The sequence below is a fragment of the Harpia harpyja genome, chromosome Z (assembly GCF_026419915.1).
Source record: "Harpia harpyja isolate bHarHar1 chromosome Z, bHarHar1 primary haplotype, whole genome shotgun sequence".
Classification (NCBI taxonomy): Eukaryota; Metazoa; Chordata; class Aves; order Accipitriformes; family Accipitridae; genus Harpia; species Harpia harpyja.
In genome coordinates this window covers 17,803,279-18,091,636 of record NC_068969.1, presented here as the reverse complement: position 1 = coordinate 18,091,636, position 288,358 = coordinate 17,803,279, and the positions used below count along the sequence as shown (strand labels likewise).

Here is a 288,358-nt window from a genome sequence, read left to right as displayed (position 1 = left end):
ATGTCACACAGAAAGCCTGTAGCAGAGCCAAGAAGACCCTCCAGAGGTCCACAATTTCACCCCAACTTCTCAGCCTTCTCTCCTGGTTCCCGTAACCTCCAGAGCTGCTGGAGCTCCCTTTGCTGCCAAATTGTTTCGCACAAACAATTTGACCTGCGAAGGGCTGGAAGCATCCTCTGTTATGTACGGAGGTGCCCAGAGTTTGCCATATTGGCCGTATTAAGGCACAGGGTGAGACTTTTGCCAGGCTGGTGCGAGCGCCGCGTATTTGCTTTTGAAGCTGCTTGCAGAAATGAGGCAGCAGCAGCAGCCTTAGGCTGTGCATGCCCTGACAGTGCTGGGGATAACTGAGCCACACGTGCATCCCAGTCCTTTTTGGAGATCCCATTTCACCTCTGCTGCCCATGGAGGAGGCTGCCTGTATTCCTGCCCCAGTCCTGCCCCTCCAAGAGGGGAACTCATTACACTTCATAACCTCTCTCAACCGCATCAACAGGCCCAATTTTTGTCCTCTTAGTGCTGTGTTAAGCTAATAGCCAGCCCTGATCGCTCTCGCTGATAAAAGCATTTGCTCTTGGTGTTTCCCATGCATAATGCAACGTTTATGCTCAGGTCCATGCCCTTTCAAAGGGTGCCTGTGCGGCTTCCATTTAAGAGCCCAATCAGAAGATATGCCGTTTTGCTTTGAAAGGTATCAGGCAAACTTTGATCTCATTTCCCTGGCTGCCCTGCCCAGCAACATTGGCCGCATTAAGAAAAACGAACTTACCTGGTCCAAACGAGAAGGCTAACGATCTCGCATCCTGGGGCTTTCAAGTCAAGCTGAGCCATTATGTACATTCCCCCCTGAAATCAAACATGGTCCAAGATTGCAGAAGGACCATCACCCAGCAGTGCCTGCCAGCTAAACTTGTCCCTCATATGGTGCTGTTTGCCCGTACGGACTTCCCTGACCTGCGAGTTGCCAACATGACTTCAGTATGGCAATAGGACTCACTTATTACTCACCACAATATAAAGTGAGGAAGATGTGGGGTCTGCAAAGGCTGGGTTAACACCTGGGGCCACAGCCCTGTTAAACAGCAGCCCAGGGTTGCCCGAGGAATTAAACCACTGCAGTACGTTTTTCTCAACATCTTCCCATGGGGGTAGCTGAACATAACCCCCAGCCCCTATAGTGCCAGGTGAAAGATGCAGAAAGATGAAGCCAAAGCAGATTAAGCGGGTGGATGAAGATGTCCGGGGAGCCTGCAGCATGGCTCACGTCACAGCTGACATCCCCCAGGATGCCACCCTGGGCTTCGCAGGATGGTGTCCTGGGATGGAAAACATGTGGGCCCCGTGCTGTGCAATAAACCACACTGGAAAACAAGCCCCATGTGCAGGAGTTTATTGAGCGAGGCAGGCTGCAGGTATCTGCAGGAGCTAGTAATAGTGTCTTTCTCTAACAAGCTCATTAGCTTCTGGAGCAGTGAAATCATCTCTGGCATATTGCTTTTGATTGCTGTGGCTGTATCTAGTGTTTCTATCAAGGCATTTCTAATAGCTAATATTCATTGTGGTATTTCAATATGGGATTTACTCCCACTCTCTGCAAAACAGCACTGGTTCAGCCCCAGGAAATAAAAACAACAGCAGCTATCAGCACTGTTAAGTAGGAGACAATTGTTCTTGTCTGATTGTGCCAGTCCTTTACATAATTTCATCAGTTCTTCGTAAAAAGGAGCCTTCCTCGTTCCCTGGGACAGAGGCTGCATGTGCTGGGGACAGCCTCTCCATCCCAGGGGAGCAGCCGTTCACCCTGGGCTCAGCGCAGTGCCCCAGCATCGCATGATGGGAAACCACCTTGACTGCACTGCTGTTGGTGGAAACAGGCTTTTAGCTTGACACTACTGTGGATATATCCCTGCAAGCAACAGCCAGTGCTTTTGACTCCCTTGAGCCAAGGAAATCAGCCTCACAGCGGGGAACCAAACAGCGATCTCATGAAAGAATGAGGCTTCAACCCATGACACCAAAAACTACCTCACAACTGAAAGGTCAGACAAGAGGATGCCCACTCTGCAAAACCACTCCTGGGCCTTTAGCACCTTTTCTCAATCCTCTTCTGGTCTATTTATCTGTTATTGTATTCACATACCCAACTACAGATTTCATGCCAAATACCAGCAAGACCTGACATTTTCCTGGGAAGTGAAGATGTCTAAAGCAATTCAGCTCCTCTTCTGCAGTTTCTGCTTTGTACCCTTGAAAATCACTCTGTCTAATGACAGTTTTCTTAAACACATAAAACCCAATAAAACTATTTCTAGCAGTAACTTCTGCTTAGCACCAATGTCCTACCACCATCAACAGGTGACAGCAGCAGCAATCCAATGCAGTCTTCATTAGAAACAGATAAAGAAGATAATGACACACACGCAAAAGTTTGTTTGTTTAAAAGAAGGGTAATTTCTGCAAACAGTATTCTTTTTTCCTAGAATTCCACCTGATTCTGTTGCCTCCTCAACAGCAATAAAGATTAAAGAAAGGACATCAGTCTCTGTTACTAGCACTTGCAGTCACTGAAATCTAGAGGACAGAGCAAGCCAGGAAAAATATTGAAGAGAAATGCATTCCCTGGGTAGACTACATTTTCTGCTGCCTGTGTTCTCCCTCAAAGACCAGGAATTTTGGCACCCAAAGGCAGTGCCTCAAGGCTGGTTCTGTCAGCAAAAGCAACAGCGTGAGGCTGTTTACCAGCAGTGACGCTCCTAAGGGCTGGGCCAGGCTTTAGGAGCAACCTGACCAAAAAGTGACCTGATGATGTCCTGAGAAGATGTGTCCCACAGCTTGTCTTGGCTGTGAAACAGACTTGAGCTCCATCTGCAGAGAAAAATGCTTGACTGGGAGGGAATCGAAGGCAAAACTCCAGTTCACCCAGTTCGGGGGTACTAGTGCAGACCACGGGCCATGCACGCTGCTCGGTGGAAGACACCAGCGTTGCTCACAAGTTACAACAAGACCACGTACATTGCAACGCGACGGTATTGCCATTTCCTTCACCTGCAGCATGTTTCAGTGGCATTAACAGAAACTATGGATGCTCCCCAGCCCCAAAACAGATCCTGTGGATGGAACCAACGGTTATTGGTGGAGCTTGCCACCGTCCCAGCCTCTCACCCCGTTTTCCAGTAACGAGCTCCATTCCTCCAGGGTTTTATTTTCATTAAGAATTCTTCATAACTTGTATTTATTTGCTCAGTGTCAGTTAGCTGTCTGCCTTTCCGCCTGAACTATCTTTAGCTTCCAAAATATTTTGCATTTCAGGGAAGTATTTGAGCAACTTTTCTGAGAAGAAATAACACAGAGCATTGGAGCGCAGGCATCACGGTCACGTGCAGAGACACCCTCAGCGGCTCGGGGATCGCGCCTTCACCTTGGAAACTGTCCTGTTTGCTTTTTTTCTCATCTGTATTGGGGGATCCACGACCTGTCCTGAAACGGCTGCGTGAGGTTGGTACCCGACGCGAGATTAGTGGGACTCATGGAGAGAGGAGGATGGGCACAGCAGCGTCGCAGCGGGATGCATGGTGCTGCACGAGCGCGCAGCACGATGCACAGCACATGGCACAAGTACGCAGCCCAGCACAGCCCGGCATGGCCCAGCTCAGCACCTGCTGCACTGGGGGACTGGGAGCAGTTTTTAATTAAAGAAGGATTTCCATCTAATTCCCAGGGAAGGAATGTGAATAAAATTGAACTCTCAGAAAACCTGCAGGATTAGTTTTCTTTTTGTTGTCACTGAGAGAGCTGTTTGCCTGTAATACCTGCCGTACGGTTTGGATCCTGGCTTTCCATCCCAAGCATTCCTGTAAGAATCAGTGCCTGCACCATTAGCATGTAATCATTAGCATGTTAATCTTCCTTTTGCATATGCAAATGAGAGCTATTTGCCTTCCAGATTTTAATTTTAGCACATAAAAATAACAGGAAAGGAAAATAATAGGAAAACACTATGGGATGTTGTGGAAAGTGTTCTGCACACAGAGACACAGGCGTGCCAGCTAGCATTAATGGTAGAAAGTCCCCTTTGAGATAAGTGAGCTGGAGAGGTTTGACGGTGTCGGTCTAGGATTGGGATGCTCCGCAATCACCCTTCCTTCCCATGAAGGCTGTCACACTGCAGAGCAGCTTTGGTGAATGCAAACTGAGGTCCATTCATAGGAAAGCTGACCATAAGCATCCCCCAGGATGGGGGTTAACCAGCGACCGGTCCTTCAGAGACCTCTACCGCTTCTAGGGACATTGGGTCTAGGGGACTGGACAAAATTTAGTCCTAATTCAACCATCACACCACACAGAGGTAGGTCTGGCTCCCTGTGGGACTGCACTGATGCCCAGCTCCTAAGGCTCCGTCCAGGGTGCATCTCCCTGCAATGCCAGCATAGCTGGCAGGATCATTATCTTTGCAGTAAGCTGTTAATCAAAGCCCCTGCTTGCTGTGCAGAGATATGTAGTGGGCGGCAAAGCGGGCTGGTGGAGCTTGTCATCGTTAATGAGATTATGCTCCCCTAATCTCACAGCAAATCAGATTTTCATGCTGTGCGCCTTTATCACAGGCCGAGAGCGAGAAGGAAGGCGAGAAGCAGCACAGACCCAGCCTCCCCAGTTCAGTTCGACAAGCAAGGGCTCTGCAGCAGAGGGGATCCATTTCATGACTTTTAAGCATTTATTTGTAGACGACTTCTGAAACCAGAGAGGAGGGGGCTAGCAGATTTGCCCGGGACCCCCAGGACGGGGAGTGAGTGTCACTGTGCAGGAGAGGGAAGGGAAACCTAACGGCGGGCGCGTACCTCTGGCAGGGGAGGAGGACGCGGCTCTTGGCACGCCTGTCCGGCGTGAACAGCTGTGCTCTTTTCCACAGGGTTATGCAACTGTTTTGTTCCCAAATAATATAACCAGTGTTATGTTTAAATTCATACCAAATCTTGTTTATCTTGCTTCAGTTTCACAGAGAAATCATGTGTGAAATTTTAGCGGGGTCTGACGATCGCTGGCCGCAGCCGCGGACCTCGCTGCCTCCCGCGCGTCCTTTGAGGCGGCTTCGGGGCTCTCCCAGCCCTCCGGCCCCATGCCGGGGAGCGGGTTCGCTCCTTTTTGGGGACACGGCCTCTCGGGTGATCACAGCTTGCGCTGTCTCGATAAAGGCTGCGATCCCACGGCAGCTTCCCCGTGACAAAACCCCGTCGCCTGAGCTACGCCGACACGGAGCAAGGAGATAAGATGAGGTCTGGGGGGAAGGAGCCCCCCAACAAGACCTAGCAGGAAGACCCAGTGCCCAAGCAACAGAGCATCGCTCAACCTAGAGGAGACCTTTAGTCTCCTGGTAAGCCCCAAAGCAACAAATATATCTACCACTGGCTGATCTGACAAAGCAGCTACATTTCTTTTGATACACTCATTAGAAATATGGTAAAACGCCAAGGTCCAACTTTGGGTGAAGAAAAGAGGGTTCATATAACCTCTCTGCTCTTGCTGCAGCCAAAACCATGGTCCTGTTAAATGCAAGTACAAATCCAGTGTCTGTGGCATCGCTGGAGGGTGCGAGCAGCATCCCTGCATGTGCCGGGCGGTAACTGCATGGGCAAGTCACATGTTTTTGCAACTGTCTTTTAAGATTCTGAGCCCAACTGTTCAGCTACATATTTAGGACAAAGTTGCAATAACCAGAGAGGCTTTTGAACTTGGGAACAATAGGAGCTATTTTCAATGGGTGAATAATGTTGAAAATCTGTCCCTTAACGTCAGCTCGCAGAATCATCATTTTTCCCAGTAAATAATATAAAAGTTTAATTTTTTCTCAATGGATTTCAATGCAACATTTACTTTGAGACCGTTTATTCGTCATCCAAGAATAGCAGGGAGACAGGCTGAAGAAGAACAAGATGATCTTTATCATTTCAAATAGAGCAATTCCAATATTTCTTTTAACCATCTCACTGTAGCTCCTCGTGTTTACATGCATCCCATAAAAACAATTTTAGGAAATCACTTATTTTCGTGTTTTACAGCACATTCCTTTGACGAAGAGAAATAAATCTGAAACTCATATAGATATTGCTACTGTTGGTGTAAAAAAAAAAAAAATAGTTTTCTATGCAAAAATGCAGCATGTCCAAAGTAATGCACTTCAGGAGGGTGTATTGATGTTTAAAGGAAAAGAAACATTATTCACTTGGATTCTTTTTCATGGTAATAATTTCTGAGTGTTCATTGATGGCTTAAATATTGTAGGAGATACATATTTTGAATTGCATAATGTTTTGACACTACTAAAAAAACTTTCTGAATAGACGTGGTTTAGAAATCCAACTTGGAATGAAAACTAATTTTGAAATATTGGAATCTCTCTGATTTCAAAGTAGGTCTCTTCATTACTCAGTGGAAGTATCTCTTCTTAATTAAAAGAATACATAGAAACATTTTTCATAGCCTGGCAGCAGTGTGCTGGGCAAATAATTAATCTTGTATTGTCTTTTTGGCAGCATAACGCTTTCCTGCAACACTACTTGTGCAGTAGTTTATCCCCGTATGAACTAGAAGCAGGCTATGCTAAAATAAGGTTCTGATTCAGATATATTACAAGAACTGAGATTTTATAGCCATGAAAGCAGCTGCGCACAACAATTAAAAAATAGCAGTTTATCTAATCCTGTGTTTCATGAACGTGGGTCTTTTATTATTACAATTCAGAGATACCCTCCTTTTCATGTCAGACTTTGTGTTTGCAGTATTTGCTTTTTTGCTTCTTGCTGTACACATTTAAACATCTGTTTTCCATTACTGACCCTCTGAAACATGACTTGCCACTGTAGCACAGGCAAAAGCATTGAGGATGGCCATGAAACCCCTGCTTTTGTTTAAAGCAGAGTTGCCAGATAAGATTATTTAAGCTGATAAAAAACCAAAACAATCTCAGGGTCACTGATGTTGGTGTTCTGGCCCACTTCTCTTTATTAGATAGTTTTGGCCAAGGGGCTTCAACTGATCTTGTCGCTGTTGCTTGTAACCTCCTGCCCAGTGATGATTTCATCTTCCTCTCGACACCATTCTTCTGTGATTAGAAATGATCCTCTGACAACATGTCTGAAACAGAGAGGTGGTCAGGGTTTACAGATGCAATTAAATGAGCGGTCAGCACACAATGTGCTACAACATCTCTTTCTATGCCGGGATGCTCTGACACCAACTTGGTAGGTACAACAGGAGTGTCTATGCCACGGGTTGCCACCGTGCATCACCTTCACCTTACTGGTGAAAAGAGGTTGTTGCCAATATAAGAACTAGTAAGAGGAGGTGGCAGCAAGGAAACCAGCAATGTCCTTCGGTGATCTGCTGCATCTGTTGAAGAGGCTGGAAATCCTGTTAAGTTAAAGCAAAAGGCGAGGATGGTGATGTCGGCTCTGCTGCAATGTTCACCCCTTTAGGCGATATGCAAAGCGGAGCTGGAGCAAACTGCGTTTTCCCCACAGTGATGATAGCAGCTGCTTCCCAAAGCTCAGCTTCTGGATGACTGCTGTCCTTGAAAAATCACCTGCTCTCCTGGACTGGGGCTCATGGCACGTCTGACTTATCCATACACAAAGCAATTTCCTGCCAGATTTCCACTGACATAAGAGAAGGTTATAAATGATGCCCAGATAGCTGCTCCTCTGCACTAATTAACAGTGTAACTCTACATAGCCTTATTTCATGCCGGTGGTTTCCCATGCTTTATAGTCCAAATGCTCCCACCGCCTGTTCCAGCATTCGCTTCCCCTCCGATGGGATGCGGGCAGAGCCCAGCAAGTAGTTTCCACCTCCCCTTTCAAGGCACTGACACGCTGGCAAGCAGAGTTAAGGTCCCTCGAGTTTAAACTTGAACAAAACTGAGTGAATGTGGCTGACTTTTACCACGAGTTCAAGAACATGGAAATTTTTAATGCATGTTTAGATATGTCCTAGGATAATCTATGACCTCTTGAGTCCTTTTTGATCCAAAGAAAACTTCAGAACATAATCCTGGCAGATATCTTGGAATCGTGACGCTGAGTGATTCTACAGATATCCCAAGTGATGCTCAGAGAGGAATGAAAATATCTTCAAATTACCTCCCATCTACCAAGGGATGAAAGTGAACAGTAAATGCGGAGTGCTTACTGCATGGGAAGCTGTCAGAGCAATCAGTTTGTACGTCTATATTGTGTGTCCTAGTCCCAAAGAAATTCCTTGCGTATTTCTGTAATATGTAAATAATGCCCACTCCTTGGAAAACAAAATGTTTCACAGTCTTTCATAGGCTTTTCACAGCATTTTGGGGGTAAGAAGTTCAGCTCTTTCTCAGAGTTGCATGGTTTATCTGAATTTGCCCATTTTACCAGCATTCAGATTGCACACCCAGGGCATTCCGAGGCACAGCTGACTGGCACATCGCAGCCAGCTGCCCTTCCACGACTTCGTTCCCATGGCCAGAGCCACGGGGCCACGCACTGTCCGTATTGTGCCCTTCACCCAGAGCAAAGCAAGCTGCCTCACAGATGAGATGGGACTTGTCTTGGAGACAGCCATGGCTGAGAAGGTTTTGCTCAAAGACACCAGGACAACAAATTATACTTTAAATGTTGAGTTGCTCACTGTGCATGCAGACCACAATGAACTTCTCGTTACTGTCTCATTGTAAAAGTCAAGAATTATTTTCCCTCCCAAGCTATGACCTGTCTAAACTCCCTGAGGAATTCCTCCTGCAATATTTACCATGGAGAAGAGCGGACTTGGTAAAGAGCCTCTAAATAAGACATTTTTAACATGGACAATCTTTGCTCCCCCTCACCACGAACAGAGTTTCTTTCACCCTTAAATGGGTCAGCATTATGTTGTGGCTGCATCTAACCCTACTGACAGCCAAGGTAAGATCATTCAGGCTTCCTCTAATGCCGACTACCCACTTAGCAAGTGACATTTTAAACACATCCTCTTCAAAAGCTCTGCAGACACCAGCCAAACAGATCACAGCTGAAAACTCCCCGCCTCACAGAGTTTAGACAGAAATGCACATCTATGTGTAGGCACGGCTCAGCACCTATCTCATTGATCATGGTTTCTGGAGTGTTCAAAGGGTTAAGATGAACTATCCTAGATACCTGCTAGCTAATGGTTTGGGTCGGATGAAACTTTGTTTAGCTGTTCCCTTCTGCATTACTAAGGAAAGTTCATAGGTATTTTGATACAAAGAAGATGTGGAGAGGACAAGGATTTAAAAAAAGACATAATTAGGACATATAAATGCAGTAACATCTGCCAGAAGATGTTGTCTTAGGAAAAGGCAATGTTTGTGTGTTCGTTTGCTTCAAAATCACTTTGTTTAGCTGCCAAGAGGACATCGTACAAGGAACTACCTTTCCAAGCATCATGTATGTGCCATCAGCCCTCACTCTTTCCTACTCCAGGTGAGCTTTTTTGCATATGATTTCCAAACAGAACAACTGATTGGACCTCTCTGTCTAACTCTTTCTCTTTCCCATACTAAAAACCACGTGGTCTTGATTCTGGGGAGGACAGCAGCATGTGTGAAAGTCCATGCTTGTTCATCGAAGTACTTAAGCTCGTGCTTAAAGCTAAGAAAACACTTAAGTGCTTTGATAAAAAGGGAAGATCCACCAAATTGGCACCAAAGAGATGCTACAGTTAATTGATTTCCTTTGAGAACAGCCTGTATTTTCCCCAAAGGGCTAATACTGTTGTTCTTCTATTCCACTCAAAAGCTGTTCCAAAGCTGCAGCAAGTTTGATAGGGTTGGCATTTCTTAGAAGCTATTTATTCACCCATGACCAAAGTATTAAGACTCGCTCTCTGCAGTAAATATGCACAAGTGGACACACACTGGGAAATTCTTTGTCTTGTCCCGTGTTCTGCTGCTGAAGGAAGACACATGGTTTCAATGATGTCTTTGTTATCTGATCAAGCATCCAGTCCAATTTGCAATTTTAATGAAAATCAGACACCTGCACTGCAACTGATCTCCACTTCCAGGATTAACAACAACAAGGAAAAGAAGCATTCCCCCTTATCAGAACAACTGAAGCCACCAGTATCTTGTTACCAAAGACCAGGCTGAGATTTCAGATGTTACCTGGAAGAAAGGAACCCTTTATCCCTCTTTGGAGAGTGATCTCCTCAAATGGAGAACCGAACCAAAATGACTAGCTAGTGGTAACATTAGCTCCAATGGGCAGCTCTGGCCACACCACATCTCTGCAAGCTTCAGAGACAGGCTGTGCTGTCTGACTCCGAGGCAGCACAAGTATTGCACTGACCACACAGCCAGCTCTCTTGTACACATGGTTTACCAAGAATACTACCAGGACATGCATTTTTTTGGTGTTGATTCAAGTTTTTTCTTCTTTTAAATCCGTACAGGGTCATTTTTAATCTGGTCTGTCTCGGACACAGCCTGGAGATGTCACACTCTGTAGCACTGAGGAAACCCCCCAAAAGAAATCAGGAGTGGATTTGGAAATGGGACAAGTATCCTGGTTGCAATGCCACCCGGCAGAGGTTCCCCAGCACATCCCCATGCCACAGCTGAGGCTGTGTGATGCCTGGGTGGGAGCGTGGCCAGGCACCACACATGGGGCATTCAAACATCAGGGGCAAAAGACCAGCTCAACACATGCCTGGCACCTGTTTCCACAGCCACAGCTCCAATTAAAGTGGGAGAAAGATACAGTGTGTGCAAAAAATGGGAAATCATTTAATAGAATGTATCAGAGAGACTTGCTCCACTCCGAGGTGCGAAGAAACCCACTTCCTCAGTGTTTTAGCTAATGTTTACTGAAGTACTTTCCAAAATGTTTCCTGATTTCTCCTCTTGCCTGAAACCCATTTCTTTCCATCAGCTGGGTTGGTGTTTTTCATGTAGGGGAAGAAGGATAAGAGAAGGAAAGGAGGAAACAAAAATACTAGTAAGCATCTTCAATGAGTTGATAAACTTCAAATACTACCCCAAATCAAGAACTTCTAATAAAATTGGCGATTTTTCACACAGCCTTTGCCTGTTGAAGGAAATTTGTTTCAACGGAAACCCCCCTCAGCTGTGGAGATGCTCAGGTAGCTCTGACCACATCAGGGAAGTTTCAGGTGCCAGAGCTCTTGGGATCTTCCTTGTCCTGAGAAGAAAATCTTATCTATTGCATAGTTTGCCTTCTTGTTGTAGCATGAGCTCCCTCTTTTGCCCTTTGGAAGGTAAATCAGGCAGCTCCAAAGAAAGGGCTTGTCAAATAGTTTCAAGCCATGCCTCTCTTCCTGTCCTACGGCAAGGCAAACAATTTGGAGACCCCAGGTCAGCGAAGCATCGCATGTGTCACTGAATTGAGCTCTTTATGTGCATGGGCTTATGTTCCAGAGAGAGGCAATGATGCTTTTTATAGCAAGACTACTTTCTATTCAACTCTGAGTTGGGCTCTGCTTTCCTAATAAGGGTTTTTCACCCCATTTTGCAAAGGGAATTGTATTATTTTGAAACTACATTTAGCCACCGCAGCCTCCCAAAATGTTCTTGAAGACACTGTGCCCTTGAACTTACCACCCATGAAATAACAGAGGGAGCTTTCTCCCCAGGCTGTTTCTCTTTCTGTGTGGTTTAGGGACAGCCTCTTCACCGTATGGCCCGGGGATTACGTCCTGTTGTAACACCCCCAAGCCCAGTGCGCTGGTGCTGCTGCTGAGGATGTGCACACTCATTTCTAATGTGATTCAGGGCTCACGTAAGCTGATGGAAAAAATCTCCTGTTGATTCCAGAGGAGCTGGATGCTCTCGTAACATCCCTCCAAGGCATTTGGACGTACCCTTGCAAGTGCTGCAGCAGTTGTAAGGTGAAGCGGTTCCTTAAGAGCCTGTTTGATAATGTCCGCCTGTTCATCCAAATTACATCCACAGTGCTTATCTCTCCCATCATTTATGTCCCTGCCTCCTATAAACACCAAGTCTGAAAAAGTTGTAAACTAACCACAACAAACATTTAAATGCCACGTTCAGGTCCATGTTAAGTCTCAGATCTCTTCTCCAAGTCCCACTGTCCCTGTGCATTTTGGTCAAGGAGCATTTGGGGAAGGATAGTTATGAATGTGAGACATTACCAGGCAACTAAGAGATGGTGTTTGCGAAAGCACCTGCAGGTGGGGTTATGTGACTCCATGCTGAAAACTGGATATTTGTGTTGTGTGCTAAAGCTCAGTGCTGTCATTACCCCAACGGACATGTCTGTGCTCCACAACAGTCCTAAGTGGGGTCCTGGAAGCAGTGCAGCTGCGTTAGCTATTTATCCAGCAAGGAGCTGTTCTGGTGCAGTTACACTTCCTAATCCTGCAGCTTGATTTTTGAGAGCTTCCAGGAGGATTCGTGCCCATGATGTGGTGCAGAGGTACCTATTTCAGTCACCTGTGCCTAACTGATTTCAATGCCCTAGGTTCACACTGTAATGAAGGAGTTTTAGGAAAATTATATGCAAAAACATTTATCAGCTAGCGTGGAGATGATGTCGCAGGGCTGAACACAGCTCCTGTGAATGTCCCTCTGCTCTGGGAAGGGCCAAAGCAGAAGCGAGCCCATCCAAGTGCTGTGAACACGTCCTGGGCACCATCCCTGCTCACTTGTCACTGGATGTGCTCGGCATGTCCCTGCGGGCACAGCAGGGCCATCTGGGCATCTCCTCTCCACCAGAGTCCCTAGGGACCATCGTGGTCCAAAAACCAATCAGCAACAACAGCTCTGCCTTCGTCCAAGGTTTTTAGTAGTTGCGGTATAACAGTCGGGGAGAGGAATTTAAAGCTTTGTTTTTATCTTCCTCTCTCTTCACTTCTTTTTTCTTTTCTTTTGTTTTTTAAGCAGGCAAACATCTGGAGAGCACTTTAAGATAACCATAGCAATGACATGAGGACAATTGGCAGGCAGGCGCTGTGCTCCTCAGCTGCGTGCTGTGATTCACTGGTCCAGCGCTCGGGGCTGCGTCCAAGCGTCCCAACAAGGAGGGACCTCTTCGCATCAAGACCTTGCCCCGGGGTCACAGATAGAGCACATGAGAACTTTTATTGGAGCAGAACGGGGGGAATGTAGATATCAGGGGATTTTCAATGGAAATCACAGGTGTTTCTTCCCTGCCTCCTCCCTGTGAGAGGCCCCTCTGTGTTCTGTTACAATTTGTTTTTCTGGCAACCAGCGTGCTCTATTTTTCTTGCCTGTGCTTTTATGAGTTATGTTTGGTTTCTGCTAAAACAACAGAAAACAGCACAGGGCTGGGGTTTTTTGAGTGAGTTGTTGGGGTTTTTTTCTTTTCCTTTTAGGAACTATGCAAAGGGTCATTTGGAAGCCCTGATTCCAGTAAAACTTTTCAGAAGGATTGATGGAGGTTTCAGATCAGCTGAAGGTCACAGGTCAAATGGTTTAGCCCCCCAGGCGGGCGAGAAGATGAGATTAGCAGCCATGCAGCCACAGCGAAGCCGTGAAAGAGATCGCAGGGCTCCACGGGACACGCACGGCGGCAGGAGAAAGACGAACTTTTAGCAGTGGGCTTGCAAACCACTGTTTAAAAATGTCTCACTGAAGAGCCACTCTTCCACCCCATTTCTGCAGAGAAAGTGAACTGCAGCTGGCCAGAAGTGAGGACATGGAAAGAAGCAGACACATGTTCGCACAAGAGCAGGAGAATAAATATCTTGGGTTTTAAGACGAAGAGATTTTTTCATTGTGGTGGAGGACTAAGTTTTTTAAAAATATCTGATATTGTGTTTAAAAGCAGAATCAATTGTTATTCAGTGCAGGCCTGAGACAAAGATTAAGCAGGGAGTAAGAGCAGGTGTTTAATAAATCTTTAGAGGAGTTGCTTTAAAAGGTATCTATGTTTTGCTCTAGACAAGAAGTATCAGTATTGGTAAAATACGTTATCCACGCACCTCCATCTAACCAGTGAAAGATTTTGGCTGTGTTTCAGAGAAAAAAATCGGTGGCATATGGTCTGCCTAAAGTGTAAGCATGACTTCTTCTTTCAGCTGGTCTTGGCACAGTGGAGGTCGTGAAATAATTTTTCAGAAACCTCAGCTGGACCAAGGCAGAGCCTCCTCCCGTTTTCATTGTTCTCCCTACCGAGAACCTTATTCATAACCACTACTGTTATCATCATGCCATGCATCTTCCCAGGACTAAAGATTTGCTGTTCTGAATACAGAAGCATCTTGCCTTTTCCCACTGAAGACGGGGATGGTGATTAAAAAAACCCAACAGGTATTATTCCCTGAGAAATGCATGTAAGACCTCTGCATCTTCTAACATTTCAGATTGTTCCCCACATCCTTTGCTGTCAGGAGGAGAGGACTCCAGGCTCTTCAGTGGGGCTCAGGACCCAGCTCATGTTGCAGGCATTCGATATTCACAGGAGCAATTCCTACCAGCCATGTGTCACCAGCCTGTGAGCCCTGCGAAGACGGGATGTAACGAGCACCCCTAACTTTCATGAGTAATCCTACCTGCGAGACAGCTTTCAGGGGGAGGAGGACAGTGGAAAGTCTGGAAACAGAATATGGAAAGGAAAAATTCAAGGCCTCCATGTTATGTGAGATCATTAAGGCGAACTGCATACCTCTAAGCAAAACCAACAGTGCTTATCTGCATGAACAAGCATCCTTTCTCTGCCTTTACAAAGAGTTTGCAAAGGATTAACAGACTGGTTACTTCAAATCATGCAGAATGGACAAACCCTATTCCTGTGGTTCCCGAGACAGAAGAAAATATGTTATCCACCTGCCCAACCAAGAAATGTGTTTGCATGATGACCACAGCATTTACATAGCTGTGAGGTATTGCATAGGGTTGGTTCCTCAAGGGAAGAAAAAGAGTCTAGGCTGCTTTTTTTTGTCTACACAAAAAGTGATTTATTTAAAGCCAAAAGGTGTGAAGGATTATCTTTTGAACCTGCCAAACTAGCTGCAGACACCCTGAAGAGCAGATTTTATTATTATTATTTTGCATTATATTATTTTTTTAAAAATGAAAGAAGCTTTGGAAGCAGAGAGATGAAAACTGCCTTTCCCTTGACATATTTCTTCCTCAGATTAAGTGTGTGTAATTCTATGCTATATACACAGCACTGTAGATAACAGAGGTGTTAGCTGTAGGACATTGCAACATCTGGGATGTAATTTATATCTCTCCCCATGTCTTCACTCTCAAACATATGTGGTTCATCATATTCTTTGCCATGGCTGGACTTTGGCAGGCCTCCAGCATTTCAGAGGTCACTGGGTTCTTGAGTGGCTGATTTGTCAATAGCTACATTTGCCGTGTTTACCCAGGTATTGTTCAGCTTTGTACCACTAAGGCAAGCTGGTACGCGCTGGTTCTGTTCCATGTATTGTTTATTCTCTGGTGTTTTGACCTTAGAGTTCATCTATGAAATGTGTCCAACCAGCACTTCTAGAAGCTATTGTGAGGCTGTAGAGATGAGGACAGGGATAGGACAGGACAGGACAGGACAGGATAGGATAGGAGCTGGTGTTGGGGAATACGGGTTAGAATCTGACATTTCTATTAAACTTGATGTTTGCAAATTTAATACACAGCAGAGGCATCACTCCTCTGTCTCTAAAACTTATAGCATGAGTGTCAATCACAGCTTTGGCATACCTGTTTTGAATCCTACTGAACATAATATTGGGATACCTCAGGAAGGTACTTCTTTTTTCCTTGTTTTACATTTAAAGATCATGAATTTTATCCCAAGGGGAAAACCTGCCCTTTTCTCATGCCAGCCAAGTACAAGTCCGAGGAAAACTAAAGCAGCACAACACAGCAGGTAACAGTTGAAGCCCAACCCCGACTCTGAAAGACCATCTTAGGATGCCAGTGATGCTCCACCAACCCCAACCTGCAACTATGAAAATGTCTACTCCACAAAGACCTCCAAGGACTGAGTCCAGTTGCTTGCCGACAGATGTTTTACAAGCCCAATTTTCAGAGGACGGCTATTCAAAGCTTTCTGAAAACCAAGACCTTTAGAAGTTTCATTAGCTGGACACCCAATAGCTAAGGCATCCCAAATCCCTAGCTATTTCTGAACATCTTGGCACACAGTGCTGAGCATAGGAAATGGGTGAGATTAACGACTTCGGCTCACACAACGAGCAGGATATGAAGGGCTACATGTGCTATGTGCATAATATGTCCCTTTTGCCAGTGTCAATCAAATTTTAAAGCACAAAAAAGACATTGTAGCCACTTGGAGAGCAAACATTTCACTTCCCAGATCAAAACTTAAGGGAAATATCCTCTTTCTTCCTGTCCTCCTGCTGTCATATGAGCTGGAGAATACAATTATCTAATATGAAAAATAAAATTAAATAAGCCAGCAAGTTTACAAGCTAAAAATTCAGAGGGAGCTGCTTCCTCTCATTGAACTTCTTATGTTTTTGTTGCCTGAGAGAAGATTGAGGTTTTCCAAAGGTGTATTCGATGATCTCGCACAAACACGCTCTGCTGCACTAGACATTTCTTATCAGGCTCGGACTGCGAAAGCTGTGATAGGAAATGTGCCATTCATTCACAGGGCTGCTGGTGGGGATCTGAGGCATATCTTGAGCATGTTATCACACGCTTTGTATTGTCTACTCCATCCTGAGAAAGAAACACTCTAATCAGCCCGACATTTTCTCCTTCTGGAAATCACCAGCTCCTTTCTCTGCCTTTTGCCTTGCATTGATTAAACACCTTCCTGTTGAAACAGTAACTAGACAACCACAATAGCGGCAAAAAAGACTTTGAAACTCAGTATCAGCTTCCCAGATTCCTGTTCTCTTTCACGTGAGAACAGAGTTATTCTGAATGCGTGGGCAGGGAATAGGTGGGGAAGTATTAGAGGAAGAAATTTTCCTGCTTGGTTTAATAACTATCACCTCCTGGTCCTATCCTGTACCTATGTACAAGTGGCTTGGATTTGATTCCTTTGGGTTTAGATAGTGCTCCCATCCGTGACCACCAGGAAAGGATCCCCTCTGCAGAAGATCCACTGCTGCTGAACTCAAGGAGGCTTCTTCCATGAGCAAAGTCATACATACTTGAAATATCAAGGCCAAAAAATTGAAATCTGATACCACCCATTTCTAGGAAATTTACAGTTCACTAATTGAAAACAAGATACGTATCTGAAATTTTTTTCCAGCAGAACCTTTTCCCATTTTTCTATGGGAAAGGGGTTTCCCTCACACCAGCCACACTATCCATTTAGATCTGCTCATTCTGATAAATTCCAACTTTCCAAATACTTTTAACTGTATTTCCCAAGCGTAGGATACTTTTGCTGTGTCCTTTTACATTAGCTAAAGTGTAAAAGGATATTCTCTAATAGGAAGGAGAACTCAATCATTAAAAATGTACGCACAGAAGCCACTAAGGCGGTATACATGTGAGAGTAACATTTATCTAATCATACCTATATCAGCTTAGTGTGACATTGCCTCCCAGAAAGGGGAAAAAATTACACTAACATTAACATTGCAATAAGATAAAGGTTTTTTTTAAATGTAATCGTATCCATTCAATTATCTTCTAGCCCTTAGGCTTCTAGGCTACCCACTTCTATAACTGTCCTTTCCTTAAAGGCAGTTTTTAACTTTTCACCTCACTAAAATCTAGTGGAGGAAAACCAAAACTGCACATCTTTTTATCTAAACTGGTAAGCATCTAGATCTCAGATTTCTTCTGTGAATATCCAAGAAGAAGGAATGCTGTTCTTAACATCCTGTCTATACGGGAAATTAAACGTTTTGTGGATACCAAAATATTCCCTGTATTACAATGCTTATCAGCAGAAAGAAAAGAAATAATACAGTCCAGAAGTTAATTTCAGAAAAATTCTAACTGCACAGGGAGAATCCTTAAACTTCTCTTGCTTATGCCCGTATTAATAACCGAGTTGAGCATTTTCTCTCCTTCCTGGGCAAATACCGCATTAAGCTTAAGGATGCTGCATTAGTCCTCTCAGCTGCAACTCTCTGGCAAAGGGCCCTTAGTTTAGTGGGTTGCATGGACCTTACAAGCTTGCAAGGGAGTGATATGCAGAAAAAAGGCTGGGTACAGACAACCTCCCATGAAAATGAAAAGGCAGTTCCAGCAGTCTTTCCCAGACATCATTCAACTCAATAAGGGCATTCAAGTGTCCTGGTAAGGAGCAATCCCAAAACAAGGTCCTCACAGGCTTCATCTCAGCTGTGGTTTGGATCTCTTCTTTGTTCAGTGCTCAGTTTCTTGAACCCTTATTCTTGCCAGTTTAAGATTTTCACCATGGCTATAATAACACCCACCCTGGTATTCTTTAAATGACAATTTGGGATGAGCATATTTAGCTTGGGCATCACCATATATGAAATATATTAAAATAAAGAGTGAAAATGGCTGATTACTCCACTCAGTGCTTCACACACTGTTGAAAAATAGCAAATAACAAAGTGAAATGTCTTGGTTAAAAACTTATTAGCAGGTATTTTAAATGCTTACAAAATTCACCTTATACAATCCCTTGGCTGAAACTACTCTTCAAATCCACTCAGATTTGCTGAAAATAGTTCACTAAGCTTTGCCTAGAAGGATGCTCACCTGGATGCTGAGCAGGAAGACAGAGCTGATTGATACACGCATACACACATGCAGACATCCAGAGAAGATTTAAGAGCCATCTTCTGCTGCAGCTGTTTTCATAATTTAGACCCAATGTTCTTACTCATTGCACATCATAGTCATATCAGTCAGACTTAAAGGCATGAGGAGGACCTAAAGATTGGTTCCAACCTAAGCCCTCCTCATCCATCTTAGTCATTTTACAGGCTTATAGCAGGAGTTTGTCCTTAGAAGCCTACATACAAGCCTTTCCTCGGTCAAACCAGAGCTTTAATTTATTGCAGTTCAGCCACTTTGGACAAGATGACAATGTGATGACAGCAAGCCTGTACCATCAGTCTTTCTGAAAGCACCATGAAGATAACTTCTTTGATGTTTCACAAAATTCAAAGCTTCTGAAAAGCACATTGGAGTAGCATTAAAAAAGGGGATGAAAGTTTAGTCCAGTAAGAATGACACAACCCACCGAACTCATGGGACCTCGTTATCTGCTTAGTTCCTACCATAATCTGCCTGTCTTCAGGCTTCCAGTAGTAGCATGTTGCACAGCATATTTTCCCTATAGTGTCAGCAAACCTGCTCTCAAAAAACCAAACATGTAATGGCATACTCTTACCTTTACTGCTACTAACAGTTTTTCTAAAATTCCCATCAAAGCCTGTGGGATATTCAAGACAGTTCTCTTCATAGCAAAAATAAAGGGTAAAAATTAAGCATGTCCTGTGACCATTCCTAAGCAGATTTTGCATCAGTTCTTGCATTCTTAATCAAAATAAACAGCTGCTTTATAGTGAATCATTTACCAAATTATCTAGTGTTTCTGAATTTTTTACCCCACACGGGTGATGAATTCCCTCTCAGGGCAGAGGCTGTAGGTGGGGGGGTAACTGCTATGCAGAAGTCTAAGCTTGCTAGTAAGAAATCTCACAGTAAACTGATCCCTTTGATCCAATGCTCAAAATCAATACCTAATATTATTGATATGCTTAGATATAGTTTTGAGAGGGACAAAACAAACAATACCACAGATGGAGAACCACATGGAAGAAGAGAGCCTTAGGGATAAGAGTGCAACTATCTTTGGTTCCATCCATTTCCATTTAAAATTGCTGGGTTTTTCTGGGAAATCCTGACCCTTGAGACATCAATATAAAAATTAATTCCTTCCTTCATTTCTATACACAGCTCTCTCCTCTTGATCTTTCTTCATAAACCATGACAACTTCTTTTACAGTAGCTTCCAAATGCAACCTTTAGTGGGGGTTTGGGGTTATTTATCCTATTTGTCCACATTAGAAACAGTTTTAATATGTCCACAGACCTTTGCAAATACATTGCGTATAATCCAGATTTAATCGCCAGTGATTAGGGATGAGTCATTGCTAGAGAGTTTGCTTCGGTGTAGCTACCCAATTTTCTCTGTCGAAGAATATACGAGGTAGCTGTAGCTGAGTACATACATTGTAAATCTAGCCCTGACTCAGACAGGAGAAGACAATGTACGAGGCTGGGTCCCATTTCTTTTTTAGACCACATATAACAAAAGGTTGCATTATTGCTGCATATTCCAATTACTTCTGCAGTTGTTCTACGTACTATTGGCCCATAAGTCAATATGTCCAAGATACGCACAGGATATATTGATTCACTGCAGCATCTCCTCTTCCTTCTGTAAAAGGAGGTATTGTTCAAATGCTAAAGTTACATGGCTGGATTTCCAAAAGCACTTACTATTTCGATAACTTTGTGCCTACTGATACACCAATGAATGCTGAAACACCAACCTGCAGGTCTAGCAAACTGAACGGGAGGTGATTTCTCAGGAAAGACCTTGCTTTTAATGTAGCAGAATTCACAGATGCTGTGAAATGCAGGAGAGGTCCAGTGCTTGGACTCTGAAGGCAGCTCCTCCATCCCCATCCCAGATCCAGCTTACCTCCCTTTTTCATTGACTGCAGAGGGAGTGGAGGGGACTGAATCCCTAATTTAACATACTAGCATTAGCTGACCATGTCTTTGGAAGGAATGGGGCATGTCATGGTCTTGCAAGACAAGTATACCATGCTGCCAAGAAAAATCTTCATCAAGGACAGTATCACATACTGCTGTTTTTACAGCTGTCAATTTTTTTCTTCCTAAAATGGAAGCAAACCTTTGCAGACAAGCTCAACCCTGGTGTAAGTACACTGAAGCCAAGTTCAGTATCAATAAATCAGTGCCCTCATCGGGAAAGCAATTGCATGGTTGTTTTTATCTGCTATTATCTGTAAGTTTAATTGGAGTACAAAAAGTAAGTAAATTTTTAATGAAAGCTGCATTCCCCATCCCAGCCTGTTGTATGACCTTCAGATATTGAAAACAAATGAATAATTGAAAACAAAGCTTCAATCATGCAACTTTTAGGTGTTTTGAAGCTCGCCTAAGAGACCTCAAAAGACTCCTTGCTCCTACCAGAAAGCAAATACTTCAATCAATTCTGATTTTAACCATTTCTCCTTTAAAAATAATTAAATTCTATTTCTGTACTTCTCTAATATGGAAAAAAAAATCTATATAAAAGCTAAATTCTGCTGGTTTTCATGTGGCTTAAGTCAAATAAATTACTGCAGATTTACACTGCACTAAGAATCTACTATCTTTATGTTGGGGGACTTCAGCTTCAATACTCATAAAATCAGTCCAAATTTCATATAGAAACACTGGATTTTCTTGCAGAAAGAGGAGAAATTTATTTTTTCCATAAATAAATTAAACAGACAGGGTCAGAGGTTCAGAACCAGCCCCTGGACCGTTTTAGCTGATACTGCCTGCATGTCTCCCAGAGCAGCTCTGGCTGCCCCAAGAAGAAAGCTGCAGCAGGAGCTGTGGGGTCACCCAGGGAGGAACCCGCAGGTGTGGTGACAGTCAGGAGACACGACCCCCATTCCTGATCACGGTACGTGAAAACCAAACTAACACCCAGCTCAGAGCAGCATGTCAGTGAAAAAGGCAGGCAGAGTTTGGGTAAAATCCAGCAGAAAATATCAGGCTTGCCTCCAGTGACCACTTTGAGTGACAAGGGGACGGGGCAGAGCATCAGCCCAGTGCCAAGACCCGTCCTCCATCACATCGCTCCCGGCAAAGTGATGCCTTGCCTTACTGCAACACGGGCTGTGCGGCCACATATCTGCCTAAACCCTTTTTGTCCAGGGATATGGGGTGGAGGAGCAACAACTCTGCCCACGAGCATCCTTGCAGGAAAAGGAACATGCAAGCATGAAGTTTACCTTCTATATGCATCCCAAAAAAACCCCAACCTATATAGCAACCCTCCTTTGCTTTCTGCTTCGGCTCTGTGTCGTGTCCCAGCGTGGAGGGTGGCAGGCGCTGACCCAGCCCCGCACCCCGCTGCTCCCCAGCTGCTGCCCGAGAGGTTGTGGCACATTTTCCAGTGACGGGGCTGAGCCGGTGCGAAATGCTGCACATTGCAGCCAGGCTTGGGGCACTCAGCAGTGTTTTAGAAGAAGCCCCTGTGATTTCCTTAGTTGGAAGAAAAAACATTCTCTGAATTCCCTGCTTGGGCTTTTGCTTTGTCTTAAAGGAAAATAACAAAGGGCAGGGAGGGAGAGGTCTCCTGTCCATGCTGCTGCGCGGGAGAAAAGTTACTCCTGGCACTGCAAATAATTACCTGCGCGTGAAGCAAAGAGTTACAGGGAGATGCTACCTTCAGCAAAACCTGAACCTGCCTGTGGTGACAGACAACCAGGCGGGAGAACAGGCCGTTGACAGCAGCACGTACATGTGCTTTATTACAAGTGCAGTTGCTTGTTGCAGATAAACCCTAATTGCCAGCTGACATCCGTACGCTCGACTCGGTGCTGCAGGTCTTCCCGCAGCATCACCCTCTCTGGGTATCATGGTCATTCAGCTCAGAAAGCCTTATTGTTTCAGGAGTTTTCTTGATTTTAAAAGCCTCCTAGAAAGACTATAACTTATTGCATCCTGCAGGTCAAACCTTTCCCACTGCTGCACAACTGGAAGCTGCCCTGGCTAAAGTGCAAGTGCAAAGGCATTTCTGGAAAAGGTGACTTTTTTTTTGCTTTCTGTCTTTTAACTGTGAGGCTTTAGAAGGAAACAGTGCACACAATAATGTGAAATGTTTAATTTATATATATTCCATTTTATGTTTTCTATCAGGTAGAAACTCAGTGTCAGGGAGAAAATCATTCCTCAGGGCAAAACAATTGGTAACTATTCATTTCCCAATGTGGCAGAAGACACTTCTAATATTTGTAGCAGATTGGTGCACTTTTACTAGAGATAGTCTCACGTAATTGTTTGCTCCCACTTTATGCCAGCAAGTGCAAATTCACTATTGAATTAATCACTGTCCTTGGCAAAGCAGTATGGATTTTTATTGGGAAAAGTATGAAACCTATAGGGTATTTTTCTTTAAGTTTAGTAGATTTTTAAACTGAATATTAAATGAAGTAAACAACTGGTATCCCAGTTATTAGAATGAAATATATTCTCCTTTTTACCTGCCTGGAGCTCTCTGTGAAAGAAAATGATCTTTGTATAATTAGCTAACTCAAGCAGCATTTATCCAAAAGAGAAAATGCCACATGTGGGATGTGAGTGATCAACAGCTTTTGAAATTAATAGGGACTGAGCACTATATCCTTAAAACATCTTTGCAAACCTCAGACTGAAACCATATTCATATGCCTCGACCCCAGTCTGAGTGAGGCATCCAGCCCAGATTTCTCCCCTTAACCTGGTTTTCATTTTGAATGTGCAGTTTACCTTCAAGAAATTAATCTTTTAAATATGAATTGGTTTTCTCAGATGCCTGGCTATCATAAAAGGCTCCAGACACTGCCAGGAATGAGATTTCAATGAATATTGGTATTTGTCATGATTTGCCTGCCTCTTTGCCATTTTATTTTATGTTTCAAACTTGAATAATCTAGGCCATGCATATTAAGCACCTGTGGCTCGTACATTCACAGGCACACTGGGAGGAAAAAGGACAAGCTTTATTTTAGAAGTGCCCAGTTACACACCCAGCCCATAGCTATGGGAGTAGTCGTTTCCATCTGTTCAGTGGGAAATGACTCTCTCCTTTGTCAGATTTTGAGGAAACTTGGAATTCCTGATTTTGAGCGCAGCCGGCCAAAACGCATCCTCCCAGTTTCGAGATTACAGCCTGGTTTGGATAAAGCATTGCAAAACCACGCGTTGCAACTAAAGCTCGGGCGATGGGTAGCCGGCAGCACTGCTCTGCGCCGAGCAGGAATTGCAGCCTGGTCCATGCAGCAGCTCCCAGGGTAACCCTGCTCAGCATCCCTGCACTTGGGGGATGCTATACACGTCCCTGCTCACAATGGGAGCCCAAGTGGCACCCAGCGCCTCGGTCTGCCATGATGCCACGGCCTCTGGGTCAGGAAGGCTCCGAGCTACAGCTGGCTGAAGGCTGGTGAGGCAGAAATTGGGGACTCCTCCTTGCTCACCCCATCCCCACGGTCCTCCTGTGCACCCAAGGTGGACCCCAGCCAGCTGGGGCACCAACCTGCACAACGCATCGCTCTCACCAGCTGCACCCGCTACGTTCAGAAAAACCCAGAAAAGGTCAAGTCAAAGCAAACTAAGTCTTTTGCCTTCAGTAAGAGTTTCTCAGGCCTTGTTGACAAAGATAACATTTGGTTTTTTGGAAAGCACTTGTGTAAAACCCTACCAAATGCTCCTCCTCCCAGCCCTCATGTGAGTTAGGGTGGTCTTGTTTGTACACATTTGGTCTGCTACGCATTCGATGTGATTCTTCTTGATTGAATAAAGCATTAATAAGATAATCAAAACAAATGCCACTCTTTGGCTGTCCCTTAAGCATGTCTGGAGCTACGTAAATTGTTCGATATGACTGCTGGAAAACGGGAATGGTGTAAAACTGTAAACATAATGCCATATGGCAGTTTCACGATCAAGCAGCATCAAATTAAAAGCAGGAATTATTATTGAAATTGAAATGAAGTACAGATAGCAAATGTGAGTACTTACAACTTCTGGGTCACGCTTGAGCAAGGAAATGATGCTCAGAGCTATAATTGGTTCTCCTTCAAAGGAGCCTTTAGTAGGAGCTCAAAATATTTTTAGAAGGAAAGAGTCCTATAGCTCATCCCCAAAGACCAGAAGAAGGCAGTGAGTTGAGGGGGTGCACGTCGGGGCCTGGCTTTCCCTACCTAAGCCCTTTTTCTGGTGCTGCCTCAGTTTCTTAAATGTATGTAATAGGCTAACACTCCCAGCAGCTTTGAGGCTGGATCAAAGCAAGACACTGGAAGACACTGGCAGACCCTGCACGCTGCTGCAGAAAGTAAAGCATGATCCACCTTTGAGGATTTAAAGGAGCCTGTAGCATGTTGAACCTAACCCTGGCCATATACCATCTTCTCACCAGATGCTCTGTGCCAGGGTGAGGATGAAAGCAGATGCCACAGCAGTCACTATATTGCATTTTTCCCGTTGACTATTTCAGCGAAGGGCGTTGTTCCCATCACAAGCCCTGCCTTGCATTTGTATTGGCGCATTGATTGCGTTAGAGATTTTCCAGGAAATCTTCTTTCCAGCAGATTAGCAGGTCCCTCTCCCTACCCTCCCACCCCACGGTGCCGGGCAGCAAGACTCTCTGTAGCCCACAAATCCTGGACCAGCTAGGAGGAGTTTTGGGGTGGGAGGGCTGTAGGGCGAGGGCTGGCATTGTTGGTAATTTAATCCTCTTTTCCCATTGCACCAGAGCCCACAATACGCTGAGGGTTGCAGCATCCCTAGAAGCTCACTCTCATTTTGTTAAAATTTGAGAATTTTTTCTTGTCAAATCAAAATATCTACTGGTTTCTTTGGGCAGTGCCTTAGAAAACCAGGTCTCCTTTGAAAAGCAAGCAAAGCAGACAAAGCCAACAGCTAGAGATGTGGGGCTCAGTGGACATGGGGATGTTTTGCAAGTTTTGAGGGTTTGGTGTTTTTCCCCAGTATTTCAGATTGGACTAAATGAATCAGGGCAAAATAAGGATCAAAATTCTGCCAAGAAAACGACCTTTTTCATACAGCTCTTTTAAAGGGACAGTTCTGCCCACAGGAGCAGAACCAGGCTCTTGTCTTAGACCTCATTGATACAAAGATAGGGAGAAATACGTATTGGCATTTTAAGTTAATATGGAGCTTTTGGATTATATCCTCTCACTTCTAAAAACAGTAGAAGGGCATTCTTTGAGCTAGCTTGATTGGCTTTGCTGGTTTGCTTTAACCTCATTAATTTCTGTGGCAAAATTCCCAATCTTGTGTAACCAAGCTGCTCATCGGGAGAGTACTTAGACCTACTGCCAGCCTTAAGGTGTGGGAACGCTCCCACTGAACCGGCAAAAACTTCCTCCAGGCAGCGAAGCTGCTCACAAGACCAAGCGCTTGGCTGAAATGGTGCCTGAATGACTGGAGCTTGTGGGGGAAAGCAAGCTGCGCTCAGCTGCCGATTTCCCCAGGCCACGGTGTTTGCTCGGGTGCTTTTACCACTGTGAACTGGGGGAGCAAGAGAGCAAATGAGATTGCAATACTAATTATGGTTAGGAAAAAAGTGGGATTCACTGCTGCTCTCACCAGACTATTTGTTTAATTATGAAAATATTCTTATTAATAAATGAGATACAAGAAGCGAGAGCTCCTGCCCCCCTGAGCGCCTTATGTGTCTTTATATCACTGGTCCTTATACCACACAGGCCCTTTCTCAAAAGCATCACGAGCTCCCCTGAAACCCTCCCACCCTCTTTGGTCTCCTCGCCTACAGCAACCCCAGCAGACTTGATCCTTTAAGGATTACAAACCTTCTCATTTTCTGCTTGTTTATGTCCTTTGCTCTGCTGCCAAAACTCATATTGGGGTTTTTTAATGCTATTATTTTGTAAAGAAACATGAAGTTAACTCTGAGCGCCATGTCCCTTCACTTGAGCCGTGTTTTGACAGGAATGCCACAGACCCCTCGCATGTCAAGAAAACGCTTGTCTGACTTTTAAAGTCCTATTTCAATAAGCCTTTCAATTGTTCCATCAAACTGGGGGGAGGAAAAGAAAGGTAAAGCAAACAAGGTACACTTTCGCCCCGTCTTTAAAAGAGAAATCCACCCCACGCACCCAGCGTTGATTCAGGCAAAACGCCAACTTGGGAGTTCGGTGAATTATCACCTTTTCAGCAGAGCGGAAAAAACCCCTTTCCCTCTTGTATGAGTCGCCATAGTCCCACGAGGGCTGGATCTGGCCAAATAGGTCTGGGGTGAGAGAGCCCCAGGGGAGGGAGCCCCACGCAGCGTCCCCGAGTGGGGACAAAGCCACCAAGGGACCACAGCTTCTCCTAGCTCCCCTTCTGCATCCAAATGCGGCTTGGGACTGGGAAGGAGTGGGGCGGGGGGAGGGAGTGACAGTGTTTTTTAACTAATAAATGAATAAATAAGGAATAAAACAAACATTGCCAAGGGCCACAAGTCAAAAAAAACCCAAAGCTAGCTGGAGCGTTATGAAACCCAGGCAGAATATAGGAGTGCTTCCTTCACTGTTTGCATTATAACCAGCACCCAAAAAAGTTCACACCTGTGCTGGGAACCCTGCCTAAAAAAAGCCCAGCCAAGTATTTGAAACAAACACATTTTCAGATTTTTCTAACCCCAAGGCATTTTCGCAGGGATTGCCAAGGCTCCGAGTCAAAGCACGGAGAGGAGAACAAACAAAACAACCCTCAGCCAAGCCCGGCTCGCCTGCCTCGTGCAAAGCCACCCCAGTGGGATGACCGCAGCTGGGATGGGGAGTCAGGTCAGGCCAGGGACGGGTTTCCTAACGAAAAGGCTCCTCCAGCATCCCGCTCCCACCTCCCACTGTGGGCGTCATAGGGAGGAGCGTTATCGGCTCAGCATCTCCAGGAGGAAGGGAAAAGCACCCTGATTTCAGCTGTCTCTGAAGCTAAGTAGGACTAGATAACGACATTGCACAACATTGCCATAAAATGTAAAAACGGGCTCGAAATGACGAGCTGCGAGTTAAGCAAGCGTGCTGCATTCAGGGAGGTAATCTTCTCGCTTTTCAGTGAGGTTTGACAGTAGCTTAGTAACTCCATGTCACCAAAATATTGATAGGGTTTCCAACCTGGCAGAGCCCGCATACTGCATGGAGACCAACTGTATCAACAAACAAAGCAACCCCTCGGTGCTGCTCTCTGTTTAGTTAAGCACATCTTCCTAAAAGAAATAGAAAGGTAATTCCTCGGCTATTTATACAGCAATTTACAGCACGAGTCACCGCAAACAGCCCGCTTGCCCTTGCCGTGTCCTGCAGATGCTTGGGCTGTGTTTTTGCAGTCCACCTTGCTCAGCGTGCACGGGTGGCTGCTGCCAAGCGGTAGCCAGACACCCGAGCAGACACAGACAATTAGCAGCGTCCCTCATCAGACGGCTGGACTTTCTGTGTGGTCCTGCTCTTTAAACCACGAAGACTCGAGCCCAGACCCATGTGGCGCGTAGGAAACGCTCGTAGGTGGTTAGTCGAGAAGACAAACCTCCCCGCCGGCCATCCCGCAAGGAGCTGGACCGCACTGAAAGCCGCTCTGTGCGTTTTCTGCCTCACTTGGGAAAGGCACGGGGAAGGGGAGCTGGCCCTCCCTGCCACCACTCACCCTGCCAGACGTGGGGTCAGTAAAACCAAGTCGACTCGGTCCCGTAGCAAATGCTCCCCATGGAGGACCACGGAGGTCCCTGTGCCAGGCAAGCCGGCAGCTCCAGCAGATAAAGCCGATGTTCAAAGCCATCCCTGTGATGCGTCGATGGATGGCAGAGCCATCAGGCCTGGATGTGGGCTCCCGCATGCCTGGCAGGGAGGCTTTAGGTTCAGATCTGTCCTGCTGGGGTGTCACCAAGAGACTTGTGGTCTTCTGTGGAGGCTGCTGGCCTCATCATATCACCGCTGCTGACAGGCGCTCTTGGTGGGGATAAATCAGACCGTCACGTTGGCCCCATTCCCCCAATGGGCGATGCTAAGGTGAGAAAAGACTATTGTCGTTACCGATTTTGGGCTTCTTTTTAACACAGGACACCAGGCTCCCTGGATAAAATTAATGCTTAAGTTACAACCTTTGGATTTAAGGACGAAGAACTGGGAAAGACCTCTGAATCCAGTCTCTTACCATCACAAAGGAACTCATAAAATCTCTTTCAAAAGGCAAAAAAGCTCCTTTTAGAAAACCAGAGGGTTTTAGCCATCATTATTCATCCCAGGCTTGTAGGAGAAGAAGGTTTCCAAAGGCAGGGCTCAGCCCACCAGCATCCCCCTTCCCTTGCAGACCCCGGACGCCCCTGCTGAGGGCAGGGAAAGACGGATGCAGTCAGGGTCGTAGGGATCCCTATTGCTGGGAAAACTCTTTCAGGAAATTTAGGAGTTTCACTGCAATGTTTTAGGAGTAATCACAGTTAAGGAGAAGAGTAAATATTTCAAAAGCTCCAAAAGAAGGTGGGACAGGCAGATCCTGGGCTTGGGGTAAGCCAACAAACAGCTCTTGCTCCTGGGTATGGCTTGTGTCAGCCAAAGAGCTGTCTCAAGAGCTGAGGGTGAATAGTGGAGAAGTAAACATCCTCATCTCCTGGTATGTCAGGGAAGAGGCAGTAATACACCACTACAGCTCCAGTTTCTGGTTATTCTGGGTGAGGATTCAAAGCCCTTGCTTGAATTAGCCAAATCTGTTAGCATCCAGACCCCATCTTCTCCTTTGAGCATCCAAAATATGAATTCCTGAAAGGAAAACCACTCAGAGACAACATGTAGATTAAAGGCACTTTACAAATGCTCCCTTGCAGGGCAGACTTGCTCCCACACTCACCCTGCAGTTTTCCAAGGGAGAAGATGATGGCAGATTGTCGCTGAGCTTCATCCCACCAGCCTGGCCTGGCCCAGCTGGCTTTGTGAGTGGTCGACACAGTGCTCTCCACCACTGTCGGCATTTAAAGCAACGTGAGCTGTGGGCCAAACGGTGCCAACATAGGTCTGACTCTGCATCTGTACCAATGACACCATCCCCAGGGCAGCTCCCTGCACCCAGCATCTGCTCTTTTTCTCTCTCTGCAAAGTGAAATGTGATTGCATGTTTGTGACTGCTGCACCCTCGCCGGAGTCTCAACAGCTCTGCTAGTGTCTGGGCTCCTGAGGCAATAAACAGAGAGGGGAGAAAAAGCCAAAACACCAGGGGAAACAAGAGAGGAGACAGGGAGCTGCCAAAAAAGACTCCCTCCTGCTTGTTCAGACAAAGCTTCTCTCGCAGCCAAAAGTGGCAGAAAAATGCTGCCCTATAAAAGCAGGCAGGGAGCAAGTAAAGGAAGAGATGCCCCTCGCTGCCAGCTGGACCCTGGGGTTTGCATGCCAGGGGAGCGGGGCTGGCTCTGCTAAACCAGGCTCCCGGGGAGTGGGTGCACCAGGCACCAGGTCCTTCTGTGGGTGCATAGCTGGGGGGGTGATTTGCACCCTGTTGTGAATGATGGAAGGGAGGAGGAGTGAGAGATACCCAACCTTCTGTCTTCTTAAAATGCCCCTCCTGACATTGAAAAAGAGAGGGAGCTTTAATAAACAGTCCTTTTTTAAAAGCTTCTGTCTCCATCTTTTCTAGATTAAACTGTGCCGTCTGTCTCCAATCTAAATGTTAAGTCGAATCGGCTACAACGTCTCTGCAGAAGCCCCAAGTGGAGCCTGGGATACTGTCTGGGTTTGCAAATACTCAGTTTGAAAATCCCACAAGGTTCGAAGCTCTTAAAGCAGAGCCCACCAGAGTTGCTGATAGACATCCCTCTACTTCCTGCAGGCTTTTGGCTCGCTGCTGAGTTGGGTCACAGCAGCCCATTTGTCGATAGTCCAGTATTTTGGAGAAGACAGGGTGGCCGAGCAGAGGAGGCGTGCAGCTGCAAGTCAGGAGACCCAGACGGAGCTACCAGCTCCATGAGTCTGGATGTGTCGTGTCCTTTCTCCATTTATTGCTGACAGCATGATAAAGCCTTTTGCAACATCAATCATCTTAAAATAATAAAACCCATAAAACAGACCAAACATCTTGCTTCCAAACACATCAGGATTAGTGACTTCAGCTCTGTATTGGCTGTAAGTGTGACTTTATTATGATAAAGTAGGCTCTATCAGTCTAATACTCTTAGCAAAGGCTACTTTAATGGGCTGGAGTTTATTTTCCTGGACTACCACACACAGTCACCACTGAAGAAAACAGAGAGGACTTGATGAGACTCAAGAGCACACAGATAATTCTTTGCAACTTTAAAACTGATTTAATGTTTGCGCATATGTAACGCTCCTGGATGTTTTTAATTCTGAGAGGTTGCTCAGGATGTCCAGAGGAAAGTTTTATGTGGATAATTAAAACACAGAGACAACCCACCCCAACCAGCACGGTGATGCTGCTTTGCAAAGACTGAACTTGGTGGTTTACTTGGTCTTGGTGGCTATTACCCTTTTTGTACTTAGCACCCTGGCATCCAAGCCCATAACGAAATCAACTTCAACTCCAAGAGCCCAGTTTTCCTGACAGCTGTTATTAACCAATGACCTGAATATTTCCCATTGCATTTTATTTCTTTTTCTTCTGCCTTATTTTTTTTTCCCTGCATGGGAATGTAAAGCTCAGTTTCTGCAAATACTCATGACGACAACATCCTGGCTTCAATGCTTGCATGCTGCTGCCAGTAAAATCTGATGGACTGAGTATCAGTGAAAAGTGGATACAAAGGGTGTGATCACAACTCGGGCAAATTCATATAAAAATCTCAATGAATATTCATGACATTTTTGTGGCATTCAGCCATCGCCAGCATTTTGGACTTCTCCCATCAGTATTGTAGCCAGTTGTGGGGAAGGGGAAAAGCTTCACTCTTCACACAGGAATTATCAACCCTTCACTGCCAGATTAGGGCCAACACAAATTTACTCCTTTGCAACACCTAGCACAGCCTGTACACATCCTAAACACAACCCTCAATCCAAGATGCGCCCTCCAGTCATCCCTGCAGTCTCAAAACACGGGGCAAACACCAACCTCTCCAAATAATTTCAGAACCACTGACTGCTCTGCTAAAGACCAAATGGCAAGTGGGCCGCTGCCTTTCTCACAGAGATTTTACCTTTGCAAAACCAGCTCAGGTTTGGAGAGCACCTGGTGCAGGGCAGAGAGCCTCAGTTCAGCCAGGTCCTCTGGCTGCTGCTAGAAGGCATGCCACTAATAATATTTTCTCTCACCAGCAAAAGTTTTAACAAAATCTTTGGATATTTCTACTTTATTAATAGAAGCCTTGCTGACTATGAAAGAGAAAAACCTGTTGTGGGTGAAGAACAGACACGTTTCCCTCTGTCAGCTTCAGTCACCTGAAATACCGTCTCCAAAGAAACATCTCCATCAAGACAGATAGTATTTGCTTTCTGCAGTGAACTTCACAATAAAATACATCTAAGCACACTGTAAAAATGAAATAGTAGGACTGTTACATCACAGCTACCACACTGCCAGGCCGTTTGGTTTGTTGGATCCACAAGGCTTTAGCAGGAAAGGCTCTTAAAATTAAGTCAACTTGTGATATTGCAAGATGGCAGGTCATGTCCCTGAAATGTGTCATTTCCTCATGAAAATTTGGCTTACAGGAGGTTAATAAACCAGCCACTGCTGCAAGGAAATGATGGTGTCTCTGGACCACCTCAATGTTCTCCTGTGTGGATGTGAGGACACTGGTTTGGGTTAGTCCCAAAGACGGTGCTCGGTTATAATTATCACAGCTCTGGCTTGGAGCTTGCTGGGGCTCACACAGACCCACAAAAGCTTTGTCATATTATTTCACAGAAACAAAAAGGCGGGCAGCAACCTACCGGGCAGATTCCCCTTTGTTCAAGGACGAAGCAAAGAGAGGAGAGGCTCCGGCAGACTCCAAAACCCTCACCGGTCAGGAGGGTCGGTGACCCTTCCATGGTACAAGGTGTCAGTGGTGCTCCTCTGCACCAGACATTTACATAGTCCCAACCTGGCATGAGGGCAGCGGTGCCCAGCGAAGGATGTCGGTAGGAGCAGAGGCCTGAGATCAAACACCTGAATGCAACTGGGAAGCACTGACACTTTTTTGGGTCATAATCTGAGCTTTTTTTCCTGTCATCCATTGCTGACATTTTTATTAATCCCTCCCACTTCACTGAGTGCTCTAGCTGACCTTAAATTCAGTCCAAAACTCACCGGAGCCTTTTTCCAGTTTCCTTTGTGGGACGTGATAAACTTGTGCTAGTAAAACCGAACACAAATGGCTTCAGTCTGACCTGATGCATCTCTTCTGGGATCAGTCTGGCTTGGCCAAAGAAAAGACAAATATTCACTTCACACACAAAACAAGACAAAGCTGCAAAAAGTTGTTCGACAGCTTTTTGTCATACAGAGGCACTTTCAGAGTTGTCAGGACATGAAAGAAAGCACTATTAAATAATATTTGACTTGTGTATTATGTCACATGAAGTAAACATCATCTGTTGCCCTGATGGCTTGCTCCGGGTTGGAAAACAACCTCTACTGCCAAGGCACCCAGGCAACTTTCTAAAACAGGCTCTTGCCCAAGCACTCGGAGCAGTTTTTCTGGCTCTGTGCTGCAGCCGAGCCCCTGGCAGAGCCAACCTCCTGCCTGTGGACAGACGGACGGAGGCAGAGGACTCCTGAGCAGCCTCAAATCCCATCGGGCTCAGCCGGATGAGCAGAACTGCACCCTGATTCCCAGCCCCAGGAAGCAATGCAGACCTCCATGAGCAGCCTTTGAGGCTGCAGCCCGGTTTGCAGCTATGGGACAAGCCCAACCAGTCACTCAGATGGAGACCACAGAGCTACAGCCGTGGGAAATGTGGTGCTGAGTATGGAGAGCCACACGGAAAGGTAGAGGAGGTGTGCGGAGATTTTGGCTGCGGCAAGGATCAGGTTAATTCAATGTTATTAGTAGAGAAATGAAATCAGCAAAGGAGCCACTCCAAAAATTCACCCTGGAAACACAATTGCCTTAAGGGAGAAAAAAGGTGCAGAGGGAAGAGTCAAAACCAGAAGGTGACATTTGGCTTGGGAGAGAAATACAACCTGATGCATCAAGGAGAAATTAATCCCAACCTGGAAAAAAATTCCTTAGGATGAAGAGCTGCTGTAAAGAGCAGTCTGGGGTGTGCATGCACCAGAAAAGGTTTTCGTCTCCCGCTCAGAACATCCCCGTCCAGGAGACACCAGGAGATGCAGAGTGGCAGACACCGTCGCCCTCGGGCCAGCTCTTTCCTCTTACGGCACGAAGAGAAAATGTGAGAATCAGGATGCAGCGATGGTCTGTACGGCTCCACGGACAAGCCCTTGAGCAAAGACAGTGTGGTGAGCGGCACCGTCACCCAAGGAACACCCAAAACATTGCAAATAACGACAGCACCTTCAATTCAGGACATAAAGAGCACCCAGAAAAATCAGTTTTCTTGGAAAAATTCCAGCAAAGTGCTGTCGAAGTGACTCCACACCGGGGAGGTTTTGCACACATAGACTCACTCCTGCGTGGAGAGGTCACAGTCTCAGGACATGCATGGTTGCCCCCGGAGATCCCTGCACCCCAGGAAACTCCCATTGCTCAGGGAAGCTGTCAAAGAGTCTGAGCCGAGCCCAAGACAATGGGGTTGGCTTGGGAATTGCTATGATTTTTATAGCACTAAATTTGATAGATTACCAAGATTTATTGTTTGTTTTTTTAAGGAAAACGTTTTATGGAACCCAAAAATATTTTGCTAAGGAAAATAAAAAAGCCACTTACAGAAGGCTTTGTGAGCCACCCCATAGACAAATGTTACTAAGCACAGTGTTTAAACTGGGATTAGAGACACGAACATTAAATAGCAAGAAGCAACACAATCTCTAGCGTGGGAAGTCCCCAGGCCATCGATTGCCATGAATCAAAATGATGCTGAGGGTGGTATCAGGGCACTCGTGCCTTGTCCTTAGACTTTTTCTCTCGGCATCTGCTCCATGGTCCCAAACACGAGGCAGGGCTAAACTTTGGTCTGGCCCAGTGGAATGGTCCTAACCTACGTGCAAACACCCACCACATACAGGACTCCATTTTGTGGTTGGATTGCAAACATCTTCTGGAGATACTGGGGCTTTTCCTTTGGATTAAGTACAAAGGCCTGGTGGTGGTTTACAAACAAATGCCTTAAAGATAAACGCATGAAGTTTTTGTAGGAAAAGATGTTCTTGCAGGAAGTGAAGGAAAAGCAAATGTGAGCTAATCAGGGCAAAGACAGAACAAATGAGTTCATAGCCAAAAAAACCCTAAATTCATTGCCATAAAAGATAAAAATTGAATGAGTAATGAGAGCACAGCTTTCTCACAGCGGGAGGAAAACTGGATAAAAATGCAGAGGTCTTTTCACCAAACAAATCTCTTCCACAGGAGGAAAAAAGGGAAAATATAAGAAATATAATTATCCATCAACTGCTTAGCCAATTTTCTCTTGGTGTCCTGTATAATAAATGCAATTTAACACTTTGGGAATACAAAGGGAGAATTGTGTACAGGACCTGACAAACACGTGACGGACATTAGTAATGGAAATTCAAGTCTTCCCAGCCAGGCAGACATGCCCAGGGAAGGGGCCATGCTGTTGCTAACGGGGAAAGGGGAGAGAAGGAAAACAGAAAGATGAGCAAAGGAAGTAATCAGTGGAGCTGGGGGAACAAACCCCCAAAAATCTCTTAAATTAGGTCTGGCCACTCTCCTTGGTGCCTTTGTGCTGGTCCAGGGGGGCCTGGGAAAGCTGAGCATCTCTCCTAGATATGCTTAAATAGGGCAGGTCGGATCAAACCGCACTCCAGAGGGGCTGTCCCAGCTGGGATCAGCCTCTGCCGATGCCCAGCCTGCCCTTGCAGCAGACCCCGCACACGGACGACTTCACATCGGCGCTCTTGGATGGTTTTATCGGAAATTACATTTTTAAGAGAGAAGAGGAGAAGCGAGCGGCTGCTAACCACAGCGGAGATGGAGCAAACGGGATGCTGGCCAAGCCAAGGCTGGGGCTGTGCGTCATTGTAATCTCCGCTAATGCTTCCCCAGATAACAACAGCGTGGCTTGGTTGCAGCCAGGCTGCCCCAGTGGCCCCCAGCCCCATTGGCCAGTAGGAGACTGTATACAGTCCAAAAGCAAGGAGAAAACCACACGCCTGAAGATATCCTTCCCCATTCATTCGTTTGCACTGCCTCCTCTGCACACTAAATGATTTCCCCAGGTTTATTTTATGTAGTGCTTTTCAATGGTTACAGTCGTCAGATGCTTTCCATGACAAGACACTAGTTTTTCAGTTGCTTTGCCAAAATTCAACTACTGGGGCTTAAATTTTCCAAGTGACCATCTGCTTCGGTCTAGATTTTGGGGGCAAAACATCACTTGAAATATGTCTCGTGTTTCGTAGAATGAGCTCATGGAAAACAGGGTTGTTTTGTCTACATTTACGAAAAAAAAAAAAAGAATCCTCACTGTTTCACAGAGCAACACTAACATTTCCATACAACAGAGTGAAACATTAAAGTTTGCCGGAGGAGAGAGGAGTTTGCAAGTTCAGAGCCATAAGAAGGAAAGCATCGCTGCTGGGGATGCTGAGCGGCAGCCAGGAATTTTTCCCCATCACTCCAAACAGAGATCTGCCATCAGACAGACCCGTTCCCGGGATAAACGCAGCACCCCACCAGGGACCCAGACCATGTCCTCCTTGGACCAGTCACTAGACCCTTGCTGGATGGAGCAATTGCACATGTCCACATGTGCCTCTGCAAGGCTCTCCTGTTGATGCTTGGCCTGAGCACGGGCTTTTTTGCAGGGCAAATGCAACATGGTCACGTCTGGAGGGTGCTGGGGAGGTATTTTCAGGCAGGCTAGTTCAAAATGCAGCTGTGATTACATCATTCATTAATTTGTGGTAGAGAAAGTATCCCATAAGTCAAGACCAAGAGAGATTTCTAGTGCTTTGACACTAGAGATTAAACAGAAATAAACACATGAGTATCAGTAAAAACAACTGCAAAATAAAAGGGTGAGTGGTTAAGAACAGATAAAAATCAGTTATGTTAGCCTATAATAAGGATTTAACTGGAGGGAGGAGAAGGGGATATAGAGACCATGACAAATTGACAAGTTCTTCACTGTTTATGAATAAAGGATGTACTTAAAAGAATAAAGAGCATTTTTAGATAGGGGAGGTGTGGGCAGGAGTATAGTTGTGTATAGTCCATTAAGCTGAGCGTGCTGCATTTTAGACTTGCCTATCTTGAAAAATGGCTCCGAGGTATCTCGTACCAGCATGTGTTGTTAAATTTAAAGGATTAGTTAATACCTTATTGTCCAAAGCACTCTTTAAGAGACAATGATGTTTCCACTAGACTCAGTAGCTGCCTCCAAGGCACACATGTATCAGTAATGAAATCCTACAGCTTTCTAAATGTTTTGGAAAAAAGTACACAAAAAAGGCCCATAAACAAGGACAGTAGCAGTAGATACATTCTTCTGAATCTTTATAGCCTGTTTGTGAACTGTTACATATGGGGTCTGCCATGCACTCCACAAGGGATCAAATCCCACATTAAGCAATGCCAAAACCTTCATTTGTTCCGCAGGACCCCAGCACTCAAAGTGTTTTGAAGGGATTGACAAACCTCCATCCCTTTAGCAGGGTCCCTGGGACCATAACAGCACTGCCCTGGTGACTGTGGCCAGCAGGATCTGCTAATTCCAACCCCCACCCCACTCTGCCCTTCGCTCTCTTTTTTTACCTTTTTAAGATCAGAATTTTCAGACGTACTTGATAATGAAGCAACTGTTGTCTGTACCAGTGTTGGGGGGGTACCGCGCACTTGGAAATAACATCTCCATAAACTGTTAAACCGAGGATGCCACACCACTGTTTTAGTTATGGAGCCAAGAAAATCAAGAGTTTTTAAGTCAATGAGTAACTAAATAAAATAACTTAAAAATACCTATTAATCTTAAACCAAAAGGAATGTTTCAGGAAAACACTCACCTCTCCTCCCTACCCTTTGAAAAACTTCAAATAAAGTCTTCAACACATAACATGATTTTTCTTGCTTCAAAATAAAATAGTCTGCTTCACTTTTTAGTTACTCAGACTTCTTTTTAAAAAACTTTTCTGTTTTTGAAATTTCCTTTTAATGCTGGCCTAAAACACACTCAAATCCAAAGGATGACAAAATGAAGCACAAGGATTTTTAAAACGCTTTAGTAGAAAAATTAAAGATCCAACAAATTCAGTCTCAGTTCACAAGAGCTCCAGACCTTCCAAAACCTTATTTTAAAAATAAATGTGTCCTTCCCTTCAGTGATTCACCTGCCCCTTTGCAGCATGTTATATGTAACTTGATGATAACAAGACTCGGAGAAGATGCTCAGGCACATGAGTGTGGGCACTGTTCAGGTCTGTCTTGCATCTGCAGGACAACATCTTCTTGCTGATGGACACTGGTGGCATGGGAGCACCCACTGCAGTGCCATGAGTGACTGCCAGCCTTGACATCCTGCAACAACTTGCCCGAACCAAGAGAGAACTTACCTATAAGAAGCAGCACATGCCTAAAAAACCCTCCAGGATTATGCAAAAAACATAAATGCGCATAGGCCTGAGGAGTTTCACTGAACAAATTGCGCATATTCGCATGAATGAACTTCTGCAAATTTTTCCATGAGTGTTAAAGAAATGCCAAGAAGTATCTGTGCGATAGGAAAGGGCTCTGTTGCTTGCCGTACCGCGGACTCCACATCCTGAAGAGCTCAGAAAGGATCAGACTGCAGGGAGGACAGGGACGATTCCCCGGGCTGTTTTTAAAGGGTATTTTAAAAATATGGCCTGCACGTGGAAAAAATTGGGAACAGCTTTCATAAAAAAGGTTTTGTTCTATCTGTTCGAGTGAAGATATTTATGGTGTCTGCTGTGTCATTCCAGATTTGTCATGGGCCATTAAATATCCACCTGGATATTGCATCATTTAACTACTGGAATGCGTAAGCATTTCTGCTGCTCGTGAAGGAGCAACTATTAGCTGTATAGAGCATAAGTGCTCCGCTATACTTTAACAAATAAATCAGAAAGTGGAGCAGATAATACAACTGTGTTCAGTTGTGGTAGACTGACAGTTATGTGTATTTATTTTTTTTAACTGATCATGACAAGAATGTGAGTAGGGGCTGTATATATTATTTCTGGCCTTCCCTTGAGTTTGTTAATCTTCTCCGGGTGTCAGCAGCATTTTGGCAATCCATCTGAGGGGGTCCCTTCTCAAATGAGACCCTGCACAAACATGGTCAGAAGGCAGCCCCTGCAGCCTCATGCACAGGCAGATGCCTGGTGTGGACCAAAAAAAACCCCATCTCACTTCAAAAACGTGCTCCAAGCTTTGTGCATCTGAAGGTGGAAAGCCATTGCTTGGTCAAGGTGGCTCCAACCTGTCAAGATCTGGAACAGGATTCTGAAACAGGGTCTCAAATTCTGCTTTTGTGTATGAAACGTCCACACAATAATGCAAACTTTTTTGACAACCGCAATGCCTCAGAGATGTGCCCGGCCTTAGGTAATGCTTTTCAGACTCTCCCCTCATGCTGGCTGGTCCAGCTGCTTCGTGCTTGTGTTCGAGAACCATCCACCTCTTCTAAGTGTGGCTGGTGACGCACACTGTCCTCCAAGGGGGACTTTGGGGGACACGCAACATTACTACAAACACCCACGCAGTATTTAAAGTGGAAGATAAGTCTCGTGGTTACACAAGGCACCAAAATGGATATTTACTCAAAAGAAAGCATCTGATGACATATTTCATGACTACAGCCCTCTTTGGTGGTCCTGGCTTATCCAAGATTAAAAAAAGGTTTTAATGCCTCATAGTGAACTGATGAAAACAAGGTGCTACAGTAGCTGTCCTGCAGTTGGATATTGGCACATGATGGACAAATCCAATGGGCAGGGACAGCGCTGGAAAGGGCTGACTCTGCCAAATGTAGGGGGTTTAAAGTACATATATTTCTTTCCAGTCCTCAGTGGGGATGGTGGAAAGGAACCTAAGCCCTCTCCAAACTCAAAATGTAGTTGTAGAGTGTTATTAGGAAAATGAAGTGGTTTCAGTGGGAGGGATTTAGCCAGGCGCGGGGGGAGCTGGAGTGCAGATTTTGGGGCTGGCTCTCCTGAGGCAGCCTGTGAGCCCTGCTCGAGGGCCAGCAGCCCCACGGCCTTTGGCCACGGCGCACGTCATCTCACAGAGTCCCCGGGGGATGTGGATATTGGGAGCATGTCAAAAAGGTCAGAAAATCTGGCAGGTCTCTGCCCGGATGACATCAATTTTGGAAGAACTTCGCAGGAATCAAAATCCTGCTGGGGAGAAAGCAAATGTCTGCAGATCTGCAACTGCAGGGGAAGGAGAAACTCTTTCTGCAGGAGGGTTTTCTGGTTGCTCTGCAAGTCACCCAGCATGCCCAGGCCCCATCAGATACCCATTTAATGCCTCCTCCTTGTCACCAGAGCGGCAGCAGCAGCCACAGAACTGCAGGTTGGTCCCAAGTAGGATGTTCTTCCCTCCCAGAGCTGCAGGAGGTTTTCTTTTGTAATTCCAAGGGACCGGACCCTAAATCTGCTGTGTTTACTCCAATAAGCTGCTCACGACAGAGGCCCCCACCCTCCTCCTCTGATACCAGCAGCATGGAGCAGCGAGCAGGCGGAGGAAGGAAACTGAGCAAGATCGAGTTCCCTTGCAGAACAATTTTATCAGCAATTTCAAAGCCGCTCTACCCTTCCCAAGCCCAGAAGAGGCAGGTGCTCACAGTTTACTGTAAACTCAGTTACTCGCTCTCACAAGAGAAGTGTGAAACAACTCTTACTGTACTGGGATATATGGACAGAAAATCTCCCTCCAGGACAAACATATTTCAAAGAAACCCATCCTCAAGAAACACTCTAGGTTTAGGAGAAAGCAGGTCCTACAAAGTAAGCTCTGTGGCACTCGTCTTTGGAGGGGAGGGGGGAATTGTTTTCCTTGGCATTTCCCATCCTTTTTTGCCTCAGCTGCAGACAGGAGGAAAGCAAAACACACACGTGGTCCCCAGGACAGAGGTGGGGAGAGGAGAGGGAGAGTTTGCAGGCTGGGGTTGGTGCCTCAGTCCTCTGGAGAGCCTCTCCAATGCCACCCAGCACGAAACCAGCAGGTCACTGCAATCAGCCAGAGCAAGGAGCACCGAGGTGCTCTTTTAAAAATAGATACTGCAACACACAGAAAAGGAAAGCCTTGGTAAAATGCGCAAGTAGTCTGTTGATGCAAGGCAAAGAACAAGCAACCACCACCACCAAATAGAAAAGTGATGTATCCAAAAGTCCCATCATAATAAAACTATTGCCTCACTACTGCTTTGCCCACTTAGACTCTATTACCTGACTTTCTCCAACAACCACTAAAGCCCACAGGGTGTTTAAAATTGGTTATTCCTTTAATTGAAATACAGCAAGACTCCACATGGCCAGTCATTACAGAGAAAGCAGGAACACTGGCAGCGGGACCCATCGTAGAGCAATCTGTCCTGATAGCTAAATGTCAGCAGACAGCAACAGGTAAAAGTCGGGCTGATATTTGCTTTGCTTCTTTCCCAGACCAAGATCTGACTAGTAACAGCTGCCTACTTTATGGCTGTCTCTTTTTATTACTTTATTCCCCTCCATGCCCCCCAAAAAAGGCAGAAAAAAAAAAGAATGGCTAAAATTTATGGCTAGAAGAAACCGATTACTGTTGGCAAGTGAACTGAAGGGATCAATTGTTCCATACGGCAAAAGCCAAAGAACTCAGGGCTCTATTCACAAGAAAAGACTGATGTGCTAAAGGGCATGGAAATGCCACTTTTATTGTGTGGCGGAGAATTTTCACATTTGAATCCAAATTCCATAAGAAAGCGTGGTATGCAAGAGACCCAGCTACAAGGGCTGGCCAGACAGCATGTGTGATCAGAGAGCATGTGTGCGGGGCAAGCATAATACCCTGAGCACAAAGGTTCTGTGTTCATGTCCTCCCGGCACAATGTCGGGCTTTCACACAGGCAGGGAATTATGTGCAAAATGCCTGGAAGTCAGCACCAAACGTGCTCTGAAACGAGCAAAGCCGGAGCAATGTTCTCCCCTTCCCCACCCAAGCATGGGCCGTTAGGTCCATTGCTGCTGGTGGTGCGAGAAAACTTGGTCAAAAGCATGAGAATCCCTGTTTTAAGGGTGGGAGAATAAAACCCTCATGTTTCTGTGCTTCAGGAGAAGAAGCGGCAATTCCCAAGCTGAGCAGGCTGGGGCTACGTGCCCATAGATGGGAGCGGGGATGCGGGGCAGGGTGAGCGCCAGCATCGGTTACGGCATGTCGGGAGAAGTCATCGGAGGTAGGACGCGAAGAAATACGAGACCCTTGGCTCAAGGACAGACATGCAAACTGTTTATGTATTTGTACAGTGGGGCTTGTTGATAGAGCAGTTAAGCATGATGGATCCGAAGAAGCCAATTTAAGCTGTATTTTTGGACGTGCATCAAAGGCAGCTCCCGACGGGGAATCGGAGGGTTCGGGGCACGGCGCTGCCCCGCCGGCACGCCGCGGCCATCTCGACCCCACGTGCCGCGCTCGCGGGGGTACTGTCCCTAAAAGCTCTTGCTGCTGGGTGCCCCACGGAAAGTGGGAACAGATGACTCCTGCTCAACGCTGGGGACAGCTATTAACTACCAGATGATTTGGTGCTTTCTGATAGACAGCTGTGCAACAGCAGAGCGCCAGATAGGAATTTTGCTTTGCAGTTTTTCAAGCTGAAAATGGGAGTTGGGCCCAAATTTAATAAAACCGCCAATGGCAGCTAGGTATCTCGCTCCCCAAAAGGCCTTGGAAATCGCAGCCCTTGCTCAATTAAGTGAAAAAAAAGAAAGTTTTCAGAACTGCCAAGTACAAATTCTTCTAAGGCAAGTGCCAATGTCGAGATTTCCCAGGTTTTGTTTTGGGATGCTCTGTCTGCGGGCATCTGAAACTCAGGACACACAAATGTTTATGCATTTAGAAGGAGGCTTGTGGCTAAATTTGGGCAAAGGTTTGTGAACTGGAGGAGGGGGAAGAGGCAGTGGGAATGACTTCAGCCTGTGCTAGCGCAGACCCAAAGATCAGCGTTAGAAGCACAGCTCCCATCTGGGGCTGGCGCAGTGGAAGCGGGCGGTATCGATGGCTCCCTGGACGGCTGACAGCACAGATGTACTGCAGCTTAGCCTGTGACTAATTTTAACAAGCTGCTTGCACGGTTACAAAAGGCAGATCTGTTGGCATTTTTACTTTCAACCACCTGGTCTTGACAAACATTTTCTGCAAATAGCACATATGTCACGAGGTTGGACTCGGGAGATGTGCAAGGCAGGCAGGAGTTTAAATCCCGAGGATGGAGGCAAGGGCTGGAAGTGGTCGTGGCCAGGATATCCCACCAAACAGCACACGTCAGCGTAACCGACAGCGGTCAACGGGCTGAAAGAAGACAACGTTCATAGGAAAAGGTGAAACTTTTATGGGACAAATGATGCAGTTGGACAGGTCTATTGCTCATGATGGACACAGTGCCTTCTCCAGGCGTGGACTGGAGCAGGAAAATCCACAGTGTATTGACATAAGCCTTGCACCGATTCTTGTCCTTGCTGGGTCCATCCCTATTAAATGCAAGAATGAAAGACACAGCTCGAGGGGGAAGAAGCCCAGAAGATGACACAGGTTAGACCCTTTAAAAGCGAACATGTTGAACAGCTTTCATAAAAGGTTTTTATTTAAAATAGCTCCCTCTGTGCTCAAGCCAGCAGGGGAGGACACAGCTACAGAGATGTGGTGCTTCCAGCGGTAATCCTGGATCGGTTCGAACTCTCAAGCTGGATGCCATTGGGCACTGCTGGGCTCCCTTGGGCAAGGCTGCTCTTTTTCCAGGAGATCCAGAGCACAAGCCTCTCTGAGGGACCTACACATGCAGCAATGACCGCCACAGTTCTCCTTTTCTCATCCCACAGCAACATCTGCCGCCAAAATTCAGGGAGGAAGGACTGGTGTGAATTAGTGTTAGAAATGAGCCAAATTCAAGCATCATGACTAAGCACAAAGATAACAAAGGAGCTACTAATGCAGTCTCCATCCCTTGACATCTTAACTGGCAGGCCATTTTGGAATAAGAGTTATTGGGCTCATTGCCAAGGTGACTGGGTAAATCCAATGATTCATGAAATGTAAACTTCCAGTTGTTGATCTTGTGATACTCTCTGCCCTTAAACCTAATCCAGCTATTCACAGGAGTTTCTTTTGGTTTCCTGGAGCCTGGCACAATGAGGGACGTGAAGTGCAGAAGAATACAAGAGTACAATGTCAAACCGGTGGGGCCACAGCTTGACTCGACTAATTCATTGGTCTCCTTTTGCAGATGGGGATGGTGAGGGACTGCTGAAAAGCTGGTCTTCGATCAGACAAGGGAAGAGAAGAGGACAGCAAGTGGTGCAGAAACTATCACAGTGAAATCATGTTTTCTGCCTTTTAGAACGATGAAGCTGGTTCTTCTCTCTGCATCTAGAATTAATTTACTTCAGGTCTGGTGGGGAGGAGTGGAGAAATGGGACAGCCCTGGAAATCTGCAGACCCATTCTCCTGTTAAAACATGTCCTGGCTCGCAAAGCTGAACTGTTGTTCCAGCTCGGTTTTGGGCTACGCTAGAGCCATTTTCAACCTTCAGAACAAAAGAAAAAGTAAAACAAGCAAACAACAATCCAAGAGCTTATGTGTCAGATCAGCTGAAATGCTGGGTCTCTCCTCCCCAGAAAGTGTTTCATATTTTTACTGCAGTGTTACCAAAATGGGTCTCCACTGACCCATTATATAAAGCTCATAGTCAAAACCAGACCATTACAAACTTTCTGCACACAGCCTCACCCCTGAAAAGGGTCAATCGGGAGTTTCAATAGTTGGTAAAACACACATTTTCAGTTGCCTACACAACACACAGACTCTTCACAGCTTGCTTTAAATTAGTCGTGGGACAGCAGAGAGGAATGAGAAGGATTTGAAAAGATGGAGATTTAGGAACAAATGATAATTTATGTCTTCCAGAAAATGCAAGTCAAACCTTGCCTGTTCTGGCCCTTCAGCACTCCTGATGGGAACAGGATATGTGTTTAGCATATCTCGAAGGTATTCTCATATGAACATGACAACCGGGTGCCTACTGTGAGGACAGCTATAACAAATCACCCACATTCTTTTCAAGCCAACGCTGCAATTGTTCTTCTCGTCGGATCATCTGGCTTCAGTGTGGGCTCCCTTCAATTTCTAACATGGAAAGTATTTCCAATAGTTGACAGATGTCTTTCCTCGCTTTACACTCCTTTCTTACCCTCTTCAGTGTTAGCCTTACAGGAAATACCGAGTTAATTGGAAAGATTAGGGAAGGTCTCCTACAGCTATCGGAGGAGAAAGTGGGAGCAGACAGAATGCGGTAAAGGGAAAATAATTCCTTTAACATTTTATTTTAGTATTAAACTTTAAATATTAACAGCCAGAGAAAGGGCGGGCTCTAAAATTATGTTGAATGTTTGTTATCACTCAGCACAAAGTGATCTCCCTCATAATAGTTTTAAACTAGTAGTTTAATTCTTTGCCCACATATAGAAGACATTTTCCAAGAAGCAAGCATTTGTAAACAGTTACTAGAAATATGATTTGATCATGCTGTGCAATACTACAGTGTATCGTCCAGCTCACTGGTTTATCCCACACACAGACCTCAGGTTTTTTGCCTATTAACTTCTCTCCTGTGGAAGATGCAATATTCATTCTCAGCAGCAAAAAACACCAAAAGAAACACACAGAGGAATTTCTGGAGCTTGTAGATAATGAAAATTTCTATAGAAATTGTCTCTCATGAGCTCATTGGACTTGGAAGGAGGCAGGATTTGATGCCAAGATTTCTAAAGGACAAGAAGTCCTCCCAAATGATCCGGGAGTGGGATTCAGGTTTTTACCTCCACCTCCTCTCCCTCATTTCACAGACAAAACGAATATCCTCACACCAGTACCACTTTGGTCTGAAGTTTGATCTGCTCTGATTTACAGGCTATATTCAAGTGTGAGCGGTTCCAAAGAATTTTCTTCCTGAAAGGACACAAAACACACCCTGTCCTAATTATTTTCCTAAATATACTGGGGCCATCCAAGCTGTTTGGACAGCAGGAGCCTACAGTCGTAACACAGATATCTAAGTACCACTGAACTAAATATATTACTCCTTTGGTAGTGCTGCTCTTGCAGTAAGACAAGCACCGTCCTCCTCAAAAAGAGACTTGTAATCAAAGGGAGAGGGTGGAAAATGGACACCTCTATCCTGCAGAGACCAGCTGCAAAATCCCTGCATGAGGAAAGCGTACCAAAGGAAAAAGCTCTGCATGAGCGATGCTGAACACACAGCACTTAGCTCCTTAGGTCCAGTGAGAGGCGACGCAGAGATCAGACACGGCTGGAGCATGGATGTACGAACAGATAATAAATTAAAAACAAGAGTTTTGTGTTTAGACCTAGATGAGGAAGCACAGACAATTAGCAAAGACATGGTAATTCAAGGTACAAGTCAGTGACAGTAACTGCAGAGCTCTACAGTATCCTGGCAGGAAATTTCTTCATTAAGATGCAGGTCTCTGAGCTGTTACCACCATTACGACTGGTGGGGATAATTTGGGATAATTTTCAAGATCGGTATTATTTGTGTCATGCCAGTCAGCATTTATCCTGCAGGTCAAAACTCAGCACTCATTTAAAAGACATTTCAAAGCATTACCTGCTCAGGCATCTGGAAGTGCTTAGGCATGTGAACCTGTTTGCTATTTACGCTGCTTAACTGTTCCCATGTTAGAGTGTGGTGGAAAGCTGGGTGATAGCAAAGAAAACAGTGAAGTGCAACACCCAGTGCCTTTCCCAAGGCCATGAGATGTTAAAAGTCCACTGGCAGCTTTGTTTGCTCTTTGGTTTCTCCTTATCTCATGCCTTGAGAGTCCTAGGGAGGAAGTAACAGGGCAAGGGAAGGAAAATGAAAAGTAGCCATGACTTCAGATGAGGAGCTGCTCCGATGACTTCAAGGTGAAGGCTGCCAAAGTCTGATGGAGAACAGGAGCATCCAGAAGAGAATCTGCAAGGAACAAGACCTTAACGATGGATGCCTCAGCTGAGGACACTGAACAGATGGGATCCAGTGAGGAAGGATCTTCTGCCAGGAGCCATAAAGCCTGAAGAAAGCCCATGAGAATTGTGATGAAGAGCTGCAAGAATGCTTCATGAGCACTACTGAACTGCCAAAAAGAAGTCATAGGCCTGCAAGTCATAGCAAAACTACCCGTGGCACATTCTGACTTAAAGTTCAATGCAGTTTTGTGTTAATAGATCATATCTCCACATGCCACATGTGGTGGCTGGCAGAAGGAAGGAGATAAATTACAGCAGAAGGCAGGCTGTGATGTGTAAAAGCTCCCAAACAGCCACACTCCAGAGGCAGGACGCTCGCCTTATGCAAACAAAGCAATAGCAATCGAAGTTCAGTGCTGATAGAGGCAAAGCTGTACATGCTGGAAGGTGCTCACATCACTGCACGGGGCAGAAAGGGATCGATAGCATTAAAGCAGAAGGCACGGGGAAGACCTCAGCTGAATACATAGGCATGGTGAACATCAGGCTTCAGCAAAGCTCCATCACAGAGAGTGATACGGAGATAAGCAGAGATGTGCCGCTCTGCTACAGGACACACCATCCTTGGAGGACACAGGACAAGGAGGAGTCAGAGAAGCTGAGCAAACACTGAGACAAGAAAAAAGTTCTCCTCTGAAGAGGCAGTACAAGTTACCTTAAAAGGAAACAAAAAAGGAGACAAAGGAATCCACTTTCTCTTATTTGAAGAAACCTGATGAGGAATTTCTCTTTTCCTTCTCCCATGACTCCAGAACTACCAGAGCAAGACCAGTCCAGAGGATGGCAAAAGGCACAGTTTCATGCAACCTTATCGCTGAGATGTGGAGGCCACCACCATAAGATGTCACTGAAACTGAAGCCCCCACTAGCTTCAGGAGACAACTGCAAATGAGATGTGTATGAATGTCCTGAATTATCACTCAGGCCCTGGGCTAGGCACACTTGCTACATCTTGGAATTATTATATAGAGCAGTTTTAGAGATGCTGCGCACAGATCTGCAAGCTTCAAAGTTTTAGTGCCTTCCTCTAAAGTAGCTCCCCTTTGGGGAAAGGGTAATGTGCTAGAGAAAAAGTGACAACTTTTCTTCCTGGTCCACAGTTACCCCAGCAGCAGGATGAGTCCCCCATTGCAGAGGCAAGGACAGGCAGCACTGCCAGCACAGCAGGCAGCAGATGTGGCAGCACTCACCGCTACGGTTTAAGGCTGCCTCAGTGACACACGTGCGGCCGTGTGGCAACGTGAGGACAGACACCTGCCAGCTCCCAAAGCCAACAAATTCCTTAGCCAGCAGCAGGAAAGCAAACAAATACAACAATGACTTGCCCCAACAGCAACTTGGGGCAGGAGTCGCGGCTTGTCTGAAGTATCAATAAATTGTTCTTTGGAAGAGCATGAGGTTTATCTGCTCTGAGAACACCCACACAAATATTCGGGGGCACGTATTTCTCCTTGGCTTTGGAGTTATGTTAAGACTTCACCCTGTCACCATCCCTAGGGCACGCAGCCCATGGAGGTGCTTCCCTGCCAGTCTGCACCGCTCTGCATGCCACAGCATCCCCATGGGATCTTCCAGCCAAGGTCCCCATCATCTCACATCCAGACCATTTTCCAGCCTGTGAACAGATGCAAGGTGCAACCCAGGAAATCTTGCAACAGCCTGACATCTACATCATGACACCAGGCTAAAAAAACCCTTCCATTTTCACCCTTTAATGCACATTAACATAATTCAAATTTCTAACGTGAAGGTGTCCGTCTTCCTGTTTTGCTCCCCTTGAGCACTCTATGGGATAGATGGTCACCATTTTTCTTCGCTGGGTCTGTTCTTTTGCTCTTGTTCTGCCAAGGCTTATACGCAAATCTCAGTTTTCCTTTGAATCCCTTCTTGTAATTACCATTGTTATCTAGTTCTTTTTCAAGAGAAAGGAATGCTCCTTGGTCTTTAAATCAGCTCAGATTTGTGACCTGACTTTAAATACGTTCAGCTGAAAGCCATTAGCAATTATTCAATTGCCTTTGCTGTAAAATGGCTTAAATTACTCAACTTTAGTCCGTTATTTGAAGAAAAAATATCAATTAAACCTTCAGGTTTAGAGAACTTACATTTATACATTAGAGGCATTTAACAGTATTTTGATTCTAAATTTTTTCCACAGGCTTCAAGCAGAGGCCTTATTCAGAGCACAACTTTCCTGCACAGGAGCCCCATCCCCATCCAAGACGATGCTGGATCTGCAGCATGCTTGGACCCAGCGTCGTCTCAGGGGGTACAAAGCTTGCCATGGACCTGAGATGATGCTGGGTCCAACAGCACGCTTGGGACCGTGGCTGAGCTGCCAGATGCAGAGCATAACCCCCGGTCCATGCCACGTGCCCTATCATGGATCTGTGTACCCCCACCATACAAAACTCCTTCAGCTCAGTCGTGCAGCGAGAGCCTTATCTAACTCCACTAAATGCTTTGCCCCGATGCTCTTGGCGGCGCAGTTTGCTCTGATGAAAAGAAGGAAAGAATAAAAAAGAAGATGGAAAAAAAAAGAAAGCAGGAGGAAAAAAAGGAAGGAAAAACAAAAGAAGGACAAGAGAAAGAAGGAGGAAAGAGTCAAATGAATGGTTCATTGGCGGTGCTGACAAAAGCACCGTTTCTGCATACGCCCTTCTTCCCTGCTGCCTTTTGGCAGTGAACAGGGCTCAATTTTCTCCCCTTCTGCTCTGAATTTGACTCTTCTTCAGGGCCTGGGAGGTTGAAACACTCAGGTCCCAGCCATTAAAATCATTGGTCGTACACAGCACACCCATCTGGCACTGGTCGCAAGAAAGGGTGGCTGTAATTTTAATGCAATCAATTTGATTTCAGGAATTCAGTTTTTAATATCCTTAAGAAACCCCGAGCTGCATTTCATCTCTATAATCCATAGGAACAGATATCGAAATTTGCCAAAAGAGGGAGCATTCCCTAAATGCTCGGAGACAGACCATCCCTCCTGGTGGAGGGTGCACCGTTCCTGCCACCTCCATCCAGCCCAAAGCCTGTGAGCTTTTGCAACAGGGGGAGCTGACAAAAGCCGACAGCCAGACACCATCATGACTAGATGTTCCAGCTTGTTGATATTGCAGGGCACCAGGTCATAGCCCCACTCACGAGCAAACAAACGAAGCATGGTCTGCCTCTTCTAGTTGGGTATGAGAGGACATGGACAGACCTGGGGACCACAGCATGTGTATGGCACCTTGATGGAGACATCCAGGCACAAATTCACCCTTTAGGGGCAGCCAGGAGGTAACATGGGGTAGGTACAGGGCAGGGGACAACTCCCTACAGGAGGTTTTGGGCCACGAGCACCTTCTTTCGAAGAGTTGCTCTGAAACCATGCTGCTTAGATAGTAACTTTCCCCTGGATCTGTCCTCGATGCAGTCTGAAGGCAGAAATAGTCAGTACCCTGATACAGGGCTGGTGTTAAATCTCTTTTGAAATGGAAGAGGGAAAGATTACTGATGCCATGAATGATGCCACTGCAGAAAAACACTTGGCTCACAAGTGTCTAATTCAAACACCGGGCCAAATTCAGATGTGGCTTCTAAATGGCACAGACTGAAAAACATTAAATGTTCAGAAAGAGGGAACAAAAGTTTGCAACGTGTAAACCTCCCCCCATGCCCTCCTGCCAACTCCATCTCAGATATTTTCTTAACAGCATTTTCTGGGGCTGACAGTCACTGCTGCAGAGGAGGCCAGCATGAATCCCTGCACCGCAGTGGTGGTTTGGCAGCTTTATGATGTTTTACATCACTTTTGCAAAGAACACCATAGCTATAAAATTTGTAGTTTTCCTAAACCCCCAGAATCCATTTAATCAAAACAGTCCGGCGGCCGCACCAGGGCATTATGCAAGTGCATGGCTGCTTCTCCTTCAGCTGCCGGAGGAGGAATTTGCTGACAAGTCAAGATTAAACTTTCAGTTCCTTCTGCTCTCCCTAGTCATTATGTGCTGTTAAGAAGAAATTTCAAGTTAATTAATTCAATCTCAGTAGAGGAAAATACATGCAGGATTTCTTTAACATGGTGCAGCTATGGAAGGGAAAGGCTGAGTGTGTTTACTGCTGAGCAGATGAGAACTCATGTTCTTTGAAACTGCATTCTCATCCTCCACTGCATAGGGTGTTATCATGGGGTAGCGTTGTTGGAAATCATTTCACTTGAAATTAATTTTGCAGCACCTAAATGGATTTGCACCACCAAACCACTTGATTTCTGAGCTACTTTTGGTCACGCATTTTGTTTTCTTCCTAGGAACTGCCTGTATTCACAGCCCATAACTTGGCACGAGCACCAGGAGCTGCACCTCGCCTCCTTCCAAGCCAGAAACCGGTAGGCAGGCAATACAGCCCTATAAAACACAATTAACCTTTTCATTAAACAACAGCTCCCCGAGTGAAAACCAAGCCATATTGAAAGGAATGAGACTGCTTTATGTTAATGGCATGTCTCAAACCTTAAAATAAAATATTTGTGCTTACATAAATAGTTGGAAAGGTAAAAGTGTCATAACACTGGGTGTTTGTTATTGGAGCCGGAGCTTGCCTCCTGCCTGCAACAAAATGTCATAACAAAGCCTGCGTTGGGCTCGTTGCGTTTACTCCTTGCTGCAGTGTTTAAAAGTCAAAGACAATCCTGAGCTATAAACAGATTGCATGATAGCTCACGCAAAGGCTCCTGTCAAAGCTGGGCTTATTTTAGCATGCCACAGACCCAGTGTCGTCTCAGGGGGTACAAAGGCCCCTGAGATGACGCTGGGTCCAAATGTGCCATGGACCTGAGATGATGCTGGGTCCAACCATGCTGTGGACCCAGCGGCTCTGCAAAGCTTTGCACCACCTGAGATGATGCTGGGTCTGCAGCACACTTGGTACCATGGCCCAGCTTGGGACCTGGACCACCATCGTCTCGGGTCCATGGCGTGCCTGGACCCAATGTCGTCTCAGGTGGTGCAAAGCTTGCGGAGCCCAGAGAGTGGGAAAGAAATGCACCACCACATGTCCACAGCATGGTTGGACCCAGGATTGTCTCAGATCGATAGCACGCTTGGACCCAGCGTCATTTCAGGCGCGCAAAGCTTGTGGAGCACCACGTGAGACGACGCCGGGTCCATGGCATGCTTGGGACCGTGGTTAGGCTGCCAGCTGCACAGCACCCTGCTGCTCCCCAAAGCCTGCCCCGAAACACCATCCTCAACAGAAAGTTAACTGCAGACCAGCATGCCCTAAAATCTGCTTTTTGCAGAAAGAGTCTTCAGCTTCGGCGCAAGCTAAGCCAGGCTTTCCAAGCCACCCGAGCCCAGGGGCGGCTGGAGGGAGACTTTGATCACGCTTGGCCAACAGCAGCAGCTTCCCAGCTGCTCGCAGCACCAGAGGAGCCAGGGCTGGGAGCTGGGAGCGCTCATTGCAGCTCCTCCCCGCCAGCGGGGCCCACCTGCTACAGCAGGATGGTTTGGCAGCATTTCAGCCTTGGAGTCTATCGATCCCAAGGCTGGGAGAGGTTTCAGCCGTGGAGGGACTAATATAACTCAGGTGCGGTGCAGAGAGGGGCAGGGGGATCTGCGGGGTCTTTGGGGACGGTCAGTGTGTCCCCACACCTCTAAGGAAGAGGAATTGGGCAGCGATGGGGCACGAGGTGGACTGCACAGGGCTCCCACGATCGGCTTTGAAGTAGCTCTGCCCCAATGGTTGCTCCAAGGCAAGGACCATCCCCAGCAGTTCACTGCCACCCATCTGCCTCCACCGACAGCGTGCAACCCCGGGGCTTGTAGGTGCCTGTGCCACGTGCTCGGTGTCTGTCCCCTTGGTTTCTATGCCTTGACCCACCCTGGTCATTCAAAGCCTGGATAAGAAGCAAGGAGAGATTTGGTGCTGTATAATCGAGGCAGGAAAACCCAGCATGTATTCTGACATGGTGTGACTGGGCAGAGGGAAGGTAAATTAAAAGACATCTATATCTGAGAAGTGGATTGACATCCTCTTTCTTTAAAAACGCCTTAGGTTACCTGCAACTTATGACTGGCTTTGCCAGCACAGATAGGTACTGGTTGCTGTCTTGTGTAAGCTGCATGCAAGTGGTCTTGGAGAGCAACTGGCATTTTCCATGAACCCCAAAGCAGGGACAGCCTGCACGGCTGTACCTTACCACGCAGCAGAACCTGTCCTTAGGACTGCACCTGACCAATACGCTTCTGCAGCTGCGAGCAGCCGAGAATTGACATTTTGCATAAAGCAGCATGATTCCCCCTGAACAGCTGTAGAAATACTTAGCCTAAGTTAAATAAGCATTACCATAGCAGCTAGGTCCTTATTTACAAATGGAGACCTGGAGGCTGCAGCCAGACCTGCTTGCCCCAGATCCCACATACCCCCAGAGCCAGGGCAGAAGGCTTGCGGGTTTTGCAGGGGGACAGGAGCAGAGGATGGATTGGAGGATCAGAGTTGCAGGCTGCAGTGCCCTCTCTGTAGCTCTCTGGGGTCATTCAAGAGGTGGGTGATGATTAAAAGGTCTCCAAATGTTAGGGGATCTTTCCCTGAAGGGCTGAGCCTGTGGCAGAAGCAGGCTGTGATGCTGTGAGCAGGGCTGATGTCTTTACACGAGCAGCCACATGGAGAGGAAGGTCTTCCCTGAGCTGAGGCGTCTCTCCATCACCCACCAGAGACCTTCTCTCCTGGGCAAGGAGGTCACCCTTGTACCTTCACCCAGGACTGTCCCCTCTCCAGTTCCCTCTGACTCGGGGACCCCACTCTGCCCCAGCAGACCCAGACCTACTCAACCTCGCAGGTACTTTCCCACGTCCTTTCCCCACTGGTGCCCTTGGTATATATTTTCAGAAGCAGGTGTCTATCCAGAGGCTCTTAAATCCACACAAAAGCCCCTTAAATCGCCCTATTTCCAGAACCCCTGCCCACTCAGCAATCTGTTCAAGTCCCTGGAGAGGCATCAATTGTGGGTAGCGAGGATCTGCGGTGGAGTGAGAGCCTGCGGCTGCAATCCCTACCCTCAGGAAAGCCCCTGTTTGTTTATTTGCCCAGTGTGGTCTGCAGCTGCCCCATGTAGTCCCGTTTTCTGCCCCCCCCCCCGCTTGTGTGGGGCTGGGGGGCAGCTGCAGGCTCATCTCTGAACGGGGTGAAGATGGGCAGGAGCGGACCTACGACAGCAAGCAGAGCATGGTTGCGAGACATCGGGGGAACAAGCTGAGGTTTCTGTTGCCCTCTCCCACCCCGCAGGAATTCAGGGTCACGTCGCTCCCACCGGGAGAGGACTCCACAGCTGTCCTCCCGCGGGGCTTCCCTGGTCCCAAAAACCTGCCTCGCTGCAGCAGCGCTTCAAAGGGCTTCACTCCTTACCGCCTGCCTGGCGAAGAGCAGAGGCTCTGGGAGCCAGCGATCCCAGGCTCCAGGTCTTTATTAAATGTCCCCGAGGGATGGACGGAAACCCAGATGCACGGGAACACCGATGGGTGAAGGACTTTCCCGTTTACCAAGCTCGGCTCCCACCTCCTCATCGCATCACCTGGTGCCTTGAGGTTTAGTCGGTGCAAGGCTTCTGGCACAGCACCCGGGGGGCTCGGGGGGGAGCCCCGGGGCAAATGCAGGCACAGGTGGGCAGCACAGGTGGGGCTGGGGGATGCCAGCAGCAGCCGGCTCCGGCAGGCAAGGAGCCATTGCCACTATCGCGCTGGAATCAAGCCCTCTCCTGCGAAGCGCCTCGGCTCCAGCAAGCTGGCACCCTCCTATGGAAAATTGCGCTTGGAAGCTCTCCAGCCATCGCTGCTCCAGAGGGTAACCGATAACCCTGCTGCCAGCCAGATACCCCGGGATCGTCCTTCTTCCTCCCCACGGGGGAAGGATATTTCAGACCCCATCCTCTCCTGGTCCAGCCTTTCAGTGCCTTCCATTTCTCAAAAGAAATTCCTGCGCAGCCAGAAGATTTTACCACTTTGTTCTCAGAATATCATAATATTTTCTTTTTTAATTAAATCGCATTCCCCATCTGCCTTGCATACATGTTTTGGGTAGTCTACTTTTGCCAAACATAAGGTCAACATCCACGCTACTAGCTTTCTATAAAAGCGCACTAATGCTAGAACACTGTTTTATCTAAAACCGATGTCTGTTCACAATTTTGACCGCACCCAGGCTAGGGCTATATGACTTCACTGCCCCGGATTCCCATCAAGAACCTTTTAACATAAGTATGCTCATTTACCAGCATACACTGTCCTGCTTTCTTCATTAGCAAACTCAAACCTCACCAGAATGATTTATAATATTTCCATAGCAATGATGAACTTGCAGAGTGGGGTTGCTGTATTTGATCTGAGCTGCAAGCAAATGAGCAGGGATCTCCCAGACCTTATTTTAAAGCTCCAGAATTGACTGAAATCAAGGGAATTCAAGAGCAAAAAGTTAAAGCAAGGGCATTAATAAGGGAGGCTGAAGGGGAGACAGCCAGGAAAAGCAAATCCCAACCTGCAGCATACAGACCAAAAAAAGAAAGGCTATACAGTTGGCCTGAAAGACAACCCACATAATATAGATATAGCAGGGCTCCTGTGATAGCTGCACTAAACTGAAAAAACTCACAGTACTTCTACAGGCTTCTTGTCCAGAGTTTCCAACCTTTTCCAAGGGAGGTTGTAACCTCCAACTCTTATTTTACAAAACTGAAACACAAAGATTAATAATTCATACCAGCTCCCATCTAGATCCTGCAGTATAGGAAGGACAGAAATGAGCACGCACTGGCCAGTACATTACACAAGTCCAGAAGCTCTATTTAATTCACAGGGGAAGGATTTTGGATAAGAGCTCACCCATTCACATGCTGTTGGGAAGCACGGTGCTTTCCCTCCCCATCCTGAAGCTGAAGAAAAGACGGCGCTCAGCTATAAATCTGGACTAAGATCTGCAAGGCCAAATCAAGATAAGCACAAAGCAGAATGCCTGCAAGTATAAACTCATCTTCTTCAAAGCCTTTCAGGCCCCAGCTGCAAATTGGTTTATTCCGAGAACAAATTGTTGCTCAACTACTTGGAAGCAGTCTTCACAAAACTTCAGGCTAAGCATCTTTGATTGAAAAGAACATAATATCAGTGATAAATAATATCACATGAGAACACAGGAGGAGGCCTCAACCTCCTCCAAAAGTGAGATAATTAACTGCAAGGCATGTTCTATCACTTGCTGCTCCATAGCAGCCAATAAGTTGCCCAAGAGTCTTCCCTGTGGTATCGTACAGAGTGTCCTTCTTCCTCTGTGCAACTCATAACAACCTTCCTCCACCAAGATAAAATCACACTAAAGAAGGACAAATAGTCTCTCTCTGTTAACAGAGGGTTGGCTGGCCCAGGAACTTGGGGTGACCTTCAAGGATGCCCAGAAAAAAAAAAATATCCTGTCAATATTAACTCCTGTCCTTGCCAAGGACAGCACAGTCACATCTCAAGTACCTAACTCCATTTGGGAAAGAAGATGTTACACAAGGACAACTCGAGTCATCTGTGAATTCATCCTCCTTGTGCAGTTGGTGGCACTTTGGCTTCAGCATCAGAAACGCCGAGGCCCTCCCGAGCACATGCGACCCCCCACCTGCACAGGCATGACTCCTCTTGGGCAAGAGGAGAGGTGGAGGCCACGTCTTCTCCTATTGTCCCGCTCGGTGTTGCCCGCTGGCATCATTTGAACATGGGTGTTTGGAGAGTCACGGGGCTGTGCCGTCAGATGGCACGATACTCTCGCAGGTTATCGTCTTGTTTTTCCTTTTATTTTTTCCTGCAGACTTAGAGAATTGCAAAAAAAGAATATTTTCCCTCCAACATTCTCAGGTTTTTTAGGGTGAACAAAGAAGTGTCAAACCTGTTGCTAAAAAACCAGCCATCTCTTTCCTTCTCTTCCATTCCACATGGGGAAGGGTGCATGAGAAGGAGGGACAGACAGAACGAGGGAAGACCATGGGGGAAAAAGAAGGGCCAGGAGAAAGACAATGTGAGAAGGCAAAGAAAATAAATAGAAACACATGAGGCAAAACATCCCTCACTTCATCACTAGCCAGCTCAGCAGGGTCACAGATGACATGAGGAACAAGCCCAGCAACCTCAACAAAATACCTTCCAGGTTGCGTTAAGGCAAGAGACTTCCCCCGGAGCCCATCACGAACTTGGGTTTACCGCCACATTGGGTTGGTCAGAGGTGGTGGTGCTGCTTGAGGGGTTGCTCAGCCATACATCTCCCCTGCAGAGCAGAGCATAGAGCAGATGCCTGGGCTAGCACGGAGCCAGCGAGCTCAGGGACCCCAGGCGCTCGCAGCAGGTCCATGCACCGAGGCTACGTTCACGCAGCTTGACATCCGAGTCAACGCAGCTGGGCTTCGTCCCCTGACTCCTGGGCAGCGGAGGACCGCGCTGCGGGGACTCGCCTTTCAGCAGATGTGCAAGGTAAAGCGATTTGCAGGCGGGACCGCAGCTGAATGAGCAGCCCCGAAAGGCAAGGCCTTTCTTTGCATTTTGCTGCTTGAGTTTTTTTTAATTGAAGAAAATGCACGTGAGGCCATCTCTTTAGGGATGGGGCTCTGGGAGCTCTCTGGAGCAGCAGAGCATCATCTCCCTGAAAATACTGTGTTGCTTATCAGGGAAATGAGAGACAAAACAGGGCTGCATGGTCCACAGCCCCTCTCCCCTCAGTGTCTGCACGAGGCTGGGGGGGGGCCACATCTGGGGAAGAGCATCCACCTGCACTGGATTATTCTTTTGCATGTTGACCTCGTTTTGGCTCTCCTGCTCAGCGTTTGAAGTTCCTCTGCAGAATCAAATTTAGCAAGGTCCGTACCTGGGCTGAAAAATACGTCTCAGGGGCACTTCCTTGGCCGTCCTGGCTTTCATTAACCAAGCTTTTCCACTGTCCTTTTTTCACACCCATTAAACAGCACCAAAGGGAGCTGGCAATACATTTTCCTTTGCCCTTCTCTTTTGTGCTTCTCCTTGATGAATGGCTAAAGCAGATGCACAGTTGTCTTTGAAGGCTCTGTCGGATGAGCATGTTGAATCAATGATGGATTGGACCAAATGAATCACAGTGTGGGAGAAAGCGCAAGGCAATGATTTCTAAGTGGCCTTCACATCTTTACACTTCAGAACTTGCTTTAAAAGCCTGTTTTCTTCTTTTTATCTGGTTCCAGTTTCTGCAGTGCCTTTGCATATGTTGAGGGAGGTAGGGGGGAAGGAGGGGAACCTTTACATATAAACAGAAGATTCCACTTCTCCATCAGACAATAATGAAGCATTGTCATTTAGGGAGTTCAAATAGCTGGGAAACCACTTCAAGGCCATGCAAAACAACTGGGTAGCATCAGAAAGAACAGCAGTTGGCAAACCGAGCAGCGGAGTTTAAAACTCCAGTATAGCAAACTAGCAAAAAAACCACAGCTGGTTCGGTGTCCTACCTCCCCTCGCTGGGACACAAGAGCTGCTTCAGAAAGCAGCTTTAATGAAACAACATTTTTAGGAGACGGTGAATTGCCAGAGATTACAGGATATATAACTGCTGCCACTCGTTCCCAACTGAAACCTTGCGCGCTCAGCCAGGTCCCACGTGTCCCTATGCGCAGCGAGCGGGAGGTCTCCAATACCCATTCAGAGCATCAGTTGTTTCCAACTTGGCTGCTCTTGGGCCCTCCCTGTGACTGACGACATGACTGCGCTCATCAGATGGATGTTTTTCTCCCCACAGATACACCAGGGTGGATATAGGAAATCAAAGCCACTGATTTTTGCGGTGCTGCTGGAAAAGCAGTGCTGCGTTCCTGGGCACAGGAGAGAGGCAGAGTTTGTGGAAAAAGAAAATTGCCTTTCGGGGCTGACAGTGCACAAGAGGGAGAAGAACATGCGCACACACACACACACGCTTTCAGGCTCAGACGTCTGAAAAAATCCCAGCAAAGCCCATACCCCAGGCTAGGTATTGGTTTTTATGGTTAAGCAACATGCCACACACATTCACTTCCAGGTCTCTACCACTCTATGCTGCAAAGGTGTTTTGTGCCCAGATAACACTACCACGAGGAGGATGCTGGTGGCTGATCTCTGCCTGGACGGAGGTCTTCCCACACGCAAGCCTCTGCGGGATCTGCTTTATGTTACAGCTCGGGACGATGCCGCCTGTGGAAATACAAGTGGAAGCTTGTTCAGAGCACAGAATTTGCAAAGCCTGTTCACTTAACCAGAGCTAAACATGAGCCAAGGACAGCTTGGTTTGACTTCCTTTATTCTGAACACCCCACATGAAGCACTGCGGCTCCCGCAGTAGCATGGAGAGGCTGTGGCAGCAGCATCGATGCTAGACATGTGCTGGGATAAGCCCATCCGAGAGAGCTGTGGTTGGCACAGACAGGAGAAGGACAAACTGGAAGCTGCTCCCAAGGCCCTTCTCGGAGATGCAGTCTCAGCAGAAAGCAGAGAAAAAGCTCCCCGATGCATACGAAGAGTTTATTCCTCCAGCACCCTCTTCCCAGCGCCGCTAATCCTCACTTGGTTGCATTTGCATAGGAACTGCGCGTCCACCTACAGCACCAGCATCGCCGTGCACCCCGCTGCCTGCATCCTCGCTAGCGGTACCAGTGAGGGACAAAACCCTCTGCTCCACAGATAATGAACTTGGATGCATAAACTCCTCTGGAAGTCACAGGCTTGCCCCAAGCACTGCCCTGACCCCTGCTCCCCAGCAAACAGCAACTGCCGGCACTGCTGGCATGGACAGATCCAGCTGCAGCTTCCTAATACATATTCAAAATCTCCGTGGCCTGGCAAACAGGGCTCTGGAAAGCACTTACTGCTCTCTACACAGGCAGCAACATTTATGAAGTGCTATGAGGTTTGGAAGTATTATTTTATCTGCTGACAATGGAAGTAGGGATGAGCTGAAATACAATTTGCTCGAGACTTTTCCAACGTAACACCAAGTTTACAACAAAAACAGTGGAAAGGGTTTTATGAGCCTGTCTGTGGCCAGAGGACGGTACTGCAGACTCCACCACAAAGGGAAATGTGTGAAATAGAGGTGCTTAGGACAAAGGGAAGTCTGTTAAAGTAAGAAAAGCCTGAATAAACAGTTTTTTCCCCAATACCACTTTCAACTTCATCCAGCCAGAGCTTAAAGATAAAAGAACAAGGAGCTGCTGATTTTCAAGCGGTGGAAAGGCAGCTGGTGGCTTCAGGGACACATTTATTAAGCATCGCACTTGCACGACTGATCTGATGGGGACTCAGGCCCCGCAAGGCCAAGGCAGTCAAGTGCTTACAGGGGTTAAATCTTCTTTGTTTTGCAGACCCCTCAAACATTTCAAGAGAAATTAAAGCTCTCCAGCTGGAAACCCCCAAGAGCGCGCTTCCCTCGGTAGCCCTACAGACACAGAGACCAGTGTCAGGACAAGCCGGGGATGCTGTGAGCTGCACGCTCCAGGTGAAGCCCTGTAAAACACAATATCCCCATCCCAAGGCAGCATTTACAGCTGCCCCTGTCATGTTTGTCACCGGTTCTTGGTGCTTTCAGATGCACATACTGTAACCTAGCGGGATGCAGCCTCTGCTCAGCAACACCCATGCATCTGCTGAGCTACAGGGCACCGCGCGCTTTGAAGTTTTGCTTCTCCAACAAGAGTGCTGGTTGGTATGAGGAGCTCACATACTTATTAGGAGGTGAAGGTGATTAATTGCCTCTCACCCTGTTCCCCTCCGAGGGGGAGCTCCTCAGTGTTGTCTCGCTGACAGTGATTTTTCAGGACCATATGGCACTTCCACATCCCATTAGTAACGCGCCTGCTGCACCCCGTCCACTCCGCGCTGAGTTTCATCTTTCACTGGGTTACAGAACATGAAATACCAAAGCTCCGGCTGAAACCTTCAAGGTCAGAAAGTTTAGGGAAATATATTTTGTGAAAAACTAAACTTCTTTTCTGCCATCAACGGTGCCGGTGTCACACGGCACCAGCACTGCTGCGGAGGGCCACTGACTTCACCCAGAGAAGGGTCCCATCTCCAAAAAGACCTTATGTGGGTGCGACGCTGAGACGCCCTAACAGAGACCCAGCTCTCCCTGGCCAAAGGGGCTGGGTTTTCTCTGTCATTACAGTGTACTTTCATAAAAGCAACTGAAACCCTACTTTTGGCTCTCTTCCCTCTGCCCCCACATTATAGGGCTTCCTCTGGGGCACACGGGGATATTTTTGCTCTTTCTGGGACTGGCAGCAATTGCAGGGAACGTGCCCCGATGCCCACAGTCGCAGGGAGTAGGGAACCTGCAGGCTTCATGACCAGACATGGTATGGTAAGGCAGTGCCGAGGTGCACGATGCTGCAAAGCTACAACTGCAGTAACTGGTAGATCTAGATTAAAATGGCCTCAAGTTGTTCAGGTGGTTGCTTTTTGGTTGGTTGGTTTTTTACTCCACGCACTTCTTCATTTCGTGTCTCTGAGCCCCTCGAACAGTGCAGCACTGTGCTCACACCTGCTTGGAGCGGGTGCCTTTATCCGACCATGGATGTTATAGAGGGCAGCTATGAGAGCAAATTCAGAGCAAAAGCAATTCCTGCTCCCTGCTGCTCCTCACCAGTGCCCGAGCACACCGTGGGGACTTCTCCCACTTCATTTGCAGCAGAGCAAAGCACCCTTTGCAGCCAGGCACCTGCAGAGCAATAACATGGGTGCTCTGGTCCCGGCGGCCGGTGCGTGACAAAAGCCAAATCCCCTGGGAGAGCAGGCTGTGCTCCAGCAAGTACCGCGGCCCCGTGCGAGAAAACACACTCACGCTCCATCGCTAATCCGCACTGCACAGCCCCCCTTGGCAGGCAGCATGGAAAATGCCAGTGCTCACAGATATGGTCTCCAAGGAGGACAGTTTCCATAACCTAAAGCAAAGCAGGAGGGGCTGCCCCAGAGGCCAGGGCGGCCGGGGGCCAGCACCCACCTCCTGATCCGCTGGCAGCTCCCTGCAGCTGAGGGCCGTGACACGTGGGTCCAAACCTGGCAGGCACTTGCCCTGCAAGCATTTTGCTCGCTTATCCTATCTCTGATTGCTGTTTTTACAGGAGAAAGAGTCCAGCCAACTAAAAAATAAATAAATACAAAAGCCAAGCAGAGAGCAGCTTCCAACTGACATTATTTTACTCGGTCATTCAGTTCCCATCACAGAAGGGAGTTGGTTTTTTCCAGGGAAGAAGCAGTTGTTCGCCTCAGCCCCATGCTCAGCCCCCCCTGCCCAGGAGCTGGCCACGGCCAGAAAGAGCCGCCGGCAGTGGCTGCCACCAGCTCTGGGACCCAAAGCACCTCAGAGCATCTCTGCAACCCCAGCACTGCTGACACTGCCCCAAGGACCCGAGCTGGAATCTGCACTGGGATTTCTGCCCCGTGGTCACTGGGAGAGCCTGGGGCTTGCTGCTCTGGTGGACAAGGACACGGAGTCCTTCTGCCAGGCACCTGGCAATGGGCAGAGGCCCCTCTGCCATGATGCTCCCAGTCTCTCCATGGGGAAGGCTGGGAAAACCCTCCCTCCAAGACCTTCAGGACCATGTAAGGGGAAAAGGAGAGAAAGAGGGCAAGGGGAAACCAGATCCCCGCTGAACTGCGGAAGATCCCCGCTGCCGAACCCCAGTGCCCACAGGACACATACCTTCCCCAGCCCTGCAAAAACATGCCAGCAAACCTTGCTGCTGTCTATCTAATGTATTCCATATGGAGCGTGCACCTCCGAAACATTACTTAAAATGGGAATAAATCCTTCACGAGACCTCCGCATGACAGATACCACTTGATTGAATTGCCAAGCGAGGAACTTTTATTTTAAGGAAAAATCTACAATTAACCTATTGTCACTCCGCAGCAGGGGGAAGCAATAAACTGTATATGTCTGCTTTCCAGCCAAGTCCAAAAGGTTTATCCACAAGCCCTTCTTAGCAAATCTCCTCTGCGAGTTCTTTTGATACGTTATGGATTTGTTAAACATTTATAACATGAAAGCAAGAATATTATATACACTGCCCTGGCATAAATCACAGGTCTGATCCTCTGTATAAACTGGCAATGGAAAGGGGACCTGGAAAGAGTAACAAGGTTCTAGGCTGCAAGGTGAATAATTGGAGAGGTTTCCCTCATCCCTCCATCCAGCACTAAATGCACACCAAGGTATTACGAGAAGCTGGTTCTCCCCCAGCCCCTCCAGTTTTTCAAGTTTTACACCTGGGGAAAGAAGAATGAGCAATCGCCGTTAGACATTGGCGAGGTGAGCGTACAGGACATTTAAGAAGTGGAAAAACATCTGTTTAGTCCAGATAGAAACCAGATGGGGGGGGGGGAGGTGGAGGATGGAGAAACAGTCAAGAGGAAAAACAGAAACACGGTCAGGAAGAAGGCTGCAGGAGAAAAGAGACGCTTCCAGCAGGCAAAAGTATCACCCCACCGAGACCTGCACGTCCTTCTTAGGGTGGTGGGCAAATGGCAGGGCACGGCTCTTGCTCACAGGTTGAGGGGCTGGGGGCCACTCAAAGCGTCTGATTTGGGAAATTCAGATGCTGTCTGGCCACCCGGGACACCATGTGGCTACCGACACTGGGAACAGCTAAGCAAAAGTCTTGCTGGTGGGAAGGATGGTGGACATGGGCTCATTTCCAGCCATCAAAGAGCCACAGACCTCCCTGGGGGTCTCCAGCTAGCCAGCTCTGCCCTCCAAAATGCCCCAGTGGTGCCTGGACCAAAGACATTTTCTACAAGGGACACACAAGATACTTTCTACTGCAAGCGTAGGATTTTTAAAAAGATCATTTGGCACTATTCCCCAATCCTCTTTATCCTCACGTTCACAACAGCAACCAAGTGCTTCTCTTCTCCCATAGCACAGCTTACTCTAACGCTTTCAGAGACACCAGTGGGGAGCTTTTATGGGTGTAGTAGGGGCAGTAAATGAAAGTGATGCCTGGCAGACAGGGTGCAGCAAGCAAAATCTACAAGGGTATGGCACAAAGCCGTGGCAAGGGCACGCAGACATTTGGGGAGATGGTTGTAGTGCCTTCAGGCAAAGAACAGCAAGTAACTTCAGCAAGAGGGCTGGAAATCCCCCGGAGCTGAACTGCCAGGATGCTGGGTAGAAACATCATTGCAACACTGGGGACACGTTATCTGTGGATGTGTTTGCAATGCAGACAGCCAGGTTGAAAAGATCACTAAAACAGCACAATGAGATGCACTGCAAAAGTCACCCCCAATTTAATAAGCTCTGTTTCCTCCTGGGTTTGTGTCTGACTTTGTTCTCAGATTCCACTTTGGCTGGCAGAGTAGATGCAAAAAAAAGGAGCAATACTTTTATTTAAGCTGTAAAAGACGTCTCCAACAGTATCAAATACTAGAACTGATGAGCAGTTTCCTCACTATACAGTATTTTCCCACAGAAAAAAAAAATGCCAAAACAAACTTTTTTTGCAGGAAATGTTTAGTTTTGAGGCCATTTTCATCCATTTTTTAAATGCAGGTGAAGTCTCCCATTTCAGGCGAGTGCCAAAATTGAAGGTTCTTTTTTATGTTGCTGTTCAAAATGCATCCGTTCCCAAAGTTTCAAGTAGAAAAATGATCAAAATAACCTCCCTCCTTAGCCCCAGACAAAATCCAAGTGTTTGAACTTGGTCACTATGCAATCTAAGAATTATATTGTTCAAAGGTCTCTAAAATATTCCTTCCCAGTTTGGGAAAACTATTTCCCACTCCATTTTAAAGAGATGCATTACAAACGGCCTCTAGCTACCTCTTAGCTTGATGAAATGCTTTGCATGAAAGGAGACCTCAAATATCCAGACATCATTTGCAAAGAGGGGAGAGTAAATGAGCCCTCTTCTGACCAGGTCCTGCAGAGAATAAGGTAGGAGTACAGGACTGGATCAGGGAGAAGGAAGGATCGGTGACTGAAGCTGCCAAAAAAAAAGGGGGAAGGAAGGAAGAAAAACATAGAGGTACCCCAGAAGATGAGCAGACCGTGTTCATGCAAAGCCTAATTCCAGCCTGCTGCAGCTGACCGCTGGTGCCCCTGTAGGCAGGGCATCCTGAGAGGACGCATTTAGACTATGCTTTTGGACCACGAGCTGGACAAATGAAATCTGAGTTCTCCAATTTTGCAATCTCTAACAGGAGCTCAGCCTACCTAACCAAAGCACGTCCCTGGTCTCGTGGAGTCCTTAGTTACAGATGCAATGCAGCTGTGCATTTATGCCTTCTTTACCAGAGGCAGAGGACTGATGGTCTCTTCTCTGCCCAGCTGGCTATTTGCGCAAAACCTATGGAAACCTGGCTGTCCTGGAGCCCAGTACACATACAAAGCTGTTCTCCTGCCAGCTTCCTCTCCGGCCAGCTCCCAATTTGTCTGCAAACCACAAGTTTAATTGGAGTTGGCAAGTGTTTTGACTTCAAAAAGGTCTGTAACACCTGGAAGACAACGCTTAGGTTTAAGGGGGGAGGAAACGGGATGATATCCAAATGCTATTGTCACGCTCTCAGCTGCCTGCGCTGAGCTGCCTGTGCAAGAAGGAATGAGTAGCTGCAGGGTCTGGTGCGTGCAGGCAATATGCAGGCATGCACGCAGCTCTGCCTTCCTCCAGCTTCATACTGCAGCAGGCTTTTGAGGTCATTTTAAAGCTAGTTAAAAACCCCTTTTTGCAAAAAAAAAAAAATAGACACACCCTATAATGTTTGTAGACAATTAATTCCAAGGACTAGGAAGAGATGGTGTGTGCCATTCCTAGCCAAAACCAGAGAGCACAAAGTAGTCAAATGATCTAGCAGCTGAGGGCAGTGGATGGGAAAGACTGTTCTGCTGAAGGATGCTGTGGCGGGGACTCCCCCAATGGGCTCCTCCAGCGTCCCTGCAAGCTAAAGAGTCAGTTTGGATCAAATCCACAATGGTGCAAATCTGCACGCTCCATTATCGCGCAAGACACGAGTTCCAGCTGTCCGGACACCAGTTTTATGGTCCTCCCCATTACAGTTTGCAATGCTTTAAGAGTAGAGGCATGCAAAAGAGCCCATCAGCTGTCGTTGCTGGAGCTGTGCCCTGGCAAGGTGTGCCGAGGGTCTGCCCTCCTGGTTTTTGGAAACATTCTCTGGAAGACTTCAGCAGCCACTGCTTGTTTGACCTGTTGCAGGAAGAGAAGTAAGAGAGCCAGCTCCCATCGGAGCTGCCCCAGGGGTGCTGGTGTACCTGTGAGTGTAGAGTCAGACATCCCGTTTACTACCTTTTATGCAAAAAACGTTTATGGCCGAGTCTCGCTGAGTCTTTAAAGACCAGCTTAGGAGGAGAGTTTTATTGCCAATGGCTTCACCTTAGCAGAGGGTGGAGCAGATTTCTCCTCATTGTAGGTTCCTGCAATTCTGATCAGTGATGCCCTGCTAGTTACTGTGGCTTTTCTCACCAGTGAGGTACAGCTGAAAACCCATTCCTCTCCCACAGCTTTGGGGGTGACAAATATTAACCCTTAGAAGAGACCTAAAACAGGATACAACTGCTACGATGCAGAAAAATTCTGCAGTGACACCATGCTTTATCACATTAGGTAGACCTGAGAAGAACATAACCCCTGTTTGTCAGCTTGCCCCACCAAGTTTCACCTTTTATTTTCAGATATTGCATTGTTGAAAGCCCCACTCATTTTTTCAGAAGGTCAGTTTATCTAGATATTCATTAAATAAAGATAAAGAGCACACAAAGTTTCAAAGTCTGATACCAAAGAGGTGAATTGGCCATTTCTGCAAGTCTTTCATTCAAACCATTTATCAAGCCTTTAATAACAGGCACTAACATATGAGAAATGTTAACAGAGAATGAACGTTTAAAAAAAGTAAATGGTTTGCAAGGTGTTCCAACTACAGCCCGAGAGATCAGTGTGATTTGCGTAACAGATTTCCTTCCCTGTCAGGGAACCAGGAACTTTTGCATCCTTGCTGCAAAAGGATACAGGGGGCTTCTGACATGTTCCTGGTACAAAAGCAATGCACGCAACTTGAAATCAAGTAGCTGTTTTATTTTTACCCCATGCCTACACACACTGCATCCCATCTTTTTTTTTTAATGTTGTATACATATACCCTTTTTGTTGTTCAGTATTATATTGAGTGACTTTCTTAAACCTGGGCAAATTCTTCTGAGCCAGTGTCCTGGTTTCAGCTGGGATAGAGTTAACTGTCTTCCTAGTAGCTGGTACAGTGCTATGTTTTGAGTTCAGAGCGAAGAATGTTGATAACACTGATGTTTTCAGTTGTTGCTCAGTAGTGTTTAGACTAATGTCAAGGATTTTTCAGCTTCTCATGCTCAGCCAGTGAGAAAGCTGGAGGGGCACAAGAAGTTGGCACAGGACACAGCCAGGGCACCTGACCCAAACTGGCCAACGGGGTATTCCATACCATGTGACGTCCCATCCAGTATAGGAACGGGGAAGTGGGGGGCAGGGATTCGCCGCTCGGGGACTGGCTGGGTGTCGGTCGGCGGGTGGTGAGCAATTGCACTGCGCATCATTTGTACATTCCAATCCTTTCATTATTGCTGTTGTCATTTTATGAGTGTTATCATTATCATTATTAGTTTCTTCTTTTCTGTTCTATTAAACCGTTCTTATCTCAACCCATGGGTTTTGCTTCTTTTCCCGATTTTCTCCCCCATCCCACTGGGTGGGGGGGAGTGAGTGAGCGGCTGCGTGGTGTTTAGTTGCTGGCTGGGGTTAAACCACGACAGCCAGATTTTGGAAAAATCCCATCTGGAAAATTTGAGTGATAATTAAGATTGTGACACCGGCATGATTGCCATGTGAAGGGATAGACAGTTTTGTTCATAAAAAAAAAAAAAAATCTCAAGAACTTATGCAAGCAAGAGCAAGTATAACAAAAGCATGCACTGAGCTGTCTCCTATTAACAGCGCAGATCAAATGAGCCAATGCAACTGCTTCTGCTTTGCCTAAATAAATGCCTGGATCAGTCATCAAAGTAGGATTGTTTTCCACAATACACTTCCTTGAGCAACCCAGATAGCCTTTGTGTTGGCCCCAGTAATGATGTAATGGGAAAAACTTACAGGCATTCTGTCAAAGCCATGCAGATTGCTCAAAATACTATTTCCCAAGGCTCCAGCTTCGCAGGTGTGGACTCAGCAGCCATCAAGACTTGCTATGATTAATGACTTTTTCCAATGTGTTGCCTTACATTAATACGGTGAGCTAACTTTTATTAAATTATGGATGATCTATTAGAGGATTCTAATCACCTGCAGGCTGCCATATGTAAGGAAGCTGTCGAAACCTATGCAATCTGGGTATCTGGGAGACAAGCCAGTCTAAGCTTTGCATTACCTATATGCATTGCGGTACCTATAGACCTCCTGTTTATATTGCATTCTGCCTGTTTGCCTTCTGCCCAGCTGCCAAAGGAAGACATTTAGGAAAACTACTGCTCCAGTCTCAAAGCCATCAGCCAAAGAGCCAAGGGAAATCACCAGTCCCTATGGAAACCATCTGAAAATGCCCTGGGCATTGGAACCAGCAACCCCTCGTGAACACATCCAAGACTGGGCTCTGTGCAGAAGCAGAGAAGGTACCTGAAGTCCCAAGGAAACACCTCACACAGAGGCACCAGTTCAAACAATGCAGTAGCTCAGATGGAGTCACCCAGTCATTACTAGTCACAGCTAGAGGTGAACAAAACAAAACAAGACAGCACTTGATAAAATGGCATTTAACAAGAGAAGCAATTCTCATTCACTTACCCCTCATGTTGTACCTTGGGACAACCACGGATATTCCAAGCGTCATGAGGCTCCACCATGCACTCAAAAACACCCAGCACACCCCAAAGGCATTCCCTTCTGCCTGAAACAAGGACAAGTCCTAGGGCCAGGAACAAGGAGTTATTTGAAGCACAGCTCTGGCATTTCTAGCAAAACAGCCAAGCAGCTCATCATGTGAAAAAAATAGCATCCATTTCCTACTATTTCACCCTTGAGCATCCCTTCAAGGATAAAAGCTTGGTGCCTGGGAGGTGAGATTGGCAGTTGATAACTCACAGCTGATTTTTTCTCCCCACAGGTGTAGCCCATTTAGAAAGGGCCAGCCAGGGAGCCACAGCATACAGACACCTGTAAACCCCATAAATGCTGGGGAGAGCACACTTCTGCTGTAGATGGCCCTGGTTCAAAGGGAAGGGTTGTACAGCCAAGGTTTTGTGTATCATCAGATGGAGCAGAAGGGATGTTTCTGGGGGAAGGAAGGAGCTCGGCTCCCCTTCCTCTTCTCAGCAAGCCTGTGTTTGCCCATGTCAGCGAGTAGTGAGCCTGTGCACGGGGGATGTGGCTATTTACTGCATTGCTGCCAGCTGGATTCAGCGACTGCAAAAACCTCTTCAGGAGAGTGGGGTAAGCAGAGGCAAGAGTGGTATTTTTTCCTTCCACCTTCTCATTTGGGGTCTCTGTTGGACGTTGCCTGTTCTCTAAGATGGCCTCAACTAGAACCCACTCTTAGTGCCCTGTGAGTAGATGATTTTGCCCTAGCTAGATGAGGAGGCAGAGATGGCTGGTTGATATGGCCTTATCTTCAAGGTGTCTGGTTATGGATCCTCCAAAACAGAAAAGATGATGCTATTGCCCAGGGTAACCAGAACAAAGAGGCTCCAGACAAGTGGGATGGAAGGGGAGTAATGTAGCCCTCTTGGAGAACAATATGGAAGCTAAAGAACATAAAGAAATCCTGGTTGAATTTAGCTCCTCTCTGGAGCAGCAGAGTTGTAAGGTGAAAAGCTCTATGTAGTTTCCTCTAATATAAGAGACAAATTACATCATACTGGGGTGGTCTCTTTCTTTTTTAAAGCTGGGTGGCAGGGGGCATGAAGAATGTTGTGCCTCTTCAAACAGTGCTGCCTCTAGATCACAAGTTGGTAACGGATTCAATCTCATTACTTCTGCGTGAGCTCTTACATTACAGCATGCCTTACTGCCAAGTTGATGGAAACTTCATCTCAAAGGCAAAAGGAATACAATCCTCCTGGGATATAACAGAAACAGTCATTACGCATCCCTGCAACTTCCCGTGGTCACTCACATCTTGTGGGAGATGGAGAGGGCGTGTGAGAAACGGGTGTCAGTGGAGACACACAGAGCTTATACAAATCCAAAACATCCACCGCTGCATCTGTGGACAAAGTTGTCCAACTACTGCAATGCTGGCATGATGATGGTAGACACTCATTCATATGCCATGGCAAGCTCTGAGAGAAGTTTGAGACAGTTCCCATCTACTTGTTTCCCCCCCTGTTTCTAATTAGTTATGGCATTGGCATAAAACAGGATCTGTGTCTATTAAGTCTTCATCTGCTCCTCCTTATTCCCACATGAAGTCATAATCCTTCATGTCATCCCAACTGTGCACTATGGAAGTGATTTAGGATGTTTCAAACCAGAGGATAATGACCTCAGGTATTGAATAAATAGAATAACTGTGGAGGAAAACAACCCTTGTGTCACACACTGCTGGTAAGAAGCACATGCGTTAGCAGAAGGAGATGGGGAGAGAAGTGGAGGAGAGGCTGATGTATCCACAGAAGAATTTGAAGAACAATCATGAGATTTTACACATGGCAGATGTCTAAGATATTTTGAGAGATTCTTCTCAGAGCCTCTAAGCCACAGCAGGGCTCTGCCACATATTTTGTTCTTCATCTAATGATGCTGTGCCATTTGTATTGCACTATTGATGCACTCCTGGGTGGTACCAGCAGGACAAGAAATGTGGTTAATAGTTGGCTTCAAGGGCCAAACAGAAATATCAGCCTGCAGTTCAGTCCCTAGCCAAGAATGAGGCTCTCAAGAGCAAGGAAACAGATTTCTTTTCTAAACAAGGGATCAAAGTATGATGAAGCAGCAGACAAATCCTAATATCTTCCAGCCAGATGAAGCAACAAGAGGCAGTTTGGTAGTAATAGCCCGTGGTAATCACAGAGGCAGTAAGTGAGTACCAATAAAAGTTGTCACAAGGTACCTTGCCCCATTTCCAGTATGGATAAAGATCAAGCACAACAGTTGGAAAAAACTAGCTCTGACCTGCAAGGCAGCGCTTGCTTGCCAGATCCTTCCGAAGTCTGGCTGTTGTGGTCATTCTGCAATCATCTTCCTTTAATTGTTATATGGGATCTGGACCTTTGAGAACAGCCGTGCCTTGTGCAACTTTCAGCTAAAGTTGCCTTGAAAGTATTGCCAGGCAGAGACCACCCTTGCTGATGGCACCCTTCATCTGTAGCATAAAGTCTTGACAGTGAGCTATTAAATAAATACTCAGTTTGACTGCTTTTTGAGAGGGCACCCTGCACTTACTCCATTTGGGGGTTTCCTTATCGACCTTCTGAGCCCACAGAGAGGTGTGGGTTGCTTTGAGGGGGGTGTGAATAACCTTTTTTTGCTGTGAAAGTCACTGGAAGTCAACAGCTGTCAGTAAGGAAATACAAGCCTTACTCAGGAAAGGTTTGGAGCCTGTTACTTTTATTAAGCAAGCTGGTGGCTTGTTTTCCCACTTACATTGAGGCAAGGCTTTGCAGTAAAACAAACCATTTACTATTTTTCAGATGCGCCTGAAGTCTCTTGCCATTTCTAGAGGAGGCTTGTCCAGAGTGAAGAAATAGTCTCAATTTAAAGCATCCCTACCTGAAAGAGAAGTTAAACTCCTCCTCCTCCAATATTTCTAAATCTTTTTCTATTATTCTCTGAGCAGGGGCAGGTGGCTCCTATTTTAGCTGTAGCTGGATTCCAGCTTCTTTGCTCCGCTTGCATGATTTCATCTAACACATTCCTCTGGGGCTGCAAGAACTTCACACTTCCACCTCAGCCTAGAGGTGAAAGCAACGAAAAGAAGTTACACCATATAATTATAGTTATTATGCCAGTTAATAGAGCTCTTCGTAGCATAAACACTATTAGTGCTAGTCACTGTCAGGAATAGCTGTGTCTCCAGCTCTGCTCTCGCTGTCGGAGACTCGGCACAGATCTGAGTCCAAGCCCAGATCTGAAGAGCAAGCCCTGATACATGCCAGCTTGCACATGGGGCCAAATCTCTCCCTGGGCTTGGGGAAACTTCTAGAGTTTGGATCTCGAACATGATTAAGGAGAGTAATGTCATACTGAAATGGGTGATCCAAGCAGACAGACAGTGTTCAGGCTTCAGGTCTACCAGCTTTCTTCCTGCTCTTGCAGTTAGTGCATGGTCTTGTCTACAAAAACATGCTTTTAAGCAATTGAGTGTAAGCTCCAGGTTCGAGTACCATGGGTTTACATTCAAACCCTCACTCTTATCATGCATTTTGCCCATCCAAATGGCAGGCAATATTCTAGTGCTAACAGTCTGCTTTCTCTCCCCCTTCTGTCTCGACAGTAAATTGTCATGCTTTTCTGATAGTCTACTTTTAAAAAGATGAGATAAATACACATGCATTTATGCAAAAGTTTTAAAACAAGTCCTTCAGGAAGGAAAAAAAAAGGATCAGAGATGGCAACATAGTGACAGAACATGGATTTAGTTAATAGGATCTAGCTATTTGCACCATCTTTCTCTAGCTGCCTGTGCCAGTCCCAGGCCGGGAAAGCAATTTAACTCATTGCCTGTGAAAAATGAAATGACAGCAGCTACTTGAGTGAACTTTCACATTAACGAAGCATGATCTGGTCTTGATCAAAGACTTTATGTTCCTGGAGGACCAGAGTTCAAGCACTGGTCTCTAATTTTAAGAGAAGAAAAGGCTTACGTGTCATTGCAAGGCAAACTCTTTGGAGGTTGAGCCCTAGCTAAACTTTTGTGTCAGCACTGTTAGTGACCCTATACTGAAGCTTGACTTGATCATCTCTTCCTTTAATTCTCACTGTCATATGCTGCCTCCTGCTAAGCTGAATTGACTTCACCCATCATAGCAGTGAGAAGTGATGTTATCGTTAGTCATTGCTGCTAGGCACTTTTGGATCACGTCATACATCTCACAGGTTGTTCCAACAAAACGAGCTCTGAGGAGCAGGGTTGAGATCCAAGAGAGACAGAGACCAGCTTTGGGTGGCAAGATGCCGTAAAATTGTCCTTGCAGATCTGGTGTAACCAGATCAACTAATAAACCTCTGGAATGCTGATGCTTTGGTTGATCTGGTCATACTAGAGAAACCATCTCTCGCAACCTGGATGCCCGGAGCCAAACCATACGGCTTGCCATGAGCAGCTAATACTAAAGACCACTGTTAGCTATGTATAAACGTGACTTGCTGTGCTGAATAAACACCGCAATCTTGTACGCTGTCCCCACAACACACCTTCTGTGACCTTTTTAAGCACTTCTCACCATAGTAATATTGATTGACACGTCAACGCACCAGGGTGACAATGTAAGGGATTGTAGCCACGGGTATTGGATATTTTGCAAATCTCAGCACCATCGGTGTTGGGTAGAAAGCCATCACGAGCATTATTAGAAGAAGATAAACATTGTTACAGATAGATTTGTGGCCCTGAAGATAGAAGCACTAAGCTGGAGTGAAGGAAAAATGTCAAACGCGAGGATGGTCAACATGAGCTAAGGTCCATCCTTTTCTATTTCACTGCCTCCGACCTTCAGTCTGCCGCAGAAGAAGTCAAACACATCCCTCGCAAAGCCTGACAGCACTGCTATTGTCCTGCATCCAGCGTGTCACATCTGCTGGGGTACTCTGCAGCCTCCCCAGGGCTCCTGTTCAACGCTGGGTCTTGCTCTGAAAGCCAAGGCATTCATGAAAAGTGACCGTAGATCCTAGATGGTTAGAAGTTATTTAGAAGGTCTAGCTTGCAAATCAAGTTACAGAGATAGGCTTTTGCAGAAACCAGGAGACAGAAAATAAGTTCACGTTAAAGACGAAGGGTGCCCTGCGTTCAGGGCTCGTCTGAGTTCCTGGCTGCACCCCGGGTGCGCAGGGTCGCCTAAGGTGAGTCATCTGGGGCTCCGGTTCCCCAGCTGTAAAATAGGGATAATACTTCTGTTCTCACCTCAGTTTGTCTTCTCTGTTTAGATTTCAAGCTCCTCAGGGCTGTGTCTTGCTACATGTATGTACAGTTCCTAGCTTAATAGAGTCATGATCCAAACTGAAGCCTCCAGGCACTCCTGTATATTATATCATTACTAATTTCACAAGAGGCTGCAATCAAATTCCTTTATCGGGCAAAAAGAAAGAATCCTAGAAAAGAATAAAGCAAGCTATTAAAAACTGAGGAACATTTTTGCTGAAGTGGAAATAATGGTACTTTGTCCCAAAATGCATAAAATGTGTATTGCAATTAAATTCTCTATTGGCAAATTGCTCTACAATTAAAAAACACAGAAGCTTGAGTGAGGCAATTAGAATAATAGTAGAGTGTTAATTATAGCTTGATGGATTCTGCATGCTGTCAGCAATTACCTTCCAAGTGTGCACTTCTGAACCGACTCCAAATCCACAAAAAGACACCGGCAGAATTAGAAATATCTTCCTCGTTGGCATGCCTTTGCCATTTTAAAATTTGTTTTCATAAATACTTTTGTAAGCTATTTAATTAGATTTAATGAGGTTCGAGAAAGAAACATCCTCCATGCTGTACACAGCCTCCTCTCTAGCAAAGGCATGGACTCAGGTAGGAGGGAGAGCACGACTGTGAGAATAATCTCATTTCCTACCAACTGCCCTCGCTCAATTATTATTAGTGCATGGTGATCCTGTGCAAATGTGAGGCGATTTGGACCAGTATCCAGGAGAGCGGCTTTTAGATATCTTTTTTAAAAAGGTTGTCCAAGGGTTTTGGATCTTTCTCTCCATGGGAAACCCCATGGCCGGCCACTCCCCCTTGTCACAGGGAGGGGCTTTGGGGATGGGCACTGCAACAGCGGTCGCATGGTGTGATGCAAAAGTCCGGCATTGAATGTGTGAGATGAAATCAGCAGGGTTTGAGGTCAGGGTTGCAAGAAAAATTAAAAATTATTAAAATTAATTGTTAAAATTAATTAAAAAGCTTGGGTGTCAAATTTGAAAACACTGTGAAAGAACCAAAAGGTTTTTTATTTTCATGATTGCCTTCCCAAATGGGCAAGAGAAATCCGTTCCATAAAAGTGCCTTAAACTTTGGGTTTCCCGCATTGAAGAACTAAAGGCATATTTTTTAATTGGCTATATATTTGTATAAGACTGCACTGTTTTCTGTAATGCATCTACCCTTTCTGCCCTGGGTTCCCTCCCCAGGGACAGGAGCTCTTGCTTTTAGCTGGCGAACAGCTTTCAAATAAATTAGGGGACTAAACGTAAGCCATTCTCCTGTTTTCTCCAGCTCTTGAAAGCTGAAATAAGACCCCAAGCCACAACAATGTGAATTTTTTTAATTCCTCCCTCCTCCCGGCGTAACAAAAGCCTAAACCCCAAGTTTTACCTAGTGAAAACCCCTGCCTATAAATAATGCCTATTGATTCTTCCCAGAAAGATGCAGTGCCCGCGCTGAAAAGCGCGCTTGTCGTCGGGGTCCCAGGGCGAGGATGTGCGCGGCTGGGGGAGAGCAGCGGTCCCGGCCACGCTGCCGAGGGTGCCGACACTGGTGAGCATCACCCGGCCTCGGCATGCCGGGCGTTTGGTGAGACTTGGTGGGACGGGATGCCTGGAAGTCCTGTTCACCCCAGTGCTGAGCTGGGAGAAGCCTTTGCAGAGACTGAGTTTTCCATTTATCGTTAATCTCTGCAATCTGATATGTTCAAAGCTGTCCCAAAGGCCAAATAGTTGTTGTGCAGGTGGACTGTCAAGAGTAAACAGAGAAGAAGAGGGAAATGCTACGCCAGTAATAGCTAACACTGCTTCTTGTGGTGTATGGTCGAGCTTTCAGGTGGGGATTCTGAAATCGTAAACTCTTCCTCCTGGAGCAAGGTGTTGCCCCATCAATAAACCCCGCTTCTACATTTCATATCATGTCATCTTCCAAAGCTCATATCTTCCTCCCTCAGGATTTCCAGACAGAGCTTCCTCCCCTAAATGCTGTGCGGACCACATCCAAACTTGCCCAAAGCCAGTTGGATGCTCTCCACTAAGCTCAGGAGCAGCCTCTAAATTCAGTCTTTGGAGTGTTTTGATTCTCTAAGATTAATTTTGCCCGTAATGATCTTGCTGCAGCTATCTAACGAGCCATGCTTCGCCCTGCTGTGGGCTCCCTTATGCCTGGTGTGTGCTGGGCTTTCAAAAATGGGGTAAATTTGGGAAGCGGAACCCGCTGCTTAGCTTTGGTCTGAAACACACGTGGATAATTAATCCACTCCTGCGCCTGGCTCGTGGCGGGACACGCGTGGCCCTGCAGCCGCTTCGTGGGGTCACACCGGGTTGTGGGGGAGCCCCCAGGCCCTGGTCTTGCAGCAGATTGTCCGCATCTACGGCAGAGAGATTTTCAAATCGCTTTCCCCTCCCCGCCATCCCCGGCGGAGCGGGTTGGGGGCCGGCGGGCGCGGCCCCTTTAAGAGAGGCAGCGCGGGGGGGGGGGGGGTGGCCGCCGCGTTCACACCTGGAGTGGGAAAGAGGGGCGGGCCCCGGCGCCTCTGATTGACGGGCCGCCGGCATCAATGGGGTGCCGCGGCGCCGCGCCGGAGGGGGGGGGGGGGAACGACGACGTGCTGGCCAATGGCGGCTCGCGCGGGCCCGCCGGAGGGCGCCCGCCAGCCAATGGGCGGGCGAGCGGGGGGCGGCGCGGCTACATGTTGCGGTGTCGCCAACGTGGGTCCGCGGCGAGCGGCGCTCGGGCCGGGCGGGGAGAGCGGCGGGGCCGGGCCGGTGGCAGCGGCAGGAGCGGGAACGGCGCGGCGGTCGCAGCGGCTCTCAGCCCCGCGGGAGCGCACCGAGGACGGGGAGCTCCAGCGGCCGCCGGGCCGGAGCCGTGCGGCGTGACGGAGGAAGCGCTTCCCGCGGCGAGGACGCGGACCCGACCCGCCCGGCGGTGCCCGCCCGCCCGCTGGCGGGTGGATGCCGGTGCCGTGATCCCCCCGCGGGGCCGCGCCGCCGCCGCCGGCGGCCGAGGCGATGCTGCGGGCGGCGGAGCGGCGCTGAGCGCTCGCGGGGCCCCGCGGCTTTACCGCTGCGCTCCGCGCCGGGGCCGCTCCTGCCGCCTCCTCCCGCCTCGGACCTTCTCCGGTGCCGGATACAAAATGGCGGTGCCGTCACGGGCGGGCGGCGGGGCGGCGGCGCTGCTGCTGCTGGGGCTGCTGGGCTCGGCCGCCGCCGCCGGCTGCGCCTGCGGCGGGGAGCTGCTGAACTGCGGCGGGCTGGAGCTGCCCGCCCTGCCCCGGGACCTGCCCTGCTGGCCGCGGCATGTGTGAGTACCGGGCGGAGGGTCCCACCGCGCTGGGGAGGGGGGCCGGCAGCGGGCGGGACCCGGGGTAGGGGTGCAAGGGGTTGGGGGTTTGGGCAGCCCCGCTCCGCCGGGAGCTGGGCGCAGCGGAGCGGGGAGGGCTTGTAAAACAAACAAAATCTCTACCCCCCCCCCCCCCCCAAAAAAAAATCCCTCAGGTTTATATTTTTTAAAGCCTTGTAGGCGCTGAGCTGCGCGGTGTGAAACTTCTCCGGTGATCCAGTGTCTCCTCTGGCTCCCACCCGAGGCGGGGAGGGGGGCGGTGAGGCGGGGGCGATGCGGGTCCCTGTGGAGCGGAGCGGGGGGCTGCCGGGCGGGCTCTCCCTCTCCTCCGTACCGGTGTCTCGGAGGAAGAAGAGCCGGGAGCGGGTTTGGTCTCCCTAACGATGGGAATCTGCTGGAGATAACGGCCAGCTTGGGCTCCCGAATCCTTATTAGGAGATCCATCCCGAACCCGGGCCTGGTGCTGCAAACCGGCATCGCGCCCTGCACCCGGCTGCCGAAACGTGGACCCCAGCGCTGGGGCCGCGCTCTCCCTTTGGACGTTTGGAGCTGCCGACTGTTCAGGTGTGAAGGCCGGTGAGGTAGGGAGTGTGAGTCGGAACGAGAGTCGCGGGCTCTTGCGGTGCTATTGGGGTGTTTCAAGAAAAAAACCAGGTGTTGCTTTCCAATAAAAGCTGCGTGGCTGGCTGTGATTCCCCCAGTACTTGTTCGTCTAGCAAAGTTATTAACCTGCAGCGTATCGTATGCCCTGGATGGTAGCTGAGCTTATAGCCCAGCACGTCGTGATTAGAACAGTGCTGCTGCTTTTTTTTTTTTTTTTTTTTGTTTCCCCCTAGAAGGGTGTTTTAAAGTGTTCAGGTACATGCCCAAGTGCAGGACAGCGTGATTGCCGTTTCCCATAAAGTGCAGTGAGTCTGCTCTGGTGGTGCAACCGCTGCTCTGACCTGGTAAGATCTGAAATACAACATCAGACACGTGAAGCACGGGAGATTCGGGGAAGAGGGAAGCGTGCTCGGCTTTGACAGCTCAATTCATTTGATGGTGACAGTGCAGGAGGACTGATGGTATGTGTGTGTGTGTGTTCATAAACTTGTAAAAATCAGTGTCGTTGACTGTTAGCTAACCTTGGGGAAATAAGGACCTAGAATGGGAGAGGTCTGAGAGCTGCTGTTGCTGGGCCTTTCTGCTGTTTGAACAGATTTATAGATTATTGAATCTATAAAACCCCTGGTTGTAATAGATACTCCTCAGCTCTGCCAGGAGAGAGAACGGTCACTGAAGTGTTGCTGGAGATCGTCCAGCTCCTTATTAAGAAGAATTATTAGAGGTTTGTCAGGTTCTCCTGGTATTATTCACTTTTGGCTGCAGAAATGCCTTGTTTTACATGAAATTATCAGGTGTCGTACCGAGAGGAACGTGTGGCCTCTGCATTAAAACCTTGACTTATCCCATTCACCTGTCGCTGTGTGCTCTGAAGGATCCTTCCTTCAGCCTTGGGCACCTTTCAGAGCAAGTTTTTAGTCTTCTCAGCATAATTCCAGCATCCCCATGCACCTCTTAAAATAGGACAGTGTATCTTTGTTCATGCAGAGAAATGCATTAATAGCCCAGTCTGAAGAAATTTATTGTTGTGTTTTTTTCAGGAGTGCTAATACCCAGGAGTGTCTTTTTCATATGGAACAGATTTTTGAGTGTCTTGAGTTCAGTTTTAATTTTATTGGTGAAGTAATAGCACATATAAATCTATTGCTATGGTCCTGTGGGCTGTTGATCTTTTAACCACTTAGACAACATATGGTTTGTAACTTTGTAAATTCTAAACTAACTAAAAAATTAGCTAAAGTGGAAATTTGTGATGGCTTTCATATCTGACAATGCAAAATTAAGGTTTTTTCTTTCTCCATAGCTAATAGAAAAAGCAGACACTTAAGCTATTGCAAGTACTTTTGTTTTTGAAGTAATATTGTTTCTACTCACTAAAAATCACTTAAATAGCTTATTTCAGTTTAGGGACACAAAGCTGAAGCATGTTTTTCATGCTTGTTAGGATCATAAATGCTAATTTCTGGTGCAGAGAGTTGCTAACTCTTTTTTTTAGTAGTTGTTTAATGTCCTCTATAGAGGCACCATGTGTTGGGGAAAAGTTACCTCTAAGCAACTATCTCTGTTGCTTTTTGTTTGTTTTGTTTTGTTTTTTTTTAACATGCCCTTTTAAAGTAACAGAAGGCAAATGGTTTGCAGTGACCCCAGGCTGCTGTAGCTGTGCAGCCTGGGGGTGCAGGTCCCTGGGCCGTAAATTGGGGTGAGATTGGCAATGTTGGAGCCGTGCATCCCTGGTCTCCATCGCTTCTGGGCAGGCTGTGTCTCCCGCCGAAGGTGTCTGCTTCCCTGGGGTGATAAGCTTGGGCATGTTCGATCGCTAATGGGAGACAAGATAAATCCTGTTTTCAGTGACTCGTGGTGGCTGTGCTTTAACTTCATTAAAGCGCTATTGAAAAATCCCTCCTTAGCAGTTTATCTTTTATTCCTAATGAGTGCCACAATGCTGAAGCAGTGCTTGGAGTCAGTTTTCAGTGTGTTGGAGATAAAGCTTTTGTTTGTAGGGTTGGAAATGTGGCTCAGCACGCTGGGGAGGGTTCTGGAACAGACTTAATTGTGCCGCGTATTTTGTCAACAGGACTATCAGTATTGAGGAAAAGCATTGGGATATTTTGAAACTATTGTTATTTCTCTATTGGCAGTAGAGCTCGGAGTTGTAATTTTTCTCCCTAGCTTTCAGGAGGCATAATGGATGTGCAGAAGGGCTGGTGGACTGCAGTTGCTCACAGTTAATGCAGCGTGTCACAGATGTGTGGGGTTTTTTTGCCTTAAAAACAAGGGGCAGCTCAGTATTGCATGCCAGTTATAGAAGCGTGCAGGACTTGCTGGCTGAGCAGCCCTGTGTAGGGCACGTTGCAACACTCTGACATGACCCATACTGTCCTCGCAGGAGCTGCAGCACCCAACTGCTGCGAGCTCTGTGGTTGTGAAAAGTCCCTGGTGCATGGGGGATGCCGCGAGAATCAAACTCTGCTGGGCAGTTGCTGTGCAGGACTCCTTTGCAGTGTTCTCACTTTGAAGCTGCTGGAGATGCTTCATGTCTTTTGGTGCTTAAGTCTGAAGCTTCTCTTTACATTAGAGTGTAATATGTGGCATAAACTTTAGGGCCAAGCATAAGTACAAAATGCTTCGTGCCCAGAAAAGCCAGGTGCAGGGCTCCAGCAGTGTTGGTGACATGGCACATACACTGCATCCTCTGTTTCTGTCTCTCCGTGCATCTTAATTTTTAAGGAGTGGTAGAAGAGAGATTTCTTCTAGGCATCATGTATGGGGGGGGGCGCTTTTTCTTCCTTTTTAGTGATAAAGCAATTGTATTTGGGGTACAGATTTTAATGGTGAGAAGGCTTTGGGGCTGTGGAAGTGCAGTTGGATAGCTAATTCATTGCTGGTATGGTCTGGAGGAAAGAAAGGTTTTATTTTAAACAGATGTGTTGTGTGGTTTTTTGACTCAAATGACTAGGGAAAGTTTTCATGGGATACTGGGTGTCTGTGCAGGGACCCTTCTGCCTCTGGGTCAGCGTGTGCCTGGCATGTCTGGGAACAAGGCAGAGTCCTCAAGTGCCCAGGAGAGCTGGGCTAAGAGCTGCTCACGGTTTCCCAGGGAGGTTCTGGGGTTTGGCTATATGGGTAAGTTGCCCTGAGGCACCAGCTGCATGGATGTTGGCTGTTTACACGGTGTTGCTGCTCTCTGGAGAGAGCTGGGCAAAGCATCTGGATACTTCCGGAAATCCTGTGGGTGCCTGGTTTTAGGGCCTGGAAGTGCATTTGAACTTGGAGTCAGGAGCAGACTCTTGCTGTGCTCAAGTGTATGGACACAAAGATTTTGTTGAAGGCAACAAAACTGAATGGTTGTGCTCAAAATTACCTATTAGCTTAAATTTCTTGCTAAACTGGGGTTTTAATGTGTCAGGTCTTGTTGCTCTGCTCTCATGTGTTAGGGTAGCTTCTTTGCTTACTTGGTAGAGCAGAGTGGGGCTCTGCAAAAAACTTGCTGTGCCACTGCCTTTGTGCATGGTGCTCTCTGGAGATGGATATTAGTTGCTCTCGGGCTCTGGAGTAACTCATACTCCTCTACAGATGCTGGAAGAGAAAGGAGGAGGTGACGGACTCTCCTGCTGATGCTGCCGGGAGTGGGGAGTGCTTCTGGCAATTCCTCCCCTGCATGTCCTACTTCCAGCCCTGCTGAAATAATGGAACAAAGATTAAGTAATCGTCACCCCAGGCTCGCGGTGCCTGGCCCTGTGCAGCTGCAGAGCCCTCACTGTGTGCCGGCAGCCCGGGGGGCCGCTGGGCTCGGAAGGATGGCTTGGGAGAGGGGGACGTGGATTGGTGCAGGTGGCCGGTCTCTCTCGCTCCTCCTGGGGAAAGGGAGTGGAAACCCAAAGAAATTCTGCAGAGCCAGTGGCTCCTTCCTGGGTGGTGGTCCAAGGAAGGTTTCCTGCTCAAGTGGGACGGTGGTGGGAGCTGGTGGTGCTTGTAAAACAAATCCTGCTCAGCTTACAATGACACACTTGGGTTTGGTGCTTCCTGGAGCATCGTCCTCAGCAGTGGCCTTGCTCAGGGAAGGTTTCCAGCCCCGGGGCTGCGGGATGGCTCTGCACCCTACAGGCTTGCATTTGCTGCTCTGGAGCTTGGTCCTGGTGGGGTAACAGCAAAGCCTTTCCTTGCAAAGCAGTGCCTGTCTGAGCCTGCTGCTTATGCACAAATAAATACACGTGCTTGCAAATAAATCCACCCTTCCTGTGTGAACATGTGTCGGTGGATTCGCTGACCACCCTCAGCATGCTGCGATATTTATTGGTGCTCACTGGAGAACAGCAGTTAACAGCAAGCCCTTTGCAACTGCTGTCTGGTCTTCTCATCTTAATCCCTGACTGAGCCACAGCTGGGGCAGAAATTACCTCAATCAGACTAGGATTAGAAGTACATCTGAGATTCATAGTGAAGCCTGAATGGGATAAAATACCCCCACCAAGAAGCCTTTCTGGCTCTTGCAGAAGCCCCTGGCTTCAAGTGAAAGGCTCTAGGACCCCCTCAGCCGCCTCTGCATATTCCTCTCTCCTTTTGAGAAACTTCATGGCATTTAATCACTTCGAGGCTTTTCCTCTCTACAGTGACTGCAATTTGAAACGCAGGGGTCCCATACAAAAGGAGCAAGTGCTCAATGGGCTGTGTTAATATTCAGTGCCATTTACAATGGGTGCAGTTTGAAAAGGGGAGAATGGATGGTCTGGGAGCTGGGGGGGGAGGAGCCGCAGAGGGAAAATTTCCCAGGGCAGGGGAACGAGCATCTCAGTAGGCAGCCGAAAAGACGAACACACCATCAATTGTTCTCAAGGAAAATCAAGCATTATTGTGTTAGATACAGCTTAATATTTTTTTTCTTTGCTTGTGCAAACTGCTCTACAGTTCTGTGGATGTAAGGTTTGGGGGCGGCTGAGCCTTGCGGGAGTTTCTACTCGAAGTTTAAGGGATGAAGGAGCAAATGTGAGGTTGACTGCCTTCTCCCTTTGCTTGCTGGCATCAAGAGGCTAGACGTGGTAAACCGATATGTTTGGGAGCCCAGACACTTCAACAAAGCACTTCAGGTACTTAAATGCTTCCCTGAGCATTGGGTGAGATTTAACATCCCTGCTTAAAGTTAAGCCAGTGCTGGAGTCTTGTCTCTGATGGGGATTTAGGCAGATGCAGAAGCACTTTGCTGAGATGGGGCTTTAGTTGGTGTGAACTCCACCTGGTGCAGGGAAGACCTAGAACACTGGAAGGATGCTCCCCAGTGTGCAGCTTTAGCAGAGTGTGCTGGAAGGGTTCAAGGTGGCTTCATGTTGGGGCACTCCCCCAGGTGCTGCAGAAGCACCTTCCTGACTCTGTGCATACACCTGGGTCCTGAATATATGGGCAGCTCCCGCTGGCTCTGCAGGGCAGCTGGGAATTGCTGAGTGCCAGGAGGCCCTGGCTGTGCCCAAGCAGTGCCTGCCTTTGGTTTCTGGTTGCTTTGATCTCTTGAAGAGGGGTTAAAGTTGTGTCTTGAAGTTTGAGTGGCTGCAAAATGGGATGATGGCTTTCATTTCTTAGTAGCTCTGATGAGAACTTGTGTATTGTCCCTGGCTTGTATGTCAGCCGCACCCAGAAACTCTCAATTAGGGCTGCAGGGCTTTTAACTGATCTTGTTGTCTGCCCCGCGAGACACCTTGGATTGAGTTAGCTCAGCTCATCAGCTTTTTAACATAATCATTTTGTGCTGCTAACCTAATGGCCCAGTGTGACTCCCTTGTTTTGCAATGTGGAGCTGGGGTCATGTGGATGAATGAAGTAGAGATAATTTAGGCTAATGCTGTTGGGAAGAGCCATCTGCAGAAGATCCAGGCTCCAGGTTCATCAGCTCTGCAGGACCAGGGCTGGGCAGGAATTAGCACCTCGTTCAGGGCGAGGGGAGTGATTTAACATAGAGCACTGCTTTGGTGAGTAACGGGAAAAAACATAGCTCCTTGGTCTGGGTTGTGGTTTCATGCAAGCCTGGGACACTGGGCGCCCACCGGCAGCTCTCCTCTGAAGTCCCTTGCTGGTTTTTAGTGGCATGTGAAGGAAGGAGCAGAGCGTGAGGCTGCAGGAAGAAACAAAGGGTGAATAAACCTTCTTTCATATTTCCTGGTACGTCCAGCTATTAAATGATGTGCTACAAAGTATTTTTTTTCCTGCCGTGCATAGGGACCCAAGTCAAGGACCAGGATGCCGTTGTGCTAGCGCACAACATGAAATACATATTATTATTGTAGCTGAGTCATCCATTAATAGTTAACCAAGTCCTGCACTGCAGCCCAAAAGTCCTTCAACCCTAGTCTCTTCCAGTTTCGGAGCAGGACCACAACATATGTAATATGTTATGCTCCCTTATTATATTTTCAGCATGCTGTCTCTCAAGCCACAACCGTATAATTTTGGAGAAGTCTAGAAGCAGGCCCTGCTATTTTGGGGGCACCTCTCAAGACCTGATGACATGTCACATCCAATTCCAGGAGCATGGTTTACTTCTGCATGGTTGCGTTTTCAGTTTGAGTAAGAATTGAAAGATGGGTCTCAAACGGTAGCCATCTGCCTATTTTTTATTAATGTTAACCATGCTGGATCTGCAGGCAAGGTAGTTGGTTGTCTGCGCTTGTCACAGCAGTTTTGTAGTTCGCTGCAGTGGCTTTGCATGGATTTCAGCAGGAGAAGTATTAGAGGCCCTTTACAATTGAACAGCTTTACACAGAGCTACAGGTTTATAAAACATACTCCAGTGTCATGCACAAGTTGCATTTAAAAATGCATTAGCTGTTTAAAGCTTTGCTCTGGAGCTAAAGTTTTGTGTGCAAGAGAATTTGTCTTTTTGGGGTGTGTGTGGGGGTTAGGTAGTCTTGATATTGCTGCTCATAATGAGGCAGTAACTCTTGTTTGTGAATTTTTCTTTGGTGTCTTTTTTGGACACCCTGGGGCAGTCACATTAATTTTGGAAATCTGCAGAGGTGCAGTCTTCAACGCATTTCTTGTAAACCCTGCTCACCTATACAGGGTGTGTATCGCAAACGTTTCCGTTTTGTTCAGGGCACCTGTTTTTAGATTAATCCTTTCAGATTAGAAAACACAACCCTCGAGTTCAGTAGGAATTTGGCTGTGAAATCTTGAAATAAGATGCTTTTTTCCTAGACCATCTCCTCCAGCTGGCAGTTTTTTGCTGTCTGCAGGAAGGCAGGACAAGCCCTCAGGTGCAAGAAGGAAATGAGAGATGCAAAATGCAAAGTTGGGGCTGTGCTGCTTCCCCACACACAGGGACATGGATCCATCCTCACCATCGATGTGTCTCTCCCTGGTTGCCCAAAGCCTGTGCTTTTGTGATGGGCACCTCACAGGATGCGACTCCGTTGTCTTTTGGTGCTGTGAATATTCCTCTGTCCTGGAGAGTTTTCCATCAACACCAGCTACTAATGAGCCTCCCTCCAAATACTGCCCTGCAAGCTCAAAACACATTTTGCCTGGCCGGCGTAGACTGGGCTGTTTTATAACCACACTTAAAGTCTGTTTTAGCCTGCCATGCGCCAGTATAAACACAGGTTTTCTATGTTATCTATCATCTAAAAAGTGCTTGCAGCATGCGTGGCAGTGCTTGGCTGGTGCTGTTTGATCACCAGTACAGATGGGTACTGGGATTGAAGGTATTGAACTGGATGTGCTGAGGGCTTGGTGGAAGGTATTCAGATGGAGGTGGCAGGTTTGCTGGGTGTTGTCTTCTGCTTGCATTTAAGGATGCGATGCTGGAGGTGTCCCGGGTGCATAGGAGTCCCATTGGTGGGGCTCGATGTGGGTGATGTCCCCATAGGAGTGGAGTGGTGGGAGACCTCGTGGATGGGGGAGCTGCTGGTCTGTGGATTGTATCATGGATAATAAAACGGCTATCGTAGGAAACAGCCTGGCTGGAGGCCCTGTGAAAAATCACCCCCTAAATGTGTTCCAGTTGTCCAAACACTGGTGCCTCTCCTTCCTCCGCTGTGTGCGTGGGGGGAGGCTGGAGCTAGCTCTCCACCACCACTGCCTGGGGAGCAGCCCCAAACAGCCTTTGCTTGCTTTTTGCTGTGCCTTGGTCAGCTGTGGTCCACCCAGGTTTGAGAACTGTGAAAAAGCACCAGAAGCCTCCCTTTAGCACAGACCTAAAAAAAAAAATCCTCTAGCAGTCTGGACAGTGTGGGCTGTTCCGCAGCAGCCCGGTCCATGAACAGGCAAGCCAAATTTGGCTCTTCCCCAGCACAAGGTGGTTGCTTTGAGTTGGAGCTGGAAGGTGCATGGAGCCACAGGATTTCCTCCTTTCTCACTGGGCTTTGCAGCCCCAAGGGGACATGGGGACTGGGAGTACGGCAGGGATGCATGCGTAGCCCATGTCAGCAGTGACCTCTCTGTCATTTGCAAGGGGTGAGGAGGTATCATTTGATGATCTGGGTGGCACCTGAATGTTCCCCACCCTCTTCCCCTTCTCTCATGCCCATTTACTTCATCACTCCTGCACCTCTCTGGCGATGACAGGTATGGGTAGTGCAGAAATGCCGAGTGCTGCTGACACAGGGCGGTTGGCTGGTGCTTGTCTCTTTGCTGCTTGTGGTCTGGCCTTGCTGGTGAGCCAGGAGAGCATCCTGTGCTCTGTTTGTCTGTGTAACTCACCATAAACCTTTGTCGTCTTCTGAACCAGGAGGCAGACTCGCATCTGCACTCGTATTTCATTTGTTTTGGCAAAATAGGGAGACTTGTCTTGTTTTAGGAGATTTAAACAAACCATATGATGTTTTATTTTGAAAGGTGTCATAATACTTTCCACTTTTCCTTTGCTAAGCATATTTTTGTGCTGTTCCTATCTACACTAGTCTATAAACAGCTCTGTTCCTCCTTTTTCCTCCTTAAACAAGTCGTCTAAGTCAGAATTCTTGGCTCTCAAACACCTTTGGATTATTTCTGGAGTAGGGCACACATTCTGCATTAAATCAGTAAATAAGATAGTGCGTATTTTTAGACCTCTCTGATTTGGAAGCATTTGTGAGAGTTGTGCTGGCTTTATTGTTTCACATGGTTGTAAACCTCTTGTATATCCTCCTTCCCACTTTCCTTTGTTATGGAGATGGTGACCACCCAAAAGCTGTTGAGATTGATGAAGTTAAGGGGTTTGGATGAATTTGTTTGTAAGAGTGGATGAATGAACTTTTCCTGTTGCAGTAGGTTAGAAAATAGTTTGATGAAGATGATAAAATGGTGCATAGGCAGACTCCACCTCTGCTGCATGAGTGGGCAAGGAGAAGTTTTCTGGTTTGGGAGGAGGTCTGCAGAGCTGAGGCTTCACCCCCAGTTTCTGAGCACTTTCATCTTGAGTGGTGTCACTTGGTTTGTTGCCGGTTGAACACGGAGCTGGCAGCCTGCCTTTCTGGTCTGCAGGGATGGATGCATGCGGGACTCGCTTCAGCTCCTGCAGTTTTAGTAAATGCATCTGTTTATCTCTGTGGGGCTGAGTCCAGCTCCCCAGTGAAGCTGCTTGGCTTTTGACTTCTTGGTGAGCTGAACCCCTTCCAGGAGCTCTGGTTTCATTCTTACTGACCTTACCAGCAGAGATGTGTATGGTCTTTGAGTTAATCTCCTTGGACAGAAAGTTGTACAGATCTGACAGGATGCATTTGGCTTATACTGTCTACTTAAAACAGCAGTTGGCTTTGCTTCTCCCTCATTTAATAATCTCTTTGAGGTAGGTACTGCTTTTTACCTAGGTTTCCTGAGAAAGGAGGCTGTGCGATGGTGTGTGTCTCTTCGCTCCCCCAGAGCTTTTGATGTTGTTGGCCAACTTCAATTTGAGGAGTGAACTCAAATTTGAAATGCTTAGCTCTCTCATAGGCAGCAGGCTGGGGAGAGTGACTGTATCCCCACCAGGGGAAAGGAAGCAGTGTGAGATTATCCCATATGAGACATCAGAGAATCTCCGTGGGGGAGAGCGGTGCCATTAAACCATCCCTGCAGGGAAAGCAGGTAACGGTGACCCAGCTGTGGGACATGGCTCTGCCCAGTGCTGTGCTTGCCTCTGTTAGGAGGTTGGTGAAGGAGGGGTTCAGAGTCTTGCTGGGATTGTGCTGGCAATAGCTAATATCCATAGGTAGGAGTGGAAGGTTTGGTGCTGGGTTACCCCATCCATTGTCGTGTGAGCAGGGGACGCTGTGGCGGCAGCACCCGAATCCTGGCCTCTTTGGGGACCAGCATGGTTGTTCCTTGTGTATAAAGTGATGCCACCCATGCGGTGGGGGAGTGTCTTGTCCAAGGCAGCAAACCCTTGTGACTGCCATGGCCGCAGCTGGGAATCGTTTTTGGTGACTGGCTGCTCCTCTCTTGGAACAGCATTTCCAGGAAGAAGATGCCTTTGTGGCCTGATGGATGTTGAGCAATCGGCTGCGGGTGGGAAGCAGTGGCCCTGGGTGTCTGCATCTCCCTGCTCGCTGGCAGCACTGTGGTGGGGCAGGGATGGCTGCCTGGGGCTCCTGCCTGCTCCAGCCGCTCATGGGGTCTGGGCTTTATAGTAAGCATGGGGAGAAGGCAGAGCTGGGCAGCATCCTTGGGAGATGCCAAATCACAGCCCAAGCTGTTTACTACAGCATTTCTCTCTCATGGTTCCTAGCACTTGTGTCTCAAGTGCTACCACTTTGTGGTCTGTCTAACAAGAGCCTGAAGAGCTGTCCTTCCAGCTGGCAGGGACACTGGGACTGTGCCGCATCCCTCTGTGTGTCTCCCAGGCTTGCTCCAGCTCCCAGGCTTTCCTTTTATTCAGACTGCACAAGCTTTTTTCCAACACCTTGCCTGCATGCCCCCCTGCCCACCCTGTCCTCAGGTGACAGTCCCTTTCGGCAGCCCCGGTGCTGCTGATGAGCCGGTGGTGTACGCAGGCTGCCGGCTGGGCTCCGGTTACTGCTGTTTACTTTGTTTGCTTCACTCTCCAGCTGCGAATACTTGAGCCAGCTTGAAGGCGAGGTTTTCAAGCACCCTGTGTGCAAGTTGTAATGCCAGCATGGGGCTTGCTGGGGAACAGGCTGTGTGTGATTAAGCCATTTAGGCTTGTCATAAATTTTTTTTAAAGTCAAAACAACACAAATCCACCTTTTTTGGTTAGGAGGAGGAGGTGGCAGCTGAACACTTTTGGGGCTGCATGCTAATTAATGTTGCTTTGTTTGTGAGAGGCATGGCTAAAAGAAGAGGAATTCAGCGCAGACTTACGGGCCTGCACATTTGGAAACAAAATGGGGAAGTTTCCCTGTCCAACAATTTCCAATTGCTTCCTCTATGGTTTCCTGAGTAATTCTGACCGCCGGTTATAAAACAGTCTGCCTCGCTGTTGCAGGATGCATCATCCCTCAAATCTCCCTTTGGCCCACCGTCTCCCCAGGCTGCTCGGTCCCTCCCTTCGGGCTCCCTGTGCTGTTTGCAGCTGGCAGCAGGAAAATTTCCGACCCCTGGGAAGTTAGTTTCCTGACGCTGCTGTGTGATAGACAATAACAGCAACAGCCCTTGTGGGACTGGGGTGGGATTGGGAGTGGATTGAAGATGAGCCTTGAACTGTTTTGGGGAGGTTATGGTCTGTCACGGCTGAAATGCCTCTTGATGGTTTTCCTGCTTTTTAGGTTTGAAATGCAGAATCCCTCTTGGCTTGTTTGGATGGCTTCGGAGTCACCCAACCGTGCCTGCCCCGGGGGTTCAGAGCCGGTCCTCCTCCTGGCACTGCTGTGGTGTGGGAGAGAGGGTTTCAGGATGCCTGTTTGGGTCTGGGTCCTCAGAGAGAGGAGGCAGAGGACCAGCCGGGAAGGAGCCCTCCAGCACCGCTCCCTCCATCAGGCCTTCGGTTGCTAGCTCCTTCGCCATTCTCTGTGGCCACCTCCACTAAGGGCTTTCGAGCTAAGGTGAACCAACCATATCCCCTCCGTGTGTAGTATTTCACAGTGTTTTTGGGGCAATATGTGGCTGTTTGACCCGTGCCCAGCCTACTGCAGTGGTTGCTTTCCACCTTTGATCTGCATTTGGCCCGGTGCTGTGATGCTGGTGTCCCGCACCCTGGCAATCGGGAGTCAAAAGCATCCCTCCAGCCCTCGTCTCATGGTGTCTGGGTGTCTGTTGGGACTTGGTGGGTAGCAGGGCAGAAATAAATGACAAGCTGATGCAGCATTGTCACAGGAGGAGCTGGGCCTTATTTTGGCAGCCCCCAGCAGACTGCTGCCTTGAGCAAGACTCCTTGGCCTGAAAATGGTCCTGTAATTGAAGCAGTGAAGATCTGTCTCACCTAATGTAAGCCTATAAATATGAGGCTTTATGGATAAGCTGGAGGTCTAGTTTTCTCTGTTCCGTGGAATGCAATGGATGTTTCCAGAGGACAACTCAAGTATTGTCCCAGGGGCGTGCAAGCAGAAGACCAAGTACATGCTTGCCCTTTGGTGCTTGTGGATGGGGAGGCATTGGGAAGTGGGTGGATCCTGTCTGGGGAGAAGAGACTCTCTGCCCAGAGCCTTTTCACAGCGTGATCATCTCTGTAAAGGCCAAGAAAACTTGATCTGAAAGTCTGTTTTATTTATTCATTCCTAACTCCAGCCCTGCTTTGAGGGGAGGCCATCAGCCTTGCTAGGCACGCAGGCAGTCCTGGCACGGCCATGTTCCCGTGCTGGAAGAGTGTGTTCGGGGAGATATTTGAAATGCAGCAGAAACCCCACACTTCCTTCAGAGTTTTGACTCTTGCATTTTTCATCTTGGGCAGACTTTAAAGTTTTCTGCAGCATTCAAGGGAACGTTTTGGTTTCCCTTTGCCCACATGTCAGCATTCCTGAACAAAGCAGCCTCAAGATTTGTGGAGCAGATTCTTGAAATTCTGCAAATGTTTTGAGCCAGAAGATGTTTCCAGAAACTGCCTGACCTAACAAAAAGAGTTGGTAGGACTTGGGTACGGCTTGGGGAAAATGAATAAGGCAATTCCGATCAAAACCACCATCCCTGGTCTTGGGAGCTGTTGCGCTCTGCCACCTTGTTGTTGTTAAACCACAGCTGTGCTTACTTGAACAAACCAGATAAAGAAGATATGCATTTTAAAACTGAGGCTTGGTGCCCTGCTCTTGCAATGACTTCCCCAGTGATCCTAGCAATGTCATTTAAGGCTAGATCTGAAAAGGGGTTTAGATACCTAAAGATGGACTGAGGTGAAAGGGAAGCAAGGGTGTTGGCAGCTCGGGTACCTGCAGGCACTGCAAACCCGCTTAAGCCTGCTGGGGATGTTCTCCTGAGAACGTCCAGAGGTGATTCAGTCTTGTGGTCACCAGCACCCCATAGTTTACACTCTGCAGCACCCACGTGTTGCTGTCCTGGTCTGTCGTGGATGCTCCATGTGCGTTCACGATGAGTCTTTGTGGAAGAGCTCAGTGGGAGCTGCTGTTTTTGCCCAGAAATAGGGAAGTGGAAGTGCTGCCTTTTCCCTGGGGCTGGGTGGCCAGCAATGGCATTTTGAATGGGGAACATGACAGCAAGCTTTGCTTGCTGCCTTCCTGTTCTGATTTAATTGTGCTTTTGCTGGTTGCTGGGGTTTACGCATTAGGTGTCTCTTCCCATGAGCATTTTATTACAGGCGTGAGCATGAGTGACAGGGAAGGGGATGCGGAGTGTCACACCACCCGAGGCAGCCGTGAGGAGGTGTTGGGAGGCAGGAAGGCTCCTGTGTCTGGGAACATTGACCCATGTATCTCATTACCTGGTTTCTGAAGGAGAAAGCAGCAACCCCAGTGCAGACGCATTGCTATTTTGACCCAAATATGGGTTTTGTTTTGGGTTGGTTTTTTTTTTTTGGTTTTGCTAGCACATTTCTGGTGTGCTGGGAGATTGTGGTATTAACATTTTCTCTTCAGAGAAGAGGTTTGACTTGGAGTGAAATTGCTGATTGATTCCCTTTTTTGCCCTCCACCTCCCCCCTCTTCCCGCTGAAGTCAAGAACCACTTCAAAGGCTCAGATGTGTTGGTGCCAGATGCCATGCAGTTATTGTTAGAAGAATCTGAAATATAATTGAAAACAAACCTTTGTTCAGCCAGGCATATCTGGCTGTAGTCTTTCACTCACGACAGAGATGGGTGCTCAGCCTCTTCAGCTAGATTTGGTGTCTACACACTTGTCGTGGCAGATGAAATGTCTGTGAATTCTCTTACATCTGGTAAGTGTTTTCAAAATCCGGAAAGTGCATATTTTAAGGAGGGTTTTTTCCTACCTAGGAACCCACACTGACGCTCAAAAGTTACCAGCATATTTGTGGAATTCCTTGCAGTAATAAAACACATCAGATTGGTCTTGGCAGGCTGATTTCAATAGAGATGCTCCAAGTCCAGGTTCCTCTGCTTGGCAAGCACAGAGTTGTCCTGCTTTCTTTTAAGACTTGTCTTTTCTGTGGGATATAGGATATTGTTTGACGTAACATCGAAAACATTTGTAAAAGCATGGATAAGACAGATGTCAGCATTCATTGTAGTTTCATTTGGTGTGAAAGCAGAGGCTGGTGTAGAAGGTTTGTAATCCAGCTCTGTTAGTTCTCTTAGTTAAGTCCATGAGGCTGGAGGCTTCTGAAGGAGCCCGGCAGACTTCAGGTGCTTTGCACGTAGCAGCCCTCACTTGCCTGATGCTGAGTATGAGCTGTTTGCAAATGGAATCTCATGGGGTGTGAAAACATGGTACGTGGTTGCAAGATGCACAGTGTGTTTTAGGTTCCTGTTTCTTGTAGTTATTTTCTATGTATAATTTAGAAGAGTGCACCAGGTCTGTCTTGGATCAGAATCTGAACTGCTCCTGTGCACATTAACCCAGGGTATTGCCCCGGGACTCGGATCTGTTATGCACATGCTTTGTGTGACAGCGTGGACATCACTTTGTCCCTCCTTGCTGCAGGTACCTGGACCCTCCTCAATGCTGAGGCAATGGTCCGAGAGATGCTGAAACCATTAGTACAGCTGAGAGCAGGGAAGAGCAGCAGGGAGCTGTGGCTCCCTTGTGGAGGTTACTCCTGTAGCCTAACTTGGAGAAATGGGTCCCTCTGAAATTTAATAGGGCCTTTAGCTGCGTGAGGGTTGCTGAATTTGGTGTTTCTTTTCATTTTAATTTGCCTCCCCTACCAAAAGCACTAGCCTCATTGCATATGGCTGCCTGTCTGTTGTTTATTATCTCTGTTACACTGTGGTTAGTGCTCACACATGATATTTCTTTGGTTTCAGTACAGACTGAGCGGGTTGTCCGCCACTGGATCCAAAAAATGTAAACTATTTATAAATGAAAAATACTCTCCAGTTTTAAAGTGCCGTGTTGTCCCCTCTCCCTCCAGCATGTGCACATTTGGCTGATCTTGTGTAATCCCACTGATGTAAATCCAGATCTCTAACAATTTATGGGACTGGGGGCCGCCTGGAGAAATTTTGATGTGACCTTGTGCTCATGAGGGGAGAACATGAAGCAATAGTAATAAAAAGTAATGGAAAAATGTTATTTGGCTGTGTTGCATTCAGCACAGATATGGACCCAAGCGCAGATAAACCTTCCTTTAGAGTTCAAGGATTCTTGATTTTGGTTTTCCAGTTGGGCTCATCTCCATCATAAGCAACTCTTGAGATTTTGGGACAGAAACTTATTAATGTGGCTTAAAATGACCTGTAACAACCAGAGTGCTTTTTTTAGTACTCCTTACAATTAAACTCTGTTTGTTCTGTCTTTTGAGCATGTACTTAGTTTTATATTGAAGTAACAGCCTATGTTTAGTCTCCCAGGGAAGAAAAATAAGACAGGATTTAATAATATATTAAGGGAGACTGGGGTAAGTTTTCTGTGCCTGTTTAGAAAGCAGGGGAGGAGGTGATGCTGGGTGGGCCAGGAGGGGACAGGCTGGACCAGAGGCTGAAATGGTCAAGCCCAGGGGGCAGGAGAAGAGGAGGCTGTGAAGTAAATACAGGGTGTTTAATTGAGGAGCTTGTTAGCCAACAGCTGATGGCTTGTTTTTGTAGAGAGCAACAGGGGACTTAAGGTGAGTTGTTTCCTGGTTGGGATGAGTGTTGCACACATGGCCTAGGAGTGATGGAGCATCGATGGAGCTGGTAGGAGCGAGGGGTGTGGGAAGCAGAACTGTTCAGAAAGTGCTCCCGAAAGAGAGAGAATTATTTTGATCTATGGTGATATGGTTTTCCATGCAGCTGTGGTGACAGTAAATGAGGCAGGGCTGTCCTGCTTTCTGCTTAAATCTGGAAGATTAGAGGGCAGCTGAAAAAACAGGTGGGATTTTTTTGGGAGACTGTTCACAGCACCGCAGCTTGCCATCATTCAGATGAAAATGGTGGAAACTTTCTCATTGCCAGTGCATTTAGGCAGCCTTTGCCATGTAGCTATGATTAGTCAGTCTGTAAATGGTGCAAAAATTTAGTAGTGTAACTGGTGCATAAAGGAGTAAGGCATAATGAGAGTAAATTCAGTATAGTTCCCAAGTTTTGTCTGGACACTATTTGCATTGAGGGTGATAATCCCTCGTTCTGTAAAACCCAATTGATAGGAATGTAGGGTTTGGGTTTTTTTTTTTTAATTTTGAGCATTTAGGAGCACCTAAACACATTTGCACTTCTGTCCCCCACAAGACAGCACTTGCTGGAAAAGGCTGTTACAGCGTAGCTGGGACTGTGGAACGAAGCCTTTAATGTACTGATTGCATATTAATGAACAGCCAAGCAGGCGGGACGTTGCCAAAAAGCAGTGAGTGAGAAAGCCAACAATATCAGCACGAACTTTGCACTCTGGAAAGTGTGAAGTGATGTTAGTGAAAGGAGTTTATTGCACAAGTGGAACACTGTGGTCCTCTTTGATGCCCAAATTTCTGTGCTAGTACGCCGAGGAAGAATAATTGGCTGGTGGAGCTCGATGGGTTCCTGTTAACCCGTTCTGCACCCCTTGAAACGCTCCCCACTCTCAAGTGTGTTTTGGCGGTATGGGTGCTTGCTCCCGAGCGTTTGGCGTGCTGTGGCTGGTATATGAAGCTGGAATACCTCTGAGTGCCTTGAGTTACTGTCCACATCTGGTTTGTATCACCTTCGGTGGGTTTTATTGCAAGCTATAGTGCTCTGTCTGCACCCTTCTTGCCCAGTTCTGTCCCACAGCATCGGGCAAGCAAAATCCCAGCTTTTCCTGCAGCAGGAAAAAGCTGCAAAATGGGGCGGTATATGAGTTAATGAATATAATGGCTACTGATAGTGGTATACTTTTCCTGGTATTTGGCAGAAATTGGATATCTTGGCTCTTGCCTCTTCATTAGCCAGGTTTCTTCATCCCGAGCTCATTACCAAGTCCCTGGGATGTGTTTTTTAAGAGCTCCTGTCTGCTTGGAAGGGGAGGCTGGTCCCTGCCAGCCTCCTGCAGAGCCCGAGACCTGCCGTGGGCGAGTGCCAGTGGTGGCATGTCCCCACGGGGCGCTCGGGAACGGACCGGCGGTCGTGTGCGGTGGTTTGTCAATCGCCTCGATTATGTCTTTCCGCTCTGCAGCTCCCTCCAGGAATGTGCAGTATTTGGTGTGGGGGCTTGCGTCCGCTGTGCAGCTGGGGACTTTTCCATCAGGAACATTGGGAGTATTTAAGATGATCTTGCAAATATTTTTAATTTTTGTTTTTTTTTTTTAAATTGGCCCTGGGCCAATTTTTGCTTGTCTCTGATGCATAAAGTGGGTTTGAAAAAATGTTGTTGTTTCTCCCTCTCCCCCCATTTAAACATTTCAGGAATGTGAAGTCTTGTCAGCCTTGGCTTTGCTGGGGGAAAAAAAAAAAAAATCCCTTGAGGAGCTTGGGGATGTGTTTTTTATGTGATCTCAAAACCCTGAGGGAAGGTATGGGGGGGAGGGAAAGAGCAGGTCTTTAACAAAAGCTTCCTTTATCCCAAATTTTAACGAGGCATTGCCATTAAATAGCAACAACCACACAAAAATTCAACCAACTTGACTTGGTTTTCTGATGTTCGGCCCCTTGGTTTATCTAATGCTCTCGCTTTGCTGGTTTTCCGCTATGGCCCTTCCAGTGTTTTCCAAGACAGATAAACTCCAAATTTGTAGCATAAACCTGTTCGGAAGTGTAGACAGATTGAGAAGACTTTTCATCAAGATTTTTCTGCTGCAGTTACTTATAATCGCCAGTAATCTGTGTGGAAACGGGCACGTGAAGTCTGGTTTCCTGAGGATTTCTGTCTCCAGGGCTGACTAACGTTTTAATTGACTTCTGCAGCGTGTTCCTGTTATCTCTGCATTGTGTTTCAGTATTGTCCTCCTTCCCCACCTTGGCCGTCCATGGTGTATTTTGGGAGTGTGTCGGGCTGCCTCCTTACTGTAGCAATGGGCCCAGGGGATGCCAAGCCGGGGGCAAAGGCTGCCTGTTGGCCCCCGGCCACTCTCCCTCCCCTGCCTGCCCCCGGTTCTGCAGCCCGGCAGGAGCTCACTTACCCTTCCCAGACCTCTGGTCTCATCCCAGTGTTAGACTATTTGGGATGAGGACACATGTCTGCAGCCTTGTCTTCCTTGGGAGCAAGGCTACAAACAAGATTTCCCCGTTCCTCATTTTTTGCAGGATAAACAGAGATTCGGTGGCTTTAGTGCGTTTATCCCTGAGCAGTGGGAGGGATGCTTGGGGTTTCACGGAGCCCCTCTCCTATTTTCTGGACTGTTTTTCGTGGAAGGCTGCAGGGGACACCTGCCCCCCAGCTTTCCTCTTGCCTCTCCCAGTGCAACGGGGCTGGTATGCCCTGTCACCACCACCACCTGCCCCCATGGACACTTTTGGGGGGGCTGTTGGAGGCGGTGGGAAGTGTGCCGAGCTCTCTGAGCTGGCAGTTACACCTCAACCCCACGCTTGCTGCCCGGGTGGACTTTGGAGCCGAGCTCATGGGTGGGGGGGTGGGGAAACCCTGAAGAAGAAGGAGGAAATATTTGTTTAATTCCTGACGTAGTGTAAGGTTCAGAGTGAGCAGATTGTGAAACGGGTGCAGAGCGGGGAATCGCTTTGCCTGTGGTTTGCAGATAAAGTGCAGAACAGGCAGCCGATGTGGGGCTCAGGCTGCAGTGGTTGGGGGGGGGAGGCAGTGAGGTTTATTTGTTTGTGCAGTTTGTTTTTAATTTAAATAACCTTTATAATCCCCCTCCCTCTGAATAGTGATTCCTTATTTATAAAGGCCTCCCCTTATTATTTGGCCTGAAATAACAGGCTGTGCTCCAGCTTTTACGATCGGGATTAATTTTTTTAATGGACACAGGCAGGGGGTGGGCAGGCAGGGGGGAGCAGGCAGTGCGAGCCCCCCCCGTGTTTGCGTTTCCTCTGCTGTTGGGGGGTTTCGGCTTCTCTCCGTGCATACCCTGGCCCTGGGGCCAGCTGCCTGCTGCCCTTGTGGCTTTGCTGCTACAAATGAGGCAGCAATGTGTTCCCAGCTGGAGCGGGGCTGGGTAATTGCTCTGGGCAGGTTTATGGTGGGGAGGTGTGAAGTGCCCGCTGTCTGTCTGCCCCCCATGGAAGTGGGCCTGCAGATGGGCTGGGAAGCAAGTGGCCGGGAGGGTAGCGTGGGAGAAGGGATGTTTCCTTGCCGTGAGGAAAAAGGGAGCTGGTTTGGGTGAAAGCAGGGGCATTAGCCAGCCCTGGAAGGATGCAAGTCGTGAGGTGTGGGGCTCTGGTGCCCTTGCCCGCACTGGGAGCACTCAGTGGGTGCTTGGAGAAGCACACTGGGATGCCAAAGTGCACCTCTGAAGTTTCAGACTCTGCACTTTACTTACTAAGGAGTGGGAAAAAAAAAAAAAAAAAGGTGACAAAGGAGCCATTTGCAGACTTCTCATAAATATCACAGGGGTTTCACAGCAAAGTGCAGAGACCACTGAAGCTGGTTGGGCATACCAGAAACTTTATGAAATAGTTGGATTTGATCAACACTTAATCGCTCACAGGCTGCTTGGCTCAGTCTCGCTCGCCCTCTCCCCTGTCCCGGAGGAGGCAGGGGGGTGCGGGAGCTGGACTCGTGCCCCTGCTGCCGACGGCGTGTGTCTGTCAGGTGGGTTGATGGCACATGAGGACGTCTGTAAATGCCCAAGGTAAAATTTAGCAGGCATTGAGCGTGCTCTTGCCATAACAAGAGAGCAGCTGGGCTGCAACAGGTTGCTGGTGCCCCTTTAGGTGCAGGACAGTAAATGAAATGCCTTCTGCTCTCCTCCATGGAGGTGCGCAAAGCTTTTGTGGGCAGCCTTGCAGAGCTTTTTCCAAGTGGCTTGTTCGTGTGCTGTTTAACAGGCAAGGGTGCCTTGTGGTAAGGTTTTATTTGATGCTGTCCCATCCGTAGCTGTTGCACATATCAGCTGCAGGCAGCCACCACCTTACCTGCTGCTCTGTTGGCCAAATTTAACTGTCAGAGCCCCATGGGGTGAGTGTAGGACAGCTGCAGGTGAATGGCAGAACAGTGGATTCACTGAGGACGATGCCCTTAATTTTAATTGCCTGTAAGAGTATTTTAGGTGTATGCTTTACTAAAACCTCTTGCTAATGGCTTCCCTGCTCCTGGCTGTCCAGGCTTATGGTGTTTCCTAGAGACCTTTTCTCCTTGGGTTTAGAGGAGCTCTGTCTCTGCAGGCGCACACATGCACATGTTTTTCTTCACCCAAGTCCTTCCCAGCCCAGAGTTTCACTGCTCTTGCATTACCTTGTGGGCCAGCATCCAATTTTGAGCACGGGAGAGATTCTTTGTGCTGAAAACCAGTTTGCTTTTTCCCTAGCAGAACTAAGCAGAAAACTTCACATATGGGTTGGAGTTTCCGATTAATTTCATAAAGTTATTAGTAAACAGGAATGGAACATTTTCAGCAGCAGCAACATTTTTAAAAAGTTTGCTTACAAGCAGTTTATTGATTTAGCAAATAGTTGGATAACACAAGCCTGGAGGTGTATGATAGTTAATGTGTAACCATTAAATAGACTTATTTGGGCACTTTTTATGTGTTGGCATAGCAATTAAAGCTTATAAACCTGTGGAGAGTGTTTTTATGTGGAGTAAAATGAGAACCTTTATCCCAGAGAAGGTGTTCATGGAAAAGGTACAGTTTATGTAACTGTATTCACGTGACTTGACGTAAGCGTGGGGCTGCAGAAAAAAAAAAAAGCTACTAGAGCTAATTCCCGAGGCCAATTGCAGTATCACTGTGTATTGGCTTTCCTCCCAGTGGCCAATTTGGTATATTGAAATCAGTGTCATTCCATGGGGGGCATTTTATTGTGGGCCTCCTGAACAGAGGGTTATGTCCTTGCTCTAGACAAATTATTTTTTGGCTCTTGCCCCTGTATGTGGTGGTGGTGGGGGGGGTGTGTGTCTTGGAGCAACTTTGGTGGTGGTATCAAATTTGCTGAAAAAAAACAAAAACAAAAACAAAAAAAACCCCAAACCATAAAATGGTTTCCTGCTGGCTAACCTGATCAAGCAGTAAACATGTCCCATAGTTCTTGAGAAGGTCTGTCCTGGTTAAAGCAATTGCATAGGAACCCAAGCTTTGTGGGAATGTGGAAAAGCCTTGGGTTTTTTTCCTTACCTTTTTCTTTCCCGTACAGCGTATTTCTGTTTGGGGGATTCAGTAGATGGAGTATATATATATATAAGCTGTAGCTCCTCATTTTTGACTAAAAAAAAAATGAAGGCTGAAAACCTGACTTGTTTCAGGTCTTTGCAGCAATACCTTCTCCACACTGGAGCATGTGGATGGTGGGGGAGAAAGGATGGAGGGCAGCCTGGCTCAGTTTGTGTAACTGTGAGTGCAGAGCTCCACGCAAATATTGACACCAGATTTCGTGGCAGATGTGCCATTCCTGAGATGCCTTGCGAGTAAAAGATTCTTCTCTGGTGCTCGTTGTTGTATGAAGCAGCCCCTCCTGGGGTGGTGGAGGTGGTGAGTAAAGGGGGAGAAGCTCAGTGAGTGTTAGTGGCGGAGCTGAGAAACATGATGCTAAAGGGGGTTTCACCCAGAAATACTATGGTATTGCATTATGAGGTATCTAACAAATGGATGGATAGTCTGACAGATGGCAGAGAGGGATGGGACACCTTGGTATGTCTGCACTGCCGATCTGGCACAGGTCCGATTGCAGAGGATGCATGCATCTGCTCTGCTCTTTGCACCACAGGATAGCCGTTACTTTTTCCACATCTTTAAAAAACAAAATAAAAACCAACTGCCATCCACAGAAAGGGAAAATTGTAAAATTCTGTTTTCCATCAGCAGTTGGCTGCCTGGGCTTTGCACTGTGGCAAGGGTGTTTTGCTGAGCATGTGTGAGAGAACCTGCTTTCTCTGCTGCAGTTCTAGAGAATACACTGGAGGATTGTTAACATCAGCCAGATACCTCTGTAGTATGGCTTTGTAGCGTAGTCTGGACAAAAGGTTAAATCAGGCAGTCGTTTCTGCAGTGTTATTTCCTATACAACACTCTGGAGAAGGTTCAGTATCACTTAGTTAACTTTTGCAGAGCCATTTCCTGTAGGTTTTGTTAGAGAAAAGCTAGATTATGTGTTTCCAGTTGCAGTAGAGTTATTTTCCCCTATAAAATGCACTACAATTTCTTTTTACACAATTTTCATTGGTTTGCAAAAGGCTTTTGGGGGGGGGAGCCTGTGTATTTGGAAGATTTGGAAAGTTTTTTATTTCATACCTTGCTTGCTGTGACAAATTGAGGAAAATGTGTTTTTTAATGTGGCGTTGCTGTAGTCGAGCCAGGCTTGGAATAGAGAGTCTACATTAGTGCGTGCTACCACGCTGCCATGTGTCGGTGGCCTGTCTAGCCCAGCGTCCTGCTTCTGACAATGCCTGGTTTTAGGAAGGACTGAAGAAAACTGTGCAGCTAACAGCCAAGTTGTGACCTGCCCGGAGGAGAAAAAGTATTTCCTCTTCGTGGCTTCACAGATGTGGTAGTGAGTTGCATGAGTGTTTCTTCTGTGGTTTTTCAACCACATGATGTGCTGTTACCCTCCAGTCTGAGGAGACTTGTCCTCTTTCATCTCTCCCGTGACCCTGTTTGTGGGGTGCCTTGGGTTCTCCATCATGGTTCGTCTCAGGACTTCTTCATCTTTTGCACACGAAGTGCTGCACTTCTTTTCCATTGCCATCTGTGCTTAGAGCAGCAATGCTTTCTACGAGCCCTAAGGATTCTCTGATTACTATGAAATGGTGACATTTCTTCTCCTTATTCTCTTCATAGTGATTAATTTATCTACTCTCAAAAGGGCATGGTTTGAGTTCTCCAAATGGTGAGTACACCTGTGGCCCTCCCCAGGCAATAACAAAGCTTGGGAGCACCTTCTGCATTCATGTTTTTCAAATAATTGCTTTTTGGAGTGTGAGGTGTTGGTGCGAAGCCAAGGTGCCTTTTGCCCCATGAGAGGTGCAATGTGAGTAGTGAATGGTGAGCTCCTTGGCATGGCAACGTGGGATTGCAAGGACCACTCGGAAGAGCAAAAGGGTATTTCTGTTCTTGGCCTAAGTGTAGTGTTAGCTTTTTTTATTTTCATTGCAGCCAGGTGGCCACCCACATGGAGTTTTGTTATGGGACTTCTTTATTTATTTATTTATTTATTTTTCAGAGGCCATCAGGCAGTTTTAAGATGGCATCTACTTTGGGTTATGCCCGAGTGACATGAGCTCAAAGCAAGAGGGAAGGATCTGTCTGCCTTTTACGTCTCCCTACAGAATTTGTTGTTCGATGCAGCCTTCGTTCAGATGAAAGGGTTCCCTGTGCTTGAAGCTGGGCCTGGAGCCTCCACTGGCATATATGCACCTTCTGGTGGGCAGAAACTAAGATAGTTACAAGAAGAAAAACCTGATCTCAAATGCCAAGTGGAGCAGTATGATTCCAATAATAATAGTTAAAAGAAGATGAAATAAGCTTATCCAAATACCTTCTGAATCCAGAAGTTTTGCAAAAGATTGGGTCCTTAATTGCTTCCTGTAGCAAAAGAATAGGGAAATGTTCCCCTTCCCATCCCTCTACAACAAGGAAAGGATAAAAATCTATAGAAGAGAAAGTTTGTTCTTTGATTCAACCTTAATAACATATACCTTCCCTTTGAATTAGCGGTGATGCTTTTAGTTGAGAAATTGCAGAAATCCAAGGGAGTTCATTGAATAATAAATCAAGGCATCCATCCAGCGAAGTACATCATAGCTCTTTGAAGTAGGTGGAAAAAATACCTTCCTGATCCAAAGGCAAAACGTGTACTCAGTGCTGGTGCCTCACTGATGCTAATGCAGGGTTTGAGCTTAGCTCAAGTGCCCCAACAAGGAGTGTGGAGAGCAGGACTGAGCGTGGGCCCATTAACTGGCCCATTAACTGGCTTCACATTTGTTCTGCCTAGAGTCCCGTTTGCCCAGGACTCCTGAAAGGCTAAGAGACCCAAAGAACAAAAAGTTGCAGTCCCTGGAAATAGGGGCTGTCTTATAACCCTGGGAAGTCCTGAGATACTGGACTTGGGAACAGCAAGCTCATTTGAAGAACTTTCTAAAATTTTATTGGCCATAACTTTTCCTCTTTTTGAGTCTTTCTGCAGTTTGAGTTGTGCTAATAAAGAAGTCTGGCTTTGTAAGTGGAAGGAGTTGAAAAATAGCACCAATAAAAACTGTAAAGCTCTCAAACATTTTTAAAATAGTGCTTCTGTAAAAGATGTGGCATTATATGCTGGGGTGGAGAGTAATAAAGATTTTTTACTAGGGCTCTTCACAACTTGGTCATAAGCTGTACAGCTGTCCCAAACTCTCCTGATAAAGCCTTTCTACCTGTATACATCACTATAGATGTATTGCCTCATGCATATATAGATGTATACATGTTTATGCATTTGTAGCTGCATATGTGTCTGTAAATTCACATAGTGAAACAGTCGTGTACATGTGCAAGTTATTTAAGCAAGAATATATGCTTATTTGTGATGTTCTGCTGTATATAAGGAATGCGAAGACTGGTATGTAATGGAAAGCAGCAATAGGTTTAACCATCTCCTTGACTTCTTCATTGCATTCTTTGGGCAGAGACTTGAGCACCAGCTTCATCTGCTTTGAAATCCCTGCCGGTATCCTGCTGCTGTCCCAGCGGTAAACACCAATACAGCAGTTATGCTGAAAAAAGTATGTATGCTTGTCCCGATAGATGGCCCTGCTCTTAACTTCGAGGCAGGAATATAGTTTTCTATAGCACATTGTAAAATAGAGCATCTTCTGGAGGAATGTCATATTCTAGGTCATACTTATTGTAATTACGGTGATCGCTTACATGTAGAATCAATGTAAGGAAAGTGTCTACCATGTCAAACAGTATCTGACCCGCTGGCTTTCTCCTGCTGGCGAGAGGTACACTGTGGACCACCATTTGGAAACTCCTGCATCACACCATTGCCTCTGTGATTTGCTGCTTCAGCCTCTTGCTAGCCAAAGGTGATAATACAGCTGTCTGCCATCAAGTGCTATAGTTTGTGATAAGGTGAGGGCAGAGGAAGCCATCTCTGCTGTTCTCTGCACATGGCCTGAAAAAGAGGTTTATTGAGGAAAATAGCTTTGCTTAGGACCTAAAATATGGAGTAAATTAACTTGAAAGTCTCTTCTGGCTTTTCATTGTCAACTGAAAGGTAGTTTCACGGTAGATTTATTTGCCTTGTTTTGCAGCAAATGCATTATATATAGCTTGGCTTTTATTTCTCTTGATCTAGGTGGAAATGGCTTCTTTTAAATGCAGCCTTTCCATCTTGAAGGTCAATTAAAACAGGTTGGAGGTCAGATAAAATAAAAGGGACAGAACATTTGCTTCTTGGTGTATCTATTTCTGTAATGTTATCAGTGCATGTGGTTTTATTTCTAGCATTTTGTTCCAGGGCTTCCTCTAAGACTGAACAAATTGAATCAGTTGGATGCAGTACAGCTTCCAATTTGGGGTTAGAAATCCATTAAATTGCTTGGTGCTTTATTGGCAATACAAAAGTGCTTGGAATGAAAGTGCATTATGATTGGACATTGATTACTCGAAAGGATAGAGGGTGAATGCCTGTGTAAACCACACACCTCCAGCCAGGATGGCCAGCTTAGGGTTTTTTTTTAGCTTAAAATGTGCATGTTTTGCCCTTAAAATGCAGTTCTTTATTGCAAAGACGAACTATTTTTAAACTGAAAATGGAGAGCTGTCTGCCACATGTTTTTCACACCTCTTGGGGATTAGAGCTGGCCCTGTATCATGCAGTGCTGCCAACCATTGACCGCCCCACAGGTAACTAGTCCTGTAGCTGATGCTTTGAGGTTATATACACCATTCCTTTCCATGGACAAGATCTTTGGATTTGGTCAACCTCTCAGTTTCATCCCATGGCATTGGAAAGTGCAGGGAATGTCCTTGCTTGGATGGATTTTAAACTGAGTAAGTTTATGGTGAGCATAGCAAGGAATCCAGTGTTGTAATTCCACTCGGACTGCTGCTAGGATCAGATGGGGATTTATTTCCACTGTAGAAAACTGCAGAGCTGTCTGGGTGTTTTGTGAGACTGGAGTTATTGCCACCAAGTGGGAAGAGGGGAGCGGAGCTGGGAGGGACGACCATGACCGCTGCCTCTGTCCTGGCAGGTACAGCTGAGTTGGCTGCTTTGGCCCTGGTCGGTTAGTTTGAACTTTGCAGCACTTCTAATGAGACAGAGCTTCAAGTCAACATATCTGCTGAGATTTTTCTTAGATGACGGCACAGCAGATGTGTGGGGTGGCTGATGAGGAGCAGCCACTGATGAAGTAGCGGTGTAGCGTGGCCAACTTGGGCTGGTGGAGAATGGGAGAACAGTGGTTCTTTCTGGGAAATGCCTCTTTGCTTTTACACCGTTCTGCTGTACGGAGGCGGGAGGTGATGCAGCCCCTTTCTGTGGTGTTAAAAAGCAGTGTCAAGTGCAGGAGAGGCAGGAGCGAGCTGGTTGAGCCCCCATGCCCCAGCTGCAGGAGAAATCTGCACACTGTTTTTCTAAGACTTTTTTTTTGTTTTCCCCAACTCTTTGCCTGACTAGTTTTAACCAGCGCACAAATATTCCTTTGTGCCGCTTCCAAGCGAGCGTGTTTTTTTGGGGGGGAGATCAGTCCTTCCTGATTAACTATTAATAAGAATCAACCTTAGGGAGAGAATGAAGCGCCGAGCAAACACCGCGGGAGCGGGTTGCCTGCCCTCTCCCCACCATTAATGATTGACCGGGCTCTGCTCCGGCACGGCTGGGCGGTGCTGTGCCCCGCGCTGCCACTGGACCAGGCACAGCCGAGCCCTGCTTGCCACCAACTTCGCAAAGGGGCGATGCCAGGTGTGTGCCAAAACTTCAGCATCAGGGTTCGGCGTTCTCCCTTCCTATGTGTGTGCAAACACGGCGCTGCTGGTTAGTGGCACCGTGAGAGCTGTGCCTGGTGATTTATTTACTGAATTAGTATTTCTGGTAAACTGTGGTGTTGGAGCGGTTGAAAAATGTTTTCTTGGCTAGTTAAGTACTCTGAGCTTACCAGAAACGCTTGTGGACATGATTGAAACCACTTGCATCCCCAAAGAGAGCAGAGCACATTACAATCTGTGTTTTAGGAGAAAATGTATCTTAAAATACGGGTTATTGGATATTATTGAATGATTGTTGACCTTGGATGTTTTCTTGCATTGTAGAAACTTCTGAGCAGTGTTTGGGGAGTTTCTAAATTATCTCTCTTTTCCATCTGCACTCGACCTGTAACCCACAGCTGGATTTTGCAAAGTCATGTGGTGGGAGGGTTAGGCTGCCAACAGTTGAACATACTGCTGTGGGTCTTTCCAAGCATCTGAAAAAGACAAAGGTTTAACATGGTTTATCTGCTGTGAGTACTTGTGAAAAATTGCACAACTTGAAGATAAAAGTATTTGCTTTGCAGAAGTAGCAATTTTTGAAACCGTAAATAGCACTTAATGCTGTTTTATCAATGTAGCTCTTGTTATCGGTTAATGGAGGCTTAGTAGTTGTTCTAAGGTAGACAAGTATAGTAAATTATATAGTTGTTAATCCTCAATAAATTGGTTTAGTATGTTGAATACACAGTGGGGAACCTTAATTGAAAATGTTAGTAAAGAAGTCATGGCCTTTATTGATTTACTGAAGAAACACAGTGGCAATGGAAGCGGGAGCAATTTGTTTCATGAGTATTTTGTTTATGAGCTAAGCCTCCAGCCCTCGCTTCAGCAGTGTAAGACACAGTGTGCTTTGCCTTGTGGAGGCAAAATCGCTGAGAAAGAAGTTTGCCATCAAATTAGAAAAAGGTGAGTTTGCTCTTACGTGGTGGAGCAAACAACTTGCAGGGTTTTCGTTTTAGGATATGTCTTTCTCATGACAGTAGGTAGCACTTTAATTAAAACAATAAACTCAGAACAAACCCTATGGGTGTCTGGGCAGATGAAGGGTGGAGTTTTATTTGCAGGTTTAAAAAAAACCTTCCACATCCTGCTTTTCCTTCCAACTACTTACCTGTCACAGGTGGCAAACCAGGATTGCTTTATGTTAAATTAAATCCAGTTATTTTTATTTAGATGGCCGTGCCCCCTTTGAAATGTGTTTTTTTGCTTTGAGGCAATCCTTGCAGCTGATGGCTCAGTGCGTTTTGGAGAGGATCAGTCTCCTTCAGGCAGTGCAGCTTAATAGAAGCAGCAAATAAAGTGAAAAATTGCTGCAATTAAATACCGCCTGCTCTAACCCTTGCAGTATCCCCTGTTCCCTGCGTACAATACTGCCTTTGACTGGGCTGTCTTATTAGCAGCAGAGGAACATGCAATCCTAATGGGAGGGTTTGTAGCCTCAGTAACTGCGGGCTATGTGGCTGCTGCTAGTATTTTTTTCTTCAGAAGCAGAGAAAGCGTTGTTGAATACCTTGTCATTCATACATGCTTTGTCCTGCCATCTTCTGTTGCTTCAGGTCCCTGCTGGCTGCTGGGAAAGTCTACAGGCCCCCAGGAAAGGGAAAGGCTGTATCAGCCACGAGGACTGCTGGGGCTGGTGGGGCACACTGCAGAAACAAGGGCTCACAGTCCTCCCTCTGCTGTTGAGGCCATTGGATGGCTTTAAAATTAGTTCACATCTTGAAATCTCACTTTATGTTTTTTGGAGCATGGAGCAGTTGAAATGCTGAGAAAACTCTTGTTGAGTGGACCAGGATCAAGCCCTGGTGAAATGAGTATCATGTCTCTCCTGATGCTACAGAGGCATAGCAAGAGGTCCCTAAGCACCTGAGTTTCCCAAGTGCTTTGCATGTATATATGCAAGTACTTGCATATGTGTGTGATTGTGTAGATTAAGCTAAAGCTAATCTTTCTTTCTTTAAAAAAAAAAAAAAAAAATTAAAACATTTGGGGTGTTTGGAGGAGATGGTCTTCCAAGCAAAATAAAAAAAAAAAAAGCAGAAAAGAACTCCATTTTAGTTTTGCTAAGGTTATTAAAATAGGAGGAAATGAGATCCTAGGTTTTGTCAAAACACACTTGTGTAAACCGAACAGCGCCTAAAATAACCTGACACTACCCTTTTTGAAGAGACAAATAACCCTGTGAGAGTTCCTTGTTGAAGGAGATGTAGAAGCCCCAGCAGCAGCATAGTGTTACCCAACACTCCTGCACGGGACTTCTCTGCCCTTCCTCAGCCACCGAGAGCGTGGTTGCTCTCCTGTGCTGCACGTTGGAGCCAGGGAGCTGACAACGATAGAGATATTTACGTTTGCAGCCTGGTGCGAGCAGACCAGCTCTGGTGGTTTTCTTACCAGGCTTGTACGCGCAGGCGTCCTTATGTGCCAGATGTGTGGTCTCTGCATGCTTGTGAGCAGAAACAGTTGTGAGCAGAGTGACAGACCAGGAGGAAGGGCCAGGGCTGAAAATCTGTCCCTGAAAGTTACTTGAAGATAAGAAGATAATTCTCTAATTCCTTGAACCATATCAACCACATGCTAAATTAAATTGTAGTCCGGCACAATGCTTCTCAGTGATGTGGTTTTAATTAGTATTCTTTGCATTAATGACTGCATGCATCTGCTGGAATCAGTGTGGTATTGATTCTTTGGTGATCATGCTACAGGAATTTCCTTTAGACAGTATTGTTGGTCATGACTGAGAGTGATTCATGGTGCAGTTTTCTTGGTGTCTGGATGACCTCTCAAAGTTTGTCTTCGCTGTCAAATTAGCTCATATTATGGTTTGAGGGTTGCCCTTAAGTTGACTCCCTCCTGCACATAAAGCCCCTTATATGAGCAGGCTATTAACCCAAGCTAATATGATGCTGCTGCTGCTAATTTGAGCTAGGGCATAAGTAAAGCCTGAGTGAGCACATTCGTTTAGCTGCTAACAGGACCTCTCAGTGATGGGGCACAGCTTCATCCACATGGGTGCTGCTTGTCCTTCCCGTGTCCTGAAGAGTCCCCTTCTTCTCTTCAAAGCTCTTACAGCACCAAGCTGGGACATTCACCTCTCTGGTGCCCTGTGTTTTGTTGCTCTTACCTCATTTTTGGACGTAACTCATGCTGATGCTTGGTGTGGGACATTTCTGTGCCCCAGCAGTGTCCCTTCTCTTGTAAGTTGGGTGCTTTGCACGGGCAGGCAGAGCTCCCCGGAGTACGCCGTAAAAAGAAATCACGAGGGCCTCGGCTTATCACAGCCGTGGGTGCCCCAGAAACGTGAGCATCCCGGAGGTTGCACAGCCCAGGCCAAGTATTGCTCACCATTGTGGGAGCTCACGCTTGAGGCTGGCTGAACCACAAGATGTAGCGTGGGTGCAGAGCCCTTCAGTGCATCCTTCAGCAAAGATCTGTTTCTGTTCTTTGTCCTTCCTGACCATAGGCCTGTTACGCTGAGTTTGGGAGCAGTGGAATAGAGGTGAGGGTGATGAGGGAGCCGAGGGTTATAAGAATCTGTGGTTTTCTGTCAGTTTAGCAGACGGATTCAAAGGAAACCCAGGAATGGCTGTGGTGGGTTGGGTGAATGATTTCCCCAAGTCCAGGCTTCAGCTTCTGGCGGTGCTTCAGCCACTGCAAAGGAATCTGCAAGAAGTCCTCCAGAAGGTAATTAAGGACTGCATGCCTAGTATGTGAAAGCTCCTTCTGACTCTCATCACTGTGGTGGTTCATGCAACTCCATTTAGTGGCCATTTGTTTTAGGGGGAACTGAAAAAATCCCGTTTAAGGGAAGGTGTTGCTGTGCAGTGCAGCTATGGGTAGCTGGCACTAGCTGCAGTGGCTGTTTGGCTGCTCTTGCCTCATGGGAGTAGATTTTTGGACTTGTGCACAAGAAGGAAAAATGGACTAAAGCTGCTTTTTTCTGTCCTTACAGTCCATACAGCCACCTGAATCCTTGCAGTCTCTTTGATCGCTTTTGTGCTTCACTGTTAAGCCTCACAAGTCACTGCATATGAGGACTCTGCCATGTCTCTGGGAGCTCACAAGCTTGTTTTAAAAGAGAAATTTGAGTGTGCTTTCTTCCCTGCGCAGCTGTATACTTTTAGCATGGGCAATGTGTTCCCTTTCTTGTTCCCCTGGCCCCCATCCCCAAGCTAATTCAGCTGCAGCCATGCTTTTCATACCCAATCAAGTGTGTATGGGGCCTCCATTCCAGTGCTGTAAAGCCATCTACAAACATGTGGGAAGAGGATGGTGCCTATTCAGTAAGCTGTGGACTAGGCAGCTATCTTTCGACAGATTAGCCAGAGGAATTTCTATTGCAGGGCTCAATTGTTCTGGGCCCTTGGCTCCCTTTTGTGCAGGAGCGATGAAAAGTTGTGTTATGACAATGGTTGACAAAGTGTTTAATGAAAGCCACAGTCGGCAGTGGCAGAACTTCGAGCCATCCTCCTTTTCTCCAACGCCTGTCATCAAAAGGTGCAGAAACGCTTTTGACATAATCTTCTGCACTGACAGATAAATGGTTTTGATGTAAGGGTCGGAAGCCTTCACCTCACTGAACAGAATTTAGCCATCATCATGGTGAGCAGAAACTAGGAGGCACGTATGTCTCGAGTCCTTTGTCTGGCAAGCCAGCCAGGCACCTCTGTTTTCAAAAGAGAGGTGGATTTTCTCTGCACCGGTCAAGTTCCCAAAGCAGAGTCAAAACTTCTACATGAACTCCCGCTCTACCTCCACACCTTGCCCAAGGAGGCAGGATTGGCATCTCAGGATTCAAAGAGATGACTGATCCCTCCTTGCTGGCAGGCAGGACTCTTTATGTGACAGCATTATTACTTTCAGGAGGTGGTTTCAGGGCAGGCTTGTGTACCTGGTTATTTAACAAGGCTTTCCTTTCAGTCTCTGCAATGTTCAGTGATCCACAGTGCCATTTTCACAATGCTAACTAAAGGCAAACACTGCTTTCTTATTTAAAGAGTGGAATGGTTGAACAGACAGAACAGGGACCTTCCCATACTGATTTAACAGGCTCTCAGTTCCAGATCATGGACTTCTTAGTAACAGGAGGGGAAAACCCCTACATTGTCAGATTAGCCAATACAAGGAAGACTTGAAGTATGTAATGGATAAATAATGTGCAGAGCACTTCTCATGCCAGTAAGTCAAAATAAACTTTAAAAAACCCCCACAAACTTCAGATCAGCTTCTATTCAACAGGGAAAAAACAATCTGAACATTAGGGGCCACTCAAGTTGGTGGCTCTGCTCTGTCTTCTCTGCCATCTGTAGAAGCTTCCAACCTTTGTAGGATGCTTCCCTGAACTCACAGCCCCAGAGAAGCAGGCAGGACACTGGGCAGTCTGCTTTCTGTGTGGGTATGCCCACACTTGGGCTCGGCTAACCCCATGTGTGCAGGTGCCAGAAATGGGCTGACTGCACCCCAAAGACATGCTCTCTTGGGACTGGCATAGAACACTGTAGATGATGCTTTACATACTGCCACTTAGAAGAGATGCCCAGCACATGAGATAACTCAGATGGTTTAGGGGAGTGCTGATTTGGGAAAGGACAGGGTTTTGGCTTTGGGTTTTGAGCGCGCTTTTTTTGTGAAGAAGACGTTTTAGAATACTGATGGCAGAAATATTTGCTCAGTGAGCCATTGCACTACTGCATGGCATCAGACCAAGGGGCCCCTCAAGAAGGAACATGTTCTGTGCTATGGGAGAGCAGAAACGTGACAGTTTTCAGCGATGGGATAGCTGTGCCCCTAAGGTTGGCATCTCCAACCAGCCTGTGTTGCTGGTCTGCTCAGCTTGGAGAGGCTGAGCTGACGGGGAAGTTACAGCCCCTGCAGCGCTTTGTGCACTGCTGTACGTTTGGGACCCATGCTTAGTGGTGGGGGAGCAGTCATATGCACCCATGACCTCAAGTTTTGAGTTCCCTTTATTTGCATTACGGGAGCCCAACCAAAATTGAGGCCTCATTTCATCAGCGTCGGGCAAACCAAGACAATACCTACCTCAATTTTATTTACAGTCTAAATAGACAAGACAGACAAAGGGTGGCTGTGGAAACAAAAGCTCTGCAGAGGTGATGTGACATGACCCGGTCACTCAGCAGGAGATGAAGAGAGCCAGGAATAGACAGAGGTTTCCTGACTCCCAGTCCCAATGATCTATCTGTTGGAGCACGTTAATTCTTTCCCCCGTTTGAATGCTGTGACTAGCATGCCAAATACTGTCTAGCGAGGGGATCTGAGTTCTGGGAAACATATCTTTTGATTGCTAATGCTTCAGGCTAGAAATTCATGGGCATTTTAATGTAAGTTAAAATACAGCTAGTTTCAGAAATTGAGTGAACTCTATTTTGGTTTATCTATTAATTTCAAATTTCCTGTTTATTTTGCACTGACTCTGTATTTCTAGCTTTCATTCCCCCCCCCCCCCCCCCCCCCCCCCCCCGATTTTTGAACAGTGTATTGTATGTCTGGTGAGGATAGTTGGCAGTTGGAGTGGGTAGCATGGGGAGAACCGAAGACTTGGGCATACAAGAAAGTGGAGTTCGCTTGTATTTCTGCAGCAACCATTGGAAAGTCTTTCTGTTGCTGGAGTAGGCAAAATACAGCTGTGCTATCTGAAGAGCCAGCTACTTGTGCAACGACTTTGATGTTCAAACTTCTTGAATGGCAGCAACGATAATCAGAAAGTCGCTTTGGATTATGTTAAGCTGTGGCCATGAAATCCTTTAATTTACAAAGACCTTTGTTTTTTTCACTTGTGAACTTCTGAGGTTCATGTCAGCATCACTCAGTGATTGAGCACTGGCTAAGACAGGGATCTGGGCCTTGTGACAAGTGTAGAGATGTTAATGGTCGTGCTGATGATTCTCGTGCTTGATTCATAAAATAGCTGCTTAGCCTATATGCAGAGGAATGTTTTGAGGATAAATAGATTACCTGAAGAAATGCAAAGATTTTTAGCAATAGAAGGCATGGAAATACATGAAGACAGTTGGGTTCATGCATGATCATGACCGTGATTGCATTTTCCCCTTACGGTTTGTCACTAGTATTTCTGTGTCAGCTTTATCTTTATTGTGTTGAGCTTATAGGATATCACCTGTTGTATTTTCTCTTTTTGCCTCTACATCAGGCAGGGACAAGCTCCAACCTGATCTTGCTGTGTGGTTTGGGGGGGGGGGGGGGGGAAATAAAGTAAGTAATGTAATCTGTGGGCAAATTGCACTTTAATTCGTAATTGTGCTATGAATATGGACTTGGCTTTCAAACACACTCTGAGTTTAAACTGCAGTTTGACTTTTATTTAGATAAATGCCTTTGAGTTCATAGTGAAATGGATATCTGCTGTAGGCTGGTATTGATTTAAAGGTCTCTTGAGTGTTTTAAAAGACAGTAGGGGCTTACAGGACAGCATATTTTAAAACTAGATGCTTGGTTAGGTTTTACACTCCTGTGTAGCTTCAGGTCTAGATGCTGTTAAGAGCCAGCCTGTGTTGTTGATTTGTAGAGCCTTCTTTCACAGCAGGTATTGGCAAAAAACTGAACATTTCAGGCAAGATGCAAGGAGCCGTCTTCAGAGCTGGCTACTCTGAAATGATGGGGAACAGCATGTGCATGAGAACTATCAAATGGTTCCCGTGTGCAGGGGAATGCTTTGAGGACTTCCCATAAATGCATTATAGGAGGGCAGGTGATCGATAACTGCTTTTTAGCTTGAAAGAGGTGTGTTTTGCTTCCTGCTAACCATGCAAACTTGGTAAGCTTTGTAGTCTTTCAAGTCTTGGTATTTGTAAGATTGCTGTGGACCTAGATTTCTCTTTGCATTACCACAAAGTGCAGCATGTTGACACGAGCGATTCAAACAGGAGGTCTCCATCTATGCTCTTCTGCCAGCTGCCCTTTTTTTGTGTCCCTCGGCTCTTGGGTCACGTAGCATGGATAAAAGTTCAGTAGGTGCCTCAGTGACTTAGGTCCTGTTTACCTGTTTGGGCTCCAGACCTGCCCGGGTTCTGTGGGCGCAGCTTTAAAACAAAGAAAATACACAAAACAGGAAGGATTGGCAAGTTTTCTAGTCAGACTGGCTTAGTGGTTTGAATAAGCAGCTGAATGTTTGAGGGCTTATCTAAAATCAGGCCATGAATCTTTTGGGTTATGTTCAGAGGTGCGGTAAGAGGGTGTAATCTCCCTTGCAGAGGAGACGAGGGTTGAATTTTACCCAGGATAATATCCCAGAGCAGGGTGTGGAGCAGAGTAAAATTAAAGTAGGTCCCCCTCACAATTTCCTTGCAGCTTATTATTGTGGTTGCTTTTCTGCTACCACCCATCAATTTGCCTCCTCCCTCTTTAGATTACACACTCAGGGGAACATGCCAACACTGCATACATCATGTTAATTAGGCCATTTGTTAATTTCTGCATCATTAGTCACTTGGTCTTAATTGATCTGTGCTCTCCTGCTAAGTCTCTAGCTGCAGGTTTGACCTGTCATGTGTGGTGTGCTGATAGCGTGCATCTTGGAGGGGAGGTTTTGCTGTTGCGCCATATGATGCTACAGCAGAGCATGGCAAAGCTCTTGCTTGTGGTTTTCAGAGTTGGTACTTTATTTGCATTATTTTGGCTGTTTGCTGTCCTTAGCAGTCCTTGCAGTGCATTCCTTCCAGGAGCAGCACATTGAGCTCTAGCCCTATTTCCAAACAGGGATGTCTGCAAGGCAGGTCTGCTCTCCCACCAGGCTGTTTTCAGATAATAAAGCACAACCTATTTGCCATCCGTCAATGAAGTGCTATAATATGATCTAGATTTGGACTGTTGGGTAGTTGGAAAGCATTGGTTGGGGTTGTTGAGGACCGAAGTGTGTGCTACTACATGACTGGCCCATTTAGTGATATACTAATAATATCATCCTGTTAGAAAACATAGAATATGTTTTATGTTTACACATAGTAAGTGTACATACCTGTGTGTGTATATTTTGTATGTAACACAGTGGTATATAAAAATACTGTGTGAATATAGCTATAAAATATTTAGCAGAAGGTTTGTTGATTGTTTCAGTTCAGACTTTAATTTGTCAGCAAATATCCTATTCATCTGTGATTTAGTTTTGTGGTTGTGAATAACCAAAAGAAGAATAATAAATGTAATTGTCTAAAATAAAGACAAATTAAAACCACACTAATGCAAAAGAGGGAAAAGCTTAGAGAGAGCTAGATAGCATTTTGATCACAGAACTAAACTCATTCACTCATGTATTCAGCAGAAAAGTGCTGCTCTACCGTGTTTAAGTGCTCTTTTTTAAAAAAAAGAAACCAAAACAAAACAAAAAACCACAGCGCCCTCCCAGTGCAATCGGGAATAATTAAGACGACTGTGTTTTGCTGAGCACAGTAACTGCAGTATGCTGATCCCACTGTCTTTTATTTTGACAGAAACCTGAGCTACAACAAGTTGACGGAGATTGATCCTTCTGCCTTTGCAGGGCTGTCGAACCTGCAGGAAGTGTAAGTATTCTTTCAAAGGTTTTAATTGTATTTTGCCAGGGCGGCTTGTGGGCCAGGAGGAAATTGTATATAGTTTCCTAAGACAGTACCTTCCTTTAGATAATTTGAATGAGCAGATCCGACTTGGTGTGGAGGGTTGGGGTTTTTTTTCTCCATATTGTATCTGTGCTGTTTTTTAAACTAATCAATTAGCAGAACACAACATCCCAATTAAAACAGCATAGCTGTTATTGGAAATCATTGGAGTTTGCCTCCCCCAGTCTTGTGCAATGCTCTGAGGGAACAGTTCAGCTGACACACCTGAACATACACACAAAGCTCCATGCTGAAAGCATAACCCTGAAGCAAGGCAGAACAGCCTGGATTGTGATACCTGATGCCAACCTAACCCAAATCTCCCAGGAAACAAAGGTGTAGTGTAGTGGATAACAAAGCACTTAACTGTGTCTCCTCCTCTCTCAGACATTTGTGCTCCTTTTGGAACTAGAACAAATTCTGTCTGAAGTCTGCTAGGAGAGGCTGAAACAGCAGAGCTGTCTTCTGCTTTAGTGGGGAAGAGAAGGAGCTGGCGAAGGTCTGAGTGGCTGTGCCAGACCCCCCTTGCTGGTAAAAGAAACCTTGTGTGGGGAATCACAGGATTTCCTAGCTCCTGATCTGTGTAAATGCTCAGCAGTTAGACTCGCAGAGGAGCTGTGCTTGTTAGCTCTTCACAGTGATTCCTGGGGCTCTGATTTTGGGTTTTGAAAAACGAAAGTGACTAAAATTGCAAGCGGTGGGTTGAGGTAATGAGCTCGTGTTTGAATGTTGAATCGCTGGCATACTTGAGGTTTGGGCTGTGTTTGAAGAGCTACTGATGCCTCATGGGAAACTGAAAAAACATTTCCTTTCAGAAACAATACTGTGCTCTGTGTATATCATGCATTTTCTCTTGTCCTCTGTTTTCATTAAATGTTGGCTCTGGGGCTTGTGGAGGGGCCAGATCCCGTGATTCTTAAATAGGCAAAAGGGTTTACTACAGTGGGAGTTCTGCCTGGCTGATGCCTGCAGGACTGGACAATGGGAATTAATGTGGCATCTTTCCCCTGGCCTGATTGCCCCTGGCTCTCCTGCTTACACTAATAGTAGGGTCTTGCTAGGGATCATGATCAAGTGAGGAATATGCATCAGGAGTGACTGCAGTGCTCTGAAATCAGTTCATTATGATCATCCTAGAGAGCAGTCAGGGAGGTGAAAGTGATGCAGGTCAGCAAAACGCTGCCTGTAGGTTCTGTTTTCTCAACTTCTCTTTAAACTGTGGAAAGCCTTAAATTGCTCTGTGCTTAAAGAAGAGAATTGCAGCCTTGATCCCATGAGACTTTAGAATTATCCTAACATGATTGTGGCTTAGCAATAGCTTTTATTTGTGGAAGTGCCTGAAGGCATGTGACTTCAGGGAGCATGGGGCTGGGAAATGTGTATGGCTTCTTATTCCTTAGGTAGGGAGTTCCTTTGTGCAAAGTGCTGCATGCATCAAGAGCAGGACAAGCTCTGCACTGAACAGTCAGCTGCTAAAAAAAGATGTCAGGGTTCGGGGGAGGTAAGTAATGCAGCCTGCAAAGTAATGGTGCAGATGAGAGCTGCTTGCTATGTCAGAAAGGCAGGGTAAGGGAAAAGGGAGAGAGCAGAGGCGTGAGTAGGAGTGAGAGGGAGCAGTCAGAAATGGGAGACTGGAATGGAGGCAGAGGTCTGGAGCAGAGCCTGGAAGGCAGGCTCTGGAAAGTGTGAAGAAGCTCTATTAAAAGCCCTATCTACCAATATTGGTTGCTTTTGAATAACAGCTAAACCACAGACCACTGAAATAAACTGCATTTCACAAAGAGAACCACATCTGTACTGCCAGAGCATCTCCTTTCTGAGTTGTTTTTTTTTTAAGCACTTTACAAACATTCATGAAATAAGCATCATGCTGTGGCATGTCTTGAGAGCAAGTCAGTGTTTTGCTCTGCGCACTGTGCTGGGCAAACCAAGTCACCCTCGGGGAAAGAGATTGCCCCAAATAATAGATGCATTGATAAGACCTGAAACCTCCCATGATGCTTCAAACACGGTGCCTGTGGTTCCTGAGCATTACAGATGAGGCTCAAAGCTCTGTGTGTGTCTCCATGTGAATAATTAGCGTGATATATTTTCAAAACCCTTTGTTTTGCCTTGATTTTAAGAAAATGTCTGCAAACCAAAAGATTTAAACTTCGTAGCTTATCTTGGATGCTCTGTTTTGCTTTACTGAGATTGTAATAAAGTAATATCTGTATTTACCCTATACTTTTCCCTTTCCCTGGGTTTAGGCAGTTGTTTGTGGGTTGGTTTTTTTTTTGTTTTCTGTTTTAGAAGCTTTTTTTCCTTAAAAGTTTAAGTCTGTGGGATGAAATCTAGTGGCTCAAAGTGATACGAAACCCTGTGATCCCACATGCTCTGAAACAAATAGCTTTGTGCTGATGGAGGCTCAGGTGGCAGGGGCTGGAGCGGAACATTACTTTCTTTCAGGACACCTATGTGTTCTCTCATCCCATTTGGTGGCTCCCTCTTATCACAACCCCCTGGGGTCTGTCCATTCTTGTACCTGGGTTGAAAGGGTGGGATGGAGGGTGCTGCTGTGGGGTGGGCCTCGTGGTCCTTTCTGGGGTTTCCTCAGGTCATAGGGATCATGAGATTCATGAAAGTGATGGTTGCATGGCTCTCAGGTTTTCCAAGCTCATTTGTAACAAAGAAGTAGTAACTGTGCTAAAATTCCTGCCCAAACAACTCACCTTTTATTTTCTAAAGTGCCTTTCACTGAAAGCTCTGGAGAGCTGTGCTATTTTTGAGCAGGCTCCATTTCAGCTTGACACCAGCCTGGCAACTGGACCGTAAATATTTTATACGGGTGGCCCCCCTCCTCCTCTGCCTTAGCATCCAGAGGCAGCAGGTTTGTGTTGTCAAAGGGGAAGGCTGGGGAGGAGAACGGAGACTGAAAGTTTAAATTTGTTGAGCCTGGCTGTTCTGGTTTGGGGTTTTTTTGCTATTTTTGCTATTTTTCTTGTTCCTTTACATGGGGGAAGGAGAAGATGAGATGGAAATCCCAGGCAAATACCGAGCTTGGCTGTCTCTGCATTGGCAACTGGTGCCTGTGAGCCAAGAGAGAGGATGAGGTGGGAGGACTACTTCTGACCTGACAGGAGGCTGATATATGAAAATCACACTTATGTCAGAGGAGGGTTTGACCAGTCGTTAGATGCTTGTCAGTGTTGGAGCTGCTTAACCAAAGCTGACCTAGGATAGCAGAGGGTGGGCCTAATTATCCTCCTTCTCCTGTGCCTTTCCAGAAGATGCTCAGTTGGATGTTAATGAAAACGTGGCACAAATATAAGCATTTTAATGGTCTTTCCGGCTTGCTTTGTACCTTTGAAAGCTCTAGACCTTGCTGTAATATGAGCAACAATGAGCTTTTAGTTGCAAAGTGGTGCTCCTTGCTGAATTGCAATGCATCTGGCTTTTTTTCCCCTTACATTTTAAAGTACAGGTATAATGTCAGACGCAGAGACAAGGCTGAGGAAAGCATTTATCCCAGCAGTGCCTGGAACTCCTCATGAAATCAAATATCTTGCCTGCTCTCGGAGGAGTCAGAAGGAAGTTCAGGGATGGGTGTACCGCTGCCCTCTCCCACCTGCCAAAAATGGTTTTAAAGGAAAGAAAAAAAAAAAAAAAACCCAAACAAAAAACCCCCCATACCACAATTTAGGATTGCCCCAACTCATGCCCACAGCTTAGCACACCTCAGCTGTGCCACGCTCCCCTGCCCGCTACAGGATGCTCTGCTTCTCGCACCCAAATTGTGATCTTTTCGAGATCCCCTTGCAGACCCCCTGCAGAAGGGGAACAGTTTAAAAGCGGACAGCAGCAAGAGACCCGGCGAGGTTCTGCCTCAAGCGATGGCGGCCGGGGGTCCTGGGGAGCCGCCATGTGCTGCCTTGCTCAGCCTGGCAGGGGCTCGGCTTTAATTGCTTCAGCATGTGGCTGCGGCGGGGTGGGGGAGCGGGCAAGATGGGTAAGAAATTAGGTAATTTTCAAGCAGCCAGACAAGTGACTGTTACAGTAATTAATTGACTAATTCACCATACAAACAAGGGCCCTTTAAACCAAGGAAGAGCCAGTCACATGGCAAGGATCTGTTTTCACTCAGAAAAACACTTCAAACATTAGGCCATTGAAGGGGACATTGTTGTACCAGCGCTTCCAGGAGCAGGGCCCTGTCTGTAATTGCCATTAGCCCCGGGGGGCTGCGTGGTGTTCCCCAGCCGGCTGGCCGGAGCAGGTCACCTGCTTTCGGTGGCATTGCTCTGCCCAGTGCCAGTTTTTTGTGTGTCTGTTGCTGGGTTCGGGGATTTCCAGAGCTTGGCCTGGTGTGGAGCGGAGGCCTGAGGCTGCCGTTCCCTACCGCCATGGCACGCTGCTGGGTCCCCACACCCTGGCCTGACATGGAGGGGCGAGTGGGGGCTGCCGCTTGGGGGGAGAGTTAAATTCACTGTCCTGAGGCGGCGGGAGCCAGCTGCCTCATGGCTGTGGGTGCAAACAGTTTCCGATCTCAGGCTTGGCTCCATGACTGTGGAAACTCAGGCGAATGGAGGGCTGTGGCACAGTGCCTTCCTCAGAGGCACTTGACTTCACTTAAGGAAGCGGGTGGAAGGGGAAAAAAAGCCTTGCTTTTGTAAAGAAGATACTGTGGGACCAGTTATGGTGGCTCTCCTTTTAAAGGGTTGGGTTCGGAGGTTAAGGTGGGACTGTCGGAGAGACCCAGGCGAACCCCCTGAGATGGAGGCCTCTGCCAAAATGTCGATGTTCCTGGAGAGTCAGGGGCTTTGGATAAGGAAGTGCTGTGGCTGTCCCCTGCTCCCGCTTGGTCGTAGGCTGCTTGCTTCAACAATTAATTTCTCTTTCTTGCAGGCGACTGAACAACAACGAGCTGACCGCCATTCCTTTCCTGGGACCTGCTGCTTCCAGCGTCCGCTCCCTCCACCTGTAAGTGACTGCTGCCTCTTTTGGCTTTTGACTTTGGGCTGTTTGTGGGGTGGGTTTAGCTGCTACCAACTGAGAGTTTCGTGGGTGTCACACCCACTTCTGCTGACTTTTCAGATTTAGTTATCAGGCTTGTTGGCACCTTAATTAAGAAACATCTTCTGGAGTCGTGCGATTTGTACGAGGTTGGGCTCAATTAATGTTGTGCTTATGCTCAGGAGTAACTTATGTCAGTAAACTCCACAGGTTAGTTGTGTGCTGAGTAAAAATTTTCTTTTTTTCCTCATCTGCCTTTGGGTTTCAACCATTATGTCATGCTTGTGCTATTAAAAGAGTATATAATTTTACCTTTTCTTTATTGTTCTCTTTTTTCCCTGGCCTTGTTCTGATCATTTCTTCTTTTTTCTTAAAGCTAGAGACTATCCACATCTTAATCTTTCAGAGAACTCATTCCAGACCCATTTTTATGGTCTTTCAACTTTTTTTTTTTTTCCTTTTTTCTTTTCTTTTGAGAGCATGATTGGTGATTGTAAGGCTAGATCTGGAGAAGCTTTGAAGTTCCTAACTTTGGTAGTTTAGGTGTGTGCAGAAGTGTTAAGACACCTGAGAGCCCTTGTGTATCTGCCACTGATGATCTCGGGTTGAGGATGCTACTGAAGGGAATGAATACAACATAAAATTAAACTTCTTGGTACCTTAGGAGTGTGGATTTCTAAAATTATTTTTGCTTGTAATGCACACCAAGAAGGAATTTTGCTGAGGTGTGCATGATACCTCCCAAGTTCCTGGGAAGGGGAAGTAGTTATAGCTGATATGGACTCCAGCAAAGTGCTTGAGCAGTTCAAGCGATGGCTTCCAGTGTGCATGACCTTGCAGCATACACCCACAAGCAGGTGTCCATATTTGCCATGGATTTGCTTCTTGTAGTGGAAAATGCCCATGTACATACCACCAGGTGATTGGCCTCTCATGCTCAAAAGGCTCTGACTTACTCTGAGACAACCTTGATCTGTTGACTAAAAGTACATTCCTATTATTTAAATCAAGGACAGAATTGAGTACGATGAACTGGCACTGTTCCTGCTCTTCCATTAGGCAGTGTTAAAATATGCAAAGCAGAAGAACTCCCTCACTGTCTTAATTCAGTTTAAGGATCTTAGCTTCAAATTGGTGTCCATATCTTACTTGTGGCATGAAGTGAGTTTAGCTTTTGTTTGAGATATGGTGCCTTTGATCTGGTTCTTGGGTATACCGTGTTCCTGGAGAGCTGATGAAGGGTCTAAGTGCTCCTCTGCTATCATCAGCGCTGGATCTAGCAAGTGTCTCTGTTAAATGTATAAGTAACCACTTCGCCTCCTGGGTGGAGGGGTGGCTTGTGTCTCAGCAGTTATCAGACCTGTCAAATGTGTCACATGCAGTTGGTGTGAAACCATCTTGTTTGATTTCTGCCTCCTGCCACAGCCTCTCCCTGCTTGTGTGACCACATGTGAAGTCTGGATGCGTGATCTGGGGGCTGCTGGTTGCAGAGCAGGGCGGTAACTCCCTCCGAGCAGGGTCCCTTGTTTAAGGCACGATCCCCTGACATGAGAGGCCATCTGCCTGCCACTTGGAACTGAGCTTACCAGGCTGCCATATAACCCCGTATGTTGTGCATTGGGATTCAAAAAGCTCCAGAAATCTGATTTATGGGTGGAAAGCTTGCATACAATTTACCATCCAGGATATAGTTTTAGGCCCCCCAAATTGGCTTTTCTTTCTCACAAAGTCTATAAATGATCCAAGTTTCACAAGCCCCTGTTGTTATTTTTGCTATTAATTTAGCCGTTGGCAAAGGACCAAATTGTTAGGGCTTTGGGTTTTTTATTCCTGAAATGAAATAAGCAGTTTGGAAAGGAGGAATAATGACTAGTGGAAGGCAGTAGATTTACTGCTCCTGAAATTTCAGAGTGGTGCAGAAGGAAGGGGAAGGTACAAAGCCAAATGATAAAAGGGCGGTATTCTAAACAGACCTGCTTAGTATCACTTTCCAGAAATCTGTATTGCTTTCCTCAGCTGCTACACATAAATAACTCTGATAGTGGGATTTGTAATGCTGCTGTCATACCTCTGCAAGAAGGATCTCCTTGTTTAGCTTGTTTCAGAGAATGCCACTTTTTTTTCCCCTTGCATTTCCTTTTAATATTTATCAGAGGTAAAAATAATCTGAAAGATGTTTTAAAGTACCTGCTTTAATCAGTGTTGCTGACTAACTCACATTGGAATGATTTGCTGAGGAAGTGAAGCTTTCTCCATCCTCGGGAGTCTTTTAATCAATTGGATGGCTTCCTAAAAGATGGTCCTTTAGTTCAACTGTAGGTTAATGGGCTTCATACACAAATTGTTGGGTAAAGTTCTTTGGCCTTGTGTGATGTCAGGAATCAGATTATATGGTCATACTGGTTTCTTCTGGCCTTCAAATCTGTGAAGTAATAATTGGGGAGGCTGCCAAACCAAACCCAGGGTGAAGACTCATAATGAAGATTGTGTACTGAGAAACTGGTTTATGTTTAAGTATATAGTGTTACAGTGTATTCTTACTGCTAAAGAAAAATAAATACATTTCATTTTTTTTTTCAGTGTTTAGAAATGTGTGAAGTGTGTTTACCTCACAAACCTCTGAAGTAGGTTTTGTATATTGCATGTGGTTAAGTATTTCCAAAGGGCTGTGACTGTATTATAAAAGCAAAGGTTGTGTATTTGTCACTCAGAACAGCCCTTCTGAATGAGTTACTTCTTTTTCCATAAAGGTTTTTTTTAATAAGCTTGATGGCTTTGCATTCCCTGTTTTAGGGTTTCCCATACCTGTATCCATCACCCAAAACTTGCTTGACCCCATGTGTGTGTGGACCATGGGCCAGTTATGTATATATGTAAGCATGTGGGAATCTGTGGGAGAGAGAATTCTCAAGGCTTTCTGCAAATCTTTGGATGTTTCAGATTGCAGATGGATGCAGGCATAACATATGTATCAAACATGCAATGCCCTAATATACTGCCATGAAGTTTAGTTCAGTTTAATTATTCCTTGAAGAGTCAGTTTGTTTGCCTTGCACGTTGAAAATACTGCCAAAGTCGTTCATCTCAACAAGAGCAAACATAAGGGACTTGATAAGGCTTTTAATAGAACAGAAGGGAAAAATAATCTATGTACGGGTTACCAAATAAAGACAGACATTAAATGCAAACATCTGTTAGTGCAAACAAAAGCCAGGAAATTCAGCTGGGAGGGGGAGAGACTGAATCTGGATTCATTCCGAAATTACATCGGAGTAGCTGAGAGGAGAATCTTGCCTGAAATTCCCACAGCATTTGTAATTTAGCTACAGTTCCTAGACTTGGACATTTGGGAGTTGATGGCAGGATGTTTTCACTGACATGCTCTTGGCTGAGGATTTCCCTTCTCAGTGTTCTGCTGCAACTCAAGTGTGTTAACTCTGTAGGCTCTCGAGAAGACTCTGTTACCTGATCTGGTGGGGAATGGGAGGATGGAAGAAACCATTTATTTGCAGCAGAACTGAGGCTGTTTATATCCAACTTCCTCACTAATTTGTGTGGAGAGTCTCTTAGCCTTGCTAGCATGCCAGGTAAGAGGAGGACCTGAGCTGCAATCAGCTCTGCATTGGTCTGTTACTACAGGTTTCCCACAAACCCCTGTGCAGGCAGAAGCTCAGCCCTTACTCTGGGGCCTGTCTGCCACTGCGTCATCTACCTGCGTGTGGGTAAATGCATCCTGGAGGGCTTTTGGGATGTCCCCACAGGATGACGGAGGTGGATCTTTGTCCTCTGCCCTGGCTCCAAGCTGGCCAGCCTGATTCAGTCAGCATCCACCAATGCAGGCACACCAACACAGGCTGTTATGCAGCTGTAGAGCTCAGTGGAGAGCCTGCTAACCAGACCTCTGAAGCAAGCATTGTAAACAGACCATACTCTGTGCCATGTCCTTAGCTGGCTAGGAATTAAGGAAGTTAACAGATTAAACACTTAAAAATAACTTTCATTTCTTTCACTGTAGATCTTTTAAGCCCCCAACCATTTAAGAACAAAGGGGATAGTGACCCACGGCAGTCAGCTGTATGTTAGCAACGGTCAAAGCTGTTTGAGATGCTTTGGCCCCATGATCTTGCTCTGAATAAGCACAGGCAACAAGCAAGTCAGAATAGGGATTTTTGGAGCAAAAGAGTGTGAAATAGGATTAGCTGATTCACAGAGGATGCAGTGACATTCTGCAGTGTATTTATTGGGGAAAGCGAAATCAATAGGACTGCTCTGCTGCCAAACTGAGCATAAAAGTCTCTTGAAGAAAATCAGTCTTCTTTACAGGCTCATTAATGTAAAGATCAATTCACATTAAACTGTAATTAAACAGAGAGGGCTAATAGGAGAAGGGTAAGTGATCTACTGTGCCACAGGCAAAATATATCATGCAAAATTTGAAAACTAAATACATGGAGAATTGGAAACTGGGAGTGGCAGGGAACATGCTAGGTCTGCTTGAAAGAACTAGTAAGCTCAGATGGTGATTGGGGCAGCACAGTCCTCATGAAAAGGAGGGTACTCTGTGGAGTTCCATCTAGATGTCGGGGGTAAGACAGGTCAAAGACTGTAATTTCTGCATCGGGACTAATGTTTCCATTTGAATTGTGTGGTTTCTTGGAGAGCTTTTCCTCCAGGTGTTGGGGATTTCATTATAATTCTGGTTAAACTGGTCACATTGTTAGTAATGTGACCCTTGTTTCTTGTCTGACTTTGGCTTTAATTTTCATTGTATCTCATTAGACCCTTGTACTGGATTAGAGTTGACTGGTCTTGGAGATCCCTAACGTGGCAGAATTGGGATCACACTATTGATAGTTCTCCTGGAGCTGTTGCCTCATGCTTTCTCAGTGAAGGCTTGGGAAAGCAACTGTTATTTTAGTGCTGTTTGCACTGCTTCACTAGTGTTGTCAAATGGGGTTTGCAGAGCCTTTCTAAAGACCCATGTGGTCCATTAGATTCTTTGAGCTGCCATTTTGCTTTCACCCAAGACAAACATGTCTTGCTGTGTTAGCTGAAACAATGCTAGTAGTCACTGTACTCTGCTGATCCAAGTGTGATCTAGCAAATACACCTTTGTTTCCTCAAGCTTTTCCCAGGAGCTGAGGTGGCGATGTTGAGATGTGTGACTCCAGGTCATCCTTGCTTTTCAAGTTAAGATGGTGAAGACTTGACTGAGTATCAGGAGAACTGCAGCTTCAGTTCCTGCCTGTGGCAGCCTCTCTGGGTGACCCGTTAGAGGAAAGAGCTCAAAACTACTGCATCTGTGCTGTTCGTAGAGCACAGCTCAAGCCATGAGGTGTGAGCTCACTTCATGTTCCTGACTAGGCCAGAGTATAAACCTCTGTGTAGGCGGTGTTGATAGTTGGGAAGTTTGGGCTTAAATGAAGAGTTGAGGTTTGAGCTAACATGATAGTATAGATGTAGCCTTGGAGGCCATTTGTGGCCTAGGATCCTGCTGTGCTAATTGCTGTACAAACAAAACAACTGCCTTGACCCCCGAGAGACTTAGTCTGCAAGTCATCTTTGCTGGAGTTAAAAAAGGATGATCTAACAATTAAAAATAAGGAGAATACTCTGTTAATTCCATCTGGGTCATAGCAAGCAGTTTTGTACTCGTAAGCACAAAATCCAGATGACTCAGATGCAGCCATGTGCGGGGTCCGGTTGAAGTCAGCAGGCTCTGCTTGTGTGCAGGATGTGTCTCGGGCAGCTCAGAAAACCGTGTTGCCCGCCATGCTGCATAATTACTTGCACAAAGAAAACTCTCTCTGGTAAGTAAGGCAAAGTGGTATATGCAGGTGTAGATCCATCAGTGGGAGCAGATTCACCCCCAGCCCCTGCTTGTGTCAGTTCTTACGTAGTGTAATGTCTACAGGGACCAATTCTCCAGTGTTTACTCAAGCAATTCCCCTCAGAGGCTGGAGAGAGTGTTGCTTTCTGAGGATTTGGTCCACGCTACAGACTATACTACCCAGCTTCTATTTTTGAATGTGAATATATTGATGTGGAAAGGTGAATAGAAAGAATGCTGGCAGTCGGGCTATTCAGTATGCAAGCAATGTACAGGCATAAGATACTCTGAAACCCGCCTTTCCTGTTTGTTTTGCTCAGAGTTCATAGTAAGGCTCTGGTGCGTAAAGTCTGCTAGTTTTTGAGGCCAAAGACTGCAAGAGCCTTTCCCAGTGGAGGAAATTCTCATTAATCATATGCTCCCAAGTACCCGAAGAGACGCTGTTTTGACTTCTCTTTTGGGCTGTTGGAACTATTCTAATCATTTGCATGTCCTCTTTGAGCTTTCAGATATAATGTGAGCGCATGGAAATGGCAAAGGATCTGAGGCTATTCCAGGGAAATGAGTAATCATTTCTACTAGAAAAGCAACAGCAGTAAAGCACATAGTCCTCAGACTCAACAAAAGAGCATCAGAAAGCAATGTGGACACATATAGAGCAGTGTAAAAATTGGCCAGAGGAAAAAGATAGTGAAAGTTGGTGGCAGCTCATGGAATACCAGTTACCCCTTGAGGCTACTTTATTATATATTTACTAGTGAGGATAACCGTTTTGTGCAGCTGTAGCAGCTTCTTCTGTGAGTAGAGAATTGCTTTGAGTTGGGCTAGGTCTGCTCTGACATCTGTGTGCTGCTTAGCAGGCCATGCTAGGTTAGTATTTGTCCTGGAGGAAGGAGAGGACACAAGTGGTGTGGGATGGAGCACGAGGTTAGGAGTTGGAATACTGGAATAATTTTTTGTGTGTGTCCCACATACTCATTACACCCCAAGACCAAGTAAATTCCTGTTTGGGTAGGCCTGCTTCCTCCAAGCTGAAGAGCAGGTATTGCCCCCGGGCAGATGTAACTCATAAATGTAAAGCATCTTCTGGTGGATTGTCCGAGGGCAGGTGCGTGTCATCTACAACACACAAGCTGGTTTCCAAGTTCTGTCCCTTTGCAGATCAAGTCTAGATTAGTTGTTAGGGTCATTTGTGACCATGGTCTTTTGTTAAGGTCAATATGAAAAATAGCCTCATATTTGAGCCTCAGAATAGCCCAAACTTGCTACTATTAATATCTGTGGTAGATTGACTGTCTCATTTAGCGGCATTTGGCAAATAAAGCACATGTCTACAAAACCAATTCCTTTGTTAGTCTTCACAGGCTGAGCAGATTTCAAACATAAATAACTTGCTGAGTTGAAAGTGTTTTAGCAGATTGGAGTTCCCTGCCTAAAAACTGCTAGTAATGGCAATTTAGTTTGTTCAGGGGTAAGTAAAAGCAGAGTTGCAGTTAAATTATTTCTGGGTAGAATTCTCTACCCATTTTTCTCTCTGAAAGCTTGGCTAATTCAGTTTTGTAACAAAACAGGAAACTATCAGTATGTGTTATTGTTTCTGTGCTTTCCTCCCTACTGGGATTGCCCAGTTAGTCCTCATTATTAGTTGTCAGTTTATCCTGGTTGTTAGAGCAGTAGTGCTTGTTCAGAGCATCAGATAGATGCCTAGCAAGGAGTAAGAACAGGGGTGGGAGTAGAATTGTGATTTTTATTTTTTTTTTTTTAAAAGTATGGTGCCGTAAAGCACTTTTAAAACCTCTCCATTTTGTTTACCTTCAAGCGTCCTGGAAGACTTAAGAACAGGCAGTGTCTTTTAGTTCCTCTGTGTATAACAAGGCTAAAACTGTTTCAGCAGAGGTGTTAAAAAAATGAATCCTGCCCATGTGGTTCAAAGCCCGGTGAGTAAAACATCAGTTTTGCCATTTACCTTCTGCTCCATATGATGCTTAGCACTTCCATCATTGCTTCCACTGGCACCATTAGGAATAGTGTGTAATTCAGGGTAAAGAAACACTAGTGTAAACAGTGTTCACTAAAATGTGATCATGCTATGTCTAGGTTGGAAAAGATTAGCAAAAAAACCCTCTAGAAGGCTCATTTCTAACTGAATAAAAGCTGGCTATGTGCTGGATTTTCTGTTATTTTTAACCCATGTTAAATTCCCTGATTAATTGCAAAGATGAACAATAGAGATCACAAAAAAAGTTATGATCTTACTCTTGCAAAAACAGCCCTGCTGTGGGGGTATGTGGGGTGGAAGATCTGATTGCTGGTTAAGGTAGACAAGAAAGTGATCAGTCATACCTTTAGATGAAGTGATCACTTAAGAGGCCACCCTCCCTTCCAAGTGTGTGCATAACTCTTGCTTGTTAACAGGAATTCCATGTGAATATTGATTGGGAATAAGTGGTTGGGTGAGTACATGTTCTGCGTGTCAAACCATTTAATGTTCAATTGCACGTCAGGGAAAATAGCAAAGGCAGCTGGAAATTGAAACAGGAGTGCAGGGGCGTGAGAGTGAGAAGACAACTGTTTTAGTGGTCAGATTTGAGCAGAGAAAAATAAGTTGGGGAGAGGGGAAGAACTAAGAGTTGATGGCAAAAGAGAATCTATAAACGGCTCATTGTTTTTAGACTTAAAATATCTTCTGTCCAATCCATATATTGCAGATCACATGCTGCATGGAAGCAGTTGCTGAACGGAAGGGTGTTTAGCATAAGTGGGCTTAGTGTAATTTTTCAGGTGCCCTGGAAAAGGAACACCTTTTGGTGGTCTTATTGAAGACTCCCCCCCCCCCCCATCATGTTCTTGAGGCAGCTGACCTCTTTTTCAGAATAAGAGGAACTGAAGAAGTAAATGGTCGTATTAAAAAAAAAATAAATAAAAACAAAACACAAATACTTGAAGAACTTATTGGCTAAGTAGTGGTAAATGCTTACCACTGATTTTACAAGATCTGCTCTAGGGAAGCTTGAACAGATAGCGTTTTACACCAGCCTGGTTTAGCACAATAGCAGTTCTACTTCAGAGCTCAAATTTTCTGTTCCCTGGATCTTTTGACACCTTGTTCTGCAGTTTCCTGAAACCATCCTTCATACTTGACATGCTTTATTAATAACAGCGTGCCTAGACTTGTTAAGAAGAGCTAACTTGACCATTCTTTGCTAACTTGACCATTGCTTTTCCACATAGGAGCTGTTCTTTCTTGCAGGCTTGAACAATCTCAGCAGAGCAGAGCTCACAGTGAAGTCTGCCCAGAGGCTATCCCTGTTCTGGCGACCTTGCTGACAACACAGATAAGCCCTTTCAACAGAGCACAAGTGTGTGTCATGTTGGAACAGACTAACCAGCCAGCCTATCTACATCTCTAAAGTGTTAACAGGAGTTTGACTGGCCAGTCAAAAATGTGTTTCTCCAACTGCTGCCTTCTTCAAGGGGCAAGTCTTTTAGCAACTTCTGCCGCAAGTCCCATGAGACTTTGAGAGTTTGATCGCCTGGAGAGCAGACGTATTCAAGTGTGTTGTCCTTTATTTATCTGCCTTACCATCAGAGTCACAGAGCTCTTGTGTAGTTAAATCCACCTGTCTTCATTGTGCTCCTGTCAAAGGTGGGAAGAGCCCCTGTGTCACATCAAGGCTTTCAGGGACAAACAGTGCATGCTATCAAGAAGTCTGCTTGCAATTACAGTTTGGATTAATGTCGCAGCATCACAGGCAGAGTAATTACATTCGGTTTGCACTTAAATTGCTTCTCCGCTTGTGTATTTTCCCCTCCTCACTCCTGTGGAGAGACAAAAGCAAAACAAAGCCACCCACAAACCACATGCACTCACTAGGCTGTGGTGGATCTTCTTTACTTTGATCATTTATTACACAAAGAGAAACTAAGATCAGCATCAGGATTTAAGGATAAAAGTGCCTATGTGCCCTGTGATCCTGGACCCTGTTGGCTTTTAAATGAAAACACTGCCCTTGTTGATGAGAAGCACAAAACTTGCTGCAATGAAAACGAAAAGAGGCTGCTGTCTCTGCTTGGGAGTGGGACAAGGTGATTGCCCCAGCCTCTGCTCTGGGCTAGTTAAATTGACATCTACGCTGGATCTGATTCTTAGTGTTTGTTCTTCCTCGTCACAAACCTGACTCATCTTTCAGGCCAGTGATAAGGATGGGGGGGGCTAGGCAGCAGCCCTGACAGAGTGGCTCCTTCTGCTGGGTGCTGTGCAAGTGTGGGGCTGTGGAGAGCAGGAACTCATCAGAGCAGCAAACTGGTAGGGGTGAAGCTAGGCTCTTTCTTGGCTTCAAGAACTGGCTTATGCATTTAATTTGTGATAGAAAATTGAGTTTGGCTGGCATGTATAAGCAGCAGAAGAAGGCCCTCGAGGAAAAAGTGCAAGAGGAAAAGCCAGTGGCAGAGCAAGAGAGTAGCAGACCAAAGACATGAGATGTAGAACATAGAAACACTGACCTGACTGTCATCTGCCAGCAACTGAATGATCCCTTTCAAATACCAATGGAGCCCTTCCTTCAAAGATGCTCTGCTGAGTCCCTTGACCCCATTTAGATAGCTGGTGCAGAGCTATGTGGTTTCCTGCATTCTTGTATGAGAACTGCCATTTGCCTTACATGACACTCTTCCTTCTATTCCCATAGGAAAATTCTCCTCCTTAGCAGAGTTCAGCACTCACCAGGGCCTCTACTCTCCTTTGCAGCCTTTCTCAGTGCTTGCTCCAGACTGAGGTCAGGGAATGTGAGAAGATGGAGAGTGACAAGAACAGTGGTTTGGACTGAGAACTGGAGGAGAAGGGGGTGAAAGACTAGCGCAACTATGAGTGTTCACAAACTGGCTCTTTCAAAACCAGCATTGATTATGCTCAGTGACTTGGAGCTCCTCTCCCTCCCTAGTGCCAGAGAACTGGCCAAGCTGCATTACAAGTTGGGCAGTCCTTGCTGAAGATCCCTGGCCCCAGCCCTAGCAGGTGCATCATCCCATTGAGAGATGCACACAGTGACTCTGAAGATGATCACCGAGATGTTTTGAGGTAGAGCTGCACACAGGGAGATGAACTTGTGTTCTAGTATTGAGTTCATAAAAGTTCAGGAAAGCTCCTTACAGAGAAGTTGTGACAGACAATGGAAGATGCTTTGCACAGCCTTTTTAATGGATCTGTGCCCTTTGTGAATACATCATTTAAAAAGCCTCTGCAGAGTACAATCTCCATGAAACATCCAGTGTAACCAGAAGAGAGCAGAAACTCTGGTTCTCTTGGAACCACCCTGTTGCTGATGGGGGGACTGTGCCCATAACAGAGACTGTCTTGTCTTCAGGAATCTTAATTTGCTTTGATGTCATAACAGGTTGTGTAATCTGCTGAAGAGATAAGACAGCCTCTGTTTCAAAGATGACTAACTTCTAATGCTGCCTGTCCCACGCATTTTGCTCTGTTAGTGGAATTGAATGCTGAAGGCTCAGGAAGTTGCATATTGCAAAAAAATAGCCGAAATCATATGGTGGCAAGTCAAAAAAGTCCAGTGAGAGTAAATGCAGATCAAAGTGAGGGAGAGAGCTTTTAAAAATTACATCACTTACCTCAGTGGATCTAACACACAGCATAAGGTCATCTAACAAGTCAGAAAGTTTACATAAACACTGCTAGTGCAGAAATATCCTAAGAGAATGTGTATCTCGCTGGATGTGGTGGTTTTGGTTACATGAGAAGAAAGGCTTTCCTTCATGCAGTTCATACTGAACTCAACAAAAGCCCTTAATGAGTGTTTGTCAAATCCAGGCCCTTGCTTATGTCCAGCTGCTATTAAAGTCAGCTTCTAAGGAGCATGCTTGATCTCTGCCTAACTCTCATCCATGTGGCTGCCTTATGAAAGAGCTATGAGAGCATGCCTGGCAGGAGGATAACATCTGCCCATGATCAGGTACCTGGGGCCCAAGGATGCTCTGAGGCCACAGTTGGACTGCACCAGGGTCAATGGTTGCAGTCCATCAATGTGAGAGGCAGGTGAGTTTGGTCCTGTGGGTGGCCACGGAGTAGCCCGTAATAGATAGTGAAAACATAGCCCTTGTGTCACACTGGTCTCACATGAAGAGTTTTGTTGACTGCAGTGAAACTGTTTGTGTGAGTCATAGTTTGCTTTGGGAATAAGGAGTACATAACACAGCCCTTTGCAGTGTCACTGACTTGACTTGCAGGTGGCTGCTGCTCCCAGGTCCAAAGGGATGATTTAGCAAATCTCATCTCCCAGACTGCTTTCTGACTCTAAACATCCATGACCTGGAACAAAGATGCAGTCACTTCACCATGAAAGGCTGCATTTTTTTCTGCACCCTCCTCCTCCTCCTCCTCCAGAAAAAAAAAAAACCAAACCAAACAAACCCTGTTGTTTTTTGAACCCCCTGTCTGTCCCAGCCTGCATATAGCTGGAGGTAGTTTGCTTCATGCTTGTCCATCCTCAACCACCAACACAGGGTGAGAACATAACCTGATGAACAAAAGCCCCCTGAAAGATATCTGTTTTGAAGCTGATGTACAGCAGATAGAGAAATGTCTTTAGCCTTTCTGCCATAGTTTGATATAGTTGGAATAGCTCCATCAGCCTGTTCTTGCTTTATGCTTACGTATGATGGTTTTCAGTGAAAAACAGTCATGGAAAACCATCATGGATTTTATTTGCTGCGTCTTAGAAAGACCTTTTTCTGAAGGATTGCTAGGGAGAGGGAAGATCCTGACATACAGCCTCATACAGAGGCTGTAAACCTCTTACAGAGCATGTAAACCTTTAAGGGGAAGTTAGGATACCCATAAAAATTAGGCCAGGGGTTTTTTTGGTGGTATGTTGGGTGGGTTGCGCTTTTTTTTTTTGTGGCTGACCCTAAAACGCAGTGGCTGCTTGGCCTGTCACTGCTCTGCTCTTGTGTGTGCAGCCGGCACCTGAACAAACAGAGCTGTATCTGCGGCAGCCTGGGAATCTGCCAGGATTCCTCAGGGAAAGAGTGATTCAGAGCATCTGAGAAAAGTGGGGGCTGCTTCCATGCATCCTTGCTTCCTGCCTGGACAATAACCCATGTGGCCTTACTCTGAAAGGACAGTGGGGCTGTTGCCATAAGCAAATACAGTGCATGTTGCGTTGGATAAAAATGTACATTCTTGTAATGGTACAAAATCTTGAGCTTCATGGATTATGCTGGCAGTGCTGACATGACAGTGCAAAGTGTCAGACAGCTAGTGGGGCTTTCCTGGGGCAGTTGGGAAGCATGAGGGCTTATGCACTTTGTGCAGTTCGGTTTTTCAGGGAAGATCTCACGTGAAGAACTTGAGGATGGTGTGCCACAGATCTCCAGAGTGTCACCTGCATGTTTACTTCATCTTCTGCTGCAGAGATAGCTTCGCTACACCTAGGTAGCTCTTTCACAAGTTACGGTACAGAGGAGGAATTTTTCTGGAATAAAAGTCTTTGGAAGCAAAAAAAAATTTTACAAGTAAAATGTTAAAATCACGTAAGAAGTTCTGCATTGATAAACCGGATGATCTTTTGAGTCAAAGCTGATGTCCAGGTCCCAATGACATTCTCATCTTTCCTTCTCTCCGTGCATTAATAAGAATCACTTGGGACAAATCTTCAGGTATTGATTGTAATAAGGTGACCAGAACAAACAGAAACATTTCTGTTGCTGCTGTTGTAAACACAAACACATCTTCCAGATTATCAGTTCCCCTTTATCCTTGTCAGGAAAACTGCTCAGATTGCGTTCTAGTCTGAAACTATGATTATTTTTTTTTATTATTTTTTTAATTATTTTTTTGTGTGTGTAGGGAGTGATGGGCTAAAATCAAATGGCAGATCATCTAAGGTGAGAGTTTAGGAACTCATGTCTCGAATTTTCCTTAGTGTTTCTAGGAGGATCAATCTTGGATCTCCGTTTTCTCTGAGTTGAGAAGGTGGAGGAGGGCAGGTAATTCCAGGCATTGGTTAGTCACAGTGTATGTGATCCGTCTCCTGTTACGGTGCCTTTGATCTCGCTCTCTTTGCATGGCCTGTCTCTGACACCAAACCTTGCCCGTCCTTCAGTAGCAAACCCCATAACTCTTTCTGGCTCCAGCATTTAGTTTCTTCAATACTTACCTAGTATGGAAATATTAACCAAACCCTGAACTTTTTAATCTGTTTCTAGTCTTGTGATCTCCCTCGTATGCTAATTTTGAAAATGTGCTGGCATATTAATAGAACCCTACCCGAGATGTGGAGCCTCTGTTTTGAAGCTTGATTTTATTTTTGATGCCTGTAACAGGTGTTGGTTTAATAGATTTGCTGTATTACAGCTTGCTTTTTTTTTTTTTGTGAGCCCAGCCAGCTCTGTAAGCTGACACTACATGAAGGCCAAGCATGTGACTTCTCCCTGCCTTAGCCTCAGTTCACACCAAACATTTGTGCTGCAGACTCCCAGCAGCCAAGGCAGCCTTAATTCAAGCTTTGTCTAAACCAGGAGGTTTTGTGCTGATTGTATTTAAATCAGTCCAACCAAAGCCCCTCATACATTCCCATCTGAGGGTCTGCTTGCTTTGATTTTCCGCTGTCAGCTTTCTAATGGGCAGCTGCTGAGGGGAAGCGAATGTGGCTCAAACAACAAAGCAGCGTCTTTGCGCTGCTCTCTGCATTGATTTCACACAAGTAGTTTGAAGCCATGGTCTAAATTAAACTGATTAGGGTTCTCCAAAGGACAGGCTTGCTGCAAAGAAGGTGGTGAATTCTTCTCCTATTAGGTCTAGTGGAAAATATTTCACAGCCTGTTTATCAAATAAATATTCATAAAGACACTTCGAATGAGGAAACCCACCGGGATTGAAGTGTAACTTTACCACTAAAATACAAGCTGAGATTCCTGGAAATGCTGCAAGCTTTTGACTTTGCGCCACCTGTTGTTTTCCTGCCACCCCCTTCGGCTCCCTCCCAACTTAGAGCAAACCCAAACACACTTTGGCTCCGCTGGAACATTTCACTTGATTTTTGTCTTGCAGCAGCCCAGAGGAGCACAGAGCGTGCGTTCGCTTCCTGACGCGGTCCTCGCGGGCTTGGTTCAGCAACGAGCTGGCTGAGGTTAATCCAAATCTCCTGGAATCCTGAGGTGTCTATTCAAGAGCGGTGCAAAGTGCAAGGGCTAAGAGACTGCACTACCTCGGGGTGTTGAACCAGGGTGCAGGCGGATTAAGCAGTGGTGGCTGGAGGGTAGCTTCCCTCAGCTCTCCTCTCTCTGTTTGCAGCTGTAGCTGGTGCTGACCTCAGGGTGAAGCGGTTCATGAACAAGTGCCATATGCCTGCAGCTCAGAGTGTGAAAGTAATCCATTGCTGACTTTGAGTTACCTTAGTTTGGCACTAAGATGTTACAGTTCAAGATCTTTGTTAGCTGCAATGGAGTGTCTCTGGGAATGAGGTTGGGTATGAACTGGGAAGTTCAACTGTTTTAGCCAGATGCTCCCATATTCATGAGCAAACCCAAATGGACTTGGATGGGTTCCTTAGTTGCTATGATTTCTTTTTCACTTGAGCTGCTTTCACACCAAATTCTTAGTCCTCAGCGAAGGCGGTCCTGCATCATCCTAGTCTGGTATTACGTTCCCATACAGAATGGTAAACCAGAGCTAGAGAGGGGTTAAGAAACTTGCCCAAGGCAGATGAGTCAGTGCCAGAGCTGGGAATAGAAACGAAGAGACTTGGCTCCTGCTCCTGGCTCCAATTGCTCAATCTCACATTGAAGCCCTGTCACCCTATACTCTTGAGGTAACACTGGCTGAAGTGAGACAGGGAAAGCTGTTTCCAGGCTGTGATACCTAAGGAGTGGGGAGAGGAAAAGACACCTGGAGGCAAATTGGTTGTGGAAGCACCGATAATTTGTGCTTTAAAGCCTGGTTTCAGCATTTGGTACTAAAATCTGATCCGTCACCTTTGAAGCCAATGAAGTGTAAACTAAGGAGCTAGTTGGGAAAAATCCAGCCCTTTTCCAGTCACTGCTAAAGGGGAGTGGTGAAGTCATAACGTCACTGGTCTTTTTTCTGTAAAACACCCTTGCGATGAGATTGGGAACAAAGGCAGACGAGCTGAAAGGATCCAAGTAATAACAGCAAGGGTTAAATCACACTTCAGCTCTTGCTGAAAGAATGAAAAACAAAATGTAATCAAGCTAGTAAAAAGTTTGGATGATGTTGCGTTCATATCGCATGCTGTGTATAGGAAAAGTCAGCCTGGCTGGTTTTGTTTGAAGTGCAGTGCTTTGAGAGGGTGCAGTGCTTTGCAGCAAACTGTCTGACATTCCCCAGCTGGGACTGGCCAGGGATGGTGTTTGGAGCCGAGAGTTACATTTGGAGTCAGCCCATGTTTGAAGGAGACACAGAGAGGGAGAGAAAGGAGTCTGTTTTTCTCCTGTGTGAAATAATGCATCCATCTAATCTGCCAGCTGTAGCACATGAAAAGCAAGAGGCAAATGGACAGAAGTCACCTGGAATCTGCAAACATGGCTCAAACAAAACAGTTCTTTCCTGTCCTTTTCTTCCCTTCTTAAGGTCTGTCTTCTGGGATGGGCTGGGAGATCTGGCAGGCAGGCAGATTGGATATACGTTGAGCAGCTAAAGCACAGGAATATTAATACTCCAAAAAAATAACATTGGCTTCTGAAGAGCACTTCGTGTCCAAACTCACTCTGTGCTCTCAGTCCCTTGGAGACTTAGCTGCCCTGCACAGGGACTATCAGGTAATTTATAGATCCTCTACATTCATTTGCATAAGCCTTCATTTCCTGTTAATTTACGGCCAGATTAATCTCGACCATCGCACCCTAGATGAGATCAGAGCTGAATTCACAGCCCCTGCTTCAGGAGAGCTCCAGAGAACATGCTTGGTGTTTGCTTTCACTTACGCCTGTGTTGATGTACTTTCCTGAGTCAGGGTCATACACACATTTAATGGACTCTCTTCTTTTGAGAAGGAAAAAAGATTTAAATTTTAGAACTTGCTGATTCTACTAATGGAGTTCATTGCAAAAGAAACTAGTTCTTAGGGAAAAGAAATCCCCCTCGCCCATGTGTTCAGCTTATGGAGGTCACAAAATTCTGAGTGTAGTGAATTTTCCTGTATTTTAGTCTCACTATAGTATAAATTCACTGGACCTCTGTTCTACTGTGTGCATGGATGTGAAAATTCAGTCTTTCTTCCTAGTTGTAAATGAATATTGGCTATTTGAATAGTAGCCATATTATTGCCTTTTATACAGTTTGTGGCTGTAGAGACCTGTGTGCCTGTATCCCATGGAATAACCAGTTCGGGGACATAAGTTATGACTTTCCTTTGATTTTACTTGACAGCTTTTTGCATCGTATTAGCAGCACACTGATATAGTGGTGTAAAATTTGTCCTTAATGTTTTGTGAGCCTGCACTGAATTAATTAAGTAGCATTTAAACTCTTTAAGTCAAAGCAGCATTTCTGCAAATGTTTCCCCAGTATAAGCGAGGGTTGTGTGCTGGCTGTTTAAAGGGTGAGTCTCCAGAAAGCAAATTGTTCTGGGGATGCAGTTTTTACCCTCTTCCTGTTACAGATACCAGCAAATGTTGTGGTGAAACAATCTGGTTTTAATAACAGGGAGGGTAAAGGAGCAGACCACAGTGCAGGGACCAGGTCCCTTGCCTTGTGCTATTGGTATTTTCTTTTGGGGGGAGAGGTTTTCTTTGAAAGGGGCTTGTCTGAACCCCTGGGAGAGCCTGAAATGGGGATGAGGCTGGAGAAGACAGGCTCCTAGACACCCATCAGCTTCAGTGCCTGGAAGGCTGTGGTTGGCTCATCCGTCAGTTTTTTGTTTCAAAGAGCTGATGCTTTGTCGGGAGAGCTGGGACGTCCTGGTTTGCATTCAAGAGTGCTCTTACTGCCTGTTGTCTCCTCTTCTGGTTACTCAGTAGGTAGCCGGCTGGATTAAGGCACAGTACTTGTCTGAACCCTCTCTACTATCTCTTATTATTCAGCAAGTTCTCAAGTGTCTGGTGAGCGTCTCTGTTTGGAGTGCATCACTTGTAGCCTTGCCAGTAATATCAGTGACTGGTCTAAATTCACATCAGGCATGTGCTCAACTTCTTGTGACTAATGCACAATGTATTTTTTTAATTGATTACTGTTCTCTCTACTGATTCAGGACAGAAAACAGTCAGAGGAAAGGACTCAGGGGATTTTTAGTTAGACCTTGTTGAGTACAGATGAGGTCTAGAGGTATTTAACTGTTTGGTGGCTGTGGAAACCCTGAGGAGAGCTTGTAGTACCTTCTCTGAAGAAAAACATTAGATTAAATCCTTTAGGCTGGTACTGGTAAAGCAGCAAATGCAGGTGATGTTACAGGGTCTGATCCTGTAGTTGGTGCTCAGGCAGAGCACTGGCAGTGCAGAGTTGTCCTAATTGCACACTGGGACAGAGGTAGCAAAAGATGAGGAAACATTTGCAAGAACATCTGCAAGCCCTCTGACAGTATTTCTGTACATTACAAATCATTGTAACATAGTCCAAAGCTGGGAGTTTTCAGAAGAATCTTTGGGAATTAAAGAAACAATGTTTTGTAACTTTTGCTGAGATCATATTTACTTGTCTGTTTCCTGCTCTGAAAATCCCATCCTCTGTGTAAAGCATCGGCAGGTTGCTTAAACCATTCATCAGTGTTCCTTGCCTGCGGGATTAAAATCCAGCCCTGCAGTCCTTGCATGTAACAAATCCATTCTAGAAGTGCAGGCTTCTAGGAGACCGAGCCCAAATTACTGGAAGAAAAACTGATGAATGGAGTCAATAGTTCTGTAGAAGGGAAACATCTTGTACCATACCAGAAAAAGTGCCTGGAAGCTTGCAAATATCTGTGAGCTAGTCTCTCTAGCCATAGGAACAGCACGGGGATTAGAGAAGGTCTGTCTGGTGTGGGTTTCTCCTCAGACAGTTGTTGAAGAAGCACCGTAGGTCCGAGTGTATGAACTCAGGGCCCAGCCTGTGGGTCTGCTGCCGCCTCAGATAGTCTTTCTGTTTTTCTAACAGAACTAAATTGTCTCCATTTCTCTTCCTTACTGTTTCAGGCATCACAACAGGATCCGCAGCATTGAAGCAAGTCAACTGAAGCCCTACGTTACCCTGGAAACGTTGGACCTGAGTTTCAATGACATCACGGAAATCCGAAACGGCTGCTTTCCACAGGGACTTCACATAAAGGAGCTGTGAGTTTTTCTTGTTGGGAACAGCTTTTGTTGAGTTACCACAGCAGAGAAAAGGGCCTCAAACCTCCTTTAAAAAAAGGAGAGGGAATGAACATACAAAGTACAGGGTTATTTGCCAGGATTTTAAAGGCAAAGGAGAATTAGAAGGTAGCACGTTGTCCCTACTGTCAAGTTACTTTTTGAGCTCTGTCTTTTTGGTTTCTGACGTATCTGTAAAGAATGCAGATTATTATTAATCATGTTGCATGGGAATGTTGTACCAGAGAAAAGGTATCCTGCATCGTTTGGGTGTGGGTGTCTTTACAGCTGGAGAACTAGAAGCCAGAAGAACTGTCTGCAGCAGACCTGTGTCTCTTCCCCAGTGGGAAGTGTATGTGCTGTTTCCCAGATCAGCCCATGTGCATCTGGAAGAGGGGAGGGGGAAATGACTATTTCATCATTCAAGTGGCTACTGAATGTTAAGAACAGAAGTCTCTTATTGGTGGTTTGAAGAAAATCAGGGGTTAAGCAGAGTAACACCCTCCCAATAGAGGTGTTTGCCTATTCCAGGAAACATAAAATAATCTGTATTTTAGGTACTTTTGAAGAGGTGCAGACAGATAATCTGCTTGCGTTAAAGGTTGCACCTAAGTTTCTGCCCCTGGTTGTAAGAGGATATGAGAGAGTGGTGTTGTGACTGATGTTTGCCTGTTGTCCTGTAAAAACAGTCTCTGTGGCTAAGACTAGGGTCCAAGTAAGAAAGAGCCTTGGGACAGATGCTGAGGGAAAAACGGGGAATGAATAGAGTCATGCTGCACTGGAGTATTCTCCAGTTTCTGGCTTCCACTCCAAATTGCCTTGCTGAAGTAGGAGGGTATCAAGGAGCTCCTGGGAAGTGTGCAGCACTTCTCCACATTCGTCACATGGCTCTGGGAAAGGCACTGTGCTCTTTGTGCAACCAGAAATCCAACTGATTTGAAGCCACCACTGTAATTTCACCAGCCTGTCTGGAGACCAACTAAATGCTGATAAAAGGAGATTTCTGACAGAACTGTTCATTTTTCTGCTGTGATTTATTGCAGCTACCTGGGGAGCAACAGAATCAGCACCCTGGAGCCTGGTGCTTTTGATAGTCTGTCACGGTCCCTGCTAACACTTCGTCTGAGTAAAAACAGAATCACTCAGCTTCCTGTCAAGGCGTTCAGGCTACCCCGGCTAATACAACTGTGAGTAGAAATGTACACTTTAATTAAGCTCAGCCACACTTTATGGAGACAAAATGTCCCTGAGGATATGCACACCAAATGTCACCCTTCCTCACCTGCTATCTATAAAACTTAGAATACACTGTGCAGTAGACCTCTGCTAGCACCTAGTAAAACACATTGGGAGAGGGTCCTTCTTGTCTTGTAACTATTGGCTTTTCAGGCCATTCTTTTGATCAGGTGGGAAGGGAGGGATGCTGCAGCAGACATCAGCATCTTGTGCACTTGACAGCATAAGACAAATCCATTCCCTTGAAAGCTGCTGGCGTCTGTGACACAAGAGAGATTTGGAAGATGTTTCTATTGTGAGTGACAGGGCTCAGCTACCACGTTAGTTTTTCAAGACCACACAGGTATCTTTATGTGGCAATAAAAAAGCAATGACGGAAGGTTGTTAAACTGCGCGGTGATATTTGGGCAGAGAAAATAGCACTCTAGATGAGTTAACACACACGTTGTCCTGCCTGCGGTCTGTATGGCAGAGGAGCTGCATGGGGACGCATAGACGTCTGCAGCTATAAATATACTTTATGTTTAAAATAGTAGCACTGATGGTTTAGCTTTTCCCTTCTGCTGCTGTTGGAGAAATGGGCCCAGCCTGAGGCCTGTTGCAGTCTTTCCATCAAATTTGATAGGCAAAAGGTCAACCTCTGTCTGTTAACAAAGTCCACAAAAGCTGTTGGAACTCATGTCTCTAAATGGTAACCACTTGAGAGACAAATCCTTAAGCCATGATGTGTCTAAAGAATGGGTGTGCATTTGTGCTTGCATACATGTAGGATTTATAGCCAATTTGGGATTGAACGGTGTGACACAACAGCATGTGCATCTTGAAAGTCTGTTGCCTCTCAGTTGGAAGTTACTGTCTATTGACTGAGAGCTTGTAATCTGCTGTGTTTGTTTGCATCATGTGCAAAAGTAATAAAAATGAGGGTCAACTCAATCTGTTTAGGAACGCAGTTTTCACAGAAAGTTGGAGTAATTGGTACTCTTAAAGACAGTCTCACAGCTGGTTGTTTAACCCTAGAAATAAACATGAATGAATTGCAAGTTATACAGACTTGATGTGTTGTGGAGTTTGCATACAGTTCTTCTGGCAGAGCGTAGTTCACTAATAGCCTAGGAAGTGCAGTAAGGCAAGAGTCTCTAGGCCTGCAAACTTTTTAATTGCTTGCTTGACTTTAATCACACTCAATTTGAGTGCAAGTTTAACATTGTTTTTTTAGGCAGTTAAAAAGTAAGCTTAAAATTTCTGTGGCTTCCTCATGTTTTCCAAAACAAGTTCTGATGTTGTAACCTGCACCATTTTCTTCAACACAAATGCTGAATAGGGAACTACCCTTAGGTTAGTCTTTTATGTGCAGAAAGGTATCCATTTTAAAAGCTCTATCTTCAGCTTTAGTGCATTGCGTCGATGAAGTCTTCCACTGACTTTATGGAACTGGGTTGTCACCTGGTATGTCTGGGACTAGCAGTCCATAAGACTGTTTGATATGGGTCGGTAAAGCATGCTGTGATGATGAACCTTCACGTTGCTATTCAGAAAACAGGTATTCCCGAAATTTAGTCCCTCCCCACCCAGGGGAAAAAAAAGAGAAAAAGAAATTTAATGAACCAAGTTGGAGATCTTTGTATACACAAAATACTAAGACTGCCTTGTTATTGGAAACAACTTATTTCACTCTTTATTGGTGTCTTATAATAGGAAAAAATGTGAAGTTTGTCAGGGAAACTGAGAGCTTTCCTTTCAAACTTAGCTATAAAATTCCTCTTGGGTTCACAGTTCTTATGGCACCCGCTTGTTTCAGAGAACGTTTTTACTGGGCTATTAAAAGTCCTGTAAAAACAATGGGTTGTAAGGGAAATAATGCTGATGTTTAACTGTGTTGGTTCAAATGGTGTCTCTGCTTGAGAGAAGATGAAGTGTGAAAATCAATGAAAAGGATAAATGGCTTAAAAGAAATGCAGAGAGAGGAGGGATGAAGAGGAATTGCTGCACTGTCTCTGTTATTTCCCCTATGGTGAAAGTCTGTCCCTGGGTGAGTTTATTTAAGCGATCACACCCAGCTGACTTCCCTGGCTAGCTTTGGGATTGAGTTTCCAGTGGGCTTCTGCTGTCTCCTGGGAACCGTTGACAGAGAAGTTGTTGGCATTGCTGTCCCCATTGTACGCTGCACAGATGATTTCGTGAGAAAGGACTGGGATTTAATAAACTTGTACGGCCTTGGTGATTTTAGGGAGCTGAACCGGAATCGCATCCGCCTGATTGAAGGCCTGACGTTCCAGGGACTGGACAGCTTGGAAGTCCTGAAACTCCAACGCAACAACATAAGCAAATTGACTGATGGGGCTTTCTGGGGTCTAGCCAAGATGCAAGTTCTGTAAGTTGGAGAGATGGACTCTTTTTCCTTAAACAGCCTAGACTTTACCTGCTGTCATGTCCTTCTCTGCATTTTAGCAAGGACTCCCATCAGAGACGTGTGGGCACCTGTGCCAGTCCTCGTGCTTCCTTGTATGCCCTGCATGCACAGAGCTCTGCCATGCTACAGCAGCTTCTGTGTAGTTGACCCACAGTTTACTAAAGCTCATGGCTTTACCAGGAGTTCAATAAAAAAAAGTCCTGTTTTTCAAGCTGTGGCAGTATTCCTTTGAAAGTTTGACAATTTTGAACATTCAGTAAGATCTCAATTGGTCTTTAAATAAAAGTTCATCTGGCTTCTGCAAATTTGTTTTGACTGATGATACATGGACAGTCTGTGTTGCAGACCTGATTATTCTGCCTCTTAGGATACCTAGAAATCAAGCTGGCCTATCTCAGGGATGTGTTCTTTCCATACGAGAGAACAAATTGCATAGTCATTGCAGAGAAATGCTTGAAATTTCCAACACAATTGGCTTTCAAATGTGTTTGCAAGGTCATAAGTGATCAAGGCAGCGTGTTTCTGGACGCTGCTGTCACACAGCTAAGACTCTGCAAATACAAACTTGAATGGGATGCTTTAAGCCCAGTTTACTTGCAGTGGAGCGTACCTCTGCAGTCACAGCTCATTCTGGGCATTTCCTTTGTGTCGTCCTTGAATTTCTATCCTTCACTTGCACAGGAAATGCCCACACATGCATGTGTCCACATGGGTATGTAGAAAGGTGTGTAGGAATGGCTAAAATCCCAATTCTTGTTGGAAATTCTTCAGCATTTGACCATTTGCTTATCTGTCAATTCCTTCTGATTTTTCTCCACAGCCACCTGGAGTATAACAGCCTGACAGAAGTAAACAGTGGCTCTCTCTATGGCCTTTCATCTCTGCACCAGCTTCACCTCAGTAACAATTCCATATCACGCATCAACCCTGATGGCTGGAGCTTCTGTCAGAAGCTGCATGAGCTGTAAGTTGGTTTCTGTTGTGGTTGGTTGGGCGGGGTTTGATGCTAAGGTAACATTGGCAGGAAAGGGGAGTAAGGATTTTTCCCAATCACATGGCTTAGAGCTCCCATTGTACCAACCTGTAGAAATGCAGGAACTGCAGCCTCCTAAGTGATGCCCTTATTCATGATGTTATGACCTTCAGAGCACCTGATTTAAAAATACGTTTGCACCAGAAACAAAGACTAGAACCCACTAAAAGTATACAGTGCCAAAAGACCTGGAGAGTTTGTGATCTGTGGCTTGCCAATGCTTTTTAGCTAGCTAGTTACAAGACATGCACAGTTTGCTATATAATGACTGTACAGCCTGAAGGAAGCTTTGCTTTATCCTCTGTATTACAAAGAACAATCACGTTTTTAACCAGCAGAGATTTGGCCCTTTAAAGGCAGTTCTCCTTGTTTCTCCTGTTTACACTTTACCCTTCCTGTAGGGCTCAGTTGTTGAAAAGTAAATACATTGACTTTGCTCTCCTGAGATTTCCAGCTGTGAATACAGTCTTTTTGATAAACGCAAGAAAGCCTTGCTGCTGAGGACAGCCCCAGAAGAGCGTCTTTTGGGTCTGTGGCACTGCTTAATGCCTTTTTGAAGAGGCACACGTGGATGCTTGCAATATTTACAGAAGTAGCTGTCATCCCCTTGGTGGGACTGTGGAAAGATTCATTTTTTTCTTTGGAGAACTTGACATGTGGTTAGTGGAACTGTAATTTATTCTGCTTGTGCTTGGAAATCTCTTGTTATTGTTAGGCATTCTCCTATCCACCAAAAAGCAGTACGGTAAAACAGCTTCCTGCTTTCAGAGGCCTCACTCTGAACTCCGACTAAAGGTAGGTATCTGCCTACCCAGCTGTGAATCCCTAATCTTTTGGGATGTGGATTCAGAGATAGGTAGACATGACACATGTCATTCCTTTAAGTTTAGAAGCTGTATAATTAATGTGTTAGCCCAGTGACCAGCTGTGATCTTTTGCTGAACCCAAATTATTCATTCAGATGTGGATTACTTTTGGGAGGCACAAGGACATATTTTATTTTTGGTTTTACTTAAATACATATGTGATTGTTTAATTACCTAATTTTTCAAATTGCTGTGAAACTGTCTGTGCCTGAAGGGCTCCTTTGCTTGGTACGGTGCTGTAGACAGCTACTGTTCTTTCGTGTGCAGATTCTCAAGTGATGTTTTACTAGGTTAAGGAAGTGTCAATGGAGAAATCTTCAAGGCAACGGATCAGAATTGGCACCGTGCTCTCCCTGTGGCCTGCTTAAATCTGAGGCATCAAAAAAGGGGAGTCTGCTTTCCTAGGGGCACTCACGCTTGGATCCCTGGAATAGCCAAATTCAGATCACTGCACTGTGTTAGTAGCACAGCTCTGGGAGCTTTCTGCTCTCGGGAACCCAATATCTGGTACCTGTGTTGGAGCTTTATTTCAGCCTGGGTTCAGATGGATTGGGTGAGCCCCATCTGCATCTTGCAGAGCTAACATCAGAACTCTTTTAGGGAGAACTATGCTTGTCTCTTCTACCTGACACTGTCTTTGCAAACCTTCAAGGTTTAGGTGGGAGGTTGCACATCATACTGAGTCCTTTATTTGTCGGGTATGGATTGGGATCTCTTGCCAACAAGTAGTGCTAACCGTGAGCTGTCCTGCCTTAGAGGCCATCCTCTGCAGTAACTGCAGATACCCAGCGCAGGACTCGCTTGCCCTGGTGCAGAATGGGGTAGATTTGGAAAATGCCTGGTGGTGTGAGGTGATAGGAGCCACTGGGGCATGCTCAGCCTGACAAACAGGATTGTGCTAGAGTCTGAGGCCAGAGACGACATTAGCTGAGATCTGAAAGGCGATTATGTGGGTGTTAGCACACATCTCTGCAAAATATTACAAGCTCTTGCAGGTGTTGCCTTTAGGGTAAGGCTGCTGCAGGGAGCCATCAGATACTCCTAACTGAAACTCTCACAGCCAAAGAGGTGTAGGAGTGGTCTGCTCTGAAATTGAAGGGTGAGGAAAGGAAGTGCTAGATACATCTAGGCTGCCTCTGTGCACTTCTTTGAATGTGTATGTTTCATTCCTTACTAAAAGACCCTTGCTCACCTCCCCTATTGCTAAATCTACTGGGTTTCAGTTATCAGAAAGCACTGTCTGTGGTTGTACAGGGAATTAATTTCAAAGTCCTTGACCGAAGAAAGAGAGGTGGCTAGACTCTTGCTTATCTGTGCTAAGGAAGGAGGTGGTCATCTGAAGGATGAGTTGTCTCTCCTTTAGTTGTTGGGAGAAAACATGACCTGAAGGCTCTGGTCTGATGTAAAAGCTAACAAGGAAAGAGAGCTCTTGCCTTGTTATGGGCATGAGAAAGGGCTGATTGTATTCACCAGTCAGGTGCTAGGGCATCAACATCATGGAAGAATCCACAGTGGGAGCATAGGATTTCATCAGAGGTAAATGATGACTTGGCTGCTGGGTCTTTCCTTTCACTTCTTACCTGTAGTTTTGTCAATGGGAATGAAATGTGTTAGATGTACGTGGTCCAGAACTGTCTGGCAGCAGGAGCCCCAGCTGCACAACAGGTTTCTGGTTAACCCCTTTATGTATCACTTTTGGCATGCTGCTCTCCCACTGCCTCGCCTGGCCAAAAGGGCTGTGTAGATAAACATTTCCACTTGTTTGTTCCAGTGATTTCTCACTGGTGGAGAAATGACAAGGTAGGGGAAGCAGCAGAGACCTGCTGATTTCCCTCAATCCAGAAAATCTAAAGTGCCGAGGAGGGAAACATATCGTTTTTGCAAATTGGCCTGTCCCGTTGGCAGGAAGCAGAGCCCTTACATGTTGAAGGAAGTCACTGCCAGGTGCATTAGTTCCTGAAACCTTCCATCTGGTTGCAGCCATTGAGAGAGTCCTCTAAATACTGCTGCTGTCCATCCATCTTGAGGTGGCGTCAGAACGAACAGAGGGTAACATGCCTTCACCAGCTGTGGCATGAACTCTTCTGTGTAGAATCAAAAGGAACAATTTTTTTTCTCAGCCAGGTTTACGATTACTTTTGAACACTTTTTTTTTTTTTTTTTTTTAAGCCAAATTCTTTAATCGCAGGTGAGGACATAATTTTGACCGGATGCCAGTTCTTCATAACTAACACTACAACTTCTTTAGGAATGAAAGTATGTTGTCCCATACCTTCTTCAAACTCATTAATCTTTGCTGAATTTTTTCCAAAGCTTGCCCTCTGCCTACTCACACAGCTAAAAGATAGGCAGCTCGTTTGCCAAGTTAATGACACTCTCAGTGCTTCAGAGTATGTGTCTGTTTTGACTTAGGTTTTGGCTTTGCAGTGACTTTCATGCAAGCCCTAGACACATTTTTAAGCAGACTCATTAACAGGCAGTACTAGAAGAGGAATTTGGAGGTTTGGAACCCAGTGAGATTTTTTTTTTTTTTTTTATTTTCTTGTTGTCTGTACAATGAGGGATTTCGGTGCTTGTTCAAGCTGCATGACTCCACTTTTTGAAAAGTTTAGCAGCCCAAACCCTGACATCTTTTGAAGTGACTTGTGCTCCCAGGTCACTAAGGTATTTGCGAAAATCCTATGCAACTGCCCTTTGTAAAGATAAGCTTGAGAAAATGTGAGCAGTGGTATGCAGATGAATGCCACTTTTTATACCCCACATGTCAGCATGCAGGCAACTTAGCGCTGAGGCTACTGCAGGTTACACTCACCTGCCAGTAGCCCTGCAGGGCTGACCCAGCTGCAGTGACATCCAGAGATCAGGAGGAATATACTTGCAGCAGGGAGCTGTGGGTGAATGCTTCAGGCTGAAGGTCACTGACCAGTGACTCTGCCTGCTGCTCCCCCAGGAGGTCCCTCATTTGATGAGCCAAGTTGGCCTTTACTGCTTGCATAGAAGGTGGTTGCATAGTGTGTGAGGTGTCTGCAATGGTTTGTAGCTTCCCATGGCCTGCCTTCAGTGTCAAATCTCAGAAGTCTCATCTGCACCCTGGCTGGGAGAGGAAAACAGCTTCCAAACTGCAACTTCTTCCTACCAGCTTCCAAACTGCAACAGGAGTAGCGCTTAAAAAAAAAAAAAAAAAGTCTCCAAAACCAGAGATAATACAGGCAAGGGGAAGAGATGGATGGAAAACTAGGAGAAAAACCAATCCTCCAATATTAGTCACTTTTAAGTAGAGAAGATTTCAAGCAGATTGTACACTCTGACAAAGGGGAGCGGGAGGGAAGGCGGCTGGTTTACAACAGATACCTCCTTCCTGTGCATGAAAGGAAGCATTCAGTTGCCTTATGGTGAAATGCTTTTGGCTCTGGAGTGGGGTGGAGCAGGCTGTGGAGACACCCACACCCAGACGCCTGGGGCTTGCTGTGCACAAGTGCAGAACGATAAGACACCTCCTGAATACAGAAGTCTGTACCCTGCCAAGAGCGCATGTGAACTTCAAAATCCGTCTTGTTTGACGTCACTCTCCACCTTGCAGGGCATGGGGAAGGAGGGAACTGCTTTTTCCTGTAAGCCTTGGCAGGAGTCCAAATGGGAGTGAGGATTGAACACAACCAGGGGACTGAGGAGGGGTGGTGTTCCCAGACCCTAGCCTAGCTGTTCAGGAGAAAGACTACCTCGTCCCCGCCATAACTGACAGCATGTGTATTAGGTTATTGCTCTCGTTCACTTCTGGAGGAGCCTCTGTTGCCTGTACAGAAGACTTCCCTATGTTTGGGTACCAAATGCCTCCTGCTCCCTTATGGTCATCTGGGCTGCTCCATGGGTATCTTGTGGGAATATTTGCAGACTGCAGTCTTATTTCCTAGTCAAGCTGTTATGTATCCACCCAGTACACATTGCCTTTTGTAAGGTGGTAGTGGGAGGCAGGCGCTGATTGGCACAGACAAGTTTGGAAAATACTGGTTGGACTGACAAGGGCTGTTGTTTTGGTTTTTTTCCTCAGAATACTCTCTTACAACAACCTAACCAGGCTGGATGAGGGAAGCTTGGCAGACCTTGGGGGACTGCACGTACTACGACTGAGCCACAATTCCATCAATCATATTGCAGAAGGTGCTTTCAAGGGACTCAAAAACCTACGTGTCCTGTAAGTTGCTCCCAGCTTTTGTCAGCTAACACCCATCTTCCCTCCACAGTTTGTGTTCTGCCAAACTGTTCTGCTTTGCAGTTGCTTTGGGTGCCTGTGTCCTCAGTGTCAAACTGCCCTACACGCTGCTCTGTTGTCTTCAGCAGCTGTTGTGTTTACCCCATTATTCAACTTCAGTGAACTTGTACTTTTTAATTAAGAGCAGTTAGGAGAATTGCAGTTGGACTTCTCGGTGTTATAGGGTGCTTTCAGAGTAGAGGGCTCCAGAGTAAAATTATGGGAACATAGGACAGGATCCTGAATCTAGCCCAGCTGAGCAAAAATCCCTGAGGTTTCAGTCCTTCAGCTAACAGCAGAATTTCTCTTGCTATCATATTGACTTTGATTAAAATTCTTAGGAAAGGACAGTTTCTGTTGGGTCATTCTGCACTCAGGAGGAGTAGGGAATGATTCCTTCCACTGACAACACTGGAAGTTTGAATATCTGCTTAAATGTGCTATCAAGCATTTTTGCATGCTGTTACTTTTTTTTTTAATTGAATAATAAATATAAAATTGTGGGCTGACATGGTATTAAGAAGAAAAAAACCAAACCACAAAACAAAGAAATTCAGAGGTTGGGTTTGGGATCTGATTATACCAGAAGCTTTAACAGCACACTAAGCTTCAACCAGACTTGGGTCCAACCATGGGAGCAAGAAGCTGCTGCAGGTACCATGAGAGTAACCAGAAGTCTTTAATGGAGAATTGGGCTCACTTGGGTCATGAAATGTTCTGTTGCTCTGATTTTCATGGTAACCCCTGAACAACAACAAAGTAGCCATGCTATGAAGAGGAAAGTTTCATGCGCCCTAATACTGAATTGCACATGAACCATCCAGTGGTGGCTATGGCCATTTACCAGAGATTTCTATTTTAAAGTCACTGACACAACATAATACCTGGAAATGTGGCACTGGAAATGAGCTTGCTAGTCTGGATACCAACTTCTAAGATTTTAGGGCTAGTAGAGACCGTTAGATAATCTGACCTCCTCTGGAATGCCAGCTGTAGAATTGTACTATTATACACTGTTAAACCCAAAAGCTGTGTTAGATTGAAGTACATCTGGGCTTGCCTTAGAAACATCAGAAGATGGGGAATCTAATTCTAGTAATTGTCCATTCCTGCAGCTGTGTTGCCCCTTTCTCCCTTATTTGTACCTGCTGAGCTGCTGGCTGCTCTCCTCCTGTCTCCAGAGGCTGTGGGCTCAGCACCTTCAGCTGGCACACCACAAAGTTCTCACAATCTGTGTTATAGCACCATCCATGCTCCCAGGCTGGTTGAGTTCAGCAGGCTGATTTAATTCTTCCTTCAGATGAAAAAAATGCACTTTGATACTTTTATTCCTCTTCAGAAGCCTATTGTGGCCTGAGTAATTAAAAGGAAATGGGAACAGAGAGATCTGCCCTCTTCACAGTACTTTTTGCATCTTACTCTCTCCTTTATTGAAGTTCACAGTGAAGGAAGTGACTGGAAAGTGAGTTTGGGTTTTGTTTGCTTTTTTTCCCTTTTTTAAACTTAAGCCAAAGCCTTTCAGCCACTGGGCATTCAGAAGGGGACCTCTCTGAGGCAGCTGTCAAGAGCGGAACTAAAGGTTTCCAAAGAAAAATGGAGGGGAAGGGGAGCTGGTAGTTCTCTTTGCTCTGCAGTGAATGTGGAGCCTCTTTTATGTCTAGGGCAGAGGGGGGAGGCAGAGAGGGAGTGTGTGAGCGAGCTCTAATTTAATAAAGAGAAAGGCCTATTGGGTCCTGCACCTGGTGAAAAAGACCCGAGCATGCTTTAATTATGGCCTATTGTTGGGGAGCCTTTGGTGGGTGTGAAACTGCTGAAATGTGGAGCTATTCAAATAGAGGTCAGACCCAGAGACCTCGGAGCACAATGATTAACAAGGCTGTGAGCATTCAAGCTCAGCCAGCCAGAAAGAATAGGAAATTGGCAACAGGGGCTGGGAGAGGAGTTTGAATACAAAGAGACCTAGGCCAAAACACCCCACTCTTTTTCTCTCTCCCTCTATTTTCACTCATTTGTTAAAAAGGTTTTTATTCCTCCTTTCTAACACTAAACCTTTGAGTTGCCTCTGGATGAACAAGCAATACCATTTTCTTTTCCTTTTTTAAGAAAACACAATGTGTGACAGTCAATTAATAAAAGTGTGTGTCGGAGAGGTCCTACAGGCTGTTACCACTTGTCAATGTCTGCCATGGGAAAGGGTTTGCTGGTCCAAAGACCAGTAGCCCGTGGTGGAGCTGAAGAGGAGAAATGTCTGAGAAGGGATTTGCCCTTAAAAAACAAACAGAACAACGGGCATTGGCTTGGCAACCATAGGGGAAATGTAGAAACTTAGCTCCAGGAGGATGTATTTGCTCCTGCCCCACTCAGATGGCGCTGAAAATGTCAGCACATCAAAGCGTCTCTCCTGGACTTGTCTCTTATGCCACCACAGCATTATGTGTGCCCACACCCCGCAGGGATGTTGAGTTTTTATCCATTCCTTTAGCATAGATGAACCCACGGATCACCCTGACATCCACAATGATGCTGGCTTAGTCCAGGATTCCCCACAGACGTGAGATTCAGGTCTCACGCTGAAGCCAGCTGAGAAATAGGAATTGTGGCTTTTGGCCATCTCCCTTCACATCTTTAGTTCACACACCAAAACCGAGAAGCAAGCAAAGACTGCAGCCAGCTTAGGTACTGAGAGCAAAAGTCTCAGCCCCATCTTGGCTGAGGAAAACTCCCAATATTGAAACTGGGATTTTTTAAATTTCTGTTCTGTTCTTGTGTATTTGTGCTCCATAGCCCAGGAGCTACACTATGATGCCTGTGTCTGGAATGTTGCAAAATGCAGGGGGCTTTGGTTTTTTTTTTTTTGTCTTAATATTTTTAAACTGGAAATGTTCTGATAATAATCTTCAACAGGTGCGAAAGGAGTACCCGAGGGTTCGGGGGGTTATCTGGATGGTTAAGTTTGCTTTATTGTTGGGTTTTGCCAGGTTTTAAATCAGAGTGATGTAACAAAACCAACAAAGCCTATTTATTTTTCCTTTCTTTTTACTTAACGTTAGAAATGATAAATTTCTGTCTGTGTTGCTGGCTATTCATTGCTAGCTGGAATTAAAGCTAGGAGGGAAGGATTTTTAAACAGAGTGTTTAAACAACTTTTGTGGATCTCTGTTTGTTCTGTGTGCTTGTTTTTCTTCAGACCTCTTTGACTTTTGTAATTGATGGTCAATTTGAAAGCCAAAAGAAGCTAACTGTGAAAAAGGAATTTGTACTCATTTTTTTTTAAAAGTGGTTATACAGAGAGTTAGACTTGTGTAGGGATGATTGTGCTTTCCTTTGTTGAGCTTTCCAGTTCATTGCCAGAAAAAAATGCAACTTCATAGAAAATACACCAAATCATCTTCCTAAGATATAGCTATAGATAAATACATGTATACATTGGAATAGCCAAGGTTAATCTTAATTCATGATAGTAGCATTTAAGGACAGCTGTTTCTTTCATCTTAGTTTTGGGACTTTATTTTCTTTCTCCTCCTTTTGTTTGGATGCACAGAATTAGAAAAGGTCTGAAACCTACTTGTTAAAAAGTAGCTATCTGCTACTGCTGCTGTTTCAGAAACAGAGGGTTTCAGCTAGGAAAAAGCCAGGGCTCTTTTTGGAATGCACCATCTCAGCATGGCTCAGTGCAGGAAAAGTAGTTAGCGCTGCTTTGCTGCAGGACCCTGCTTTTTCTGATAGCTGTCAGAAGAAAATGGGAAGCTATTCGTATGGCATTCCCAAACTTTCTTCCATTTCTTTTTAATGATGAGCCTAGGACTAAGACACTGATTACGAGCTCTCTCTTGTCCTCTCCCCAGGGAACTGGACCACAACGACATCTCAGGCACAATAGAAGATACCAATGGAGCCTTTACAGGCCTAGAAAACCTAAGCAAGCTGTGAGTATTCCTGGGTTTGAAGTTCTGCAAAGCCATTGTGTTGTGTGCTTGTGTGGCGGTGGGTCTCTCCCCTCCAACGCAGCCTTCCTCCCTTTGGAACAAGATAAAACCTGAGACATAGTAGTTTTGCAGGCTCACTGCAAGAGTGCAAATGTGGTTATCAAGCACTTGTGTTTCTAAGCAGATATGAGGCGATTATAGTCCTTTTAAAGCGATGAACAGATGGTGCCACATACTGTAGTTAGTTCAGAGGCACAGGAGAGAGTAACTTAAGTTGTTTTCATCTATAAGACTCAGCACAACTGTTCCTCGCTTCTAAAAGCAAGCAGCAACAAAAAAGGCCCCTTGCAATCTTCAGCGAAGCACTGATTGATGCAGCAAATGACAATAAACAGAAGAGAAAAATCACCCCATTTCCTGTTACAACAGAGGATTGAAACAGGATTCGTTTCTGTGGGATACTCTGAGAGTGATCTTTTGGGCTTGCTTCCATGTGCAGTGACAATAAAAGGCACCATGGGGCATAGGCTCTTAAAGAGATAAAAAGAAACCTAAGGCAAGCATGCGCCTTGCAAATGTTTATAGCTTGCTTGGCCTTTGCAAGTATTTTCACATTGCTCTGTACTTGTTCGTATTCCATTTGAAATCGGCTATATAAATCAGTCCTGTCAGAGAAGTCTCTGATGGCTTGTGACAAATCAAGAGTCTTTCTAATCATTACCTCTTGCCTTTGTTTAAGTTCTCAGCACCCCCCCCATCACGCTGTCTCTGATGCTGAGATGGCACAGCCAGAGGTGCAGTAAAAGTACCTCGATGGATAGCAGATGGCTAGAATGAATCCTGGCAGGCGGTATATTGTCGTGCTCTCATTAGAGACTCCTGGGGGAGTGGGAAGAGCCATGGCAGGATTCGTGGGGATGTAATGCTTAGACGGAGAAGAAAAATTTGAAGTCACAGACACAGACGGCATTTGATCATTGTTGAGGGGAGTCACTGGATCCAAGGAGAGGGGAACCAAGTTGTAGCTGCAAGTAAAGTGAGGGAGAAGGCAGAAAAGGACTTAACAACCGGGCGAGTCAGGCAGGGAGGTAGAAGAAGTATGGGAGAGAGAGAGGCCAGTAGGAATTGCCGTGCACAGGTTGTTGGGAAATATTCCCACAAGTTGCTAGAAAAAAGGCAGAGGAGCAGATGCAGTGGGTGGGAGAGTCCTTGACTTCTGTTGCTGAAGCTTTTGGTTTGTCTGAAGAAACCAGCGAAACCATGTGAGCAGCCAGAATGGTAGTGGGAGCAGAGGCTTTGTCCAGAGGGATTTGCAGGCTTAGGATTGTGAGTCTGTAGTGCTGCTTTGACAAGGGAGAGAAGGTGGAGGGAAAAGAGTGGGGAGAGAGAGCTGTCCCAGTGGGACATCCACTGCAGGGCATCCCTCCAGCATGGCCACTGGCATGGGAGCAAAAGTGGCGGTCCCAGGTGGTTGGGATATGTTGGAAAGTCTGCGTGCAGATAACAGGAGAGAGGTGAAAAAGCCAGAGGAGACAGCATTGAGGGAGAGAGTTCAGCAAAAGGATTGACTCAGCAACCAGGAGAAATGAGCACTGATGAGTTGTGGGGGTCAGGCAGAGGCCAGGACTTACGACAAGGAGCGGGAGGAGGAAGGAAGGGAGCAGAGGCAACCTGCGGGGTTGTGTGAGTTGTCTGTTCAGAGCTCTGGGCAGAGCAGCTATCACTCCCCTGTGAAGTAGCCATGGCCTGATCTGATGTTTATCATCCAGCACAAGGAACGGCTTCAAAAGATGGCCGGTTTTGTCTGCCAGTAGCAAAGGATGCGGCAAGGGCTTGCGCAAGTCTAAAGAAGCCAGGTTTGCATCTTTTTTCACGTTGTTGACCTCTGTCTTTCATTGCGCATGGACTTGGGCCAGTTCTGAGTCTGGCTGAATGCAGGGAAGGACATGTACTCATGGTTTGTGGGGGCGATTGCAGCAAATTTCATAGCGTGGAAGAGCGTGTGGATCAGGTTGGTCTTAGGCAGACAGGAGTGGTTTGATTACCTAACAGAGTGAACCTGCTGTGGGACAGACAGGTTGCTGGGATCGTTCATTGTCAGCCAGAGTGTAAGGCTAGAAAACCCCTCAGAATATGAGATAATTTCATTATATTTCTTGAGGCGTTTTGGGGACATTTGGGAGTGGTTACTTTTAAAGGGATCTGCTCAGGTCTGTTTTAGCTCATCAGCACGTAAATCCCAAACTTGTAATTTCATCTAAGGCTTGAAGTGAGTATCATTCTGGCAGGATTTTTTCGTAAATAAAATATCAACCTTTACAGCAAACATTTCACTGTGTGATTTAGGGCCTGTGTTTAAACCGTCAACCAGCTTTAAATGCATTAGCATACAAAAAATAAATGGGCACTTCAGAGGAGACCTTCTAATGAATTAATAATCACCTCAGCTCTGTGGAGATTGCCTTAAAAGCTGTTCCCCTTTGATCTGGCACAGATTAGCCTCTGAAAGGATTTAGCACAGAGAGGGTTGTTTGCTGAAATGAAGGTGTTAAAATGAGAGGTGGGGAGGCCAGTCACTTTAGCCTTCTCTGAATTATATATGAAGCTCTGCAGGATGGAGAGCACAGGCCTAAATTAAAATGTTGCTTCAAGAAAGAGTGAGTCGAGAAGCAGGGAAGCATAAAAAGCATCAGTGGAATCGCTGGGGAACAAGGAGTTTCCTAATTATTCAAGCTGCTAAATGTAACCGGTTTTTTGATGGCTCACTCAGTGACTGAGATCTTCCTGCAGGTGCAAAACTGGCTGGAGGAGAAAATGCTGCTTTCTAATGAATTGCGTGCTTAGCGTGTAATTACACTTATGCAATCACTGGGAGAGCATGCTTGCGTCTAGCTCTGCCGACAGTGGAGGAGCGTTTCGGGACTGCGGCAGCAGGCTAATTGTGGAGCTGCATACCGCCTCGTTTGCATTCCAGCGTGCCACAGTCCTTTGAAGGGGGCCGCTGGGTTCAAACTATTTCAGAATTGGAGAAGTGGTTAATTGAAATTTGAAAGGCGTAATGATTTTAATGAGTTTGCTGGGGCATGGCTTTATTACCAGTGTGTTTATGTATTTCTCGTGTATATAGCTGTAAAATTGTATGCACCTCTGCAAGTGGCGTATACACTGTGTATTCACATCCCCAGACGTACTGCTTATCTCTGCGCAGATAAATAAACAGATATAATCAGTATATCCGATTTTCAAAGTCCAAGATCCACTGTAAACAATAAATAGAAGTCTCCAGTTATCAAACCCAAGTTCAGCATAACACCCTCATTTAGGAATATGGCTCCAGATATTAGTTCGTATGGATGCAGCCATACGACCAGAGTTTGCGTATAGTAAATTATTTACTATATTAATCATTCTAATGGATTTTTCAAAGCCTTCATTAATGCAACATCCCTTTTACCAAATGATGGTACACATGATTGCACTCATCCTTTGGTGCTTGGGGTATTTCACCCAGAGCAAAAAGCCACACACACTCTCATGCAGTAAATAGGACCTCTGATACCCTGGTTTTGGTGCTGTAACAAGGAGCTCAGTAAAGCTCACTGGAGATATTTAGAATGATACTGTTGATAAAGCAGGTTGCAGCCACCAGCATGCCTACAATAGCTGTCTTTATTCTCACCTCTAATCAAATAATTAATGAAGGGACACAGCTCTGAAAATTCAGCTGTGGTTTTGTACCAAGTTAACTCTGCCCATAAGAACGGGCTTCAAGTCTGTGTCTCACTGTGGAGGCTTGGAGGGACACTGCCTGAAGCTGAAGCTTTTGTTTGTGTTTTGCTCTAGAATGGTAAGGTTTGTGATTCTGAGGGCACAGACCTTTTATATGGACCTAGCAGTAACTGGCCTTTCCTGTCTACTCAGGAATTAGAGTGGTGGCTCATCCAGCAGTACAACCATCAGGGTGATTGATTTTGTGAGGACCTACTCGGGATCATAGTGTTGCCCAGTGGCAGGCACCCAAACTCTCTCCAAAGACAACAGGCTGCAAGGGCAGGTGGTGATACAGTCTCAATCCTCACTGTTGTAACAGCATGATGAGCCCAAATTTTCCTTTCTACCTGTTGTGGCATCTGCTGCTTCATCCACACAGAAACTGGGCTTTCTGGGTGCCAGTGTTGAGACACCAAATTACCCTGACATTTGATGGGTGCTTTGTGGAAAGCCCTAACAAGCTCCTGCAAGTGTATTTGCTCGTGTAATGGCTGCATGTGCTCCATCTTGTACCCCAGCCTCCTTTCCCCAGCTGGTAGCAAGCAGTGGGACCATCATAGTTTTAGAGCCTTTTAGGGTGCAGATATAGGTTACACCCTGTATTGAAGGAAAAATCTTGAAGGAAAACTCACGTGCCAGGTTTTTACCTGAGGTGTTAATGATGACTTGCACTGGATACCATGTGAAGCAGGCAGTGATAAAAGATGCACCTGGAAAATAAACCTTAGACAGAGAGGACCTGGGGAAGGAAAACATTTCCTAATTAATGACACTGGTGGGTGTTTTATTAAAACAAGTGAGGAGACTATCCATTTTGCATAAACCCTGCCCCTGACTGATCACCACTGGTCAATATTTATAGAGAACTGTTACTTTGCAGATAGCAGTTTGGCTGTGATCGCTCCAGCTGGCTGTTGCCTGCTGACAGTCCCCCTCTTGCCACTGCATAGCACTGTCTGCTGACTGGGAGGAATGCTCTCTGGTCACAGATGCGAGCAAGCACACTCCTCAGCTCTGTACATTACCTTTTCTTCCTTTTGCCCCTTGAAATTACCACTCGGCTATTATTTATTGCATTATATTCCTTTGCTGTTATATTTATAATAAGACAAGGAAGGAAGTCGGCAGTCACTTCAGTTAACTGCTGTATAAACGTGCAGCCAAGAGACAGCCCTCAGTCCCTGTGTGTGGATATCCGTTCAGGCCAAGCAGCAGTGAATAAACTACCACTCTTTTACTATCTGGGAAGAAGTCAGAAATGAAAAGTGTTGCAGGGAGAGACCAAAATCTTGTTAAACTGTCATTGCACTTAATCCTATCCACAGCCAGCCTGCAAAGAATAGAGGGGACCTTCTGTTACTCAGCAAGCTGGTTTCCAAGCACTGGAGCAAACCTGCCTTTTTACGTGATATGGCACATTCCCTTTTGTGCTGTCATCACTATTAAATTCGAATACAGATAAAAGGATTTAATTTCAAGAGTGAGAAAGCGAGTGTACTTCAGCCCTCTTAATCTCTGTGCAGTTCAGATTTCTCAGGACTTACACTGAGTGCGTATATCAGATAAAGCCACACTAATTGTGTTCCTTTTTTTTCTGCCCCCCTGTCCCCATTTTTTTTCTGTTTATCTGGCATGGGATGTTTGGAAACTGCAGAACTCTGTTTGGAAACAAGATCAAGTCGGTGGCCAAGAAAGCATTCTCAGGGTTGGAGGCCCTGGAGCACCTGTGAGTAACCCACCATGCCTCAGAGTTTGGGAAGGGGGGTCTGCCAAAAGTAGCTGCTTGAGAGATCTGCTAGCAATTTAATAGCGTCTTTGTAAACTGAGAAGCCAGTCCATTTGTGGGGGCCACCTGCTTCCTTCTCATTATAAGTCCGCCTCAACTTTGGCCTTTTTTTGTGCCAGGAACAAAGTTATAGAACATATGGCAAATCTGCATGCTCTTAATTTTTTGATTTGTTCTTGGATAAATATTGCCTTGACTTGCACATTACTTCTTTGCAGCCTGTTAGCAATGAAAATATGCTATTTCAGATGCAGCCCTCTCTCCTCCTCCCTTGCCCCGACATTGTCCTAAATCTAGGCTCTGGCATTGACACATGTTGCAAATGACTGCTTATGATGCAGGCACCGAACATCCCCATTCAGCACGACTGCCTTAGAGCGATTCGCAAGGAGTAAATTTTGGCTGCTGCTATGTAATTTTTTTTGTCTGTCCCAAGGCTGATGACTCCATCAGTGATTCATGAATAACTTCCTTTCTGAATTAAGACAAGTTAAAGTATATGTGATTTTGCTCTAGATGTTTTATTGGCTGTTGATTGTATGAAATGTTATGACCATTGAGAGCATACTGAAGGGTTAGGGCTGCCTGACTGTGGGGGTACATTCCCAGAGAAAGGTGCCCTTATTAATGCTCTACCGAGATTTTGCTCTGCAAGCAGTGCTTGCCTGTCCTACACTTCACTTAGTAAACTTAAACCCCAAATCTAACATTATCCTTTTTCAGAGGACAAGTGAATTTTTTAATTAGCAATAGTTGTGAAGGAAACTTTTAAGAATACCTTCTTTTGGAAACATTGCAATGTTTTTTGAACACAATAGTATCCTCTCAAAGTCACTTTCAAATAACTTCTCAGATGCGGTTTAGTGCAAGTATTTGCTTTCTTTATGTTTGCTGAAGGTCTAGTCTGGGATACGACATTCCTGACTATCTTTGGTTATCGAGGGGACTGAGGAATTTCTGAGCTATGGATGATGGAGGTAGCTGAGACTGAGAAAGTGTAGTGAGAAGATGGGGTATGGAATGACTTAGTGATTTATTCCCATAATTTTTTTTTATTGACTATTGTTCTGGGATACTTACTCGATATTAAAGTGTTTTGTGCAAAACCATTTCTATGAGCTGCAAGTACATATGGCCTTAACAAGGAGTTACCACATCACCTGCTACTAGAGTCATTGCTGAAATATGGAGAGACTTTATCACAGCCATAGCATCCCTTTTGTTTACATTGCCTTTGGTTGTGTTCTGCAGGAACCTTGGGGATAATGCCATCCGCTCAATTCAAGCAGATGCCTTTGCTAAGATGAAGAGCCTGCGGCAGCTGTAAGTAATTGGACTGTACACACCATTAAGGAGGCAGGGATCCTTCTTGCCCTGGACGTGAGAATTAGCACATTGTTTCCAACGGGGTGTTATCGGCATTACCACTCATTTATTTCCTCCTCTGCAGGGTATTTTTACACGAGTAGATGTCACGGGAACATCTTGCATTTAATAGTGAGTGAAATTAGATCATCGGAACAGGTTCTTCCAGCAGGTTCGCATCTGTGCAATTATTCATCTCCGCTCAGGAAGTCCAGCCCTGGTCCTGTTAGCCCTCTCTCCTTCTCACGCTGCCACTGATTTAATTCCCAGTGGCCCATCTGCTCCTTTGCTGTACCTATGTTTAGGGTTTGCATACAGTACTGACATTTCAGCGATAAGCACCATTTGAACTGGATCCACTTGTCATCCAGCCTTCTGGTGTAAAAATACGGATGTGTTATCAGAGCTGCTGCTTGTGCTCCAGGCTGGGGCTCTGCACTGTTATCAGACACTGTTTCCAGTCTTGCCTGGTTTCCTTTTCTCTTCTTCTCCATAAATATTTAATCTGCTGTCAGTGCATTGCTATACGCTGGAGTAGTGCAATGTCTGTGGAACAAGAAATTGTTTATTTGGTATTTGGGCAGGTTCATATTCTTCTTTGTGATGTTGGAAATGGGAATCAGATGGTCACTGTTAGCAATGACATTTATTACCAGCAACTGGGGAGTGAATAAGATAAGCGTTGCATGTCCCTTGTTTGTTTAACCACCTTCTTTTGCACTGGCTCTTGAAACAAAATTGAGACAAAAGATTCATCTTGTTAGAGAAGAGCTTGAGGGAGTCCCAGATATTGTGAAGGAGCCTTTATACCATGGAGAAGGTAGCTTTCAGACAGTGGACGTAAACATGCAGAATGCATTGTACTGAAGCCTTAAATACTAAGGGTCTCTGACCTGTCCCAACTAGCCAGCAGTGTTTATGCCATCACGTGTATTAGGGGCTACACATCTTTCTAGGACAGCAAAGTGGACAACTTTGGAAAATCAGATCTCTGTGTTCCCTCATTCCCTCCCTCTCCAGTCCATTTCTTTCTTCTCCCCTTTCCTGGCTAGTTTCAGACTTCGGGATTTCCCGAGAGGTTATCAGGTAGAAAAATGGGAGGAGATTCACATCTTCTTACAACAGTGCTGGAGTTGGAATTCTTCTGTGCTCTTGATAACCCTGCTCTTGCACAACTTGCAGTATTGCGGGACAGGACTTCTCTGTCCAGGGCCATTTTCCCAGTCTCTGAGGCATCCTCACATTCGATTTGAGGGATCAGACTGGGTTTTCCTAGGATCTTAGACGAAACCAGACCAGTCTGAATTCCCTGTTGGTGTAAACTTGCGGTTCTTCACTGGCCTCTGAGCTATGCTGAGCCACAATTTGGCCCAGAATATTAAAAAAAAAAAAAAAAATCCTGAAGCACCCCTTTTTCACAGCTCTTTTCATAACAGAAGGTGCTAAGTTACTGTTAGGATGCTGAGAAATGTTTTTGTGTTTTGGTTTCCAAACTAGTCACTGTTTGTATTGGGTTTACACAATTGTCTTTGGTTGCTTCTCTTCCACTGCTTCTGTTAATCAGTAAATACAAAATCAGCTACACCTCTTATCCCTGGTGGTGCTGGTGTGCAAACATGTACCTTACAGAAGGCAGGCATGGGCTCTCCACTTAACTTACTCCTCTGGTGTTGGCCACTGAGGGAACTAGAGGTCTTACAGTGGGAACCTGGCATCCTCTCACTGTTCAGTCATTAAGTCCTGAATTCAGCCCCCACCAAAGATGCTTAAACCACAGAGGCAGAGAAGGAGCATGTGTGGTAATTAGATATGAGAAACAGGAGCAGGACAGGCTGTACCGTTGACTTGTGCCTCCGCTGTGTGTCTCCTTTGTAGATGATCTGCCTCGGTTTCTCTCACTTAAGCCAGGGATGGTGTTGCTCATCTGTTCCTAGGGTTCACTCTGGAAGTTGGTTAATAAATATAAGGCGCTAGGGAGTGTCACTGGAGTACAGGAGTGGGTTGCTCTATGTGGAGATGAAATGCTGTTTAAATGTGTTATGTATTTAACATCATTAGTGCCTCGAGGACAACCCTGCAGTCCTTTTTTTCCTTCCACCCGTGCTGGGGGGGAGGGAGGAATGTGTCTAACATGAAAGGGCTGTGAGCTTTCCAGCCTTCTTTCCATGCGGGACTCACAGCAGGCTCGTGTTGGTTTTGTTTCCCTGCAGCCACATAAACAGCGACAGCTTCCTCTGCGATTGCCAGCTGAAATGGTTGCCCCAGTGGTTAGTTGAGAAAGAGCTGCAATCCTTTGTGGTGGCCACCTGTGCCCATCCTGAGTCACTAAAAAGCAAGAGCATTTTTGCCATCCTGCCAGAAAGTTTTGTGTGTGGTAAGTCTTGCCTGTGTGTTTTGAGGTTGGTTGTATGAAGGGTAGGACTCACTTGGGAAACATTTTCTTTGACTACTAGCATGTTATTATGAGAGGGTTTCTGTTTTGTTTTGTTATTCAATGGGATCAAAGGAAGCCTAAGCCTGCATTTTAAAAATTTGTCATTGGCTACAATTTATTTCCCACCAAAACCACACAGCGCATTGCTTGCATCTAGTGTATTCCTTACGGGGCTCCCTGAGTATTAAATCAAAAGGGACTAATGCTTGTTCCAGTTCCAGATGGGGCTGCACAGAGACTTCCCCAGTCCACTCGATATTACCAAGACTGCAGCTGTAATTTTTTTTCAATCCGCAGGATTCTGAGCTGCTTTCGTGGCTTTGTGTTCTTCACTCACTTTTTCCTCCCTCTTGGAAATAACAAAGGGTTAAAAAAAAAAAGCAGAGGAGAATCTCTCCATCACAGCTCCTTTTTTTGGGCCAGCAAGGCATTACACGTGAACCAACTGACGGCTAACAGTTGCATTCTAATCTTTTCTTCTCCTACGGTTGTTTTTTTTTCTAAACAGCACCTACTGCTGTTCCCCCACCCAAACACTGCAGTTGACTCTGCACCTGAGCTGTGGTTGCAAAGCAGCTTTACTTAATACCCAGCACACACAAATATCTACTACCCCTCTCCTAAAGAAAAGAAACACAAATGATCAGAGGATGCCAAAGTGATGCTGCTTATGCGTCCAGCATTTGGGCAAAATAAAGGCCTGGTTTGGTGAGCCAAACCCTGTGCTGTGGATCCAGCCAGTGTGGATCCTGGGTGGAGTGGCACATGGCTGTTTGATGAAGGAAGAATGAGCTTTTGAAAACACTATTTAACTAAGTTGAATGCATGACTTGCAGTAAACACAGAGCAAAAGCTCTGTTCCAGCTGCTGTCCCATGTCCCCCTCAATCCCAGAGTAGCAGGGCTCTGCCTAGGTGGCCTCTGTCTGAGCAAGTCTGGGAGGCTTGCTGTGTTCATCTGGAAGAAGAGATCATGAAGGCTCCATCCCCACAGCAACATCACAAAGCAAAGACAGCTTTGCTTCTCCAGTGCCTGCCAAGTCCTCCAGGCACTAGTACTCCTGGTTCCAGAGGCCTGGCTGTTTAATTAAAACTTAGTCAAATATTAAATTACACCATTTGTAGAAATCTAATAAATGAATCTGCTTGGAACCTTGCTAAAACCAACAAAACTTCAGGGCAGAGAGAGAGTGTGCAAAGCTTTCCATCCCAGACGGATGTCAGGCAAATGCAATTGCTTATGCTTTGACAGTGCATGCTGCAGTTGCCTTGCTCGTGAGCATTTATCGTTAGAGGTGGCATTTGCAGCCCTTTAAGTGTCCTCCTGCTCTCCCCTCCTGCTTTACACTAATGCAGGCCTGGAGGTGAAGTTTTAAGTTCAGTATTGCTCTTCATGCATGGGTTGTGCAAGGAAATGTATTTTCTTTAGACCATAGTATCTTTCTGAGGTTCAGCTACATTGGTGAGGAGAGCTAGGCATCTTGTAGGTGTTTGAGGTCACTAAGTGACCAGTCACTCAGTCCACTGATTACAGAACAAACCAGAGAAATGAGAGTCCTAGCTTAGACCAGTCACTTAGTGGAGTTGTGCGTGGCACGTCTGCACTATAGAGCCAGTCTCGATGGTGGAGTGCTTTGCAAGAGCACGCTGCTTTCCTGGTGCAGACAACAGTGGATGTAAAAAGCAGATGTGCAATAATGTCTTTCACTTATGCACTACTCATTTCTCATTGCATCTCTTTGCTTGCTTCAGTCTTTCCTCACTGTACAGAACTAACTATGCCTGCTGTTTTCTTTTAGATGATTTCCCCAAGCCACAGATCATCATCCAGCCTGAGACAACAGTGGCTGTCCTTGGGAAGGACATCCGTTTCACTTGCTCGGCTGCCAGCAGTAGCAGCTCCCCCATGATGTTTGCATGGAAGAAAGACAACGAGATGCTGCACAATGCCGAGATCGAGAACTTTGCCCATGTGCGGGCAAAGGATGGTGAGGTGATGGAGTACACCACCATTCTGCACCTCCGGCACGTCACCTTTGCCCATGAAGGGCGTTACCAGTGTATCATCACCAACCACTTTGGCTCCACCTACTCCAACAAGGCCCGACTCACTGTTAATGGTGAGTAGGAAGCTGCTTTCTCATTCCTTTCCTCAGTCTGTGCTGGTACAATTCTCTGGGACCCACTTTTGGCAGGCAGCTACTCCTGAGGGTCCGTTCCCGATGGTGAGGAGCATTTCACCTCTTCACACCAGCTGCTTGTATCTCAGTGGATGCTGAGAGATGCCATGTGAGGAGCATATGCCAGGCTTGTGATGGCTGCCATCCAGCCAAGCACTTCAGCACGTTCTTAACAGCTTTAGCTAGCTCTTTTTGGCTCTTCCAGTAGAGTCTTTGCCCAAAGAAGTGGGCAAATGAAAATACAAAAGGATACAAAGGAGAGGGACCGTAGTGATTGGAAGTTCTCTGTAGGAGAGATAACGGGGTTTCTTTCCAGGTTAATGGCAAAAGAAAATTAGCTTTGATCCCAGCTCTAATGATCTTGAGGGGGGGGGTCTTGGACGTTGCAGACAGGTATGTGCTGTAGAAACACGGGGTTAGTCCCCAGCAGTTTAGATATATCCTGCAAAAGCACCTTGGCTATCCTCTTGCCTATGGGTATCATATTAATCTCCTGCCTAGGAAGGAAAACAGTTAGAACTGCCCAGAAGATGGTGTTTTCCCCAGGGAACTGCTCATTCCTCCTTCTTGTTTTTCTTTATCAGTGTTGCCCTCATTTATCAAAACTCCCCACGATGTCACCAGCCGGACAGGGACAATGGTACGGCTGGAGTGTGCAGCTGAAGGACACCCCACCCCACAAATTGCCTGGCAGAAAGATGGGGGCACGGACTTCCCTGCAGCCCGAGAACGCCGCATGCACGTCATGCCTGACGATGATGTCTTCTTCATTACGGATGTGAAGATAGAAGACATGGGTGTCTACAGCTGCACGGCACAGAACTCTGCGGGATCTGTGCTTGCGAATGCCACCCTGACTGTGCTGGGTAAGGTGCATTAGTGCCCCAAGAGACCAAGTGGTCTGAAAGTGGGAACTGGAAGGGATTGCTGTTCAAGCTCTTCAGCAGTTGCAGATACAGAGAAGGGACAAAGAGGCAGTGCTCTGCATTAGTCTTGTTTCATTCTTTTACACTGTAGTTAACTAATGAAGAATACCCTGGCAATTAAGAGAAGGAGCCGTAAGTCGCATTTACTCTTGTGCTAAGGAAGCCCCTCCAACCATCCTATTAGCTGTCTGGGAAAATTACTTCAAAAGGAAATTGCGCTCCATCTCTCTTGCCCTATGAAATAATTCATGTGTGTCAGCCGTTGCCCCTTGTTCTCGGGGGTTTCTTTGTCAGGAGGACTAACACCAACTGGTTGTGGGAAGGCCTTGGTTGTGATTGTTAGATCTGCTGTGGTTTGCAGCTGCCACGCTCCTGGGCACATGGCTGCGTAGTGCGTTGCTGTGTATTTGTCTGCAAGAACACCAGTTATGTTCAATACTGTTAAATCTGTCCCCAAGAATTAATTTCTGTGTTTATTCTCCTGCAGAGACACCATCTTTGATTCATCCACTGGAAGACCACGTAGTGTCTGTAGGTGAGACTGTGGCTCTTCAGTGCAAAGCCACAGGGAGCCCAACTCCCCGCATTACCTGGCTGAAAGGTGACCAGCCCCTGATCGTGACAGAAAGGCATCACTTCACCTCTGGCAACCAGCTGCTGATCGTTAGGAATGTTGTCTTGGAGGATGCTGGGAAATATACCTGTGAAATGTCCAACACCGTGGGGACAGAGCGGGCCCACAGCCATGTGAGCATCTTACAGTCTCTCGGCTGTAGGAAGGACCGTACCACTGTGGGGATCATCACCATCGCTGTGGTGTGTAGTATCGTGCTGACGTCTCTTGTCTGGGTCTGCATCATCTACCAGACCAGGAAGAAGAGTGAAGAATACAGCGTCACCAACACAGGTAGCTCTAGTCTCCTGCTAAGGCTTGCTTCCTCTAACCTTTTGTGCTGTCAGACTTCCCACTGAGGCTGAATCGGCACATCAGGTAGCCACACAATCCCACTGGAAAAGCAGTTGGCTTATCTTAGTGGTTCTCTTGGCTCACAAAGCTGGAACCAGCATTCACTTCCTGTTGAAGCATGTTCAGAGCTGCGTTTCTCCCCTTGGCTTGCTCTTCAGAAAGGACTTTTCCACTTGGCAGTACTTTCAGCCACTGCTTTGCTACTTTGATTTTCCATGACCATAAATGATAATGCTCGAGACAGTCTGGGTTATGTCTATGATGCTGGTAACCTGTCTTACTTCTTGGGAATCTATATTTTCAAAGACTTTGTATTTAAAACTTGAAAAATTAGAAGCTGGAATCTCTTTTGCCGTGTTGCCTGTAAAAGCTGTTGTAGCCCTGCTGATGAGGGGTATCCCTCACTTTTGGGGGGAAGAAGTAGGGTTTATTGCATCCCCCTGACAGTCAAAGGGGATACTTTGGTGCTGAAATAAGTGTTGCAGTGAGAATAAACTCTCCTGCCCTTAACGTTATGCAGCCTCTGAATGGAAGTATGGAAGAACCAGCCTGACTTCCCTGCCTTGCTGGGATTTGCAGCCTTCCTATATTATGTTTAGCTTTAGATATAGTATGGCATAGGATTTTAAAGACAGGGGCTAGGTAGGAGGTCTTGGAATACCATATGACCAGTGTGATGTGTCAGTGGGATTTTTTTTTCCCCCCTTTTTTTCAGTCCTGAAAATCTAGGGCTTCATGCCTAGCATAACTGAGTCTCACTTGGTTTTGTGTGACAAGGGAAACTGAAATTGCTGATATAAAATGGAGAAAGCCAAGGATAGCTACGGGGGTTAGACCTGCTTGCCTGCTTAAGTGAGTCAAAGACCCTCTTTTCCAGAAGTCTTTTACTTATGACTTTGGGAGACAGAGGACTTAAGTCAAATGAGGTACTCTGAATTTCAGGGGAAAAGGAGCAATTTACTTGTTCTGAAGAGACAGTTCCACCTCCATCTACCTTGTACTGACCATGCCAAATGCAAACACTCAAAATGGCTTTATCAGCATTGTATCTCACAGCTTTAAGATTTGAAAAATCAGGAGTGGGGCCTCCCAGGGGAATGGAGTATTTAGGCTGTTCAGTTTCCATTGCATTTACAGAAAATACCAGTTACAGATCTGGTCCCAAATCCCTCTTGAAAATGAGATTTTATATGCCTTTGAAAACAGAAGCCTTTATATCTTACTAGGAACTGACATTTCTCTGCTCCCATTGCTCTAGATGAGACTATTGTGCCTCCTGACGTGCCAAGCTACTTGTCTTCACAAGGGACTCTTTCTGACCGGCAGGAAGCAGTCATCAGAGTAGATAACCAACAGCCTAACGGGCACATAGACAGCAATGGTGAGAACTGGTTTAATTATTTTTTTCTGCAGTGCTGTATCTAAACTTGATATGAGGATCTAGAAGTCACAGTACAAAGTACTTCTGTGCTTGTTACGAGTTATCTGAAAGATCTTCATAATGTAATTCTCTCGCTACTGCATTTATGCAGAACAAGGATCTGTCTTTCACTTCACAAAGCTATCCTCTCCCAGTAATAACAGTGTTCATACAAGCAGACTGCTTCAGAAACTGCTCAGTCAGGCCCTAAGGACTGTATTTTTGCTAATTTTGGATTAGTTTCTTGGCACCAGAGTTACCCATAGTTAAGCTCTACTAGAAAATACATTAGCATTGCCTGTCCCTGCCTCCAGGCTTAGAAATTAAATGTTGGGGTTTTACAGTATTTGAACACAGCACGTTAGGAAGGGAAGACTAGGCGTTCTGAACGAAGATTCTCCTGAGATCGTACAGCATTTATTCTGTTAAACATTAGCTTAAAATTATCTATTATCTCCATTGCTATTTTTTCTCCCTTTTGCAGCTTTTACAGTAGAAATAAGACTAACAAGTCATTTCACTGAGAGCAGATGGTTGTAATCTTTAGCCAGATGGTTCGTTTGTTACAGGTATGTGTCAGACTGATGCTGGAAGGTGTCCAGATGTTGAAGCTCCCACTGTAGGTTGTAGACAGCCAAAGCTGTGTATCAGCTATAATAAAGACACTTGGAAAACTGAAGACATGGCTGATGGAATGCTTGTTCCAGATAAGACAGGTACAAAACCCATTAATCTGGAAAGGTATTTTGTGTTTGTACAGATCAGAAAGCCCTCCAAGTCAGACGGCATTAAGACAAGAAATAGTTACCTTCAGAAAAAAAAGCCCAGAATGATTCTCAGGTGTGAGCACAGTAAATTTACTTTCTCCTGCTTGCTTTGATCCTCTATCAAGCTTGGATAGTTTGAATTTGAGGAACCGTCAGAAAGAGGCAGACTAAAGCTCATGATCGCCATTCCTTGCAGCTGGTTGATCAGTATTTTCATTTGAGCTATTCCTAAAATGTGAGAGCGCTTTCAGACTGAAGGTGTTAAAATTTTTCATGCTCTTTAAAGGGGCTGTCAACTTCAAAGATCAACTTTTTTTTTTTTTTTTTTTTCAAAATTTGAAGGTTGTTTTGGGCACTACACCTGCCTCTGCTCTTTGCCAATTTCTTGGGTGTTACACTCATACTTTTCTATTTTTAGGATGTGTTTTCTGTTCTTATGCTGTATTGTAACATCCACAGAAAAACAGCCAGTGAAACAAATTTTCTCTCCAGGAGAAACTGTAAAGTTTAATAATGGAAAGTTGTCGAGTGCACTAAGGAAATTAACTTTCAACATTTAGAAACTCCTTCCTGCTTGCTTCTTTGAATTCCGCTCATCTGTTATTACCACTAACAGTAATAACGTATCGTGAGATAACAATATGTGTTGACGGTGATCCCTGTAAAGCAGCAGCACAAAAATAAGAAAGGTAACTTGGTATTTTAAAGCAGGTACAGGGAAGTTTCACTTTCTATTTCTACCCTGACTAGAAAGTCTGGAAAAAAAAATAAATGCACAGTTCATTTAAAAAAAAAAAAAAAAAGTCAGTCACAACTTCTTTGGAGTAAGAAAAACCCAACCAACTAAACCTATTAATTGGAACTACCTTTAGTGACAGCTACAGAGCTCTGAAAAATGCAGGTGTTTACTAGCCCTGTATAAAACAAGGAAATGTCCATATCACTTCGTGAGAGAGATTCCCACACTGCCGAGGGACAGACGAACTAAACAGAGCTGCCTTTTCTTTCTGCAAGTTGTGTGCTTCAGTACTGACAACTTCCAGCTGGTTAATCTTCGTTTGTTGCTGTTTTCCTTTCCTCCCTTAAAGGCTATGGCCTGCCAGTTGTGTGCACGGACTGCAGTGGCAGCACGGACAGCATGAACGTCCATGTTTACCCCAAGGAGTCGGAGTACTACTCTGAGAGCCTTAAGACTATGGAAAATACCTACCCAAATGCACTGAGCAGCAAGGAACGAAATAGGAAGAGGGGTGCAGGCACCAGCCTTCTTCATCCTCAGCCGTGCAACGGGATTGCCAGCGGCAAGAGGATGGAAACAGACGGGACCCTCTACCCCAGCAACCATGACAGAATAAGACCTGTGAGCACGACCAGCCCGCTGCTTGCAGACAAACACGGTACGTGTTTCCCTGGGGATGTCTTTTTCTCCCCTGCTGCAATAGGTACCGCCTGAGTTGTATCAGAGCCCTGTTTTCTCCCATCAGCTTTTTTAACTGGCTCAAGGGCATGAATGATAGTGGCAGGGCTGGTTTTATGAGAAGCGCTGGCATCAACTAACCATGCTGGTTCTTTGTTTTTTTGCAGGCTCTTCACAAGCAGTAGCAAAGCCTTCAGAGCTGAACAACCTTAATTTGGTGAGAGCTTCACCAGCAGGAGGGTCCTTAAAGCAACTGAATGTGCTTCCTGAAATTTCCCCAACACTACTGGATTTGCAGAGCGAAGCAGGAGTGAAACAGGCTCTCCTGTCCAACGGCTACGCACCCAAGCCGTGCGACTCCGTTCATGAGTTGAAGCCACCGAACAGATCATTGGACTGAGAGGACAGACTGCCATGTGCAAATTAACAAACGTGCTAATTTTTTTTATTTTATTTTTTTTTTGCACAGAGTATATAGGCTACTTACTTCTACCTCAAATCTTGAACTGATGACCTGTCAAAGGCAAACAAGTGAGGTATGAGAAACAAGCTTGTATGGGGAACAAACTCCTGTTCGAGCGTCATCTGTTTGTACATAGTTTAAAACTTCCCTGAGAAGTATGAAGCGTTCAAAAGTTGACTTGCATATGAAGCACATAAATGCAAGGGATTATTGTGTAAAGAGAAAAGTATTTGATACAGTTGTACATAAGAGTTTTCATATATAAATATATATATATATAAAAATATATATATATCTTTTACAGAGGCTATTTTAATCTTTAGTGCATGGAAAACTGAGTGAAATTTTACAATTTTGGCAATATTGTTTTCAGTATCAGGTTGCTGTTAAACTTTGTGAGAGAAATAATTCTAGTGCCTTAAATGCATAAGCAGAACTTCAAAAAGCCAGACTGTTCCAAAGGGATTGTCCTCTTTTCAATGGAAGTTCCTTTAAATCAAGTATCAATTGGGTTACTTAGCACAAATTTCCTTCCCCTTTGAAATTTATTGCACTTGACACATTTAAACAGAGATCTTCAACTGTTTCAAATGAAGTTTATAGGGAAAAAAACACATGCAGTGAGGAATTACATAGGAACCTGATTTTTTCCTGTTGGTGGAAGAACTTAAATTCCATTACTTCTCAAAACTGCATAAAAATTAGTATTTGAACTGTGAGATATGTTAGTGGACCACACAAGAGGCACTGAATAATTCAGCAACAGTGCAGAGTCCTAAAACAACCAGACAAAAAGGCTGTCGTGATTAGTGAGCAGTCATTACCAAAGTAAATAACTCACGCAGTAAACTGTGGGGTGGTCTCATATATTGCACCGTTGAAAACCATCACAGCAGAAGGCGTTATCTGCCCATATATGCTGTTAAGCACTGATCACCTACAGAGCTAATTGCAGACATTTCCCCTCCCAAATGGTTGCAGCTTTACCTGTATAAGGTGCATATAATGATATACAGCCTGGCCCTGTTCAGAAGGAATAACCTGTGCCAGTATAGTGCATTTTCACACCCAAAAAATACATCTGTTCTGGAGGGGGGCGGATTTGAAACCATAGAGCTGTTTTGACAACAAGTCTAAGATCACACTCCTAAGCTGACAGCTGTACCGTTAATTCATCTGATGATACTTTTTTTTTTCCTTTTCCTGCAACACAATATTATGCTTTCTTCTTGAATACCATTACCCCCATCTGCAGCCAGACTCTTTACATGACAATACCCACTTCAAATGAATTATGCTGCCTTGTGTAGCAATTCTAGGCTCTTCAGAAATACATTCATTTAGAAGGGAAACTGTCTATTTATCATTGGAAGTTCTCTGTTAAATGGAAATGTCCCAAGTATTTTTTTCATGTGGTCTTTTAAGTTCATCCATGAATGGGGGGAAAAAGAAATACCCACATTGGTCAAACAGATCTTTGTCACTTCTAACTTCACTATGATGCTTTTTATTTATAGAAAGGCTGCTTTCTGTTGGTGTTGGTACCTGTGGATGGAGGACTCCCTTCCAATTACTTGTAATTTGAGTTCTGCTAACGTAAGGTTGCTAACTCTGGTGATGACTACTTTGGGGGAAGGTTTATTAGGGGGGTTTGTTACTTTTTTTTCCTTAGGAGCAACTCAAATGCCAGTTCCACTGAAGCCCAGTCTGGTGGAAATCCGCCTTTGCTAGTGCTGTGGCTCAAAGCAAGCATCAGAGATAAGGGCAGAAACATTTAATTCTCCGGTCGGATCCATCACTTTGGGATCTGCTGGAGCAACTACTGTGCCTGTGGGGTTTCAGTAAGCAGTTACATGCTGCCCTGCATCAGGACAGAGGTGCCCGTTCGTTTTATCACAGGCTGGTCCTGTCCAGCCTCACCTTGAGGAGCCACCACCTCCTGTGAGGGAGGGACCTCTCACTGCTGCCCAGCAGCTGATGGCGTGTTTCGCTGTCAACTAGCCAGCTGAACCTGACCTTGATGAAGCAAGGCATAATTCAGCCAGGTACCTGTCTGTATCAGTTCCTGACTGTTGACACGTTTGCACTTTGAGACAGGTGGCTAATTATGTTGAGTGCCAAGTTTACTCAAAGCAAAGGAAATGGATGTTAGAGAATTATAAACCAGGCGTAATTTTCCTTTGACTGAAGGGAAAAGTATGCTTCGGAACCGACTCGCAAGGTGAAAACAGTGGAACTGGGGACAGGGGGAAGATGGGAATGATTTAATTGACTCGTTTTACTGGCGGAAATGTCATCACCATTGCAGGATACAAAGCATATTTGCCACATTAACATTGGAAAATAACGTTTCTGAATAAAGTTAACTGCCTAATGTTATGACTTCCACTAAATATGTGAATTTGCTGCTTCTAAGAGGCAATGTGAAAGAGGAAGTATTACTTTTGTGTACAAAGTTATTTATTTATTAGAAAATTTGGTACAATGTTGTACATTGAAAAACATGTAAGATATTGAAGTGTCTAACAAATGGCATTGAAGTGTCTTTAATAAAGGTTCATTTATAATATTACAGCTGTTTTGTTTGAGAGTGAGCTTTTGGGAGTTTCAGTTGAAAATTAAATAAAATTCTAACCCATTGCTATACTCTTTTCTGTTTGTCTCTGACAAAAAAGCAGACTAATTGCCAAAATACCTGCTCGTGAAATTAGACTCACGACTTTAACCTGCCATCCTGTACATCAGTGGGAGACTCTGGCAGCCTGACTTGCGGATGGGGTGGAATTTGGGGGCTGTATTGAAAGATAGAATAAAGAACTCGTAAGAAATACATTTCTAATATATCAGCTTGCTTAAGTATCTGGCAAGTACCCTTATCTTGGCACTGAAAACAGACCAGATGGGGTGTGTGCTTGTGTGTGTATGTAAGAAAAATGGGGCCAGGACAGCACCAGACTCAGCTGCAGTTGTGAACACCTCTGGCTTTCTCAAACCCAAACCCCACCCTGTATGGAAATTCCAGAGGCAGCTTTGGAGATAAGCTTGAATTCTTGTTTTAACTAAAAAATCTCGATTCAGTTTCTGTATATTTAAAAAAAATTTAAAAAGTATTTCCTCCTCCAAATTATAACTTTGGGTATAAAGCAGATTTTCTGAGACTACTCTGCTAAGTCCCTTAACACATGTAGGAGTTTTAGTTAAATTTTTTTAAAACGGAAAAGAGCGAGCCTTTAAGAGGCTGGTGCCTGGTCTGAGATTCAAGTTTTGTTATTCCATTATCCCAGTAATGGGCTAAAATTAATTTTTTTCACGTTTTGGTAAACTTGAAATAAAACATTGCTAAAACTCAAGGCAAACAAGCAGTATGGGAAAAACAAACACATTTTTAGGTCTTCCCACGCCCACAGTCCCAAAACTAACAGTGTCATTTTCAGCCAGATTAGACAAATTGGTGTGTGCAGAACAGCTCTGGCCACCAGCCGGGACTCTCACTTGCCTGGTGCCATTCCTGGGTGACCTTGTCCTTCCTGCAGCGGTCTGGGGTGTGGAGCCAATCCATCAGCACGCGGGAAGGGGAAGCGCTTGGCATCCGTCTCTCCCCCACCACTACGTCAGCTAAAACAATTTGGCTACTTGTTTGGGTTTTCAGTTTTTTATTTAAAAAGCAGTGATGAAAAAAACCTGATTATGCAAATATTAAGTAAAAACAACAACAATCCAGCATTTGGACCCAAAGACTGAGGCATGATTATTTTCAGCTCAAGTAATTAAATGCACCAACTGCAGTGCTAACCCTCTCATCGTGTTTGAAGAGCTTTAATAGAAAATATAAGTTAGCTTTTAAGACAGAGCAATAAATCTTGCCCCCCACCCCCCAAACCCCTAAAATTGGTTCAGCTATATATAAACTTCATAAAAGAGACAACCTTAAAAGTGGCAGGAAGCACTGCTACACCATGCCATGAAAACTGGTAGAATTAACCAGCCAATAGGGGACTTGGCTGAAATTCTCCATTTTAATTCAAGATTATTTTTAAGAATTATGTCCTTTGTTCTGTATGTTTTACTTGTTTGCCAATTATTTTCTAAGTTTTTTGGCCTCAAAAAAGTCTTATTACTATGTCACAGGATGACAGGGTAATAAAACATCCAGCCTCAGTAAGCCTGGCCCATGTCTGCGCCTGAGCAGCAGCCTGCGCTCAGGCTTCACACATGCCCTCCCCGTTGCTGCACTAACCTGGTTTGGCAGTCGTTCTCCATCGCCTACACCCGTACATCTTCCTAACAGGGAGAACCACCTCAGTGTGAAATTACAGCACCCCAGGGGAGCACGTCATCACAGGTACGACGTCAGTTAACTTGGAAGCGTTGCAACGACCCGCGAGGAGCGTGCGCAGACCGGCAAGCGCACACAGGCGGTGCCACCAGCTCGAAGCCAACGGTCTCGCCGCCCCTCTTGAGCCCGACCACGGGCGCTGGCAGTGCATCGAGGCAGCCAGCACCCACCTCCTCACACCCCGCGCGAGGAGCCCCTCGGCCTCCGAGCATCGTGGCCGAGCCCAGGGCGAACACCAACCGCGCCAACCGCCACCGCCTGACCCGGCCGCGCTCGCCCCACCGCGCTGGCGCAGCCCGAGGAGGGTCTTTTCGGCGCATGCCGAAGGCGCTTGCTGCAGCAGCTTGGCTTTGCGTGCCCGGGCATCCCCACGCGAATACTCTCCATGTCTAAACGTTTTCAAGCACCGCTTCGGCAAGTTGCTGGCGTAAACTCCCCACCCCAGACTCTGGTAATAATTTTGAATCGTTCCAGTAAGGCCTTTTCACCGAGCTCGCCCCTGCACCATTGTGGCCGCTATAGCTTCTAATGTGAAAGCAACAGCAGAGGTTTGCTCTGCCTGCCAGCAGCCCCCTGAGAGCCCTCAGGATCCATCTGTACACCGGCAGGAGAACTTGCACATCTCCCTGCCCTGCCTTCCCGGCCTCCCTCCCGGGCTTCAGCATTTCCAGCCTCTTGCTCCTTCAGCTGCTGAAGGAGGAAGACCAAAAGGCAGCAGAGCTGCATGTCTTTGCACAAGCGCAGCTGTAAAATAATACAAGCCCGTGCTTTTACTGGAGAAATGTGAGTCTAATTAATAAAGCTGCACTGGCTACCACACAGGAATGCTTGCTGAGCACCTGTAGGTATAAACAGGAATATAAACTTCCACAAATACAGCTCAAATCAGAAACAAATGGATTATTGTCTTTTACAAAGAGCTCTCCCAACCTGGAATACTTTCAGTGCTGTCGGAGGACAGCAGGCTGTAACTCTATCGGCCCCTTGCCCGACCAGTAAAACCCTCCCCGCATTACGAGACAGGTGCCACTGAATTATGAAAACTTGCTTTATTTCAGCCTCCCCGCTCAGCCCACGATCTGGAGGTTTGCAAAACATTTCCCCTGCAGGAGTTCTAATAATGCCTTTCTCAGCAACCGTAATTAGCTGTTTACCACCCCACCCCCCCCACCCCCCCCCCAAACATTACTTTTTTGGCACAGCTTTCACAATGACCTCACTCACTTTCCATGCAGGAAAATTTCATGTTTGGGAAATTGGATTATTGGAGGATTTACTTTTCTTTAACAGCAAAGGCAGCTCTCAGCCTGCTGAACAGCTGCTGCGGCACGGCAAAGGGGCGATCGGAGGAAGGCTGCGTTCGCGGGCGGACTCCTCCTCCAACTCGGCGGCTTCTCCAGCTCTTCGGCGGCCACCGGCGGGACAGGCCGGGCTGGGTCAGAGCAGCAGCTGGCGAGTCTTCTCGTATGTCCCCAGGAAGATGAAGCCTCCCAGGCTGATGGCTGCCATCCGTGGGACAACACCTGCAAACAAGCTGAAGGCGAAGGAAAGGCGGTTTCAGAGGATGAGTGGTGAGCAGATGCCGTGTGGCTGGCTGCAGGGGCTTTGAAAAACAAAGCCAAGAAAAATTCTCTCTTGCTGTTTTCTTAAATCCCACCTCACTGCTCGCTGAAGGAACCTGTCTGGACTTCCCTACTAGAGTACCCCCAAGTCTTGTGATTTTAACCCCTCTTCACACTCCTCGTGCAGAAGCAAAGGTGCAGGAAGCTATGGGCCACGTTGTGGAAAGAGGAGCTCAGACACATCCCCACGAAGGGCTGCAGGCAGATGGGAAGCGTCCCATCCTCTGCCACCCCCATCCAGCCTCGGCAGAGGGACCCCCTCTCTCTGCCAGGAGTGCTCCCACCCCAGAGACAGCCCTGCTCACCGCAGCGGCTCATTCCCAGTAACATACAACAGGGGCCAGCAGGGAGGGAGCAGGAACGGCTGCAGGTTCAGCCGCCACAATTTTTAGGTGCCCGATCCTAACAGTTCTTGGAAGTTAACAGGAAACTCGTGCAAAGCCAATTGCTCCACACATCTAAGCTCATAGTTGGTTTAACAACTCCAGGATAGGCCAGCGTATCCTCCCGGAGGATTACAGGCTTCCTTCGTTGCAAGCAAGGATTAAACATTAGGCTCGAATCAGTTTGGCATCCCCCCACTGATCTATCGCCCGCTCGGCGGGATCCCTTCGCAGCACAATCTGAGCTCCATGGGGACGCCGTTGTCCTCGGCTTTTTCCAAACACTGCATGGTCCCTGCTAGGAGTGTGTCCACAGCGGGACAAGGTGTAATTCCCGGTGAGACCTGGCTGCGCAGGAGATGCACACAACCCCAGGGCTGCTCAGGAGCTCTCTGCTCCCTGCCGGTGCCCAGCTACTCATGCTGCGCTGGGGAAACCTCTGGCTGCAATAACTCTGGTTTTTGTTGTAATGAGCTTTGCTAAGGAGCCTGGAGCACACAGGCAGATGGAAACATTTTATGGCTTTACTAGACAGCAATTGGGTCTATTACCATAATGACAGCTTTAAAACAGAGTAATTTGTACAAGGCATGTATGGACAGAGTGCTGATAGGGTAAATCCTATGGTGCAGCATCTCTCGCAAAACACACACCATCCTTCTCCTGCCGAATTAGGCAGCCCTCATTACAGAAGCAGTGGCAGACATTCATTTATAGAACAGCCCACTCAAGACACAGCTATTACACAAACAGGGGCAGATAACTGAGTTACCCAGAAGCTGCATCCCTGGCAACCTCTATTACTAACCATCACTTCCAAGAATCCTGGCCCTGCTCCCCCCCAGTTTCCCTTTCCCACCTGCCATCCGTGGCCTCTCCAATCCACGCTTCCTCCATGGACTCCTTTCTACAGGAGGAGCAGAGCTGAGCAGCTCCAGGGCTGCCCCAAATCCAGAGAGCTGAGCTCTGCTGCAGGCCTGATCCAAACTGCTCCCCCCACACCTGCCCTCATCAGCAGATGAGATAAATTGGGGTTTTTTTCTGCTGGTCCCATCAGAAACCCCTCTGGTGGGCATAGGTGTGCTGCCTATTAGTATTTGCTATCTGTTCACACAGATTTCACCTGGCACCCTGCCACTCCTCTCTCCTTGCCTGGGTTTTCCCTTTTGCTTAAGCAACTCTCCCAGTTACTGGTCAGATCCAGCACCGAGGGCTGGAGGGCTTCACCCTCACCCACTCATCACCGACAGCTGCAATCGATGCACAGCATGTCAGTGACTGGCAAAAACCAAACGCAGGCTTTCTGGTACAGACACATCATGCTCTCCCCAGCCATGCGAGGAATGGCTCAGCAGGAGTCACAAATCCCGGAATCACGTTTAAATCCCAGGGCAAGGCCTGGCACCTGCAGGTGTTAAACTTGCACCGCATGCCCTCCCCAGCCGTGGGCATGCCCTCTGGGGTGCAGGTCTTCGCTTCAGGGTTCCCAGCCCAGCAATACACCTAGTCCCATGGTCCCAGCAGCAAAGGTGAAGTTTTTGGGCGACTACTTGGCAACCCAAAGCAAATTGTCTCTCAACAGAGACTAACTGGGACCCCTGACATTACCCTTTGGAAAAGGCACTGCAGGACCTGGACACAGCACAGAGGGGCCAGCGCTGAAAAAGGCACCATGTGCTCGGCCATAAAACATCCGTATTACACTATGGACCAAAGAGATGGCCACACCGAGAAAAAACAACGCTTTTTATCTGACTACAGCTTTGCACTGAGCTCACTCCTGCGGGCAGCTTGTGTTCACAAAGCAGCAAGCCCTGGGCACGGGGGCTGCTTTCACCACTCGCATCGGCAAGATCCAGCTCCAGAGAGTGGTGTGGTTAGTGCCTGCCATGCCATGTCCACCCCGATTGGGAAGCTCATCCGAGGAATGGGATCCCTGCTGCAAACCACCAGCTCTGTCCCCAGCTACATATGAGCTGGGACAAGGTATGTCACCAGATTTATCAGTCAACTAACCCTTGTCTTTCTCACCAATGAGCTATGAAGCTTCATCCGGGCTTTCAACCACCACCACCTCCTTGTGTGAAAAGCAGTCAGACAAGATGTAAACCTGCTTTCATGCAAATGGCTCATCTACCCTGCTGGCAAGAGCAAAGAGGCACACGGATCCGCTCACCCCATCCCTACCCTACCTCCTGCTGCAGGCCTGGCTCTCCCCGGACAGAAAGGGATGTGAAATTTCTTGGCATGAAGCAAAGGGATTTACTAGGTACAGACCAGGAAGCTCAGCCCTGCGCTCTGGTTTTAATAAGGTGGCAATAAGCAATGCGTCTTTCTGCCCTCAGAATTCCTCCTCTTCAAGTATGAGATTTATTAGAGGAGCCATAAATCATTTCATGTTGCAACTGGCCAAAAAAGCCCGACATTTTTATTGTTTTTGATTAATAGATTTATAATTGGCAGCAGGCATGGCAGCCTCTGCGTTTATTTTTCCCAAGACTTTCTTCCTTTTCCTTGCAGCTGACGCAGCTTGGCCTCCTTTACATGTTACTTTTTCTCCAGATTGCTTATTGTTTTGATTTCAACTGAATTGTGTTCCTTTTGGTCCTAGTCCATGGGTACTATCTTTAGGCAGAGTTTAATTCTGGGTTGTTTAGAAAAGGGCACTGCTGAAACACCCTGAAAAGAACACAAACATACATTTTTATTTTCTGCTGTTGGCTGGGGAAAGGGGGAGGTTTCCCCAGCCAAATCCATGCCTCTTCACACCCTTCAAAGCTCAACTGCCATCAGCAGCAGACGTGGCCTCACTTCTCCCAGTCCCTTTCAAAACATGCCCTAGAGTCCACGATGCCATGCAGGACCCAAGATCATCATCCACCGCCACATCACCTCGTCACCTCAAAGAGCAAACCTGAGACAACCCATCTCTGAGCACTGCCGGGGGGCACAGCTGGATGTCTTCCTGGAATCGGTGTTCAGGAACTTCCTGCAATTTGTTTTGAATTATTTCCCACATGTGCAGAAAGAGGATTGAACTTTTATTAGTTGAGCGAGCAGAGATCAGATGTTAAGAGAAAACCGTCTCCCGCAAAGCTACGATGTGCATGCTGCTTCGAGCAACAGTTTACAAATGTTAAAACAGCACCCTGAAAGTATCGGCCACATCAAGTGGATTAAAAACCTATGAGAAATTACAGTGAAAAGCCCAAAGGAAATCTTCCAAAAAAACCTCCCTTTCTCTTCCAGGCCAAGGGCAGGTGGGACACGAGCCCTACCGAAGGAAGCACAACCTGAACTTTATGGACTGGAGGAGTTGTTTAAGACATATATTCACTATGAGTGGCCAATAACTGGTATGAGTCATGCACTCAAAGAGAGCAAGGTCGCATAAATAAAGCAGGCGTCCGTAAAAATCAGTAAGAATTTATAAGCTCGTGACACCTCAAAATGTTCTACAAACGCTAGCCGAGGATTTTTTGTCCACAACACCGCTCCAAGGTCAGAAGAGCAATACTCTGTCTCAGGACTGGGAAAAGTGAGGCAGTAAAGAGACTGGATCGACATCACCCCAGACTTCCGCAGCTGGTCAGAAGAAAAGCCCAGAATATTTCTACGCTCCAGCCACAGCAGGAAAGCCACCAGAGAGCTGCTCTGCAGCTGCTCAGACTTATTCTTTGCACTCAAGCCTGTCTCAGAAAACTTGCATTTTTGCAATGACTGCCTCACCGGAGAAATCCAAGCAGGCATGTGCTCAAGCCCAGACCTGACAGGGGGCTCAAAGCACAAGTCAGGGAGCACACGGCTCCCTTCCTTCTGCTTCAGCTTGTCCCTACTGCCGGCACCACACTGGCATCGCCTGCTCCCATCACGCTTCACAGTAAGAACAGTGAATATAAAGGAACAGAGGAGACCTTGCTGGTGTTTTCAAATTGGTAGGAAATTGCCAGGAGGAAAAGACATTCCATAAGGGACACATGGCTCCTATGTTGGCCTTCCCTGACATCTCAGGAGGGGTGATTCACACACCTCAAGATGAAACTGTGGTACTCACTGCCACAAGATGTGTATGCCTGAAGTTTAAATGGATACAAAACACAAATGCACACATTCATGCAGAAAAGTCCATCTCAGGTTATTAAACACAAAGCCACCCTCGCCTCCGAAGCCTGGAACTAAGCTTAGAGATTCTACCATGGATATACTCCGAATAATGCCCGGTTTCCATGCTCTTCCCTGGACATTGCTCCCAGCTAGTGCTAAGGCGAGGACACCAGATGCCCCTGGAGGGACTTGTTCTTAGCTACCTGACAGCTGCTCCCTGGCCACGTGTAGAGCAATTAAAAGCCTTTTCTGTATGACAGTATTTAAGTATAAGCAGACCAGCCTGTCCTCTCCCGCCCTCTGACACACACAGAGATACAACATCTGAGACGTAGCATGTCCTTACCCCGACAGGCCTTGTGTCCTCCAGATGCCACCAAGGGCGGCCAGAACGTTTCCACTAGCGTTGCTGGAACCAGCCTGCAGCCCAGAAAGAGAAAAAATGGAAACCATTGGCAGAGATGTTTAGTTATTTCCCGAGCTCCCTGTCCCTAGTTAGTGCTACATTGCAGGAATTACAGACATCCTAATGACCTCCTTAATCCAAACACAGGCAAAAGCTCCTTGTCTCCAGGAATGAGGCCAAGGGCAGAAAGGGAAACCGAGGCACAGAAGAACACAGTGATCACTCCAAGGTCACAGAGCTGGTTAGTTTAGAACTGGGTATCCAGTCCCTTCTGCACTACACTCATTTCTGCGTCCAGCAGCTGACACTGGAGTAAGACGTTAATAAAATCACACTCTGAATGCACCAACAAGTGACTTTGCTGCTCACTGCAAGAGGACAGCAGCCTTGAGATTTACTTAAAAAAAACCCAACATGAGTAGTGTACTGCATGTGAAAATTGCCTTGAGTGCAAAACAGAGGACAAACAGCAGGACTACAGACAATTACATTACATGGGTGATCTAGTTAGTGTGAGATGACTAATATAAAGATGCTGTTTGAATGGTCTCAGAACACCTCAAAGCACCATCATTCCCTCACCAGTGCTGACCTGGTTGCTCAGGACAGCAGCAGATATAAATGAAACCCAGTTCTTACCATTTTATCACCCACACTATCCAAAGGCAAAGAGCTGCAGCAGGTACAACACCCAACAATGAGATACACACAACATAGCTAAATGGCGAGCACAGATGTGTGTGACTCGACTGGGAAGGTGCATGTCATCAACAAGAAACACCCCCGTACTGAGGGACATGAGCAATAGGGTAAAAACCACCCACAGAAACTCCAGGATGCCTGACCTTCACCAACACAACAGCTCTTTGCAGGGCAGGGAAAGGCTTTAGGAATATCCACCTGCTGAGGTCTTTTTAGCTATGGGGCTGCTTAGCTCTACGTCACTGAGATGATGATGGGAACACTAGACTTACTAGCAATTTAACTACTTACTAAACTTACCGATCTGACAAGCAATCTTTCTTCTGCCCTGGTTGGCAGATGTAAGCCATCACAATCTCTATGGCTTAAAATTTTAGGACAGAAAATCCAGTGCCAAGCCCTCCTCAGAAAAGACACACACACACACACTCAAGCTCATCAAAACAACAGAGGAATAAATCCCTGACGAGCAGTTTAACTTTGGGTGTCCGACTCTGCAAGGATATTCTCCTAAAGACACTGCATGAGACTCTGGAAGTCTAGCACAAGCACAAGCACAAGCACAAGCCCTTCTCAGACAGCTCCTTTGGGAAAGGACCAGAAGAGCAATGCAAGGAAAGGAACGCAACAATTTCATTAGTTCTGCATGCAGCACCTCTTCACATCTAATCCTGCCTTCGAGGACAAGAGCAGAAATCATTATTAATAGGTGCTGGATTTCATTCTGTAACGACCATACAGAAACACTGGAACTACCCAAGCCATTCACCTGCGTGTCTGCTGGCCTCCTTCACTCTTACCTTTGCCAACATAATTCTCGTCTTCGCTACATCGAGAGGTGTGGTGACTGCAGCTGCAAATCCACCTGAGCAAATTAAAATACCAAACACAAGTGAGACATTGTTGGGTGAGTATGAATGCCACACTGCCTATAATTCCCATGGCTGTGATCAACACTGCTCCATTATTAATGCCTACAGCATGTTTCCTCACGTCAGAGTCCAGGTACGTCTGTCGAAGGTCTGTACACAGAGTGTTTTATTCCTGTGTGTTGACTTAAGGAAACAGCTCTATACTAGTTAACTGTAAATCCAAACATCCCCATTGAGATTACTGTCCTTTTGTTTTGGATTCTGTGCATATATGAACATATGAAGGTCGTAAGGATAACGGATTCCACTTCCAACATCTACAGACAAGTCTGAAAGGAAGAACCTGCTTGCTCATTTGCAGAGATGGGAAAATAAGCCAGTCACACTGTGTTCTGCCTCGAGAATTAAAGTCTGACCATTCAAATGCTAGAAAGACAGAAAGAGAAGAAAGATGCCCTGCATCTGAAACGCACAGGCTTCAGGGGCAAAGCTATCCACAAGGTACAGACAGATTGCATCTGGACTTCAACTGTTAGACCCGAGACTGTTTCAAGGAAAAAAAGACAAGCCAGTGTTTGGGACTGAGCTCATCTCCAACGAATGAAATCAGCTCCATTTTGGATAATAACAATGTGAAGCTGCCCAAGGGTCTTTGGAAATTGTCAGAAGTCTGCTGCCGCAAGTGCCATCTTCCCCTCACAGGCATTTTTATTTTCTCTAATCACTCTCAAACTTCACCCTTGGAGCTCATTACTTTCACTTGGAGCAGCCAGCTCAGCTGGGGCTTTCCTCCTGAAAGCCAGAAATCTTCAGCTTATCCATCTGCATGTCTCACCCAAACATGCGTGTACGTCTGTCTCCATATTCCAACTCCGTGGCTGCAGCTTGGCCTCTTGTGCTATCTAGGGACCAGCTTTGCTGCTTTTTCTCCCAGGATCTTATTCTCTTTGCCTTATTTCCCCATCCTAAAATTAACTCCAATCTCTCTCTCCCTCCTTTGTTCACAATATTTCAAGCAAGTAATTCATGCTGAGGAAGAGCCAAAGTGAAGGAAACTTTTAAATAGGAGCAGCTCAGCAGTAAGTGAAGGAAGAAAGGGGGGAAGAAAAGAGAGAAGGACTTGTTCTGAAATCTCTCCTCCTTCTTCCTCCTGTTTTTTTCACTGGAGCTTGTATAAATCCTGTATCTGCTACAGCAGGGAACAAAGTGACTCCAAAGACTGAAGCCTACACAGTACCCAGGGAATAAGCTAAAAATAATCTATTTTCTCTTCCAAGTTTTATGGAATGTAGAAAAATTGATCTCTCTTCTTGGGATGGGAGAGGGGAAAAGCATTTCTTCTAAAATCTGTAAAGTAATGAAAAAATCCATCTTCCCCGCTGGCTTGTGTTTTCACCTGCATCTCTCTCTCTCACCTTAGCTTTAACATGTTAAAACCCTGCTTTATGTTGGAAAGGAGGTTGGGCCAGCTGGCACCCTATGTTGACTTCTTATAGTTAATTAAGGAATGTCCCATGACAGTTCAGGAGATGCAGTAAGGCACATGTGCAGTCCCCTGGATCTCAAACAAGAATAGCAGGCAAGCCGAGTTAGCAAACAGCCCAAAACACCTGGTTTAGGAGCAGCTTCTGCTCACATAAGGTTGGCCCATCCAGTTCACTCTGCTGGAAGCTTTCTAGCAGTGATACCTCACTAAAAAGCAGAAAAATGGGTTGTATTCAAGAAGCCAAAGCAGAAACTATGAGCAAGTTAAACTAAATTCCAGCCCATTCTTGGACCTTCTTTAAGGTCAAAAATCTTTTAATTGTGAGCCAGTTTTTGAGTAAGTGACCCAAAGGCTTTGAGAGAATGGTCTGGATAGAAACTTTGGTACTCATGTCAGCGATGTATTTTTAGAACAGTAAAAATAATCTCCATGGAAAATAGTGGCTTTATAAGTCTGGATGTAGAAGCCCTTCCTTTGCCCACAGACAAAGATAAAATTAAATAGTGAACCACGTGGCTGTCAGGCCTGTATCAAGCAAAAAATCTCAATGCATCACTCAGCTATAGAGCTGCTGGTAACACTTTAGTCAGACTAACTTATTTCCCTTATCAGATCCCGGTAATTTTTTTATGCATTTGTTCCTAACAGTTTCGTATTGGCAGAAGCTTCAACCTTGGCTGATAGAGTGATTAGAACAGACACAATTTATCCTGATAGATGTTCCCAAATTCTTATCTGAAAGGTTTAATCGAAGCTGATTGGTTTTCATTTTTTTCCCCAGCTAACATCTGGATCTTTCAGACTCTTGTTATTAACATTTCAATGTTTCTTTTTCCATCAGTGGGAAGTATTTGGTACAGATTTACCAATCAATTTAGAATGACAACAGCAACAATAAAATGATTCATAAGCACAACAAGCAGCAGGATAGTGGCTAAAATAAATGCAAGTTTGTATATGCTTGACAAAAACACAAGATTAAAGTTAGCATTTGTTGGGAACTACATTTTATTGAAGGCAGTAAGTCTGACAAAATGAATTTCCTCCAGCCTTAACCCTAAACATCCAAGGCAATTTTAGAGTGACCTCTTCAATATTAGGACACAGGCACACAAGAATAGACTACAGCGCTAGCAAGGTACTGCTCAGTTCTACCTACTACTCTAGCTGGGTAAAGGAACTTAACACATGACTGTTTCCAGATTAATACAACTGATAGAAACTAACACAGCCAGAGTCTACTCATTCAAAGTAGGAGGCTGTGCACCACATTGTTTAATACACAGTAAGGCCCAACAGATCTTTAAATCACTCCTTTAGTCTATTCCTGCTGTCACTGAATTCTCCAAGAGCTGCCACAATAAGGCTGGAGTCTGCTCAACTAGTCAGCAAGCAGGAAGAGCAGGTATCAAAGTATCAGGTGGGCAAGAAAGGCCCAGACACATCCAAACTTACGCTCTTAACCATTACAGCTTCTCTGTAGAGGTGACAGTGAAAAAGGCACCTTTGCAGGCAGTCTGCACCCAGACAAACAGACTCACCAACTCACCCCTGGAAAAGACTCCTTTCTCCCTTGCCCTAGAAGGATCTGGCGATGACTTGGGCTCAGCAAGTAGGCATCAAGATGGATTTTCACATGGGAGAAGGCTCTTGGCTTGTTAATACTTCTAGCAGAGTGACAAACTCCTCTATTGGGAAAATAAAACTTCATGCAGTAGCAGAAAATTCATCACCTGTCTCCCAAGAAGTTATAATGGACACTGTATATTCATAAGTCAGCTAAGCAGCTAAACTTTACCAAGCTCAGGGTGTTAAACAGAAAATCCCTCTGCTACCCACACTTTCCCAGTGACCTGTTCTTGATGGAAGCGCTAGTGACAGACACCTGCAGAGAACGATTTACCTTTATTTGGCAATAAGAATAAAAAGTCTTGAAGACTTAAGATATTCCCCTAGGTTCCTGCTGGCATTTCCTACCCTTTTTAGCTGTCATATGCAAATAAAAACTGAGAAGCATCAGAAGAGAGTGAAATACTTCACCTGAGAACAATACATAACCCTACGTCCTTGCAGTAAGGTAGCTGCCTGCAGAATTTTCTGCTGCTGCTGCTATGCGAAAACGTTTCATGGGTTCTTTGACACAGTCCTCAGATAAGATCCTATGAAGAGAGGAAGACAAGTTCTTCAGTCTCCGTATCTTGTTTTTCCATACCATTTTAATTTCTTCCCACCCTTTCTAAAGGGTCCAGGGAACCCTTCTGGCTGTCACAGGGGCACCTCCTGATTCAGCGTTTCTGTCATCTGGCCAGACCCCTGGCACTCTCTTCTATAACACCAGCCCAGTTCAGTAGGTCAAGCTCATTTCAAGAGATAGGAACTTGTGCTTGACTAATGTCCTTGTTTGAATTAGCCCACCTTAGGAAAAGGAAAAAATCCAGGTTGAGCTCTATTATTGCCTGTCTTCATTACTATTTTCTGTACTGACATCTGAAAGTTACCCAGGACTGGTTCAGGATTGAATCCCAAATCCAGGCTGAAAAACTGAGTCGCACAGGTCCAACACTAAACCTCACGGCATCCTCTTACACTGACTGATTTCCAAGTTCACAAATGGGTCTTTTTCAGAACTCTTCAATCAATCGGTTCTTATTGAACTTTTACTTTATTGATACTATGTTAAATTTTTTAAGAGAAATTTTATTCTCGTCCTTTATCACTGCGGGAACAACACCTGTCAATGGTAGAACAAAGTGACCCAAGAACCTGTTCGGATTTCAGCAGAAATACCAAGAGGCAAAGCACTGCTCCTCCAGCAATTTAACCAATTCAGGGTTAGAAGCCTGGTCCAAGGAGACACTGCAGGGAAATCTTGAGAACTACTCAAAAATTTATTCAGCGCTATAGAGTTAAGGAGGCTTTTAGACACAGTGTGTAATCTTGTCAAAGCCGATTAGATCAAAACAAAAGTGATGGGAAGTCTTCCCTGTTAATGTGCAAAAAGCTCTTGTTAGCACTTTATTATTCACTGGACTTGCACCTCCATTCTTGGTGACTTTGTCACCACAGAGCATTAATTATTAATATTAAGCCACATTTTTTTTACGGTAGGGAGAAAGAAGGCATCTTTAACACAGGCAATTTTCAATCCCCTTAAATGGACACTCAGTTTCTTTGACAAGCTGAAGATCACCTCGCTGCTCCAGGGCAGTACTTTGCTTTCCCAACAGCTAATACCCGATGGCAGGATTTCCTTGCCACCAGCCCACTTCCATGGAGTACACACGAAACCCACCCAGAAGCTTTTCTGGGACAGCCTGCCCTGGTACGGTGCAGGCTGGGGTGCAGTGGTCCAGCCAGACAGCCTAAGCCCAGAGAAGACTCAAGTATGGAGAACAACCACAATCATGCCTGGCCTGCCCACAGCATGGGGACATGCATCGCTCCTCTGCCTCCAGCCTGCCAAAGCCCGTGCCCAAATCTGCACTGGTGTCCAAACAGCTCAGACATGAGGCAAGGTTTGGTTCAAATGCATCCTCAGGCTTAAAATATCATGTAGGTCTACCCTTGGGTTCCTCCCCACCGACTGCTCAGATATCACCTTCTCTCACTCCCCAATTGCTCCAAACATCTCCTCTAGTTAAGACAACAGAGATGATGATAAGGCTGGACAAAGCCTCCAGGGATTAAATTATTAACAGATGAGACAGAGAGGATTCCAAATCTCTGATATTTATGCTCATGCCTATTACGTTTCTATAAAAAGCCCACAAATCGCACACATACATCTTACACGTGCATTCAACAAGGAAGAGTCGGGCCCCTTACAGCACTTTGGCTGAAATCGCTGCCATTTCACAGGCACTGGGGATGGAATTCAATATATTGTTGCTCTTTGTTCTGTCTTCGCCAAATAATCAATTACAATTTAGCTAGGAACTAACCAATGCACACAGACACATTCACACATATATATGTGTGTGTGCCATAAAGGGAAGCCAAACAGGACTTTACTTTCAGTTTGTTTAAGCTTACTACCCTGCCCCTCAGGACCTCTAACATGTCTTTAGAAAGTATTGAATTCAAGCAAAGAACACAGGAGAAAAGCATGTCTGTGTGATTTCGCCATCCCACTACTACCATGGTGGCATTTGACAGCATCTCTGTGTTTAAAGGTTGTTTTTGGATAATCTTCTCCTTTTAACATTTATAACATGATGATTTTAAGTCACTTGGATGCACACATCCATCTCATTTTATTCACAGGGTACTGGTGAGGTTTTGTTTTTTTTGTTTTGGGGTGGAAAGAAAGGGATAAAGAGTTTGGTCTGTTTTTTCTTCCTTTGTTTGAAGCTATATGTAGGTAGTTAATAATTTTTAACTGTGGAATCCATTCTTCAGAAAGCAGGAAATTATTTTCCACTGCCTCCATTCAGCAAGAAGGCTAAATATTTTCAGTGAAATAGAATGGATGCAGTACCAGATTAGATCAATACAGGGCCTGCCTGTTGCACGTCTGCAGAGGGAGGCAATGGAGACAGAGGGGAAGGTTCTGATCCAAAGAGAATTAAACCTCATGAGTTTTGAAGCAGGTCCTCAAAGGACACATGAGAAGGGAAGTTTAAAATACTGCTGGTGAAAAGGAAAGAATACAAAAACAAAGAACAGAGAAGGAAAACGAGGCTGGAGGAAGCGAAGCTGGAAGGATAACACAGAGAATATATATCATCACCGATTGCAACACTATCTGGAAAATAGCACTCCAGCTCTGCAAAGACTTGCGCTTGGGGAATGGAGCCTATGAAGACAGCTAGGCTGAACTGTCTCATCTACCACCACCTCAAACCTGGAAGTGTCTGTGCTGCTCCGCAGAGGACACAGTGTCTCCTCCAGCACAAAGTGTTAGGTCTCCCCAGCCTCCGCCAAAGGGCAGGGAAGCGTTCATGCACAGCCGTGCCTCTGGAAGCTCCTTCTGCCATATTTCTGCTGGAAAGTGAGTGGACACTACTGAACATCCATCAAATAGTAGCAAGTCCAAGCACAACTGGTCAGAATCAAGACATACAGAGAAGGAAGTGGAGGCATTGGGCTAGATTTCCAAATGAGGCACCAAATTGGACTTCAGGAAATTACTTGGCAAGGCCTTGGGTAAATCAGATAACCTTTCCAGCTCTCTGAACGTGCCTAAACACAGTTTTTGTATCAATCTGACTGTAAAGAAATCAACAGAGCTAAATTAATGATCCCCTATCACACCTGCAGACATACAGATTGCATTTTAAAGCATTTTTAGTCTGATAGCTTGTTTTGTTTCAGAACAAAAATGAACAATTTGCTTCAATTGCTCTGATTTCGTTTGCGCTGATTTGATGAAGTCAGTGTAAAATCTAACAGTAGACTGAATTTTAAGCAGAATAAAATTCCCTTCCCATCACATAAACATAGAAAATACAGCTAGACAAAACCACAAGAGATCATCTAAAATATCCCCTCTGCCCCCAAATGGAATCAATTCTACCTAAACCATTCCCTCACAGCTCATGTGCCTCATCTACTAAACTGTGTGCAGCTACAGCCATGCTCCCTTCTCTCAGTCATGCAGTTACAGCACCCGTCAAAATGAAGCCTCAGTCTCTGCTGGAATTCTGCTGCTATTAATACTTCAATTCCCCTAACACAGCTTATTTTAAAAAAATTACATACGATGTAATGGGTCTGATTTTGTCATTCATCAAAGAACAAGCTTTGCTTTTGATAATCTCTATTTCAAGAAATGCTATAATTTCTCTTTAAACAGGATTTATTTTTTCCACATATTCTGTTACTGGTTTGGAATCTCTAAATGTATTTTAGCTCCTTGGGGAAAAGCTCTGGCTATCCATCTCTTAACTACTAATCTGTTTTTTCTATTAAGACAGTTGAGTCTCTCCTCCCTCAAACTTGTCAGCTATACTGATGAGTCATTAATTGATTTTTTCTCCTTTTTTTTTTTTTTTTGAAACAACTACAGTAGGCTAAAATCAAGCAAGAAGCCTACTGAAGAATTCAATTAACTTCTGGCTTGTTTGGTAATAAATACTGCAGTATTGTATTCTGCCACTCTTTATTCTTGTTCTAGTGTCTGGAGATTGCCCAGATGTTTCGTCCTCTGTTTTCTTCTTTGCTGCGGAAGGCTTTTGCCTCCAGGCTGTGCAGTGCTAGCCTCTGCTCTCCTGACTCCAGTTAATCTACATGGCTGTCAGAGCTGTCACATGAATGGTGAATCATGGCCTCTCGCTGCAATCACTTCAGCCCCTGGGGAAGTGCTCAGAGCAGACAGCTGCACGAACCCCCACCCAAGCAAAAGTTTCTCCTAGATGAGGATTTTAACAAATCAACTTTGAAATAATCGCAAAGCCTGACTGACAGGCCCCTGGTTTTTAAATAACAGAAATTTGTCAAAAACAAATTGGTTGTCTTTCAAACAGACACCCTGTTTGAGTCTGTCTTTTTTTTTTTTCTTCTCTTCCTTTGCTGACTTCCCTATTTCCAAACAACAACTGGATCCGTTTTCTTCTAAACAAACTTGAATTACAAAGGAATGTTGTTCTGCTATACTTAATAGATTTGCACATTTTTCCCTTTCTTCTTTAGTCTTTCCCAGTATAACATATAATCCTTTGCACCTGCAAAAGCTCCACAGACTGCTGACTGCCAAGAATCCACCACGTGACCCTGCTTCCATGACCAGAGATCCTGTGTTTAAAGAGAAAGGAAAATAAAAAGTTATTAAATGTTTGAATCTATCTGATCCCCATGTGAGTTAACTCCGAGGATGGGAACTTAAGTGAAAAGCTATTTTTGTGGCATTTTTCAGTGATGTAATAAGTGATTTTTCCCAAGGAACTTGTGTACTTGAACGAGCAGATGGAGTGAGAAAGATGTCTGGAACTGAGGAGGGCTTGAAGCAAATTGCTTTCAGGGATTTCATATGTATGTATTTAAGCCTGTGGCCATGCAACTTTGCAAATATTTTGTGAATTTATTTTCTTTTTGGCAGATAAAACAGTGCAAAGCAAAACACTGAGCGGGGGGGGGCAGCATGCAAGAACCAATATCAGTTCAGCCCAGATGTAGCAAACACTTCCATTTAAAATGAACAGTCCCCAGCACAGCAAGATAGAACTCCTGTTTGCTCCCCTAAATTTCTTAAACCAACCCTTCCCCTCGCACTCCCCAAAAAACCCCATCGTTAAGAAATTACTCTTATCACTCCCATTATATCCCAAAGCAGGTGTGTCTCTGTTTTTCACTTGGCGTCATTAGGGACCACACACCCTTCTCCTCCCCACTGCTCCCACACACCATGCTCCAATCCATTAACTCACAGCATCATTTAAACACGCACATTTAAAAACACCAACATGAATGGTGCCTTCTAAAAACACCTATCAAGAATCACGTCAGTTTGATGAATCTGATCGGTATCAACAACAAAGGCCACTGCGTGCTGGGATGGTTTTTATTACGCCAGCTACACTCACTTTGTTCTCTCCTCCTTCACTCCGCTCCATCACCCCTTTCCCAGCTCCTGAAATGCCTAACACTGGAAATTCTCCGGAGGAGAAGTTTCTGGTTTATGATGTGAGGATCAGTGCTGAGCAAAAAGGGATGGGATCCATGGCCCTTCTGAGGCCTACCGCAGAGAAATCAGTAATTTTATTTTATAGCTGTGACACTATCTCATTCTTTTCAAAGCCGTATTACTTCTATACTATAAAATTTTCCTAAAAGCAACTCGATAGCTGTGCTAGGCTGAGGTACTGCTCTCGGGCTCCTGGTCTGCAATACAGCCACTTTCCACTGGGGCATTAGAACTCGTTTCCCTCATTTGCTGACTCTTCATTTAACATGCTGTCCTTGTGACTCGCTTCTTCCAACTTGGCTGGTGGTTATATTTCAGTTGAATGTTTTAAAAATCAAACTGTTCAAGCAACAATGGCCAGCCACAATGTTGTTTGGTATCCTGCCATAGCTAAATAGCAGCAGCTCTGCTGTACGAAAGCACTAAAGGGATTTCAGTCTCTTTAATGCTAGCCACTCTTTTCCTGGTGTTTTCAGTATGGGCTTCTATTCTGCTGTCACCCACAGCAGAAACTGATTTTCATCTCATAAATAAATAAATAGGGATTCATAATTCTTCAAACCCATAATATGCTTTTCTGGAATAACTTATACTCTTTGGACACACAGTTTTCTTGCAACTCAGTCCTGCTGGATGAAGGACACATGCCCCCTAAGACAAAAGGTGCTACCTTCCAAAGCATCTAGGAATTGTCAAAGCATAAATCCCATCTTCAAAACCCATTTTCAAAACACTTCAGGTGCTTAAGAAACCTCAAATTGCAAGTCAGCATTTAGAAATCTAACCGCTGGCGCCACTTGATAAAAACAGAATTACTGTATGTTTTCATTAAACGTTCTCCAAATGTCTATACATCTACAACTAAACCTGAGAACTCAGAGCAGTTACTTCTGTCATGCAAAAAGCAGTATGGAAGATCTGCTGGAGGACTAAGAGGAAAACTAGCACATTAATAGAGACATTCATGGCTTTGCCAGAAGCCCAGCCTATTCTCAGTCATGATGGGGTTTTATGTTAATAGCGTTGTCCAAAGAAGTACGAAAAGGTCATTCTTATTTCTTGGCATGTAGCTCTGAAATCTAGTTTCTGATAAAGCCTGGCTTCCCAGTACAGTTCTGCACAAAAGAGCCTTTGCCAAGCAAGGCAAACGGTGATGAATTCCCATCCGTTACGCCTGCAAATTGACAACAGGTATTTGCAACAGTCATGCAATACGGAAAATTGTTTAGAAGGGTGGAGCCAGAAACACGTCAATTAAATTAGGGAAAAGGAGAATTGAGGCTGAAGAACAGGAAGAGAATTCCCCAACAGTGAGGTCTACTTAACAGCAGAGCCAGCCTCCCCGGGGAGGAGAGGAAAGCCCTCTCCTTTGAGTCATTCAAAAATAGACTGGAGAAGGCACTCAAGACTGTACTGTGGCGAATAATCCTGCGTTGGCAAGGGCAGGATGAGATGACTTCATGCATTTCTTTCCATCTCTGATTTCGGTGATTCACCCAGAGCTCCAAACCTGAACATACAGAAGAGAGAGAGAAGCAGGGTGCAAGGACATCATCCCGGAGGAAGCCGAGAGGAACAAGTGTCACAGGGCCAAGAGGACTGGCAGGACTCTGGTCCAAATTCTTTCTAACCACACTCACGCTGCAGGCCAAGCTGATGTGCTGAAGGTCACACATGTTTTCTCTCATAGCCCATGGACCCACTAATTGACAGGGCTTTGTGGTAAGCTGGGCTTGTAAGTTCTTCAAAAACACTCGCCTTTGTGCTGCACCAAGCATGGTTTTAATACTACTAACACAAGGCAAAGCACAGAAGCTATTAGTGGCTTGTAGATCACTGTAAAACCAGGGCCTTGTTCCTGGAAAGAAACACAGGATTCATATACATCTCCCCAAAACACCGACTTTGGACGGAATTGCTGGTTATTTGCAGTGATGCAGTGCCTAGATCATGCTCCGCCATCCTGGATGCTGCACAAATTCAGAAGAGCCTTCCGCTTGGGGGGATAACGGGCGAGAGCTCAGGTCACGCACAAGACGGGTGTCAGAGGCAGGCTCAGAGCCCACGGGTCACGGCTCCCTGCTCAGGGCCTCCAAACAGGGCAGAAGCGCCTGCGTAATGCCTGCAGAAGCCCTGCAACTACGCTGCTTTTTCTACACTTGCTCTTGCAATATGAAACAAACTGGGAATTACAAGCAACGCAACTACAACAATTGGATCAGCCTGGTTTCCCCACCACCATCACCAAATGGCTCCTACCTGCTTACATTGCGCTCCTCCTGCAGAAGGCTGCAGGAGATAACGAGACTTTTCCAGGGCAATGCCCACTCCCACTAGTATTCACAGCCTAGGAAAGCAAAATGACAAGGAGCACATTACATGAAAGCGGGCCGCCATGCCAAGCCTGTGTCATGTGTATTCTATTAAGCTGAAGGCTGAATAGAAGACTTTGTTTTCCACTTCAAAGGACCTCATCCCAATCTCTCGCTCTTCCCTTATGAATAACAAATTGGAAATAAATCTTCTGGCTGAAGCGCATGGAAACTCGTACAGTTGGGGCCCTCTGCAGCTTCCCAGCTCAATCACATGCTAATTTTTTTTGTAAACACTTTTATGTGATATATATGTAAATCTCGCTGTGCATTGCCACACCATGTAAAGCAATACAGTGGGTGTGTCCTCAAGGGACGGGACACAGTGGGAAGCCTGAATGCAGATTTCCAATTATTCACAGGGATAATGTTCACAGAGAAGGGTCAAGTTTTATATGTGGGCAGGGCCTTACTTTTCTTCCTAACGATCCCATTTCATACAGTCCCATAGGCCAGTGTCCTCTACTTCTCACCACAAATGTTATTTAACTCTTTTGATACTGAGAATACAAGGACACCCCATTTTGCTGGGCAGAAGGCACATTGGGAAAGTCACTCTTAGGATATACCAAAGGTCTTTCAATCTAAAAAAAACAAACGAACAAAAAGAAAAGATTACCACTGCCTTTAAATACAGGGGGGAAGTACATGGTGCCCACAAATGTGGGCTGCTCACGTGTTGTGGACACCTGGCCTCCAGATGGCCAATAACCTTTGACTAGTTCACACAACTCCTTAGCTGTGCATGCCTGTCACCTTTGCCGTACATTTGTGGTAAAAGTTGTCAGCAGAAATCATCTGTCAGCTTTGTGCTCCCAACGCAGTTGGGTCTTGGTCTATATTCAGGACACCTAAGCTATGGTGACCCTGGGAAAGTGCAACACTCACATCTCTCTCAAACCTGATGACCAGACCAACACCCCAAACGCTGCAGGAAGCATTGCAGAGAATGAGACATCTCTCCCTCCCTTGGCCTTGCTATTCTTCAGGCACTAAGAAGCAAGCAGACCTCATGGCATACACTAAACTTGAGGCCTGCAGCTGAGTAAATATTACAATTCACTCCAATGATAACCATCTGTAGTATTTCTGCATACCCCTCTGTTCAAGGCAGTGTTCAACTTCATGATAACAGAGGGGAGAAAAATCTCTCCAAATTAATCACATGGATTTGTGTGCATGTACAGTCCTGCAGACTGAGGGAAGAAAAGCAATTTTCACGTTTGCCTTTGCTACTAGGTATTTTACTTGCAAGGTGGCATTTTGCATGGCTGGTCCTTACAGATGCATGGCACATTAGCTACAGAAGAAGCAAAAAAATTCATGAGCTGATTGCAGTTTCTATACATAAAGTCAAACACAGAGCATAGAGCCAAACGTCCTCCCCAGTGAATTTTTATGTGCATATGTGCAGCATATGCGCAAGTACATGTGTATATTATCTTGCAGGAAACATGCAAGCCCAAACATGGGAAAAATTCAATGATCTAAGTTCACTGTTGACATAAACGTTGAGACTCCATTTGCACTAATGGAGTTGTGCTCACTTATGCCAGTACTGAATTTGGCCCTAGAATTAAACCTACCCAAATCCTAGATAAATCGAGAGAAAGAGAACAAAAGTTGGCCTACATGCAACAGCATATTTTTCACGTTAAAAGCATTTCATTCCCTTTTTCTCCCCATATAATACTGCATTGATGTCTGTGACCCATTTGGATGTAAATCAAAATGGATGTGCTAAAAGCCTGGTTAAAGAAAATGTCTTCGAAACAGCGTTCCCATGGCAGGGCAGAACATAATATGCCAGCTACACTCAGTTTCCATGGCACGAAGGGCTATGGATGTGTCTGGGGAGGAAAATGCACTGCTGAAAAATCGCTTCGAAGTTAGGACGGCTTTCCTTGAGTATCTGCATTGCTACTACCTGCTACTAAATCTGTGCTTCATGCAGGCTTGCGTGAATAAATTACGTGGAAAAATTACATGAGTCTTTTAAGGTTCTTCAGTAAGAAGCAAGCATCCAAATCAAATGGTGAGCCCTTCACATTGAGTACTTCTGTATTCTACCAAACATCCCCAGATGTCATTGGCAAGCTCAGCAACCTCTAGAGAACCGGTTGTGGTCTAGGCATTACCAAGAACATCACAATCTGGCTCTGTAGCTACAGACTGCGTGAGTCTGTTTTACTTCTGCCGTTTTAAATGCTGCATTGATGATCCAAGACCATCTGACTTTCTCAAACGTGTCTGCAGTGCTGTAAGTAAGGATTGCATTTGTTTCTTTCTCTTTGGTGGAGATGGCGTATAGCATTCCTTCGACTGTGCTTTAAGACTGTGTGAATGACACTTATTGTGACACTAATAAAGCGAGGGCTGTTTGCTGAACAGCTGTTGGGTACATTGTTCTTTTGTGAGAAAAATGCAGCCGTTATGCTAATGGCATGCACACGCCGCATTGGCCGCGAGTTACATCACGCCTCGAAACGCCGCCATGGAAATCTGTTTTCCTGATACAGCACCTAAGCAAATGGCAGACGCGTTAGCATTATTTAACGATTAGGACTTAATCCCTAAATCAGCCCGATCATTACTCAAAGAGGGAGTGAGGTATGGTAGAACACTTACTACTCTGCCTGCAAGGAAATGGGTTTAAAGCTGGGCCTGGGTTTCATTTACTCTTGACTTATATGCAGCTGAGCACAGCAGAAAAGAAATACTGGACTGCTTCTCCAGGAAAAAAGGAAAGCTGTCACCTACCTACAGAGCAGGGAAAGAGCCATTTTAGGCCCAGTTTGGCTACATTTCTCTATTTTCTACTTACCCTGTTAAACAGCAACAGATTTGATTGTAAATTTTAGGAGGGAAATGGCATGTGGTTTATTGTTTCAATGGTGGAGTTATAAACACGTATTACTGCCGAGAACCCCAGCTGCCTGGGCAGAAGAATTCAGTAAACTTTTCATCTTATTAACTTCAAAAATCAGGTGCAATGAGCTCCAACCAAGATTAGAGTCCTCACTCTCCACGGAAACCCACCAAGCAGTTTTTGCACAGCATGCTTCAAGGTATGTCTCAAAGGTATATCTGTACTGACAACTACAAGGAAGTCTGAGCCCACCCTCGAACCAGACTTGTTCACACCCTATACTGCTTATACCAGCCCCCAGAAGTTGAGCTCTCTGGCGGAGGAAACTAAGAGAAGCAAGCAAACGAGTACACGTGCCAATGCCTTCATGTAGATCTACAGTTCAGTCCACCAGCAGACTTCCCAAGCTCTGTTCCTCTAAACACAAGTGCCTTGTGCCTGCAGTGACAGCTGAACCTGCACAGAAAACAAGGGACCTAAGGAAGTGTAAGCCCAATCCAAAGCCTGCTCTCCATCCTGTGGGCAGAAACCAGTTTAGAAACAACATGGGGAACTTCTGTTCTGACCCAGCCAACCTTGTGAAACTGCTCAGCCTCACAGGGGAATGGCTGGACTCTCCCCATTCTCTTTACTACGATGCCCTGCTTATTTCACAGGGTGAATATGTGCCTGTGTGTATGTTTCTCTCAAACCATTCTCTTTTCCTGAAGCCACCAAAGCATTCCTCTGCTTCTTCAGCATCTTACAGCACTATCACGTGCCACCACAGTCATTACAAAATCCCACAAGAGAGATCTGCCCATGTATCTCAGCTCCCTGTCTCTAGCTATTGCCTCTGAAGGTCCAGCCAAATATCTCTCTTTATAAAACATCTGTTAATTTATGAGACTTACAGATTTGAGAAAATTATCTTATTACTAAAGCCAGTGACAAAAAACCACGTGGGCTCACTACGGCTGCAGAAATTCTAAGGGTTTTAGGTTTTGACCAGCACTGAGACAAAGAGGGAAATCCTGGCACTGAGTGCCAGAAGAGACAGAACATCACCTTGAGCATGGTCTGTCCAAGATTTTTAACTTTCCTTGCAGGTCCTGGGCCAGCAGAGCAGCCCGGTCTGTGCCAGCCCTCCCAGAGAGGCTGCGCGCGCAAGAGCAGGACTCGCTGGCACACACAGTCCGCAGGGTGAAGTCAGCCTGACCCTGACGTTATATAGTCTTAGCAACATCCAAGTGTCTCATCTCAGAATTGGACATGTCTAGTGAAAAAGACAAAAGGTTCCCAGGATAGTAGGTTTGTTCTCCTTAAAAAAACCAACCAAACAAAACCCCCCTTGTTTTTCAAGCCTACTCATTTGAGACCTCTGTCCTCCTGTCCCGCCTGTTCCTTCCCTCCTCACTGGCTACCAGAGCCTTTTTTTCCAGACATACAATACATTTGGTCTATAAAGAGAGCATTCTCCACGTACAGCTGCGTTGGAGTAATTCTCAGAGGCTCTGAAGTGCAGCCAACATGCAGAAATATAAAACCCAAGAGGACTGAGTCTCGTTTCACCTGAGACGGGTCTCCAAGGGAGCACTGTTCTCTGAGGGAGCTGACCATTTCCACCCAGCCATAAGAAGCAGGCATCTTTGACAAGATGTTTCTGGACTCAAACCTAAACAGAGGCTTTTGATTTTGGGGGGGGGGTTTAAACTATTTTGTTGAAAAAAAAAAAACCCCGATGCCCTGTATTTCTGCAATATCCCCACAGCAGAAATAAAAGTTGTCTTTTTTCTCCGTTAGGTCTAAAAGAGAAAAACTATGGATTAAAACACAACCTGAAACAAATGATAAATCACTTATGTGCTGTTAGTAGGTACTCAGATACGATGATTACAAGTGCTGAATAAAATGCCTGAACAGAACAGAAGATAATACAGAAGGGATGAGCTCCACAGCGCTACAGTCATCTGAGTGGAGACTACACACCCCTGGCAGCAGGGTGAAAGCAAGAGAGCTGCGCTAGACCGCCAGTAACCCACAACAATTTCATGCCAAATACACAGCCCTGTAATTTGAAATTCCCACAATGAAGAACACACATATAGTATTTCCAAAGCAAGTTACAGAGGCACCCTGGAAATTCCAGGGCCGCATACAAGGGGACTGTATCTTACAACATTATTCCAAAACTTGAACTAATACGGACAGCAGTGTACTTGGCTGGTTTTTTGGAAGCACACCACATTTATGTTCTGCTGCCTTTTTTCATGGCCAGCTGGCTTTGAGATGGGATCAGAAGCATTAGCCCCACCCAAAAGAACCTAAATCTGATCAAACTGCCACAGTGGTAATCAGCCATGGTGCTCCTCCGAGGGTTGGTGTAGCAGAGAGTGAATGAGATTTGAAATGCCCCTTCTTTTCCTGAGCTCTGAGAAGAATTCAAAATTGTTTTAGCTGTAAGGCTTGGGCTAAAGAGAAAGAGAAGTGCTACACTAACTCACCCTAGTAGAGAATTACAATGTCTGTCTTGAAATCTGATACACCATAGCACAGTTTCCTTCTCCCCTTTGGTTTATATTGATAATCTGTGCCTAAAACAAAATATGGATAAATGAAGAATTGGGAAGAGAAAGGACATTAAGCATGCATTCATTACATTAGCAGTGGATGCTACCTACATCCAAAAAATAGGAGTTGTTTGGTATTTTTATTAAAATCACCATAATTTCTTTACTGTTGTTTCTTGCATCATTGTGAACTAAGAAAGGAGTCTATTAACTGTTTCTAAATTATGTGTTCACCTGAGTAACTGGCAGTAAGGCCTGTATTTGAAGCAGTATCTGTTTCTTGCTAATTACTGCAATACCCCCTTTGCCAGCAGCCATAGCATATGTAACCTGATAGTTTAGTAATCTATACAATGCTCTCTCTTCTTCTTCTTAGTTTAGTGCATGATATGCAAGTTTACTTTCACATAGGGACAGCTGGTCTACATTCACAGACCGAAGAAAACTGTGCATGGGAACTATGTGGCTAAAGCCTGCTGGAAGCATAAAGAATAACCAGAGCAGCTTGGAGCAAAGCAGATAGAGAAAACAGGATACAGAAACACCTGATTTGCTACCTATGACAAGCCTTTATTAGGCTCCTTTAAGCTTAACACCCTGCTGCTGGCTGCAGCCAGCACATATGTGAAGGAAAAGGAAGCTCTCTTCTTCTTCCGTGTGCCTCACTAACTGTCCTTTGCAGTGGAAAGACAATTTTCCTCATTTTTATGGTGATTATCTTGTTCAGGGAATGATAAGACTGAGTCTATCTTCCATCAGCTTATGTAACTTTGTACTAATGGTTGTAAAAATGACACAGCCACAGCACTTGTTCTGTTCTTCTCTGTGAGATGATCCACGTACATCATACACATCTGTTTTCGCATTTACTTTCTCAAATAATCCCATTAATACAGCGCAGAATAGTCCCTCAGACATTATCTCAGTAACTCTTCTATGTTCAGGCTTCGTGCCATTTTTCTCTTGTCTTCTGCACTCCTACTTTTTAATTACTGCCTCTTCATGCACCTGTGAGAAGCCCTAGCCTGAATTGTACTCCTATTGATGCTACAGGCCACATCCAGGCTGTTGATGGGACCATAATGGTTTTTGTCCTTTGTTGTACTGTCAGGGCAATTTTTTTAAGAACTTCATTCAGATAAATAAAACTTATTCTGCTTTCACTGTCTGGCTTTGATGTGACAAACCTTGAGCTTGAGCTCTCTCCATGTGCTGAGCCAAAGTGACTGGAGCATGCAAGGCTGATTTTTGCAGTTTTCCACTCTTGGTTCCACAGTCAGAAGAATATATTGCAACAGGTTCATGCAACAAACTGACCCGGTTTTGTTTCTCTTCAGATCTGCACTGACCTCTTTAGGATGAGACATCATGTTTAATCTAAGTGACTCACTCCTGTAGCTAGCTAAATTCAAACTCTCTTCTTTAAAGCCTGCAATCTAAACAATACATTTTATTGTCACAGCTACATGGACATTAGTTAAAACAACTTTACATTCTGAAAATAGTTACATGATGTTGCTGTTTTATGTGGTTTTGGCAAGGACACTGCACTTTTTCTCTTTAAGCACTGCCACCTCTTGCTCCCAAACATGGCTGCTGCACTAATGATTAGCAGGTCAGGCCAGTATGGCTGCAGAGGCGTTTACAGAAAGCCATTCCTAGACACTGGCAGGGAAACAGATTCCTAATAAGGCAACCAAAGCTACCCTGTGCAATGGGATGATACCCAGACACCACATCAGGCCCAGTTCCTGAAGCATCTACAGAATCCTCTATGAAACACAGCTCAGTTCTGTGAAAGCTCTTGATGTATTTCATGCTCCTCCTGCCTGTGGACTCCCCCTTATATTTGACTCCCTGAAGCCTCTAGATGCAGACATTCACACTGTGGGCCTGTCCCGCCAGAACAACCCAAGCTACTGACACACTGTGAGAGGACAAGCTATTGTCCCAACCCAGCATACAAGGACCACGGAGAATCTAAGTCCTCCTCCCCAAATAGAAGCAGCAAGGGGCAAGGAGATCATCACCGGCTCCCACCCTTCCAGTTCCTCTGCCCAGTTTGGGTCTCGGTGCCAAGCTTGCTCACAAGTCCAGCACCCTTAACAAGAAGGAAGTTACTCTCTCTCCAGCTCCTCTCTTATAAATATTATGTTTTGCTGCGGTGCTTTTAACGATCTGCAGTAATTTTCTGTGCTTCCCACCCAGGATCTCAAAGCACCCGAAAAACTCTTTCCTTCTTTTTTTGTGGCAAGTTAAAGGAAAAACAGAGGGACGGAGAAACTACACGTCTTCAAATCCAACCCTGTGCTCAAAAATCTAGACCCGGACTCTGTCCATGATAAAAAAAGCAACCAGCCAGTGAGAGAACAGCACATCATTCTGAAAGACTGCACTATTCAAACATCATCTGTTGACACCTTCTTTAAATGACCTTTAAATAAAGTATACACAGCCAATCAAAATAGCTTGTCAGTGATGCACTGAGAGTCTCTCCCTGTCTACAAAACCAGGCTTAATCACTTTTCTCTGTATCACTCACAATTTCCTGTTACCTTGAAGAGTGAAACGCTTGAAAAATGAAAATTAAAAAAAAAAAAAAAAATCTCGCACAACACAAGACAGTTCCCACTCTTTAATCAGTAAAAAAAGCTAGAGCAGAAGATAAGATTTCTGGCATGCTGGGGAGTGAAATTTAGACTGCATGCCACGTATCAGTGTTAGATATTCCCTGTTATTTTTCAGATATTCAGGCAAACGATCTTCACATGCACAGGTAGGTTGGTACATACTTACTGATTCTTGGACATGCCCATAATTGTGATAATCAAGTTAGATAAGTTACCATGGAAAGCCTTTGTAAAATGCATAACATATTTCTATCATTAAAGAGGACTTACCTTTAAGGACTCCCAGAGGGGAAATTGTACCAGAGAGAAAGGAATCTGGAGAGGTGGGAAAAGAGAAAAAAAAACAACATAATGTTACAAAAGCAAATTAGGTTGGCATGTTCCTCAACTGGCTAAATTAGGAACAGTTATTGTTCACTCAGTGAACTGCAGCTTATTACATTTACAAATCTTTACGGACACTTTATGTATGCTGCCATTAAATGACTGGTTTCACTAAAGCAGTTTTACTTTGTTTATCACATTCCCTGCTGAGAGGTTAATGTATTGTTACCAGGGTGGCCTAGAAGAGCAGTAAGCAGTATGATCTAGTGCAGGGACATTCTTGGTTTGACGCTCAGCCAAGAAAGCCATAAGGATGGTTCAAGAAACACATTCCCAAGGCCAGGAACACAGCTTGGCAAAAAAACATCTTCAACAATACACACTCACAAATGCTGAGCTGAAAACAGTTGTGCTCCAACACCAGTTGGGCATCAGCTGCAAAAACTTTCCTGAACATCTCCCAGTGATCCCACATTAACAAGCTCCCTTGAGAATTAAAAGCAGGTTGTGAAGAGCTACCACAACCCAACTAAAACCCAAAGGAAAAGCTTGGTAGTTCTCTTCTCATCACCTATAACGAGAGGTTCTTCTGTCCAGCAACAGCCTGTATCTCTGCCTAGGCTCATTTCTGCTGCCATGTGTCCCCAGCAGTACCTGTGCATTTTCAGCTCCTTTACTCATTTTGCCCTGATAAATGCATCGTGACCAACTCTCTTAACACAACGGGGGGAAAAAAAGCAAACTTGCATCTCCATCAGCTCTGTAGGCTGATGCAGGGCTAACGTGCAATTAGTCAGTTTTCACTGTGAACAGAGTGATTCTTTGCAACAAGAGACATCACTTTCCAAGATTACGTCTTCCCTTATAGTTTCTTCCTCCTCCAATATCTCCACTAAGTTCTTCTGACTCTTCCTCCTCCTTCACCACCCTAACAAGCCCTGTCCAATATCCACCCCTGGTACCGACCCTGCCTTTGCTATCTCCAGCCCGAGTATCTGTCTCAAGACATCTTGAAGAAAGGTGTCCCTATGAACATACTAGCCTGTGCTAGAAATGCCCTACAGCTGTATCTGCAGGTCTGCTTTGCCCCTTCCTAAATGTGTCTGCAGTTATCTCCTCCACTTTGACAGCCAGTCAGCCCCAGTTTCAAATCTTCTTCCAAGTATCTATTTTATTCTCCTATTTTTATCTTTCTTCCCCAAACACAATGCATGTCGGGTTAGTTTTCCCCCTTATTTACACTGCTTTTGCAGTTCGTGCATCATTTTATTAGTCTCAGAAAGCACTTAGGCACCTTTTGCCATGAAAAGTAGTAGACACTCAAAATCGTTCACACTTAACTAATACATAAATCTTTGCTCTTTGTAAGGTGAGTAATGTCAGGTTAAAACCATTCACTACAGAGATATGAATAGCTTATTAAACCCAAATTCAAGCTACACAAAGGAATCCAAAATGGTACATCCATTCAACATCACAAGAGTTAAAGAGTATTGTCTGCTTCACCGTGTTGCAACTAATGATTAATAAATGAGTCTATTAAGTTAATCTGCCAGGCAAAACTAAGCTTGACAGACACCTGCCACAGAAAATTTGTTATCTATTCAGGCAGGAAATGGCAGTGAGAAGAAATCAATGTCACTGCTGTACATTGAGCTGACAAACTGAAATCTCAGAGGAAGTTTGTCATCTTGAACAATGAGCAATATCCCTGGTGGCATCTCAAAGCCCCACAATAAAGGTCAGACATGGCTCTTATTTATCAGGGCCTTGAAACTCTAGTGTAGCAATTAAATTTTGTTTTTAATACTGGCTGAAAAAGTCCAGCTATTTGACAGTAATATGTGGTAATATATTTATGAGAAGATATATATATCTCCACATGCTGCTGCATCATTGTTGAATTGGAGTTAAATGGCATGATTTCTTTGCAATGTAAAATGAAAAGCAACATAATCTTCTATTATCTAGGCCAAAAAACAGAAAAAAAAAAAAAAGAAACAATACCCACTACATTTGCTTCAAATTTGTTAGAAGACAGAAAAGGAAACGCTCTGGATCCAGCTGTACACCAAACAAAACAAGCTTTCAAATACAGTCTCCAAGTTTTGCTTTTCTATGCTCGTGAATGAGTGGTAAAATTATGCAGCTGTTAATAAGACAACAAGGGAAGCTTTTGACATAAACCCCTTTTCATCTCCTAGCTAGGAGCATTACAATCAGAGGAAATTTGTTCACGACTGCCGTTTGATTTTCGGCATTAGTGGTGTTTGCTTTCTGTGTTCTGCTCAGCGGGGACCAGAACTGGATGGGGATTATCGGTTTCACTTTTCCCCATGCACCCCACAAGATGCTGCGGAGAGTAGGCTTCCAAAGTGCCTGGGAAGGCTTTGGACGTATGTCAGTGGGATCTGCACAGCCGCTGGGCTCCCTCCTCTCTAAGACACCTGCAGGATAAGGGCCTAAACATTCATAAGTCATACTTGAATAGAATTTGAAAACTTGCAAAAACCAAACAAACTAGGAAGCACCACCAACAAAAACAAGCAGAGCAGCACCTTTGCCTGCACCAAGATGATCCTAACAAGGTATGTCCTCCATTTCTTACAGTTGTCCATCGGAGCCTGTTTGACAGCATCCCGATTTAAAAAACAAAACCCACACAAGCAATTTCATGGGTACTGGAACGAAAGGGAGCCTGGCTTCCCGTGGATTTGGTTTTTGTCATGAGATTCTTTGAAGCCAAATAATTTCCAAGCTGGGTTCAGCGATCTTCCCACGACAGGGACCTCCGTCACATTTCCTCTTGACATCTCTTCTGCAGCGCCTGTTGAAAGTTCAGTTCCTATTGCAAGCCTTCCCTCAAACCCCTTAATCGCCTTTATTCTCCCCTCCACACATATTTTCAAGAAACTTGTAGGAACTTCTATTTATCTTTGCAGGCTTTGCCTTTCCACCACACTTCCGTGGCCAACATGTCCATGGGCTGCGCAGGCTCCTGTGCATTCATGTGTGCATACACCCTGTTTGCATAAGCCTTGTTTCCCTAAGAGACCAGACTAAACAGCCCACGCCCCAAAGTAGGATTAATATATGCAAAAAGAAATCGCTCTGCAAGGGTAACTCATCCAACAGTGAAGAAGTCTTTAGATGGCTTATTGCCCTTTATTCCTCTACCATGACAGACGTGACAAAATCTCACAGTCTGGGGACACTTCTTAATTTGAACATTTACAGCATTTCATTCCTTTTCATATTTTGCTTTTTAAAATAAAAGGTATTCAGCAATGAACAGAATCACACCCTGCCAGGCAGCGATATTTATGCCTGAAATAGGCTAAGGCAACAATAAAAATGTGGTCCACACATGCGGGTAACTTTCTGCCAGCAAATATGAAACCCTGGCGAGCTCCACCAACCCCTCATTCGATGTTAATATAAAATAGACAGAGAGTACCAGTTCTCATGTCTGGCCTAATGTTATGTAACTGTGCTGTTTGTTCAACAGAGTCAACTCTTACACACACACACAAAAAGTTTAAATCCCCCAGACAGCTGTAAATCATTATTCTAAAATGTTTTCTAGGTTAGTGAAATTATCATTTACTCTGGTCCCTGTAGTCCTTAGCACTTGATGCCTAACAATGTAATGAAAGTTGCAGATTCTTATTTCTACAGATCTACTTAATTCCCCTGATACAGAAGGATCTTAAAAGATTATTTTTAATAAAGTTACTTCCAGAAATAGTTGCACTTCACAGCCAGAGCAACAGATACACACATCTCTCTCCTAAAAAAATACCAACCTGCAAAGTACTGAAGATTGATGACAAAGCAAAAGTCCTCCCACCAAATACTGTTTAATTAAATAAAAGAAATTTAAGGAGGAGCTTAATAATACTCTTTGTAACTACAACACAACATTTTAAAGTAACTCAAAGTTCACCCATTCAATATCTGATGCTAAATTGCAAGCTGAGATTGTACTGAAGGAAGCACAGCTGCCAGGGAGCAAGGAGAGCATGCTGAAGGAGTGGCAAAGAAGGGGTGGGGGAAAAACCAAAAGGAAAAAAAAAAAAACCAAACCAAAAAAAACCCAACAGAAAACCAAAAACTCATCAGCCCCTTCAGAACTGGGATTCCCTTCCAAATATGAGAATTCTTTCACACAAAGAGGAAACAGATGTCCATGGCTGGAATTTGCATGTGGCTTTATTCTCTTCTAGGGTACAATAAAACTACTCTTCTTCTCATCCTCTGAGCTAGAAATTAAACAGTGGCATGTCATGCAGAGTCCAGCTGTGCTTTCCACCTCCAACCTTTATTAGCAATATATTTAAAAAGAAGAAGAAAAGAGAGAGACACAAAGAAAGGGAGAAACTAGAAAAGCATAAGAAATGAAAAACTTTGTGGTATGTGTTCTCAAAACAATATAAAACCTACAGATGTTCTTACTAATCTGTGGCACATGTTTGTTTATTCAGGTTTTCCCTGTCTCCAGTTCAGCGGGCTTTGCTCTCCAGAAGAGCTATCTGTTTTTACAAATGTTAGAGTAAATACTGAAGGAGAGATTGGCAGAAAACAGCCAGAGGAGGAACAGGCTCACCTTGTAAGAGCTTTCTCAATGTCCCTGAAACTGTACCTCCATTCCAGAAACTGCTCTCGCCCATACCTCCACTGTTCCCTACATTAACAGCAACAGGAGAAAAGGCAACGGTTATGAAGAGGATTTTGAGAGTACGAATATCACAAGAAGCAAGAACATCTGTTCACTTCAGGGAGAACGTACTGCAGTCATCACAGAGTAGTTCTCAAACTTGCACCTAACCTGTCACTTACATGCACTTTGACAAGGCTCATAGAGACACTATCTCCATTGAAGCCTGTATTTACAAGGAGTATTCCACCAGTTATCTGAGCTGCAGGTGCCAAACTGTGCTTTCTCCATTGTAATTACAAAGAAAAGTCTAACAACCCACTTCTGAGTATCAAAAAATATACTGTTTTCCAAGGACACGTAAACCATAAATTTCACGAGAACAATCTTCCCTTTACCTAATTCCCTTTTACATTCCTTTTTTGTAATCAGCTTTTTTATAAAAGATGGTTCTTTTCAAATATGTTCAAGTTACAGTAGAATAAAACAACCGTGTCAGCCCACTGGAGTTAACACCAAAATGTTTCCGTTAATAATCACAGTAAATCTAGTTCAGTGTCTTGTCCTCCTAAAATTCTTCACACGCCTTCCCAATACATCTGGATTACGATAAACTGATGTTCCAGCTATAAATATGCTTCCCCCACGGTGGGATTTGAAAAGGCAGCGTGGAACGAGGTAAGCCTCTCCCCTGGTCATGTCAGAGGTCATAGCAATAGACAGCAATATGAAGACCCATAGCTTTCCACAGTACTGACTGAAGAAGAAGGTGTAGAGGAGCTCAGCACAGCCATCATCTATGGTATACCCCAAAGCTGACGAAGTAGACTTATTTTCTTGCAAAGCTCCAATTAATACTGCCTCCCAGATCCTCCTTGATAAATTGCAGACTCCACAAGGAACCTAACGAAGGTAATTTGTAATCTTAATGTGAATGAAAGACTGTCAAAGCCATCAGCCGTGTTCCTGCATCTCCGAGAGATGAGAGATGAAAGATGTGAGCATGGTGAAAGAATGGACAAGTTTATATGTTAAATGAATGATGGAGGGCTTTGTCAATAAACACTGATGCAATTAGAAACAAAACTCTTCAGGCAAGTGTGACAACACTGGTATAGCAATGTCCAGAGAAGATCTCTTGGCTCCATTCCTTAAAGGACACAGTGAAAGACCAAGTTCACATACAGCACCTTCCTGTAAGACTGCATGAAGCCAAAGAGAAGTGGAACCCCATGGGAAGCTGGGCCATCACAGGTAAAACTATCAAGTCGCATTTGCAGCAAACAACTTTTCACAGCTCTTCGGTGTTGAACACGTGGCTCTGCAGCACTGCCAGAGGCAAAGGAACGGCATTTAGGGTGGTAGAAACACCGGTCTCAGCAGTGCCAAGAGTATCATTAAAACAAAGGTTTCATATCATGCACCAGCAGCCACCTGAGGTAATCAGCAATTCCCTCATTTTCAAGCAAATACCATTAACCCTGTATGAGCTAGGAGACAACTGCAAGCTACAAATGAGAAGAAATACAAAATTCCCGAATTATACTCATTACTCTGATTCAAGCATCCACTAACCCCCAAATAAATATTTGCACTTTGCTTCCTCTGTTTCCTCAGCTCAAAACCCAAAGTGTTTCCCATTGTCACCTGTCATATGTGAATGTTGGGAAGTAAATTCCTTTCCAAGACAAAACATTATGTGCCCCACGGGGTTGCTTAATTCGGTTACAAGCCATTCTCACAGATGTCCTTTGGACCTGTGTGGCAGAACTTCACATACAACAGCATTTTCTTTTAAACAGCACTGCATGCTTATTATAAAAGGAACATATAGAGGACATTACATAGAGACAGATAAATACAAGGAAAATTCTATCCAGTTTTCCTTCCACTAGAAGAAGGTTTTATGATTAAAGAAAAAAAAAAAAGAAAAAAGATTTTCTGGAGGGCAATGTTGACCAGCGAAGGGGAAAGACACAGTCAGAGATCCAGCATGACTGAGTGTTCCCAAAACATGGGGAAAAGAGAAGCACTGAGGCAGATGCACAAACTCAATGCAGGCTGGATTGATTTAAGAGACCCTGATGATCACAGAGCACTAACTTTGCACACACGTGAGACAGACCATCATCGAGCTATTGAAGGCTCCTTCCTCAAAGAAATAATATTAACAGCCTTCAAAATTCCCCCCTTTTGCACCAGCCCCTTACTTTGCAGGGAGGACAGAGTAACTATTAGAAACTGCATAATGTTAGCCACAGAAGTTGATCTTACTGTACTTCAAACAGGAGCTGGACTGACTGGCCCCTAATTAGAGAAATAATATCCATGTTGTCCCATTCTCCAACAAACAAGCACTAAAGGAGATGCCCGTTTTGCTATTTCTTCTTGAAACCAACATACCAAAAAAATCCTCAACAAGAAAATGAATATGCTGACCGATTTGTACATGCTGTTTTTAAGGTGCAGATAAAAATCTCGTAGGATAAAAGATGAGTTTAGCAGCTCTAGAAGAATGAAGGTATTGTTTAACAGGAAGCAGATGTATGTCAGATGGCAAACTCATTAAAGTGTCCCATCGTTAAAGGAAACGGGATAACAACGAGCCATCTGAAAAAACCTGAACTGATCAGGAAATACACAAGCCGCAGCTAATCTCCTATTTATTGGTAGGTAATGCCTTTAAGTCATGCACATGCATTGAGTTTAGGACCATGAAGGACTAATCTTTGTTCTCATGAAAAAAACATAGGAGCAGAACCCTAGAGCATGAGGCACAGCATTTCTGGAAAAAGTCTTCTGAGGAAAAACCCTAACATTTGGAGAAACCATTACATTAATACGTGGGTGCACACATACATGCATGGTTATGTGCTGCTGTCCGGGAAGCACGTCAGTTCGCTAACTTTGAAGGCATTTTAATGTAAATTTACACACATGTGATCTTTTAAATGTAAGTATAATTACAAAAAATGCCTTATGAAAGGCACCTATCAAGGGAGAGCCTCTGAATACAAACTTTTAAATTCAAAGAAAAAAAAAATTACAGGCAGACACTGGACTGACAGATTTGCAGCATCACAGAGTTGAACAGTTCCTCAGATGAGAATTTTGCAGAGGATACAAGGACCTAAGCACAAGGAATTAAACAAGCAGCATGTTTGATTAACAAGGCAGGTGGATCTATGCAGAGGGGTGAGACTATTGCTTCTTCCAGCAACCATTCAATCAAAGAAACTTGACAACAGTGCAGCTGTAATTGTACTGACATCAGCATAGGAACTCTTGTCCTCAGAGTAACAGCCACAAAAAAATTTAACAGACTGGGAAGAAACATGTGTTTCTCCCTTCCTGGATATATGTCAACCTATAGCAGTTTTGTTACAAATGTCTTGGTACTACATTATGATTACAAATAGAACACAGCAGCTCTTACCATAAAAATTAAACACATCTCTCACCAGGAGATTTCTGAACATCACTAAAAAAATTTCCTTGGGGAAATCCATCTCTGCCTTTGCATATGGGCCTGACCCAAAGTTCACTGAAATTTCTGGAAATTTTGCACATGTGGCTTCAATAGCTTCTGGATCAGGACCCATGGTCAAGATGGAGAAAAGAGGAGAGAGTGGATGCAAGGGTTCTAGCATACGCCACAAGGATCAACTCATTCGGACCCTACCATGTTCTTCCCAGGATGCACAGACCCAGACTCATGGTCAGAGCAGGATCTAGGACATAATCTTTTTAACTTCTTAAGCAGGAACTGCTGCAAATTCCCCGCTTTTACAGAAGCGTATCTTCTGTACCCTACTAGTAGCTGTATCTGAGCCCAAACCATGTACATTTAAGTACCACTTAAAGTCCCAATAAAGTTAATGCAAGCTAAGCAAATTCTTTTGAATGTTTTACCAAATACGAACTTTGGTGTTTTGCTGCATCGATAGCCCTGATTATTTGGTAAGAGTATTCCTGCATATTTGCCTTTTGTGGGGAGAAAAAACCCAACCAGCCAACCAACCAGAACAAGACAAGTAACCAAATGTTGCTATAATCAAAACACCCCACAGATACTACGAGAAAATTACTCCATCAAGGCTAGTGCAAAACCAACATTAACAGAACAACTACTATAAACCACGAAGTTGAAACTTCTTTCTTTGAAGTGCATGACCCATGCAGCACTGTTTATATATCTTACACCATTATCTCCATCATGTGGCAGAGAGAAAAAATGCAGATTAATGTCAAATTTAGGAAATGCTATTCATGTAAAGGTATTTTACTTACCTTACACACATGCATACACACTTATGTGTACACACATTCAAAATTTTGTATCTCACAAAATGGGCCATTGCTAAGCTTCCTTCTGTGACTGCTTTTTTCAACTATTTAGAAAGAGCCATATCCACACTGCACACCACAGGTAAAATCAGAAATAGCCTTGTCCTGCAAGGTGCTTGCAGTCTCAGGGGCAGTGCCCCAACGGGTGCCAATGAAACAATGCTCAGGGGAAACACAGGGAAGCTTCAGCAGGCCAGGGTGAGCAGTCCATCATACAGCAGCCTAAATGGCAAGTCAGTACAGGTGGAGTTAAAGGACTGATCTTCACAGACTCCTTGAAAAAGTTCACCACATGTGATCTCCGTTGGTGTTAGATGAATAGGAGTTGGTTCTGCAAAGCACCAAAACACATGTCTAATTTCCCACCTCTTTAAGAGAAGCAGTTAAATACATCCTTAAGTCCTGTACTGAATAGTCCGACTGTCCCGTGTGCCTGAAATAAGACTGGACTATTTTCTCTCCCTCACCTACCTTTTTTATTTTTTAATAAACAGTTACATTGCTTTAGCCCCACCAAAAGACGTGGTCTTGCAAAAGTCACTTAGTGAAATGACTTGCCTATGCTACATAGAGGGACCTACCAGCTTATGACAATGATGTCTCCTAGCTTTTACGTATTAAAGCATTACCTTTCGTGAACTGCAGCTACAGTTCCACAAACTTTAATCTGATTCTACATTACAAAAGACTTAATCTAAAACTCATTAAAGTGAATTGAAAAATCACAACAAGCATTTGATCGAACCCAAACAAACAGCTAGACAATGCACGTACAGATACAGGCAGGATGGCTCCGTTATTTTTTTTTTTTTTACCCTCTATAATTTTTTTTTGACATTTTAACCAATTCTGCAGACTCTGTAACTATTTAAACAGGAAGCCCCCTGGACCCGGCAGACCTCCCTGCCTATGCAGCTGGAGAGCTACTCCGGTCCTAATGGAGCATTTCTTCCACCCCCACCCAAAGGTAGCAGCTGTACAATGTCGGGTCAGACACTGCAGGGCCACCTGGGACTTGCTGCCCTCCCAGGTGTGGACAGACTCGACTACGGCAATCGATCCCATGGGAAAGCTGTCCCACTGCCTGCATCCCCCAACTTCCTGCCTGTCAGCAAGCTGGGAAAAAACTTTAGATGAGGCTGGCTGCATATGCAAATCCAGCGTGCAGAGAGCAGGGAGGGTTTGCTTTCAAGAACCTCTTGCAGGCTTCCTCAAAGGAGTCTAACCCTGCTTGCACAACAGCACCACCATTATAAGACCTGTGGAAATAAAAGCCATGACTCCCAATGATTTGTTTTAATTCATTTATGGAGAAAATGCTTTCACCATAAGCCTTTGAATTCATTTGCCTGTCTTTATACAGCCACCTCATTTCCATCTGCCTTCAGGATCTATCATAACCACAATGTTAAACCATAAAGCTAAACCAAAACAATTTCTCGCACTCCATTACCCAGCCTGGACACGAGGAAAGTGTGCCAAATTACAAGAGCATGGGAACAGGATCCAGAAGAACAAAGGTGCTTTGGTGGGCAAGAACTAAACAACTAGAACATCCTAGACACGCACAAACCCTTATTTTCCTCATTTGCTCATCCTGCACGGCTGTTCACACATCCCAGCTATAGGTTTGGGCTGTCTCAGAGCCTATTGGGAACTGAACTACAGAGCACGACAGCAGCTACCTCTTGTTCTATGAAATCCTGGTTATAGCTGTGATCAGCAAAGTAGACACTATTAGGTTTCTACTTAACCAGTATAAATCATCCCCTCCATGCTTGGCAAAGCACTTAAGCACATGCTTAACTTTCACTATTGCTGAATAGGAACAAGGTTTTGCTTTAAAAACATTAAAGACCAGATCCAAACAAGTTCTTAGACTCCATACTCTCCTTCACGCTCCCAACTTCCCATTAATCTAAAAGCTCTTCCAGAGTTGGAGCTGGGCCAAAGTGTTTTGTTGAACTGATGCCTAAACAAAGTTTTCTGCAAATTTGGGGCTGCAACCAACGTGGTGAATGAAGAGAAAAGCCAAAGAAAATAGTCTAAACTTTTCTGTGGGTTACTCTAGATATACAATAAAGAACTCAAAGTGACCTCAAACACCCAACAGAAGATAAGCCAAGGTAACAACACAACTGCAGCTCCACCAAGAGGTTTTAGCATCACAACTAGCAGCAGAAAAATCCAAGCAGTCAATGTAACTGCCAAGGCCCCACGATGGGATCGGATCCCACCATTTCCAGCACGCTACTCTCTCACACAGCAGGTCCGAGCACGGCATCTGTTGCACTGATGGTCCCTTTAAGAAACGTACTTCTGTGGAAAACATTGACACCAAAAGGAGAAAGCCAAACTGCACGCCCACTGCAGCACGGCCTCTAGAGGAAAAGGGATGGGAAATGCTGCTCTCACAGCTTTAATTCATTTAAAGGCCATTTCACATCCAGAAGGTTCCACTGAGATGATTTCTTTTCCTCATTGGTTTTGCAGCCATGTCAAATGCCCATCACAGCCAAGTGGCAGATTTGCCAATTCTCTGCTGTCATAGGTAGATTAATAAAACTCACAGTGCAATGGCTTAAGTTGTGTTGCCTGGTATGGGCTTTTGTCTGTGATATACAGCAGTAGATGGGATTTACATATATATGATTTGAACCATACTCTTCCCAATTGTTTTCCAGCTGGGAAACAGAAAATCAGCAATGCAATAATTTTCATGCTAACAGGCATTACTTGAGTGGAAAGAAAATTAAACACAAAAATGTTGGTTGGGGAAATAGCCAGACGTTCCCTAACTGTGAGGAATCTCCAGAAATTTTACCTTTTCAGTGGACAGTATTTTAGTATCTGCTTGAGAAACCTGCCCTTAGGTAGGTCTCCAGAACTGTTTCTGTTCCTGAAGCATTTGGATGCCTTATTCTGGGTGCCACTCGCAGACCCCTTAATGCATGCATGATGCTCCTTTCCCCTGAGACTGACTGAGATGTATCTGTCTAAATTAGTTCAACAAAATTGCTAGGCAGCGCCTGAAGAAAAAAATACTGATCCTGGTCAAAGACATCATGTCCCTGAGGTTGCAGTGCACATAGCTGGTCTCAAAGAGCTGGGCAACAGGCAGTGCAGTAAACAAAAATTAGCAAGCAAGTTAAGGACCAAAGAGAAAAGGGAAGAAAGCAATGCTGTTGCCTAATAGAAAGAATGAGCTGATCTCAAAGCAAATGCCTTTTCCAGCGTAACGTTCATAACCTTTTGGGCTGAAAAGGAACAGATTGGTGTTAGCAGCATATAATATATCCAGGTGACTTAAAACAGGGTTTTTTCTAATGAGATTAGCAAACTATACATTACAATTCCCATAATGTTTCAACCTCAAGGCATTTTAATTACATTTTTCATTTATCTTCCCTGGGATTTTCTAATTTGTGCCAGAATGCTTTCTTCACTCATAACGCAATTTTTATCTCAGCGCAAGTACTAATAGACCACTTCAGACAAAACAACCAAAATCTGCTGAACTCATACAAGAGCAAAAATCAACTGTGGCTTTCAATCAAAAGATATAATACCATTAACACCTTTCTTTAAATAGTACCACCAAAAGCTGGTAGTGGTCTTTGGGATCGTGAAAAGAGTTAAGAAACCTGCAGAACAGTGTGCTGATTCTGCATTCACGCATACAATTTTAAAAGCTCAGCTGACATGATGCCAGTAAATGACCTGACTTCGCTTGGAAGTCCTGCAGCGAGTATTATCAGTGTCTTAGGCCTAGGACTAATCTGGGGTGGAAAGGAGGTTCCCACATTCGTGCTGAAATGCTGATAGACATGGTGAAAACAGCCTGTTACGCTGGAGGGACGTTTCCAGCAGACTAAGAAAGAGAATCTGAGACAGAGTGAGCTCTAACTCTACTGTCTGCTTGTGCTTCCCCTTCCAGCTGCAGCCATGGGGATAGAGGGGTTGGTTACCACTTTCATCCTGCTCCCAAGTGCTTATCACAACCCCTGCCACACATTACTGTCCACGTCCCTCCTAAGTGCTAGTCTGGCTCCTCACGTAACTGCCCCGTCCCCACTTCACACCGAATAAGCCAGGTTAAAGATGGCAACTAGCAACGGGGGACTGTAACCTCGTCGCAGCCAGAAGAGGATCTCTGAGCACAGCCTAAGGAACAGACAATACTGGCTGACTTCACTCTCAGGCTTAAATTAAGGATGAGGTATTTCCACCACCACTACCATGGTGCGCCCAGCAGCAGTCATCCCAGAAAAGAGCCTGCCATGATGCCCTGTGCCCACAGACCAGCTCGTAAGGACCCATTTGGAAAGCTTAGCTGAACACTGGGAAGATCCTACCCTGAGCAACAGCCTTTACAAGATGTGCTGATTAAAAAAAACCAAAAAAGTAAAGAACTCGTGCCTTTGCTTTGCAACACGTAGCAACTCAGTAAGACAAATGACAAAAGCCTTTACTGTGGCGGAATAGTTAAATACAATCACAATAAAATTCCACCTGTCAGCTCCAAAAGCACCCCACATGTAGAATTTACACAAGCTGAACTGGAGCTGGTTCAGGGCATGTCATAACAGTTAGTCATTTCTGCACTCTGCACTGTTAAAATTGGCCTCAAGATGAATTGAGTGCCTGTAAAGGGCAACCATATTTCAAGCAAACCAGGACATGCTCAGGGTAGTTGGACTGCCCCTTCAGCTGCATTCCAGAGCGTTTAATTTTTGCCACTCAGTTTGCATGAAAAATATTTCCAGTACACTTCCAAAAAATTCTGCAATCCAGTAAAAATACTTTGTGGTAAAACTCTGGAGAAGAAGGGAGGAGAAAGGTATTAGTTTATATTGAAAGGATTTTGCATAGCATTATTCCAACCTACACTCCTAAGTGAAAAAGTAAGAGTCACAAGTTATTTTTTGCTCACATGAGTTGTTTGCAATCTGTCAGTTCCCATAACTATAATATGGCATTTTCAATCCAATAGCATCACATGGGGTTTTTTGAATGGCAGCCTATTTTGGTTTTGTTTGTGATGCTTTCCATCAAAAGCCACTTCTGGTGTAGGAGACGACATTACTAAAATGTAAATATAAAGGGCACTGTAAATGATTTCACTCTTACTCCAGTTATTCTCAAGGGGCTTTAACGCAAGAAATCTTCTCACTGTGTGCAAAAGACTTTTGAATCAAGCCAGTGGTGCTGAGCACCCTCATCCCTTTTTCAAGTCAACTTAACTTGAGGCAAAACAAGTATGGGGGAAATAATCAGGCGCGGCCCTTTCCAGAAGCTGTGCATTAGAGAAGTCAGTCTGACACAAATGAACAGAAATCCTCCTGGGCTTTCTCAGAAATTAACGCACCAATAATGTAAGATTAATATGTAATAATGAGACAATTTTCTTCCATGTCACACAAACTACGTATACTGTATCGGGACACCATGTGCACTTTGAAGTCAGCAAATTACAGTGTCAGCAGCAAGTACATTTCAGATGTAGCAACTAGAACAGTTGTTAGTGGCAATTTCACAGTGAAGGCTGCAGCGAAGCCTGTGTCCCCTTTATCCGCACAGCTGAAACAAGTCTTCAGATGCTCTGGTGCACAGGTCAGACACCTTGGTAACACATTTTTAGCAAGGTATTTATTTGCTCAATTTTGAAGGTAAATATTTTTGTAAATTATTCACTTTTAAAATGCTGCTATTCTCACATTTCTCTGGATTAAAAAAAAAAAATTCCCTCTCACAACCTTCAAAAATAGATCTTGGGCACCTTTAAACCTGTATCATTAAAAAAAAAAAAAAAAAGAGAGAGAATCAGGTATCTTGGATTTCCTCTTATTCCAAGTAACTTATACTATATGCAGTCCAGCCAACGAGTTAAAACTTCCTCCCCTTTCTATTTCCTGATGCTACCAACACCCAGTTCACAAAATCCACCATTTGGAGAGGTAATGAGAAATCTGAATGGCCAACTGGGCTGCAGAAGGTCTGTGGTGTCCTCTGGGCAGGCCAGAGCCTCTTCTGGGGATAAGGCATTGAGCAGGGAATGATGGGGCAGCATGAAGTGATCACACATTGGAGAAAGAAAACGTGGAAAAGGCAGCTATAATTTTGTTGCAGGTCACTTTTGTACCAAACACTTCACAAACAACTGAAGATTTGCCCCAGGACCTGCAAATATGGGAAGGCAGGCAAATGTCATTGCTTAATTCACTTAAAAGAAATGCAGCACAGACGCTGCAAGCTTAAGTGCCACTTTGGTGACAGTCTATTCTTGATAAATAAATCATTTATACACCTGACACAGCTCGTTTCTTCCTTTCATGATAATTATAGTTTTAGAAGCCTCATTTAAGGGGTGCAAATTAATTTCCAAATTCCACCTACTGTCAAAGAGTGTATTTTATTAGGTGATTAATTACCTGCAGGAGCACTTCAGGAGACACCTTGAAGGCAAACAAGGATTGCTGTGACAGCTACTTTAAGATATGGCTCCGCTCCTAAAGCCCGATGAGCCCAGAGATAAAATAACTGCATACAGGTGTTATCTTCTATAGCACCTTGGGATGTTCGTGCTTCAGAGAAGTGCATTTCCCCTCTAGAACATGCAAATATTTGCCTTGATGCTATAGCCCTTGCTTTGTGAGAAGTCCCATAAACTGCCTGGGGTTGGGTCCACTTCCACAGCAAGGCAGAAAGCAAGGACAACCATGGGGAACTACTCTTCCCTCGACCTCGGTGTACTTCTGAAATCTTCTGCACTCCCAAAACACAAACTACTTGGCCTTCTCCAGAGTATATGCCTGGGTAACATACAACTGGTTTCAAATTTCTGGGCCAAAAATACTTTTTGTAAGTTTTATGTAAGTCAGTTACAGAGGTGGCAGGATTTATAGCAAATTTTACTGCAGTTTCCTTGCTGTCCTTTCAGACCTCTACACTGACCACAACTTCCAGCAGACCTATGCTCTTCACAGTGCAGTAAAAAGATCTATACATGTGCCATGTCACTCCTCTTTGCAGTCAAGTTTGGTGCCCAAAGATCACAGTAAGAAACCAGCGCAGCCCAGCACGGCTTATATACACGCCTATGTACCAAGTTCAGGTACCTTTACACACCCCAGTGACTTTGACACATCATTTAGATACTGAAAAAATCTCCATAGAAAAACAACTTTTCCAGTAACACAGTGGAGAAATGCAGAGTTTAACAGATTTTATAGGCTTTATCCACCTGTTTTACTTAACTCTCTTATTCTACACAATACCCAAAGCACTGCTGTCACAAGAATAGCTCTGCTCCCTTGCATTTCTTGTTTGCCTTCTCTTACAACTACACCTGCCTTTCCTGGGAATTGCATTATTATGGAGAAAATGAGATCCGAAGGCTGTTGACCAAGGGCAGGGCCTGTTCCCAACATGTTTGTCTAACCTATTTTAATGGCCTCTCCTGATGGATGGACTGCACAGATGATCAGCTCAGGTGCTGCTTTGTTGGATAGTTCCCCAGAGCAATTTAAGTCATTACTTCTTCACCTTCTCATCACAGGCATAGGAACAGATTTTTCTTTTCTCCTTTGCAGAAAATTTTCAAGTAGTTATCTTTATGATTTTTCCTCCCTGTGGCTTTTCCAATGCTTTTCCTCCCTTTCATGCACAAGGACATCAGCCTCAAAGACTGCCAAAGGCAATTCTCACTGTGTATTTCATCAGCAAGCTTAAGCCAGATTGTTAGCAAAAGCTGGTTACCTCTAAGCCAACGCTAACCCTTCAAGTTGGGAGCAAAAGAAAATACAGAGTTAGAATAGTCTAAGAGAGATTCTCTCATCTGACAACAATAAATTTCTTTTTCTGATTTCGGGCTAGTGGGATGTCACGATCTCCCTTCAGTATGCGTCAAAGAAAGAACATCAGAGCTGAACATATCTGAGGTGGGAGAAAAGAATAGAAAACCAGATTTTGAAAATCTGAGAACTGACTGCTCTCTAACAAAATAGTAATGAAAGACACAAAGTCTTTTCAGAAGCATTTTGCAAAGCTGAGGATACATGGCAAAGGGAAGGATTGCTCTGGACTCTGAAAAGACCACCTGAAGCCAGAATCTATCTACAGCAGTTGTAGTTTTCAAGATGTGGATGCCCAGTGTGACTTTCTATTAAAGAAGTATAAGCCCTTGACATCACTCTCAGCTAAAACAAGATCAGAAAGCTACTTGCTGCACTTTCTCTCTCTCCCCACCCCCCTCCCCCCCCAAAAAACCCAACAACCAACAGCAGCAGCAGCAAAACAAAAAACCCCAAAACCAACAACACCACACAAATTTCCCAGAAAAATAATCAGTTCCCAGTGAAGATCGAACTGGAGCTTACTGCTCCAAATCTGCCCTTGATTAAGTATAGAGCCTTCCACCACTCAACAGTTGTTACGAGGTTATAGAGAGAAATCTCATCTAAAATGTCGTATAACCCAAAAGTAATTAACCAACTCTGACAAACACTGTACTACAAACCTACTTCAATTTTAACCCGTATCGTATGCTGGAAACTTCCAGTTGAATATTCTGTATTTTCTCATTTGCCCACATACGCTTGTTATTAAAACCACATGAGGGTACTGAATCATTTCATGGTTCGTTTGGAGACAAACACGCAGAAAATTGTGGGAAACAAGTATAACCCTAAGAGGCTGGGCAAGCCTGTGTAGTCTGAGGCATGCTGTGGTGCAGAAGCTTGAGCTACAGGACTATGTTATTCTGGGGCTCAAAAGTGAACAGGAGAGAAGTCACCATATATGTTCACTGAATTTCTGAGTAGATCATTAGCAAAGTCAGCCAGTGTGACAGTTTTAACCCTCAGCGCCTTGCAAAATACCACGTGTGTGCTCAACTGTTAGTTTACAACAAAACCCCTTAAGTGAGGCAGTAGGATAGTCTTTCATTTCTGAAACTGGTCTGGCAATGAGGAGAATTCCCCAACTGCATAGGAAGTTAGGAGCATAACCTCAGGCAAAGCACTTAATCTTTCTGGATCTGACATCTGGAAAAAATGGTAGCCCTTCATCTTGTCCATTGGACTAGAAGGTCATCAGCTCAAAGATGACCTTTTGCTGAGAGGACAGTCAGTAAAACAGTAAGGCTTTGCTTTTGATCAGGTTTGTATGGATTATTCATATTACAGCAGTGGCTGAAGGACCCAGACATAATGTGCCACCTCAGATGTGCAATGATAACACACATGAAGTCCACCTGAGAACACAGCCTCCTTCCATTAATGATTAGTGTTGCATTCAGAAGCATAAATTCCCTGAAGGGAAGAATTTCTGGATAAGTATTTTCCATAATACATCTTGCCTATGGATCTTATTCCCCAGCAACACAAGGAACATTCATATTATGTCTGCAGATCTCCAATTTTGCTTTGAAGCCTAAAGCAGCATGTACATAATCCAGGTTTCTTGTTGAGCCCTCTCTCCAGATTGTAAAAGGTCAGATCCTGTCATTGTAACATAAACACTTTTAGTAGCTGCGCGGTCTCAAACTTACCTCTTACAGGGGTATATGTAGACACATACAAGAGATTTTTCCATGGAACCTGAATGCTTCGAGATAAAATTAAACCATTAAATGATGAGGTCTTCCGGGAAGTTCTAGGGGAGACCTCTCAAACTGAACTCCGATCAAACGGCTGTCTACTAGAAAGCTTCACAAAGAGGTCATTTGAGAAGAAAGACAAGGAAGATGATAAATGATAAACCTAAAGCTCTACAAACTATCTGGCCAGCTATGGGGGACACATTTCTCTCAAGAACACTGGCTTACCTGTAGCTTTACAAGGACAGTAACGACACTCGAAAGCACTAATGAAAATCTCAGACCTCAGCCTTCCACTAATGTTTCCACCTTGCTCCTATTAATGTAATGCTATAAAGTCAGACTTCTAACTGGTATTAACAAGGCAGTAAACATCCCCTTTCAGAAAAGAGAGCTGTAATTTCAGACAGCTGCATATGTAAAACTCTGTCTCATACTAAATAGCTGATTCCTGAATAGGGAAAACAAAGAAAGCCCAGCCAGGTTCCTGTGACTGATACTTCTGATGGATGGTTTGAAAGGCGGAGGAGGAGTGGGGAGGGAAGGTCACAAGATTAAAAAGCATGTAACACACACAGAACAATATCCATCAAGAAGATGATTATTGCAATAATTTCAGAACTAGGGAAAGAGACAGCTTTAGTACCAAAAATCCTAAGTATATACTAAACTTGTTTTTTGACCAAGCTTTTGGGGTAATAAGAAACTGTATTTGCTGTTCTGTACGGCTCTAGGAAACTATGCATTCCCACCCCACTTGCAACGCTAGTGAGCTGCAGACATAAGACAATCCTTTTCTCCTGTGTGTTTCTGAACAGAAACAAAGCTTTTTCCATGAGGAAAATCCGTATCTTTGAAGGAAAGAACTTTATAGTGCACTCTAAATATTCATCAAAGCTCTACTTGTAACAGCAGGAACTTAGCTCAGGGAGGCAGGTGGGTTGAATAAGAATTTATGGGATGTCTGTAGACATATTAAATATCGTAAGTTCTTCAAAGCACAGGTAACACTGAAATGGAGTTTACAGACACAGTTGATTTACAATATGCACGGTCTCAATCTATACTCAATACCTTCTCATATTAAAACACATTCAGAAGATACCATCTGCTCTTTATAGGCACCGATAATCAAAAGGTTTTCTGTTAGTGTAAGCACATACATTAAAGGATATATTGGGGTAAAGCTCATGCTAAAAAGGGAGCAATGCTCAACTCTGCATTCTTTCAACCAGAGGTACACCTGTGTCCTTGATCAGAAAGTTTATTCAAGCTGTGGCATCTGCACTGTGCCCATATTCATGATACTTCAGTTTCCAAAACCTGCAAAATACTTTTGGTCAATAGGATTTTCTAATGTTGTTATTTCTTTACTGTCAAAGGACCATTTGATCATTTCTCTGTTAGGCAACAAACTTCTTTTATCTCCTGATTATTCTCATGGAAAAACACAAGAAGGAGAGAGACAAGGTACTAGTAATTTCCTGTTAATTCAACATGCTTCATCAAGTAAAGAAACCAGGATATCTTCCATCTAGATGCCTGGAAGCAGCCTGACCCTGCAAACATCTCATTCAAGCAGTTCACACTTAGGTTAACAGCAGCATGGAGAGCAGAACAGCTCTATAATACACAGAAATGCCAACAGTTCTATTTTATTATTATTTTTCTTTACTGTACTAAAATACTTCAAAACACACTTGTACAAAAATCTTTTCCATTCCAGTAATGTGGAATGTTAAGATGTGATTGAACAGAAAAGCTTTAGGGCCACAAAATGCTACCCAATTTTACTGTCTCTGATCCAAACTGTAGCCTGGGTATCCATTTTCAAATAGAACTAAAACACATTGGGAGCTTTATGCTCTCTGAACTGCTATTAAGCTGCACAATAAGTTTAATTATGGCAACACTTTTGACAGAATTAAATAGTAGTGCTTGTAGTCAGCAATAAGATCACCAATGGTAGAAATAACATTGATAGATTTACATAAAACCTCACTACGAGTGCTGAAGCTTAAAAGCAGCAAAGTACCACACATCTCAAAAGAAAAAGATTTCTAAGCCCATTCAAGTACCTCTAACAGTTATCTGGTATTGATACAATTAATTGAAAATAAACCAACAATCGCAAAACTCCACCTCTGCAAACATACAGCATTTTTAAGTCTGATTCATGATGGGTAAGCGCCATTACCACCCAATGCACATACGACACCACGCAATTGTAATACCTTGGCTTTAAAATCCCTGATCCTCCTTTATAGGCGTGCTTTTTTTTTTTTTTGCTATTTCAGGAATTTCACTATAATAAACTATGGAATTCTGCTCATAGAGAGAAAATTCCATAACTAAATCTTCAATTAAACAGTCTCATATCCACCAGGAAAAGGAAAGTGGTACCTCAGACCTGCGTCATGGTTTGGTTACTCGCAGACTATCCATAACAACTACTGAAAGGACATCTGCGCTGATGAAGTTTGAGGACATTTTGTACCAAGAAGTATTCCTCATTTTTAATACCTGAGCAGTTTCAGGAGCGCCCTGAACTAAACCCTTCAACTTGGAAATCTCCACAGGTATTTGGACTGTAGCCCATGTATTTTTCAATGGGTACCCGAGACATGATAAATGACAATATTTGGTTAGTACAGTAAAACTCGGTGCCTTTGCCAATTATTAATACTACAACATGGTCCTGATCCAAATTTAACTGGCATTGTTGGGTTTTGCCTTCCACCAGCTCCACCTACACAATGTCTGGATAGTAAAATTTTAATTAATCATTTGAATATTAATACTTAATCAGTACTAAGGTTTCCATCTCCACTATATGTTTATAATCTGGCTCAAACAATTTAATTATTTCACTGCTGTACCAGTAAGTAATGGCCATTCAATAGGATATTTACTGACATCTTGTCTCTGACTGTAGAGAGTTACATTTTCAGACTGGTTTGCTGTTGAAGCAGTGCATGGAATTGCCCTCTTTTTCCCTCTCCTTAGCTTTTGAACTCATCATCTGATTTTAGGCAAATAAGACAGAGGTAGGGACAAAGCTCCTAAAACTTCTGGGAACATCGAACAAACACCTCAAACACATCTATAAGCATCTCAGTTGAGCCGAGAGATTCAATTTGGCAATGGCACTTTGCAGGAAAGGTTGCAGAAGGAGCTCAATAGTTATCTGTGTGGTTGCCGGCCAGGCAATCAGCGGGTAGGCACTGGCAGGCAACCAGCACATGGATACCTGGGGAAGCACCCCGGCATCTGTTATCACTTCCTCAACCAACAGCTCAGGGCTGTAGGAGGGAGTTTTGGGGCCATGAAAGCAGAGCTTGAGTCAGCGCAATAGGGAAAGCAGAGGTGCTCTGGATTACAGGTCCATAGGAAAATGTGTTTCTGCTGTTTATAGAACTACTTCAGTAAAGAAAAGGTACTATGGCCTTGCGAACAGGGTGCTGGTCATGCATTGCACCATGTGCAGAGATGACTAGGTGAACGTACAGGGAAGGCTGTATGCACGCAGCTAAACAGCCTTTCAGAATTTCCTACAGAAAACAGAAACATCCAAAACACAGCAGGGGGGAAAACCACAGACGAAACAACAAAGAAAACAAAAAGCCACTGCAGACCTGTGTAAATAAACGGAGAAGCTGCTTAAACCCCAAGGATTTCTGGTTTGTGGTGCTGGATTAAAGAGTAAAGGAAGAGCCTAAGAGATTCTGCCTGTATTCTGCTCTCAAAGGAAACATAATGCACAAAAGAAAGATTGGCAGCAGAAAGAAGATCCAGTGTTTGGGGATCAGTATACAACTATTAAAGCTGAAGTGCTCTTTAACAGGGTTCTCCAACATACGGCCTCTGTGGGGAAGCTCTGGAGACCATTTACAGAGCCCTTTCCCAAGCTCAGGGCACCACTTAGTCTTTCTTGGCTACAAAATGTTATCTCTGGCTGTTGAGGATGTGTTCAGAGTCCTTAGTCCTCCCAAGATGGGGAAATCTGTGAGGCCAACAGGCCAGCAGACATCTGAGGAACAGCTGCTGAGAACTTTAGAAGTTCCAGGGACCTTAAAGTTGATTAAAAATAGAAATAATTTAATCAAGGTCACATTTCTCCTCAGAAAGAAGGAATTCTTTTTAAATACACAGTATTTTGTTACAGTAAAAGTACTCCCTGGGCTGGCAAATCACAGGCCTTGGGAAAATAAATACTTTAACTTGTTCTAGGCCATCCCATTTCAAGATCATAATTTCCAAGGGGACTGAGAGATCAAACATTAACCTTAGCAAGTGGTCCCATGTTTCAGTGTCTACCCCATAACCCAGGCAGGATCTTCCAGCTACCTACTTAACACAAAATTCATACTGGATCCTTGAGTTGGCTTCTTCCTACCAATATTACCCAGCTCTGCTCCCTTTTTTAATTAAAAATAGGGGGAAATCCAGAGAAAGGAAATTTAGCAATGGGAATAGTTCCCTTACACACACAAGAGACATTTCCAACTCATATACTTAATAGTTAAAGAGCTAAACCAGATTTAAGCACTTAAGCAGCCTTATTTGTTTCTGGAAGTACTAAGCTCCTTCCCTACTGTTTGTGGGAGCTCTGCATATTTGGTAGGTTCTGGGAGAGCGTGAAGGTAAAACGAAATCACAGGTGAGAAGACACATTCTTTTCAGGTCCCTTAGTAATACACAGGACTCCTGTGGCCTGAATTAGTTAATTCCTAAACTGCTGGGACTGTCAAGAGAAACCATGCTTTCGCATTCCCTTCTTTATATTCCCTTCTGTTGAAGTAAATTAACAAAAGAGGTTAGTTTGTCAAACCACGTATATTCATATGCTTAGCTGACAGTCATCACGCTTGGTGGTCTGGAAATTTTTAAAAGGACACAGAACTAAACATGAGCCTGACAAAACGAGGAAAGGTGCTTTTAGTCACTCTGAGCACAGAACACAAATGGACAGATTGAATTTTCCTAACATTAGCTGCAATAAATACATCCCAGGGCATGAGGGGTGATGGAGCAGTGGAACAAGGAGGTATTCTTGACTGATTTTGAAGGTTTTGTTTGTGCCCAATGGCTTAAGAAATTTGTTCATCCTTCCTTGAAGACTACATTTGTAATGCTGTACCATTGCCAGGGTGAGTCAGAGGTTAAATTACTGGCCGGATAAATTCCAACAGCACAATTTATGTTCACCTGACCCGTGGATCTGTGCAACATATTGACTCAGATATTAGAGTAAAACAAAGGACTAAAGATCTTTTGCATCTTGCCTTTCACCACTCTGAACAAGCCATGGCCCTGTAGGATCTCATGCAGAATTCTCCCCATGGTTTGCCAGCACCAAACATTTATTTTTAAGTATTGCTTCCTCACCCAAATTGTTGTTGTTTTCCTTCATTTATTTTCTCTCACAGGCATCTGGAATATCTAGGTAGCGTGAGTTTACTCTCAGTCACCATGCATGGAGGCCACAGCGGTTCACCAGCCTATTAAATCACACAATCACACTGTGTTCTTCAAGCGCCCTCCTAAAATTCTGCATCAAGCATCAACAATCATGAAATAGGCTCTAAAAAGTACAGGAATGAAAACAAACACATCAGGGCTTTTTTTGTGAGCTGGTGTTTAAAACTTCACCATAGCATCTAGTTCACTTCTCTGACATTTTTTCCATGGTCGTTAGATGTATACACACTCCTGGTTTTTAAAAGCAGCTCATATTTTACATATTCACATCAGTTTGAGAGACGTGGATCGTAAAAGGCACAGTGAGAAGACACAGTAACATCCAAGTTTATCCAGAGAACATTTATCCACCAGGCACATTCACACTGTCTCTCAACAGAGCGTATGACATGTATCATAACATCAGGGAAGGGAATGCTTCAGTGATTTGTAGAGGCACTGGTGAGCTTTATTCTTCTTCCAGTCAATGACAGTTAAGGCCAGAAGTGCCTGACCTGCCACAGAAATTCCTGGGCTTAGTTTCTAATTGCATTCTTTCAGAAACTACATGTTCTGAAAATAACGGTTAGCACCATTAAATATTCAGAATAAGCATCTCTCAACCACCTAAAATTCAAAATTAACAGATTAAACACACATCTAGACTTACAGTCAAAGTGAAAAAAAAATAGAGAGCATTGGTGACAGAGCTGTGAAAATGAAATTCGTACTCATTACTTTAAGATGAAGTGTTAGCACTCATGGAAAACATACATATATTTCAGAGCACCAAAAAGGGTAAATAAATTGGGGGAAAAAAGAACAACTAAAGAATGCATAAAATATAATCTTGTGGGATGTGGTTTTGATACAAATACTAGCGACAACCGAAAAAGGAATAACATTCTTCAGAATCTAATTCTACCAAATCCCAGAAGCTTCAGATATTAATTTACAAAACAAATCTTGCTGATATTCAATCCCAAAGCCCTCACAGAGGCATCCCTTTTACCTTCTCTGAGTAGCCCTCATAATCCTTTTGCTCTTCATCATACCCTCTTAGCCAATTCCAAGCCCAGTGAGCACATCTCTTCCCAACTGGTCAAGCCAGAATCTTCATCTTGAGCAACCAACTGAGCAAAATAAAATTTAAGCAGCTCAGTGATACAAACTACTCAAGCTAAAGAGTAAAATTCCACTGAATCATTTCTCTTAGAAAATGCAGAGTCTATCAAAACTTCTGAAAGAATTAAAAACACAAAGACAGATGGTCCCTGCAGTGGCATTCTCTCTTCGTTTTTAAAAGCCAGTAGAGAAACCAAGTCCTTTAGAACTGGCAAGAAAAAAACCATGACACTGAAAGCATCCACAAACATTTCTCACATTGAAAATTACATGCACTACCCATTTTCTTTCTGCAGGGTGTTCCCTTTGCAAAACACAAGGCCTTACAGCCAGCCAGAACACGTGACAAGAACCCTCAAGCGTCCATGAGCAAGTGCATTGCTCCCGAAGGGAAATCAATGGAGATAAGAAAGCAGAAAATCAGTTGAAAATTCTTCCTCCCATTGTCAGGTTTTGACCAAGTCTGGAATTAAACACAAGACCTTACACAACACTGAGAGCACTAATTCTTTTCACGCACCTCAATGTTTTCACTGTTGCCATTTGCTCAGGTTTTCCTTGTCCTCTGCTGTTGTTTTCTTTTTAGTGACAGCTCCAGCTGAATTTTGGTATCAACTCTTTCTCTCATATCACACTAAATCTACATACCTCAGGGTTCTTTGGATGTGTACAGCTCCCCCCCCCCCCCAACACAGAAGTGAAATCCTCTGCCAAGCACAGCAGGTGTGGGATGAAGTTGTTCCAAAGTTGCCAAGAATTCTGGTGGTGAGAATTTCTCTTTCTGAAACATCTTCTCTGCCCATAGCTTTGTTAGCTGTTCTTCTGGTTATTACTTTTCAGACAACAAACAGCAATGTTCAAAAGACTTTGCAACAAAGGTGAGGGACCACCATGCAGTCACCCTGGAGAAGCCTCTGCCACACGGGTCTAGGAGACACATGGTCTTGGGTCGTGCCCCAACTTGCCGCCCCACAATTCTGCTGAGAGGGAATTCAGCAGGAAAACACTGATGGGAGCATGATTTGGCCTACAAAACCTAAAAGTTTATCTGTACAAGATGATGTTTTGCAGGGCAGGATACAGAAATAAATAAGGGTGTTTTGCAGGAAAGTCTTGAAGGGAAAGATAAACGGGAAATAAGTAGGAAGGATCATTTGTTTTCCCAGGTAACAAATATAAGATGCCCCCCCTGCTCTCCCCCCCAAATATCAGTCATTGGTATAAGAAATCTCTGAGCCAGCTGCATCCATTTAAAAGGTTAATGTAAAAGTTTAGGATTTGTAGTACCTACTGCTACAGTCATTTTTGTTGGGAGCGCTGGTATGAACAAGGACTCACTGAAAGGAGGTTGAATGCTTGCCTTTTAACAGCTGCCAGCTGTGAGCCTGAAACACTGCAGAGCACCTTTTCTACCTCCTGACTTCCCTAAGGATTTCACATCTGGCCCCAAGGAGAGACAAGATACTGGACCGGACAGAACGTGGGTCTGATCCCGTCAGGCAAAGTCTAACAAGCCTGCTTGGGTTTTCTCACAGAAAATAAATGCTCCAAGTGTGAGGTATCTGGCATCTTATCAAGGTACTATAAGCAGAAAAGGGACAGGGTTGCTTAGAAAAGAAGCTTGTCTTTCAGCTAAGTTTCAAGCTTATGGGGTTTTTTTTGTGAGGTGGAAGTTTGCAGTGAATTTTCACCAAGTTGTCCTATACAACCCCTAATATACAGGAACTTTATCTCAGTAGACCCCAAAGCACTATGAAAACAACTCTTACGTGTTTGTGTAGAACTTGGGTAATTATACTAACGATGCAGCAGAAAAAAACCCTGCACTACCGCTGAATGCTGAACTTTTCTAAGCAAAACACTGGGAGTTAAATTAGAAGCAATGGAGTTGCCCAGCTGGAAAGCTTATGGTAAAAAACTGAGAAGCCATAATTCCCCGCATTCCTTTGCTACCAAGAAATCATACAGCCCTTTTATAACTAACTGATAAGCCCAGAGGTAGTGCATTTAATGAACTATTGAAAGGCAATGATGCCTATTGAACTAGGTCAGCACCTGTGTATATTTTTAAGGAGTAACAAATAGAGCCTGTCTGGTTATCTCCAGCTACTGTCTGCTAGATGGCACATCATAGCTCAAACCACCACAAAGTTCAGAACTAGGAAAAAGGCTGCTATGTGCAAGCTACAGCAGGGAAAGGAGTTGCTGAAGTAAGTTACTACACAGTGCAGTGAAAATAAACCTTTGGTTCACTTGTTTTATAGGGCTGAAAGAGTAAGGGAAGACACCCATTGCCATCAGGTTGTAGAGGATCTGCGATACAGGACACAGTCGCTTTTGACTTCAGAAAGCATCTGTTGATGTAGTCTGGGGTGCACATTAAGACAGAGAAATATTTGCTGCTTCTCTTAAAACATGAAGAATGAAGAGAGCTATCTTTGGTAGCTTTCTCTATGAAATCCCAAAACATGAATAGCTTTATTAATCTGATTCAAAACTGTAACTAGAAGTGAGGTCTACATGTAAAAGCAAAAGTCATGAATGTGTTTGATGTATTTTAAGTAAGGCACTGAACTGCAGTTGTTATTTACAGATCAAAGAAGCTCCAGCAGCGTCCTGAAACAATCTAAGTGAGAAATGCCAAAATCTGATTTCATCCATGTCCATATGTTGCTTTGAACTCGTAATTCACAGAATTGGTCACTATATTGAACTAATTATGAAGCTTAACGCTTGCCAATTTTGATGGCTGTGCTCCCATATAAAAAAGTCAGGTCTGAAGGGAAGCAGAATGATATAGTAGAAGACATGCAGCCTTTATTGAAATCTGGGGAGGAAAAGCAATGAATATACAAAAAATACCCCTTCCCTCAAAAAGACAAACATAATTTAGTTTTCTAAATGGCTGCTGTGACACAGATTAGCAAAATAAATAGTTTGCATTAACTAACACATATAAAAATAAAGCGGTTATTTCCTCCTCCCTCATAGGAAAAGTCTCTTGTAACAGTTAAGTGGAAAAATATCTATGCTATCTAAAAATCTAATGAGGACATGTATTGCACATGGAATTAAAACCAAAACAATTTCACAGCACAGCCTAATATATTTAAATTAAAATACTAATAACAGTGAAAAGAAACACTGATAAAGTATTTCTGCAGGCAGGAATATATAAACAAAGTGTGCTCTGGTATCAGTGAAGACTTTGAAAATTACTTTTTTGCCAATTAGTTACAGTGGTTGGAAATGACCACAAACATTGGTTTGCCAAAGTAGTGATTTCAGGAATCACACTGCTTAGACTATAATTAAAAAGCAATCTATGCAAAATAGGTTATTACCAGTATTTAGCAGCTAATTTGTTAGTTAATGCCTTAACAAAGCTCTCCTTTGATTGCAGTGGAGGGGGGAATAACTTCAAGAGGATTATTTGCTATTAAGACTCGTAGTCAATTATTGAGAATGCTGATGTGCTCCTGCAATTACAATTGCATAGCAGCCACCAGGAAAGCCAGATGGATTCAGCCTGTGCTGCAGCTAGCAATTCCCACATGCAGGGCAGAAGTCTGGCTTCTGAATTTTAATGACAATTTGCCAAGTACCCTCACAAATTTGAGTGTTTCCTAATTAATAGAGAGGTGCAAGCTGAATGTTCCTCAATGCCAGTCACACATTTTATTGTCACTCACATCAATGTGGGGATTTTTTTCCCCTATATGCTTTAATTCCATTTCTGACGGAGCAGTCGCATAACTGCTGGAGCCTCTGGGTAACATTTTTCATCAAGATAATATGATACTCATTCGGTTTTCCTTCTGACAAAAGTGACAACACAAAATATATTTTCCATCAAGTTCTGTGAATACCATATTTAAGTCACATTACTGGAGATACACATAACAGTAACCTACAAATATATTCCATGTACTGACAAGTTATAATCGACTCAAAGCTACCATCACTTGCTACTACCTCCTATCATAGTTACTATCCGGCTCATCAGGGCAAGGAATTAAACACCTCACTAACCCTAGACTTAACTTCAGTCACAGGAAACATAACCAACAAACTTCTAGGCAACAGAACAGAGGGAAAAAAAAATCCAAACTCACCCATATTTATGAATTGCTTTTCCTGCCAATACTACCTCTTCAGACTCTTACCGTATTTCATTGCAAAGACTTTCCTATAGCAAAAGCTGTGAATAAAAGTATCTTCAACAATATAATTGAACCTGAGGCATACTTTCTATGTAAAGGTTGGTTTGGGGAGCTGTAGCCCAGCCGACACAGAACCTCAAGGAAGCTTTCAGCTGCAGAGGAAAGCAAGGAGGCCCATTAATCATATTTATCAAGATTGTCTACCCTGGCTTTCATGCAGTTAGGGGAAATGTGCTATTCTACTTCAGCAACAAGAAGCAAGGCTAAAACAAACTGACCTAACTGCATGGGTCACTTCCAGAAATAGAAAGTATACTAGCAGCACAGCTGTACAGGCCATAAGGCAAAATGCTAGGAGGGTTGGAGAAAAAGGGGAAAAAAAACATCCACCCAAAACTTGTGAGGTATGTAGCCAGTGGCAAAATTATACTGGGCCAAATTTTGCTTTAATTGGCATTCAGTACATTAAAGTCAGCAAGACAAGATTCAGTGAAGTGCCTGTATTTCATGAGACTCCTAAAACGTTTTATTGCACATCAGGATTTCATATCAGCAAAAGCAAGAATGGAGCAGATAACCTCCCACTGAGGTACGAGCATATTATTTATTCTGATACGCATGGATACTTCTTTAGTTGCTCTTCTCTTTTACATTAAGAGACTGTACAATGTTAAATGCAAACACAGAATACAGTGTACTAGCTGTTCTCCCATGGGAAAGCAGGGGTAGTATCCTGGGCTACGTTTCCCTCTTTTTTGGGGAGTCTGTCTAAAAGAGCATCGAGATGCCTCAATTGACTCATGACAGAACTTCACCCATGTCACATATTGTGCACCACTAGCAGCCTTTAACTGGGCAAGATTCAAGCCTGGGACAGACAGATCTGGCAGACTGACCTGAGCATTGCTGTATCTGCAGCATGATGCCAAAACGTTCAGGCCAAGCTCTACTTTATTGTAGCTAGACCCGCTGGCTTTGAAAAGCAAGAACCCTATTTTCACATATTCAACCAGCATAAAAAGAAAATTTGCAGAGCTTACACTTTATTGACTTCTATAAAATTAACAGAAAAATAAAAAAGTGAGATAAGAGCCTGGTTTAATAACACTATTTCCATCTGCAGTATACACACCAGGCCTGCTTTGCCTACATTTCTATAAAAATAATGAAAATCACATTACCACCCGTCCCTCCTGTACCATCCCCCACATGCATTTCCAACTACAAAGTGACATGGGATTCTCAAAATAAGGTGCACACCACATGGGGATTATCCCAAAGATTATAAAGCTTATCGTACTTTTCTTAAAAAGAGATAAGCTACAGAAATGCAGAATCTTGGCAAAAATTGATGCCAAAATAAAATTTAAAATAGCTTACTATATAACCTATGAAGTCTCAGTATGGACACTGTAACATGTCATGATCATACAACCTCCTTTCTCTTCTTTATGATCACATAAGCATCATTCCACTAAGCAAGAATGCACAGGGAATGCTACAGACCTATAGACCTTAAACAATCAGTTCATATCAAAAGAAAACCTAGTCAAAGTTAAAGAAATAGGAATCCATAAAATCATTCCCAAACTAAATCTCACTCCATTTGCTCACACAAGTTAGTCCCAGGAAATTCAATGGGACTAGTCCACAGAGTCAAATAAAATTAATAACATTTCAAATTTTATGTTTCCTTTGCAACTGGGTTGAGAGGCAGGATTAAAGCAAAGATCCACGGGTCATCCTAAGATTAGATCCCTTGCGATAGGCATTTCCTTGGGCTGGTATTGCAGCAAGCACAGGCATTGTGTGCCCTCTAGTGTATGACAGCTTGTAGCACTGAAGTCAATATGACCATAGCAAGGAAGAAACAGAAGAAAGGTCACTGTGCTCCAATTTTACTTTTTTTTTTTTTTTTTTTTTACAATAGAAGCGAGAGTTCCCATGCCCCAAATTAACTTATTTTCCCTTAACTGGCCGAAATGGTTACTATAAGGATTAATTGCTAGTGCAATCCCAAGATTCCCCTTTAAACAAGAAAGTTGTTTCATCTATTCCATCTGCTAAAACTAGCCAAGTCCGGCCCTTAAAATATTCTGAAGGTAGGTATGACTTCCAGTATTTTCTTTTTTGGGGGTCATTTCTCCTACACTCAAAACACTGGAATCAATTCCTATTTCCTGCAAGATAATAGTAAGATAGTCTTTCAAAAAAATTGAAGTATGATCTGTATTAAGTACTTGAAAGAACTGTTCTTGTAGCAGGCTCTCTCACAAGTGCCTCTCTAGCCATGCTTCCAAACATTATCATAACTGTGATAAATTACATAAGCTCTCTGCCACAGATCTGGTTTCTTCTTCACACCTTCACCATAACTTTTGGGTTACAAATTCAACTTTTCAGTTTCATATTTCTCAGTAGATGCCTAATATTTATATATAAACATTAAATGTAATGTAAACAAGTAACAGACAAAGTATTATATACATAAAAAAATATATATATGTTTCAAAATCTAGTGACTTGTCAGGGTTGGGTGGATTTATTTACGGTCAAAGGAAGGTATGGTTTCCGCAGCAGCAGTCTAGATTAAACACACCTTCCTCTCTCCTACATGCTTTAGCTACATCCCTCCAAATCTGCTGCTGTACCTACAGATAAAAGGTCACAGTCATTACCATCTTCAAAAATCTGCACAAATGGTAATTCAAGCACTAAGGCTCCCACCAAAACCAGCACCGCTGACAGGCACGTTATTACGGATACACGCAGACCTGTATTTTCATATTGAGAGTATGGATGACAGATTCTTACAATCAATGCTGGGATGATTTAAGAGGAGATCTTCCCCAGCTGCCTGCCTCACCCCACTGCCAGAGGTTCCTTACCCTGTACCAGAACCAGAAGAAGCTACTATATGTCAGGCCCTCCTTTGAACGCCAGCTTCAAAGCCCACTGTTTCCTGCTACTTTAAGCTACAGGGGTGCTAACCCCACAACAGAAAGCAGGGGACTCTCCCAAGCCTCTTGCTGAACTATTTCAACAAGCTACAGAACGTGAAAACATCGTCTTTCTGAAAGTATCATCTTTCTGATAAAAGAGGAAGCAAGATGACAGCCACCACTCAATTAGCGGCTGGAGACTCGCAAGTGCTAAAGGCTCTTGGTCACTGCCAAGCTCAAGGGCAAGCAGAAAGCAGACACCCCGGGCTCCTAGTCCCACGCCAGCCCTGCTCCCCAGAACTCCCACTATGCCCTCAGGTCCTGAAGTGCATCTTCTCTTGACCAGAGCAGACACTCGGGTCTTTGTGTTAAAGCAGAACTGCTGGCTGAGACAACATCATACAAGGAATTTGGGAAAAAGCTTTTGATGTTGGATTGTTGATTCTTTTAACTGTGTTTCTGGTTTTTAGCAGATGTAGAGAAACTAGGTAACAGCAGTCCAAGTATGAAAACCAGATAATTGCTATTAATACTGACAGCAGCGTGATTCTGCCAGTGGAAGTCTTCCACTGTAAAAATCATGTTTTGGTCTACTTCAGGCAAGAATTTCATCCTTGAAAGACAGTCCTGTACTTTTAGAAAATTGCTAAATTGCTTGTTGTTCCAGACTGATCACACACATTTATAGGACTAGTTGCTTCGGAGAGTCAAGACCCTTGACAAGGTATTATTAAAAACAATACCATCTTTTTTACATGTACATGCATCCATATGTCTCTTTGTACAGGTTTTATATAAACAGATACACCACATGGTTCTTGGGTTCTTGGGTTATTTAAAATTAAAAAAAAAAAAAAAACAAAAAACCCAAAAACCAAAGACACAACAAAGAAACAAAAATATCACAGCATGAAGAAAACCAGAACAAAGTTAGGCATTTTCTTCTTCCCAGCTTGTTCTTGCCCACAGTGTTGCTACTGACCCTCAAAACACATTCCTGCACCATGAATGCTGCAGAAAATCACTTGCAAAAATGCTGTAGTAAGCTGCTTAGGGAATGTATGGAAATAGTATCTCAATTTCAAGCATGCGGTAGAATACGCTTCCTGCAAGACTCTGCTTGCATACACATTCATTTGGAAAGAATCTGCATTATCAAATCACATAGGCCATTTTTAGTGCACATAGTTTTCAAAGTGGTTTTTTCTGTTCAAAGACCCTAGATGCAAGGCTGTAGTTTTCAAAATACAGAAACACTCTGCATATATGAAATTCTTTTCATCTGAATATATCCACTGATATCAGACAAATGCAATACTTGTATGCTCCATTGGTAAACTGCAAATTGATGGCAGCAAGGATGGCTGCATTCTGCTTCTAAGCAGTATATATGGATATTGCACCTAGCCTGAGAAAGAGAGAGTGTTCAACTGGAAAATCTGAGATCATTGCACATGTTTGACCAAAAGACACCGCCAACTTCAAGAAGGAATTTGCTTTAGGTCTCTGTCCACCCTGGCCAGTTTATTTGCCATTCAGGCATGTCACAAAACCTATTTCCCACAACTAGTAAATTAGAAAAACCAGGGTTATTTTGTGGTCTGTAAAAGTCATTTATAAGTGCTTTTTGAGATCTCCATTTTCATTTCCAAGTACTATTCCAGTGTTTGCAGGGAGAAGGTAATGATCATAACCTGCAACAGCAAAGGACAGTTACTCCTTTTGTCCATTTATCAGTGTCCCAGGTCACCAGCTAAGATGTGCCTGAGCCCTTATCCCAGAGCATGGACTTGTCTCCTGTTCTTACCCCACAAGAATTACCTTTAACCCTTAGACACCTTTCAAAATGAAAATCCCTTGAATATAGGTATCTAGAAGGATACAAGTACACAAGTGATACAAGAGCTGATACAACTCCAGTGTTCTGTCTTTCCAAGACAGAATAGTGTTAAGGGGAGGGGGAGAAGCAGGGACTTATTTTTCAACTTTCCTCCCATTAATCATGTCACATAACTTCTGCACAGTTTTCCACATGGCAGGACTAGCTATTTAATCCATTTTACAGTTCCTATCCCTTTCATGAGACTGTTGTTGTTCTATATGGAAACACCTCAGCCGAAGAAATGCTGGTTGCTCAGTAGAAGCCTAAACCCCAGTGTTGGAGATCCTGCCTGGCAAATGCCTGGTTAAACCTAACCTATCTAGAATCGCAAAATAAAATAAAGCCAGCTCAGTTTTGTTACAAGAAGGTAACAAAAGACAGATACTGCACACATTTCATCAAGGAGGATGTTTATTTTTCCAAATATTAAGATAGTGTCCTGTTTGTCTATTCTATCGACATCTGCTCTGTAATACACAATGATAGAAGATCAAAGTTTTAATTGTGCAAGTAAAAGAATGTATTAATAACATTCTTTGTCCTGCAGCAACAGAGATAAACTTAAAAAAAACCTCTAACAGCTAAGAGAACAGGATATTTATATAAAGATGTCCTAACAAAAGAAAAGCATGCAAAACTACCTCTAGCAGATAAACAAACTAGGCTCCCTGTTTGCAGACTGTTCCCGATCAAGCTCAGCCCTCAGAGATCCCCACCCTCCCTCAGTCAACAGGGACAACATATCTCAGCTGGGTTTCACATTTTTATACCAACCCTTCTCAGCATCCTTTGTTCACTGACCCTTTAAATTCAGGAAAATGCAGCAGGCATGCCTTTAGATTCCCTCTCCTAGGCAGTAAGTCATTTAAGAAGGGATTTTTTTTGTTGGTCTTTTTTTCTGCTAACTCCTTCATCTGCATAGGCTGCACTGCGCATCCTCCATACCCCTTTTGATATACACGTTGTAACAGGACACTAGTTCTGCAGCATACATACAACAAACAGTACCTCCTCCTGAAGAGACATTATTACTTCTTGGGTTTCTGAGATTGGGAAGAGCCTGAATTTGTTCCCTGTTTGTCACACTGCTGCCACTCATTAATGCAACAGCATACTTTGAACTAGTTGTTTTTCTCCTCCCCAAAATGAATATAGCATGGAGTGCTCTCTCCCTCCCAAGACAGCAGTAGCTGCCTTTATCCACTTAGGGCTCCAACTTCCATACACTGAAGAGAAAAAAAAAACAAACAAGAAAACCCCAAACCAACCCACAACTGTACTAACTTAAAAAACTAGGACTCCCAAAAGTGATGACTAGGCTACCTCACTGAGAGTAAGATCAATAGCATGCTGTACAAGAGTGGGTTCAGATTTATCAGTAGTTTTCTTTCAATTTCAGAGCTCTGAGACCAGTTCTTTTGTCAAGTAAAGCATCACTACCACCTCTTCCTGAATGGAGGCCACCACAAGCAGAGAGCCCAAATCGTCTCAGAAAAGTCTATGAGGCAACACAGAAGACAAGCTTATTCAGGGCTACCTGCACAGCAAAGACTGATGTTTGAAAGCAATTCTCGGTCTCCTTTAAAGACATCTGTGAATTACAAAGAGCCAGTCATCCTCCATCCTCTTTGTCTTTAAGGAAGTGTTTAATATTAATTTTAGCTCCTTTTGAATCCACTTCTGGGCTAGGGCCCAGTCCATCTGCAATATTTTTTAAAAGTGACAAATTAGATTAAAAACACACAGAACACCCACTCAGGACTCACTCAGTTCTTCCAAATTATGGTAACTCACGACAGAAGGGACACTACAGCTAACCGTGGCACTGCTTGTGCGAAGCTGCAACCTGCACACAGACACACAGAGGGTGAAGTAAGTCATTGTACAGCGAGTTATTGTACACAGGGAAACTGGACAAGGCACTTCCTCTTCTTTTGTGTTGTCTTAAAGGATGTTATTATGAATGAGAAGACATCTGCTAGAGTCCTGTAACATTAATGGTAATGGAAAAGCTCCAACGGGAACTCAGGGGTTTCTCTCTTTTTCCCATGAACTGAACATTATGGAATTTTAACAGATGTTCTACTTGGTCATAGTTAATAAAATGAATTATGCAGGAATTAAAAATCTGTCTCCATTTGCTTATATAAGATCTCAGCAGCAGAACTACATTCCTATTAAGAAATTCTAGAGGATTTACAGTGGATTTATAGTCTGCTCCTGTCTTGTTACAAGATAGCTGGAGATTTTACAAATGAACTTCTCTGTTGTGGAAAACATGAATAAATTTACCTGTTTATTGACTGTTCTTAGTAGCATGATCCAGTTTCCACACCAATGCACACTGGTACACTACCACCATAGGAAAGGACAATTCTCACTTAGATTTGCTTTGGAAGTGACATCATGGGAATTCCACATCATTTCATAGCCTCCAATTTCTGCCATTTATTCAAAATCTCATTCAGCAACCTAATAACCATACTCCCACTTTATGCTTTATGACAAAAGCTTTCCTCTTGGAGCATGGATGTCTCTTTTGGGCTACTACTGCCAACAGAATGATGCACTGTACCTCGATTCCCTTTCGATTTTAGGATTATTTCAGTGTAACTACATCAAAGGAAGATGTAAAGACCAAAATGTAATGGAGATGTGACAGAAGAGGCACCAAAAAGGAGGTAGGTAGAAGTCATAGCCAAAACTTCCAAGCATTGAGGTTCACTCAAAGTTATTTCCAAAAGCATTACATATTTAGCCATCGTCTTTCTCTTCTAATATTCATCTGTACAGAAAGTATTCTGATGAGAAGATAAAGGGGATAAGTGAAAGACTGAGAAGCAAAAATGAAGGAAGAAACAACTACCTTGCACCAGAAGAGAAGCAGCAGCAGCAGATTACATAGAGCAGAATAAGGCTGTCTTGAAAAGATCTACTATGCTATAGTAAAAAGATGAGATTTTAACATTGTACTCCCTTTATAAACAGACTCCTTGTCACTTAAGTCCAAGCAATTGGCAAGCAGATCTCTGTCCAGGCACTGAAATCTGCTTTATGTAATACGCAAAAATTTATCCCGATGCAACAACTAAAATTAACCTTCCTTAAATTCTGGCTCAACAATTTTGCCAGCGCAAGAATATCATGATCAGAAAGGCATCAATATTCCTGCCTCTTCCAATTATTATGTTTTAAATCAAAAATCATGCATTGAAGCCCCTCTATCCAAAAATCCCACTCCATGGTAACTAAACAAAGGGGTTTGTGTAAGTAAAGAACCAAAGCATGTAAAGAAACCTTTATACTTATAAAAGTCAGCTGGAATTCAGTCTATATATGCTATGCAGCTACCTGGATGTGTCCGATAATGAATTAATATAGATTTTTATCTGAAAATAAAGACTTTCCCTAAAGGAAGAAGTGTACTTAAAGAGAAGGGAAAATACCAAGATTAAATGTCAGGCTTACAACAGTTCCAGCTGAAGGTTCAATACGCTGTTCTTATTTGAGTGGACATTGCTTTACAATATTGAGTGTCAGAAAAATTCAACAGTCTTAACAGTGTTAAATTCAAAGAATTTTTTTTTTTTTTAAACATCACCTATGATTTGTTTCATTTTGAAAAGAAAGCACATTTCATTTGGTAATCATTTATTTCTCATTCTATTGGACAGATTCTCCCAAAAAGCAATACTTCAACTGAAATCAGTTCTGAAGGATCTTTTATGAGTATACATAATGGAGAGGACCCCCATTAAATTTCCAACAAAGTGTTGCCATTTTGAGTAAACAAAGTTATCTCAGCAGGGTCACACGCTATGCCATGAATATGGTCTGCAAATTAATTACCACCCTGACATATGTCAAAACAAATTTTAAGGAGAATAGCACCCAGTAATAACCATGTGTTTTATCTACCTGTTAGTATGCAAAATCTGTATTCAATGCGATCTAAATTTATTCATTTATTCAGAACCCCTCAGAGAAATCAAAATGATTCGTTGGCCTTTTTTGCCTGTCTCCAAATGAAATCTGAGTGAATAACATGTGTTTAGTGAGCCAGAAAATAAGTACAGGACGAAGCTATGGTGGGGGTTACGTTTCAGAAAAGCAGGTGTCATCTCTGCACAAATAACTAATTTTTTAAACACTCAAAACTGCTAAAATAGACTGCAGTGCATTACCATTTGTCAGCACTTTAGGGTACACTAAATTTGGTATTTCTTATTTTAGGCAATATCTATCTTTACTCTGTAATTGTAACAAGAGCTGGCTAACATAACTGTTCTAAAAACAGTTTTCAGCATGAAGAAAGGCTTTTAAAAGCAGAGCTATTCAATGAAGGGTAAAAAAGCCTCTGCAACTGGCTTCATTATCAATGGCAACACAACCAACAGATCCGATCCTGTGTTTAAAAAACAAAAGCAGCAAAGATCCAAACCTAGTTTACTCAGTTGAGTTATATAAGGAGAGGACAAACCCACACATATCACATTGAACACAGTAAGTAAAGAACCCTTCCTGGACAACAGCTGTTACATTTTCATAGGAATAGAGCCTCATCTCTTATTTGAGGTACTCATGGTATAACTTATGCTTTGTCAAAAAATGACCTCCTGGGATCTGATTCTAAAACAGTTTTAGACTGGGAGTTCATCAGTATGTTTTTCTACTACTTTTATAATCTGCCTTCAGTTCACACAGCATATCAAACACTTCCATGACACTAATCCTGTAATTCACAGTACGTTTATGAAGAGATTTTAGTTTAGGAACTATTGTCTGCCAAGCCGGCCAAAATATTTTTAGCTCCAGTTTTTTTCCCCAACAGTGAAGTACTTCTGATTTAGAGTTAAGTAATGCCATATCATGTCTACAGACTGGATGACTGAATGCATTTCTTTCACACATAAAAAGAGAGAGAGCAAGCACAATTGTCCCTATATACAGATGACAGATAATCTCTTGGCATCTGCTGACAAATATACTTAAAGAAAGCCTAAATCTGTCTGTGCCAAACTTGGCCTGATGCCACCAGTTCACCATTGTTGGCATACATACTTCACATGATGCAATCACAAGACCTGAGGAAGTTTCCAGTACTTTATTTTATGGTTTTCATCATGTTAACATATACATTTCCATCCTTTTACAATTTAGCAGCAACAGAACTGAAAGACAGGATGGTAGATGACTTTCTGCATGTACCACAGTTTTCTCAGTGCACATTATCAGTATTCTATTTAAATTACAGACTAGTAACTTAGCTAGAATGAAATATGCTAGGATTTAGAGCTTATGGTTAGAGCAATTGATCTCAATTGTACTACTATCTCTTATTAGAAAACAAAGTGAGGCAAAGGAATCAATTTAAAAAAAAAGTGAGAGAAAGACAAGTGTTTTACCTCTCTTAATACTGTGCTTTTATAACCACGATAAAGTCCTTGAATACCCTGTAAACCAATAAAAGAAAGCATCAGCTATAGGGAATTAGTTTGCCAAAGACACAATTTATCGGTGATTACGAGGCAAGCATTACAGCCTTACTGAGTGTCAGACCTGAACTTCTTGCAAATTGACTACATTGATTATAACATTGTATACTGTATTCCATGATTTACAATGCAGGAGGGTTTTATTTCAAAGATCATTTAACCACTGTTCAGATTAATCAGTTATAGAGAAGAGAATATACCTTACAGTTAAAATTAAAAGGGCAAGAAGGCACAGAAACACATTACTTCAAATTCTACTTGCCCAATATTTTGGTCTAGAAGTATCCACTATCCCATAAATATTTTGAAACTACTACTCTTCTGTTTAAATAGCCCATGCAAAATGAACCCATAAGATGACAGCTTCCTATGTCCACCTTTTTAGCCTTGATTCAGAGCTTTTATCAAGACAAATATTTTGTAGTTTTAACCAGCTGATAACATTCAAAACAATTAAAGTTTGATTTTATGAAAGTATATAAAATTATGTTTAATATCTTATAGGACAATATATTCCAGAGTTTGTCAAGTCTTACGGTTCTCTGGTCAGCTACAAAGAAGGGGAAAAACACATGGTTTTGAGAACACCAGCTTTTAGATCAGAATGACTAAGTCACAGAAAGAAGTTCCAACAACCCTCTTATGCAGGGTTATCACAATAGTTTTAATTTACAAGCAAATAAAAAACAAGTGGATCATTTAGAGGTCGTATTTATGTCTTCTTTTTCCTGGCTTTTACACACAGAAATGTGTATAATATTTTTCCCCACAGTGTTTTCAGGAGACGCTTTTCTCTTATGGAATACAACTTGAAAAACACCCCTTGTGAGACTCAGTAAAAACAGTGGTGAACAGGTTTTTACAGGAAGGAACAGCATAACCACGAAAAAAGATTACAAAAGACCTTATTTTTCAAAAGCTACCAATACTGGATGAGCACTCATTTCCAGAGCTCCTACAGAGCCTCCCTGAAATGGTGCCTTTAGGACATCCCCTCCAAAGCCTGCTTCAAAAGCTGGAAACCATTCAACAAACTCTAGATACAGAGACTCGATGTTTTGTTGTCCCAGAGAAGGACTGTTTGCATAAATACAAGCAGAGCTTTGGAAACTGGAAAGCTAAATCCTTTTTTTCTTTTTTTTAAATGTAGGTATCCCATATAAAAGGTGGAGGAAAAAGTTTAGAGTGTGCATGTAAGTGCATGCACATGGGGGAGGTGGGGGCTTGGTTTCCTTAAGTATAACATGCCAATCACTTTTAACAACAGAATAATAGATGGGAGAGTGCTGGGAGAGCACAGAACTGGAATAAAGTTGTAGGAATGCTTCTGGACATGTATGGCACTGAGTGGGAAGAATGAAGCAACTTCTTTGAAATTTTGTTCTGAACTCACCTCATGATACAAGGTGTGGGAGAGAATCCGGAGGGTACTTGAGGAAGGAGAAACCTGGGCCCTTTGCTTGACAACCTCAGATGGAACCCGTATGAGGCATGCAACCTGCAAAAGAACCGTATATTCAGAGGGCAATTCCTTTTGCTGCCTTACTTTTCATAGAACAGACACGTTTGGAGATTGTTCCAAGTACAGAAACCTGAGAAATGAGGAAATAATTTTTGTAATTATAGGAGTTGAACTTAAAAGCTGTTTATGAGCAGCTTATGTATTTGCTCTTAGAGCTACGTACTTCCTGAACACAAAATTATACTAACAGAAAAATGGAAGTACCCTTGAAATTTTACCTTCCAAACCAGAAGTAGATTTGGGTGGGTAAAATCACCGATGAAACAAAATTTTGAAGCCATCCTGTCTTTTTGCAGCCACGGGGTTTTTCCCCCCACTTTCACAGATCGAAACTGGAGATGCAGGACTTGAAGAACAAAATTCTTTCCTAGGTAGTTCCTTTGTGCCCTCTAGTGACTGACAGCAAGAGACAGACACTCTGGTTAGCTTTAGATGCACACAATATATTCAAGGTTTACCTTAAAACACATGCTGGATTTCATTCAAGGTGAAGCATCAGATTGATTCTTTCCTACACAATTCATTTACTAGGCAAGAAAGTCCCCTGCAGCTGGATGTAATAATGTGGCTGCCGCCACAAAGTTCCAGCTTTTCTGAAAAAGCCAGACCTGGCTTTAAAACATTCAACTGCCACTTCGGCTTCAGGTAGGAGTTAAGCTTGCGTGCACATAATTTTGAAGAATGAGGATCCTGAAGCGTCAGAGAGTTAAAAGCCTCTCATCCCTCTAGAAAGTGCCTGTTTATCAGCACTTAAACTTTTAAGAAGAGTTTGTCTTCTGTTGACGCCAGAGATACTTAAAGCAGTGCTGGGACTGGTGGCAAAACACTGGAGACACTGTGGGCTTTTGCCAGATTTTTAGCCTTCCTCGATCCCATCCTGTGCTGGGCTCAGGAACACACTGTGGTTCCTAGATGTAAAGGTGATCCCTGAGTACTTCAAGGCAAGGGCAACCTAGGTAAAAGCTGTCCATCTGAAGTGGCAAACCAAGCTGCTAACTCAGAAACCCACATGGGCCAAAGAAAGTTCCGGAATTCACTGCCAGATTGCACAGAAACAGTAACTTGGAGTGGTTATTTGTGGGTAACACAGTACAAGGTTTAAGTTCCATTTTCACAAAGAGACCAAGAAAAAGTCTGTTACCCTGTTACATTCCTACAAGTTTACCAGACAACAATATCCAAAAGTCATTACAAACAGATCTAACTCCATGTGCTCTTCAATTCTCAGGGTCAAAAATAACAAGTGACCCCAATCTGTCAAGAAAATAAGAACTGTCAAGTTTTTTGATAGTTCAGCATAAATATTTATAGAACTTCATGCTTCATAACACTCCATGTCCTTATATTAGCTTTTTATTCCTTAAAAATATGGAGGCAGGAGGAAAGCTTTAAAAAGGCTCGGATGAAAACAATCTAGTCAATCAAGACCAGACAAAGAGCACAGTGTGGCTTCCTGACATCTGGGGTGCTGCAGTTTTGGCAGGAGAAGGGTGGCCACAAAGTAATGTCTCCATTTCCCCTGGACTACTTGGGGAGCATTTCATTTCAAATTAACTTTGATGTTTCTCCCATTTGAATTTGCACTTACAAGGGAGTCTGTGGCTGCACAAGAACAAAAACAGTGATTACGTTGTGCTGTTATGAAAGGAAATAAAGGTTCGTGTCACCCGGGCTGCACTGTCAGATTGGCTCCATGGGGCACTTCTGGAACTAAAAAAAGCCACGAGCTGCCACTGCCAACATCAGACTGAATGGTGACATTTTCGCTGTGCACCTGAACTTACAGCGTGTTACCTTATTTGTTCCTACATGTGTACCTTACTATCAATAACAATCCAAGCAGTCTTTTGATGTCAAACACAGGTCTCTAAAGGGAAGTATGCAAGATTAAGTTCACGTGTATCTTATTATCCCACAAGGTTAAAAAAAAAAAGTAACAACCTAGGACAGATGGGTGCAGAAAAATTTCAATTCTATTACGCTCAGACCTCAATCACTGCAGCACCTTCCAGGTAACGCTGCCAAAGTTAAAAGAACACAACACATCTCCACAGTTTGCTTTCTTAGCTAAATATGTTCTAGCAGCACCAGTGTGATAACACTGCACCAAGCGAATTCATACTTAAATTTTCAGACAACTGAAAGCTATAAGCAAATCGCACAAGCAACGGTAAAAGATATAACTGTGCAGCTGCTCCGCAGTAACTGTCCACGTATCTGCTTTTACCTGCATCGACTACTAGATAAATAGACATGGAAGACAGACAATAATGTGACCTCACACAGCGGAAGCCCATTCACCTCCCTAATTGCCAAGCTCCCAGGAAGAAATTGCTTTTTAATCTCTTGGCTGTTCACATAGATGTAGCCTGTTGCTTGCCATAGAAGAGCACAATACAGCCTGCCAAACTCAGGCCACTCCTCATGCATCCTACCGGTCTTGGGGATGACCCTGTGGCAAATTAGCTCTCTGTCAAACAACTGCATAGCCAGCCATGGAGAGGGTAGAGCAGGGGGCCCTCAGCTACCTCAGCCGACATTAAGGCATCGGACAACAGCACCGTGTTGATAGATGCCATGCTCATTTTTCCAAGCAAGCTCTGGAGCCAGGAGTTATTCCCATCTTTTGATGGAAGGAAAAAGACAAAATCAAGATCCTACAGACCAAGTTCAGGGGAAAAATGGGTGCAGCCCTATAAGCTCCTTCTGTATTTACCAGGTCAGGTAATACAATTCTCCAGTTTTCAGACTTTCTCCCCCATGTCAATGCACATGTATACATACCGTAAGGGCAGGAATACACTAACATTGAAACAAAAGGGCAGGAATACACTAACATTGAAACAAAAGGCTCAAGGATTTTTAGTTTTAAGCTTTAACAAAACCCAATTTTATAGCTACAAGCAAAGCTATTATTAGTTTACAGAGCAGGTATGCAGAAATGACAATATTAGCATCTATTATCTTTCCAGCCTTTTAATACTATAACCGCTTCTGAAAAAAAGAATACTGAATCTCAAAATTCTTGTCTTAAATCATGACTGGAGTCACTCTTTGACATGGTAATTAGACACAAACCTAAGTGCATTTTTAATTTACTGACTTGCATTAGCCAGTTAGGGACAAAAGCTAAAAATAGGTAAATGTTAACAAAATAGTCCTATGTATTGCTAAGACAGTGTATCTTCCAATTAACTGAAGGTAATTTTTTTCCTCTACCAGTTCAGGGAAAGGTGTTTTAACTTCTGGATACTCTTTGCATGCATCAATGCTGCCATCTCGTGGTCAGATTCACGTTGGAACCAGACTTCCCTAATTGTTCTGACCGATGTCTTGACTGGTCGTGAAGAATGACCAGTGCAATTAAAGTCTCAAAAGTGCCTTGAAGTCAACACAAAGCATCTTTATATATACCGATTTAAACAGTTTGTTTCAGTATATCCGAAATCTGTTCCTACGTGGCTGTAGCTAACAGAAAATAAGGTCTGCTGCAAATAGCACCAGGAGCCTGCAGAAAGCCTTTTGCATGGGCTCACCTAAGTTTATTGGAAACACGTTATCTTAAAGCACTAACTTCTGCATGGGGACCAATCCTACTTAAAGCTGGAGCAGCTGTTCAGAATTAGACAGTACTCATCCAATTCACCAGCACAAGGCTACCGAGCATTTTTCTCTAGACAATAACACAAGACACATAATAAAAAAGAACAAAGAGAGGGTAGTCCTATTTATAAGGGGGTTCGGTAGAAGTAGATCATCCAGGCCTTGATGATTCAATAGCCAGGGAACTGCGAAAGCTGCAAGATATACACAGCTCACTGCTCATTCAGGGGAACCAGCAGCAAACACTGCCTACTGTGAAGATGGCTGAAGAAAACTCCTAACCAAAAGATTTTTTTTTTTTTTTAATGATTTTGTGGTTAACGTGACAAAGAATCTGAAGTAGCTGTTTGGACTAGAAAGAACCCATTGCATTGCCACTGCAAATTCTGGAGTAAGCACTTATCTGCAAACCACTATGACACCACTTCTAGTTCACTAGCAGGTCCTTTGCTCCTCTGTCCAGTATGTTCTGCTCTTTAGGCAAAGACAAACATAAGAAAGTGAGAACATCTTCAGAAAAGAGCACAACTCCTCCTGGTCTTCAGAGCTATATTATTGTCCAAATATTAACATATCCCATTTAGATTAACAGCCTTTTGCTTCCAGCCTTTGTGCTCCAGGCTAACCATTTCTACATGACTGGTTTTATAGGATTTAGTAGAGAATCAAAGATAACGGGCATTTGTTTTTAGGCACCTGTATTACAGTTTGACCACAAACATTGCAGGCAGATCTGCGCATCATATGTACCCAGAAACATTTGAAAGAGGACAGAGCACGTATTACAGTTGCTATTAAGGGCTTATGCTGGGTATTTAAATTGGGTTGATGAATGGCAGGTTTTTCTCAGAACCGGGAACACAGCTGGTACAACACTATTACCAGCTTTGTACCTCTAAGGAGAGCAGCTTGAGAAAGCATTTCCTTATGCAGCTAGGCATGCACCTTGCACAGCTAATGATCTGACTCGCAGTCTTAAAAGCTCCCACAACCATACAGTCTGAACACTTCTTATCTTTAGTAAGAGACAGATATTACCCATGCTCTTAGGACAGGTTACTGAAGAGCAAAGACTAAGAGCCCATTCTGTTAAGATTCTGGCTCCTGATGTGCTCCTGGCTAACGAGCTGATCTATTCTGTGCATTAACCTGGGCTTGGGTGAGGATCAAAACAAAATTTTTTCCAGTTAGTAATTAGCCAGCCATTCTACTACAAGGCAGGAGAAGAGTAATCTGAGGACAGAGAACCATTCTGGAATACGTTAGTGGCTTGTGATTTAGGAACCTGCTCTCAGTGACTCTGAGCAAATCTCTGGCTTGCATAGCTAAGCCTGCTTTGAAAATTGGGTACAGAAACATGTGGTAAGCTCCAGAAAACTTTTGTGATGCAGCTTTAAACCTTTTAGAACACTTTCTAAAGGATTTTAAATTTCCCAAGCAGGAGGTTAGTTTTAATGACTTTGAGTAGGCTGGGAAGCTTTAATTGATGTTCACCATATAAATATAATTTAATACTTAACACAGAACTAAAGAAACATACCTGGGGAGAGTTACTCTTAAATGTCATTTGCATAAATTTATTCTTAATCAAATAAGAATCTAATTTATGACACTATACAACTCTGTATCCAGAGAGCAGAGACTTTAAACTAAACCTCACAATACCTGTGCAAGATAATCACTAACCAATTCCGGAGAAAAAGCTGCTGCACAAAAATGACAACAAAGAGGCTATGACTTACCAAAGGACATACGTTTAGGCTGCAGTCAATCTGGTAACAAAATCCTAATCTCTCACCCTGTTCTTGAAGGTCAGAAGGATTGCCTGCTCCAACATAATGTAGAAAGAGCAAGAAAAAAGGAGCAACCCTAAAACCCTGTTCAAAGAGAAGAAGCAATAACAATGGTTTTGGGGTTTGCTTGTTTGTTTTTATTTGAAGCGTACTCTTCATTAGCCCTGGCTGTCCTCCTGCAGACAAAAGCTACCTTATAGCTCAGGTTTGGTTTGTTGTTGTTTTTTTTTAAATATAAAAAAATGCTTCTTCTCAAAATAGGTTAATAAATATGACATAATCTGAGCATCTCAATTTCTATGTCAGATGCTCCCTTCTAAGTAGGAAGTTACTATTTTTAATCTGAAACACGAAAAATGTCCTTTTCCATTCCTCAGATAACAGAATGATTAAAATAATAGGCAAGTCTAAAATTGAGAGACCTTAAATTGCACTGATTTCCTTTGGATCCTGAAAATGAAGAGGAAATTTCTCTCTTGGTTCAAGTCAGAGGCTCTCAACAAACCTTGAATTCAGCACTGCAGCTTTTCACGCCTCTCCAAACTCTGTAAGTTTATGTTTGGTTCTTCAGATCTCACTGGGATTCCCCTCTCCAACAGAAGAAAAAAAATGAACTTTTTCAATGCAATATTGTGAGATTAGCACAGTATTTCATCCTCCAAGTAGTTGTTTCTAAACTCTGGTCACAACTGTTGGATTGGGAATGTTAGATAGCAGGGGAAGTGGGGAACATGAGATGTATCTGTAGATGGAAGATGAACTGCCTCACCCTTTCCACCACTAGGAAAATTAATAGAAAAAAGAAGAAACATGACATACACATTTGTCATTTGGTTTCATATTTTCTTTGAACAGAGAAGCCTGAACTGCTGCAATCATAAACCCATAACAGTTCAAACTCCAATAAACCTTCATCTAAATAATTGCTGCCCTTTTGACCAAGACAGAACAAAAATACAAGTTTCTATGGTCTGTAATTTGCTGTGGGTCACAACTCAAGTTGTGAACAAGTCCTTCCACACATGCTTGTCAGCAGGCTGTGCTACCTGCTAAAGCACAATTGAAGTGGAGAATTAAAGCATTAATACCTATTTTACTGAGGAAATTGTCTCCAGGGATGACAGAAACCACCCAATATATGTACAATCCACTGTAAGTTTCTGCTTTAAGTGCTAGCCCCAGAGAAAAAGTGTTCATCTTCAAAATAAAACCTCAGAATATGCTAATCTTATTTTCCCCTCCCACACAGCATGGATGTGCCCTTCCAGCATAGTTAAATTCAGTCCTGTGCAAAGCTGCTGGGGTCATGAACAGGTGACTCCACTCCTAATTTAAACCCCATGGAGAGAACAAGTTTTGACTAATGGGCTCTGGATGAGAAAGTTTAGACAATGCCAAGCTCTTTGTCCCATCTTTTCCTCTGACCGACACAATAGGGCCTTCATTAATTTAACTGCAGCTCCCCTGTATGCTGGCAGGAAACATTTCTTCAAAGAGCAATCTCACCCAGCAAGATCCCTCAGATCTCAGCACTTCCCAGAGCTTAAAAACATACTATTTCAGAGATGAGACCATTCACAGGGACCGAATGTCACAAGCATGTGGAAAAACAGAGCTTCTGCACAAATGTTTTCAACTTCCTCCAAGTTTCCACCTTAGATGACTTCACCTTGAATCTGCAGAGCTGTTTTGCAGGGTGTTATTTCATCCTGTCATTGTCAAACCTAAGTCAGCTCCTAATTACTGCTTTCCAGAACTCCCTCCCTGCACCAGAGCATCATCTGCACCACCACACACTTCCTCCTTCACAATGGCCATCTTGGCTGAGCCTTTTCACCCCAGCTGCCTGAAGTCCTCAGCTGGCTCCTTGTCCATCACTTCAGTAGCCCTCTCAACATGGGCTTCTGCCCCTCTCGGATTTCCTTCCCCATGTGTGGCTCTTCAAATGCCCAGCTACACATTCTACAACGCCTGCTGTGGGTTCCCTGCCTACCTCTCCATCAGCCATATCAGATACACCTTGGAAAACTTTTGTCCTTGAACAGTGGAAATCCACACTGAGTCCTCTTCGCAGCAAGGAGAAGCTGTTACCTCAATTATGTCAGTTAATGGGCAAAGAACAGGGAAAGTCTGTGAAGCCGACAAGGCTGACACTAAACACTTTACAGAACTACTTCTCACCGCAGATGTTTTGACAGTTTGTGTGCTTTGCATAATTAAATTGGTCTTTCAAAGTTTAATCAATGTAGTTTTCTTTCCTTTTTAAAACTAAACCTAAAATTTACTGAAAGTGGCCTGCTGTTATGCACATCTCTTTTGTACTCTAGCACAAACTAAGTGTCCCACAGATTTTGAAGTTCCTCAGTACAGTCACAAGCAGTTAGTTTAAACTTGAGTGGCAAAAAAAATCAGACAGCTGAATAGCTTTTGAAAAAAAAAAAATCTTCCTTAACCTGGTTGATGCTTGAATCATAAATTACTACCACATTGAAACACAGAAAGTCTTAAAGCCAAAGAAGAGTAGACCCTTAATTCAACCTACAGAATTGTCTGCATGATCCAATCTATCCCAGCAACCCTTCCACCACTGAGAGACTGTTACACTTATTTTAAAAGGCTTAAGAAACTAATCACATCCACCAGCCAAACTGTTCTTTCAGCAAAAGTAGCATGGTGCATCCCATCCAGCATAAAACTGTTTCCAAGGAGCCAACAGGGGTCAGGCTGTGTTACAGGAGGACAAATGTTAATGAGATTCCAGGCAAGAGAACACAGGCATTATTTTCTGAAAACACATTAAGTCTCCTGTTGAAAGATGACTAGTATTTTACAATTTGCTCAGCCTCTTGGGGTTACATTGGCCCAGAACACGGAAATTTCAACTACATTGTATTTTATCAAGTATTTTCCTTTAATTGATCCCTTACTCTTTCCTACAGCCTTTTCACTTAAAAAATTACAGGCTTGTCCACATATGGAGTTATTCAGAAATAGTTATTCCTGACAAACCCTGTACAGAGCCTTACTTTGGAATAAACTTACCTTAAACCATCTCAGACAGTTCCAACGTTGACTCTGGCAGAATACATTGCAAGCCAGGAAATCCATCAGGAAATACTTTTAAATTATTTCTTTCTCACTTATACTGTTTAACCCAAATCAGCTTTCCTCTATAGACACTCTGAGCTACAAATATTTCTACATCAGTTGAGTATCAGTCCTAGGATTGAAAGAAAAGAGATGACAACCATCACGCTTCTACTCTTCACTGCAAAGTAACATGTCCTCCAAGCCCTGAATTGAGTAGATAACACAATGCAATCTAGGAAGGGCAGCTGATGAAGAAGAGGCAATACATGCAGTTAACATGGAGCATACAAGAGAAGATCAGTGTGGGTGGCTGGTTAGGTGTTCAACAGTTCTTAATTTGCTGTTTCAGCCTTTAATTGTATGATGAATTTGTTGGCAGCATTTGTGGATTCATGCCTCCATTCATCTTTATTTACAACCAATTTTCAGCTGCAGCTCTAATTTCAGTTTCCATCCACTCTAACCATGCTCCTTCTCCACTAGTTCTTAATGGCAGCAGTCTCGCCTTCACAACCATCTTCCAACCACTGCTCAGCTATGCTTCTGCATAAGGATTTGGCAAAAATCCTGCAGCATCTGTATTGCAGACCTGACCTCACCTAGATTAATTTATGAATATTTCAAAATCCACCATGATTAATTCAGAAGACCACCTACATTGCTGCACTCCCCACCATTGCTCATCTTGCCAGGGTCAGCACATTCCCCTTCTCAATGCCTATATGCATCCAGATATGAACAGCACAAGAGACACCTAAAATGACAGGCACTGATCAATGAAAATAACAAAAAAAGCTTACGTACTGTGGAAGAGGTCCCATCAAACTTTGACTGCTGTCAGACTTTGGACACCACTTTCAATACTATGGTCTGCCAGCCCATACTACACTGGATGAGACAAGACAGGATGCAAAGCAGAAAATGGGGTTTTTCATTTTTGAACAGTTTTGCCCATTTATTAGTTTTCTTAGAAAAGGGACAGTTAAAAATTCAAAGCCATTAGCCCAAAGTCTAGACACAGTAAGTACTAAATCACTTCTTTGTTGCAGCAGACAATTGTTGATTTAGAAGCAACTCTCTCTAGAGCGTCCAACTTACCTGTTGAACTGAAAAGCTGCATCTTCCAACACGCAAGTTTTGGAGTTTCAAACAGCTGAAATCTTAACTCCATGTCTGATGTGAGCGGCTGTTTCATCTCTGTTAGATTGGGCTCCTGCAAGCTGATCTTCTAGGGTTTACAACACTGTAAAGCCCTCACCAATTATCCTGCTGCAGATTCTTTCATGATACTACTCTGTGGATTTGTCTGACTCATACTTCTGCCTTTTCCTCAGAACAGGCATTAATAGCAACTTTCTTCTCTGACCTAGCCGGTTACTCTCATGGAATTCATACCAACACACTTTTGGAGATTCCTGTTGTTCTATTAAACTGAAGCTAGCTAACTGTTTCAAAAGATACTGCCAGGGTAGAGGGAAAAAGGGGCTGATTTGTGGACAGAGAGAGATAGACAACATGATGTTGTCCATCATGTCTAAAATGCTTTTTTTCCAGAAAAAAAACCCAAAGCCTAAAATAATATAAAGCATGCACTTTCCTTCTTTATTTTAATTAAAAGCACACTCAAAATATCATTCTACAGAATCATGATTTGTAAATTGTAAACTTACTTGCATTTGGGCTTGCTTCTTCTAAGAAACAAGTTAGGACTAGTAGCGAAAGCTAGCTGAATTCCCCAAAAGATAATTCCTGCATTAAGAAGCTTTCCTATTCGACACATCTCCACAGCAGATAAAAAAAATTCCCAAGTTATTAATATTGAGGGTCAGATGCTAATCACAGATGAACCACACACTTTGCTCTTATCACAAAAGTATCTAAAGTGGCAACACACTGGAATACACAAGTGAGCTTGGAATTTCACCTTGAAATACCTGTCCTCACCTTGCCCTGTAGAACCATACGATCCCTTCTCCCCAGTGAAGGGACAAACTTTCAGATGTTTCAATTCAAATTGGTTCAACATCCCTCCTTTCTCAAATTTTGGAAATAAGCGTGAGGCTATGCCAAAATCCTTCTTGCTAAGGACAACCAAGCCTATCTTCAAAGGGAGCAGTCCCTAACTAACCATTCAGACCTCAGAACACAGCCAGGGTTTCCATCTTTTCCTAGGAGGTCCGTGCTCCAAAGCCTAGTAGGTAGCCCGAGTTTTAGCATTCTTGCAGCCAGACCAGAAACACCTTTCTAGACCCATGAGCTTGTCCAGCTTTTATACAACTCAAAGGACCACAGCACAGAGACACTGAAGCAGAATGAAAACAAGCCAGATGAGGAACCTAAAGTATCATGGCTACATCAGCTTAAAAATTTTAACAGGACAAACAAATGCAGTGACAGTGTCACTAATATGACTAGGCAGCTTTTAGGATCTCAGTTACTCTCTCTGTCTGGTGCTACGGCATACTCTGTAGACACACCACTTCACTGCAAGTAACCTGGAATCTGACAGCCTTGGAGATGCACTGCACAGTGTCAACACATCTCCAGCGCTGTAATCCTAAAGTACTCTGGAAACTTACACAAGGACAAAAGCAGCTCAATAACTTCAGCTGGTAATCTACTTCCAGAGCATGGTGATTACCGCTAGCTGCCAAAAGAACAGGACATCTACCTCCCATCGTGGTCCTCAGTCCTCCCCCACACTTTCTCACAAGTGAGCTGAACGTCAAGGTAGCTTGCTTTCCTACAGAGTAGGAAAAAAAAAAAAAAGACATTACCAAAAATAGCCAATCAAAAATAAAAGGTCAGAAAGATAAGAATGAACATGATATTTACAAGCAACAGCCCAAAACTTTCACTAAATATCTTGCAACACTCAGATCGTAACCATAACAATATCTAAATATTAGATGGAAAAGGCTGGTGTCAGCTAGCTTCTCTAGAATGTGATCCAAACAACTTTATTCTCACCTCCACAGAAAAGCCAGCAGGATGTAAAACTAACTGTGCTGAATCCAGCCACTTTGGCACTCATGAAGGAAACCTCATCGGTCAAACTGGGACAATCTTAAACTTGTCCCATAAAACCACGTTTGCAGGAGGCTGGTGGGGGAGGCCCAGAGGGGGACTTCTCTTTATCAAAGTTTCTTGTAATTAATAGTATACACTGTCATATTAAACTGACATAAAAAATTCTGTACAGATCAATCTGGAGCTGTACAATTAACTCTGGATCTGCAAGACACACCTGGTTACTATTTAAAATGGGCACTAGGAGGTTAAAATACTGCTCCTTCTCAGAGTTACGTACACCACCTTAGAATATTAAAAGTAAAATTTTAGAACATCTGGTTTTCCTTTCCACTCCCTATGATATCATGTTTTCCAAGCACATTTGGCAGCTCACTGTAAAGATACAGGCAGACTAAACATACAAGGCAATGTAGAGTCAAGATGAAAAATTCCAAAGCCCTGGATGCAGTAAGTGTGTTTCCTATCTCCAAATTTCAGTTACACAAGTGGTATAATAAGGGTTTTCCCCCCCCGGTAACTCATGTATTCTTCAACTTTCTTCTTCCTTGAAGAGATGAGATGATATACCATATATCTGCCCTCTAGAGTTTTGGCTGTGTCTTTGTAAGTAATTTTTCATGTATTATGGGATATTCAGAGTCCCTATACAGCAAGATTCAATTATAGGAAAAAATAATTATGTTTAACAGGGTCAGATTTTGTATGTACTTTTCTTTATCTCACTCCAGGAGATGAGATTAGCCTTCTGTATTTCTCCTGCCAGAAAAAAAAAAAAAAAAAAAACACACCACAAAAAAACAATCACGCTACAGCCACTGCCTTTTTACTGCTTGGTTTTGTGCCTCCTAGCCTGGAACTGAGAAATTGGACCAAACCAACTCCAGGGGACTGTTTCCCATGAATTTACACAGATTGTAAACAATACAGAAGAGTGGCTGTTATAAAAACCTAAGACCTCACATTTGACTGATTTCTCCCATTTATTTTAACATATCTTGATGCAACTTTTGCAATTTTTTCCCTTTACCTATTTTATTATTTTTACTGGGTCATATTCAAAACACAGATTAGTCAGCATTAACATACCTTTAAGCTTAGCACACACTCACATTTTACTGATGGATGAGAAGGTAGCTGACTCTCTTATGCTCACCAGTGAGGGAGCAGCAAACCTAGAAATCCAACGTCAGCTTCTTGCTCTAAATCTTAATCTCTCCATTTTGTGAAAAGACAGTTTGGAAATGCAAAGAGATACCTTGGGAATCCTAACATGACAGACTCTTTGGCTTATTATTTCACATTTAAAAGCAATTTATAGCATAGTAATTATTAAAGTGTACAAAGGAGGAAAAGTATGTATTAAAAAAAACTACTGACAAAATAATAGTCCCAGTGGTTATGCCCTGATTAAAACTTAATGACTAATCAATAAAACTATAATTATAACTTTCACCCTGATGCAATTTGGAATAGTTTATATATTTCTATTGATCGGCTGAGACTTTATATAAAACAAATGTGAGAAGATCTTGCTTTGTGCTATTTTTATTACAGGTTTGTTGTAGCAAATCTCTAAATCCCCATCTCAATTATTTTACAGCTTAGTTTTCCCATCACACAAAGATGAGAAGAAAAGCTAGCAAAAAGCAGAATCTTATTAGCTGAAAAATGGCTGTTACAACATCACAGTTTCTACACCATAAAGTCAGATTGCCATTTCAATGGCTATCACTATATATTTCTCTGGTCTTAGAGTAGCAAGAGCCAAGCACATGAGACAGCCCTGAGCAACTCATGTAACTATACTGCATCTCCATTTGTCAGCCTGAAAATGAAAGCGGTAAGTGCCCGAGTTGTAAGGGTCACAAGTTTACAGACCACCTTGGAAAAACAGGCAACAGGTTCTGTAATCATGCAAGGAGTCATCTGTAGCCAACTGTTCTTTGGCTGATGATGATTAAATTGCCCAGTTATAGTTTTCTCACAGAATCCTCACAGGCAGAGAAGTATACTATAAATAAAATCCACTGAAAAAAAAAAGATTTCTTTCACGAATGGGTTATCGCAGAGCACTGGCACCTCTTCATGACCCAAACTGTCATTTTGCTTGATTCTGAAACAGCACTTGAGAAGCTTGAAACACCTCTTGGATCTGCTATTCCATGAGATATCAGGCAAACAAGGAATTTAAGGGTTAAGTATTGCCATAGTGGTAAGAACCTCTTGCTGATTTCTTACAGCCTTTAGAGAATTTCCATGGAATTAACTTCTGTGCATTGCCTTAAGTTAGAAGTCATAACCTGACAGCACAGGTTCTAATCAAGATCAAAAAGAACCCACCTGAGGCAGCAACACAAACATATCCCACCCAGCCCTAAATCTACCACCTTCTATCTCCTCCTGCCTATAACCACTACCAGAGCAGTTAGTAGGTGCTGCATTCACCTATCTTCATGTGCTTGGTACATTAAATGAAGTTACCTGGCTAAGACCCATCCAATCTAATCAGTATCATTTCCACAGAAGAATAAAAATTACTTCGGAATCAAAGCTGAACACACAGAGAGCAGGGAGAGCTGAACTCCTTCCCATGGGAAGGAGCTAGGCTATGCTGCTATAATAGCTACGCACCTGGTGCTAAGCTAAAATGGCATAGATCCCTCTGCACTCCTGGTGGCTTGGGACCAACCTACCAGCAAGCTAAGCCACCACACAGAGTATAAATACACAGCTACCTGTAATGGAGAGGAAGAATCCAGTGTCACAAGAGATTAAAAAACTCAGTTAATACAAGCAGAATATGGAACCACAGACACAATAAATTTTTCTGCCCCACATCACGGGCTAAGTTTAAGTTGCAAAAGCGCCAGAAAAGCTAGTTTCATACAGGCCGTTTCCCTCCCCCAAACTTGTGGAGACACAGCAATTCACACCCCATTTCATCCCTGCAGTGCCAGGAAACTCCCAGTGTGACAAAAGCAGGAGAAAGGAGGTGGACAGCGCTGGCAGGAACAGCAACGGGCTGTTCACAGCTGAACACCCAGCCCCGAACACTGCCAAGGCACTGTGCCAACTCTGGAGTTAAAAACAAGAGGAGTATCTGGGGAAAGAAGGATTTTGCTGAACCTGGAATATATTTGATTCAGCTAACCCAAAGCAACCTTGCTCTTTTTGTTTGCAAATAACTTCAGAAATAGTTTTTAAAAACACAATATTGAAGCTTCTAGGATGAAGTGTCTTCAGTATTTACCTATAGACAAGTTTGTGTCTGGATCAGACAGGAATGGTCATCATTTGATCACATTGAGAAGTGTTCTCTTTCAACACTTGCTACAGTCTATTTGGACAGAATGTTCCAGTTAGGGGGTGTCACATACTAACTCTTGCCAGAGCTAAACTTTCAACTCTGTGGATCTACAGGTTGTTCAGTCATACTGGCATTGCATGTTGGCAATTAAATTAATTTTACAATCTTAAACTGGAATATAAAGTCACTTTCAAATACAGCCTTGACATTTCCTTAGGACTGAAAACTTTTCCTTCTCACAAAGAAAAAAAAAAAATTTCTAAGGAGAGGTCAATATAAGCTGGAAGACAGCCTTAATATACCAGATTGGAAAAATCAGGAGGGCGAGAGGTATTTTGTTACTTAAATTCAATAAGTTAATGTTATTTAATTTGTAACTTACAATATAAAACAAACAAACAAAAAAACCCACCAACACCCAGCCACGCACACAATTGATTTCTGCAAAGTTAACAAAGTTAAAATACATGCTGTTAACAAGGCAAGGGCAACCTAGGCATCCAAACAAGAGAGGCTTCTCTTGTGACCTTCCTTCATGATCATCTAAAGTGTTCAACAGAATTTGGTCCCAATTATTCTGGTTATTGTATAAACCTAGGCAAAACAAGCCATTACTTGCAGCTCCAGAACCTGCTATAAACAAGGTAATGGATTTAAATGATAAGAAACACAGCAACTTTTCCAAAAAGTGTAGGGAAAGAGTTTCCAAAAAGCTTGTATATAGAAACTATTTTCATTATTCACATGTATCTTTATCCTGCAATAACCCAACCAATACACTAAACTAAGGGCTACAGCTATCAGAGAGACCATGTGAAAAGCTGTCACTAAAATATACAGATGTCCATCCCAAGGGAAAAAGCTTCATTAGATTACTCATGACACTTTCCACTGAGACAGGCTTCATCAGGAAAGCATTACACATGTGGTAAGTGAAGTCACACAGCCACCAGTTGCTCTATCAGGTCACATCACTTTGTACATCCACTAGGTGAGTCTGTTTACAAATACAATAAAATATTTTGGTAAATGGTGCTGGCTGAATGTGAATGCATGGAAGGAAGGAAAGGGAGATAATTATTAATTAGTTAATACTGGTTCTTACACATCAAGGCGCATGGGTTTCAGATGATGGCACCTACCTACTTTATATGTAACTTCACTGTCTTATGGCTATTTTTAAAATAAAAATCCTTTCCATGAGTACCCCACATGAAGCTGAAAGGCTGTAAAAGCCTTTCTTGAATGTTAACACTGATGCACAACCACTACAATGTGAAGGTGTATTCATGTTTTGGAACAATCTATACTTCCACTATCTACTGAATTAGCAAGATCAGCCAATAGGCCTACTAAGAATTGTTACTAACTCATTTATTCACTCGGAAACAATCCTTACAATATTTTTGTAGGAACTGTCACAAGTACAAAGATGGTCAACACTCCAAAAAGTAAGATATGACACCAAATCTGAGTTTTCATAATTTAATGGTTTCCTCTCCTCCCACAGACACACAATATATGAACTTCTTTCTTACCACTTCCCCAAGGGAGGCAGCCACCATATGTGTTGCTGGAGTCAAGTAAGAGGTAGAGCCATGGTGCAGCATGGATTTCACATTCTCATAGGTGATAAAAAATGCAGCAGCTGAAATTCAAGAATACATGCAGTCATTTAAATGTTCCTCCATCACAGAACTAGCACAAAAATACTTAAAGGTAGATTGTCACCTATTATTCTGCACCTGTAGTTGAAAACAGGCTATGTTTGCACCAAAATGCTACAAACAGTATCAACACAATCTGTGGGATAATTCCTTCAGAAGTTCATGCTCCTCGCTATCACTGGCAAGCCTCCCATTAATATCAAAGGTGTCAGGACTTAAGGCCATATTTAGTATTGAGATAAGGAAAGTTGTGTTAATTAGTCATGAAATGTCCAGTAGGTTTTGAAAAAATGGTGTCTTCCATATTCATAGGTAGGAAGGGTAGAGAGGAAGTCATTTGGCTGAATTGGATGCATGGCCTTTATTTTTTGGAAAAAAAAAAATAAAAAACAAAACAAAAAATCAGTTGATTAATTGAAAAGAAGAAAGGAAAAAAAAAAACACAATCCAAAAATCATGAAGGTACTTGATACGAGTCTGCTACCCTGCAATGTGCAAAACTGTTTCAGGAGCTTCTTCCTAGCTATCGTCAGTTTAATATTTTGCACTTTAGCTCCATAAAAAAATTCTTCCAAGCTTCTGAAGGACTCATAAAAGTCCTGTCCAGTGAACAAGAAACATACAAAACTACACTGAGCATAGCAACATGAGCTGTGTTTACTCACTGCAACAGTCAGCTACAAAGGCACTTGCACCTTAAGGGTTACTCCTTCTCCTAAAGATAATTTCAGTTCTCAGTCATACGTTGGAAAGATAAAACCACAGTTCAGATTTTGAAGATGTAAATCCTAAAAAAACTGACATGTCTTGCGGGGCAACAGATTTTAATTGTAAAGAAGGGCTATGTGAATTGCCTTCTGCTAATCAAAAGATGTTTATCACCTCAAGAGGAGATAACAGAACAGACAAGATAAAGAACTGAATTTTTTTATATCATCTTATGAAGGACATCAAACACCTGAAGGTGTCAGTGGATTTGTCAGCAAAGTTCTCATAACATTTACTACTGACAGCGCAGCTTGCTGCTTTTTTATCCCTCCCTACAAAGACAAAATGGACAAAGGCATAAGGAATTTTAGATGCCTTTTCCCTGCAGGGACTACAAGCATTTACTTTTTTAACACTTCAGTTTCAAAAGTATTCCTGAAGTCTTCTCATTTTAAATGTTGTAGTTGTTTCCAGGGAGAAAAAGACAGTCATAGCATCCCCAGGGCAATTAGCTCAAAGACCTCCAGCGCTCCAAGCACTTTGAATTTTGATTAATTTCCAGTGCCGTGAAAGAGTGGGTCATGACAAAAGTGTCCAGGGCAAGCAAGGCTCAAGCCCTCTTTGGCACCTGGAAATGCCTTAGGGGCAGGACAGGCCTATAAGACATATCCAGGAATGCTTCCAGGGAGTAAGGGTTGCTTTTCAGAGTAAACATGCAGCAGCGTTCATTCCAGGCTTGCTCAAAGAGTTTGTTCAATACTGTACAATTCTAGAAACTGCTCTTTAAAGCTGGACATGGACTTACAGAATCCAAACAATCACCTGCAGGAAAGGAAGCCACGGACACAAATGTCCTATACTACGTAAGTTTCCACTTAAAGAGGGCAAAGCATAATCCAAGGAAAATTTACCATTTGGAAAGGATCCTATAGCAGTGGAAGGAACACCAGCATAGATGCCACGAAAACCACCAGCCTTCCTAAATCCTTGAGGACTCTGCAGTCTTGTTTTTACAGTATCCAGGGGAAAAAGGATCAAGTCAACACAGACACCAGCAACTCCACCAGCCTTCAAGACAAAACCATGGAGTAAAGTGCATTAATATTCATAGGGGTGAAGCTGTGGTGCTTATGTGAGTAACTGAGGCATGTCTAAACCAAAGCACTACTGACCGTATGCTTTCTGAAGTCAAATCATAAACTGATAGCCTTACACAGACCTCAATAGCTTTTATAGCTATAACAAGGCATCTTCAACAAAAGAGAGAAAGTAACAGATATTACAACTGTTAAACCATTTTTAAGGTATTTTTAAAACAGTCTCAGTATTTTGAATAGTACAAGCAAAGCAATGCAACGTTTACCCACTACACGTGAAAGACAGACAGTGAATGCCACTTATCAAGATGACACAGTACAGAACAACCAACACCTCTAGGAAGTTCTGTGATAAGATCAGGGAAAGACAGAAGCAATTTCGCTTCCCCAGTAGGCATCTCTAGAAAGCACATTCACATTTTTCTAGCAAACTTCTTCATTTAAAGTGTCACACCCCCCCATTTCCTTTGTTGGGCAAAGCCTGAAGTAAAACTGCTTTATTTTCCTCTGCTCACAAAAGCCTATAGGAAAGAAAAAAAAAAATCATATAAATAAAGATGTTTTCAAAGTCATAAGGAAAAGGGGAAGGTTTTTATCCAAAGCAATTCTTAAAACCAAACCCTAAAAGAAATAGTTTCAACTACAGCTCAATCTTTTTCCATTGTCTGTGTTTCTAGATGACTTTTTTTTTAAGTTTTCATATCAATAGTTAGCATTCATCCATTGTGAGACATTATTTAGATGCACTATTATTCAGAACAGAAAACATAGTTTGTAGTCCACCTCATATAGAACAGTGCACAAGAAAGAGCAGCACAGATTCTTAACTCTGAAAATAAATTACATGTGTATTACTCTGACTTTTTTTTTTCAGGGCCAACAGAGGATTCAAAGAGGTGTTCACTATCTACTACTAAAGCTTTAATCAATAAGTTAATTACTCTTTTAATCTAGTCGCCTATTTTGCATGCATTGATTTTTCTTCACTCTTTTTCATCAAAATCCTTATCTGCTCAAAATAACATTGATCAGATTTAATCTAGCCATCTGTTAAAACATGAATTAAAAGTTACTAATTGCTTCTTTAGTTTTCAAAGTTCTGTACCTTAAATGTCATTTAAATTCATGAAGCAGCTAATAGAGCCCCTACCAGAGGGCGACAATACCTGTGCGCTTACACCACCTGCAGAAAACAGTTAATGACTTTTAGATAATAAGACAACTAAAACGCACCTTCTCCCCCACCTTGCAGTAACAGTAGCACTATCAGAAGCCAAACAGCTGAAAAACCTTTACCAGGAGTGGGACATACCCGTTAAACTTCGCTCCATCAAACAAAACCAGGACCTAATTCGCATGCATTGAACCATGATGTGGCAGCCGGCTGCCCCTGCAGTGTTTGGGGCAGGGAGAGAAACTCTCCCCGCAGCAGGCACAGGCCCGCAGCTCTCCTCACGCCAGCCCAGGGGCACCACGGCCGTGATTTTTCCACACAGAACCGAGAGCGAGTGCTGGACGTTTCCAAGGAGGCTCCTAGCTACGGAGACTGGGGGCTTCACCCCCTTGTCTGCGACCCTGCTGAGAGCACACGCCGACAAGCAGCTCTCAGGGCGGGCAAAGCAGCGGGAAGTACACACTCGGCGGTGCGCAGCCCCTCCACGGCCCCGCAGCCGAGGCCGTCGCGTCGCCGTGGCAACGGGCAGGCCCAGGTCCCGCTCACTCACCGCCAAGGCCGCCCAGGACTCCCGTGGCTCCATGCAGGGGTGGCCAGACGGGGTGGCGAGACGGCGCAGCACACACCGGCTCCCCCCACCACCACCGCGGGACGGGACGGGACTAGACCCCCCGCTCTAGCCGTGCCCCGGGCGTGCACACGGGCGCAGCCATGTTGCTGCCCCTGACCCGCGGTCAGGCGGGAGCGCGTCGCCACTGCGCCTGTGCGAGGGTGCCGCGCATGCGCACGGCGGGCAGCGACGCCGCTGCCCTTAGCCTCGCCCTTCCCTCAGCCCGCAGAGCGGGAAAAGGCCGGAGCCTCGCACTGGAGCGTCAGCGCTCTAAGGGCGAAAGCACCCGTCAGCTATGACGAGGCGTTAATTAGTTATTACGTGATGGTGGTTTGCTGTACGCTAGCAGCCGTACTGCTCCAGAAAGGGAGGGGAAGAGGCGCTTCCTGCTGCCCCTGCTCCTGAGGTGCAGCTGGGCCCAATTGGCCCTGAGGTGCTGGTGGGTGCTCCTGTGGCCAGCGTGGTTCCTTCCACCTGCGGCTGGGGTCTGCTCGGAGAGCAATCGTATGTCCACTGGAAAAAAAAAAAAAGGCATTTTGAGGGGAAAACATTTCTGAAGTCACTAGGGGTTTTTCATCTATTTCTGCTTGCAGTGCAAACACCCAATGTGTGGTCCTGCTGTCACCATCCTGCGCTTTCTGTGGGCCGTTCCTGCAAACAGATTGGAGCAACGCAGAGGGAAATTAATAAAGCCTCCTGGCCAGGGTCTTCTCTCCTGCCTCTTCCTAGGAGGTGTGTTGGCTCTCCCCGGAAGGGAAAATGCCATTTTTCACTCCCACCCCATCAGAAACACTGTTGTGTTTTGCATTTGTGTCTCGCTGAGGCCTTTCCCCCGCTCCGCAAAGGGCATTCAAATCAGCAGCGGTTTCAAAAGTTGCAAAGAGGATTTTGGCACAGAGTCGTCACATAATCCTCACCCAGCAGGAAACCACACTTGAAATAATGGGAAATAGGGTTCTAGGGGAGGGAGAAGGGTTAAATGTTGGAGAGCAGTATAGTGCATGCAGAACCAGAAAATCAGCAGGCTCCAACTCAAGATTTCCTTGGCTGCAAGCACATCACTTGGGGTGACGTTTGGATGTAGCAGCCGAGGATGCGACACTGCCTCACATTCTCAGCATCAGTAACTGCCTTCAGGCAGCTTGGCTCCTCTTCATCAAACTGCTAAGGGTGTTTGCAGGTGGGAAGCACCATGCTGTCCTGTCCTGTCACATCTGCCCGCAGCAGCATAGTGATTGACATCAAAGTGCGGTTGCCACCTCCAGCGAATTTATTACAACGCTGCAACGCTGTGTATTTTTTCTGAACTGCCTCAGTCCCCAGAGACAGGCGATGTTAGAGTAGTCTTCATTTCATTTAGTCTTCATTTTCATTTGAGTGAAAAGCTCAAAGCTCTGCAGGCAAAAATAGAAAGAACCTGAATGTATTATATTTCTCAACCTCCTTTGATTTTTAAGGCAGCTCCTTGGTTTTCTGGTCCTAACTTATGATTTTTATAGTAATCTGGTGGGTTATCAGTACTTTGTTATAGTTTAGGCTTTGTTGTGTTTCTCGAGGGTCACTTCTTGGTTTCATATCAGGATATGATCAAACAAATGGACTTCTTTGACATTACTAGCACACCTGTCCCCAGGATGGCTGTCTGACCACCTTTTCTCCAAAGCCCGGGATGTGCCTGAAGCCTAAGGCAGGCCAATTTGCTGTCCTAGGAATTAATTCCTAATTCACTTTTGATTCTGATTCCTGGAAGAAGCAGGAGCCTCAGTTACATATTTCAGCTGTAATATAGCAAAGACTGGACTGTGAGCAGTTATTATAGTTAACACCCAGCAGAGTACCTGGCATTCTGAAAGAACCCTGCTATTTAGACAGAAATAAAAATGATCTGAAATCTACCATTTCCAGCTGGTGTTCTGGTAAGTGGCTAAATAAACACAAAAGCTGAAAGTTCCTCAGTTTCCAAGTCCACGTCTGTCATTAAATTAGGTACTTTGGAGCGATATTGAGGGAAAAGTCAGACATCTGCAGTAAATGAAGCATGCTTTTAGAGTTACTGCTATCCCCATACAACCCACTGATGGCAGCACTTAAAATGAGACCTTATTCCCCATGTGTGCCCAGGAGGTCTCTTGATGTAAAGGTTCTTGGGGTCATAGCAAGCATTTTTCACATTGTTCAGAGCAAAGCTTTCAGACACACTCTGTGGCAGTGACTCTTTTATTTATCACCTTCTGTCAGAAGAACTGCTGCTGCATCAGAGAGGTCACAACCTCCTATTCTTCCAAGCCACTGTCCTGTCTTAAATGAACAAGTTCTGCTTAATGCCGCAGGCCAAACATTAATCTTTGTGCTAAGTCCTTCAATGGACTCCCCCTGAGCTTGCAGAATAAGTTGAGTGAAGAAAGAGACCCATTTTCTCTCGTCCTTTCTTCCTTGTAGGAAAACACCGCGGGTGCTCCCCAGCATCTCTACTGCAAGTGAAGAAGATGGGCTGAGCAGAAAAACCTAACACAGGCAAAAAAAGTGTCTGACTGCACCTAAATGATGGATGTTCCTGGTCCCATACCTTTGCTCAACCTTGGTTTTAGCTCATTCATGGTCCTGTACCTTCTCCCAAGCCTGCTTTCAGCTGTGGCTGAAGCTCAGGAGCTAGAGGGCAAGCTGGGGAGGCTGAGCAACAGCCACATGGTACTTTTCCCAGGCACTGCGGGTGCAATACCCTGTAGCAGAGGAGAGAATAGACAGCTGTGTCCGTGCTGCTGCCAGTGCTGACTCTGCCAGCACTGAAGCAGCTTGGTGGCCGCTGGGTTTTTGCTCAGCCCCTCCTTTCATCCCCTTTTTCCTTCCCTGCTCCTCTCTTTGCCCTTCCCTGCCCGTGGCTGCAGGCTGGTAAGAGTGCTTTTAAAAATGACCATTATGCCTACAGCACCTCACCTGCTTCCTTCAGCCTTTGCAGCACATAAAAGCCTTGGCAAGAGATGAAAAGCTTTTTAATTACAGTCTGATAAAGAACATATTGCATCTATGGATGCACTGAGTGGGATGTGAGCTGCCAACAGCATAGTAATCCTCTAGCTTATACTCTGCAAAAAAGAGAGATCATAGGGAACGAATATCGGCCACTGATGGGTCCTCTTTGTCAGGGCTACTTAAGCACCATTTTGAATCGATTTCACATTATTAGTCCTTCCACTGGTACAACAATGCACGTGTACAAAAATGCCTGTATGTGTATATTTGTGCATATTTATGCACGTCTCTATGGTTTTTTGTGTGTATTTCCTCACCCAGTCTCTAGCTGCTGTAGGATGTCTGACACCAGCAGCAGAAGATATATTGATCTGGTCATAACATATTAAGGCTGCTGAAGAGCAGATGTTAAAAGCAGACTTCTTGGCATATATCAGCCCCTGGCGGTATCAGTCGCACACATGTTCCAGTTTATTTATTAAAGCAATTGCTTTCCTCATTCTGTTTATTATCTTTCTCCTGGGCAATTCAGGCACGTCAGAGCCAACCCCTTCCAGTCAGTCAGCCCCTTTTGGATTGTCATTTTTGGTTCAGCTCGGACAACACCCTGCAACTCTTCCTTCCTGAGAAACTGGGCTTGTCCCACTGTTCTTAAAAGCAGATGGAAATTTATCAGCTGCAAAAATTTATCCTGGCAAAAATATAGTGAAAATAAAGACTCAGGAATCCCTTTAATTTGATATGAAGCAGGTACATAATGGGGCCAGGGAGGCCATCTGAAGGGGGAATTTCAATGATATGGCCACATATGGCACCCAAGAGGCTGTGATGCACCACAGGAACACATCGTAGCAGAGAGAGCCTGTTAATTGAAAGACTAGGAACAAAACATAACCCTTTGGCCATGAAAATCTTGTTTGTCCCATTTTATTACAAACAGCCACAGAACTGTGAAACTAGTGCGGAGCACAGGTCCTTCCCTGAGATTCCGTCAATATGTAGGAGGGCGGCATGGCTCCATACACCGGAAAGGTGTGACACTGGTCCTTCTCCAGGAGACAGCGTTGTCACCAGCCTCCTTAAACACCTGACGTGCACACACCAAGGCAAGGGTTCCTGCCATACTCTTGCAGAAGCACAGGCTTATATTCTGCAGTTTTTTTCTGCCAGGGATAGGTCAGCAATGCTCTTGGCCACAGCTTCAGCGTAGTAAAATCTGAGAGGCCCCCTGACACCAAATGGGCAGGGACTCTTGCGCAAGGAAGCAGAGTCCGTTGCCCAGTACTTAGCCCCAGTACGAGCCACCCCATTGCCTGGTGCCCCATAGCCCCTCAGCATGCTCAGTAGCTGTGCTATAGACCTATACCCACTTCTCTGGCTGTTGCACGTGCTTCTGGAGCTGCCTCCTTCAGAAAAATGAAAATTAATTAAATATTATCCTCATATTTAGCCAGCAGTGGACAGCTGGACCTGGACAGGCAGCAGTTTTTCCAGCCTCTCCTCATTTTGTCAGTCTCCCTTTTGCTGCCTTAACCCTCCTGCAAACTACAGGGAAAGCTGGTTTAATGTGGATTTTAGATCATTTTTTTGCCACTCAGACACCATAAGCCCCCCCTCACACTTACAGTAGCGTTCCCTTTTCTTAAGAAATCTGGCAGTTTTTAGAAATTTTGCTGAAATACTAATTACTGTAAATTTTTATGGAAACAGATGGAGGAACCAGACAGCCAGAAATTTAATAACTCCTTTGAGTACTTAACAGCAGAAACACTAGTCCCCAAATTCATTAAGAAAAAAAGTGATTAATGAAGATATAGATTTTGCATAATGAAAGAAAGCCTTAAACTGTACAACTTTCTGATGATCCTCATTTATTCTGCCTTATTGGCTGCCTGGACAATTGAAGATGAATGGTCTGGGAAAGACAGAAAACATGCATTTTAACTACTGGGTAAAGTAAGTGAAATAACGATCCAGTGGCAACATAGTGACCTTTTCCATGTGAACACATCTTCCAGAGACTCTCTGCAGTTAGTCTTACAACACAGCTGAGTTAATCTAATATTTCCATTTAGCACATAAGAGAAATGGAGGAAAATCTTAATTATGCCTGCATTTGTGGTTATAGTCCAAACCCCTGACACTGGAATCACTCACATCTGTTCTCAGCTCATTTTGTGGGCTGATGCAATGACTTAGTTGACTCACGAAGCAGTTAAGAAAAAGTTTGCAACAGAATGGCCCTAAGCTGCCCAGACAGTTGTGCATTTCCAAGTGGTCCCAGAGGAGCACCCCTGACACTCCCGCAGAGCGGCTGGAACCAGGACACTGGGTTCCTTCAGCCACCAAATTGCTTGAGTCATTCTGGTGATTTAGTGCCTTCCTCTGTTTAAAAAAGAGGATTAACAGACCTGGTCTCCTCCAAAGGCTGTAGCCAGTGTTAATGGAACATGGGGTGGGTTGTCCCCTCCTAGGAGAAGGAGTGGGTGCAACATTAGTGCTGGACCCACTGTCCCTCCCCTTCCAAACAGTATGGACCAGCAGGAGACCAAGGCCATCCTGGTGGAGGCCCAGCATGACCCCTCAGGCTATTTTGCTGGACCTTTGTAAGGAAAGACTCAATTAAAATTGGATTTCCTTGAATTTCATGTTTTTGGAGAGCTGGACATTGACGCCTCCCTGTTCCATGGGGATGGATGGATCCTCCATCCGGATGCCGTGGCCCAGCAGTGCCCTGTGGCGATGGTGGCCCTGGCTCCTGGGAGAGGCGTGTGACTCCGGCTCAAGGATGACTCTCACCTCCACTGCTCAGCTCCGTCAGCCTCCTGGCAGAAATAAATTGCAATTGTTTCTGTACAGACAAGGAGCAATATTTTAGAAAATTAGTTCATTGCCAGCTGTTTGCTTAGCTCAGAGTTTTTATCAGCTAAATTCCTTCTCCGACTCCCAGGGATCACGGCTGATGGGAAGTGCTTGCAGTGACATATAGAGCAGCCACAGCAGCTGAAACAATCCACCTACTGGGAGATGCCACTGAAGAAAGGAGCTTAAGGGTTCATTTGAACAGCTGAACTTCGGCATGTAAACTACAGCTATTTTTTAAATGTAAACTGTAAAAATAATACTGTTTGCTTTAAAAAAAAAGTACTGTGTGTTTGGCGCTGTGTACTTGATATAATTCATTTTTAGTATCCTTTAATTCAAAGAAACTCAAACTGTTCTGGTGACTCAGAGAAGGACAAAGAAACCAAAGTACATGGATGACAGCACAGGGACAGGGAGCAGAGGGCTGAAGGGAGTACAGACTCATAAAGACTAGCTGCTGCGCCACATGTTGCCTGCCCCAAAACTCCTGCACACCCCTTTTTGCCACCACTCCACCCTGCTGCCTATGTCCTCTAAGACCACGTGAAGTCCTGCTTCATTTTCCCCCTCTGCAGGGCCAGGGACAGCAGTGGAGTGGATGGAGGTGACTGCTCCATGGAGAGTCCCATTCCTAAATCTAAAACAGAGACAGGGTGTGTGTGCTGCCCTGTCCCTAAGGAGGAGGTCAGCAGTGAGGGAGGAAGGCTGCCTAACTTCAGTCTTCCTTTTCCATTTTCCAGTAACTGAGTCACCGATTACAAGTCAAACCCACAGCGATGCCCCAGAAGGAAGTGAAACAGCAGCTCCAGAAGAGCAGGGAATGGGGCTTTGTCCACACCCAGCACCATTCGGCAGGTTGTCTATACACCACAGGGGTCTGCTCACAAAACCCAAACCACGCAGCGTTATTTGTATGGGTGAGTGGCTTTGACAGCTTGGAAGCTCCTCTACCTCTTTCCAGAATACTCACCGTGTCTCCAGCAAGCTGAGGTCTCTGAGGGGGACACATGTAGCTCTTCCACTGGCTGAGGACCCATGGGCTGGCATTGCCCAGCTGAGCTATCAGCGCCCTGCAGATCCAGCTCTCCTCCTTGCTGCTGTGCTGTGGCTCATCACTTTAGCTGTCAAAATGCTGCCATTGCTGACAAAGAGACAAAAGTATCTGTGTTAGTCAGGGACTGGGTATTTTGCAGGGCTGCAGTTGTGTGAGGTTTTCAGCCAGAAGCAGCAGTGTCTGAGTGGTCTGTCAGAAGAAACTAAGGCAAACGGGGTTGTGGATAGCAGGTTTAAAAGCACAAGACCTGGAAAAGCTGCAGAGGTCCATGCACTGAAATGGGTTGGAAAGCTCTGCATAAATGTGTTGAGGGACTCGGTGCCCTGTACTGCTGTTGGATGCTCAGCTGAACTCTTACATTACAGCAGCATCAGTCCAGCACAGATTATACCTCAACCTGGACAAAGTGCAAACCCCATCTGTATGCAATGCTTGATTTTTGGATTATAATCAAGCACAAGAGGCGACTAAAACAATTGTGGGCCTAAATGTTGGGCTAAGGTCAAACGAGGCTGGGATTACAGCGATACAAAAGTGAGATAAAACAGGATCCTGGGAGTCTCAGTAGTGCCTAAACATTATCAGGTTCATAAATCCTGTCGACTGCAGAGACTTAACCTTCTTGGGCATTTTAGACTATCCCTAGAGGTATCTATGTGCATCTGTAGACACCCAAAGCCCTGGACCATTGCTGTAATAGCCACTGAATCCAGCAGCCAAGCCCAAGCCTGACAGTCAGGAGGTGATTTGCCATTGTGAAAAGATGTTTTATCTCAATAGCACATGACACCCCTGGGCAGCCACGCTGCTGCTGTTCTGCATGAGGCTCCCACTGCCTTTTCCCTCCATGCACCTCTAAATCTTTACTGAGATACTTCAGTCTCATCTCGGTCCTGGCTGCGAGACATCTTCTGTGTTTTCTTTGGCATTGTGGAGCACAACCCTTTGGTGAGAGGCAGCCATGAGGTCCTTCCCAGGAACAGCAGAAGGAGGCTGATGACAAGAAATTCTTGTTCACCCTCCTGTGACTTTCCAGGGCCCTCTTCCTTTTCCTTGTGTTTTGCAGTGAGAGAGACTTGCCAGCTCTTCTCCTCTCAATAGGGTTATCAGAGGTGGCTTCCGACGTGAAGTTTCCCAACAGTGAAAGTTTCTGATCATTTCTTCATATCATGCCTTCGTGAAACGCATTGCCATTCCCAGCCGATAACCTATCATTTGTATTCTGTTGCAGAAAAGCCATTATCTAAGGGAAACACAAAAGCATGGGAACACAGGCTGTTTGTACATGGGGAAGGAGAAGCATATGACATGTGAATTTGCCAGATGTTACCACTCTGAATCTTATTAAAATATGCCTTGCACTGACCACGGCTTCTTTATCTGTACATGTGTATTGGTTTTGTGTGGCAAGGTTTTGGTAGCGGGTGGGGTTACAGGGGTGGCTTCTGTAAGAAGCTGCTGGAAGCTTCCCCTGTGTTCGACAGAGCCCATACCAGCCGGCTCTAAGACAGACCTGCCGCCGGCCAAGGCCAAGCCAATCAGCGATAGTGGTAACGCCTCTGTGATAACATTTTTAAGAAGGAAAAAAGTTGGGACGGCGGTATTCGGCAGCCGGAGAGAGGAGTGAGAACATGTAAGAGAAACAACCCTGCGGACACCAAGGTCAGTGAAGAAGGAGGGGGAGGAGATGCTCCAGGCGCCGGAGCAGAGATTCCCCTGCAGCCCGTGGTGAAGACCATGGTGAGGCAGGCTGTCCCCCTGCAGTCCATGGAGGTCCACAGTGGAGCAGATATCCACCTGCAGCCCGTGGAGGACCCCACGCCGGAGCAGGTGGGTTCCCGAAGGAGGCTGTGACCCCGTGGGAACCCCGCGCTGGAGCAGGCTCCTGGCAGGACCTGCGGATCTGTGGAGAGAGGAGCCCACAGAGCAGGTTTTCTGGCAGGACTTGTGACCCCGTGGGGGGCTCACGCTGGAGCAGTCTGTGCCTGAAGGACTGCACACTGTGGAAAGGACCCATGCTGGAGCAGTTCGTGAAGAACTGCAGCCCGTGGGAAGGACCCACGTTGGAGAAGTTCGTGGAGGACTGTCTCCCGTGGGTGGGACCCCACGCTGGAGCAGGGGAAGAGTGTGATGAGTCCTCCCCCTGAGGAGGATGAAGCGGCAGAAAATAACGTGTGATGAACTGACCGTAAACCCCATCCCCGTCCCCCTGTGCCGCTGGGGGGGGGGTGGTAGAGAATCCGGGAGTGAAGTTGTGCCCGGGAAGAAGGGAGGGGTGGAGGGAAGGTGTTCTGAGATTTGGTTTTATTTCTCATTACCCTACTCCGGTTGATTTGTAATAAATCAAGTTAATTTTTCCCCAAACTGAGTCTGTTTTGCCCGTGACGGTAATTGGTGAGTGATCTCTCCTATCCTTATCTCGACCCACAAGCTCTTTGTTATATTTTCTCTCCCCTGTCCAGTTGAGAAGGAGGGGGAGTGATAGAACAGCTCTGGTGGGCACCTGGCATCCAGCCAGGGTTAACCCATCACAACATGGAAGGAGTTGGAAGATAAGAGGCATTTTTACTGACAGCGCTATAATGGCCTGACCAGGCAGCCTGGGAGCAATTCCCTGACACAGCATCACAATTTCTTGAAAATGTACAGGCTGTTGACCTGGTTTTTGTGCAGTCCTGACCACTGCTTCATTTGACAGTATCCTTCCTTCGCATCTATTTGGACTGAGACTGTTTTCCAGAAAATTACACCAGCTCCCATTTTGGATGTTTGGTTTATAAAGGGACCTGACTTTTGTCCAGCTCAAATGATGCCTCAAGGCATGTTTTAATGCTCTTCTGACAGTGTCTTGTGTTTGTCTAGTTGGAAATATTCCAGGTGATTAAAAAATTGCACAGTGCTGCTTAAAAATCTATTTTGTATATATTTATTTACATATTTTGGCTTTAGAGGAGGCTGTTTCAATTCTCCATGCCCCCCCTTTCCTCAGTCCCTCCCATCTCACACCTAAAAGTGCTTTGGGGCACACTGTGGGGGTGGAGAGGTGTAGAAGGGCTTGATCTCAGCCTGCCTACACTTTGAGCTGAGTTGGTCCACGCTAGGTCAGATGCAGAAGACTAAGAGCCACGTCAGCTCCTCCACAGCCACTCTTAAGGCTGTACTTTTTTGTGCTCAGCACCCAGCCAACAGGTAGGGACAATTAATGTCTGTCCACCCTCCTCCATTTGCCGTCCCAGGGCTAGCAATGCTCTCCAAAAATGGTTCATGTCTATCACCAGCCCAGGCTCTGGGTCAGATCTACAAATCTTTTTTAATGCAGCTGCAAGTTCAGCTCCCTCTTCTAGACAAGCCAACTCCTCTGCAGAGCATCCACCCTTCTGGTGCAGGCAGGGCCCATGCAGCTGCCTGCAGGCAAGATGGGCTGGCTCCTGCCTGGAGATGCCAACAGAGCTCTGCATTCACCTCCTGACTCAAGCGCCTCCAGGGCAGATATTGCAGCTGCCAGACCTCCAGCATCCGAGTCTCTTTTCTTTTTGCAGGGGAAAATCTGAATCTCCCATGCCAAGACTTGAGCCCAAGCTCTTCTGAAGTCTGCAAAGCCAGAGGGTGCCCTTAAGTGGTGCCTGTTTATTCCTTATTGCCTTTTATTCTTTACAGGAAACAATATGGGGAGGCTGTGCCAGAAATACAGATAATGTAATTATTATTTTTATTATTACGGAGTATGCACAGAAGCTTATTATTGTTAAGTCAGGTCAACTCTGTACCCTGCAGTCCCTCAATTTGGAAGTTCACACTTGAAAGGAGAGAGAATTCCATCCATACTCATCGTCCGTCCTTGTCAGCAGGTGCAGGGCTGCACTGATGAGCTCTAATCACACACGTGAGCCCAAAATAGGGAGAGACAGCATTTCTCTGTGCACAGAATAATCAACTCTGAGTTAAATGCAGTGCTTTAAAGTGATTTGTATCCATTCTCACCCCCACCTTCTCAGTCTAATTAACTCCTCTAATAGAATTAATCAGCACACTAAATACAAGACTCACTAACGACTAAAAAAAACATACCACTATCTATTCCAAAATACAATTACACTGACAAACTCAATTACATGCCTCAGTCGCTTCTGAAATTACTCGCTGATATTGGACTGCACACAGTTTAAGTTTCATTGTTGAAAGAAATCATAAACACTTTCTAAATTGTACAATGTTTACAGAAATACACAGAAGCACAGCTTTTATTACCCATGTGGCAAAATTAATTTGACACATTGAAAGCAAATGAATAGAGCTGGAGGACTCTATTCAGGCGGTATTCTTTCCACTGATACAATTTACACTGGAGGAACATCTAACACATTAACCTTATTAGACTCTGATGTCGGTAAATAGCATTTCAAAGGGAGGAGGGATCCAAATCAAAATCCTTTCTGCATTTGAATGAGAAACATCAATTTCTGCATTTCTAACTGTTCATTTAGTACAAACCCCCTTTTTACTAGGTAGGTTTTTGCTCTGAAATCAGGAAAACTTTTGCAGCAGGGGCAGTCCACAATATGCAATTATGATCTTGGCTTTAGTCTTTTAAGTCTGTGGTGAACTCTTCAGCTGAAAGTAAACTCCAATGAGATTTGATTATGTGAGTTTAGCTTAATTTGCAAGTCAAAAGAGGGAGAAAAATGTTGCACTTTTTTTTTTTTAATAACCAAGTTTATCAAAGTTCATCTTGATCTGAAGATACAGAGAGAGGCTTCCTGAACTTTTTCTTTTTCTGGTCATACGCAACACCTGCTTCTCAGTTTAATTTCTTTTCAAACTGTGATACCAGTCAAACAGTAATATTTCTAACCTAAGGGATGGAGCTGCTCTTGCTTGCAATTGGCCACAAGTAGATAAAGATTCGAGCTCCGGGCTGGCAAAGTGTGTGTTGAACTTGAAACACCCATATCCTACTGCAAGCAATAACCTCCCATACTTAGCAAGAGCTTACATCCTTACAGAACCAGTACAACAAACTGGTTTATACCTATTGAGCCTAAAAATTACAGTGGCACTTGCCTAGTAGGGATTTCTCATCTCAGTAGGTTACAGAAGGAGCTAAGGATTGCTCCAAATTCCCTTGAGAAAAGAGAGTCCAGCATTTTGAGAAGTGCTGCAGGGAGGCAAGGAACATCCTGCTGGGACTCACTTTCTGCTGAACCTGAGGGAGACCTGGGACCTGTCGAAGAGGGTAGGGACCAGGAGTCCCAGTTTAAACCAGAACATTAGAGGTGTTAAACATTGGGCAGATACATTCAGAGACCTAATACCTGCTCCGCAGGCTCTCTTCTTCTGGCACTGGGATGATAGTGGGAGGTTGTGTTTGTACCTGCGTGTTTGAACGGACTGATCCCACACGCTGTGCTCTGCTGATGTCCATCCCTCTGGGCTCACCTATCCACCCACCCCATCCCCTACTCTAAAACAGAGGAGAAACCAAAACACAGGAAAGGAAGATTGTTAAATGCAAAATGATGATTGGCCTGTGTTAGTGAGAAAGACTCTTCTCCTTCTATTTCCCTTAAAAACTATTAATGCCTATCGTATGCTGGGACAGTAACATTTCAGGGGCAGTACTACAGAACGTGCAGGGATCTCCAGAGGAACCAATCCCACGTCTTCTGGGGAACCTTTGCCATATTTTGGCTTTTTGACATGCCCATTTATTTCACAGCATCCCAGTCACCCATGTCCATGCTCTACTCCCCTTCCTGCTAGAGTTCCCTTCATGTGCAGCCTGCCAATTCACTTCCATCTACTATCCGTTACTCACTTCTGCTTCAGGTGTTTAAAGGTAGCAAAGTATTAAACCAGATTTGATTCTAATCCACGTGTTTGCAACCCCATAGCCTCTCCTGTTAGAAGTGCTATAGCATGACCACACAGTTTCATGGCTGAAGATGCATATTGGGATAAAGACAAATGGATGGTATGAAACTGGGGCCTCAAGCAAAGGGCTTATTTTGCTGGAACTCAAGAGTAAGACTCACTTTGTGAACTAATAGATTTTATACTTTCATCAGAGGAATATCATACATCAAACTGAAACCTTTCAGGAAAATTGGAGGTGGGTAGCTATTCCACATCCAGGCACCTTCTTTATTAATTCTGCACATTTCTGCAGTCACCGGTGATGCATTAGATGACACTTGCAAAGGATTACAGACCTGATACAATATTAGATAAAAATTACAAGTGAGAAGCTATTTTACTGCTATTTATTTTCATCAGCTAAGCATCGCTCTCCTAAATGCCATTCTAGTTTGGTCGATATTGGCCATTCAGGCTGCTGAGAAGTTTTGTAATTCTTTTTTGTTCGTAGCTTATGTATAGAAATCAATACTAGTCTGCAATTTGTTGAAACCAAAATGGTCACGTTAGGAGTAACATATGCCTCATTTCTCCTTGCATTCTATTCCCAGTCCCTCAGCAGAGTGAGAATTGGATTCATTTCTCAGTCAATCTATGATATCTAATAATTAAAACCGGTTATTTCCACATCCCACATGCATTTTTTATTAACCTCACACTGAAACATAACTGAACAAAGCAAGCAGGAACATGGCTGTGAGTCCTCCTTAACACCACTGGTGTCAAAGGGAATCCTTTCTTTGATTCAGGGAAAGCTGGAAGAAGCTCCATCCCCAGCCAGTACATCTAAAGTAGGCTGAATATTGGTCAGTAGGGAATGAAGCCAACTAAGTCTATTCTGCCTCAGTGCTGCTATTGAATTCTTCTGTATTCTTCTGTTCTTGAAAGTTTAATGGCCTATGTGGATTTTATTTTTTATAAATATGCCTGCAGTAACTGTAAAATAAGCCTTAAAATTTCTGACTTTTCAGGGGAAGAGAAGCAGGTGAAAGGGATTGTCTTACAGAGTGTTGGGGCTTGGCTATGGAAGATATGAATTAAAGTTTCTAGCCCACCTCCTTCAAAGAACAGGCTTGAACTCAAAGCGTATTGGAGCCCTAACAAAGAATGAAAGTCAGTGAGTACTTCGTGATTTACGCAAAGTAGAATATACCAACGTAATCACACATGATAAAATTACCATGGCTTCATGGGTCACAGTTTGTCCATTCCAAATGTGAAACAGGACAACTTCACATAATAGCCTACAAGCTAGGACACTTCCACGGTCTCAGGTAACACTTGCTCATACATCTGCTCCAAACTTAAATAAATAAATAAAGAGAGACTAACATATTTTCCACATCCCATTGACTCCAGTCATTGAGATACCTAGGGACTGGGTTTCCCTTTTGATCAGAATTTGTGCTCACACCATCAGAAATAGAGATTTCACTGGCTTTCAGGTAGATCAATAAAGGTTAACTGCAAAATTATCAGGCTCAAGATCTCCTTTTCTGGAAATCAGCTGGGAATTGGTTACCAGCTTCTGAGCCTAATTGCTAAGAGTTCAGCTTTGAATAACGCTTCCACATCACAACTGATTCGCCTCAAATCTTGTGCTGCAAGGAGCAAACCCCACTGAAACAGCGATGATTTACTGTCACTGCAATGTCAAACACCCATTGAAATGTTTCTGGACTAAGACTACCATCTAGTGTCTTGATGACAGACTGCAGCTTCTTGGGGGGGGGCAATGTACAATGCACTTGTTTCTTCACTTCTACAATTACATTATCATAAATAATTCATCTCCTGAGACATATGTACAAATAGAAGAGAGACTGAAGGCCACACAATGCCATCTTACTTTCCCATTTGAATTCGAATAGAAAAGTCAACTAGGCTTATGATCTTGGGAAAAAAAGCACTGAGGTGGTATAATAATAGCTCTCGCAGGAAGCCTAAGTGATGTGTTTGGTTTCCATATTTTTCTTCCAAAGGCCAGTAAAATTGACAACACGTTAATACTCTTATTAGCACACCTGGGATATTCAACAGAACTGGCACAGATCAAGCATGGAGTCTCAGTGCCTCACAGGGCATCTCTTGCTGCCTGGGGGCTTGGGACCATCTTCAACTCTCCTTGGAGAAGCTCATGACACAGCTCTGCCAGACCAGCCATGCTTCAAGACACTTCACACTTCCTGGCCTGGGGGTGATGGGCATGTTTAGAACCTCTCCAGGTGCCAGAAGATTTGGTTTTTCTCTAAAATGGGTCTCCCAAATCAAGAGCCTTCTTGGAGCATCAGCCCTGCTTCTCAGCTGCCCTGGGTGATTCAGTGAGGAGCAGGTGACTTCAACAATATTAGCCTAATTAAGTGACAGTCTTTGCCTGCTGTGTCCACTCTGCAAAATCAAGTCCAAAGAGTTATCAGGTGGTCCACAAGCCCTACAAGGCTGCCTGAAGGGGACTCTGTGTTCTGGCCAGATTGCTGCAGGGGAGACTGGAAAACACAGTGGAAGCCACTGAAACACTGAATGCTTTAAAAAAATTAAATGCCTTTTCCAGCTTTTCACTTTTATTGAATTAGCATTCACTTTCTATTATCCTTTCCGAAATAATTTCAAAACAAAAAACACAATGAGAAGTTCCCCTTTGATCTACAAAAGCTCTTGTGCCTTTCCAAGAGAAGTTGCCTTAAAATCTTCCCATTCCCCCACTTACACTTTCAATGTGCTGTAACAGCATTTTCAACTAGAAAAATATTGTATTTGAGGCAGCTCTGCTTTATTGCAGGTATTGAATGAGCTGTGACAGACTGCACCATGCCTGGCTCATTATATACATCTTCCATTGCAAACACTAGTTCAGAGAAAGCCTTTAACCTGCTGACAGCAAAGAAAAGCCATTACATTGCTTTTGATGCTGGAGCCATAATGGTATCTTATTTCTTCAAATTCTTAACACAATTTCACAATGTTGTAAAGGGTCTGGACATCCTCAGGCTGAAGGTATCAATGCTCTTGAACCCTTTTTAAAGCCTTTCATTTTCAGCATACTTAAAATATACTCTCCAGTGGACTGTGAACAAATCTCAAATTTCTCTTGCAGCTCAGACATCTGAGCTGTAATCCTCAGCACACCTAATCATCCCTCTCAGACTGATAAAGCCATCTGAAAACTAAAACTACTCAGTAACATGGGCCAAAGCGAATTTTGCTACCCCAGGACAAAAGCTGAACCATTCCTGCTGTGAAGATGTAGGGGTAGAGCAAGGGGACAGGTGACTGGATTTCAGAGCTCTCTGCTCCTGTGCAGTGAGAGAGAAAATGGAGATCATTCCCAGTAGAAATCCCCTGCCTGCTCCCTATGCTGGAGCCCGGACAGGCATATAGGCAGGATATTGGTGCAGATCTCCAGATCTCACCACGGGCCTGAGGAAGCCAATTACCAGTTAAGAACACAGTATCAGAAAGCAGCAAAACTCTCTGGTCAGCCAATGTTTGAAGAGACTTTTCAAAGCAAAGAGGGGCAGAAGCAATGGACCCTCTCACTTCTGGTCTGGCCAGCAGTGTGACAACAGGGAGAAATGGCTCAGGACTGACATATAAGCAAGTTCTTCCCTCTAACATTAAACGGGCACTGTTCACATCTAAACCTGATGGCTTTTTTCTCTCTCGATTCTAGTGTATGGCAGTGGCCAAGAAATCCCTTTTAGAGAAAAGTAGTTTTATTGATTTGAGAGAAAACCTTATTTGACAGATTTGTCACCAACATTTTTGCCTGCCACAGATATCCAGCTATCCCAGGAACCGAGGAGGCCATTCACAGACTATTTCTACCAGCCTGGGGTCGATACCAGCAGACTTTTTCCTGTTCTTTCTTTCTCCTTCATTCCACCTGTTAGCGCCCTTGTTACACAGACCCAAACAAGACCCTGCTCCTGCAGTCCCCAGGGCCCCCAGAAGCCACACAGCTGCTTGGGTTAGGCATGCCAGGAGATTACTTTCAGAGCTTAAAACCAACAGGAGATCTCGGGCTGCTAAGTTGAGAAAATTGATACAAAGGGGAGAGAGAGCACACACTAATCCACCTGTGACAGCAGAACCCCTCTGTGAAACAAAGGAGGCAAATGTGCATTTGCTGTACAAAGTGGAAACTACTTCCCTGGACATAGGAATATGTGCTAGAGTTTTTTTCAGAGCTTTGAACACCCTGCAGGAAGTCTGGGATGACCAATGTTCATGTTTTGGGGCGACTCCAAAGTCACCAGGCCCAGTATTTGTGTTCATCTTTGTGTTTAGGCATCTGTGAAAATTAGGAAACAAAGTTGTCTTACATGAGCAACCAAGCACAACCCAGAACTTAAATCGCAGGCCTGGTTGTTAGCAGCCTATTAGGAACATGAACAGCCTTTCAACTAAAAAAATACTCAGGAAAGGCTTAAGATCAGCTTACAGTGCAAGAAGAAAAATCAGTGCTGTGAGCAAAGCAGCACCCAGCTCCTTCATCCTGAAAGCTAATCACTACAAGAAACAGAGCTTTGCTATGCCTTGATCTTAGAGAGCAAAAATAAAGTGAATGTTCGTTTACTTATTTCCAGCCTATTCCATTGCTGTGCTCCAAGAGCAGCATACTACAGCACTAGCACCTCAACTCAGAAAGCTTTTAGCCTAAAGCAAAAATTGCTGTACCCTCCCTGGGTAACTGGGCTCAGCCCTATCTGTGGTGGATCACTGATCCCTCCCTTCCTCAGCTGATCCCAATCATCCAGGAATCAAAGTCAATTACTGACTTGGAGCGACAATCCCTTAAAAAGGCAGGTAAGTAGTCTTCTGGCTTTTTGGAAGGGGAACAGGGTGGGAGAGAAGGAGGAGGCTCAGAAGTCAGCTGGTTACTGGGAAATGGATGCTGAGTTAGAAGAGCAATCTGATTTAGGCAGAAGGGAAGGAAAAGCTGGGGAGGATGAAGGGATAGTGCAGGCAGGTGGGAGATTTTTTTGCTTTGTGGTCAAATTTGTCATGAATTAGTTAAGAAATTTGCTAAGAAATGGTATAGGATATTGCTGGACTAGAATCACCTGAAGTGAAGGTGGACTGGCTGTAGGGATTCTTATCACACCTAATCTTTGTGAAGTTAGCACCCAGTCTAGGCAAGAAGAGTACTGAAATCCATCTGTTTGGGCTTTAACAGAGCACTTAACTTGATGTGCAGCCAGTTGGACAACCATTAACACAGCTAATAATACAGAGATGAGAGAAGGAACTGTAATATGGTTTGCACATTCTCCAAAAAAAGGTATTGGTGGTGTGGAGAGTTCAGAGACACAGGTCTCTAGCAGAACACCAGGAGCTATTTCAGCATGAGAGAACTCCAGAGGATGAAGGCTGGAGTAGGGCAGGTAGCTCTGGGCTGGGGTCAGGACAGCCCAGAGTCCCTGGCCTCAGTGTTCGTGTGCTGCATGAGCAGATAAACCCAAGGCACTGGGAAGGGCAGATACAGAAAAGCAAAAAACAGGTAAGCTAACCAAAAAAACAGAGAAGAGAAGGGGAAAAAGAGCCCTGGACAAATAGCTATAGCAAACCATGTTAATTAGGACTGAGAGAGGATCTGCCATGCACCAATGCCAAGTTCCTAAAAGCTGCTGTAGGAGAACACTGGACTCTGCTTGAGTCCCCATCCTCTGGCTCTTTTAAGTGGATCCCTGCTGAATAACATGGCTTAGGCAGGCAGCTCGTGGCCCTGCTCAGAAAGTTCTTGCCATGAGTGTAGCAGGCTGGGAAAATCAAGTAGCGGCACAGGCTGTCTTGATCATGGTGGGGAGGAACCAGGCACAAGCCACAGGAGGAGACATAGAGGCTTTAGTGGTGCTGGGCAGGATGGGACCAGAGTGGGAAGGGGCTTCAGGGATGGAGCAGGAGTGGTACGGGGAGGACACCTTTCTATCAGGGATGAGGGCTGACAGCGAGCCAGGCAGTAGTGAAAGGTGTTAGGTGGTCCTGGAGAGAGGGGGACCCTAAAGCTAGCCCTAATATGGGGTGTGGGGATGGAAGTTGTCCACGGGTTGGGATTTTTCTGCATTTGCTCCATCTGTGCTGTAACAGGGATGTAGTTGTTATAGTGGGCCTATAGAGAGATATATGGCTCTTGATGGCTTTCTATGCTGCTGTGAATTTCTCTTTTGCTCTTTAGTTTCAGCTCCCCCAGTCTTCTTTCTCTTGACGATGATGCACACCTTTCGGATGGACTAGTTTTGATTGGATGGAGATGCCAGAAGTGTAATATTTACGACCATGGATATTGCTCTCGCGCTCTGGCAACATGCTGTGGCAAATCCTGCCAGGCTGTGCCACCCAAAACTAACCCTGCTGTCAGTCAAGGGCAATTTACTGAAAGTTTTGCAGCAGGTAGTGCCCACGTCTTGATCTTTGAGTTTACTATTACTGAGTACTCTTAAGAAAGCCTTTCAGTGACATTATGCGGAGTTTCAAGTACTTTGCCACACTCTAAATGCTTAAATGGGAGCTGGATCGGGTCCTCAATGTGTTTAAAATTGTATCTGAGCTGGAGGGATTACTTGAACTCTTATAGTGAAGACTTGGGATAGATAAGAAGAGCAATTATACGTTCCAAGAGTCAGAACTAGGTGTTTTGACATTATGTTTCTTTTGTCATTTTATTTAATAATCCATTGCCCCTTGGTTAACAGCTTTCTCCTTGATTAGCCTATATAAATCAAGACTTCGTGGCTTTATCCCTGACACGCCATATATTCTGAGATGAGGGTAATGAATCGTGCCATGGGTTGATGTACTCTGCCTCCCGTTTGGAAAAAGTCCTGCATCAAGGAAGCACCTTGGCTTTCAAATTGAATTGTCAGTATACTGTCAAGATTTAGAGGGGGAAATGCTGAGGATGCTAATAACGTGCAGCCAGGGATTATGTAGCCCTGAGCAGAATACGAAGCTGCAGAGGCTCACTTAGTCCGTGCTGTGGGCTTTCCGGGCATCTTGGCTAATTCATGCAACAGCCTTGCTCTGCTCTGCATTTGCTGTCTTTGTGCCCCAAATCCTCTGCCCATGCCACCTTATTTGCAAGTGGTGCAGGCAGCAGCTGCCTTTTTTTATTGCAACTGACCCCAAAGAGGTGGCCGCAGTAGCCTGCGGGCTATGAGGACTGCTGCAAACCTGTGTCAGGAGGGCACCTATGGCACCTCCCAAACTAGTACTGTTTGAAATGCTGAGACTTGTGATTTCTTTTGTTGGAGTAGCTGTTTTTCCTAAGGCAGGACGATTGCAGTTTGGGCTTCCAACTTGAACATCAAGGAAAGAAGCGCTAGTTCCACTCCTGGACTTGGTCATTACTTTTCCTACCAAGCGGAACTGCTCACCCACAGAAAAGCACTACTTTCCTTAGCCACTAGATGCAGCTCACGGTGCATTGCAATCTGGTTTGGCATCATTCTGGTTTTTTGCTGGGCCTTGCTGTTAACAATTATTTCCCTTGCGTTTCTGGGGGTGTGTGTGTTTGGGGGAGTTGAATCTTTATCTTATAACCTTCCTGTTTCACTGCCAAGTCTCTCTCCCCCAAATTTCTTCCCTGCTGCATAAACTGTATCCATTTTGAATGCCAAATCATCACTCCTCCTGTCTCCATACAGAAATATATTCAGCTGCAATGCTTTGATGGCCCTTCGGAGCTAATGGGGAGGGAAGAAATCAGGTGAGTGAATGGGGCACACACTGATTTTCAGCCTCAAGCTGAGTACAAAATTTTACACTGAGCTTTCCACCCCCTGCAATTTCATATTCCCAAATAGTTTTTATGCTGCAGGTGTTGCATGTCAATGCTGCCTCTCAGCTGACAGATGTCCAGGGGAAGGAGCCTCCAGCTCCCGTCTCCAATGGGCGGGGAAACCTCAGCGTAGGGCTGGGGAGCACACAATGGGGACGTGGAAGGACTAAGAGCAATGTTCTAGTTTTAAATCCCACCCTGCCTAATATAGCAGGATGAGAGTGAGTGTCCTTGGAGAAACAGGGAGTCTGCAGCCAGCAGCTGCAGCAGGCAGCGCCATGATTAAAGGCTGTTTGAAGTTGTCTGAGAGGAGCTGGAGGAGAGCAGAAATCAGGCTGCCATTGCAAAAATCAGAATCACTGAAAGCTGGGGCTGGATGTCAGAAAGGCAAAAGGGCTGAGGGACCGAAGGAGCAAAGCTGCAGTGGTGCCTTCCTTTCCAATAGATTCTAAGCTCAGGATTCATGTGTGGGGCAGGGGTAGTAGCGCTGGTGAAAGGCTGGCTGAGGCTGTGAAACACCACCTTTGCCCTGGCCAATTTCTGTGGGAACATGGGGGCTGTGGTAAGGGAGGAGGGTCATTTCACCCTCACCTGTCCTAGCACTACCTCTGAGCAGCTTTTCCAGAATTACGCAAAATATTCCCTAGTATCCTCTGCTTAAACATGTTTTTCTTCTTGAGGATGTTCTTTGCTTCTCCCCTGTGCCCTCTCAGTCTGGATGCTCATTCCTTCCACTTGGCCCAAGGGTGCAGGAGGAGAAACAACAGCCCAAGGAACTCTGTGCTCTTTCCCCTTGCATGTTTGAGCCCAGCTGATTTTGCTTGCTGGGTTTTTAGCTGAATGGTACCTGCACAGACAGAACCCCATCACCCCCAGGTGACGGATGGGTGCCAGCCCTGGCCACTGTTGAGGCTGGATCAGCTCTGACTGTCCTGGGATGCAGAACATGCTACCCTGGCTGTCACTGTGGGATCAGTTCCAGCTTAGTAAATACTATTTTCTTACGCAACGAGGCTGTTTGCAATGATGATATTTTTGTAGCTGTCACATATAAGCAGCCAGGGTGGTAGAAATTACTGGTAGTGGCTGTGGGCACTTGCAGAGAACAGTGGGGGAGGAAGACCAACAGGCCTGGTGATTTTATTTTTCTTTGAAGGCAGTGAGATGTTCCTATTAAGCAATTACCTCCTGGGAGAAGCAGCAAGGTAGCTGCACTATTACTCCTGGGGTTTGGGTTTTTTTAGGAAATCTAAAATAATTTCTTCATAATGCACCAGATGAGATGGCTTAGACCTGCTGTGAAAGAAGCAGAAAGTAATGCTTACAGTTTGTAATATTTCTTTGAGCTTCTGCTTTTGCACTGAAAAATGGGCTTCCTCCCATTAAAATGCTTTTAAATGAGAAATCCACAGATGTTGTCTCCAGCTTGCTTGAACATGGTAAAATCAAATTGATGGCTGTGATGGCTGCGGGCTGGCTAGCATCTTCCTCCTTGCATGGGGATAGCACAGGCAGCTCCTTGGGACCTCTCAGAGGCCAGCGTTGCCTTCCATTGAGCTCTCCTTTCCATCACAGATGGGGCTGAACCAAGGGAAAAGCTTCCTGAGATTGAGCTTCGGGAAGGAGAGGGCAAACGTGTCCTTCGGCGTTACCTGTCTGGAGAGACTTCCCCATCCAGACCTGCAGGAAAGGAGGGTGAGCAGCAAACACTGCTGGCTTTTCAGGAGCTGAGCTTTAGGGCTTGGGACAGCAAATAACTGGAGAAGCAGCTGCAGCCGTATTGGTCATCCTGAGTGCGCTGGATCAAACCCCATCCATTGCAGCAGGGGAAGCGGAGCCTGGCTTTTGGAAATCCAGTGGTGCTGGTTTGTGCAGGTGCCACCGGTCCCTCCTGGCAGAGCTGGGTCCCAGCCCAGCACCCAGGCTGTCGGCACAGGGCTGTCCTGCCTCTCCTCCCTAACAAGAGTTTGATTGGTTTCATTTCCCATCGAGGAAAAATACAGCAGAAAAATAGAAGCAGATGTTTTTAGACAATGTCTAGAGCTCCTGGAGCTTCAAAGAGCTTTTTGATTGCATAGGCTTTAAAAAACATATAAAAGAGAGCCTTTCACTGTATTTTCACTAGGGCAAAACCCTCTTTGAAATTTGTATGAGGAGAGATTGTCAGACTGAGCCAACATGGGGAAAGCCTTATTGCTCACAAACCACATTTAAAACCCTTTTCACTATTTTTTTTTTTCATGTTCAGTTCCTGCCTGTGCTAGTCATTACAAGCAAAGCAAGGAGGGCTGGCAGCTGGCAGAGGGTTTGCTCCCCTCCAAGGGCCGTGGGTCGGGCAGTGCTGAGCTCTGCCCAGTGCCTGCCAGGAACCACACTGCTTCCCCTTGGCTGAATCTGGCAGAGAAATTGCAGCTCTACCAGATACAACATCTTGGTGTTTCCATCTGCACTCTTTAACCATCTCCTTCAGACCCGCAGGAAATAACGGTGAGCAGGGAAAGTCCATGTTCCTCTTGATGCGAGTGCAGTTTTCATCCTAAATGCAATTGCTGGTACAGCTGCATTTTGGAAGGGTTGTTTTCTCTCTGTAAGAGCTGGAGGACTGTTGTTACTTCAGGGAGGACATGAAGACATGCATTTCTCTGCATGCTGAAGAATTCTAGGAAATCTTTCAGGTTTGTGTTTGAAAAATCCCTTTTTCTGACCATTTGGAGAACTTTTCTCCTACCCATATGGGGATCTGAAGCAGCTTTGAATGACAGAGACAGCATAGGGCTGCTGAGTAAAAGCCCCATCACTGTGTACCAGCAGAGATACATGACTGTTGAGAAATCCCTTCATCACCTTCAGATCACTCCTCTGTCCCTTCTGCACAAATCCCACCTGCAGCTCCACACATCCTGCACTTTGCAGGGGCCTTCCCAGCAGTTGCTTTTAAATGCCTGGTTTTCTCTTCCCATGCCTGATAAGGAGGAAACATTTCTGCTTTGATTGCCTTAAGCTTCCACTTCTTGCAAAGAATTCTCTAGGAAATGGTATTTTTTTGCAAAGTTACCTTCCGAGTGACTTTATTCTTTAATAACAGAAGTTCTATCAAAACTGAGCATTTTTCTTTTCTAGAGGCTTTGGACCATGCTCTCTGCTTTCTTGGAAGGCTGCTGGGAAGGATGTTGCTGAAACAGGTAATGTGGATGAGCTGTGAACCTGGCCTAGTGCCTGGTAGATGCCACCACTGTGCCTCTGTTTGCCATCTCTAAACTGGGAATAATGTTAACCTACCTGCTTCCTTCGCCAGACTTGGGGCCCTGTAATGATCCCTACCCCAACAGACATATCAGCAGAGGAAAACACAAGTGACTCTCTAAATTACTGTCTCCTGGCCACCCTCCTTTCTCATCATTTCTCCCTACACTTCATCTTCCAGCACCTGGTGCGAGGAGAAGCCTTTCCTGGGGAGCAGATCATGACCCTGGGCAGCCCCCCGTGCAGTTGGGTCTCACCAGGCAGCTGCTGCTCTGGAGAACTGTGTAGGATGAGGAAGGCAAAGCTGCTCTGCTCAGGCTGTGCTCCTTTTGAAGAACACTCAGGATAACCCATCCCCAGAGTGATACTTCTCTGTTTGGGGAGCTGACTGCCATTCTCCTGTCTCATCCAGGGAGGCTGATAAGTACCCTGATGGTATATGAAAGCAGGGCTTTTGTTCAAGCTCTTTGTCGATGAGCTAATGAGTAAATGAGCTAATAATGAGTAAAGCACTGT

The 288,358-nt window shown here is 44.7% G+C and overlaps 2 protein-coding genes across 9 annotated transcripts; one reads left to right on the top strand and one right to left on the bottom strand.

The window, feature by feature from the left end:
• The first annotated feature begins 77,199 nt into the window (after window positions 1-77,199).
• LRIG1 (leucine rich repeats and immunoglobulin like domains 1) lies at window positions 77,200-173,117 on the top strand. The gene is made up of 19 exons (XM_052777316.1): window positions 77,200-77,434; window positions 114,996-115,067; window positions 120,027-120,101; window positions 139,102-139,239; window positions 140,301-140,444; window positions 142,721-142,864; window positions 143,724-143,867; window positions 148,851-148,994; window positions 152,897-152,977; window positions 158,403-158,474; window positions 159,786-159,857; window positions 162,110-162,273; window positions 164,131-164,451; window positions 165,096-165,377; window positions 165,925-166,344; window positions 167,663-167,785; window positions 168,394-168,540; window positions 169,680-169,988; window positions 170,176-173,117. The coding sequence occupies exons 1-19, from the start codon at window positions 77,268-77,270 to the stop codon at window positions 170,406-170,408; spliced, it is 3,252 nt and encodes a 1,083-aa protein (XP_052633276.1). The 5' UTR covers window positions 77,200-77,267; the 3' UTR covers window positions 170,409-173,117.
• A 2,724-nt stretch (window positions 173,118-175,841) lies between these two features.
• Window positions 175,842-264,162, bottom strand: SLC25A26 (solute carrier family 25 member 26). Of its 8 annotated transcripts, XM_052778123.1 has the most exons (10): window positions 263,961-264,160; window positions 262,051-262,207; window positions 260,303-260,412; window positions 243,810-243,914; window positions 242,327-242,374; window positions 202,694-202,738; window positions 191,045-191,114; window positions 182,825-182,889; window positions 181,263-181,336; window positions 176,064-176,341 (listed from the first exon to the last, which is right to left on the bottom strand). In XM_052778123.1, exons 1-10 carry the CDS (start codon window positions 263,991-263,993, stop codon window positions 176,245-176,247), a joined length of 804 nt encoding a protein of 267 aa, XP_052634083.1. In that variant the 5' UTR covers window positions 263,994-264,160; the 3' UTR covers window positions 176,064-176,244. The 8 variants fall into 8 exon arrangements, with proteins under 8 accessions (XP_052634079.1, XP_052634085.1, XP_052634086.1 ...); XM_052778119.1 differs by lacking the exon at window positions 181,263-181,336 and having other exon boundaries at window positions 175,842-176,341; window positions 263,961-264,161; XM_052778125.1 differs by lacking the exons at window positions 181,263-181,336; window positions 263,961-264,160 and adding an exon at window positions 263,470-263,911 and having other exon boundaries at window positions 175,842-176,341.
• Between the last annotated feature and the right edge of the window lie 24,196 nt (window positions 264,163-288,358).

Coding starts and splice junctions, on each gene's coding strand:
- LRIG1 (XM_052777316.1), top strand. CDS start 77,268: ATGGCGGTGCCGTCACGGGCGGGCGGCGGGGCGGCGGCGCTGCTGCTG. Junction 140,445..142,720: donor CTACCCCGGCTAATACAACT/GTGAGTAGAAAT, acceptor TGGTGATTTTAG/GGAGCTGAACCGGAATCGCA. Junction 165,378..165,924: donor TGCCACCCTGACTGTGCTGG/GTAAGGTGCATT, acceptor ATTCTCCTGCAG/AGACACCATCTTTGATTCAT.
- SLC25A26 (XM_052778119.1), bottom strand. CDS start 263,993: ATGGAGCCACGGGAGTCCTGGGCGGCCTTGGCG. Junction 191,115..202,693: donor CCCTCTGGGAGTCCTTAAAG/GTAAGTCCTCTT, acceptor CTTTAAACACAG/GATCTCTGGTCATGGAAGCA. Junction 182,890..191,044: donor AGTCTGTGGAGCTTTTGCAG/GTGCAAAGGATT, acceptor TAATTTGCTCAG/GTGGATTTGCAGCTGCAGTC.